Source organism: Mytilus californianus, unplaced genomic scaffold (assembly GCF_021869535.1).
Source record: "Mytilus californianus isolate M0D057914Y unplaced genomic scaffold, xbMytCali1.0.p SCAF_11, whole genome shotgun sequence".
In the NCBI taxonomy this organism is placed as follows: Eukaryota; Metazoa; Mollusca; class Bivalvia; order Mytilida; family Mytilidae; genus Mytilus; species Mytilus californianus.
In genome coordinates, this window is record NW_026262593.1 from 3,924,441 (window position 1) to 4,212,798 (window position 288,358).

Here is a 288,358-nt window from a genome sequence, read left to right on the forward strand (position 1 = left end):
AACTGATTTCCCATCTTCCGAACAAATAGTTGTAAAGTTAGATTTATCTTTGTATCAGTGTATGCTATTAATTTTGTTTTTGGATTTGTTTTTGTTTTGGTTAAGATGCAGGTTTGCTAATTACGTGTAACCATCAATTTAAACTAATCTAACACAGCGAAATATACCAAGGGGACATTCTTACGCAAGATAATTGTTAGTAAAGTAGGGCATATTTAGTGATCCCACTTCTGTTAATGATATATTCAACCTATTCAACATAGGACAATTTGAGATCTTAGGACTATGGGGCAGGAGGACTTATCGCAGATGAATATTCCTTTTTCATTTTGTGCTACACAAGCTATTTTGTTTCTGTGGTTTGGTGTTTCTTCATTTCATATATTATATTGTAATTATGTATCAAGCTGGCTAAAAGATGCACAGTGGCTTAACGGTGACCGATAGCTTTTGTTATGGTGGAGGTTATCTCATTGACATTCATATAATTTTTAAATTTGTTAGACAGTGTGGATGAATAAAAAGAAATGTGAAGAATATTTTGATGAGACGGTTACCGGTTTTTGGTGGGCACTTCGGACGCATACAAAAAAAGTAAAATAAAAAAAATGCCAAACTCCAATGAAAACTCAAACTTGATCAAATGTTATTTTCATTTTTTTTCACAAATTATTTCCTCGGTTTAAGATACAAACGTTAAATCGGAATCAGTGTTTAATGAAGTATTTCGATTAGAAATCACACGCTTATCTTAGACAAACATATATATATGTCCGCAAGGTTGTATAATGCATGCTTATTTTCACATAATATGCAACTAGTCGTTGGTTCATGTCTGTCATATTTATTTTGCGGATTGTTTTGTTATAATTAAGGCCGTTAGTTTTCTATTTTGAATTGTTAAACGTTTTTAATGTCGGACCTACATGTATCATAGCCGATTATATATATGTGTTTTTTCATTGTTGAAGGCCGTATGGTGGCCTATAATTTGTAACTACCACTTCAATTAACACTGGACTCTAATTGTCTCATTGAAAATCATCCCATATCTCTTCATTTTTCACATAATTTTTAGACGACATTTTTATATTTTTCCAATCACTTATTACTAACCACATAATATCGAGACAAACGGAACATGGATATGTGTTTGTTCAACTTTTTTAATTTCAATAAAAGTATTCAAGTAATCGATATCAATGGTGAGTCCATGCATCAAATCTTTTTTTGAAGAAACGAATATCAGTTTTAAAACGTTCGCATACGGGAACGTATTAAAAAAACAAAAAAACAAATGTTAAGACATATTTTGGATTACTAATCTTAAATTCGTAAGGAAAAACTATTGTAGATAGACCTTCTCGATAAAAAAAAAAGATGTTCCTACTATCTTGTTTACCTCCAGAATAACTTATTATAAATGAAATATAAATATTTCAGAACAGCAACATTGTTATTTTAAAAGATAGCGGATACACTTACAAATTCAAAAATTCCGTCTAAACTTAATGCTGACATAGTCATCGCTGAAAATTGATCTTTTTACAATACATCGGAAAGTAGTTTTAAAACAAAGGCAATGTTCGCTAAAGAATCAACATATCATCCATATTAAACTATACAAAGAGTGGTGGTCTTGTGAATACTGGCTACTATACAAAGAGTGGTGGTCTTGTGAATACTGGCTACTATACAAAGAGAGAGGTGGTCTTGTGAATACTGGCTACTATACAAAGAGTGGTGGTCTTGTGAATACTGGCTACTATACAAAGAGTGGTGGTCTTGTGATTACTGGCTACTATACAAAGAGTGGTGGTCTTGTGATTACTGGCTACTATACAAAGAGTGGTGGTCTTGTGATTACTGGCTACTATACAAAGAGTGGTGGTCTTGTGAATACTGGCTACTATACAAAGAGTGGTGGTCTTGTGAATACTGGCTACTATACAAAGAGTGGTGGTCTTGTGAATACTGGCTACTATACACAGAGTGGTGGTCTTGTGAATACTGGCTACTATACAAAGAGTGGTGGTCTTGTGAATACTGGCTACTATACAAAGAGTGGTGGTCTTGTGAATACTGGCTACTATACACAGAGTGGTGGTCTTGTGAATACTGGCTACTATACAAAGAGTGGTGGTCTTGTGAATACTGGCTACTATACACAGAGTGGTGGTCTTGTGAATACTGGCTACTATACAAAGAGTGGTGGTCTTGTGAATACTGGCTACTATACAAAGAGTGGTGGTCTTGTGAATACTGGCTACTATACAAAGAGTGGTGGTCTTGTGAATACTGGCTATTGATATTGCTCACATAAGGGAGTTATAAAGGTTATATTTGAATTATCATAAAAACCCATGAAATTTCATTTCAAGTACCTCAAAGATTCAAAATTAATCAACTATAGCAATGATAGATAAAATCGAAAACTCATTAAAATTCAAGAGAATTAAGCACATAGTTATTTATAATCATGTTCCCCAATCATCTTTTAGGACATAAACTTTAAAGGGGCATTAGCTGTCATATTCATGTTCACCGATTTGACTCAAATTCTCATCTTTGATTTATAACAATGTAAAACATTTATCCAAATTATCAAAAGTCTAAAATAAATAATTTGCAGGGCATGGGCTCGATAATATGTAGCTTCGTTTCGTGTGTATTTTAGTCTAGACGCCATCTAATTAACTACCGAGTTGACCTCCGAAGAACTCCAATGACCATATAAGCGATGTAAACATAAATATAGATATAAATAGATTAAGCGAACTCGTGCAATTGGATTTTTCTAGGTCTGTTTAATATCATATTATAGATTAAAAATATATGTTTATCATCGTTTTTACCTGTATAAGAATGATTTTTTGTGGATCGAATCAGTTTGTCAAATGATTTACCTTTGTTTCACTTTCAATGTTGACATTCTTTTCCTTTAAATAACTTGTCACGCACAATTCATGCGTTATCCATCTACCTAAGGGGTTAAATTGAAGTTCACATAAATATGGATTCAATGAGGTCGAATTATTCACTTGCAAGTGAATAATTCATCATCAACGTTTCTTAGCTTATTTTGACAAAATTGAACCATACTGGCTGCTAAAAGCGAATAATTATTTCACTATTTCACTTTCATTAATGATTGAACAAAAAAAATCATATTTTAGATTTTGTATGTATCTCGTAGCTAGTGCCTCTTTAATTTAAATACAGAAAAATATTTCTTACCAAGAATTAAGACGTCACTCAAAGAAAAATAAATTGCGACTAAGATCTACAAGACATACAAATAAAAATAATACTTTACAAATTTGGGTCGCCTGATTGAAAATATGTAGGAACGCCCAAACAAACAAAAAAAGAAAACCTAGGATTAACAGCTCTTAAATACATGCGGAGCCATATATACCAAAACGGACATACAGTTTCCAACTGAGAACAATTTTGACTGTTGCAGTTGAAACTGAATTTGTAATTATAAGCGTAATCATTCCAGTGTCTAATCCCAATCTAGTTATGGAAAATACGTTCAAAGAGGACCACGAATATGTTTCAGTTGTATGTATAAAAAGTAAAATAACAAAAATACAAAACGTAAAGTCCCTTAACAAATGGCAAATTCAAAAGCTCAAACACATCAAACGAATGGAAAAAAAACTTGGCATTTCCTTATGTAGAAACTGGTGGATTAATAAGATATAAGAAGATGTGGTATGAGTGCCAATGAGAAAACTCTCCATCCAAGTCAAAATTTTAAAAAGTAAACCATTATAGGTCAAAGTACGGTCTTCAACACGAAGCCTTGGCTCACACTGAACAGCAAGCTATAAAGGGCCCCAAAAATTACTAGTGTAAAACCATTCAAACGGGAAAACCAACTGTCTAATCTATATAAAAAACGAGAAACGAGAAACACTTATGAACCACATCAACAAACGACAACTACTGAACATCAGATTCCTGACTTAGGACAGGTGCAAACAATTGCAGCGGGTTTAAACGTTTTAATTGTACCAAACCTTCACCCTTATCTGAAACAATAGTGTAACATCACAACATAGAAAGACACACTATAAAATATCAGTTGAAATGGCTTAACTCAATCAAAAGACATATTAACACATACACTGAACAAATAAATTTGATCTATGATACAATGATTAAGCCTGATTTTATAGCTAGCTAAACCTTTTACTTGTATAGCAGTCGCATTTAATTCCATTATATTAACAACAATGTGCAAGCAAAACAAAGAGACATAATAGGTAAAAATGAAAATAATTTTGGATACAGCAGTCAACATTGTGTTGAAGTTTAATGTTAAAGTGTTTATTTCATCTAACACAAAAATAATACTTAGCACGAACAACATAATGGATGCCACATGTAGCACATTATCTGTTTACCCATCCAAATCACCTTAGATCACCTAGGTTTGTTGGTGGAGTTCGTGGGGTTCAGTCTTTAGTATTTTATGGAGCCTCTGTTGTTTCTGTTTTTTAGTTTATTGCATGATTTTGTAGCTCTCTCTATGACGTCTTCTGCCTCTCTTTTATAACTGTTAGCCCTGTGCAGTTTGTTTCAAAACTACAATATCATTAATTTTCATGGGAGGACTTGTTCAAGAATAAGCAAAAAAAAATATTTTTTCATAAATACATAAATTCTTGTCTTCGAAAAGTTTGGTTTTTTTATCATTTGTTTTTGTGTTTCTCCTTTACCTTCACATAAATCCCGGAAATAAGTACCAAACCAGCAATGGTTAATCCTTAGTTATAGAGATCTACAGAACAAAGGTAGGAAGATAAAAATTAATCTGATTTTAGATATATTATAATCCTTTTGAATTACTGGTTTAACTCAGATGTAAAATCAATATATATATATATATATATATGCACATCGTATTTGACTTCATACTTACTGAAAATAATCTATTTACTTTAAGTTACGGTCAAGTCACAGTAAATGAACGCCGTCTAGCGGATTCCGCGAAATGTTGCGACGTTTTGTACGAGTTACGTCCCTTTGACAAGGTTTTGCGATGTTGCAACCGGCGATTTTCCGACGAGACAACGGTAAACTTGATGGGAAGTACTTATCTCCTCGGAGAAATAAATGGTTTGCTAAAATTGAAGATGAAGAAATGTTAGAGGATATTGAAAATGAGTATGAAAATAATCATGAAGACGATCTTCAAAATAAAAATTTGGGAACCCGACTGGCGTCAGGAACTTAGGGTGGTAGAGCTTTGATATCTATAGCTATAGCCGACAAGTTAGAATAGTGTAAAAACTTTTTCTTCATAATTTTGTAGAGGAAAAACAGTGTGGTCTCAGGAGTATACATTATGTAGTATACCAAAACTGTCCCTACAGAAACCCTATATGCACTGAGAAAAGACATCGTCCTGCAGAACCCCTATATTCACTGAGAAAAGACATCGTCCTGCCGAAACCCTATATTCACTGAGAAAAGACATCGTCCTGCAGAAACTCTATATTCACTGAGAAAAGACATCGTCCTACAGAAACCCTATATTCACTGAGAAAAGACATCGTCCTGCAGAAACCTTATATTCACTGAGAAAAGACATCGTCCTACAGAAACCCTATATTCACTGAGAAAAGACATCGTCCTGCAGAAAATAAGAAGGGGATCCTAGTTTGGGACATTAATATTAAACTTAGTCTTGGGAAAATTACCACACCAGTCGGAACAAATAAAAATATTCTCAAATTCAAGAAAAGAAAATGAACCTCATGAAATTCTCAACTGCATCAGTCAGTGAACAAAAGACACAAAACGATTTTATTTTTACATTAACCTTCTTCACGGTTGCAACAATCTTTTTATTTATATTTATACATCATAATTTTTAAGACTATAACACATAAATAATAAATAAAAGTGATGTTTCACAATCATCGGGATCATCTCTTCATTTTGTATTTTAATTTTGTTGATTCGTATGGTTGTCTTCTCAAAGGAAATTGTTATATATATGATTAAAAAATTAACTGAAAAAATTATGTACCCTGAAAGTTGCATCTCAAGTATAAAATAGAACTGTTCTCAATTCTATTTAACTCATAAAACTTCAAAGTTCGAGAACGAGATTCTATCGATCATGTCGATATCATACTACTGTAAATTCAGAAATTGTTGCAAGTTTTTTTTTATTAATGCGAATAATACGACTCATTGAGTATCGCAATAATAAGAACTCGTATTCTGATATATGATACAAACATGTGTATGAAATTTTTCCTAAAATCGCAATAATTTAACTCGTAGTTTTGTTAATTCTTCAGAAATCGCAATAATAAATGCACGCAATAATTTCTTAATTTACAGTATTCTACTATAAAATATAAATATAAGTACAAGAAGATGTGGTATGAATGCCAATGAGACAACTCTCCACAAGAGACTAAATTACACAGAAATTAACAACCGGTAAACGTACGGCCTTCATGCATACACTTTCAGTACCCAAAGTAAAATGAAAATCACGTGGGGATTCATTGCTTCAATAAGACAGCAACCAAACAACAACATCAGGCCACAAAAAGGAAAAGGAAAAGACATCTGGTGATATACGTTTGTGCATAGATACTTTAACAACAGACAAGTGTTCCTGTTATGTCTCAGCCTTCGTATGATTGTTTTTTTTTAAATTATTTTGGTAGGCATATAAAATATATATTTCCTTTCTCTATTGGTACTGTACACGTATACCTAACAACACAATTATTTTCATTTACCTGTGTTTAAAGTTATTGCAAATGGCTGATATTTTTGTTCGAGCATATTGTTTTTCTTTAATTGTTTAAAATTTCTTACCGATATAACATGTTACTTTTATTATTCTTCCCTTAGTTTATTTATTTTGTATTTACATTGTATCATAGGTCAAATTTATTTGTTCAGTGTATGTTCAATGGTGTTAATATGTCCTTTGATTGAGTTAAGCTATTTCAGTTGATATTTTATAGTGTGTCTTTCTATGTTGTGATGTTACACTATTGTTTCAGAAAAAGGGTGAAGGTTTGGTACCATTAAAACGTTTAAACCCGCTGCATTTGTTTGCACCTGTCCTAAGTCAGGAATCTGATGTTCAGTAGTTGTCGTTTGTTGATGTGGTTCATAAGTGTTTCTCGTTTCTCGTTTTTTATATAGATTAGAACGTTGGTTTTTCCCGTTTGAATGGTTTTACACTAGTAATTTTTGGGGCCCTTTATAGCTTACTGTTCTGTGTTAGCCAAAGCTCCGTGTTGAAGACCGTACTGTGACCTATAATGGTTTACTTTTATAAATTTTGACTTGGATGGAGAGTTGTCTCATTGGCACTCATACCACATCTTCTTATATCTATTGTGACTTGGATGGAGAGTTGTCTCATTGGCACTCATACCACATCTTCTTATATCTATTGTGACTTGGATGGAGAGTTGTCTCATTGGCACTCATACCACATCTTCTTATATCTATTGTGACTTGGATGGAGAGTTGTCTCATTGGCACTCATACCACATCTTCTTATATCTATTGTGACTTGGATGGAGAGTTGTCTCATTGGCACTCATACCACATCTTCTTATATCTATTGTGACTTGGATGGAGAGTTGTCTCATTGGCACTCATACCACATCTTCCTATATCTATTGGATGGAGAGTTGTCTCATTGGCACTCATACCACATCTTCTTATATCTATTGGATGGAGAGTTGTCTCATTGGCACTCATACCACATCTTCTTATATCTATTGGATGGAGAGTTGTCTCATTGGCACTCATACCACATCTTCTTATATCTATTGGATGGAGAGTTGTCTCATTGGCACTCATACCACATCTTCTTATATCTATTGGATGGAGAGTTGTCTCATTGGCACTCATACCACATCTTCTTATATCTATTGGATGGAGAGTTGTCTCATTGGCACTCATACCACATCTTCTTATATCTATTGGATGGAGAGTTGTCTCATTGGCACTCATACCACATCTTCTTATATCTATTGGATGGAGAGTTGTCTCATTGACACTCATACCACATCTTCTTATATCTATTGGATGGAGAGTTGTCTCATTGGCACTCATACCACATCTTCTTATATCTATTGGATTGAGAGTTGTCTCATTGGCACTCATACCACATCTTCTTATATCTATTGGATGGAGAGTTGTCTCATTGGCACTCATACCACATCTTCTTATATCTATTGGATGGAGAGTTGTCTCATTGGCACTCATACCACATCTTCTTATATCTATTGGATGGAGAGTTGTCTCATTGGCACTCATACCACATCTACTTATATCTATTGTGACTTGGATGGAGAGTTGTCTCATTGGCACTCATACCACATCTTCTTATATCTATATGTGTACATCTGTACCTACGGACTTCAATAGTAGACAAGTGTTTATGTCATATCTCAACCTCCGTATGTTTGGTCTCCTTGGAAATTTTGTACGCATATAAAACTATAAAAACTAACTGTGTATTCCATTTCGACTTTTCGAAATAAAACAACCGGTAATAAAACATGTTCTTTGGGGGAGATTTAAGAAAGACTTAATGTTGATCTTTAATGACTAGCATAGTTAAAAGCGAAATCGAAGAAAAAGATATAATCAGGAGAGTCTAGTATTTGATGTTCTTGGTGTCAATACGACGCACATAATGCCGTTAGAGATGTTCAATCATTACAGCGATTAGTAGAACATCTCTCGCTTGCCACTGAGAAAATAGCACCATATTCATTCTCAATGAAATATATTTCACAGACCGTCAGACAGTTGAATTCGATGAATAAGAGAATGACTTCGTTACCTTTACTGGCGTCAGTTTTATCAAAAGGAATGGAACGAAAAAGGGCTAAATCTGGACTGGAACAGCGTCACCTAACAATTAAAATAATGGGGTCACCGTGCTAAAATATAAAGAATAGAGAATAATGGTAGTACAAAATAAAGAATTATGAACAGATATATCATGTTAAGGAGGGGTATTTGCGAAAAATACCAGTCGAGAGAATGTTAAATTTCGCGAGCCGTAAGGCGAGGGAAATTCATTCTTAAGACTGGTATTTTTCGCAAATACCCCTCAAGAACATGCTATATGCTGTTTAATTACACCGAATGTTAACGTACAAAACGCATTGATGATCGTGACATCAAACGCATTGATGATCGTGACATAAAACGCATTGATGATCGTGACATTACAAGCGTCCAGTCGGATAGAGTATTTTTTGGCAAATACCACGGCAGAGAGGGTAAGAAAGGCATATCCTTTTTGCATATACCCCGGCGCTGTTAAAAATGAACGATATTCATTTGTTAAAAGTAAATTGGTGAAAAATACACTGGCTATCAACCAATCAAAACCCAGGATTCTTACATAAGGTGTAATTAATAAACGAAGGACTCTCTATCCAGACCCTTATGATAAAAAGAACCTAACAATTACGATATTTACTTGAAGTTAATTTAAACACATCACGCATTATCAACACCAAGAAGAGTGGAAATTCATACCATGATAACTTGACGTTATGTAATAAATATGACGACGTCACAATTTTTTATGTTTTTTTTTTGTCCCAAATGTTAAGGTTGCGTCGCTTCTACAGGGAAAACGAAGTCGGTGACCATATTTTTTTTTTCATCATTTAATTTGTAAGACAAAGAGGAAGAAAATATTAGTTTTAAAAAAAATTCTATTTACTGAGTCACATGATTTATGCAGGAAACCGAAAAGTGTAGAAAAAAATAAGGATTTCCCCCATATATTCAATGTAATTTAGTCCCCTCTAGGACCATTTTAAACATTTTTCTTAAAAACGAAGTCGGTGATATATATACTTTTTTTTAACGTTTTTCGATGTACATTTTCAATATCTAATCGAGTACTAAATTTAAAAAAATATATGTACTGGTCATTTACTGATCCTTGACCTTAAATGTTTAACCAACTTAGTTTAAACAATATTTTTTTTTCAAAAGTGCACAAAATACAATCATACAATAGAAATACTGGGATTCGGAAACAAGAAGAACTTATATAAATCCGTCTCCATAACCAACTTAAAGTAAATAGATTTTTTTTCAGTAAGTATGAAGTCAAATACGATGTGCATATATATTCATTAAACGATTTCATTTCACATCTGAATTAAACCAGTCATTGGTATTTATGATCATGATGATAGAACTCTGATGATCTTGTCCTTGAACGAACTGTTTGAACTTACTGATATACATAAAGTCCAATACCTCAGGCAAAGTTGACCTTATATTGATTTGGCTATTATTCTAGGTTTTTTTTTACCTCTTCAAATGCGTCGATTCATGTCAAATATTTGGCTTTAAGCGTTCCTAAAGAAGGTTAATCCAGAAAAGCGCATGCAATTTATAAGTGGTTTTAATTTTTTATAATAAGTTTCTTGTAAAAAAAGGAGATGTGGTATGATATTCAATGAGACAACTATGTACCAGAGAGTTCAAATGTCGTGGATGAAAGCAATTATATGTCAACAATAAGAAAAACCAATATCGTATTGTGGGGTAGAAAAGGCCCCGACACATAAATTGTGGAAATTTTCCAATAAGAAAACTAATGACCCAATGTATAACAATTCAAATTACGAAAAACATGAAAAAAATATAACAGACACAAACGACATCCACTGAATTACAGGCTCCTAACACGAAACAGGCACTTACATTCGTATTTGGTTTAAAAAAAATAATTGGGAACAAGTACTGAAATCTGTCCATATACAAAAATAATATTGATGACTTCGACTTTTTGCAAATAATTGTTATCGTTAAATCTGTAAGCGAATACACTATGCTGCATTGACTGCATTACCCGTTTTGTCCGCTGATGCATTGAATCCTGAAATTGGACTACATGACCCAACAGGAAATGTTCCAATTTACTTTATCGAGTTCGTATCTTAAACAAAACATAACTTGCAAATTTTTTTATACCTTGAATATACTATACTTTGCAGATCCTTTTTGAACTCGAACTTGGAGCAACAATTCGAGCAAGAACGGTATCAAATTGAATATTAACAAAAGATAGGAAAATGACATGCATTGCGTCATATGGAAGATTCATATATACTCTTAACACTGGTTCTATATATCTATGCAACCTCACGTTTTATAAACATTTGTATACTAATTCATTTTGACTATATTAGATGACCATTAAAAGTTTCATTTGCGTTGCTACAATTTAATTAATGCTTTCCCCCATTAAATGACTTCAGCGAATTAGACTTATCAACGGGGTTTTACTTCTCATGAACAACACGACGGTCGAAACAAGTGAAGCGGAGACTTGGTGTTCGTTAAAAGCTTCTATAACGGATGAAACAAGTGAAGCGAAGACTTGGTGTTCTTTAAGAGCTTCGATGAGGGGTTAAACAGCTGAAGCAGAGACTTGGTGTTCTTTTAGAGCTTTTAACATAAAAATAAAAAGATGTGGTATGGTTACCAATGAGACAACTCTCCACAAGAGACCAAATGACATATAAATTAACAACTACAGGTCACCGTACGACCTTCGAGTAAAACCCATACCGCATAGTCAGCTACAAAAGGCCCCGAAATGACAAATGCAAAACAATTCAAACTAGAAAACTAACGGCCTGATTTATGTACATAATAATGAACGAAAAACAAATATGATGTACAGCAACAAACAAATATACACGGTTTCCACGCGGTTTCTTTTAACTAATCATATTCCTAGAAATGTATAGGAGGTAAGATAAAGTAAGGTACATACCCAAACGATTGATCACATGTTGTTCATATGGTTCTACAAATTGCCTTGATACTGTCCATAGATATAGTAGCGTCCTGTCTTTTTTTGGACCTTTATGTTATGTCGAAATATTATGCCGTAAGTGAAGATAACTATATATATGCCCTGTTGCATCAAGCTTCGCTGATGTGAGAACATATGTTGGAGGGCTGATGTCTGTCACTACATGGAGCTCATGTCCAAACAAAAAGTTCTGGAACGTATCTGTGATGGCCAATTTCAAACCGAGGAATTCCATCTTATGGGCAGGATTTTTTTTCTCGGCTTTGGTGAAGCTTCTGTTGGCATACCTAAAACATATTTTTGGTTTATTCTTTATTTTCTCGTCCTGAATATGCACGAATCATTTGACACCGGAAGAAAGGCAAACAAAAGTCCTCTAAACAATTTATTTTATATAAAACCCATGAGATGAATAAGTGTTATCTTTCTTCGCTTTTGATTTGAACACACATATTTCAAGACATTTATCGTATTTCGGCTGTTATTGAAATGTCCAAGGAAACATTAAATGTACTAGTATGTGTTTTTTTTTACCATTATGATGTCTCCATTTCTCCATTGTATGGTTTTTCTTTTGACCAAGATGGTGTCTCCTTTTCTCCATTGTATGGTTTTCCTTTTGACCAAGATGGTGTCTCCTTTTTTAAATTGTATGGTTTTTCTTTTGGCAAAGATTGTGTCTTCTTTTGTCCATTGTCTGGTTTTTCTTTTGACCAAGATGGTGTTTCCTTGACATGCTGCAAGTTTGCGGCAAACAAAAAGTTTGCAGGAAAACAGAAAATAGTGTTTGCAGATGTTTGCCGCTAGCTGCAAACTTCCAGCAAACATTGCAGCTTTTTGCTGCAAGTTTGAGTCAAGTTTGCAGAAACATCAATGTTTGCAGTAAGATTGCAAGAGACTTAAGATAATAAAGAATTTTGCCGCAAGATTGCAGAAATCTTTGACCATTCTATATGTTTGCAAGAACATTGCAAGAATTACACAATATTGACTGGGTGTGCCTTGTTGTCACTTCCTGGAAGCTAACAATTTGAAATTTTGGGCTAGGTCATGTTGATTGTGTTTGAGAAATGTTATATGTCAGAGATCAAGGAGGCATTTTGGTGCATTGATATAGGATGTTCAATATGTAAATTTGTAAGTACAAGTTATTCATAAAACTGTTGATTTAATAAAATAATTAATGTCATCATCATACATAATTTAGTTAACTATGTTTGAAATACTCTAGTTATTATTAGTTTGGATTTTGTAAATGATTAAATTAATACTATTTAATAAGTTCATTTCAATTCTGTAATGAAATTATTACCTAGCATTTTTATTTTCCATCGGTATCTTTCGCCTCTCTTTTATAAAATCATATTAGATTTATGGAGTACAGTCTTTCCCGTCTTGGCTGTAAAACTTAATTGTCTTTTAACACTTTCTTTGAAGCATATTTACAAAAATAAAATGGCATTTTGGGCGGCTTAAATTTGGCAGGTTAACGCAATGGGAATCATGACGCCATTAGGTTTTTAAAATATTTTGATCAAAAAGGCAAGAAAACGGGTGAGATAAAAGTTATTTACCACTATAATTCAACCTACAAGGTGTTCCTTATATGCGTGTATATTTGACTTATGAGTTTGAATGTCCCTTTGATATCTTTCGCCACTCTTATAATACTGTTACAATTCCGTTCTCAAACTTAACAAGCCAATTGTTTTCAAAATTGACTATGTTCAGTTTTACACGATCAGAGGGTAAAACAGTGGTTTATTCAAATATAAGCGAATAATTATTCATGAAACTTAAGAGTTGCCATATTTGTATATTTATTTAACGGGAATGTATAATCTTATTAAACAACTATCGTCAAATAGATTAATTTTGTTAATTAGCAAAGTACTCAAATTGTTTCCAGTTCAGTACCAAAAATATACCCTCAATAGTTCGTAAGCACTGTATATTTAATTCATTCAAATGACTAAAAAGTAAAGATCACAGATTTATTGCACAAATCAACCATTCTTATTAGCTTTTTTTAAATAAAAATTTAATGGCAAATAAAATTGAGAATGGAAATGGGGAATGTGTCAAAGAGACAACAACCCGACCATAGAGCAGACAACAGCCGAAGGCCACCAATGGGTCTTCAATGCAGCGAGAAACTCCCGCACCCGGAGGCGTTCTTCAGCTGGCCCCTAACGTACACATCAAATTGAAAAGTCTCACATGAAATATTCCTTTGTGTTATAGTATGTAACGTATGTAACGTATTTGGCTAAACACGAAAAATTCTAAACAGAGATGCCTTTATTAAATTGAACAAGCAATTTAAATAATAACGCTCAAATTCATACTATATAGGATGACAAAGTAATTTCAAGTCGAAAATGGAAATACATGTGACAAAGTAAGCGTCCATTATTTTTCTAATCATCTCTTCTTCAAATGGTTAGTTGTATATATAAGATCGAGTAACTTCCTCTCACAAAAGTTCTGAATATGTAGGACAGTGAATGAACAGGTCATAAAGATATATTTGTTAATTTCTTGCTTGTTAAATGCTAGATATTAAAAAGAAATTCTTTTGATGAATAAATTGAAATTATACACGGAAAACGAGAAATCTGGCTAAATTAAATTTTATTAGTATGTAACAATTTTCATAACGTTCAGTCGATATTCACTTTCATTAAAAAGTTTTGAAATTAAAATCAAGAAGCGTTCAAATATGCACAGCTTGAAAATTGTATTTTTGTAAATTTTGAACATCACAAAATTATCAAACGATTACCCGTTTCTATGACCATATTGTGCTTCCATTCGTCATAGGAAAGATAATGTTCGATCTTCAGTGCATTATTACGAGTTTGGCAACATTTTTGATTTCTATAGACAATATTTCTTTAAAGCACCGAAATCTACCGGTTAAAAGATGGAATGATTTTAATTTATGATGTTTAGGCCAACATACTGAATTGAACAAAAATGCATTTAGATTAATACGGAGCCCTGTTGGTCTCACACAGATTATAAAGTGTCTTTTAAAGTCATGCGCTGAAGATGTGTAAAGTCTAGCGCTGGAGATGTAAAGTCTAGCGCTAGAGATGTAAAGTCTAGCGCTGGAGATGTAAAGTCCAGCGCTGGAGATGTAAAGTCCAGCGCTGGAGATCTAAAGTCTAGCGCTGGAGATGTAAAGTCAAGCGCTGAAGATGTAAAGTCTAGCGCTGGAGATGTAAAGTCCAGCGCTGAAGATGAAAAGTCCAGCGCTGGAGATGTAAAGTCAAGCGCTGGAGATGTAAAGTCTAGCGCTGGAGATGTAAAATCAATCGAATTATACGAATTCTAAACAAAAAGAAATTAGAAAATTCAGCAAAGAGTCAGAAACTCACTAAAATAAGTAAGAAAATACCAAAACGAGAATAAAAAAAATTATAGACGGAAGAAGAAATGAAGCACACTATGACCAGCAAACAACCATTAGATAGCTGATAGTGGGGGCATAAAGAACCCTCAGATAGCTGATTGTGAGCATAAAGAACCCTCAGATAGCTGATAGTGGGCATAAAGAACCCTCAGATAGCTGATAGTGGGCATAAAGAACCCTCAGATAGCTGATAGTGGGCATAAAGAACCCTTACATAGCTGATAGTGGACATAAAGAACCCTTAGATAGTTGATAGTGGGCATTACGCAGCAAAGAACAAAACGCCCTCAGATAGCTGATAGTGGGCATAACGAACCCTCAGATAGCTGATAGTGGGCATAAAGAACCCTCAAATAACTGAAAGTGGGAATAACGAACCCCTAGATAGCTAAAAGTGGGCATAACGAACCCTCAGATAGCTGATAGTGGGCATAGCGAACCCCTAGATAGCTAATATTGGGCATAAGGAACCCTTAGCTAGCTGAAAATGGGCATAAAGAACCCTTAGATAGCTGATAGTGGACATAAAAAACCCATAGATAGCTGATAGTGGGCATAACGAACCATTAGATAGCTGATAGTGAATAGAATAGAATAAAGGTTGGCGACGTTGAAAAAGTGTGAATCCATTAGTGCTGAAATACATGTAAGTTTGTTTGAATTCATGGTATGTACAATCAAACCATTGTCAATGTAAATATAGTTTCATTTGATCTACTGTTTTTAATCATCTAAAACAAAAAATTTAAAATATCAAATTGCAAAACAGCATAGTTGCATTGTGGATATTAACTATATAATACAATACTTTATAGAAAATAATATTAAAGGTCAGCTCTGTTACACCGTATTTTGTTATTATTGCAATAATAATAAAATTCCTAAAATAACAAAACTAATACATTGTTCACATATAACTGAGTGAACAGCAAGTAGAACTTACCTGACTTGACCTAAGCACTCCTTACGCGAAGCAACCTTTAACTCCCTTTTTTAAAAATCACATTACTTCATTACCAACGGGGATATTGTTAACGTATACATGTAAAAAATTGGTCTACATCTTTGTTTATTACTATGAAAAGATTTGTTTTAATCTACGGAGCCCTGTTGGTCTCACACAGATTATAAAGTGTCATTTAAAGTCCTGCGCTGAAGATGTGTAAAGTCTAGCGCTGGAGATGTAAAGTCTAGCGCTAGAGATGTAAAGTCCAGCGCTGAAGATGTAAAGTCCAGAGCTGAAGATGTAAAGTCTAGCGCTGGTGATGTAAAGTCCAGCGCTGGAGATCTAAAGTCTAGCGCTGGAGATGTAAAGTCAAGCGCTGAAGATGTAAAGTCTAGCGCTGGGGATGTAAAATCTAGCGCTGGAGATGTGTAAAATCTAGCGCTGGAGATATGCAAAGTCTAGCGCTGGAGATGTAAAGTCAAGCGCTGGAGATGTAAAATCAAGCGCTGGAGATGTAAAGTCTAGCGCTGAAGATGTAAAATCAAGCGCTGGAGATGTAAAGTCAAGCGCTGAAGATGTAAAGTCAAGCGCTGAAGATGTAAAGTCTAGCGCTGGAGATGTAAAGTCAAGCGCTGGTCCTCCTTTTTGACAAAATTGTATTCAAAAGAAAACACTAGAAAAGGGAAGCATGAAGATGCTAAAATCTATATACAAACACTTTTCGACAACACTGTACAATTACTTAAAGACACGTATTCAGTGTTTCGAAACAGCGAACTGCATCTAGCTGGCAGTACATGTATGTGCGAACAAACCAAAAATGGCAGACCAGATGAATTCGATTTCATTATTATTCTACCCCAATATTAAAATAGATATATTTTGGCCAGACCGAATGAGGAAATATAAACATATCCGTGAACAGGCCAAAGACTTCAATTTTGGATACCCAGATGCATTTACTAATGAGATCAGATTCGGAATACACGAATAACTACTATCATCGTTGTATGAAAATTTGAATGATGGTTGGAAAATAGTGCTGACGGGTTGCAATTTCTTTACTAGAAAAACTGCTGTAACCTTCCATAAGGTACGTAGCTCAGACTGTTTCGAAGTAGATATGGATGTTACCGCTTTAGTTCCTTTTGAAAAAGCCACACTCTCCCCCACTAACAGATATTTTAAATATTAAACAATACAATATAGATTGGTTAGCTAACGACAAGGGAATTATCTATGATATTTTCAGATATGAAAACCATTCATTTCGATCAAGCAAGGCTCATCTTGAGAAAGTTCTTTTGAAAACAGAGAGCAGACAAAGGGTTTACACTTTAGCAAAACTCATTGTAAAGGCATTTTTACCGACAATGGAGGTTCGTGAACATTGTAAACGATGCAAAGAATCGATAGTTGGCTCATATACACTAAAAAATATACTTTTTTATATGATACACTTTTATCCAGATGATTCGTGTTGGTTAAACAGTCATTTCAGCACACGCGTAATAGAACTCTTTGTTATACTTTTGAGCAAAATACACTTCCAAATGAATGCAAAACGATTTGGGCCAAACGCGGAGATATACACGAGGACTGACATAAAAGACAAAGTGAGGTTTTGCTATGGACATCTTGATGGAGGGATAGATTTTGATCCGTACAAAAGTACACAAGGCAAACGGAAGATCGATCCAAAAGAACCAAAAATTATCCATAATGAAGCAACTCCTCTTTCATGTTTCCTTCCCTCCACAGAAGAATTATTTGATATCATTGACGATGCTTCTTCCGAAGAGAGGTGGAAAAGTAATTTTGTTTTCTACAAAAAGAACCTTGGGATATTAAGGAAGTAACTACCAAACTAGTTCAGTTACTTTTAACAAAGTAAAGTACAAAGAAGAAAAAAATAACGTTTTACATTACATACGATCGTATAGCTAAGTTTTAAATATTTAAAGGACATTTAGGTGTAATACCACCAAATCATAGTACGTCACATCCGGTTGCATACGAAAAAGGGCCGAAAAAAATATTTCCTTGAACTTGGCGGTTGTACGAAATTAATCCTACATTTCATTGCAGTAAAAAATTTCTGAGTCATAAACATATATCTTGGGTGTTTCAAAGCACCATTTTTTTTGGTGATTCTATAGAATATTTTGGAAACTTAAGGTTACATGGTTACTAAAGCTTGTACACAGGAAAAAAAGGGGTGAACATTTGATTGGTTAACTTCCAGTGATGGTTATTTTCTTATATGCGATGAAATGTTATGTGAAATTTTGTCTATAGTACTGGACAGGATAAAACTTTACTCGTGCCAAGTATTTCTTTATTTGAAACAAAGATAAATTTTGAACAATTTTTTGAAAAGTGCAAATATAACAAAGACTAATATGGAAAATCAATGGTGGTATTACATCTTAAGGACACTATAAAGCACTTTCGGAAGAATTTGGAAAAAATCTCACATTAACGGAGAAAATATTTAAAATTTCTGTTATTATTCATTTATCAAGCACTTGTATTTAAAATGTATCCCATCAACAGTATATATTTATGTTATCAGATTGAAGTATAATAATTCTAGAACATCAAACTCTGTCGTTTGTTGCTGTCTATCATATTTGTATTTCGTTTATTATTTTTGCATAAATCAGAACGTTAGGTTTTACGTTTGAAGTGTTTTACATTTGTCATTTCGGGGCCATTCATAGCTGACTTTGCGGTATGGGTTTTGCTCATTGTTGAAGGCCGTACGGTGACCTATGTTTGCTAATTTCTATGTCATTTGGTCTCTGGTGGAGAGTTGTCCCATTGGCAATTATATCACATCTTCTTATTTTCATATCTACGTCACCAACTCGCGGCTTGTTATATTCAATTAGAAAACAAACACACAACTCAAATGGCACCGACAAAACATCGATTATTTGAAAATTGTTATGTTTGAGGAAAAGCAGATGTGATTTTAGTTTGATTTGATGTTTGGTAATTTACACCCATTCAGCACTATTAACTATAACTTGGTGGTCAGTTTTTATTGATGGAAGAATCCGGACTTCCCAAAGAGAACCACTGACCATCGGCATGACAATTGAGAATCCTAGTCAAACAAGATTGGATTATAACGCCCCTGTCACATGCAGTGATTGAAATAACTTTTGTATGTTTTTAAAAGTCGAAGGGATTTTTTCTTCTGTTAATAATGATGCAAATTGGACGCAAGTTCAAACAAAAAATATATAAGTTTACTATTTGTCTCTGTTAATTACAAAAGATGCAAGTATATACAAAAAATACCCGAATTTTCAATTTGAAGGAGCAATTATTTGAATTTAATTGAAGGGAGACACTTATTTGACAGTTTACTTGATTAGGTTGGTATGTGGTAATGACCTATGTTATATATAAAGCAATGCCTCCGGCGCTCACAAAAAATAAAATGGTCAATACCTTAAATTTTCTGTGGAATCTTCAACGAATTGTTAACACAAATTAGAAAAGTGATCTACGAAAAAGTTTAATTGCAACGATACACTTTACACAACAGCAATATATTTGAAGTTTTCAATGTTCAACGCTTCGTTTCAAAAACTCAGACTCAAAGTTCTATACGCTGGAATCAAAAACTTTATCAAAAAAGATTACAAAGTTGAAGTGCATCGAGGTCATAAAATTTCGATTGATAGATTGTTGGTTAATGTCCAGTGACAAATTTTCCATGCATGTTCAAGACGCGAACAAATAAAAAACAAATAGAATAGGTATGTTGTAATAGAGGCCGTCTGGGATGAAGGTCAGGGTAATTGTGACTGCTACTACAAAAGAATTGTTTGTTGGATAGGGACAGTGACTTTGCCTTGCAATATGCCACCTTCAAAACCCTGAAATTGTTGTTGCAAGAGTTCCGAAAGTGCAGAGAGTGGTACTATCTTTACACGAGGGTTTAACGTCGACATTTTGACCGGACGTGGCTGCGTACTTGTATATCCGGCACAGCCAAACCGACGCCTTCTTTGGTAAGAAAGTGACTATATTTTTATTCCTCTCTCACCTTGGGCAAAATATTTCTACATATTGTGCCTAATACTGCTAAGGTAATATATTCCTGGTAGAAAAATCCTTCGCATTTCGCACAACATATTTTAATGTTTCTTACGAAACTTTTAGAGAAGAATTTTGCGTGACAGGATATTATCAATATATCTGAAAGTGAAATAACGAAATAAAGAAAATAGCTTTTTTTCTTCTTTGAAAAGGTTTTGATTGAAATCCACTTAATATGAGTAAAAAAAGGTCGGTGCATAGGGATTCATAATACGTTCATATTTGAATGCCTTCTGTAGAAATCACAAATCTCAACAAATATAAATAACCGGGTATTTGTCAAAAGATCTAAAGTTATGAATCATGATAATTTGTTTTATCTTATTTTCCTTTTGTATTTAATGTTAAAGATGATAATTAAACGTTTGTGATTTATTATAATTATACATTTCATTCATGGCATATTATTTACAATTTAAATGGAAAGGTTTGGCACTAATAAGTACAATGTATACTATATTACTCTAAATAGTAACATGTGTGTTATAAATAAAATACAATATATCACATTTCACTAACACGCAATCCTTATATACAAATGATATCAAAAAAAGGTCCAGTCATATTAACCAAATTTGCTTGTCAACATGACCATGTTCTTTTGTTTGTGTGTTAGTAGTATAGCAGTGACTGTTTTATGTTATCAAGAGGAAAACATCAGAGGTAATATAGAATATCATCTTTATTATTGATCATTGGGCTTATATTGTTTGTGTAAACAAATTATTTACAATTATAAACTAGATGGATCGATACCACTGCTTATGGACTTTCAGTCCTTCAAGGTACCATCAGCTGAGAAGTAGATTTTTATGTATTTGCAAGAAAAGAGAGGCGAATGATACTAAAGGGACATTCAAACTCACAAGTCGAAAAAAAACTAAAAACGTCATGGCAAAAGAAGGGAAGGGACCAACAGACAAACAATAGTATACAAAATACAACTTAGAAAACTGAAGACTGAGCGACACGAACCCCATCAAAAACCGAGGTTGATCTCAGGTGCTCCAAAAGGGTAAGCAGCTTCTGCTTTACATGTGTTAAATTATGCTTTTTATGTGTAAATGCCTAGTTTATGGATCATGTAAAGGAAGATGCGAATCATAACAAGAAAACGACAAAAAATTAACGAGTTGAAGAAAAACAGGGAAAAAACATGTCCGAAAATAAAAACAACGGGAAACCAAAAACAAATTATGAATCACTACACAGAAAACTAAAGAGTAAGAAGCACGAACCCTTTCAAAAACTGGAGATTTTGGTAAGCATATCTTACGCTTCAAATGGAAATCGTCTTGTTGCTCATTGCAAGTACAAATTAGATGTCATAATCGAAGAAAAAAGGACGGAAATGAGCTTCCGACAATTAAAACATATCCGCGGTCAACTGTGAATCAGATATTCAATTACGATCAATGAAATCATGATGGCGTCAGTAAAACGTTCGAAGAGATGATTTTTAACTGAACACTTGTTTCAATGGCTTCTCTGTAAGCAGCGACGCTCTATAAATGAAAGGTCTAGAACATTTTGGGTTATACAATTTTTACATGCAGAGATGGATTGAATATTTTGTCGTTATGTTCTTGATCAACCAATACTTTCAATTTCTAATTGTATGTCATGATTTGAAATAGACTTAACTGTCTTAACTTTCCAGTAAGGGGGAAATAGTTGGATAAAATTTAATATCAAGACAACTGGAATAATCGGGACAGAATGTGTTTATTACTTGTTTCTCTATACTATATATCATCTCGCTTCAGATTATATTTTTATATGTTTTAATGCTGAATGGTAATTCCGTTTATAACATAAGATTCCGACTCTTTTTACTCGTATTTTGTTTTACTATGATGTTGAAATAACTTTGATAAATTAAAATTTTAGGATTGCGAGAAAAACAATTTTCAGAAAACGATAGAAAAATAGATGAAATACTGTATATTTTGCAAGGTAGGATGTTTTATAATTCTTTCCGTTCATTATACAGATTATTTTACGCGGACTGAACTTACTCCTGTTCATGTTCACCTACTGTATTAAAAAACTTCGGTCTTCGAAAGATTCCAAAAAAAAGTCTCACGCAGTCGTGTACCTAAAGAGATTTTTGCTAACTTGTACATCTAACTTTCTTAACATTTTCAAATAATCATTTGAACCGTATGTGCTATAAAATCACGTTTAGTAAAATTGCTGCTGAAGCACAACGTCATTGACAAATTTGATGGTAAATTTATGAGAAGTTTTTCGAAACAATAATGAAATGGTATTAGTAAGGTTAAATATGCAAATTGAAAAATTAAATGAAATTTTTGTCATTTCATATTTTGTAAAACGGGTTGTAAAAACAAAAAGAATTAAAAGTAATCTTCTTTTCATTCTTTACTTGACGTTATGATTAAAGTTTTGTTAAAACGCTTGGATGCTTTTTAGGTGAATGCACGCATAACTCGGAAAAAAGCTTGAAAGGGATGCTAATAGATACCCAAGCTATCATAAACAGTAAGTTACAGCTGTGAAGTTGAATATAGAGGTAGAAACCTCGAGGATGTCGTGGCGTTTTCGTTACCAATATTGAAAATAAACACAGTGGATCTCTCAAACCATTATGTCTTAGGTAATAAACAGTTCAATCAAAATAGGGTTTTATAGTTAAGATACGTGAGCGATGAAAGCAATGTTTTGGAGGGATAACGATATATCGATATGTAGCTAGAAAGACGTGTAAGACAGATATAACAAAATATATAACCTATAATAACATGTATTTAAGATTTCATATTTTAAAAATAATAAATAAATGAAGAAAAGGTTTTAAGACATTAGTAAGTGAAATTTACTAGCAGTCATCAATAAAAGTTGGGGGATTTCAGTATTAATTAATTTGACTGAAAAATGAATCCAATTAAAATAGACACTGTTTATTTAGATATCGGAGTTTATAATGAAGTTGTGAAAAAGAAAAAAGAACTGAGAAATAAAATCAAGCTGCTTGTTGAAGGTAAGATTTCTAACTACTAGTAATCTCTAAATGAAAGAAATTACCTCTAAATTGTACTTACTAGTTTGTGAATAACAGAAATAATCTGTAAATATAAGAAATAATCCGTAAATACAAGAACTTTATTTTTTATCACTGTGAATGTGAATAATAAGAGATGTGGGGGTACAGGTTTCGATATTTCAATCTCGATATGATCTTGATTGTAAAATTTGAGATTCATTTTAAAAGAAAAAGATCGAAGATCTTTTAATAACACTTGAATTAAAAAAACATTAGCATTAGATATATGACAACTACTAACTCTTATGTTTCCTATCATGATTTCCTTGATAGAGGATTGCTGCTCACAAGGAAGCTATTAAACCAAGAGTTCCAAATGGTTAAGTTGAAGTCATCCCTTCGTAAATTTTACGGACGCCATCACGAGTTGGTTGACCGTTATGGAATAACCGTTTCACAGATGATATCGGATATGTTCCTTATGTCGTAACTACAATACCCTCCCTTTTCACGAATGTGACTTACCGAATTAGACTATTTACCGGATTTGTAATAACATAAGCAACACGACGGGTGCCACATGTGGAGCAGGATCTGCTTACCCTTCCGGAGCACCTGAGATCACCCCCGGTTTTTGGTGGGGTTCGTGTTGCTTAGTCTTTGGTTTTCATGTTGTGTCATCTGTACTATTATTTGTCTGTTTGTCTTTTAATTTTCGGCCATGGCGTTGTCAGTTTGTTTTCGATCTATGAGTTTGACTGTCCCTCTGGTATCTTTCGTCCCTCTTTTTCTTCTCCTTTTTTTTAAATATCGATCAGTAAATTAACAAAACGTCCATAAGAGGCATCAAATAAAAACACAAAAAAAAAACAGTGCAATAAAACCTCTTAACAAAAAAGTAACGGTTTATTAAATAACAAAACATCTGGATAAATAACAAACGAATGCTCGCAGTGACTGAAGGCAACCTCAAAAGTATTTATCCTGTTGATTTTATATTTAAATTTCAGTGATGAGTTTTCTGTAGGCGAAACGCGCGTCTGGCGTACACAATTTTATCCTGGTAAATATGATGAGTTAATTTACTGAAAGCAACCTACTGCTGATTTTATATTCTAATTCATATTGATATAAACATTGTTTGTCTTTTTCACTACTGTTATCTAAGGTCCTAAAATATTCACTTACTCATATGTTTTGTATTTCAGAATCAAAAGGACAAAACTACATATCGAGAATAGTAAAACTTTTAAAGAGAAATGCAGGAAGTAAGTTTGTATGGAATCTTCTTGCACTGTTCATGAAGTAACTGTGTAAAAAAATCAACAGTACTACCACCGACATCACCAAGGTTGTATAGTTTGTTATAACAGCAATTTAATTGATTTGCGCTTCTTCTTATTTATTTGTATGACCTCAAAATATTTAAAATTGAATGAAATACTTGTAACGTATGTAAAGTAATCGTTCAAAATAAAATACTGATCCCAGGCCACTTAAGGATTTCGAGATATTTAAAGCTTATTATAATTTTTTTGTTAATTTTGTTTTGTTTCTTAAGAACAAGCACGTATTATTTGTCTGTTGTACAATATACACAGATAATAGAAATAAACCGTCAAAAGATAAGGTTTTATTAATTGTAACTTTCACTTCACATGTATTCACAAATTATATGTTTACTTCAGGCACTTGTGAGTCTCAAAGAGTTATAGACTGCAGTGCTTTCAAAGGTCAACATAAAAAAAGTGGAGTATACACCATATTTCCACAAAAATCAAAATCCGACAAACTTGAGGTTTACTGTGATATGAAAACCGATGGAGGAGGCTGGACGGTATGTCTATCAACTTATTTTACTGGGTGCACTAAAAGTTTCATTCCTTTTTTAACTTATATAATCACAATTCATGAACAATACAAATATACTGAAACTTGGGTTGCAACGCCTTCATTTACATTTACTCAACTTTCATTATATTACTTATGGAAAGTATATAAGTTCCAAATAAAAACTATTATATTTATTATATTTGTAAATGAAATATATTAAAGAGGTAACAGTAGTTTATCGACGTTCCGATACCGTAATTTCAATTTTTTTAAATATACAAATCGAGAAATGAAAAAACCAAGGGAATCGCATTCACTTCAAACCGATGGAGGCGCGTAAGAATAACATCAAGTAAACTTAGAATTACTTTAGCTAAATGTCAGTCTTCTATGATTAACATTAATGTACCTAGTCCAAATAAATATGAAGTCTTAAAACGCTATCTTAATTGTTTGCTATAATTCCTAAATATTTTGATATTCTGTCATTTTTCGAAGGTAATTCAAAGAAGAATTGATGGAAAGATTGACTTTGAAAGGAATTGGAAAGATTATGAAGATGGATTTGGCGACGTTCGAAGGGAACATTGGTTGGGTAAAGTATTTTTGTTCTATCAATCTAATTGGAGTCCAGCAGTATTTCGGACGTTTGTCATAACTTTTATACCTTACAGAATCTCTTTTTATTATTATCAATGACAAGTTATACAAGTATGCTTTATTTTGTAATGTCCTCTGTGTTTTGGGGTTTGTTTGTTTTGTTTGTTTTGTTGTTTTGGTTTTGTTTTTTTTTTTGGGGGGGGGGAGGGTATACATAAAAAATACGGAAATTTGGTAAATAAGTAAACCGCTGTTCAAAAGCCATCAATCGAATAAGAGAAAACATATCCGGGTTACAAACTAAAACTGAGGGAAACACATCAACTATAATGGAAAACAACGGAACAACAGAAGTACTTAACTGCAACAAAAACAAACGCCGACATACATAGAAACGGACTATTTGATAACAGCTGCCATATTCCTGACTTGGTACAGGACATTTTTAGAAAAAATGGTGGGTAACATTGCCAACGAAACAATAAAATCCATTTAAGGCAAAAAAAAAGACAAGTAAAGGCTATCGTACAGCCTTGAACAATGACCAGAATCTATACCGTGTATCAAGTTTGTGAGTACTCTGGATGAAAACGTGTGAAACAATTGAAAAAACAACACTTAGTCTAATAACTTTATTTTTACTATACCAATAAAGGCGAAACATGACAGACAGGAACCAATAACAACTAAAGGATTGTAATCTCATGGCGTACAGCTCGCAAATTGTGCGGACTTTAATATCTTGTGGAGTGCTCATCCCCTCCCCCTTTGTCCATGGGACAGTGGTGTAACAACACAGCATAAGAACAGACTATATAAAACAATTGAAAAAGATTTGACACATCAGATCAGTTCTAAGCACAAACACAAACACAAACAACTAAAAGACAAATGACCAAAAATTAAAAATATAATCAATTTGAGTATAGATAAAGGCAGGATTTTTACCTTTAGATTTGTTCACAGTGTTAAATTGATCACCGTTAATAGTAAGTTCATGCAAAGGACCAGCAAGGTTACTTGGATCTTATCTTAATTTATCTTCAAATATGTGTCCTTTCCTCACACATGTACCCTATTCTATATTACATCATAGATATCACAAAAAGATGCCCTTTTTTTCAAACATGTTTCCGTTTTATCAAGGTATGCACGGTCCTATGTTTTTAAGTCATAACGTCTTCGAGGAAAAATGTTGTTGTTAGAGACATGAATACGACTTTCATGTTCGAATAAAATCGACATCTGTTAAGGCCATTGAAAAGTTAATGTTAATCTATGTACATAATACGACAGAGGAGTTAGAAATGGCTAAGGGAACATGTGAATGAGAATAGGGAAGCGGGAGTCAAGAGGCGAGAACCAGGGGAAGAGAGGACGGAAACCGGAAGAAGAGGGACTTAGTTTCTTGCATTTAAGAGTAAAAAACTTATACTTCTTTATCTTTTAGTCATTAGATAGCGTATTTATCAGGTTTGTTTTAATTATTTTTAAATCAAGAAATTATTTTAATAGTGAAGACAATCAAAATGTTTATTTTTTCTCTCTCTGCATAGACACATTAGTCATAAACTCTCTTTTTGGGAGAGGGACCGTTAAATAAGAAAAAAAAAGTTAAAAAAAAAAACGTGTTAACGGATTTAAATAAACAAAGACTATTATGAGGTCACGGGACACAGATCTGAGGAAATGACTTGGTGGCTGGTCAAATGGTCACAGTTTTTAGTGTTATGACGTCGCGGTCAACAGATCTGAGTAAAGGACACAGATTTGAGAACGGACATAGATTTTACTCTTTCATATGTTAACAGCACAACCGTAAAACTGGATGTGATATCCTATTTTTAATAAGATATAGGTAATAATTTATTAAAATTTTCACAAATTTGTGAAAACAAATCCCTAACTTGATAATATAACAGTCATACATAGATAGCGTGAAATATAAAACCTCGCTACAGACACGGATAGAAAGTTGAAAATATACAAACCATAAAAGTTACCAAAGCACCGTCACATGAGATCATCCGAAGTTTTGGTGGGGTTTATAATTATCCGTAAGGAAAAGACAAATCAAGGTAAGAAACAAAAATCTGGTGAAACACACGAAGTGAAAAAGGGTGCGTCGACAGGGTAAGCGTTTCCTAATAATATATGTGTTTACACATTGATATATTTATGCATGTTTCGACATAATGTTTTAGGCAACAGATATCTGAATCAAATAACCATGAATGGCAGGTATGAACTGAGAATTGATTTTGTTGACGCAAAAAACAGTAAGACGTATGCGATGTTCAACATGTTCTTTGTTGGGGATGCTAAATCGAAATATAGATTAACTATTAGTGGTGAAAGTGGAACCGCAGGTAAATTACTTTTAATTTTTTTATTCTTAAATTGATTACAGACATAATTCTTTTGTGCAGTATTTTGCTGATATATACACGGACAGAGAATGATGTAAAAGGTGAATTTTCGGTCTCTTTTAATCGACATAAAAATACAAAAAGAGTATTATATGACATCCTTTATGTCATAATGCATAAACTGTTAAAATAGCCTCTTTTTGACATCATGTCTTTAATATGTTAAATATGAGCCACATCGTTCCTTACCAAAAAAAAATTGCAGTTCAAATTTGTATACAAATATATTAATGTGGGTAAAGATCTTTTTGGATAAGGCTATGATTCATATTTCATTTTGATTAACACTTTGTGTAACAGGGTCATTCTAGGTAAAATATGATAACCTCGATTTTTTTCTTACACCACACCTGAGATATCTGCACGAAGATACTTATCTATTATCGCCCTCTTCATTATGATCAATTAATTGAATATAGTTTTGAAATAACTGAACAGTAATACTTCTGTTTTAAAATTATATATTTGTATGTGTCTGAGTTTAATCATATACTGTGAAATCTCTTGTTGCTACTGACAGTAAACCGGTGATATTAAAACAGTATATGAGATATATCTGATATGTTTAATAATTTCAGGACGTTTTAATAACATGAATAACGGAATGAAATTCAGTACAAAAGATCAAGATAATGATATGTGGAGTTCAAATTGTGCTGCGTATCATGGAGCATGGTGGTACTATAATTGTGGTTATTCAGAATTAAATGCTAGCTTGAAATCAAAACAAAAGTTGAGATGGGGTAATCGAAGCTATAATCAGTCGACCATGATGATTAGAAAAATCTATTGAATAACTTTCAAAATAAAAACATATAGTACAATTGTTAGTTTGTATCACTCACAGATACTCACAGATCCTCTTCCTAAAATACATACCCACGAGAAACCTCTTCTATCAGTTGCTCATCTGAACTACTTACAAATGTATATATAATTATGTTGTGTTCGGTAAAAATTACATGGTTATAGTCCGAAATATATTTTTGTGTGTTGGAGTTCCTAGATCATATCCAGGGTATCTAGTTCTCCTTCAAAATGGTATGATAGTTGGTACGATTACAACTTGGGATGGTAAGCTCTTCCAGAGTTCAACAGTTCTTTGTGTAAATGAGTAGTTACTTACACCAAGTCTTAAATGTGTCTTGTAGATCTTTTTTTATGACCTCTTGTTGTTTAGTCGATCTTAATTACATTAACGGTACCAATTGCATTGCACCAGATACGCATTTCGGCGATTAATGCTGAGTCGGTCTGAAGCAGTAGGATACATTTGCATCATATTTAACGGTAATCATTGTATAAAGCTCAATCATATCTCGCCGTGGACATGGCTTGTCCAGTTGGGGTTATTTTGTCTGAATTCTCAATGTTTTTTTATCATTAATATGCTAGGAAAGTGTTTTATTAATTCACAAACGTTATAATTAAGGGACATCGATCAAAATTGGGATAAGGTGGACAGTATAGATTCACATATTCTATTATTGTTTGCTTTTTACATACCTTATTTTGTTAATGAAAGTAAAGATTTTATATAGGTGAAATATTAAACGAACACCGAATGCTCTTCCTAATTATCATAAGGAACTTCCTATGTTGATTAGAAGCTCTCAGGAAGAATTATAACTTCATTTATAGCCTATAATTTATATCAAAAATAGCCTTATCAACTTTCCACGATGTAATGATGTTACGTGTTTCGAAAAAGAACCACTGCGGTCGATAATTGAGACCTCATGTGGTATACACTGATATGACTACAGGATACATAAATTTGATGGGTGCTTTTTTTTTTTTTTCTCTTAGAAAGTTTTGACGAATTGAGATAAGTTTATATAACCAAAAGCACATTTTTTGTCTTTGAACTAGTATTTTGAAAAAAGTCTGTATGAATTGGACCCTGACATCAAGGTTATTTCTCGACATTAAACGAGGTCAAAGTTGTGTTTTCTTTATTTTGTGTCCTTTTATTTCGTTTAGGGGCCAGCTGAAGCCCGACTCCGGGTACCGGATTTTCTCGCTGTGTTGAAGACCCATTGGTGGCTTTGGGCTGTTTTCTACTCTTTGGTCGGATTGCTGTCTCTTTGACACATTCCCTATTTCCATTCTAACTTTTACAAAAAAAAAACCCACAATAGTACTTCAGAAAATCTTTTCATCAATAAAAAACTAAATAATTTAAATGAAACATTTAAACTTAAGTGATATGAATGTCGTAAATAAAGACAGCAGTATTAATTCCCATATTCAAATCTCATAAATCGATCATGAATACAAATCATGGTAACAAACAAACACTGAAGGAATATCATGAACTCCAACAGGAGAAAGATTGGGTGCATTTATAGATTAAGTGTGTCCTGCTATTCATGTGTCACCCGTCATGCCAATTCACACTCAGTCAAAATGTCACAATCCAGAAGAGGACACGATCGGTAAAATTATAAAACACTATACTGGCATCTTAATATTTAAGACTGCGGAAATGTGTCGCTTGTGAGTCGAGACCAGAAATTTCATATCGGTCAACCAATTCGTAATGGTGACCGTAATATATATGTAGTGTCTACTTCAGTCGTTCTTCTTCGTAACTTCTTCGTAACTATGTTGAGGTTAATCACTATTCGGTTAAAAAAACACGCTTTATTCTAATGTGTAGTTCGCTAAATATTTTTTTTTTTCACATTTTTAGGAGTTGTAGTAAACAAAAAATGATTCAAACTATAATCATATTTGTGAGGTTATCATGGATGTGTTTTTATTTATACATGTGTATGTTATAAACCCCCTGAGGGGTTCACGCCTATATATTAGTGAGTTTTGGAAGCTTCTATAGACCATTCGATATCCTAAGAAATAAGATTCGCGGAACGTCTCGAACATTTTCGAACATTTATACAAACAGTTATCTATGTCTTTGATACGGTTCCTCTATTGATATGTTTCCACGTGACATTGTATTAATATTTCATCAATCAAACTAAAGTTCATTTGTAGATCAGAAAGTCCAATTAAAGAATAAATTGCAGTAAGAACGCCATTTAAATATTTCAACCTATTTGCTTTTAACAGAAAATATGCGTTTTTATTTGAAAGTACTAAATATGAAGTATAATGATAATACAATTATATATTTTATGTTATGAGACGGTCCTTGTACGCGTTGTTTGTGTAGTATCTAATACAAAGTGTCATTGTGCATTTGACAATAAACATTCGAATAATATACTGACATCAAATTATGTCCCAGAATAAAATGATTATTTCTGAACGTTTAACATGTCATATTTGTAATTCCATCATATATATCTATAGCCTAAGTAAATGTCGGAAAGCAAGAAGAAAAATGAACAAAACGATCTTACTGTTAACAATATTTATCTTAGGTCTGAAAACAGAAAAATTACTACGTATACGTTACTAATTGTATACTGTTTTATAAGTCTCTGCTTATGTTTTGTAGAGAAATAAAATAGAAAGTTTAGACTTGAAGAAGAGATTGATTTGATAAAACAAATTGCCATTAGTAAAAACATACATTTGTGTTTATTGATAGTATATTTTAAATTTCTGGACAAGATTTATTAACAGCTAGGAATGTATATTAACCAAATCTTAATTCTTATTTTTTTGTTTTTTGTTTGTTTTTTGCTTTTAATAGTTAAACCTTATAGCATCTAAATCCTTGCAATGATTGTGCGATTTTGAAAATTGTATGCATTGTGTTGACCAGCTACCCTACAAACGTCTTCCCGTATATTTACATATTACTATTATTATAACATCATGTTCACACGACACAGCAAAAAGCAAAATCGGATTTAAAATATGGCTTCACAACAATATTGGTTTGCGTTGACACAAATTCCGGATTGAATGGCAATTGATCCGTAGTCAAACCACTTGAGGTAGGCAGTTTGACATCCAAATTCAACTTACATTAGATTTGAACCTAGAATATCAGCGCGTATGCTGGCTATTTACTATTTCATGTGCAAGAAAACTACGTGAATGCGTAAACATTGATTTCACTCATGGTAGGTGATTTTTTGCATTTCTTATTATCTAAATCTAGGACACGACAGTAAGAGCTTGACGTGATTTTGAAGCATGCTCATCATTGAGGTACTATGACATATTCGTGTTTCCTCCTGGCCGGTTGACAGGTTTCGACTTGACACAAAACAATTAAAAAAAAAAGATACGGGCTTTCGTTAAATTGTGATTGCATTACATTCGATGACTGGATTTAGTTAGGAAGATATGGTTGCCTAACTTGACTTCTTAAAAAAATATCATATGTATTTAACGTTTTGTAACTTGCCGGCCAGTATAGAAAGCTCACGTAGAAATTTTGATTATATGCATAAGCTAAAAGTATGTGATATATTAGATCAGAAGATACCTGGCATTACCAGAACAGGATAGTTGATTTAAAATTTCATGAAATACAAAATGATAACTGTCTATAAAAAGCAAATAAGTGAAAGCCAAAAATGTAGTATCCAGGCACTTTAAAAAAGCATTCGGCTACAAATCTCTGGGAAATATATCAGGATGATCGCGTTAATATTCAAGAATATTTAACAGTCGGTTTTGTCAAATTTTCCCAATTAAACTTGCCTTTCACAAAAATCTTCGATCTAAAATAGATCGTAACTATTCAATATACAAAAAGTATGGATACTGGATTTTCCAGTTGCCCTTCCATACCACCAAAGGATATAAGTGCACTCCCCTCTCGAGCGTGGACTTGACAAATGGAAAACAAAATATATAACAAAGTTGAAGTTCAAAGTTAATTCAAAGTTGTAGTTCAAACTTAATCCATATTTGAAGTTCACAAAAATAAAGTTCAAAATAAATCCAAGGTTGAAGTTCACAAAATTAATATTTTAGATTCCAGGCTTATAACTTTCAATACCAGATACGTGTTGACTAATTAAACAGTTGGAAACCCAAATCAAAACAGATGTTGAAAATCAATGAGAACCAAGAAATTCAAACATTTGTTCCAAATTTAAACGCTACCAGTAGTTGTGATAAACACAAAATAATGTATGTTGCTGTTCCGATTTTGTCTAGCTTTAAGGACACATTTTCAAATGAGTTTGATAAAAACAAAAACTTGTGTGTTAGACGGATTTAGAATATCAATAATTGATAGCATTGTGTGCTCTAAAGTAATGTGTTATAGTATATTAACTATACTCATTCGTAACTGCATGGAAGACAATATTTCGAATAAGGGACCCTTATTAATATCATCCCATGAGTAGGATAATACAAAACGCATAGAAGACATCAACAAAATAGATGATTTTTTCGATATAAAAAGGAGTTAATAATATCATATGAACCATAACTTTCAGTATTTGCTGACCATGCACCAGAAACAGTATCATATTTGATATGTAATTAAGGCACTCTTGTTTCTTCAATCAATAAAACTGCTATAATAAAAAGTTTATAAGGTATGAAATATGTGCAAATAGTGCTACTACTGAGGTACCGAAAATACGTATTTTCAAGGGTTTTGTCTGGGTTTTTCGACTGTAATAAAAAAAAAATATTTGTAAATAACGAAGAGAAACAAGATTTTTTTCGCCTAGTTTTCATAGAAAACAAACTAGTTTTTTTCTCTTCCGGCTTCGATATATATACCTATGCAAAGGGAGAACAGGAACTACCAACCATTTTGAACAATTTCAACATTCAAACTTCAGCGTCGATTTCAACTTACAGTTTGAGCTAATTTTGAGTTGTAAATTGCAATTAAGAAATACTTGTGAGACAAAAAAAAGAAAGAAAAAAAAATAACACAAATATTGAACTCCAACGAAAATTCATAACGGAGAGTCCTTAATCAAAAGGCAAAATCAAAAGCTCAAACACATCAAACGAATGGATAACAACTGTCATACTCCTGACTTGGTACAGGCATTTTCTTATGTAGACGAACTAGACAATAAGATGGAACTGGAAGAAAATTGATGATACTTAATAGAATGGTATAATCAACATGCATGTTTATCTATTTTTAATATTTGTTACAAAATAAAACACATGGTCATGTAAACTTTCCAAGTCAGTAGCCTTGTAGAGGTTTTTTGATTATCACTTCATATATGGAATAATTGGACTGTATTCTGCATTGCTGATATGCACATCCTTCAATTTTCAAAAGAAATCAATTCGTATTCAAGTGATAATGAAATATTAATGTAGGTTCTTTTAACTGTTTTCAGCCACCTCATACCACGCAACATCAATATAAATATAAGCATTTTCTGTAGAAGCCATCCAAAAGACACAAAAGAGACATTCAAACTAATACGTCGAAAATAAACTGACAACGCCATGACAAAAAAAAAAAAAGAAAAAAAACAGAAATACGAGCAAAGATAGACACCAGTATACAAAACAGAACATGGAAAGACTGAATAGCATGAACCCCAACAAAAACCGAGGAGGTTTTCGGGTGTTTCTGAAAGGTAAGAAAATACTGCTTTACATGTGACACCCGTAGTATGGACATGAAAGTACAAAACCGATGATAAAACTATTTCAGAAGATCACTTTCGAGAAAAAGAGGACGGTATCGTGGTAACTGCATTTGGAAACAGGTACCTATTTTTAATGGGGTCCGAGTTGCTCAGTCTTTAGTTTTATATGTTGAGTTTTGTATCATGTTGATTGTCTTTTGGTCGTATTTTGTTTTTTGTCATAGCACTGCCAGTTCGTTTTCGAATCATGAGTTTGATTATCTTTATTATATCTTTCGTCTCTCTTTTTGAACTTATCCGTTGTCCACTATGAAACCGATATTCCATAACAGTCAACAAACTCTTGATGGCGTTTGAAATTTTTTTAAAGGGATGAGTAAACTTTACCACTTGGAACGCATTGGTTCAATAGCTTGCTTGTTATCAACAGCCCTCTTTGAAGGAAATTCAAGAAATGGAATATCATTTTAACTTGAAGATATAAACTCCATATGCAGACGCTGCTGGAATGTCGTACATAGAAATGGAATGTTTACAATTTATATCATGATTTTCTTGCTTAAAGGTTGCTGCATATAATGATTTTTTAAAGTTGTAATTTCTAATAATAATGTTGAAGTCTTGCTTTGAAAAGATTACTGACTTCATCAAGAGTTGGTTGACCGTTATGGAACATCTGTGTTATAGATGACCACAGATATTTTACATTTATCAAACCCATCATCTCGTCCTCTTTGCTCAATTGTGGCATCACCAAATGTGTACTTACCATGAGTACCATGACAGATGCCATTAAATGAACAAGGATCTTCTTCCTTTCCGTAGCACGTGAGATCACATCCGGTATTACATGTATTAAGTGGGGTTCTTGTTGCTCAGTTATTATTTTGCCATGTAGTATTTTGTGGACTTATTTTGTTTTTTTTTTCTTTTTCGTTTTTAGGCCGTTTATCTCGATTTTAGTTTTGAATGTCACCTTGGAATCTTTCGCCTCTTTTTTTTTTAAAAAAATAATTACGTGTGAGTATGCAATGATTCCATAAACAAAATTAATGTATTCCATCTCTCACAACAAATTGGAAAATTGTGTAATAAAAACAGAGTTTCTTAAGGCGGACAGTAAAGCATGCAAATAAAGGCAATGCATACGAGTATATGCAAAACGGACTTAAACATGTATTATATGGTAGTCCTTTTTATTACATGACACCTTAAATATGGTGTTTGTGGTGAAAAATCAAAGTTAATGAAAAAAAAGTTCGGTTAGCACATTTAATTAACATTGAAAGGTAAATTTTGAGTTATAAAAGTAAATTGAAGAGTATTATGAAATAGTTTCTTTCTAACATTCATTATGTTTTCAATACCCGAAACTCATTAATTGTCTGAATTAAAGCAAATGAAAATTTGATCACAGAATTTAGATAATTAAAGATAACGACTTTGAAGGAAACCGAAGTAAGAGGCGTGTTAAAAAATGCGCTTTATTTCGATAACTGTAGATTTTGAAATCATTGCGTGCATTTATTATTGCGATTTTTGAAGAATAGACAAACATGCGAGATTAATTATTGCGATTTCAGGAAAATTTGCATACAGATATATGTATCAGATATCAGAATGCGATTTTTAATTATTGCGATAATCACCGAGTCGCATTATTCGCATTAACAAAAACCTCGCAATAATTTCTGAATTTACAGTATAGGATTAGTTTGTACTTTCTCAATCAGTAATATATTGAAACTCATCAATGATACTTCTTGGGAAGCCAAATCAATTCCGAGATTGACATTACAAAACAAAATTAAAAAAACAGTGTTTGCCAAATCTTGATAACGCCATCTGTGTTTTGTTAGAAAAAACTAAGTTTTTCGAAAGAGGTTAGCCGTATTTCCGCAGGAAATTTACAAATAAATGACTGCATGAATGATATTTCATGTCAGTACTGGAATGATGAACGCAGGGATAGTGATACCCTTGTGTAAATCAAATTCAAGCAGTAACGTCTAACCGATGGTTTTAAAAACAAATGATACCTCATCAATTAGTCTTTATTTCTATGTTTTGATCTTTTTTTATTATTTTGTTGTGGTTGCGTCCATGTTTAATGGACGTTTTTGGCACTCATCATTATTATTTAAGAACATTATCAGTGTATTGTTTTTGAAGGTTGACAAGAGTACAGTTGATTCCCGAAAGAATGCAGATTGTATGTTAAAAAACACATCCTTCAAACTTACTAATTATTTTGTCAATAAAACATTCCAGCATATTTGTTTGAATCGAATTGTTTTATTTTTACAAAGTATGATTCGTCCCTTTAAAAGATAAGATACATGTGTTTGTATCTGCGTTGTTCATTATCTTTATGAACCAAAGGTGTCATCTATTTTTTTTAATATGTGCTTATCTTTCGAGAGAGACTTTGATTACACATACTCTAATTGATCTTGAATTGTTCTTCAGTATCCACATGAAAAATATTGGCGGTTGTACTCTAGAGCAGATTTCACTCATCGCCGCTACAAAAAGTAAAACAAAGGTCTATTTTTGCAATGGACACAACAGGCACCCGCAAACATGTTTAACTCCGCCACATTATATACGTGCCTGTCCCAAGTCATGAGCCTGTTATTCAGTGATTGTCGTGTGTTGCTGTATATGATATTTGGTTTTCGTTCATTGTTTTCTACATAAATCAGGTCGTTAGTTTTCTCGTTTGAATTGTTTTACATTTGTTATTTCGGTGCCTTTTATAACGGACTATACGCTATTCTTATATATGTAATTTATACAAGAATAAGTGAGAGGTTTAGCTAGCTATAAAACCAGGTTCAATCCACCATTTTCTACATAAAAAAATGCCTGTACCAAGTCAGGAATATGACAGATAGAGAAAATTTCTTGATAAGGGAACATCAGCAACGTTCTACACCACAAGGACGTAACATTCCAAAATTCCACTTTATTTTTAAAATTAGTCACTTCCTATTGTATCCTACAGTTACATCAAACCATTGCATCTAAAGTATTTAACTATAAGCAAGCATTACAGGACCTTGATTTAGAACAATACCTAAAAAGCCCTCTGACATGTAACTGTTACCACTCGCCTTATATTTACAGCCCATCTGGCCATGTTATTACTGGGGATCTAAACATAATTCAACATGAACATCTCCGAAAGGTGATATCTCATGGTCCTAAGTTTAGAGAACCCCAACACATCAATTAGAACCATAACTTCAAAATAATTATGGATTTCATTCAGGATCTACGCCTGAGCATGGGCTATACGAGAAGAACTGGACACTTTGCCAGAATGAGTCAAAACAATCAGGTCTCAGATAAAACGTCGTCTTCAGAAATACTGTGAAACTGTTTACTCGCGTAGTCGTATTTTGGATTCTAAAAACGGACTTCTGTATAATTTTAAATCTCGATCTTTCTCTGAAATTAGTTCTATCAAAACTTTTGATTTTTCAACACTGTATACCACCATTCTACATGTGAAATTGAAAAATCGTCTAAAAGAAAAATCCACAATGCTTTTCATCATAAAAATGGTAGCATAGTTACGCTATAAATTTATTACTTTGGGATACCATACGGCATATTTGTTAAAATTTAACAAAAAGGTAAAACATGCTACACACAGGAACAAGTGATCAGTATGCTGGAGTTTCTCATTGATAACATATTTGTTGAATTTGGAGGTAGACATTTTCAGCAAATTGTCGGCATTCCTATGAGAACGAACTGCGCGCCTCTCCTTGCCGACCTCTTCTTATTTTCATATAAGTCGGAGTTCCTTCAGACAGTTGTCAAAAACAAGAAGATCAAAGACACCAGATCATTTAATTTCACATTCAGATATACTGATGATGTTCTATCCATTAACAATCCAAACTTTTCTGATTGGGTTCCATTAATATATCCTCAAGAACTAGAAATTAAAGAAATAACAGACACGGCTTCTTCTAACTCATTTTTAGACTTATACCTCGAATTTGACATAAGAGATCATCTCATTACCAGAACCTGACGTGACGATTTTAATTTTGAAATTACCAATTTCCCCCCTCTTAGTAGCAATATAGCAACTTCACTTGCATATGGGATATGCATTTCCCAACTCATTCGGTACTCAAGAGCTTCCAGCTGCTACTCAGACTTTGTAAAACGTCACCAGTGTATGAGCAGAAAGTTGATGATCCAGGATTATGTCAAAGAACGTCTCGTTTTTTTTCTAAAAACGTTCATCGGAAGATACCAAGACCTTGTTGATAAATATTCCGTATCAACTTCGCAAATAATACACGATGATCTTGAAGTATATATTCTGGGTACTGACGTTGTTTATCATCTTAATTACGTGTTATAGTGATCTTTTATTTGTCTATGTAAATTATTACTTTTACTGTTTATTCCATTTTTGGTTATATCCATTTGACGTGGCTCGGTACTTATTCATCCCGTCATTGTGTTATTGTGCTATGGTAATTTTTTGTATTCTTGTCTTTCGTTTTTGCTGATGTTCTTTGTCTATATGCCTTTTTGTTTTTCTTTGTTGACATATTTGTTTGTTTTATAGTGATAAAGATTATAACACAATCTTGACTTTTGTCCCCTATTTTTGACATTTTTACCTATTATGTCTGTTTGTTTTGTTCACACATTGTTGTCAATATAATGGAACTTTATGCGACTGTCATACAAGTGGGAGATTTAGCTAGCTATAAAATCAGGTTCAATTCACCATTTTAGACATAAGAAAATGCCTGTACCAAGTCAGGAATATGACAGTTGTTATTCATTCGTTTGATGTGTTTGAGCGTTTTATTTTCCCATTTGATTAGGGACTTTCCGTTTTAAATTTTCCTCGGAGTTCGGTATTTTTGTGATTTTACCTTTTTCTACAATTACTCTTGTCAAGAATCCATGAAAAGGTCATGTTCATCTTACAATCATTCTCTGGTGGAGAGTTGTCTCGAGCTCATACTATACCTTCTTATTTTAATATTCAACAAATATAGTTGATTTTTTGCTTATCATATTTGAGAAACGGACATTATTACGAAAACTTAACTCTATGGTCATTGAAATTAAGCAAAGGTAAAGTGAATAGCTGATAAAAACATATGACATAAAATGCTTATGTTTTTTGAGCAGTCACTCAACAATGAAAATAAGGTGATTGAAACTTCAATAGACATCTGAATATGATATTTACTATCCAGGTGTTCTACGTTCTAAAATGTACAAATTAATTCAAAAAGTCAATAGTACTAGTATTTATGAAATAACTAGACATGCAAGCGCTATCCATTTGTGAACATTTGTCGTTTTTCATCCTTTGATTTAGCACAAGGTCAAATTTCATTTCTAAGACTACTAATTTGGTTTTCTCTTCTGGTGTACCCCTCTCCGGTTTTCTCTGAATTTATCGTGCATCAGGAGAGTATTGGGTGTTGATACAAAAAAGAGACAGAATATATTAAAAAGACAATAAAAAATCATGAGTCGAAGACAAACCAACGGTAACGAAAACCCAAAACCACGAAAAGACACAATACAGTTCATAAAACATCAATAAAATCCACACGAACCCAACTAAAGAACGGTAGTGATCTCGTGCTATCTCCAAGGATAAGCACTTATGCTCTAAGTGTGGCAGCCGTCGTATGGATCATGTCAAATACAAATTCGGGAGTGAAGAAGCTATGACAGGTTGAACATATCCGCGTTTATCTGTGGAACAGAAATATCCCACAACAGTAAAAAACATCATAGGCGTCTGTATAGCTTTCGATTTCATGTTGAGATTATCCATTCGACAGGATCTAACAATTTCAGTTATCCCCCTAGCTTTTGGTGGTGTTCGGTTGCCTAGACTTTGTTTTTCTGTGTTGTATTTATAGACTGTTGTTTGTTTTTGGTCGATTTTTCACCTTGACATTGACAATTTGTTGTCGGCTAATCAGTTTAACTATTTCTTTTGTGGCTCCCATCTCTCTATGATCTACATTAACTTCTCAGACCCTGTGGTGGTGATAGGTATGCAGTTTATGATTATTGAAATTCAACATTGTCCCTGCATCTAGTCTAATTTAACTATAAACGGAAGTGTATTACTAAGAAAGAGACAAAAAAGTAATGATGCTTCCGAACTTCACATATGTTGAGAAAATTAAGGCAATAGTAGTTAACCTTTTTTTCAAATCTTGTTTATCGATTAAGATACAAATCATGGTAACAAACACAAATTGGGAGAATCGAATAAACTTTCAAAGGAGCGAAACCATGCCATTCAGTAATGAAACTTTACTCAAATCTCGGAGTACGAAATACCAAATCTATTATTTTGATAGGTTGATTTCTGAATCTGATTACGATAATCGTGAAATTTTAATTAGTTGAAAATCAATGATTGACGCCAAGCATGTAGGATACCATCCCGGAAACTAAATCTAAAAAATAATCTCTTTTTACGTAACAGTGACGTTGACCTTATAGCTTCCACCTGTACGTTTTTCATTCCAATAATGCAAGGGAACCTCACGTTACCAACCGAAACAATTAATTCTACAGTTTTTTTCAATAAGTGAACTTGACTATTGAGCTATTGATCCAAAAATCGTCTTTTCATTCCTATATCTTCCATCGGTATAAGTTTTATCTGAAGCATGAAAGGGAAAAGAAAGCATCCAGAAACCATTCCTTTTGGACGGACGGAAAGACGGACGGAATAAAATGATATTTATAAAAAATGTGTCGACAAAATTTCCGAACTCCAAAGTAAATTTCAAATGCGGAAGTCTAGAAAACCTGACAAAACCAAACGGTCGACTGTACCAACCAAAAAACGACCGGAAAACAACTGTCATATTATATTATAAGAAGTCTGTATTTGCTGTTACCTAATCATATGTCTTATAATATTATTATTATGTATGTCTATGTGTTTCTGTATACCATTGTATCAACAAAGGTTTTCTCAGAATAAATATATATATATGTCTATATTAAATTATTTGCACTCATAAAAACATATAGAGGCATTTTTTAAATATTATTTTCCCTACAAATGAAGAAAGATACATTATTTTCACACACACACATGTATATATATATATATATATATATATACATAAAGTCTAAATTAAAAACAACGCTCAAACCTATGAATGCGTTGGATAAAAACCGGAATTTTTATACGTGTGCATGCAAAACAAATTTCTTGGTAGAGGGGTCTAAATACAGCACAAACAACAATTTCCAAAAGACCCAAAAAAAGTGAAAAGTCTATTTTAACAAAACGCATTTGACTAACAGGTCGAACAACTGATGTTCTTAAACCCTGCTGACTGCCATTGGCGATTGCCAAATAAATTGATCACCAGATCTAACAAAATGGATCTTAATATTAATTAAATACCAAACAGAAAACAATAAACTTGTGGAAAAGATGGTATACCACAAACATGAGGTGCAAAAATTTGTACACCATATCCGGATTTCGACAATAAATGTCTCTTCAGTGATGTTAGGGATCGAAACGGTATTTGGAAGGCCATATGATTTACCTCAATTTAGGATAGACTCTTGAATTTTAAAGAGTCGAAATAGGATGAACGGATCATATAAACCCGAAGGAAAATATAATACAAGCCCAAACGAAAAAATATAAAAAGTCTAAATTGAAAACAACGTTCAAACCTATGATTGCGTTGGATAAAAACCGCAATTTTTATACGTGTGCATTTAAAACAAATTTCTTGGTAGAAGGGTCTAAATACAGCGCAAACAACAATTTCCAAAAGACCAAAAAAAAGTGAAAAGTCTATTTTAACAAAACGCATTTGACTAACAGGTCGAACAACTGATGTTCTTAAACCCTGCTGACTGCCATTGGCGATTGCCAAATAAATTGATCACCAGATCTAACAAAATGGATCTTAATATTAATTAAATACCAAACAGAAAACAATAAACTTGCGGAAAAGATGGTATACCACAAACATGAGGTGCAAAAATTTGTACACCATATCCGGATTTTGACAATAAATGTCTCTTCAGTGATGTTAGTGATCGAAACGGTATTTGGAAGGCCATATGATTTACCTCAATTTAGGATAGACTCTTGAATTTTAAAGAGTCGAAATAGGATGAACGGATCATATAAACCCGAAGGAAAATATAATACAAGCCCAAACGAAAAAATATAAAAAGTCTAAATTGAAAACAACGTTCAAACCTATGATTGCGTTGGATAAAAACCGCAATTTTTATACGTGTGCATGCAAAACAAATTTCTTGGTAGAGGGGTCTAAATACAGCACAAACAACAATTTCCAAAAGACCAAAAAAAAGTGAAAAGTCTATTTTAACAAAACGCATTTGACTAACAGGTCGAACAACTGATGTTCTTAAACCCTGCTGACTGCCATTGGCGATTGCCAAATAAATTGATCACCAGATCTAACAAAATGGATCTTAATATTAATTAAATACCAAACAGAAAACAATAAACTTGTGGAAAAGATGGTATACCACAAACATGAGGTGCAAAAATTTGTACACCATATCCGGATTTCGACAATAAATGTCTCTTCAGTGATGTTAGGGATCGAAACGGTATTTGGAAGGCCATATGATTTACCTCAATTTAGGATAGACTCTTGAATTTTAAAGAGTCGAAATAGGATGAACGGATCATATAAACCCGAAGGAAAATATAATACAAGCCCAAACGAAAAAATATAAAAAGTCTAAATTGAAAACAACGTTCAAACCTATGATTGCGTTGGATAAAAACCGCAATTTGTATACGTGTGCATGCAAAACAAATTTCTTGGTAGAGGGGTCTAAATACAGCACAAACAACAATTTCCAAAAGACCAAAAAAAAGTGAAAAGTCTATTTTAACAAAACGCATTTGACTAACAGGTCGAACAACTGAAGTTCTTAAACCCTGCTGACTGCCATTGGCGATTGCCAAATAAATTGATCACCAGATCTAACAAAATGGATCTTAATATTAATTAAATACCAACCAGAAATTAATAAACTTGTGGAAAAGATGGTATGCCACAAACATGAGGTGCAAAAATTTGTACACCATATCCGGATTTCGACAATAAATGTCTCTTCAGTGATGTTAGGGATCGAAACGGTATTTGGAAGGCCATATGATTTACCTCAATTTAGGATAGACTCTTGAATTTTAAAGAGTCGAAATAGGATGAACGGATCATATAAACCCGATGGAAAATATATTACAAGCCCAAACGAAAAAATATAAAAAGTCTAAATTGAAAACAACGTTCAAACCTATGATTGCGTTGGATAAAAACCGCAATTTTTATACGTGTGCATGTAAAACAAATTTCTTGGTAGAGGGGTCTAAATACAGCGCAAACAACAATTTCCAAAAGACCAAAAAAAAGTGAAAAGTCTATTTTAACAAAACGCATTTGACTAACAGGTCGAACAACTGATGTTCTTAAACCCTGCTAACTGCCATTGGCGATTGCCAAATAAATTGATCACCAGATCTAACAAAATCGATCTTAATATTAATTAAATACCAAACAGAAAACAATAAACTTGTGGAAAAGATGGTATACCACAAACATGAGGTGCAAAAATTTGTACACCATATCCGGATTTCGACAATAAATGTCTCTTCAGTGATGTTAGGGATCGAAACGGTATTTGGAAGGCCATATGATTTACCTCAATTTAGGATAGACTCTTGAATTTTAAAGAGTCGAAATAGGATGAACGGATCATATAAACCCGATGGAAAATATATTACAAGCCCAAACGAAAAAATATAAAAAGTCTAAATTGAAAACAACGTTCAAACCTATGATTGCGTTGGATAAAAACCGCAATTTTTATACGTGTGCATGTAAAACAAATTTCTTGGTAGAGGGGTCTAAATACAGCGCAAACAACAATTTCCAAAAGACCAAAAAAAAGTGAAAAGTCTATTTTAACAAAACGCATTTGACTAACAGGTCGAACAACTGATGTTCTTAAACCCTGCTGACTGCCATTGGCGATTGCCAAATAAATTGATCACCAGATCTAACAAAATGGATCTTAATATTAATTAAATACCAAACAGAAAACAATAAACTTGTGGAAAAGATGGTATACCACAAACATGAGGTGCAAAAATTTGTACACCATATCCGGATTTCGACAATAAATGTCTCTTCAGTGATGTTAGGGATCGAAACGGTATTTGGAAGGCCATATGATTTACCTCAATTTAGGATAGACTCTTGAATTTTAAAGAGTCGAAATAGGATGAACGGATCACATAAACCCGAAGGAAAATATAATACAAGCCCAAACGAAAAAATATAAAAAGTCTAAATTGAAAACAACGTTCAAACCTATGATTGCGTTGGATAGAAACCGCAATTTTTATACGTGTGCATGCAAAACAAATTTCTTGGTAGAGGGGTCTAAATACAGCACAAACAACAATTTCCAAAAGACCAAAAAAAAGTGAAAAGTCTATTTTAACAAAACGCATTTGACTAACAGGTCGAACAACTGATGTTCTTAAACCCTGCTGACTGCCATTGGCGACTGCCAAATAAATTGATCACCACATCTAACAAAATGGATCTTAATATTAATGTAATACCAAACAGAAATCAATAAACTTGTGGAAAAGATGGTATGCCACAAACATGAGGTGCAAAAATTTGTACACCATATCCGGATTTCGACAATAAATGTCTCTTCAGTGATGTTAGGGATCGAAACGGTATTTGGAAGGCCATATGATTTACCTCAATTTAGGATAGACTCTTGAATTTTAAAGAGTCGAAATAGGATGAACGGATCATATAAACCCGAAGGAAAATATATTACAAGCCCAAACGAAAAAATATAAAAAGTCTAAATTGAAAACAACGTTCAAACCTATGATTGCGTTGGATAAAAACCGCAATTTTTATACGTGTGCATGTAAAACAAATTTCTTGGTAGAGGGGTCTAAATACAGCGCAAACAACAATTTCCAAAAGACCAAAAAAAAGTGAAAAGTCTATTTTAACAAAACGCATTTGACTAACAGGTCGAACAACTGATGTTCTTAAACCCTGCTGACTGCCATTGGCGATTGCCAAATAAATTGATCACCAGATCTAACAAAATGGATCTTAATATTAATTAAATACCAAACAGAAAACAATAAACTTGTGGAAAAGATGGTATACCACAAACATGAGGTGCAAAAATTTGTACACCATATCCGGATTTCGACAATAAATGTCTCTTCAGTGATGTTAGGGATCGAAACGGTATTTGGAAGGCCATATGATTTACCTCAATTTAGGATAGACTCTTGAATTTTAAAGAGTCGAAATAGGATGAACGGATCATATAAACCCGATGGAAAATATATTACAAGCCCAAACGAAAAAATATAAAAAGTCTAAATTGAAAACAACGTTCAAACCTATGATTGCGTTGGATAAAAACCGCAATTTTTATACGTGTGCATGTAAAACAAATTTCTTGGTAGAGGGGTCTAAATACAGCGCAAACAACAATTTCCAAAAGACCAAAAAAAAGTGAAAAGTCTATTTTAACAAAACGCATTTGACTAACAGGTCGAACAACTGATGTTCTTAAACCCTGCTGACTGCCATTGGCGATTGCCAAATAAATTGATCACCAGATCTAACAAAATGGATCTTAATATTAATTAAATACCAAACAGAAAACAATAAACTTGTGGAAAAGATGGTATACCACAAACATGAGGTGCAAAAATTTGTACACCATATCCGGATTTCGACAATAAATGTCTCTTCAGTGATGTTAGGGATCGAAACGGTATTTGGAAGGCCATATGATTTACCTCAATTTAGGATAGACTCTTGAATTTTAAAGAGTCGAAATAGGATGAACGGATCACATAAACCCGAAGGAAAATATAATACAAGCCCAAACGAAAAAATATAAAAAGTCTAAATTGAAAACAACGTTCAAACCTATGATTGCGTTGGATAGAAACCGCAATTTTTATACGTGTGCATGCAAAACAAATTTCTTGGTAGAGGGGTCTAAATACAGCACAAACAACAATTTCCAAAAGACCAAAAAAAAGTGAAAAGTCTATTTTAACAAAACGCATTTGACTAACAGGTCGAACAACTGATGTTCTTAAACCCTGCTGACTGCCATTGGCGACTGCCAAATAAATTGATCACCACATCTAACAAAATGGATCTTAATATTAATGTAATACCAAACAGAAATCAATAAACTTGTGGAAAAGATGGTATGCCACAAACATGAGGTGCAAAAATTTGTACACCATATCCGGATTTCGACAATAAATGTCTCTTCAGTGATGTTAGGGATCGAAACGGTATTTGGAAGGCCATATGATTTACCTCAATTTAGGATAGACTCTTGAATTTTAAAGAGTCGAAATAGGATGAACGGATCATATAAACCCGAAGGAAAATATAATACAAGCCCAAACGAAAAAATATAAAAAGTCTAAATTGAAAACAACGTTCAAACCTATGATTGCGTTGGATAAAAACCGCAATTTTTATACGTGTGCATGCAAAACAAATTTCTTGGTAGAAGGGTCTAAATACAGCGCAAACAACAATTTCCAAAAGACCAAAAAAAAGTGAAAAGTCTATTTTAACAAAACGCATTTGACTAACAGGTCGAACAACTGATGTTCTTAAACCCTGCTGACTGCCATTGGCGATTGCCAAATAAATTGATCACCAGATCTAACAAAATGGATCTTAATATTAATTAAATACCAAACAGAAAACAATAAACTTGTGGAAAAGATGGTATACCACAAACATGAGGTGCAAAAATTTGTACACCATATCCGGATTTCGACAATAAATGTCTCTTCAGTGATGTTAGGGATCGAAACGGTATTTGGAAGGCCATATGATTTACCTCAATTTAGGATAGACTCTTGAATTTTAAAGAGTCGAAATAGGATGAACGGATCATATAAACCCGAAGGAAAATATATTACAAGCCCAAACGAAAAAATATAAAAAGTCTAAATTGAAAACAACGTTCAAACCTATGATTGCGTTGGATAAAAACCGCAATTTTTATACGTGTGCATGCAAAACAAATTTCTTGGTAGAGGGGTCTAAATACAGCACAAACAACAATTTCCAAAAGACCAAAAAAAAGTGAAAAGTCTATTTTAACAAAACGCATTTGACTAACAGGTCGAACAACTGATGTTCTTAAACCCTGCTGACTGCCATTGGCGATTGCCAAATAAATTGATCACCAGATCTAACAAAATGGATCTTAATATTAATTAAATACCAAACAGAAAACAATAAACTTGTGGAAAAGATGGTATACCACAAACATGAGGTGCAAAAATTTGTACACCATATCCGGATTTCGACAATAAATGTCTCTTCAGTGATGTTAGGGATCGAAACGGTATTTGGAAGGCCATATGATTTACCTCAATTTAGGATAGACTCTTGAATTTTAAAGAGTCGAAATAGGATGAACGGATCACATAAACCCGAAGGAAAATATAATACAAGCCCAAACGAAAAAATATAAAAAGTCTAAATTGAAAACAACGTTCAAACCTATGATTGCGTTGGATAGAAACCGCAATTTTTATACGTGTGCATGCAAAACAAATTTCTTGGTAGAGGGGTCTAAATACAGCACAAACAACAATTTCCAAAAGACCAAAAAAAAGTGAAAAGTCTATTTTAACAAAACGCATTTGACTAACAGGTCGAACAACTGATGTTCTTAAACCCTGCTGACTGCCATTGGCGACTGCCAAATAAATTGATCACCACATCTAACAAAATGGATCTTAATATTAATGTAATACCAAACAGAAATCAATAAACTTGTGGAAAAGATGGTATGCCACAAACATGAGGTGCAAAAATTTGTACACCATATCCGGATTTCGACAATAAATGTCTCTTCAGTGATGTTAGGGATCGAAACGGTATTTGGAAGGCCATATGATTTACCTCAATTTAGGATAGACTCTTGAATTTTAAAGAGTCGAAATAGGATGAACGGATCATATAAACCCGAAGGAAAATATAATACAAGCCCAAACGAAAAAATATAAAAAGTCTAAATTGAAAACAACGTTCAAACCTATGATTGCGTTGGATAAAAACCGCAATTTTTATACGTGTGCATGCAAAACAAATTTCTTGGTAGAAGGGTCTAAATACAGCGCAAACAACAATTTCCAAAAGACCAAAAAAAAGTGAAAAGTCTATTTTAACAAAACGCATTTGACTAACAGGTCGAACAACTGATGTTCTTAAACCCTGCTGACTGCCATTGGCGATTGCCAAATAAATTGATCACCAGATCTAACAAAATGGATCTTAATATTAATTAAATACCAAACAGAAAACAATAAACTTGTGGAAAAGATGGTATACCACAAACATGAGGTGCAAAAATTTGTACACCATATCCGGATTTCGACAATAAATGTCTCTTCAGTGATGTTAGGGATCGAAACGGTATTTGGAAGGCCATATGATTTACCTCAATTTAGGATAGACTCTTGAATTTTAAAGAGTCGAAATAGGATGAACGGATCATATAAACCCGAAGGAAAATATATTACAAGCCCAAACGAAAAAATATAAAAAGTCTAAATTGAAAACAACGTTCAAACCTATGATTGCGTTGGATAAAAACCGCAATTTTTATACGTGTGCATGCAAAACAAATTTCTTGGTAGAGGGGTCTAAATACAGCACAAACAACAATTTCCAAAAGACCAAAAAAAAGTGAAAAGTCTATTTTAACAAAACGCATTTGACTAACAGGTCGAACAACTGATGTTCTTAAACCCTGCTGACTACCATTGGCGATTGCAAAATAAATTGATCACCAGATCTAACAAAATGGATCTTAATATTTATTAAATACCAAACAGAAATCAATAAACTTGTGGAAAAGATGGTATACCACAAACATGAGGTGCAAAAATTTGTACACCATATCCGGATTTCGACAATAAATGTCTCTTCAGTGATGTTAGGGATCGAAACGGTATTTGGAAGGCCATATGATTTACCTCAATTTAGGATAGACTCTTGAATTTTAAAGAGTCGAAATAGGATGAACGGATCACATAAACCCGAAGGAAAATATAATACAAGCCCAAACGAAAAAATATAAAAAGTCTAAATTGAAAACAACGTTCAAACCTATGATTGCGTTGGATAGAAACCGCAATTTTTATACGTGTGCATGCAAAACAAATTTCTTGGTAGAGGGGTCTAAATACAGCACAAACAACAATTTCCAAAAGACCAAAAAAAAGTGAAAAGTCTATTTTAACAAAACGCATTTGACTAACAGGTCGAACAACTGATGTTCTTAAACCCTGCTGACTGCCATTGGCGACTGCCAAATAAATTGATCACCACATCTAACAAAATGGATCTTAATATTAATGTAATACCAAACAGAAATCAATAAACTTGTGGAAAAGATGGTATGCCACAAACATGAGGTGCAAAAATTTGTACACCATATCCGGATTTCGACAATAAATGTCTCTTCAGTGATGTTAGGGATCGAAACGGTATTTGGAAGGCCATATGATTTACCTCAATTTAGGATAGACTCTTGAATTTTAAAGAGTCGAAATAGGATGAACGGATCATATAAACCCGAAGGAAAATATAATACAAGCCCAAACGAAAAAATATAAAAAGTCTAAATTGAAAACAACGTTCAAACCTATGATTGCGTTGGATAAAAACCGCAATTTTTATACGTGTGCATGCAAAACAAATTTCTTGGTAGAAGGGTCTAAATACAGCGCAAACAACAATTTCCAAAAGACCAAAAAAAAGTGAAAAGTCTATTTTAACAAAACGCATTTGACTAACAGGTCGAACAACTGATGTTCTTAAACCCTGCTGACTGCCATTGGCGATTGCCAAATAAATTGATCACCAGATCTAACAAAATGGATCTTAATATTAATTAAATACCAAACAGAAAACAATAAACTTGTGGAAAAGATGGTATACCACAAACATGAGGTGCAAAAATTTGTACACCATATCCGGATTTCGACAATAAATGTCTCTTCAGTGATGTTAGGGATCGAAACGGTATTTGGAAGGCCATATGATTTACCTCAATTTAGGATAGACTCTTGAATTTTAAAGAGTCGAAATAGGATGAACGGATCATATAAACCCGAAGGAAAATATATTACAAGCCCAAACGAAAAAATATAAAAAGTCTAAATTGAAAACAACGTTCAAACCTATGATTGCGTTGGATAAAAACCGCAATTTTTATACGTGTGCATGCAAAACAAATTTCTTGGTAGAGGGGTCTAAATACAGCACAAACAACAATTTCCAAAAGACCAAAAAAAAGTGAAAAGTCTATTTTAACAAAACGCATTTGACTAACAGGTCGAACAACTGATGTTCTTAAACCCTGCTGACTACCATTGGCGATTGCAAAATAAATTGATCACCAGATCTAACAAAATGGATCTTAATATTTATTAAATACCAAACAGAAATCAATAAACTTGTGGAAAAGATGGTATGCCACAAACATGAGGTGCAAAAATTTGTACACCATATCCGGATTGCGACAATAAATGTCTCTTCAGTGATTTTAGGGATCGAAACGGTATTTGGAAGGCCATATGATTTACCTCAATTTAGGATAGACTCTTGAATTTTAAAGAGTCGAAATAGGATGAACGGATCATATAAACCCGACGGAAAATATATTACAAGCCCAAACGAAAAAATATAAAAAGTCTAAATTGAAAACAACGTTCAAACCTATGATTGCGTTGGATAAAAACCGCAATTTTTATACGTGTGCATGTAAAACAAATTTCTTGGTAGAAGGGTCTAAATACAGCGCAAACAACAATTTCCAAAAGACCAAAAAAAAGTGAAAAGTCTATTTTAACAAAACGCAATTGACTAACAGGTCGAACAACTGATGTTCTTAAACCCTGCTGACTGCCATTGGCGATTGCCAAATAAATTGATCACCAGATCTAACAAAATGGATCTTAATATTAATTAAATACCAAACAGAAAACAATAAACTTGTGGAAAAGATGGTATACCACAAACATGAGGTGCAAAAATTTGTACACCATATCCGGATTTCGACAATAAATGTCTCTTCAGTGATGTTAGGGATCGAAACGGTATTTGGAAGGCCATATGATATACCTCAATTTAGGATAGACTCTTGAATTTTAAAGAGTCGAAATAGGATGAACGGATCATATAAACCCGAAGGAAAATATATTACAAGCCCAAACGAAAAAATATAAAAAGTCTAAATTGAAAACACCGTTCAAACCTATGATTGCGTTGGATAAAAACCGGAATTTTTATACGTGTGCATGCAAAACAAATTTCTTGGTAGAGGGGTCTAAATACAGCACAAACAACAATTTCAAAAAGACCAAAAAAAAGTGAAAAGTCTATTTTAACAAAACGCATTTGACTAACAGGTCGAACAACTGATGTTCTTAAACCCTGCTGACTGCCATTGGCGATTGCCAAAAAAATTGATCACCAGATCTAACATAATGGATCTTAATATTAATTAAATACCAAACAGAAATCATTAAACTTGTGGAAAAGATGGTATGCCACAAACATGAGGTGCAAAAATTTGTACACCATATCCGGATTTCGACAATAAATGTCTCTTCAGTGATGTTAGGGATCGAAACGGTATTTGGAAGGCCATATGATTTACCTCAATTTAGGATAGACTCTTGAATTTTAAAGAGTCGAAATAGGATGAACGGATCATATAAACCCGAAGGAAAATATAATACAAGCCCAAACGAAAAAATATAAAAAGTCTAAATTGAAAACAACGTTCAAACCTATGATTGCGTTGGATAAAAACCGCAATTTTTATACGTGTGCATGCAAAACAAATTTCTTGGTAGAAGGGTCTAAATACAGCACAAACAACAATTTCCAAAAGACCAAAAAAAAAGTGAAAAGTCTATTTTAACAAAACGCATTTGACTAACAGGTCGAACAACTGATGTTCTTAAACCCTGCTGACTGCCATTGGCGATTGCCAAATAAATTGATCACCAGATCTAACAAAATGGATCTTAATATTAATTAAATACCAAACAGAAAACAATAAACTTGTGGAAAAGATGGTATACCACAAACATGAGGTGCAAAAATTTGTACACCATATCCGGATTTCGACAATAAATGTCTCTTCAGTGATGTTAGGGATCGAAACGGTATTTGGAAGGCCATATGATTTACCTCAATTTAGGATAGACTCTTGAATTTTAAAGGGTCGAAATAGGATGAACAGATCATATAAACCTGAAGGAAAATATAATACAAGCCCAAACGAAAAAATATAAAAAGTCTAAATTGAAAACAACGTTCAAACCTATGATTGCGTTGGATAAAAACCGCAATTTTTATACGTGTGCATGCAAAACAAATTTCTTGGTAGAGGGGTCTAAATACAGCACAAACAACAATTTCCAAAAGACCAAAAAAAAAAGTGAAAAGTCTATTTTAACAAAACGCATTTGACTAACAGGTCGAACAACTGATGTTCTTAAACCCTGCTGACTGCCATTGGCGATTGCCAAATAAATTGATCACCAGATCTAACAAAATGGATCTTCATATTAATTAAATACCAAACAGAAAACAATAAACTTGTGGAAAAGATGGTATACCACAAACATGAGGAGCAAAAATTTGTACACCATATCCGGATTTCGACAATAAATGTCTCTTCAGTGATGTTAGGGATCGAAACGGTATTTGGAAGGCCATATGATTTACCTCAATTTAGGATAGACTCTTGAATTTTAAAGAGTCGAAATAGGATGAACGGATCATATAAACCCGAAGGAAAATATATTACAAGCCCAAACGAAAAAATATAAAAAGTCTAAATTGAAAACAACGTTCAAACCTATGATTGCGTTGGATAAAAACCGCAATTTTTATACGTGTGCATGCAAAACAAATTTCTTGGTAGAGGGGTCTAAATACAGCACAAACAACAATTTCCAAAAGACCAAACAAAAGTGAAAAGTCTATTTTAACAAAACGCATTTGACTAACAGGTCGAACAACTGAAGTTCTTAAACCCTGCTGACTGCCATTGGCGATTGCCAAATAAATTGATCACCAGATCTAACAAAATGGATCTTAATATTAATTAAATACCAACCAGAAATCAATAAACTTGTGGAAAAGATGGTATGCCACAAACATGAGGTGCAAAAATTTGTACACCATATCCGGATTTCGACAATAAATGTCTCTTCAGTGATGTTAGGGATCGAAACGGTATTTGGAAGGCCATATGATTTACCTCAATTTAGGATAGACTCTTGAATTTTAAAGAGTCGAAATAGGATGAACGGATCATATAAACCCGAAGGAAAATATATTACAAGCCCAAACGAAAAAATATAAAAAGTCTAAATTGAAAACAACGTTCAAACCTATGATTGCGTTGGATAAAAACCGCAATTTTTATACGTGTGCATGCAAAACAAATTTCTTGGTAGAGGGGTCTAAATACAGCACAAACAACAATTTCCAAAAGACCAAAAAAAAGTGAAAAGTCTATTTTAACAAAACGCATTTGACTAACAGGTCGAACAACTGATGTTCTTAAACCCTGCTGACTGCCATTGGCGATTGCCAAATAAATTGATCACCAGATCTAACAAAATGGATCTTAATATTAATTAAATACCAAACAGAAATCATTAAACTTGTGGAAAAGATGGTATGCCACAAACATGAGGTGCAAAAATTTGTACACCATATCCGGATTTCGACAATAAATGTCTCTTCAGTGATGTTAGGGATCGAAACGGTATTTGGAAGGCCATATGATTTACCTCAATTTAGGATAGACTCTTGAATTTTAAAGAGTCGAAATAGGATGAACGGATCATATAAACCCGAAGGAAAATATAATACAAGCCCAAACGAAAAAATATAAAAAGTCTAAATTGAAAACAACGTTCAAACCTATGATTGCGTTGGATAAAAACCGCAATTTTTATACGTGTGCATGCAAAACAAATTTCTTGGTAGAAGGGTCTAAATACAGCACAAACAACAATTTCCAAAAGACCAAAAAAAAAGTGAAAAGTCTATTTTAACAAAACGCATTTGACTAACAGGTCGAACAACTGATGTTCTTAAACCCTGCTGACTGCCATTGGCGATTGCCAAAAAAATTGATCACCAGATCTAACAAAATGGATCTTAATATTAATTAAATACCAAACAGAAAACAATAAACTTGTGGAAAAGATGGTATACCACAAACATGAGGTGCAAAAATTTGTACACCATATCCGGATTTCGACAATAAATGTCTCTTCAGTGATGTTAGGGATCGAAACGGTATTTGGAAGGCCATATGATTTACCTCAATTTAGGATAGACTCTTGAATTTTAAAGGGTCGAAATAGGATGAACGGATCATATAAACCTGAAGGAAAATAAAATACAAGCCCAAACGAAAAAATATAAAAAGTCTAAATTGAAAACAACGTTCAAACCTATGATTGCGTTGGATAAAAACCGCAATTTTTATACGTGTGCATGCAAAACAAATTTCTTGGTAGAGGGGTCTAAACACAGCGCAAACAACAATTTCCAAAAGACCAAAAAAAAGTGAAAAGTCTATTTTAACAAAACGCATTTGACTAACAGGTCGAACAACTGAAGTTCTTAAACCCTGCTGACTGCCATTGGCGATTGCCAAATAAATTGATCACCAGATCTAACAAAATGGATCTTAATATTAATTAAATACCAACCAGAAATCAATAAACTTGTGGAAAAGATGGTATACCACAAACATGAGGTGCAAAAATTTGTACACCATATCCGGATTTCGACAATAAATGTCTCTTCAGTGATGTTAGGGATCGAAACGGTATTTGGAAGGCCATATGATTTACCTCCGGGTACTTACTAGGATAGACTCTTGAATTTTAAAGAGTCGAAATAGGATGAACGGATCATATAAACCCGAAGGAAAATATATTACAAGCCCAAACGAAAAAATATAAAAAGTCTAAATTGAAAACAACGTTCAAACCTATGATTGCGTTGGATAAAAACCGCAATTTTTATACGTGTGCATGCAAAACAAATTTCTTGGTAGAGGGGTCTAAATACAGCACAAACAACAATTTCCAAAAGACCAAAAAAAAGTGAAAAGTCTATTGTAACAAAACGCATTTGACTAACAGGTCGAACAACTGAAGTTCTTAAACCCTGCTGACTGCCATTGGCGATTGCCAAATAAATTGATCACCAGATCTAACAAAATGGATCTTAATATTAATTAAATACCAACCAGAAATCAATAAACTTGTGGAAAAGATGGTATGCTACAAACATGAGGTGCAAAAATTTGTACACCATATCCGGATTTCGACAATAAATGTCTCTTCAGTGATGTTAGGGATCGAAACGGTATTTGGAAGGCCATATGATTTACCTCAATTTAGGATAGACTCTTGAATTTTAAAGAGTCGAAATAGGATGAACGGATCATATAAACCCGATGGAAAATATATTACAAGCCCAAACGAAAAAATATAAAAAGTCTAAATTGAAAACAACGTTCAAACCTATGATTGCGTTGGATAAAAACCGCAATTTTTATACGTGTGCATGTAAAACAAATTTCTTGGTAGAAGGGTCTAAATACAGCGCAAACAACAATTTCCAAAAGACCAAAAAAAAGTGAAAAGTCTATTTTAACAAAACGCATTTGACTAACAGGTCGAACAACTGATGTTCTTAAACCCTGCTGACTGCCATTGGCGATTGCCAAATAAATTGATCACCAGATCTAACAAAATGGATCTTAATATTAATTAAATACCAAACAGAAAACAATAAACTTGTGGAAAAGATGGTATACCACAAACATGAGGTGCAAAAATTTGTACACCATATCCGGATTTCGACAATAAATGTCTCTTCAGTGATGTTAGGGATCGAAACGGTATTTGGAAGGCCATATGATTTACCTCAATTTAGGATAGACTCTTGAATTTTAAAGAGTCGAAATAGGATGAATGGATCATATAAACCCGAAGGAAAATATATTACAAGCCCAAACGAAAAAATATAAAAAGTCTAAATTGAAAACAACGTTCAAACCTATGATTGTGTTGGATAAAAACCGCAATTTTTATACGTGTGCATGCAAAACAAATTTCTCGGTAGAGGGGTCTAAATACAGCACAAACAACAATTTCAAAAAGACCAAAAAAAGTGAAAAGTCTATTTTAACAAAACGCATTTGACTAACAGGTCGAACAACTGATGTTCTTAAACCCTGCTGACTGCCATTGGCGATTGCCAAAAAAATTGATCACCAGATCTAACAAAATGGATCTTAATATTAATTAAATACCAAACAGAAATCATTAAACTTGTGGAAAAGATGGTATGCCACAAACATGAGGTGCAAAAATTTGTACACCATATCCGGATTTCGACAATAAATGTCTCTTCAGTGATGTTAGGGATCGAAACGGTATTTAGAAGGCCATATGATTTACCTCAATTTAGGATAGACTCTTGAATTTTAAAGAGTCGAAATAGGATGAACGGATCATATAAACCCGAAGGAAAATATAATACAAGCCCAAACGAAAAAATATAAAAAGTCTAAATTGAAAACAACGTTCAAACCTATGATTGCGTTGGATAAAAACCGCAATTTTTATACGTGTGCATGCAAAACAAATTTCTTGGTAGAGGGGTCTAAATACAGCACAAACAACAATTTCCAAAAGACCAAAAAAAAGTGAAAAGTCTATTTTAACAAAACGCATTTGACTAACAGGTCGAACAACTGATGTTCTTAAACCCTGCTGACTGCTATTGGCGATTGCCAAATAAATTGATCACCAGATCTAACAAAATGGATCTTAATATTAATTAAATACCAAACAGAAAACAATAAACTTGTGGAAAAGATGGTATACCACAAACACGAGGTGCAAAAATTTGTACACCATATCCGGATTTCGACAATAAATGTCTCTTCAGTGATGTTAGGGATCGAAACGGTATTTGGAAGGCCATATGATTTACCTCAATTTAGGATAGACTCTTGAATTTTAAAGAGTCGAAATAGGATGAACGGATCATATAAACCCGAAGGAAATATAATACAAGCCCAAACGAAAAAATATAAAAAGTCTAAATTGAAAACAACGTTCAAACCTATGATTGCGTTGGATAAAAACCGCAATTTTTATACGTGTGCATGCAAAACAAATTTCTTGGTAGAAGGGTCTAAATACAGCGCAAACAACAATTTCCAAAAGACCAAAAAAAAGTGAAAAGTCTATTTTAACAAAACGCATTTGACTAACAGGTCGAACAACTGATGTTCTTAAACCCTGCTGACTGCCATTGGCGATTGCCAAATAAATTGATCACCAGATCTAACAAAATGGATCTTAATATTAATTAAATACCAAACAGAAAACAATAAACTTGTGGAAAAGATGGTATACCACAAACATGAGGTGCAAAAATTTGTACACCATATCCGGATTTCGACAATAAATGTCTCTTCAGTGATGTTAGGGATCGAAACGGTATTTGGAAGGCCATATGATTTACCTCAATTTAGGATAGACTCTTGAATTTTAAAGAGTCGAAATAGGATGAACGGATCATATAAACCCGAAGGAAAATATATTACAAGCCCAAACGAAAAAATATAAAAAGTATAAATTGAAAACAACGTTCAAACCTATGATTGCGTTGGATAAAAACCGGAATTTTTATACGTGTGCATGCAAAACAAATTTCTTAGTAGAGGGGTCTAAATACAGCACAAACAACAATTTCCAAAAGACCAAAAAAAAGTGAAAAGTCTATTTTAACAAAACGCATTTGACTAACAGGTCGAACAACTGATGTTCTTAAACCCTGCTGACTGCCATTGGCGATTGCCAAAAAAATTGATCACCAGATCTAACAAAATGGATCTTAATATTAATTAAATACCAAACAGAAATCATTAAACTTGTGGAAAAGATGGTATGCCACAAACATGAGGTGCAAAAATTTGTACACCATATCCGGATTTCGACAATAAATGTCTCTTCAGTGATGTTAGGGATCGAAACGGTATTTAGAAGGCCATATGATTTACCTCAATTTAGGATAGACTCTTGAATTTTAAAGAGTCGAAATAGGATGAACGGATCATATAAACCCGAAGGAAAATATAATACAAGCCCAAACGAAAAAATATAAAAAGTCTAAATTGAAAACAACGTTCAAACCTATGATTGCGTTGGATAAAAACCGCAATTTTTATACGTGTGCATGCAAAACAAATTTCTTGGTAGAGGGGTCTAAATACAGCACAAACAACAATTTCCAAAAGACCAAAAAAAAGTGAAAAGTCTATTTTAACAAAACGCATTTGACTAACAGGTCGAACAACTGATGTTCTTAAACCCTGCTGACTGCTATTGGCGATTGCCAAATAATTTGATCACCAGATCTAACAAAATGGATCTTAATATTAATTAAATACCAAACAGAAAACAATAAACTTGTGGAAAAGATGGTATACCACAAACACGAGGTGCAAAAATTTGTACACCATATCCGGATTTCGACAATAAATGTCTCTTCAGTGATGTTAGGGATCAAAACGGTATTTGGAAGGCCATATGATTTACCTCAATTTAGGATAGACTCTTGAATTTTAAAGAGTCGAAATAGGATGAACGGATCATATAAACCCGAAGGAAAATATAATACAAGCCCAAACGAAAAAATATAAAAAGTCTAAATTGAAAACAACGTTCAAACCTATGATTGCGTTGGATAAAAACCGCAATTTTTATACGTGTGCATGCAAAACAAATTTCTTGGTAGAAGGGTCTAAATACAGCGCAAACAACAATTTCCAAAAGACCAAAAAAAAGTGAAAAGTCTATTTTAACAAAACGCATTTGACTAACAGGTCGAACAACTGATGTTCTTAAACCCTGCTGACTGCCATTGGCGATTGCCAAATAAATTGATCACCAGATCTAACAAAATGGATCTTAATATTAATTAAATACCAAACAGAAAACAATAAACTTGTGGAAAAGATGGTATACCACAAACATGAGGTGCAAAAATTTGTACACCATATCCGGATTTCGACAATAAATGTCTCTTCAGTGATGTTAGGGATCGAAACGGTATTTGGAAGGCCATATGATTTACCTCAATTTAGGATAGACTCTTGAATTTTAAAGAGTCGAAATAGGATGAACGGATCATATAAACCCGAAGGAAAATATAATACAAGCCCAAACGAAAAAATATAAAAAGTCTAAATTGAAAACAACGTTCAAACCTATGATTGCGTTGGATAAAAACCGCAATTTTTATACGTGTGCATGCAAAACAAATTTCTTGGTAGAGGGGTCTAAATACAGCACAAACAACAATTTCCAAAAGACCAAAAAAAAGTGAAAAGTCTATTTTAACAAAACGCATTTGACTAACAGGTCGAACAACTGATGTTCTTAAACCCTGCTGACTGCCATTGGCGATTGCCAAATAAATTGATCACCAGATCTAACAAAATGGATCTTAATATTAATTAAATACCAAACAGAAATCAATAAACTTGTGGGAAAGATGGTATGCCACAAACATGAGGTGCAAAAATTTGTACACCATATCCGGATTTCGACAATAAATGTCTCTTCAGTGATGTTAGGGATCGAAACGGTATTTGGAAGGCCATATGATTTACCTCAATTTAGGATAGACTCTTGAATTTTAAAGAGTCGAAATAGGATGAACGGATCATATAAACCCGAAGGAAAATATAATACAAGCCCAAACGAAAAAATATAAAAAGTCTAAATTGAAAACAACGTTCAAACCTATGATTGCGTTGGATAAAAACCGCAATTTTTATACGTGTGCATGCAAAACAAATTTCTTGGTAGAAGGGTCTAAATACAGCGCAAACAACAATTTCCAAAAGACCAAAAAAAAGTGAAAAGTCTATTTTAACAAAACGCATTTGACTAACAGGTCGAACAACTGATGTTCTTAAACCCTTCTGACTGCCATTGGCGATTGCCAAATAAATTGATCACCAGATCTAACAAAATGGATCTTGATATTAATTAAATACCAAATAGAAAACAATAAACTTGTGGAAAAGATGGTATACCACAAACATGAGGTGCAAAAATTTGTACACCATATCCGGATTTCGACAATAAAATTTTTATGTCTCTTCAGTGATGTTAGGGATCGAAACGGTATTTGGAAGGCCACATGATTTACCTCAATTTAGGATAGACTCTTGAATTTCAAAGAGTCGAAATAGGATGAACGGATCATATAAACCCGAAGGAAAATATAATACAAGCCCAAACGAAAAAATATAAAAAGTTTAAATTGAAAACAACGTTCAAACCTATGATTGCGTTGGATAAAAACCGGAATTTTTATACGTGTGCATGCAAAACAAATTTCTTGGTAGAGGGGTCTAAATACAGCACAAACAACAATTTCCAAAAGACCAAAAAAAAGTGAAAAGTCTATTTTAACAAAACGCATTTGACTAACAGGTCGAACAACTGATGTTCTTAAACCCTGCTGACTGCCATTGGCGATTGCCAAATAAATTGATCACCAGATCTAACAAAATGGATCTTAATATTAATTAAATACCAAACAGAAAACAATAAACTTGTGGAAAAGATGGTATACCACAAACACGAGGTGCAAAAATTTGTACACCATATCCGGATTTCGACAATAAATGTCTCTTCAGTGATGTTAGGGATCGAAACGGTATTTGGAAGGCCATATGATTTACCTCAATTTAGGATAGACTCTTGAATTTTAAAGAGTCGAAATTGGATGAACGGATCATATAAACCCGAAGGAAAATATAATACAAGCCTCAACATGTTGCAGATTGCTTTTGCTTAGTTATTCTCGGTATCATTTAACTACCTGCAAACAGATAATTCAATAGTTTATAGATTCCATGCGTCCGAAGCGCTTTTTGGATGACCTTCATTGATAACGCATAATGCCGAATATATAAAAGCAAGAATATGTATAACAAAAAATGACTAAAAAGGACTTTAATATAATAGCCAAATCCATATAAGATCAACTTTGCCTAAGGGAGTTCAAATCTTAGTTTCTTAATAATTTATAAATCTATAACCGGATAATTTAAGAAAGCTGTGTTGAAAACGTATTTCATCTTATTAAAGTTCTGTTTGGTTTGTTCCTGTTCAGGGGCGTAGCTTCGTTTACGTCAAAACGCCATGGCGTACACATTAAATTTGGAGAACAAAACATTTAATCTAAATAAATTAAAAGAATTGGTTACTGCTTAACATACCCGTTTCTATAGCTGCTGCAGAAAAATTGTTTATTGTAGTCTTATATTATGTAAAGGAGAGAAATTTTGTTATCTTCCATTTTCTAATGAAAAATAAATTATAGATCAATTAACCTTATAATGCTTATTGCACATTGTACACCTTATTTATTATGTTGAAATTAGATAACTTGAGTTGATGTCTATAAATGAATTTAAATTGAGAAAAAAATAAGAATCATTACAATCTGATGGTTACAATGTATATTATACATGTATAAATAATTTGAAATTATCTGCACGTGACCATGTTAGACGTGATAAATATTATTATTTTACTGTTAATCGTGGCTCAATGATTTATTACAGATACAAACATGTGGAGAATCAAATGTTAATGCAAACAGTGAAAAAAGATTGAGAGAAGAAGAAACATTGTTTCCAAGACGTCCAACAGATGCTGTAAGTATTAGGGACTGTTTATGCATGTAGTAAAAAGTCAATTTGTATTGTGTAGGAAGTCCCACTAATATAGACTACAGGAATCAAAATTAGCAGGGACACAAATTAATTGCCAGACTATTAAATTTTAATTTCAAGTTACAGTGCTTGAAACTGAATATATAACTATAATTATATGAATTTGACACTCAAATGTCATGTGAGGTCTTTTCATCACTAATTGTCTTTCATTAAATTTTACAAAACTTCTCTCCTCTAAAACTACCGAGCCATTTTAAACCAAACTTGGCCGAAATCATCATTGGAGATTCTAGTTTAAAAATTGTGTTGGGTCTTTCAACCAACACGACAGACATTGCTTAAAATAGAACATAGTGGTAAAATTGAAAGTTTTGTCTCATGTTGAAAACCTTTTTATATCAAATTTGACATGGGCAAAGTGTTTAGATCTACAAACTATCCATTGAGATTGATTTTGGATTGATTGATTGATTGATTGTTGGTTGCTTAACGTCCAGTGGCAAATATTTCATGCATATTCAGGACGAGAACAAATTAACAATAAATACAATAGGTAGGTTCTGTAAGAGGGGCGTCCGGGAAAGGTCGGAGAAATTTACACTGCCACGGGAAATGAGGGTATATTGGATAGGGACAGAAATTTTGCCTTGCAACAGGCCACCTTCGGACCCCTCAAAGAGTTGTTGCAAGGGTTCGTAACGTGCAAAGAGCGTGGCACTCTCTTTACACGAGGCATCGGATTTAACGTCCCCATTCTGACCGGACGTGGCTGCAAATTTGTACATCCCGCACAGCCAAACGGACGCCCCACTTTAGCAAGGGTTTTACTGCCGGTCGGAGGAAGACCAATGGTGACCATACTTCTATTCCCCAGTCACCCTTGGGGGTTGATTTTGGAGGTTATGACCCTAAGAGTTTAGGAAAAAGTGGCAAAACACGATACTTTTGTAATACTTTGTATAAATTGATTATCTTTTGTCCATTTTCAACGGGGTTTAATTCAAAGTGCTGTATTCTTGTGGTTCCTTCAATATGCTGAATCTAAACGTGTATTTAGAAATTTTGATTTTGGAACCTGTTTTTGAATTTGCCCATTTCAAGGTCTAAGGGTCTATTATTAAACTTTTGTTTGATTTCATCAAACATTGAATCATTGGTGTTCTTTTATTTGCCAAATCTAACAATATATTTAGTTTTTTTTAATTTTTGGGTCTGTCTCTAAATTGGTCCACATTAAAGTCCAAAAGGATCAAAATTAATTTTTGTTTGATTTTTAAAACAAATTTTGGGGTTCTTTGATATGCTGAGTCTAAGAGTTCAACAGTTTATTTAGATTTTTTATTTTGGTCCCAGCTTTCATGTAGGTCTAAATCAGGGTCCATAATTAAACTTCGTTAAATTGAACAAAAATTGTTTACATGGGGTTCTTTGGTGTGCTGAATCTAACCATGTATTTAGATTTTTGATTTTGGGGCCTGTTATTAATTTGGTCCACTTTAAGGTCCAGAGGGTCTAAAATTAAACTTTTGTTTGATTTTTTAAAAAATCATTGAGTTTTTTTTATATGCTCAATCTAATCATGTATTTAGATTTTGGGACTGGTTTTCAAATTGGTCATCATTAAAGTCCAAACTTTCCAAAATTAAACTTTGTTTGATTTTAACAAAAATTGAATTTGAGGGGTTCTTTGATATGCTGATTCTAAATATGTACTAAGATTTTTGATTTTGGTCCAAGTTTTCAAGTTGGTCTAAATTGGGGTCCAAAATTAAACTTTATTTGATTTCAACATGAGGTTCTTTGTTTGCTGAATTTTACCGTGTAATTAGAGTTTTGATTTTGGGCCCAGCTATCTGGTAGATATGAGCATGCAAAAGTTTATGAATTGTCGAAAATTTTGAATATAAAGTATAAATTTGCAGGTACAAATCGCAATTTCAAAAATGCATTTATGGAAACCCATCAAAGAAAGTGTCTGGGAACCATGCCCACAGTAGTAATTCCAGATTTTTCTGAAGAGGTATGTTTATGCTTTTGCATAGTTTGCAGTAATGTACAAGATGATTATTTTCATCTTCATCACATTCTAAATATTGACCCCAAACATGTCACATTGGTAAACGTCAAGGTATTTTTAAAATTATCTAAAAAAAAGTTGTAAATGAATGTTGAAAAGCTGAAGTAGAATAAATAATTATAAGCGGCTAAGGAACCATAATACATAAATATACAGTTCAAGAGTTGTAGACATTGCAAATTATAAAGTGGAATGTTGATACAAGGATTTTTGAACAAAATAATTCTGAAAAATAAAATACAATACCAAATAAACCTAAAAAAACAAAATCTTAGAACTTTATTAAAATATTCATTGATTATCCATGGTTTTTCAATTAAGAGGCTGTTTCTCGGCTGCAATGTCATTGAAGCTGAGAGACATCCTTGAGTTTGAAAGATTATTGATTATCTGTAAAATCACTGTTTGCCAGACAACAACAATGATGTAGGGTCATAAGTCATACATTCTCTCTACAAGTCTTGAGAAAACCAAATATCACAGGAGTAGGGCGATATGAAAAGATATCACAAAAAAAAAAAAAGGATCAAAGAAAACCTTTATATAAAATAGCGATAAATATACATATAATACCGTTTCGATTCCTAACATCACTGAAGAGACATTAATTGTCGAAATCCGGATATGGTGTACAAATTTTTGCACCTCATGTTTGTGGTATACCATCTTCTCCGCATGTTTATTGTTTTCTGTTGAGTATTAAATTTATAATTAAGATCTGTTTATTTGGCAATCGCCAATGGCAGTCAGCAGGGTTTAAGAACATTTGTTGTTCGACCTGTTAGTCAAATGCGTTTTTCGTTAAAATATACTTTTTAACTTTTTTGGTCTTTTGGAAAATATTGTTTGTGGTGGATTTGTAAATGCTCTTTTGTTCCGACGTTGGAAAGTTCCGGCTGAAAGAACTAACTATCCGAAAAGTTCCGGAGGAACTTATTAACTAGTTACTTTGTTCTTCCTCTGGTTTAAAAGTTCCACCGGAACAAAGTGACTAGTTGAAAAGTTCCAACGGAACATATCAACTAGTTAGAAAGTTCCTTTTTGCCAAATTAGTCAAAACCGGAACTAACAAACTAGCCCAAAAGTTCCAACGGAACTTATCAACCAGGCAGAAAGTTCCATTTGGAGAATTGATGCAAAGTAAAAGCGCAACATATTATATTTGAACCTTTCAAAGGGAAACCAAGATACTGAATATACCATATTTCGTCCTTCTTGTAGAAAGAGGGGAAAAAATGAGTATCAGTATATATAAGAGCAAATCATTAATTTACAGGAATACCCAACGCACTGAAAGGGGTTTCTTTGGGGACAAATATGCAAAATTTATGTTGTATTTCATAGCTCACATAAAACGGAATAAGTTGCATTATCTTGCAAATTTAGTATTCATAGTACCCTCAGGAGAGGGAAGAATACCCCCCTCCTCATGTGGTTCTTTGCATCAATTCTCCAAATGGAACTTTGTGACTGGTTGATAAGTTCCGTTGGAACTTCTGGGCTAGTTTGTTAGTTCCGGTTTTGACTTATTTGCCAAAGAGGAACTTTGTGGCTAGTTGATAAGTTCCGTTTTCCGGAACTTGTCGACTGCACTCGGAATAAAACAACTAGTTGGAAAGTTCCCTCGGAACGAAATAACTAGTTGAAAAGTTCCGCCGGAACAAAGTAACTGACGGAACATAGTGGCTGTTACATATTTAGACCCCTCTAACAAGAAATTTGTTTTGCATGCACACGTATAAAAATTGCGGTTTTTATCCAACTCTAGAATTTTAAAGAGTCGATATTGGATGAACGGATCATATAAACCCGAAGGAAAATATAATACAAGCCCAAACGAAAAAATATAAACAAGTTTAAATTGAAAACAACGTTCAAACCTATGATTGCGTTGGATAAAAACCGCAATTTTTATACGTGTGCATGCAAAACAAATTTCTTGTTAGAGGGGTCTAAATACAGCACAAACAACATTTTCCAAAAGACCAACAAAGTGAAAAAGTATATTTTAACAAAACGCATTTGACTAATAGGTCGAACAATATATTATATATATATTAACCTAATTTGGGCATGTGTAATACATTAATACATGTACTTTGTTTTATAGGCCTGTTATTTTCTTCAGTTTTTGTAGTAAGGTCAATTTTAATTTTACCATTGTTGGTTAGTTGGTGATATTATGTATGCAGTTATTTTCACCATTCAGCATTGCCAAACTTATTTCAATGGATATTTCTCCACCCTCCTCCCAGTTCTTTACTCTGGATATTATTTTTTCCTGTCCCCCTCCGTAAATTGACTTTTAAACTTGTTTTAGTGGAAATGTTAAAGTTAATGTGATTAAGTCAGTTTAAGAGGAACCTCTCATGATAAGTAAATGATCTTGGTATGCAATTGTAATAGCAATGGCAAATTTATTTTCATGGATCAAATATGATGGTTTTATTGTTTGTTTTTTTCAGGAAATCTTATCACAAGAAACACAGCATTCAAGTTAATTTTCAAACTGGAGTACTGTAGAGGAAGCTCAATCTGTCATACATCCACTATCCAAGTGAACAAAGCCATAGAACTTATTAGTCGTGGATCAGTCAGTCCATTGATGACCCAACTATCAATGCCACTGGAAAATTCAAAACAACCTACAGCTCGTTAAGAAAAGAGAAAAGCACTGGAGACAACAGATGCATTGATGAATGCTATTGCTCTCATTCAAGGTCGAAAGTTATAGAAAATTATTATGGATACTCAAACCATACCACAAGATAACAACTAAGTAGTGCTTAAAGTGTTATGCCAACTGTATGAGAACTCAAAAGACAATAGCAGCAGATGCCAGGTTTTATCGTTGATAGTTAATCAATATCCAAAGTGTGAGTTATTAGCAATATTTCCAAATATAACAACATATCAAATTGACAAAGGTAGGAAATATGCATTTGTATTTGGACCTGGTGCAGTAATCAGAACAGAACCTACCAAGCACAATAGGCAGCGAATGGATATTAGAAAAAAATAGAACATGCTATAGAATTTTTCAGTGACCCATCATTTATACAGATTGTCTCATATGGCATAAGAGACCTTATACATTGATTCAGGGGAAGTATTTACAATACCTGAAGTAATTCGCACAATGATGCATTCAAACCTTGTTCGTTTATACACAAGTTACTGCACAGAGAACTCATTTTCACCTCTTAGCATTTCAATCTTATTTCAAGTTTTGAAAGCTTGTGCAGCTTCTAAAACAACATGTCTTAAGGTAGCACAATACAAAGATTTTATACCTCCAATTCCCCAGTTTAAAAATGCTGTAACTTTCTTTATAATGCTTGAAAATTTATAAAAATGGTATTTATGGATAGCTAACAGATTACTCTTTCAAATTAATGCAATATTAGTATTATACAACAATTATGTAATCAATTATAATGTTAACTGTGTCTACAAAATTTTACAAGAAATTTCCACTTTCAATTGAAATTAGCTTCTTCATGGTAACCCCTAGAAAGTTGATTTTATTATATGTTGTTCCTAGAGCCATTATCTACAAAAGGGTGTCTCAGATTTCGGATAGAATGTATAGATAAAATTTTACACCTAATCAAACATTATCTACTTTATTGTGGTAAGGATGTTTACACTAATTACAGATTTATGAGAGAATGGAATACCATAGCAATAATTTGAGACACCCTTTTGTAGCTCCTGCTGTGTTGATTAAGATTTCGTTAAAATTTCCTGTATAGTTATAGAGATGAAAGAGCTAAATTCATTCAAGTGCACTGACCAAGATTTTGCCATTAATTGCATGATAATTGATTACATAATGATTGCATAACAAAAATATTGCATTCATTTAAAAGATTAATCTTTTATCTATCTATATATACCTCTTTTATTAATTTATATGCATTTCTAAGAAAGTAACATCTTTTTAAAGGTTGGAGATTGGAAGTAAAAAAATCTTTGTATTGTGCTACCTTAAAGGGGTTGACAATATAGGCGCTGATTGATCTACGGCTGTTGACACTCTAATGTCATTGGTTGACATGTTGGAAGAACCAGAAGATTGGAAAAATTATATCAAAAATAGACTTTCAAACACTAAAATATATTTAAAAACAGATTATAAGCTACACATTCAAAGAGAAGACGAATGTGCATATCATTGCCAACAGTATGCATTAAGTGATCCTAAAACTCAAGCATTCAGACATGTCTGTACACACACACATTTAAAATCATGTGATAGATGTGATTTATTTACTACTGCAATTGACAAAATTCTAGAAGCAGTAAATTCATGCCAATTTGCAGATAAAAATGTACTCTTGCAGGGTGTTCAGCGCTCAGAACGACAAATTTCTGAATGGAAATCTCACAGGTTACGTACAGTAAATCAAGATGAGGCTCGTCATGATGTATTTCAAAACTTGAAGGAAAATCAACTTTTATAATCGTTATGGATTAGGCAATGAAGTTTCTTCCCCATTTATTTAGAGAAAAAATGTCTGATTGGTTTGGGCAGAAAGGCATACACTGGCATTGTGAAGTTTCCATTTTTAGAGATGAAGATTGAAGCTTAAAGGTATGAATATATATATATAAGATAAGAAAAATCCAAGTTATTTATAGTTTTGATAACAAGTGAGAATTGGATATCAAGCAATATAACATATGGTTTGATGTTTCTTGTTTATCATTAGTTTATTTGGTCATGTGTTTCCCAAGATATTTTTTGTATTTTTTCACTATTTTGACACACTCGACGATACTATTTTTAAAAAAAATATTGACTCAATGTCAATATCATTTCCAAAAATAGTAACAATGAGTCAATATCATTTTAAAACTTATACTATTTACATATAGGTTATATATAAATTAAGGTCTTTCACTCAGTCAATACGTTATATATGGACCTGTTGGATTAATTTACCGAGGACAAAGTCCGAGATCAATATAATCTGAAAAGGTCCATCCATCATGTATTGACATCGTCAAAGGTCCATTATTGATAAATATCCAATTCTAACATGAGTGATTACCTATTTCTCTCATGGTAAACATTTTCATTGTGTTATTAAACATGTTAAATAAAAATTCCTCGAAAAATATGACTTCATATATGTATGTCCTGTTTTGGCCTCATCTTTAACATCGTACATTTTTATATTCTTTGTACACTTCTAAATCATGTAAATGTAAAAAATATTGACCAAAATAAAAAAACGTTTTGTATATTTTTGAAGAAATCGTATATCATGCATATCTCTGTTGCCATAGGCAACATGCACATTTTCTGAACCTTTGAATGTCTTCAATGACCTATACATCCATTATGAAAATAAGGAGATATTCAATTGTAATGTTGTAATTCTGTCTCATTTTGCTGGATAAGCCAATCAAATAATAAAAAATACCATTTTTCGGATCAAACTCCGTGAGGTTTGATACAATAAAGATCTCTTCTTGTGAGAAACAGATAACGGGCATGAACCATAACATGCATAAGAGAATTGGTTCTTACATATAGCTACATGTAGATACAAGTAATATACATATACATACATATAGCTACATGTAGATACAAGTACTATACATATACATGCATATAGCTACATGTAGATACAAGTACTATACATATACATACATATAGCTACATGTAGATACAAGTACTATACATATACATGCATATAGCTACATGTAGATACAAGTACTATACATATACATACATATAGCTACATGTAGATACAGGTACTATACATATACATACATATAGCTACATGTAGATACAAGTACTATACATATACATACATATAGCTACATGTAGATACAGGTACTATACATATACATACATATAGCTACATGTAGATACAAGTACTATACATATACATACATATAGCTACATGTAGATACAAGTACTATACATATACATACATATAGCTACATGTAGATACAAGTACTATACATATACATGCATATAGCTACATGTAGATACAACTACTATACATATACATGCATATAGCTACATGTAGATACAAGTACTATACATATACATACATATAGCTACATGTAGATACAAGTACAATACATATACATACATATAGCTACATGTAGATACAGGTACTATACATATACATACATATAGCTACATGTAGATACAGGTACTATACATATACATACATATAGCTACATGTAGATACAAGTACTATACATATACATACATATAGCTACATGTAGATACAAGTACTATACATATACATACATATAGCTACATGTAGATACAATTACTATACATATACATGCATATAGCTACATGTAGATACAAGTACTATACATATACATACATATAGCTACATGTAGATACAGGTACTATACATATACATACATATAGCTACATGTAGATACAAGTACTATACATATACATACATATAGCTACATGTAGATACAGGTACTATACATATACATACATATAGCTACATGTAGATACAAGTACTATACATATACATACATATAGCTACATGTAGATACAAGTACTATACATATACATACATATAGCTACATGTAGATACAAGTACTATACATATACATGCATATAGCTACATGTAGATACAAGTACTATACATATACATACATATAGCTACATGTAGATACAAGTACTATACATATACATACATATAGCTACATGTAGATACAGGTACTATACATATACATACATATAGCTACATGTAGATACAAGTACTATACATATACATACTATACATATACATACATATAGCTACATGTAGATACAAGTAATATACATATACATGCATATAGCTACATGTAGATACAAGTACTATACATATACATACATATAGCTACATGTATATACAAGTACAATACATATACATACATATAGCTACATGTAGATACAAGTACTATACATATACATACATATAGCTACATGTAGATACTTATAGATTATCGTTGGTTATCTCAACGAGATTGATTTTCTCGCTTGAGCCGGTACGGCGAAATCGAGAAAAGTAATCGAGTTGAGATGACCAATGATAATCTGTTTATCGCTATTTTACCTATCAAGACGTTGTTAATTTCCTTGACAACGGCACGTATTCCCTTAGTTTCTAGCGATAATTTTCATATCACTCGACTCCGCTGAGAACGGAAATTATCAGTCAGCAAAATCAAAGGAAAAATTCGTAAAATAGCGATAAAAGTACTTTCCATATACAAATGATATATCACCATAAGTCATTTGTAAGTTTATATGAATTGCTTATCTTATTAAGCAATTACTAATATTGCAGACACCACATTAAAAAATAGCAGCAGACACCAAATTAAAGCTAAAAAAAATAAGGAATTGATGAGACAATAAAAGTGACGTGGGCATTGAACATGTTGAACAGTACAGATTGCATTCATTTTGCCGTGGGAACTGAAAAAAATTAAAAAACATAACATTGCAGTAATTTGTATGAATTGGAGATATCCGTACTTGTAATTGATTCAAGTACAGTTATGTATAAACAAAGATAACTCCATGTACATGACGTATTACTATATAAATGACAGCATTGCAGACCTGTCTCCACATATGGCACCCGTCTAGTTTCTTATGTTTTATAGTAATACAAATTTGAATTCAGTGTAGTGTTTTAATCCATTGTTCTCTGAAAAGGGAAATTTCATAAGGCATGTTTTGCTGTCGACACATATTCTTGTTTGTTTTAAAAGCAAATAAAGATTCTTACATAGCTTATTCTTATTTAATGTAACCAAACTTGACCACAATCCTTATTTGGATATCTAGTTTAAAACATGTGTCTGATGACCCTGTCTGTCAAACAAGATGGGTGACATGGCTAAAAATTGAAAGGAGGGGTAAAATGCAAGTTTTGTCTTTTAGCTTGAAAACCACTACAAATAGAGAAAATTTGACGGACAGAAATGTTGAGAATATATTTTACATAAAAATTGTCAGACGACTTCTTATAGGAGTTATTGCCCTTATGTCAAATGTTTTTTTTTCATATTTCCTTCATGTTAGTATTGTCTATTATTTTGTGAACTGTATAAGATACAGAGAATCTTTATTTGGAAAAATGATAAGCAAGTCAGGATCTACAAATAAGTTGACATGACTGAAATCTTTTAAAGTCGACTCTTTATTGAAGTTATTGCCCTTAAATGTCGATTTTTCATTTTTTTGCCTTTTTTTGTTTCCTTTTCTTTTTGAAAACTACAATAGATATATGGCAAAAATGATCAGCCATCATGACAGAAATCTTTAGTTGACTTGTTATTGGTGATATTTCCCTTTAAAGATGTTTTACCATTTTTTTGAGTTTTTGCCTATTATCTTGCAATGTGTAATAGATACAAATGTAGATAGTAACTTTAAAAAGAAAAAATGATCAGCAGGACAAGATCTACAAAGATGTCGACATGACTGAAATTGTCGGTTAGCTCTTATTAGAGCTATTGCCCTTTCATGGTGATTTTTACCCAAAAAATGGCTATTGTTGATTTAGGTGAACGACACAGAGACTCTGGTTTAGCTCACCTGACTGATTTTTAAACTGACCTATTCTCATCACTTCAAGACTAGATATACAAATAAGTCAATATTGTGAAATCGTCAGTTTATAGTTTTTTTTTCATTTTTTGTTTATTTTCTTAAAAACTTACAGTGATAAGCAAAACAAGATTTACAAATAATTACAAACCATTTTTTTAAAAACTTTACCTCTGAAATCATTGAGTCAAATGATAACAAGTCAAAATCACCCTTTGGGTATATATTAAAAAATTGTTTTAAACACTTTCATAATTACTTCACCAATAAAGACTAGATATACAAATAAGTCAATATTGTGAAATCGTCAGTTTATAGTTTTTTTTCCATTTTTTGCTTATTTTCTTAAAAACTTACAGTGATAAGCAAAACAAGATTTACAAATAATTACAAACCATTTTTTTAAAAACTTTACCTCTGAAATCATTGAGTCAAATGATAACAAGTCAAAATAAATTTATTAAAAAATTGTTTTAAACACTTTCATAATTACTTCACCAATAAAAAAATACCCACAACGACAAACTCAGATATAGGCAGATAAATGAATTCATGTTAAGAATTTCGTATTGTGGTCGGGTTATAACTATATGGATTATTTTTTGTTTTTGTTTTAAGAATAAAAATATTGGGTTATGACTTCAGTGAAGCTCAAAGTGGAAAGAGCTATTGTGATGCCAAAATCGCACACATGAGGGGCAAAATCAGAAGTCATGCAGCTGAAGGACACAACATTTCAACAGCTTATGAGGTCAAGAAAGCCATTGAATGTGGAAAGGGAAATCAAGGGGTTCAGGCAGCTGTAGTGGATATCAATACAAACAATCAAAGGTCCAAAAACACTCATAGAAAGGAGTAAGCTTTCTGAACAACATTAGGTTTTGTGATGATGGCATTAGAACTTGGAGAGCATACAATGTTGGAGAAGGGAACTTCACTACACAAGAAACAGTGGATGGGTATAGTAAGGTGAAGCAGACAAGCACAGATATCCATGTGGTTAGTGACTTTAATAACTCTGATAGTTTAGGTAACATCAAAGAGAAATCTCTTGTACCAACAGTGCCTGAAGATGAAGATAATGTTGACCATACAGTTGAAGCCCAAAATGATGAAGACCATACAGTTGATGCCTTAAACGATGAAGATGATAGTGATGATAATGTTTTTTATTGCCCTGAAGAAGGATGTGGTAAGATTTACAAGTGCTAACAATAAACTTGAAGATCACATTTATATTGGAAAACATGATAAAAAACGCATGATGGAGTCATCTTGCGATAGAGCAAAAAACTATGGGCAACCAAATGCCAGCAAATAACAGACCGGTCAAAAATAACTACTGGTAACACATCTAATATGAATGTATCTTGTAACAAAGTGCCATCGTTGGGATGGGCTTTGAAAAAAGAGAAAAAGTGTGTCCGATTCTCACAGAAGGTGAAAGATTATTTGACAGAGTTGTATGACAAAGGTGAAAAAAACTGACAGAAAAGAAAATTCAGGAAATGTTGCTATTGAAATGTTTGCCACAAGGCTTATTTGTCGGTAAGGGGGGTGTCTCCTTTTCTCCATTGTATGGTTTTTGATTGCCCCATTTGTATCCTCTCTTCCTTTTTTGATTCCATATTAACCTATCGTAATGATTTTGACTGTTTTATTTTTAATCTTTTTTTATTTAGATGCTCATGAGCATTTTTGTCCTCATTGCTTCCGGTTTTTATGCATGCGAGGGTTAATAAAGAAGAAAGACTCGAAGAACGTGAAAAAAGTTATTTTGGTGTTTTTTTGTAGTGACAGAAATTTAGATCACTATTGTCACATTGCCTCATTATTTTAACACTCTTTGTTTGCTATAGTTGTGGTAATATCCTATTAAAGATGTAAACCTGAGATTTTATTATATGATATAATATAAAATGATTGTATCGTTTTGGGGAACCAACAATATCACAAGGTCATTTATGTCGGCCGACAAATATTTTAAATATATTGTAGTTCAAGGTCCACGTACCGTCTAGAAGAAAGTTCAATGAAATTGTAAAGTGTCAATCGATCTGAAATTGAATCCTATCATCATGACACTATGCTAAAAATAAATGATAAATAAACAATTATCAGACTTCAAACAACATAACAAACATTTGTATATTTGAAATCGTTGGTGGGCGTTTCATGTATTTCGTAAACAAGTATACATGATATGAACTATATTTCAGTCGTTATAGTTCGTTGCTGTTAACATTGTATATCGTTTACTGTGTTAAGCATAAATCAGAACGTTGGTTTTCTCTTTAGAATTGTCTCCTGTTTTATTATGCCAAGCTCACTATGCGGTATGGGATTTTGCTCATTTTGAAGGCCGTACGGTGGCCTGTAGTTGTTTATGGTTTCTGTAGAATAGAATGTTCTTTGGCAATTACATCACAACTCCTTATTTTCAAATGAGCAGTTTGAAGAAATAAGAAATCTTTGTTTGTCACGTGTCTTTCTGGAATTCGCTGCGCGAAAAGTATCTTAAGACTAATGTGCCAGGATTCTGACAAAATATGGCCAATGAAAACCGACATTGTATTGATACTTAGCAAATTTAACAGGATGACAAACCACAAAATTGGACAATAAAATTTATCTTATCTTATCTGTACTGGAACTTTTTACGATTCCTATATCATTAGTGTAGAGTAGCGTGTGTGTTGGAGCAGGAACTGCTGGTTATTTACGATTGTGATAGTTATCCGTCATTTTTAATCACTTGTTGTTTCCTTGAAATTAACTGTAGTTACAAATAAAGTTAACACGTCAGTGAGACTTGTAGGTTAAGGAAAAAAAAACATTTAGTAGGAATTTCTTTTATTTATAGTTAACCTTGTTCTACTCAATTCATTGTTTCCTTATAGACTTTTGTATAACAAAAACTTTCCGTTTTGTTCCATTTTAGTTCTATTTGTCTTTCCTACTTTCGTTTCTGGTGTTGAAGATAGGTCTAGAAATACGAGGAAGACGCTGCAAACATTGATACATTATGCTGTGTGAACATGATTTAGTTATAAGTTGTAATTGGCTTTGAACTAGCTTGCAGTAACTGCGAGTACTCTTATTTTGGTGTTTCCTGTCTATTGTTTTTATGTTAGTTGTTTTTTTGTCTCGTATCGAAATTTTGAGGTAAGCCAATTGCAATTGATTTTAAATGATGTATTTGATTTATCTCCCTTACACTGCTTTAAATTATGTTTTGTACTAAAGTATTTGTCCATATAAAAATGCTTGTTTTTTGCCCCTTTTATGGTCCCTAATTCCTAAAATTTTGAGGCAATTACCCCCAAAATCAATCCCAGCATTCCCTTTGTGATATGGAACCTTGTGGTACAATGTCAGAGAGATCCATACACTAACACACAAGATATGTCTGGAAGTTACAAAAATGCTTATTTTTGGCCCCTTTTTGGCCCCTAATTCCTTAACTGTTGGTACCATAACCCCCAAAATCAATCCCAACCTTCCTTTTGTGGTATTGAACCTTATGTTAAAATTTCAAAGAGATCCATTCACTTAAACTAAAGTTAGAGTGCGAAAACCAGTGTGTCTCTTAGCTGATAAAAGTGGAAAGTGTTCTCGCTTTGTAGATTAATTCATTCAGAATAGCCTTGCATATTAATCAACACATTTTAGCACACACGTTATGAAGCCGTAGTATATCGTTTAATGTTGTGTGTCAAATAAGGTCCTTATCGTAGTAATCCTTCAAATCATGGTTGTAAATGCTTTACATGTTTGTCAAACAATTCATTCTCTCATCATGAAATATCATAACCATGTTCAAGTTTTCTTATGTTTTTCATGTATAAAATGTACGTAACAGTGAACGACTGGATTCATGGATTGAATGTGAAACAATCATGTGCGTGTTAACAAAACATCAGGAGATTCGGCTATTTATAGATAAAGGTTACCTGAGTATCGACATGCATGATTTGTGACTAGGCAAAATCTAATTGCTAAAAAAGAGAGTACAAATCCGATACTCTACGGGATTGAAAGACATTTACTAGGTTTGGATTGTCCCAACCAATCAACGAACTTTAACTATTCACGTCTCAGTAATATCTTCCAATCAGGTAGTAAGAAGCATTCAGCCCGCAGATTGTCCATTGTTCAATTCTTAATAACGTCTCCGAGGAGACGTTAATACAAATTCAGATTATATGCAGCGAATTCTGCAATTAAACTAGAATCTATTACGATGTTTAAAGTCTAAATAAAAGTCAATATGCTATAAAGCAGGTATATCAAGTAAACAGCATCGTTGTCATTACCAGAATATCACTGCCACGGACAGGAACCTGAAAAATAAATACAAAACACCAGTTACTGTATCTTATCCAAACAATGGAGCGGGAGGGTGGGTTTTTCAAATTTTTGCGAGCTACAACTTAAACAGCTTTTGTGTCTGAAATTATCTGGAAAAGATTGAATACATATACGTCACAGAATGATAAGTCACGAATAAGGTACAGCTAAAATCTAGTATATTATTGTGTCTGAAATTATCTGGAAAAGATTGAATACATATACGTCACAGAATGATAAGTCGCGAATAAGGTACAGCTAAAATCTAGTATATCATTCCAAACGAGACCCCTGCGATAACCGAATTTAAGTCTTATTACTTAAATTCTATTACAGTAATCGAATAGTTGCTAAGGGTCAGACAATTTAACAAAAAGCTTATTCTTGATATCTCCCTACAGTCACAAGTTTATATATATACTAGTATATCGGTTAGTCGGTATGAAGAGAAATAGATGTATATGCCGTTAGAAAAAAACATCTATAAATAACACAGACTAAATCTTGACACAGACTTCAAAGTTGTATAATGATTTTAAAAGAGGAAAGTTTTAACCTTGAAAATATTGTATTCGAACGTTCTAGGTTTATAGGACAGTCACCAACAAATCTAATTGATAATTTATAAAGTGAAAAACCGATTCACATCACAGTTTTGGTGATTTTATACTTGTGTTTTATTCAACCTCACAGCTTAAGCTTTCCAATAATGTCGTTTTCAGTTTTTCAAATCCTGCATTAATTGTTCATATGGTAATCATGGTAATGTCAAACGCTGAGTTGGAGTAAATAAACTATTTTAATTGCTATTATCTTAATGTTGAAGATATTTTATTGTGCTATTAAAATTGCCTAAAAGTCAAATTATTTTATAGATTTATAGAGTTTATGAATAATAAAATGAATATAAAGTGTAAATGTTCTATTGTGCGATGAAGATCTTAAAGTACATTTTAGCTGTTTATATCGTAACTTATTATTTATTTATTGGTTAAAAAAGTGTAAAAAAACATATAGACTGGCTATAAAAAAAATGATAAAATGCACAAATTGATTGTAGAAAAAAGTTAATACTCCTATAAACTTATCAAAAACTATAAATTTGACTTAAATTTCTTTTAAATTTTGTAATAACCCAATACAAAACAGTACAACAGACCACATCGAACCCCGAGAAAGCATACTACAAACGAGGACAAAGAACTGCGACCAACACATGGTCCATATAATCTGGCTTGGTTCTGACCACAATATGGTTAGGTTTAATCAGTTTTTGTGAGTTTATAACAAATGCACAAAATTCATTGTAATCTGATTGACCCCCCCATTTTCTTCGGAAAAAACCTGAACAAAGTCAGGAATATGACCGTTGTTTTTCACTTGTTCCGTTCGCTGATAGAGTTTGATTTTGGAAGATTTTATGGACTTCCCTTATTTGAATTTGCCTTGGAGTTCGGTATATTTATGTTATACTTATTTTGATTATACATATATAAACATCTGCAGCTCTTTCTGTAGATTTAAAATATTTTAATCGACACTAAGATATCTAGTACTCGTACCTAATGGCATTTCTTATTGATGTCAAGATTGTACCCACGTGATACGGAAGCCATCATTTAAATGACATGCAATAGTTGTTTTTGGATTTTCCAACATCTAGTTTTTTACTCGAGATTCTAGTGATACATTATGTAATTATATCTAGATGTATTGCATTCAAAAGTAACTGTCATGTACAAGTATCCTATTTACCAAACATAAATCTACCCTTCGTTATTTGTGAATCAGTCTGATCTAAGCGATGTAAAACAATTATACCACGTATAACGAAAATTCAAACAAGTTGCTTCCTCTGGGAAAGTAATCATAAACCTAAACTAGAGGCTCAAAGAGCCTGTGTCGCTCACCTAGGTCTATGTGCATTCCCAACAATGTACACTCTATAACGTTGTGGACCATAATAGAATTCATGAAAAACATCTCTTTTTTATTGATCTTGTATTGTTGATCATTTTCTATGTTTAATTTCTCTATATCCGCTTTAGTTTATGCCCAAAACTCAAAGGAGGGCAATAAAAGCGTCATGTGTTGCAGGCTAGGGCAATCACTCAAAAAAGAGTCTCCAAACTATATCGGCAAAATTTGACTTGTTTGTAGATCTTGTCTTGCTGATCATTTTTGGTGTTTTTGTCAAAGAGCTATGAAATAGCATAACGAACTGACGTGTACAAATAACCGGGAGCAATTTAAAACATTTTCAAAAAATATGCAATAAGTAAATTAAAGGTATTTGTATCATATCGTTACATTCAAAAGTCTTTCACTATAAGAACATGTATATGATTGATAGAATACTATCTATAGCGGTTTTCAAAATAATAGACAAAATTTGCCCTTTTGGCCAGGTAAGCTAAAAAGGAAACTGAAAACAAATTTTAAATTAATTGTGTATCTACGGTAACAATAAACAGCATGTTTTAGTCAGCAAACTTAAAACTTCACGGAAATATAAAGCAAACGGGTTTAACACGTTTTCTATGTATTTATGGTTTCTCCTTTTTCGGACATCATAAAAAGAGCGGAATTTGGTTTCGCTATTTTTATCTCATTTGAAAGTCAAATATGTTACCGTATCTTTTGAAATTCTTACCAAATATTCGAACCCCTACAGACATTTAGGAATCCCCCTCTTTTTTTTCTTTTATTTTTTTATTTGGTTTTCAGTTTTTCTTCTTGTTTTGTTTTTGAAAACCTGTATTTAGCTATTCAAACAATAGTTAGCATGCTTAGGTATTGAAACATGTATAAATCGACACTGTGGCAAACCAAAAACATGTCATTTGTTGGTAGAGATTCTAGAACATTATAATTATATGATTTTACTGTTCGTAACCAAAAGTGATAAAAATGTCACTTCAATGGTTGAGCTTTCTACTTTTAACGCGTTTTCTTATCAACATTTTTCTTTTTGGCTATAGCATTGTCTGTTTTTCTTCGACGTGATTGTTTGTATTGCCCATGGTATATATCTTATGCATCTTTTTTAGCAATCACAAAAGTTTGATATACGCATCTGTAAATGTTACCGAGAAAGCCTTAGAGTCTGAAAGACGAACAGCAGCAAAGACAGACAATGAATCGCGTAGGACAATAGTTATATTTGTAGTCTAAACCTAAAGTCATGTTTTGTTTTGCTTAAAAGACGAATTATTTTCCTAGGAATGTAAAATTCTGGAAAAAGATAAAACATTATTAACAAAATAAAATCACTAAACAGAAAAATATATATGAAAGTGAAAATTAAACAAAAACCAAATAGTTATCAATAAAAAAATGGAGATCCTAAGCAAGCCGACAGTAAAAAGATTCCTTGTTTATGCTAGCGTCAGCTGTCGTATTCCTAGTTTATGCTAGCGTCGCCTGTCGTATTCCTTGTTTATGCTAGCGTCGCCTGTCGTATTCCTTGTTTATGCTAGCGTCGCCTGTCGTATTCCTTGTTTATGATAGCTTCGCCTGTCGTATTCCTTGTTTATGCTAGCGTCGCCTGTCGTATTCCATGTTTATGCTAGCGTCGCCTGTCGTATTCCTTGTTTATGCTAGCGTCGCCTGTCGTATTCCTTGTTTATGCTAGCGTCGCCTGTCGTATTCCTTGTTTATGCTAGCGGCACCTGTCGTATTCCTTGTTTATGCTAGCGTCGCCTGTCGTATTCCTTGTTTATGCTAGCGTCGCCTGTCGTATTATTTCCTGTCCATTTCTAAGTACTGGGTAACAATACACATGTATGAGAATACTTAAATTCACTGACTATATGAATGTATGATACGTGACAAGATTAACTAAAAATCTTACTAAATCATTTTGGTCAGTGATTAAATGGAAGAGAAAAACTTTTTTTATCATAATTAAAATTGGGCCTGATAACTCCATTTTGTAATTATGGAAATATAATGAGGTTTGTAGGAAACTTTGTCTCTAGGGAACTATGGATACGCCATCTTACGCATATTAATTAATAATCAAATCTTTTATACAAAGAATGCACTATTAAGGTGCACTTAAACGTCCTTATTGTCTAATAGTTTCCTAATCTTTTGGATTTTTAATCAAAATAAAAAATCAAAAAGGTAAACAAACCAGATTCTGTTGCTAGATACTATCAGGTTATCTATCAAACTAATGGGGAACCATTTATAAGTTCTAAACCCCTGTAATTTAGTTAACTATTCATTTATTTCAATCTATACGAACTTATTAACACGATGTTAAAGAATCTACACTATATCAAATTATTGCCTTACAAAATGAAACAGCACATTAATAACAACACGTTTTCAATTGAATTGTCGTAGATTGTATATGATCGAGCAGGAAATAATCAAATATATCTGATTTTATTATGGATACTGTCCATTCCCGTTTATCAAATATAGTCATTACTTTCAATGTTGCTGTACATTTAACTGATGCTTGATCACGTGTGTATTCAAATAACAAATAAATTGATGTCGATGAACTGCCGCAGGCAGTCCAGTTTGAACACTGTATTATTTTAATTGAACATATTATGTGTTTCGTGTTGCTAGATCTCTTTGTTCATTTGCCATAACAAAGCTCTAACAATTTTATGAAGATATCACATTTTATTTTTTAATCTCTCTGACCGTATCTATAACTTAGTAGCTAAACCTCCTCGGTAAGTTAAAGTTATTTCAAGATAAACAATAATATCCGGTGCATTATTTGCGCGAATTACCATTGCATTTGCATCTTTTACTTTATTTGCGTATATTCATTATCAGCCTTGGTAAACAAAGGTAAAATATATTTATTTATATAGTTACTAGTTTTATATGACACAATAGCTTCAAAAGTAAGTTATACCCTATCCGTTAATTAAAGTCCCTTGCTCACCAACGAGGAGGCAGATTTAGGTTTCGAGCAGGATATCAATAAAATTGAGAATGGAAATGGGGAATATGTCAAAAAGACAACAACCCGGCCAAAGAGCAGATAACAGCCGAAGGCCACCAATGGGTCTTAAACGCAGCAAGAAAATCCCGCACCCGGAGGTGGTCCTCAGCTGGCTCCTAAATAAAAATGTAAGTCCGTTTTATTGTCGAGCCTGCGACTTTTGTCACAGAAAGCTCGACATAGGGATAGTGATCCGGCGGCGGCGGCGGCGGCGTTAGCTAACTTCTTAAAAGCTTTATATTTTAGAAGCTAGAAGACCTGGATGCTTCATACTTTGTATATAGATGCCTTATGTGACGAAGTTTCCGTCTGTCATATGTCCATTGTCCTTGACCTCATTTTTATGGTTCAGTGACTACTTGAAAAAAAAGTCAACATTTTTTGTAATGTTAATTTCTTTCTTATTATGAATAATAGGATAACTATATTTAGTATGTGCGTACCTTGCAAGGTCCTCATGCCCGTCAGACAATTTTCATTTGACCTAAATCTCATTTCATGGATCAGTGAACAAGGTTAAGTTTTCGTGGTCACGTCCATATATCAGATACTATAAGCAGTAGGTCTACTATATTTGGTATATGGAATGATTGTAAGGTGTACATGTCCAACTGGTAGGTGTCATCTGACCTTGACCTCATTTTCATGGTTCAGTGGTCAAAGTTAAGTTTTTGAGTTTTGGTCTTTTTTTCTAATACTATATGCAATAGGTCAACTATAAATGGTGTATGGAAATATTTTATGATGTACATGTCAGTCTCACAGGTTTTATTTTGACCTTGACCTCATTTTCACGGTTCATTTCTCAGTGTTAAGTTTTTGTGTTTTGGTCTGTGTTTCTTCAACTATAAGCAATAGATTAACTATATTTGATGTATGGAAGGATTGTAAGGTGTATATGTCTGTCTGGCAGGTATCATCTGAACTTAACCTCATTTTCATGGTTCATTGGTCAATGTTAAGTTTTCATGGTTAAGTTTGTTTCTTAGATACTATAAGCAATAGGTCAACTATATTTAATGCCCAAATTGATTGTAAGGTGTACATGTGTGTCTGGCATGGTTCAATTGACCTTGACCTCATTTTCATGGTTCATTGGTCAATGTTAAGTTTTCTTGTTTAAGACTGTTTCTTAGAAACAATAAGCAATAGGTCAACTATGTTTGGTTTATTGAATGATTGTAAGGTGTACATGTATTTCTCGTTTGGTTTATCTGACCTTGACCTCATTTTCTTGGATCATGTTAAGTTTATGTGTTACTTGTAGTAAAGCTTTGTATTTAGGACTATCAACATAAAATCAATGGTTAGTAAAGGAGGCGAGACGTTTCAGCGTGTGCACTCTTGTTGTGCATAGGCAAAACAAGCACTAAGACCTTGAAACATAACAACAAGGCATGGAAGAACGAATACTTAAATTAAGACACGTATTATTGACAGATCAGGAAATAACACTTGTAATACGAAGCTTTCCTATTCCACCACGGACCCTTAATAAACCGAGAAAGATCCGCCTCCAGTGCTAAATACACGTCTTTAAGGAAATACCGTTAAAAAAGCTAGTTACAGTATTCACGCTTAGTTAAAACTTTCATTTTATGTTTCAATATATGTCGATTTAAATTAAAGAACATCATACTGACATTGTGTTGACTTATAGAAATATATGTCATATCTGTATGTATATAGATGTATTGAAATAAATGTCATATTTTTATGTATATAGACTTATTTGGCACCTTAAATCAATGATAACAGATTGAGTGATTACTTTTGCCGTTTTTTGTTTCTTCTAAGTTGTCTCAATGAAATCAATGACGAAATTCAATATCATTTGCTCTCAGTATATCTATTAGAGCATAATGCCAAACTTAGACAAGGTCTATCCAAAATGATGCACTTTATCAATGAAGTAATTATGAGAGTAATGTGTATGTCAATTATATGCAAATGTTGGAATAGAAAAAAAATTGAGAATGGAAATGGAGAAAATGTCAAAGAGACAACAGCCCGAACAAAGAGCAGACAACAGCCGAAGGCCACCAAAGCTTTTCTTTTAATATTCCATAAGTAAACATATGTCATTTTCTCTCATTAAATTATGTGTGTTTGTATCATTAACTCAATTAGTTTGTTTTATAACTTGTATATGCACAGTGTATATTAGTGCTCTTGTTGCACCTTAGAGTGCATATGTTTGAGTTTGTAAATATTGATTCCACCACTGCATAGAGTGCCATACGATATTTCTCCACACGAGATTTGGTTGTAGAATCTGTTTCTCTAATGATTTTAAACGAAAAGCAGACAAACTCAATAGGTCTTATCCAATGATCTGCAAACAGATGAGATCTTTCTATGTAACCAGGTAACGTCATCAGGCGTGGTCACTTTTTTCGTGACGTCACGATAGAAAATTCATAAGGAAGCAAGAAAATATTTAACGTCATAATTATATTTTGACCAATGAATTACTGAGATCAAACGAACCACACGTTGATTACATAATGCATGGATTTTTCCCATATCAGCCCCTTTATCGTATACTTCCGACAAATTGTTTTTACATGAGGCAAATAGCATGTGTTAACTCTTTTTATGCAGAGTACAAATACAACTTATATTTCGAGACAATGTTTGGTTACATTGTTATGTACTGAAACTCACAATTGTTTTAAATGAAATATTCGGGGTAAAAACCTTCATTTTTAAAATAAAACCCAAACGGAAGCGCATTGTCAACGTCATAAACAAAGCGATATACGGTCAGTGACTGTATATATCACATATGCATATACGGTCAATGCAATATGACTGCTCAAACAGCACAGTTACAACATTAATAAACCGTGCACCCTCTGTCATGTCTTTGTGTGACATATATTAGTTGTTTCCCTTTGGTATCTTTCGCCCCTCTTGTAAACAGACGACACCAGAAATACCGGAAATATCTTGCACGAGAGGCCCCCTGAAGTGGGTTATCAGCCTGGATGTAAATTTATGGCTAATTTAATTTCGCTCCTTACACATATGCAAAAACTATCATATTAATGCTAAGTATATGATAAATAAAAATTATCAACGGGTGAGGAAAAGGATAAATCGACTAGGAATTAGAGAAATATAGATTCTTACATTGATACCAGTGGATTATCTGATTTATCCAATCGAGATAGTTAAATTATCAATTTTAAAGTCCAAGCCTCGGCGGGGACTTTAAAATTTATAATTTAACTATGGAGATTGGATAAATCCGATAATTCACGAGTAACTATGTAAGAATCTGTTTCTCTAATGATTAAAAAATACATTTTCATTTTTTGTTAAACCAAAACCCCCTTCGAGTGCCTTCCACATTTTACAAAGTTGTCAATTTCATTAACATCTGTTAGCATATTTTGAGCTGATAAAGGTTATGACCCTTAAATTCATCCAATCATCTTCTGAGATCACCGGCAACCACACGTTGACTAAATTTTTTTTATACAATGAGTGCAGAAAGGTAAAAATTGTCTAAGAATTAGAGAAATGAAGTTATTTACATCTATTTGTAGTCATTTAAGAACTCCGCGAATGTCAACAGTAAAGAGAACTGTATGTAAATGATCACTTTTAAATATTCTAAGGAACAGAATACTGTTCACTCTTCAATATTCACAACTAATACATGCATGTCTCGGGCGTTTACGGGATTTATAAGGATCACTAAGTATGAATAGACAGTAATATGTTGCATATATATACACAACCTAGACTGCCTTAAAAAGGCAGTCATTAGCTACTAGTACATAAAAATGAATAATCAATGACAATACAGAATTTAGTTTTGTTTTATACAATTTACTCAAGTGGAATATAACAGTTTCCTATTCGGAGTCACTCGGTTTCATTTTTGTCAACATTAGCTCAAATTTATCGCTGATCATTTGAATCCGTATTCATGCTACCTATGATTTCACAGTTGGTTGTGATGTTTTGCGCACGTGCTTAGCATATCCAGTGATTGAAACGAATGTCAGCTAAAAAAGTGAAACTAGGGAAAGCAACAGCAGGTTACATTTTTGAAGTGGTTAAATTTTCATAATTGAAAATATCAAACGTTTTGCTTTCATGATTTTAAAAATCCTTTATATTATGTTGCTGAAACTTTTAATGACAATTCACAAATTAGTGTGTTACTCTCAGATGCAAATATGATACGCGTTTGTGCCAAAACCTGTTATCTTATTTTTTATAATGCATAGAAAATGTATATTATATTGTAAATAGCACTTTACTTATATTGTTAAATTTAGAATATCTATGCGTTTTAATAGTCTCTTATAATTCTGTATATAATGGCCCCGATTTTATTTGGTATTGTATCACAATTTATAATCTTATATTGAACTTCTTGACAGATAAACATTGAATTGAATTCCATAGTTGTCCCACTTCTTTTATTACTTAATATAACATTTTCACCCATAATCATGACAATTATGGTTTCTAATACAAGAATTTCTATATTAGAATTTGTGGGTTGTAACCATTGCCGATTGCTTTGTTGACATTATAAGTTTCAGATTATCCTGGGAAATCACTAGATTGCAATAAATAAATGATTATACCCAAATAATACACTTGTGGATAAGATTTACTGATTGTTTACTTAAAACATTTGGTTTTACATCTTGAATGTTTTAATACGGAAGTCATGTCGTCTAGGGCAACACATTGAATTTAAGTCAAAGTTCTAGTAAGAGTTTCAGATGGACAAATAATTATATCCCTTGTTAATTTCTGATCAAAAATGAATCTGCACGGGAGAACATTTGAAAACGTACGTTATATGTCAAATTACAATTTTATACACTGTTTTAGCCACGTGTTCTTTTACCAATCATTGACTACCAAAACTAATCAGTGAACAGTGAAATATGCCATAATGTTTGACAAGTTAAATTTAAAAAAAAAAATGAACATACATCAAGACTGTTTTGATATTACAGTATATATATATAACATTATCTAGTAAAAATAGGATAATTATATAGATAAAAAAGAAAATAATTTGTTAAAATACAATAAAACAAGCCAACGCTTCACTAGTTAGAATTGATACGATATCAGCAGCTTTTTCATATATATTTTCTAGTTGATCCGATATTATAGGGTTTGTGCTTGTTTTCATTATTTTCAATAGAAGAAAGTATTGAAATAAGTATTATTGATTTCATTTTTTGAAAGTTTATCGGACGCCATCTGTTTTGATGTATATGCAACACAGATACCTGAAGGCTAATAAAAGTGTTAAAATTTGTTTCAGTCCCAATTTCGACTCGTTCTCTTTTTATTCATTAATGACATCACAAAATGCGACTCATTCACTTATTACCGAATTAGCAACATGTTTTAAGCAAGAACTGAATATGATATACCCTTCCGAAAGACACGAGTATACCTCGTTCTTTTTGGTGTGGCAAGTATTGCTTAATCTAAAGTTTTCCTAGAGAAAGTTTGGAATTGTCATTGTCTGTTTATTGTTTTGTTGCTGTTTTATTTTTGAAGGGGTGGCATTGTTTTCTTTGTATTTATTATGTTCTCGATTGTCCACTTGTTATATTCTCTTATATTTTCTTGTAAAATACAAATCATTCGTCCTCAAATTAAAATTAACCAGAAACTGCATGAATGATGCTTTTGAAAGAAATTCTGAAATACCATACATCAGAACAGATCGATTTTCCCTTAGTTTAGTGTTATTTATAGAAAATTTAGTCCCAAATTCATGTCAATCCATTTATTGGCTCTTTAAGATGATATCAATTGATTAGATTGCCAGTTTGTCACACAAACAATAAAGCGAGGATTTTTATGCATAATATACTTTTAAGAAAAACTTGATTAAGACGGGCGACATTTATTACATAAATACATTTCACATCTTTATGACTATGTTGTATAGAAAGTACTTAATTTTGTCAAGATATACTTCATAAGAAGTAGAAAATGCCATGTTTTATCATCCTGGGCATTTTCATCACGTGGAATCTGATTATCCGCATGTAATGGGTCTACAGGGCAATAAAATGTCAAAGCAAAACTCGCGTAGAAATGTCAACTTTTAGAAAGAAGAAGATTCTATATAAAATTGATATATCAAAATATCTTTGCAGTTTGAATGATACAAAATATAATTTGTGATGTAAAGCAGAGTACTATATTATATGGTTAGTGAAAACTGGTGATCATGTAATTTAATGTGGATATAGATTGGCGGTATAGCAATAAGACACCTATGCATCAGTACTAATGTCCGTTTGTTTTTTTTTATTTTTTCATCCTGTTTTTGTTTTAATCGAAGTGATGGTAAAATGATATGTTATGGTATCTTCCCTTAGCAAGTTAACGTTAAGTGTAAGGTAATTTTGAAAGGCTAACATATATCAAGAATTACTAGAAAAAAGCACTTGACATCTTACAGACTTGTGCCATTGGATGATCTATGAATACCTGATAACAAGATCGGATCTACTTACCCTTCCGGAGCACCTGGTATCCCCCTTGTTTTGTTCTAAAGGGTTTCGTGTTGTTCTTGCTTAAGATTGCCAGTTTTAATAGTTTCCAGGTTTTTTGGGTTTTTCTGTTGTTTTTTTTTAATTTTTCAATGCATGTGTTTTTTTTTTATACCTGTGATAGTCATGTCTATCCTTTGTCATGAAAAACGTTTCAATTTCAAAAATTTTAATACTCAAACAAGTTTCAGGGTTATAAAATTCACATGACCGATGGTTTACGATCCGCTATTGTGTAATGCCTTACCATATAGCTATATATATTGCTTATCAACGTATTTTCTAAGTGTAACACGACGGATGTCACATTTGGATCATGATCTGCTAACCGAAGCACTTGGAATCAACTAAGTTTTTTGTGGGGTTCGTGTTGTTCAGTCCTCTGTTTTCAATGCTGTGTTTTGTATACTGCTGTTTGTCTTTTGATCGTTTTTATTTTATTTGCCATGGCATTGTCAGTTTGTTTTCGACTAATGAGTTTGAATGTTCTTTTGGTGGGTTGAAATAATTCATAGATGGATAACAATTTGAAATGGAATGGATCGGAACATGTAACAGACATTTGTAAAATGTTCAGGCGAATTCAAGCTCAAAACATTAATTTGTAAAAATGAAGCTTGTTGACCTAATTATCAGACAAGTACATAAATGATAAGGGAGAGAGAGTACATTTTGTTATGTACAAATGTATAGAGCAAGTACATCTCCTGTAGAATTTCAAATATCGCATCAGTTTACAATTTAAACTGCATTTATGTCGATGAACATTCAGATGAGTAATTTCTAATGTCATTAATATTCACTTACAATGAATTACCAGCTATTATCTAACAATTTATCACCCAATAATGTCTGCAATATTGAACGTAATGAGGACAGAAAAGTTTAACAACAGTAGCACGATGTACAGCAAGAACAGATTTTCATTTTATTTCGCTTTTTTTTTTTGCGCTCGACCCCATCAAATCCTCATTTAGTAAGCATTTTATAATTCATTTATTAAGCTAAGTTTTGTTTTATATTTTTTGTTATTGATTTTCACAAAATTTGGTCACGAGCGTACCTCATGTAGTTAATTACGAAATAAGATTTGTGCACATTAAAAAAATATCATTTGTCTATTTTAACTAACTTACAAATGATCACGTCGATGCATCCGGTCTCGCTCCTTTTTTAGTTCATGCGATTCCATCAATTTTCATCCATGATTTCTATCTACTTAATGGACTTATGAGATGAAATATTACAATTTGAAATTGTAGGTAATAAGACGTACATGTACCATTGTAATATTAACAAAACTAATGTGTATTTTCCTTGAAGTTATTTGTACTTTTCAAAAGGTGACATGTCGTAGTTGAGTCCATGGTCAAGAAATATATTGTAAAAATACATGATCTCAGGGATTTCTGGGTTTAACTACAGTAGTTTGATGTATATTACCAATAAATGTCTCTTACATATCCTGAAATCGTAACTGGTATTAGCAGATGTAATTCGAAAATCACCTACAACCAGTGCACTAAGTTTGTTTTATTCTATTTAGTACGTTTAAGTGTCAAATTGCGACGAAAAAGCCGAATATAAATAAAATAGATAAATGAATGAAAACATCTTTAATGAGTTTAAATAGATTCTACCGTTAAATGACAAATGAATTCATCATGCACTTTTGAGAAGAATATATTTTCTGGTGAAAAAAACAAAACATGCGGTTGTTTCTACATAATTATGTTCAAGTCTGGTACGGATTTCTAATTCAAACTTCAACATGGACGCTATTGTCGCTACTGGTCCCTGTGCAGTACGATGGATGTCGGTTTCGGAACAGGATATATATATTTATGCATCATGAGTATATGACATCATCTTACGTCTGATTGGAGTTCGTTTTGTCCCTCACCTATCTCGACGCTAATGATTTCTCTAGTTCGTGTACTGTCTTGATTACCGTTTTCTTATCCATCCATTAAAAGAACTGGTTTTAGTATTTTCAACCTGTTATTTTCCCAGTTTCTTTCTAATTTGTCATTATCTGCATGGAATTTTAACTTTTAAAATGTTCGTCATAGGATGATCACTTCATTAAGTTTTATATTACACTGTTCTTTTATCGAAGTGGTGTGTAGAACATCCCTTGGAAACTGTACGTTCGCTGATGAAAAAAACAGTGATACATTGACATCAGTAAACGTCGGATCTATTTGGTACACTTTGGAGAAGAACCTGTAATTGATAAGTTGAATGCAATGTAAAGCCAATATGTGAGTTTGTTTATCATACAATATTGTATAGAAAAAACAAGCTTATTACTGTGTACGCCAGACGCGCGTTTCATCTACAAAAGACTCTTCAGTGACGATATAATAAAAGATGTAATAAAAGGCAAAATAAAGTACAAAGTCTTTAGTTTTCTATGTTGTGTTTTGTATACTGTTGTTTGTCTTTTGGTATTTTTTTTTTGCCATGGAGTTGTCAGTTTATTATCGACTTATGAGTTTAGATGCCCCTTTGGTATCTGTCGCCTTCCTTTGGTTAGTTATATATCAAGTCACTAGTAAAGGTAACTATACGATTTTGATTTCTTTATTTATTTTAAGATTTGCAATCATAAACCATTATACCCTACATACTATGACTTCAATATATATTTACGTCTTTTAAGGAATAGTATTACAAGTTATTAAACGAAAAAGTATGATTGATTTGTAATCTGTCGTACTCGTAATGACGAAGTAAAACAATGTTACTTTTTCAAGCTACGAAAGAGATAACATCTCCGTTATGGTTAGCAAAATAATACCAGTTTATTAACTCGAACGTTATTGAAGAAAATGATATAACTTCATGTTTATTACATTTTTTAATATCTTACACGAACATAAATAGTAGGAATTTAATGTTCACCTAATTTTCACTAAAGAAAAAGCAACAGTTATTTGCCGACGTGTCATAAATATGTTGAAAATATGCAAAATGTCAAAACGGAACGAGACCGGGTTCGTCAACGGGGTAAGCATCTCCAACATTTTTTCCCGTTAACTTTTACAAAAATCTTCTCCTCTGAAACTACTAAACCAAATAAAACCAAACTTTACCTAAGTCATACTTAGGGTATCTAGTTTACAAAATGTATCCGATGACCCTGCCCATTAACCAAGATGGCCGCCATGGCTAAAAATATAACATTGGGATAAAATGCAGTTTTTGACTTATATCTCTTATTCTAAAGCATTTAGAGCAAATCTGACATGATTAAAAATGTTCATCAGGTCAAGATCTCTCTGCCTTGAAATTTTCAGACGCGTCAGACAACCCGTTGATGGATTGTTTCCCCTGAATTGGTAATTTTTAAGGAAATGTTGCAGTTTTTGGTTATTATCTTGAATATTATAATAGATAGAGATAAACTGTAACAGCAAAAATGTTCAGCAAAGTAAGCTCAACAAATAAGTCAAATGATCAAAATTGTCAATTAACCCCTTCAGGAGGTTTTGCCCTTTAAAGTCAATTTTTCACAATTTTTCTTAAATGTTTGTAATCTTTTTGTAAAATCGTCTCCACTGAATCTACTGCGCCAAATAGAATTAAACCAAGCCACAATTTTCAAAAAGGTATCTTGATTGAAAAATGTATCCGATGAACCTGTTATCCTACCAACAAAGCCGCCATAGCTAAAATAGAACATAGGGGTTTACTATAGGATCAATGGTGAAATTGTAAAAAAACAATTTCAAATGGTCACATATTGAAAACTAATTTAAATAATGATAAGGAGTCTTCAGTAACTATTGTAAGACTGCAATGGAATGATCTGCTTTAAATTTAACTACTGGGCCGAATTAAACCAAACTTGGCCTCAATCATTATTAGGGTATCTAATACTATTTATTATGATTTTGATTTTTTTTTAAATGATTACAGTAGATACAGGTGAGCGTAACAGGCTCTTGAGAGCCTTCAGTTATGCATTGATCGCCAGCTTTACGAATCCTGATTCTATAAAAAAAAAATGTCAGGATAAGGAATAGGAAACTGGTAGATTTGTACTAACATGAGCAACACGACGGGTGCCATATCTGAAACAGGATCTGCTTACCCTTCCGGAGCACCCGAGATCACCCAATGTTTTGGAAGGATTTGTGCTGCTCAGTATTTAGTTTTCTATGTTGTGTTTTGTGTACTGTTGTTTGTCTGTTTGTCTTTTTGTCTTTTTTAGCCCTGGTAAGCATCTCTAACTTCATTTTTATGCAATGACCACTAGCTATGCGAGTCCAGATTCTCAGTGTTCATTTACCAATGGTCATTAGGTTCTTGCTACATTAATGTGATTATACCACATTTTGATACTAGTATAACAAATTAAGTTATGAATTCTGAATTTTAAAGACGAAATTTATCATTTGAATTTTGCCAGTACCACAACACTGTTTACTGGACTTGTGATATTTTCTGACCGTTCACTTGACTTGTGGTATATTCTCTCTATTTACTGGACTTGTGATATTTCCTGACCGTTCACTTGACTTGTGGTATATTCTCTCTATTTACTGGGCTTGTGATATTTAGGCACGGGTTGTGTTCATATATTTTTAATTTTTCTGTTTGTTTATAGTATAAAATAAGTCTTACTGTTTATTAACAAAGTGACAATTTTATAAGATGGAAATCACAATGAATGTGAAGGAAAACACATTGGTAATAGATAGAACAGATTTACATAAACGAAACACGCCGTAATGTGTTATCTTGGACGTTTCCAGATATGAATTGTTTTGTTTTTAAATATTTATAGAAAGAATATCTCAATAAGATGGAAATGTTACCTGAAAATACCTCCAGCATCTTATTCTGACCTTTTTTTCTTTGACAGCAAAGTATTCAGTAAAGTAAGAATTTGCTAGAAAATATTAAATTACATAGGCGTTTTTCCGGTCGTGATTATGGTAAAATAACAAATTATAAATCTAGGAGAATGAGCAAGTAAACATAAAAATAAAAAGTATAAACACACACTAGCTTTATTTAATACCATGTCAATAATTTTCTTCATACATATAAAACTGGTAATCATCTACAATGTGATATTATAACGTCTATATACAGTTAGATAGTATTTCAAAAGTTGATTGCTCCCTTGGTGTCGTCTTATTTTCTTCTTCCATCATTTAAAATGAAACCTCAAACCGTCGTCTGTAGTAATAAGACTCCATTTGATGCTCTTAAATCATTGGTATTAATTCATGAAAAAATCGTGGTTGTTTATAATAAAATTTATCTGATGGCGATTTTTGATAAATAATAGAATATTTACTCACGTATTAGATTAAAGTTACTTTAGGGTTAAAAGGTTGTTCGTAAAGTTATATCATGCAAAACGTAAATGTAAGTAATTACTTGTTGACCTGTTTTGTTGTTTTTAAATATACCTACCATGAAAGACTTAATGAATTAGTTTGCAAACAAAGCAAACCTTACAATAGAAAATTTTCAACGCATCGTTTCTAGAATGGAATAAAAGCGAATATCCTGTATTGTTTCATGACACAGAATCGCCTAACTCCTTTGTCAAATTCTAAAACAAACGAACGTCACTTGTATTGCTGTTATTAAACGCCCTCGTCGAAATCTAAAGCAAACAAACGTCACTTGTATTGCTGTTATTAATTTTATAGTGAACGTAAGGTCTAAAGACTATACAGAAATCAACACCACTATACATGTCAAAATGGACCCGGCCACTGGTTCGAGCTAACAAGCAAAAACTCATGAATGTTGTTAATTTACTTCCGATCATCTTATTTGCTTATCTTATTTTTGAACTTGGTGGATTTTTACTCCATTCACTTCGTGCGATTGGTAATTTTTGTCCGAACATGTATTGATATTATTAATGTTTGTTTTTGTCATATTGAAACACTATATAAAATTATTTCTTATTTCAAAATAATCAATTTCAATGTTTTAGGGTAATCAAGTGAGCCTTTTTTTATAATATGCGGTCGCTGGGGGTTTAGTGACATAATCTAAATACTAGATTGCGCCACGGTTTAAAAATAAAGGGATGAAATATGAATGTGAATGAAACAATTATTCACTAGAAACTCTACTGAGTAGAGACCAAACAAAAAACAAACTGAAGGTAACCAAACAGCCTTCAAAAATTAAACAACATATACCGTATAGTCAACTGTAATGCCCGACATAACAACATATGAAACAATGCAAACGAGAAAACAAAATGCCTGATTTATGACAAACTATAAAGAAAAGTGACAGACAATAACCAACTATAACCACTGAATTACATACTTCTGACTTGGGATAGGCACATAAGTAATAACAGGTTAATACATGTATGGGACCGTTCAAACCCCTCTAACCTGGCTAGGTGGTGTAACATGTTCAAATCAGTTTGAAATGACTTGACTCATCATACTGGCACGAAACAAAAACCACATAGTTAACATAAAGACAAAATATAAAACTTATAAAACATGAAAATGTTACTAAAGGAGAAGCAAGGCAGATTTTTTTTCAAAGATGGGATAAACAGGGTGGTATATGTAGAACTAGACCAATCATTAGTATAGACAATAATTAGAAATCAATGAGATAGCAACATTATTACTGTTTGAAATATTTCTCGTATTTCTATTCCTGTATTATAACACGCGAACCATAACCAACTTAACTTAACCTTTTAATAATGATACATGTAAAGTATGGTAAAAATGAGGCAATCGTTGTTTACCGATGTTAACATTTCATAAAAGTCTTCACACATATACAAATCAAGCTAAAAACAAAACCGGGGGAACCGCATAAACTACAGAAAGAGCGAGACCAGATGCGTCAACAGGGTAATTGTCTCCTGTTATGCATACGAATCCACATTCAGTTGAAATGTCAGAATCGGTAAAGGACACAATCGATAAATTCACAGATCAGGCGACTAATCTAATACCTAAACATCCATAACCACTGCGAAAACATGTTACTGTGCGTAGTGACACAGAGACATATATATATCGGTTAATCAATTTCGTATCGGTCAGCTAATGGTTATTACATTAACAGAACCAATTGTATTGTACCAGATTGTAAAAAGTTCTTTTTTTCATTATGTATGGTACCGTTATAAATCTTCGTGCACTTTTGGAGCACATGAGATCACCCTAATATTTTGGTGGAGTTCGACCAACAGTATTGCACCAGATTGTAAGAATTTCTTTTTTTTTTGCATTATGTATGGTACCGTTATGAATCTTCCTGCACTTTCGGAGCACATGAGATCATCTTAGTATTTGGTGGTGTTAATCAGTATGTTTTGTGTGTTGTGTTTTGTAAAGTATTGTTTTTCTTTTGGTCTTTTTTTTTCGTTTTTTGCCATGGTGTTGTCAGTTTATTTTCGAATTATGAATGTGAATGTCCTTTTGCTATCTTTCGCATCTCCTTTATAGTTTCATGTTGAAATATGATATCAAATGACAATTTAAGAATAATAAGATGTGAAATGAATACCTATGAGACAACAATGCTGGAATATTGTATTGAAATTATGACGTTTTTGATTCCTTTAAGTCAGTAAAGCTAACGATAATATCGATGCTGGTTTATAATTTCGCTTTGCTTCTGTGATGAAATTACCACCTTGTATTTTAAGATTCTCGTACATCAAAGAATAAAAATTATGTTCTTTCATAAGCTGTGATTACTGATTTTACATCTGAACCAAGAAATTGAAGTCAAGAAAATAAAAATGGATCTGTAAAACTGCAGTAAATATATGCATGCAGCTGCACGCTTAAGTTACATAGTTATACGTGCTGAGTTTTAAAATGTACAGCAATTGTCAGATTTTTAGATATTCATCGAAAAATTAACATGAATGGCAAATATTGTCAAAGCTTTGCCAACAAAATGTAGTATTTGAATTGATAGCCAAACAATATATCTGAAAACTGATGTTTAAAGTTGAATGCGACGGTCGTTTATCTCTTGCCTGTTCTTGTAACGTGTGATTACAATATATTCATGACAATTTAGTTCAATTAAGGATATTAAAAGTGATGAGCGATAAAGGATGTGAAAACTTGTAACCACGCATGCACAGATAAACCATCAAACTGAGAGATAAAAGATTGATTAAATAAATCCAAGGTAGTCCATCTGCTGGGAAATACGATCACATAGAAATGGATTTATAGACAAATTGCTTTTTATGTGTTAAATACAGAATTCCGCAGGTAAATAAATGCGCAACTTGTATTAGTGTTGGATTTTAGATAAGAGTCATGACGAAATTTAGTGTTCAAGTAATAATTTTGGTTTGGATTATTTTTCTGCTTATAGAAATAGAAGGTAAGTGCCTTTTTATTATTAGATTGAAAGTTTGTTCAATAAATTCATATTCATATCCGTTCTTGCTAACCTTGCAAAGGAGTGCAAAGGTTAAGACTAAATATGTTGCCAGTCAAAGATTTTAAAACAAACAGATTTTTTAAAAAAAAATGGATGTTTGACCTTTTACGATATAACAGTAAACGAAAAAACAGTATTTATTGTTAGTGTTTTTCGGCTATTGTACATGAATAATTAGGTTCTTATACCTTATTGTATGTTAAACTTATGATTTATTCATAAAGTGTTGTTTCGGGTTAATAAAAATTTGGGCGGATCAATTTTGACATGAAAAAGAGGTTGTTACAGAGTAGTAGAAAGTGGTTAACGCAATCTTATCCAAATGACAAATTCAACATTAGCCACAGCATATAGCCATATAGTTGCCTGTTTAAATTTTAGGATGCAAATCTGTTCACCTTTGATGGTAATGGACATTGCTCCTTTCTTTAAGTTGACATGAATTATCATTGATATGGTCATTCTATAAAATTAACTGTTTATAAAACTTGGAATTTTTCGAAATACTAAGGATTTTGTACCCCGGGAAAAGATTACCTTAGCTGTATTTGACAAACCTTTCGGAATTTTGGGTCCTCAATTCTCCTTCAACTTTTTACTTTATTTGGCTCTTTTACCTGTTTTGGTTGGAGCGTCACTGATGTGTTTTTTTTTTGTAGACGAAACACGTGTCTAGCGTATAAAATTTACATCCTGGTAGCTATGATGAGTTTATTTCTATCATAACCTTGTGTAGCTGCTTGCGTTCATGTTACATTTACTGTAATCGAACTTTTTAATTACTTATATCTCAGCATATCTCATTGTAAATCTATTTATGAAATATGATAAGATCGTCCATAAATCATTTTATGCTCAATCTATATTCCAATTATGCATAATTGTGATAAAACTGAAGAAACGTTTGAAAAGGTAAAAACTCAAGAAAAAGATAACAAAATAATAAAGTAATAATCTGTGACTGCAGTGAGATTTTGATATGACATAATATGTATTATGATGTCATTGATCGTTCCCGAAATAGGTCATCCGTCATAGATCTATAATATACGCGTTTTATCAACATAACCACAGTCTGTTGAATAAGGCAATACAAATCAAAACAATACGTGTCAAATTATTTTATGACAATTCTATGCATTTTCAATGCCTATACATTCTAGATAAAACGCGTACAACTTGCTTTAATGTTTTCCGACAATGCAATATAACGTTTATATAGTTAATGTAACAATAGTAAATACATACAAAATCAACATTAAAAGTTAACCGTGATATGGCCGCGGACAGTTAGCATTTTACAGTGACGTAGAACGCACAGATGAATATGTGACGGCATATATCATCTGACGTAACTCCTAGTTACAATGATAAAATTTCATTTATCAAATATTTTTCTAAGGCTTGTTTGAGAATTAAATTACCCGAGAAAACCAGTTCAATGTATTCTGACATTTTGTGATTTACAATTGTTATTATCAAACAAATTGACCTAAAATTAAATGCCCTGCTTTACATGATTCGTTTGCACCGAATAATGTGATTTGTCATATTTTCTTTTGAGGTAATGGATATTTATAAAATCTATATCGATTTAACCACAAACTAAGAAAATGTTATTGTTTTGAAATTACTCAGAGACGAAATTACAGATTTTTCTGGAGATAGTCAAACGTTGAAGCCAGACTGTTAAGACATGGAGTGTTTCTTTTCAAACTTAATACTTATCTTTTTGTAATCATGAAAACCTCTTTCAGTTCAATACATTCCTAATAGGTTTTATTATGAGCATGCAATAATGCGACATTCTACAAAATATGTACATTAATAGTTTGAAGATTATACTCCAAGGAACAATGCATGTTCAGTATTGATGTAATGGTGCAATCTGAAGAAGCTACAAAGCAGAAAAAAAGTAATTATAAAGCAATTTTGTTTATTCATTACGTGGAAATTTCTTGACACCTGATTTAATGCTAAGTAAAACTCAATTTGTTTGAGACCTTCCAAGATGGAAAATCAGACTTGTCTTTTAGATTTAATGAACGTTTTACTCATCCGGAATCCGGTCAGGTAATTTCCTCTTTATAAAAATAAGGAAATCAGGTATGGTTGCCAATGAGACAACTGTCCACCAAAGATCAAATAAAGTTGATGAAAGCCATTAAAGGGAACCGTACGGCCTTCAACAATGAGAAAAACATATACCGTATAACCGGCTATAAAAGGCCCCGACATGAAAAAATATGAAACAATTCAATTGAGAAAACCAACGACCTAATGTAAAACAAAACAATTTACGAAAAACAAATATGACAGCCATGAACCAACGACAACCACTGAACTACAGGCTCCTGACTTGGGAAAGACACGTACATAATGTGGCGGGGTTAAACATGTTTGTGAACGCTCAACCATCCCCTAACCTGGGACAGTGGTGTAACAACATAAGAACAACTATAAAAAATAAGTTGAAAATGACTTAACTCATCTTTGTTTGTTTATCCAAATAAGATTTACGAGTTGCTAACAGCGGTAAAAGGTTTTTTTTAAATCTATGAAAACATGCATTAGTTTAGAATCACATTACAAACCCTCCGTTATAATATGAGCACAAAGGATGTCTAATTTGTTTGAGAAAGTCAGAGATTGTGGATGCTTTATTCTCTCTTCGTGACAAATATTTCGTAATCTAATCACATGGAATTAAATTTTACCACTTGAAACCCTTGATTCAATAGTTTCCTTTTTAAGCAGCAACCCTTTTTACTGAAATCATGATACATTGTGGAAAATGTAAGCACTGGCATATCGTATCAATTTGAAGATATATAATCTGCTGGTTATTCAATTCTTCACAATTGTTTTTAACTGTCTGGCTTATCACTCTTTATGTTGGTGTTCAAAGTATAAAGAGTTTATTTATCTTTAATATAAAAGGGTTTTTCCCCTTTTTTGTGTGTGTTAGTTAATAAAACAGCAGATATGTATTGGTTTTTGGTTTGAAAGGAAATGAAATCATATGATTAAAGTAATTGCAGAGTCGTCAAATGAATAGGTAAGTACAACAAAAATAGTTGTCAGATTACAGAGTCATTATTATGTCAATGTAGGTGAAATCAGGAACTTAAGTCATATAATTAAACCTGTAAGACCAAATTAACAATGATCTGTAGTATTAATGCGACAGTGCTATATATCATAGAAATTACTAGCCTTGATCTGTATAACAACCTAAATATGTTCTTTTTAGCTATTGGGAATTGACGATAACAGTGCATTGTATGCAAATGTACTTTTGTTCAAAAGCAAAGAATAAAACATCCAATTGCTTTTGATGTTTGAATTGGTATCAATGTATAACCTTGAGGAATATCATTGCCGCTGACTCGTCGATTATCAATGTTGGAAATGCTTCTAATTATTTCATAAAATGTCACATTTGTTCCAATATATATGAATATATTGTCAGCTGTATAAGTATAAACATGATTTAGTGTGGAGAAGGTTAACCTTATCCAATATATTAATCTTTTATTAATTAAGCTGTCAATAGATACATGTACTGAATGTATTTCTCTGTGTGTATCACGAATATTATATCTAAACACTCATCAAACAAACCAGGCATTTAAATGCTATAATTTTTATTCGAATTCTAATTTACACCGCTGCCTCTTTTTACACAGTGATATTATGGTAAATACAAAATGATGACTTTCAATAATTACGAATTACGAATTCATGTTGGGATCAAACATGACATATGCTGAACATATAGTTTGCATTAAATGACCTCATACGATAATTGTAAATTAGCTGAATCCAAACTGGATAACACCATACATGGATTATTTAATACATGCACTAGTAAATGAGGTTAACACTGATACGGTCTTTTTGATATACACGAAATTTATTTTTGTCCATAAAAGGTCGTTTTGAATTGGCGTATAATTGCAAAAATATTAAATGCCATCAGTGCAAGGCCTGTATTGGTAGTTAATGTCGTTAAACATTCCCTTATTGTCATGGCACGTTCAACATATATCAATTGTATACTAGTTTCAAATTGGTATATACAAAGAGGCGGAAGATAACAAAGTCGAAAACGAACTAACGATGCCAGGGAAAAAACGAGTAACGTCCAAACAACAAATTACAGTCTAAAAAAAAAAAAAAAACAGAGAAAGACTGAGCAAAATGAATCTTACCAAAAACATTGTTTGATATTAGATATTCCTGTCGGAAACAGATCCTGCTTAACATGTGGCATCTGTACAAACCTAAAAAAACAATTATATTGGGTAGGTTACTTCGAGAAAAAAAGGACAAAACAGTGGTTATGACAATAAGAACATATCCGTCGTCAACTGTGACAATGATTAATCGGATTAATGTTGGCGTTGTAATTTTGTGTTACCACGTGCACCATTGGCTTAATGGTACTGCCGGTAGACTAATAGACCTCGGATGTATCACAGCCCTGTCATTTAGTATCAAAGTGCTAGTGGATTTCCAGAATGGTCAGTTTGGGAAGCGTCATAGAAGAGTTTTTTTAAACGATTGTCAAGGGTTCTATGCTGGTTTGGTGTCTTTTGTTTTACATTATGTCTCGTTTCTTCTCTCTTAAATACGTAGTATTGGCTAAAACATTTCATTTCGAGTACAATATATATTTGAATTAGATTAATATGTTATTAAAACTTCATCTGCTGGTAATATGTTCAAACAAAATGCAGCTTGTTCGAGACGAACTAACAAGGCAATGAGCAGTTTAAACTTTGAATTTTTCGAAAAACTAAGGATTTTCTTATCCAAGGAATAGATTACCTTAGCCGTATTTGGCACAACTTTTTGGAATTTTGGGTCCTCAATGCTCTTCAACTTTGTACTTGTTTGGCTTTATAAATATTGTGATCTGAGCGTCACTGATGAGTCTTATTAAGACGAAACGCGCGTCTGGCGTATTAAATTATAATCCTGGTACCTTTGATAACCAATTATTAAAAAAAAAAAAACGCAAAGCAGTGAATGTGTAATCTGCAACCTAATGGTCTATAGTGATATCATCCAAACGATAAGTATATGGTCTTGATAGTTAAAGGTTGAGGTGTGTGTGGACGTAAAACCCAGCGACATTTCGTGCCTGCACCAAATCCGACAATCTGGTCAACCTGTTTTTGGTTGTCTTATAAAAATAAGGAGATGTGGTATAATTGCCAATGAGACAACTATCCATCAAAGTTCGAATGAAGTGGATGTAAGCAATGATAAGAAACCTTATGGCCTTCAACGATGAGCAAAACCCATACCGTAAAGTCGGCTATAAAAGGCCCCGACATGTAAAATTTGAAACAATTCAATTGAGAAAACTAACAGCATAATTTATAACAAAACTACTTACGAAAAACAAATATGACATAATCCAACGCCAACCACTGAACTACAGGTCAGGCACATAAAGAATGTGTCGGGGTTAAATATGTTTGTGAGCGCTCAACACTCCCCTTAACATGGTACAGCACAAAATAAGAAGAAACTATAAAAGTCAGTTGAAAGTGGCTTAATTCATCAGATCGATACAAAGCAGATAAACATCCAACAAAAACACAAACCGGACGTGGCAGGGTATTTATACATCCCTAACAACAACAAAAAAGACACAAAGTACAAATCTGAGAGTACTCTCTGTTACTGACAGCTAGTTCGATGCCTATAACAACTATTAAAAGAAATCATGTATCTAAGACTGGTATGTCTATTTGTTTTGGAAGAATCTTTGTTAATGGTTTGAGCGGTCTGTTGTATTGTCCAATATGGTTTTCAAGTCCTGTTATATCATTTGAAAATAACAAAATTAAGAAAAACAACATTTTATAAAATTCATGGCTGACTTTGCCCGAGGGAGTTGGAACCTTGGTTTCTTAATAATTTCTAAATAGACAAGCGGACAATTTAGGAAAGTATATTTTAAAGCATTTCAGTACCGAAGCACTGACAACTGAGCTGACCCTCGGGGACTAATCGTCAACCAGCTGAGGTATCTACCTAGTGCTATAAATAATGAACGTAACACTTTATAATATTAATGCTTTCGACGCGCTTTTCTAGATTAACCTTCATCATGAGCGCTCAAAGTCACATAATTGAAAGTACCGAAACACGCGAAGAGCAATATGACTAAAGATGGCCCAAAACTAATAGCCAATCCATCTAAGGTCAAATTTGCTGAGGGAATTAAAATATCATTAACGAAAAGTTTTCATACGGTATATAATTTAAATTTTAGAGATTTTATGATATGTTATTCATATATTAACTAAAACAAAAAGAAAAACTGACTTTTTAAGATATATATATAACAAAATACGTAAAGTGAACAATCCAAATCTTTTTAAGTGCAACGTTATCAAGTCAGGAATATGACAGTTGTTTTCCATTTGTTTGATGTGTTTGAGCTTTTGATTTTGTCATTTGACAAGGGACTTTCCGTTTTGAATTTTCCTTGGTGTTCGGTATTTTTGTTATTTTACTATATACCATGCATGTTTTCATTGCTTTAGTCGGAAGTAATTATGAGAGTGATGAAAAGCCGTGAAAATGCGGTAATTTTATAAATATCAATACACAAAGTATGTTTTGCCTCCTTTTCAGGACTCTAATGGATGTAATCAAGTACAAACCCCCTGTGTTGTGTCATCTGTTAGGCCAGGCCTTATCAATTATGCAAGAACCGTTACCCTAGACCTTCTTGATGCATATATAATCAGAACTTTAATTTCACTTCAGTATTCGAATTGAGTTTATTTCATTTGTCTTATGCACTCTATCTTAATCTCAAGATTTTTAATGATAAATTAGTAGAATTATACTCTTTGTATAATTGGTACGAATTTTTATTTAGAGTTGGTGAGGCACGGAAGGGATTATTGTCATAATAGAACTATTCAAAATCCTCTCAAATTTTAATGTTATCGACAAAAAATTCATTGATTGATCAATAATCTTATCATATAAGGATAAGAAGATGTGGTATGATTGGTAATGAGACAATTTTCCATTAGAGACCAAATTAGGTAGATGTTAGCAACTATAGGCCAAAATACGGTCTTCAACAATGAGGAAAATCCATACCACATAGCAATTCAAGAAGTAAAAACACCCGGACATGACAAATGTAATACAATTCAAACCGGGAAAAAAAACGTATAAAAAAAAGGGGTAGTCCATAAAAACTGATAAAAATCACACGTTTATCAAGCAACGGATCGAGCGGGAAACAGCTGTCATATTCCTGACTTGGTACAGGTATTATCCGAAGAAAATTGTGGGTTGCACCTGGCTTTAGCTAGCTAAACCTCCAATATCCGTTGTATTGACAAAATTGGATGGACAACCCAAACTGATATAATAGGTTACTGTGACAGTAATTGGGATCCAGCAGCCAAAACTGTGTAAACATACAGCAAAGACATACAACATAATTTACTAAAAATAGTATTGTTCTGTAAAGTGTACAGTTTATTAGGCCTCTCAGCTGACAACGTCGGTTTACAGTGATTTTTTCTCCAGCAAAATCTTATATTCTGCACTTATCTTATAGAGTGAATTACAACATTGCTCTAATCATGAAATGACTTCTACTACACAATCACATTCTTATTGAGTTCTTAGCGTCTCTCAAAAGTATAATTGTGAATTCATATGAAACATTAGTCCGTTGAGTACATTTAGGGAAGTCGTTTACAACTTTGTTACCAATCCAAATGCATTGAAGCCTTTAAACTCGTCTACCGATGACAACTTTCCGTATATATATCGTAGTCTTAACAAATCTCGCTTGAACTTCGATACGAACATTTTTTTCGTATTCGTCAAAGTTGTCGGTTAACCACGGTTCCATGTCGTTATCTTATTCAATAGAAATATGTACGCCTGTGCATTAATAGTGTCAGTCCAGGGTTTTGTGAATATTTATCAGGTTTTCAAATAAATATTTGTCGGACCAGTAAAAATTCAACTTCGTGATAAAAAGTAAATCATCAATAAAAGAACGTAAAAATAGATTTACACCAAATTACCTTTCATTCATATTTTATATACAAAATAATACTATATTCTTTAAAGAAATGGTCAACCAATTTTTTTTTGACACTTGTAGATACTGCCACTTAAATAGAAGTATTTTTAGAAACAAAGCTGTTCTTCCTCATATCATACCATCTTTTATATAAGATATAACCGTGATGGTGTTATGTTACTATCATAATATGGTAAATGCATAATAAACGATACATTTCAATAATTTAGAAGGGAGTTCTCTCAGGAATCCGTCCTTATTTTAAGATAAAGCATAATATCTTTAAAAGCATAATATCCAGTTACATTTGATGACCTCATTATTTAAATATGGATATAATAGACCAGGCGACAAAGTCAGAAGAAAAAAAAGTACATAAATTGGTGATAATACACATCACAGGAAAAGCTATCATGAAATAAGGTTTCACACATTGTTCTATAAACAACATCCATTGTATCTGATTAGTTCATTTAGATCTCATTAAATGATAATCGGGTAAAATGGGATACCACGAGGCTGGCAATGTGCTACTATTGAAATACATATCTCAAATTAAGACACAGTTCAAGGATTTGTATCATAGAATGATATCTAACAGTAAACATGATGTTGACAATATCGTTTTTGATTAAAATATACTAATGATATTAGTTTACCGATATTCAAATATCCATTGGAAAGATACAAATCAGGGTAAATAAAAACAAAAACCTGGAGGAATCGCATGAACTCCATAAAAAATCCGGGTGTGTCGGCAGGATACGAGTATCCTGCCATGCATACATTACCCGTCATGCGGATCCAAACTCAGTCAAAATTTCACATCCGAAAAAGGACATAATCGGTAAAATTATAGATCAAACGACCTATACTGGTATCTAAGACATCAAAAATATGTCGGTAATGGGTTGAGACCCCGACAAATTGTATCGGTCTGTCAATAAGTTCGTAATGGTGACTGTAAAACTCGTACAGTACCGATGTCAGTCTATTGTCCTCATTACTCAGTTGGAGCACTTTTTGTTTAAGGAGAAGACCCCTATTAATGAAGTCCGTGTGAAAATGTACGAGCGTTACGTATTAATTTAGATATGTATATGTCATACGATATGACAGAGGGTAAGTTACTGAAAACAACCAAATGAGATGTCTACTTCATATGATAAAGACGTCATAACAGCTTATTACATTTCCTTTATAAACATTTACCCAATACAAAGCTTCAGAATCAAGTGTATTGTGGATTATTTTTTAAAAAGCGTACAGCAAAGTGTTGCGATTTCTTATCCTTTTTCTTCCAGGTAAGGAATCGGATTCAAAACTTAATGTGAGTGGTTCCGCGCATGTTATGTTATCAACATAAATAGCATTAACGATACCAATTTTACTGATCAACAGGTTTGTAACCAATTGCTGATTTTAGGCTACGAACAATGGTATTTTACACAACCTTTAAGATTCTAAAACGAACAATGGCAGTCGGTAACCATGTTTTTCATTAATTGGGTGGCCGAGTTTTTTTATTAGTTCATTTTCTGTATCACTAGCCTGTCAACATGGATGTTGTGAGTTTGAATCCCGCACGTGGCAGGTGCGTTCGACTCCAATCTTAATTGACTAGGATATGGTTAGGGTTAGGATTTTCCTGCCGAAGGTTGGTGGTTCTCTCTGAGTACTCCGGCTTCCTCCACCTATCAAAGCTAGCAGCGACAATATAGCCAATAGTACTGAAAGCGGCGTTAAACACCGAACAATTGGTCAATCAATCTATTAATTGATATGCTCTTGTCTTTTCGGTGTTTTCAGTCGTTGTTTAATCTAACAAATTGAATTATTTTGGAATTTAGTAAATTATCTCTTTCGTGTGCATAACTCATACTTAATTATAAAGTAATTCCCTTAGACAAAGTTTGTATTTTGAAGTTTTATCAGTTCTCCTTGGAACTATTTGATATATTTAGCTACCGGTATATTGTGTGTAATGTGGGTACGCCAAAAGGCACCGGTAATTTAACTTAAGCTTCCATTTTGATCTGGACCGATCTTAGTAGTCTGAACAAAAGACAAGAAACTCATAGTTGTTTTATCGAGATTCATATCACATATTTGTACATTAAATTGATATTGAAAGAGAGCTTTTGTGTGTCTTTTATTGAACAAACTATTTTCAAAAAGTGTTTGTGTTTGCTGCTTCTCCACCATACACACAACATTGAGAGGTAAGAGCGCATACTGATCGGAATAATATGTCTGGATTGGTTGATATATCTTTTTACTTTCTCTTACATTGTGAATTATCATGTTAATGTTACATCAGTGTTTTCATTCTAATATGTATGTAACATAATATAATACAAAATTAATATGAGATAAATTGCTTTCTGATGGTAGTCTTCATTATTATAAAAGATTACCTTTTAGTTACCAGCTGGTAATGCAATAATGTATATATACAATCCTTGTCAAACCCGATTCTAGCAATTGTAATCTCTTATTACCGATACAACATTTTGTAATGAGATATGAAATTTTGTTCTAGAATTCTTTTGTATTTTTTTAGCATAGTTTTGTTATATAATGTTTAGATATGTCGTTCAGTGCATTATAAAACGACTTTTCATTAATATCAACAAGGAACAAGGGCATCTCTTTAAATAAAAAACATAAACCGATATTAAGCAACGTTAGCCATTGTAATGAGTTGGCGAAATGGGAGACAACTACTGTAATAAGTTGGTGAAAGGGGAGATAACAACTGTAATGAGATTGCGAAAGGGGAGAAGATTTAATATTCATACCAAGGCGTAATCCTAATATCACGTTACATAATATGCGTATATGTTAACATACCACAATTAATATGAAAAAGTGTTACAATGAAAATTGATATATCATGTACATGAACATTAATGCTGTTTTTTAAGTTTGGGTTCAGCTTCAACAAGTTCAAAGAGTTAAAAGTCGACGATTGTTAGTTCATACATGCTAAAAACTTAAATAGTCTCTAAATAAAGGCAACAGTAGTAAACATATTTTTACGAAAAACCAGCGTAGTGTAAATTTGGGATGTTTGAATGAAAGGCAAACGTCCTTATTGAGTTCAGACAAGTAGTGACTGTTGGAGATCTGACAACAACTCAGGTAAATAAAATAGCTTAGAGTTTGTGAATACAAGACTTAAAATAACTCCGTTTAATAGATTGTTTAATATTGCTTGGTTGTTTTCTACTTAATGCATATTAATTTTATGGCTAAGTCGAAAATATAAAATCATCTTCTTTGTTTAACATCTAAACTAAGACAACGAAGGAGACAAAGGAAAGAGGGTGCGTTCCTTATATAATGATAGGATTGTACAGGGTCAAAATACTTATTTCAAATAATTAAAGTAGAAATCGGATTTTTCACAAGACTTGCAACAAATTACACATAATTTGATAAGTCATATATGTCTAGAGTCAATCTGATTAAAATGGCTTCGCTTACAAGGATCTGAAAACGTTACGTTTTACCTTCGGCTTTGATTATCTCTCGGGATGCTATTGTTTTTGTCGAAATGAAACAAAAGGCATCTTCAAAAAATTTGAAGGCTGAAATTTCATTGGCTGATATAAAAATCACAAAAACAGAAAGTAAAACGGAATATTCGGATCCGTGTTAGCAAAGCTTGAACGAAGGATATGTATTTTAAGCAGATTGGTCTAGAGTAAAATTGCAAAATTTTCGAAACTAAAAGCTTTTCTTTGCAGGCAATATATCGTGATAACAATTGTACAGCTCCAACGGAGCAAATGTAAGTTTTGATTTTTAGTACTCCTGACTGATGAATTTTCAGTGACACAAGTCCCATAACTTTGGAACGGAAAACTTAAAATCATAAAAATGAAATTGCCCTTGCTTTTATGGGGTCAGGAACCAAGCAATATTGAGTTGTCACGATACGTGCATAAAATATGTAAGGATAAAAGTTCCATATACCTGGAAAGACAAATTTAAAAGTAGAAAAATGTAAAATGAATTGAATTTAAAGAACAAAACGCTACTTAGAATTATTTCTAAGTTCTGTTGAAGCAGACTCGAGTTATTGTAAAACGTACCAGTAAGGACAGACGGACGGACGAAAAGAGATAAAAAGACCGGTATGTCTATAATATAGATGTCTTATTCCTGACTTCATAGGGGCTATTTCTACTGTAAGTTTTGGTGAAACAGGATTTAATGGCACACCATTTACCCCATTTGCATGATATGCATCTACCCATCATATATCTTATGCATAGAACACTCATTAAACTAAAAGGCAACTATTCTTGAACTGTTTACAATTATCTCAAATAAATGTAAACTGGAATGAATAATATTCAGTAAAATAGAAATTAACTTGTTGAACTTTAAAAAGTGTTAATGTGTATGATTTGCCAATGTAAATACGATTTTTCTTTCTTTTTTACCACTCAAATAGAAAATGAGTTGAGGTATAAGGAAATGTATTTTCTTTTCGTCATATCCATGATCCTTCAGAGACGAACGCATAGCATTTTTTCAATAAGTAACGATTAATTTCAGTTTTTCAATATTTATCCAGGTTTTTTTTTATCTGAAAATCTTTGGTAATAAATTGATTAATTTTATTTCTTGAACTAGCACAAACTTTTTTTTATTCATATGATTACAGATCATCAGCTTTAGCCCAGTTAATAAGTTTCAATGGTCTTTTTAAACGCTGTATATAAATATATCATTTTCTATTCTGTATGGTATATATAAACGTCAGAAACATTGCTCCGATTGACCTAGATCTATTTTAATTTACCAGGAATCCAAGAGAGTATCCAATAATGTATCAATCACTTAAGAACATAGAGAAAATCTAATTAAAATTGATTAACTGTCTTTTTTTGTTTTTCAATAAATTCGTTTGACTTAACAGTAGTGAAGATCCAAGAGAGTGAGAATAACTTTCGATAAAATTGAGCTATAAATGAGGGTCTGGTTTTTTGTATTTTTCAATTTTTATGTAATTTTTCAATTTTTCTGATATTTATTTCCTATTATTCTCTACTTTTTAAATTTTTGGCCTATTTTTCTCTCTTCCTTATTTTTTTGGCCTATTTTTCTGTAGATTTGGCTTAAGTTGATACCAAACACCTTGACTAAAATTAATTTGGCTCGTTTGATTTTCAAAAAATTTTGTCAAAAATATAAAAATTTCATTGGATATATAGCAGTTTGACAAACACTAATTTTGATAATTGAGAAGCTTAATATTTCTCCTTAACAGTTGACCGTGATTAAAACGTTCAGCTGATTTTTACAGAGTTATCTCCCTGCAGTGTTATGTACCACCTTTATGTTCTATATTCTTTAAATCCTATCCAGACCCTCATAAATGCCAAATGAACCAAATTAAATGTATGTTTTAATTTTAATTGATTTAATGAACATGACTGAATTTTGCAGACAATTTTCATTTATAATATCTGCCTCGTGGTGTCCTCTAATTTGCAGACGATAATAACGCTGCAAGATCGACAGCAGCAGAGGCACGAACCGTACGAACTTTTCACAAGAACATCTTTCTTATTAGCTCTAAATAATCGTCTCTTTCATCACAAGGGTTCATTCTTATGTTCACTACTCCGTAAAGATAACGTTTAATATGTCTACAGTATTTATTGATTCTGATATGAAAAAGCAACGATTTTCATGTCAATGCTTTTAAATCTTGGGAAGTAGAAATAACGGAAACCGTTTATTGTCACTTATACAACACAGAGAGTGTATTATAACCTAAAATACAGCCTCTTCTTGGTTACTGCTTCCGGTTATTCTCGTGCTAGGGTTAATCAGACTAGAATTTGTATTTCTTTTCTCTGCACTGGAGTGCCTAGATGCCATGTCATGATTGAAACATTCTCTTGCTCTCTGCATTTGAGAAATTTGAAAATTTGCATTTTTCAATCTTGTTTGCGTCTTAAGCATACTTTTGAAATTTGTAAATTGATGGTAAGCAAGTAGCTGTCAGTCAAAGGCTAACATTTATATTGACGTTTTATTCAATATTTTCCTCTTGCCGACCGTGAGAGGGTTGTATAGCCAGTCAAGGTCGTTTAAAACTTCCATCATCATTTTCCTCTATATCATAACACCCTGGCTTTTTCTTGAGATCAATGTTTTAAATTATAGCTATTTCTGTAACGTTTTTATATTGTTTTACATTTATTTCTTCTCTAATATCTTATTTGAAAAATCCAGAACATGCTTTCCCCGTCAAAAATTATAGTATTCAAATATATGTATCACAAAAATAAGGACATCATTGTTATTTTCTTTTTCGATGCATTGTGCATTCTATATTGGCAAAGGGGTTTATTTATGAAAAATGTTTTTATTTTGCTATGCAACAGGAAACATCCATGAAGCATTATGGAATATGTGTTTTATTCCAATTAAGGGCCCCGAAGTGCAGAAACATTGGACATGACAATAGCATTATAATTTGAAATTGAAACAAATAACATTTAATAGAATTAAGTGATATATAACTTTCGTAAATAATATTTCTGCAGCTTTAGCTTTTATGATACATAATGCATGCACCATTAATACAGTAAATTGTATAATTAAAATCTTGACTTCTCTCTAACGAACCTCGATACTCGTCAGATAGTAGGATATTAAAGATAAACATGCTATCACCTCGTTCAACGCTTCAACAGTTATACATGCCTTGTATTTATAGTATTTGTAGTATTTGTATTTTTATCCATCTGATGAGTTAAGCCTCTTTCAACTGATTTTTATAGTGCGTTCTTATGTTGTACTGTTACACCACTGTCCCAGGTTAGGGGGAGGGTTGGGATCCCGGTAACATGTTTAACCCCGCCACACTCTGTATGTATGTGATGTCCCAAGTCCGGAGCCTGTAATTCAGTGGTTGGCGTTTGTTTATGTGTTACATATTTGTTTTTCGTTCATTTTTTGTACATAAATTAGGCCGTTAGTTTTCTCGTTTGAATTGTTTTACATTTTCATTTCGAGGCCTTTTATAGCTGATTGTGCGGTATGGGCTTTGCTCATTGTTGAAGGCCGTACGGTGACCTATAGTTGTTAATTTGTGTGTCATTTGGTCTCCTGTGGACAGTTGTCTCATTGGCAATCATACCACATCTTCTTTTTTATACTTGATAGATATTTTATTGCGTGAACCCCTGAGGGTTCACGCATATTTATTAGTTAGAAATATAGTCTATGGAGGAATATTCGGAAGCTAAATTATTGTTCATTCGGAACACCTATTCATCTTATCTGTATTAGCTTCCTGCAATTAAGAGCACCTCCATACGGTGTATCTAAGATATTTAAAACATGGCAATAAAGAATTTTCGAAGATCGCTAATTCACTTATAATTATCTATTATATGATAATAAACAATCTATAGATCCTTTTCAAACATGTATATTTATTGTAAAGCTACATTTTATGCATTGCAAGGGTTTACTGACTTGAGCAAAGTTAACTGTTGTACCCTTTGATAAACAAGTGAAAGTTAAATGGTCAAGATTTAATTATAACGACCTATGGTATCAAACATCTGTGTCTAGATATTCACAAATAGTGCTGTGGTTTCTACATAATGAGTTATAGTGGGCTTTCGGATTTGATTTGTAACAATAAATGCACACTTGTCATTTTGACAAATCAGATAATATTCGTTATAAATCTGTTTCAAATGAAAATAAAACAAGTAAAATAAAGACTGTTCTTTAATATACATTTTTACAACTTTTACTGTTTCCTTTTTACAGTATTCTCTATCAATTACGTTATTTTGTAAGTTAATTAAATGTTTATTTAATTCATTGATGTCACTATTATTTCAGTGACCGCTGCAGAAAGTCTTGACTCGTTCAAGAGACTACTGCATGCACATTAATTTTCAAGTCTCATGTTTTTATTTGCACCATGTATAAATGTTATGTACAGCACAAATTATTTCCTTTCTGTTAAAATTATTTTTTGACTTGTTAAGTATGCAAGCGCACACCAAACAGTGACAGGATAGTCAACCAAATGACGGTGGTCATTTAGTGGTAGAAGTAGAAATTTCTTATATTATTCACACACTGTAATGCTCTTAAATTTATGTGTGTGTTGGATGTGCACTAGTGATTGGTAAATATTGATACGTTTCTGTGTTTTTAATATATGTGACTTAACATCATGAATTCCATTATTATGGAATCGTTTACTTTTGTACAATTCGGTATCTAAATAGAGTGTGGTAAAAGGGAGGGTCTGAACACGGAAACACGTGAAATAACAAATCGCAAAAACGTTGCACGAAAAAAAAAAACACTCTGGAAAAACGAAGCCAAGGAATAAAATCGTAAATATTAAGGAAAAAAGTACCAATCGTTATTACTCAGCCGTTGTTGGAGATCATGCAGTCATTATAAATGGACATGGCAACCCTTCATGCATGTGGTCACTTTTAGCGTCCTCTAGTTGCATCCGATTATCATAGTAATACAATAGGCTATTAATTAATATCTTGGGATTAGTTTATAATTCAAAACAATATTTGGGCTGACTTTGAATTAGTCCCGGTTTACTTTTTAATCAAATGCGGGACAAGCATGAGAAAATAAGAGTACCGACACGAAACACGGAAAATAATTAAGGGAAAACACGAAGCACGCACATCGAACAAAACACGAGAAAACGAGAAAAAAAATGTCGAAACACGGAAACACGTGTGATACGGTGCTTTTTGTCCGCAATTTGCCTTTTGTCCGCATTTGCTTTTTGTCCGATAATTTTGCTTTTTGTCCGACACTTTTGCTTTTTGTCCGTTGCTTTTTGTCCGTTTTGCTTTTTGTCCGATAATTTTGCTTTTTGTCCGACACTTTTGCTTTTTGTCCGTTGCTGTATGTCCGTTTTGCTTTTTGTCCGATAATTTTGCTTATTGTCCGACACTTTTGCTTTTTGTCCGTTGCTTTTTGTCCGTTTTTCTTTTTTAGCTCACCTGGCCCAGAGGGCTAAGTGAGCTTTTCTCATCAATTTGTATTCGTCGTCGTCGTTAACTTTTACAAAAATCTTCTCCTCTGAAACTACTGGCGAAATTAAAGCAAATATGGCCAAAATCATCCTTAGGGAATCTAGTTTCAAAAAAGTATCCGATGACCCCGCCAAATAATCAAGATGGCCGCCATGTCTAAAAATTGAACATTGGGGTAAAATGTAGATTTTGGCTTATATCTCTGAAACTAAAGCATTTTGAGCCAATCTGACAAGGAGTAAAAATGTTCATCAGGTCAAGGTATATCTGCTCGAAATTTTTCAGACACATCAGACAACGCGTTTTTGGGTTGCTGCCCCCATTCAATCACCAATTAGTATACCTAAGGTAAGGCAGCAAACCAGTTGGTACAGCCTAGTAGTTTGTTTCCCTTTTGCCAGAGGTGCTTTTTAAATTAATTTCAACATTTTTTTTTTGAAGTTGTGTTACTTTTTAACTTTCCATTTAAAGTTTTTGATATGATGTTTACAAATATTCATTTACCTTTTACGAATTTTACTTTTTATAGAGATTTATGTAGAGGTTATCAGATTGTTTTGGAACCCCTTATCATAAGAAGATAAGACGGAGAAATTTTTAATTTTACTACCTTGTGGGATCTTGTAGATTACACCTACCGGTATCAAAAAAGGACTTGCATATACTAGGTAAAACATTTAAGCTAAAGTGAATGAACTTTCAAGTATATTTAACATTAATCTGGTCATTCAAAAATTAAATAGTTTCTCTTTAATGGCATACAATACAGTTTCGATCCCATTTCACAAAAATTTGCATACAAGCTATAGTTTTTCACCTAAGCAATTCAATTATGCAATAAAAATATACCTTCATGTGCTACTTTAAGAGATAAAAGGGGTCAAAATTTCGGTTTTTTTGGACATTTCTATCCTTTTGATAGACACACCTTTTTTTTATTTCAACAGATAAACACAAGCGGATTTTTGTTAAAAAATTATGAAAATCTTCTTTACTCATCTCTTAGTATCTTCAACAATTCTTTGAAAATAGTTAATGTTTAACTTAGTTTCGGAATCTTAGGAAAAACGACATTCTTGCAGTATATTTATCAAATTTAAAAAAAAATCAATGTTGACTTTTTCATTAAAATTGGTACAAATAATCTTCATACGTAATCAAACATATTGCAATTTAAAAAAGGGGGCCCCATGTACTCTTTTTCATGTTAAATCAGTTTAAATCACACAAAAAAAAACCAGTCATTTCTTGATATGTCATAGTTTGACCTCGCGAAAATTACATTTTACGTTAGTCGTGAAAGTATGGATTACTTGTACAATTCATTCAAACATATATAACATTTTAAACAATAAGAGGAATTTGTATGTTTAAGAACACATATTAATGTCATATAATTTTTACAATTCTTTTCCTACCAATTTGACTATACGTTTTGACTTTTAAGGAAAGATACCTCTGAAGGTGGTACAAAAGACACTTTTCTAAATGTATTTACCGTGTTTTTACACATCAGGAAGATGCATTTTTCTTTCATTAAAACTTTTTTATCAGAATTTTTTATTTCTTATGTTTTGTATTTTAATCTATACATGCAAATACCGTATAGCGAAAAGTTTAACTTCTTATTGACTAAAAATATCAGAAGACATCAGAAATTTCATGCCAATCCAATGGTTTCGTGTAAAACTTGTATGGTATATTTGTACATTAGATGACTATCCAGTAAAGCCAATAATCATAAGTGTGATAATTATAAACCAGTTTTCGGTCGGCTTTTAACAGTGAGTAAACCCCATACTACAGAAAAAAAGCTCGCTCAAGCCCGGGAATGATCGATATTTAACGCTAATGGCATTTTCTGAATTTGCAACCACGAGTTCGTTAGTTTATGCATGCAAATCGTAACAATACTTGTATCTACATATTTTCAAAGTTTCTTTTTTCAAGGGCCATAACTAAGGCAACAAATCACTAGTCTGAAACGAATTCATAAATAAATTAAACAGCTGAAATTAATAAATAATAATTATGCCTCGATACAAAAAAGATGTAAAATTGACATTTCAGAGCAATTATTTATTTTAAGTCCTTCAACTTTGGCAAAAATTTCTTAATCTGAACGAAATTGAAGGATGCTATGCATTTTCTCAGGATAAAACCATACACAATGTTTCAAGCTTACAGATAGATAAGGAAAATGGAAAATCTAAGGTTTCAAGCAGAAATGTTCCATCTAAAGAGGGAGGCGAAGGATACCAAGGAGGCATTGAAACTCAGAAGTCGAAAATGAACTGACAACACCATGGCTAAAAAAGAAAAAATCAAACACACAAACAATTAAAGTACACAAAACATAACATACTGAGCAAAACTGGGGGTGATATCAGGTGCTTAGGAAGGGTAACATGTATGTTTTCTGTCCCAAGTCAGGAGCCTGTAATTCAGTGGTTGGTGTTTGTTGCTGTTGTTTTTCGTTAATTTTTTTGTATAATAATTAGGCCGTTAGTTTTCGTTTGAGTTGTTTTACATTTGTGATTTCGGGGCCTTTTATAGCTGATTATGCGGTATGGGCTTTGCTCATTGATGAAGGCCGTACGGTGACCTATAGCTGTTAATTTCTGTGTCATTTAGTCTCTTGTGGAGAGTTGTCTCATTGGCAATCATACCACATCTTCTTTTTTTAAAAGCAGTTCCTGCTACACACGTGGCACTCATCGTGCTGCTCGTGTTAGTACAAAGCCGGTAAAAAGTCTAATTCGGTAGGCCACATTCAGGGAAAAGGGGACGGGCTTGTAGTTAAGACATTTGAAACCTATCCACTATCATATGTGAACAGATATTCCATAACGGTCAACCAATTCTTGATGGCGTCCGTAAAACTTACGAGGGGATGATTTCAACTTCACCACTTGGATTTCTTGGTTTAACAGCTTCTTTGTGAGCAGCAACCCTCTATCAAAGAAATCATGATTGGAAAATTGTTTTTATTGTCGGCAAAATAGTCTTGAAGAAAATGGGTCAACAAAATAAGTCAAGTTTACCGATTAGTAAAAGTATCTGAAAAACTTGACTATAACAATATTGATCAAGGTCAAACAGACGTCTGATGTTCAGTCGTTTGTTGATTTGGTTCATAAGTGTTTCTCGTTTCTCGTTTTTTATATAGATTAGACCGTTGATTTTCCCCTTTGAATGGTTTTACACATGTCATTTTTGGGGCCCTTTATAGCTTGCTGTTTGGTGTGAGTCAAGGCTCCGTGTTGAAGACTGTACTTTGACTTATAATGGTTTACTTTTACAAACTGTGACTTGGATGAGAGAGTTGTCTCATTAGCACTCATACCACATCTTCTTATATCTATTCTGACGCTATCTTTTCGGTTTTTAGGTTTATGCAATATAAATGATGCCGACGATTTTCACGTTTTTGATTGTATATGAGGTGAAGATTTCTGCTCCGCGTTGAGTTTCTAACGGTGTCATGTAGTCTCTATCACCAAATACATTTGGTCTCTTGTAGAGAGGGGTTTCTTTGACAATCTTACCAATTATTCTAAGTTCCATTTTTTTTTAAATCGACCGTCACTGATGAATCCTTTGTAGGGAAACGCGAGTTTGGAGAATACAGTTATACATCTGCATGGTATCTTTCATGAATGTTTTAATTATTATCCGAGATACAGACCTATAACCACCAATACTTAAAATTGACCAAGGAACTATGAAACTGAGGTCAAGGTCAGATTGCCACTTCTTGTCGGATATGTAAATCATACATAAATTAAATCTAGCCTATGTCGAGAACTCATGATTGATCGATGAATGACGAAAGTAAGGGCAGTGTCAGTTTACATGCAATTAGACATCTATATATTGCAATCATCCAATATTGTCCACCTATTGGTTATTATCTAAGATACCACACTCATTAAGAAAAACAAATAAACTATAAAAATGTATTAAATTTCAGACATACTATTTGCGAATAGTATGTTCACATTACAATCATTTCAGAAAATATACTTGGTCTACTATGAGATTATTAAAAAAAACCCCACCAAAATCTCATGAAAAATAAGCACATGAAAATAAGGTCAATGTTAGATGAACCCCGTTCAATATTCTAGTAGAAATAACAAGCCCTGCATACGCTAATTGTAGTTGACCCATTGCTTAAAAACCATCAGATAAAAAACCGAACCATAAAAATATAACATTGACAAAAGGTTAGTTGAAACCTACCGGTCGGACATGTGCACCCTACAATCAGCCTATACACAAACGAAACAACGAAAATTAAATCAAGGACAATTGAAAATGATGTCATTGAAACATAAAGCTTTAGTATGCAAAATTTGAAGCATTCGGATCTTCTTCACATCTGAAATAAAAGAAATATATACCAATATATAAATAACACATAGCTGAGAGGGTGATAGAGCAGATTGTTACCCCGAGAAAACATTGTCAACTGAAGCAAAGCCGAGGTTGACATGGTCTTTTCGAGGGGTAACAATCTGCTCTATCACCCTCTCAGATATGTGTTATGTAATTTATTATACTGAATGTTCTGTTATTACTGTCGATTAAATTTCAAATTCAAAGTAATAAACTATGACGTCTTGTACATAACAACCATCCGTATTTGCCATAGGATAGAGTCGTATATAATAAAGCGCACACTTGATCAAGCGTCTCCGTGAGGGTAATAGAGTATTTGCCATAGGATAAAGTCGTATTTAATAAAGCACACACTTGATCAAGCGTCTCCATGAAGGGTAATAGAGTAAATCAACACCCTCGTATTAGCCAATCAAAATATGCCATTTTAACGTGAAGTATAATAAAAGGTAATGACGTCGGACTTGCATACCGTGCGAGGGATGTATATCCAGTCAAGGTCGTTAAAAACTTCCATTTGTTGCATACCCATATTTTGCATTATCACGGGTGTCATTCGGTTTATCGAGAGAAATGATCGTGAAAGAATAGCTAACGGTAGTCAAGCATTGCAATCGGATCGTGAAAGATCTTGTATCTGATCGTGAATGTAATTTATTGAAATTTTACTTCAAAATCTGTTGTATTTTCAAAACACGGAATAAATCCGGAAAAAAAATTATGTCTGTCAAAATGATTCAACTTGCTCAATATTACTACATATGCAATAAGATAAATAAAATATGCAGTACTTTAGGAGAAAACACAAAAGGCGCAACACAAGTCTATGGGATTTATTAAAAAAAGAACACGTTTTGTACCTATAATGACTACATTCCAATATACAATGATATGTTTGAAACTGAATCTTTGGTGTGACCGATAATACAACAAGATGAAAGTATTTGTTTGCTTAAAACCCTTCATTTCGTTTTCAAAAACACTGAATTTTGTTGATTTTTCATAAAAATTTATCGTGAAAGATCGGGCAACGCATTATCTCGAATCCTCGATCGTGAAAGACAATGGGTGACCAGACAGACGCAGGACTTTTTTTATTTTTTTACCTGTAACACTAAAGGACATTTGCACTTTTAACTTTGATACACCTGAACAAAATTGACAAAACATTTGCGCTTTTTAACTATAAAGTTGTATACCTGTAATCTTCAGAAAATTTCCCAAGTCATTTCAGAGTAAATAGCATTCTGTTTCATTATTTCACCAAATGGCACTTTAGTGAATAATTTGATTCAGTTTGTAAAATTACACCAAGACACACACATGGAGTTTCGTTTGTCAGAAACAAATTAGGGGGGGGGGGGGGGTGGTATACGACGGAATTACTTTCCGTATAGACAAAACACTTAAGTCAGGGGATATTTCATAGAGATGCATTGTAAATAATTGCAAAGGTATTTCGCCGAATTCCCATTTTCCTTCAATTCTTTGAGAATCCAGCAGAATCCAAGCGTACTACGTATAGTTTTGAGCATGTTACGACGTGAGAAATAAGTACTTTTAATCTTAAGATATACTATTTTCTGCATTTTCATCTGTATATTGTTCCAGGACTAAGTGCGTGTGCGTAATAAAACGGACTTATCATGATCGAAAACAATAGTTCAATTAATAAATAAGTATATGTATCTACCTTATTTACCAGAGTTTATCTCTAAAAGAATGCACGCAAATGTAATCAAAAGCTGTGCGCAAACGTGATGATTTTTTTTTCGCGCAAATGTAATGGTTATGCGTGCAATGTAATGCATGGGTTTCTCGGTAAACGGTAAACGATAGAAAAAACAAAAACTTTTATGGATGGACAAAAGCATGATGGGGAAAGGTTGAAGCTTTTAGCTGTATATAAATGTATAAATGTTTTGTGTTTTGTGTGTTTTTTTTTTTTATATATATTTAATGATTTTTATGTTGTTTAGAAAGCGCAAATGTCCTATTGAACAAGTGCAAATGTCCTTTTTTAAAAGTACAAATGTCCTGTCAAAAAGCGCAAACGTCCCGCGCCGGACCAGACTTTTAAAATACTCAGAAAACAATAATTATATTTCTTTTACCACTTGATATACCTGCAACTAGTTGGAGCGTGTAATTATTTTGATAAGAATGGACATTAATGCTTTCATTTTGTTTCACTTTTTTTTCAATTCAACACTTTTCCTTCAAAGTTATTTAAATAACTAAAAACGTGTCTAGATATTAAGTAGATCTCCAAGATAAAAGGACCTGCAGAAGCGTAAAATAAAAGTATATATGTATCTGTAATCCGCCCTGGAAAAATATGCATGTGTACGTTATTTCTTTTGGTTTTTTTGTGTGTGTAAGAGATGATACCTTCAGTAATAAGGAGTATCGTTCTTGCGTACATCGTATGACAATATTGGCTAATTATTGTTTACTTCGTGGCTGCGCTGACATAAACTAAAAAGGTACCAAGAAAACATTATTTATACTCGATTGTTTGATCAGTCTGTTCACAATACTATATATCATTGTACCAACTGAGTGGGGGAAATTACCAATCAACGTACCTCGCGATCGATTGTGCGTGATGCCCAGCTTGAACTGTTATTTAGCAAATTAGGTTCTATTCTCAATCTTAAATTTGTATAAGAAATAAAAACTGATATTGTTATAAGGCACCTAGTCGGTTTGGTATTATAAGATAATCAGATCCAATGGCTTTAAATGATTCACCAACAAAAGAGAACCGGAATGAGTCATGCAAATCCAATATTTGCTATACCAATTAGAAATATAAATTACCATATAATCAAATAATGAGTGGAACGTTATCGTAGCATCAGATCTTTCACGATCCTTTCCACGATCTTCAAAAAGCGGTTCACGATCTTCACGATCTAAAAAAATCAGTTTTTTGTAAATATTTCCATTTTTTGCAAAATTTCTGATTAAACTAACACAAAATAACTGTTAGAACCATTTGAATCATTAAAATGGAACGACATTTGTCAAAGCAAAGGTGTTTAGTCATTCGAATTATGAAAAAAATCTTGTTTACATATTTAATGTCATTGAAATGTCGAGGAGCAATCCGCCTTTTGTAGTTTTGTAAGAACGGTTTACTTTTAAACCTTGATTTTTCTCAGATACTGACCATTATGTTGAACCATTTGACAGACAGTTTTATTTTTTGTAAATTTTTCCGTATAATTCATTATATCAGATTATTAATTGATCTTGCACATGTCTTCTCGATAAGATTGAATTCACGATCCTATACAAAAGCTTCCGATCGTAATACTTCACCACCGTAAGGTATTCTTTCACGATCATATCTCTCGATAAACCGAATGACACCCGTGATTATGTTGCGCACTTCTCAGGCGAAACTAAATGTATGTCAAAATTATAAATGCTCATAATAACCATCTTCTAAAACTTTTCCAATGGATCATTTTAAACGTAAGTGAGCGGTAAATTCAGAACATATTGATCATACTAGAAGGAGATTTGTTTCATTGGCACTCATACCACATCTTCTTATATCTAGTGAAAGAAACGAATATTTCATGTACAAATCATTTATAAAGTGAGTATGGTCTGTAAACTCCAAAAAGGGCATAGTGTTTCGAAGTTTAAAATGAAACCTGCAAAAAATATACACATTTTTATAGCGGACATAAAGCAAAATCAGCGGACAAAAAGCAAAACGGACAAAAAGCAACGGACAAAAAGCAAAAGTGTCGGACAAAAAGCAAAATTATCGGACAAAAAGCAAAACGGACAAAAAGCAACGGACAAAAAGCAAAAGTGTCGGACAAAAAGAAAAATTATCGGACAAAAAGCAAAACGGACAAAAAGCAACGGACAAAAAGCAAAAGTCTTGGACAAAAAGCAAAATTATCGGACAAAAAGCAAAGGGGACATAAAGCAAATTGCGGACAAAAAGCACCGTATCACACGTGAAATAAAAAGGCCGAAAACGTTGCACGAAAATAACCCTTTACCACCCTCTAAATAGGCCATACTAGATGTTGACACCTCATATTAGAACTTAAGTAGATGGTCAATTTCGTTTGCAAGGTTAAAGAAATCGTCAACTTGCTATAATTTGCCTGTGAAGACCATAAAACCGTCATCCCTATTGATAGTGTAATTTGATGTTTTCTCTCCATTGGAACTTATCTAAGATTTTAATGAATAGGGCAGACCTATGCAGATCTGTGCATGTTGGTGACAATGGGCGCTCCTATAATGTGTTTTTATAACAGTCCATTAAACTCAAATTCATTGTTTCTAAGAACTAATTTAACAAATGCATTTAAATCTATTTTGTTGTGAATCTTTAAAGTATATTCTCCTGTGTGTCAATAAATTCTAATGCATTGATAACAGTTTCTTTTTTATTAGTTGTTAGTGGCTTTGAACTAGCTGTCAGTAACTGCTGGTACTCTCAGATCTGTACTTAGTGTCTTTTTGTTGTTTGGATTTACAAGTACCCGGCTACGTCCACTTGTATTTGTAGTATTTGTATTTTTATCCATCTGATGAGTTAAGCCTCTTTCAACTGATTTTTATAGTTCGTTCTTATGTTGTACTGTTACACCACTGTCCCGGGTTTGGGGGAGGGTTGGGATCCGGCTAACATCTTTAACCCCGCCACATTCTAAAATTGAGAATGGAAATGGGGAATGTGTCAAAGAGACAACAACCCGACCATAAAACAGACAACAGCAGAAGGTCACCAACAGGTCTTCAATGCAGCGAGAAATTCCCGCACCCGGAGGCGTCCTTCAGCTGGCCCCTAAACAAATATATATACTAGTTCAGTGATAATGAACGCCATACTAAACTCCAAATTGTACACAAGAAACTAAAATTAAAAATAATACAAGACTAACAAAGGCTAGAGGCTCCTGACTTGGGACAGGCGCAAAAATGCGGCGGGGTTAAACATGTTTATGAGATCTCAACCCTCCCCCTATACCTCTAGCCAATGTAGAAAAGTAAACGCATAACAATACGCACATTAAAATTCAGTTCAAGAGAAGTCCGAGTCTGATGTCAGAAGATGTAACCAAAGAAAATAAACAAAATGACAAAAATACATAAATAACAACAGACTACTTGCAGTTAACTGACATGCCAGCTCCAGACTTCAATTAAACTGATTGAAAGATTATGTCTTCATCATATGAATATCAGGCACAATCCTTCCCGTTAGGGGTTTAGTATCATACCATCATAACATATATGAGAAGAACATAACCCGTGTCATGCCAACAACTGGTTTTTAAATAAATGTGTTTAGTGCCGATGCAAAGACCCTATAAGTGAATCAATATTAACGCCAAAATATGCAATCTTTAATGACCTGACAACAGTATCGTAACTATATCCCTTCTTAATAAGTCTATTTAAAGGTTTTGTTAGCTTCAGAGGTGAATACTGACATTTTTGTATGTATGTGCCTGTCCCAAGTCCGGAGCCTGTAATTCATTGGTTGTCGTTTGTTTGTGTGTTACATATTTTTTTTTTAGTTCATTTTTTGTACATAAATTAGGCCGTTAGTTTTCTCGTTTGAATTGTTTTACATTGTCATTTCGGGGCCTTTTATAGCTGACTGTGCGGTATGGGCTTTGCTCATTGTTGAAGGCCGTACGGTGACCTATAGTTGTTAATTTCTGTGTCATTTGGTCTCTTGTGGAGAGTTGTCTTATTGGCAATCATACCAAATCTTCTTTTTTATATTTTTAATTAGATCAAGTAAGTATCTCTCGCGGGAGAGGTACACTTATTGATGATTGGTCGGTAACGAACATTAATGTGTCCTGCTAGCTGACCAGTTCGCAATGCCTCATTACTTATATCTAGATTAATTTTATGAATTTTTGGAAGAAGGTACATGTGTCCTCCATGTTTTGAATTATTATTTTTCTTTAAGAAATTAAACGTCTGGGAATCTTTTTTTCCTCTCCTTGCTTTATATTTAACACTTCTCTCAACATGCCAAAATTGTAATAATTTACAATAAAGAGAAAATATTATCCTCCACACACATGGCCAAGATAACACTGATATATAATTTCTAATCAGTTGAATTGATAATTAGAATAAAAAAGTTCTAAGGTTCACGTATTGTCTTTTTTTTTAAAAAAGCAACTTGTTGTTATTAATTGTTTCGAAACCTGTGTTGCTCAATCTAAACGTATTTTTTGTCCATTTTATAATATTTTCCCTTAGTGGTATCAAATAAATAAAGTAGTAGGAGCCATATATTTTGATAGTTAGTTCCTTATTCAGCTGTGTAAACTATATTTTAAAGAGTTGTTATAAAAGAAATGAAAAATATTTATATATTAAAAGAGAAATGAAATAATCGCTTTTCAGTTCAGAGAAGCTCGCAGACCGTTAAGTTAATCAATACAGTGCAACCCCGGCATTTAACAAAAAATGATTTAATGGAAACCAATGGGCGATCAGCAATTCCACTACCATCATGGGCGCACGATACATAATCTCAGTGTCATCATATCAAGTTCGACCAATCAGAATGTCTAAGACGTTCCAATAATACATTTTTTGTTCTTGATTTGTCCGTTAAAAGTCCATTCAGTTCTACTCTACAACTATTCAGCTGAAAAGTTATGCCTTTCACCAGCTACTTTAGATGTTTAGAAAAAAATCATTTCGCTACCTGTATCGATCGACAGCCAAACTCCTCCCGTTTTGCAACTAAGCATTCATTGAGACAGTAATTCAGTGGTTGTCGTTTGTTGCTGTGTAACATATTTGCTTTTCGTTCATTATTTTGTACATAAATTAGGCCGTTAGTTTTCTCGTTTGAATTGTTTAACATTTGTCATTTCGGGGCCTTTTATAGCTGACTATGCGGTATGGGCTTTGCTCATTGTTGAAGGCCGTACGGTGACCAACAGTTGTTAATTTCTGTGTCATTTGGTCTCTTTTGGAGAGTTGTCTTATTGGCAATCATACCACATCTTCTTATTTTTATATTTAAGTTTATATGGAACGACACAGCTGTCTTATGTGGTACTCTGATATTACGTTATGTTGTTTTATCATTACTTGATGCTTTGATATATATAACTCAATATGGAATAGTCATTACTTAATGATATTTCGATTTTACGTGATATGATTTCGTATTGACTTGATATCGTTTTTTCATTACTTGATATGGTTTTGTCATAACTCGATGTGATTTCATCTTTATTTAATGTGGTTGTGTCATTATGCAATGTGATTTTAACATTACTTGATGTACATGTGGCTTAACGTTATGTATTTGTTTTATTACATGATGTGGTTTTATTATTTCGTAATGATGATTTGCCAATTCTTCATATGGCTTTAACATTACATAATGATGGTTCAAAATTTTACTATTTTACACAACATGATGTGTTTGTTCCAGTATTTGATGTTGTCCTGTCATTCTTTGATGTGGTTATCAAATTACTTGATGAGGTAAAGCAACGTGACTATTTTGGTAAAAAAAAATAGTTCTATTTTTAGACCGATTTCCATATGTCGTTTGTTGATGTGCTTCGGATGAGTGTCGCTATCCATTGAGTTAAAGTTCAAATTAAAGTTCTATTTGTTGTTTGGTGTGAAAAAGGGGAACGGCGGACAAAAATAAGAAAAAAAAGTCCAAAAAAATATCAATATTTCGGACATAAGGGGTATATTTTCAAACTACTTGGTCCTGCCTTTTTTCCCTTAGTTCTCAAATGGAAGCAGTATTATAATAAATTCGTGAAGAATTCCACGGAACCCTGTGTCTCGCCTGATATTTCTGCTGTCAAAATATCATGTGTAATGTTGACTGTGAAACGCCCATTTATCGGTAAAAAACAAAATTAAAAAAATTGTTTTCTGTACGTACTTTATCTCGATATAAAAGATTAGCTCCTATACAAGTTTTATAACAACTCATGGAGGTTTACAAATTTATCATGACAAAATAGTTTAATTTGGTAATATTTAATGCAAATAAAACTTACATAAGAATAAGAAGATGTGGTATGATTGCCAATAAGACAACTCTCGACCACATACCAAATGACGTAGCAGCTAACAACTATATGTCACTGTGGGATCTTCAACAATGAGCAAAACCCATACCGCATAAGCTATAACAGGTTCAGAAATGACAAATGTAAAAACAATTCAAACGAGTAACCTAACGATCTAAATGATGAAGACGCCGACGACGGAATATAGATTTGTTGTGTCTCACTTCCGCGACATTAATATCGCAGGCTGGACACACATCAAATGATTTGTACTTTATTGTCAACAAATGAGACACTTTAAATCAACTCACACTAAAGTTACAGGGAAATGGGGGGATCGGACTTAACGACAAAGCATCAATTCTATAAAATAAGAATTCTTCGATTTTTTTAAGCTTGTATTATCATCTGAACATATACGAATATCAATCTTTTAATATATATTTTAATAAATTCTATTCTCTGATAAATCTCGCACGAAATTGAAAAACAAACTAAACTTTTTGGAATATCTGTTTCACAGGTGACGACGGATATGTTCCAGTTGTCGAAACCACAATCCCGTCCTCTTTTCCTCGAATGTGACCTACCGAATTAGACCAAATCACTTGGTTTGTACTTTCACGAATAACACGACGGGTGCCACACGTTGAACAGGATATGCTTACTCTTCGGGAGCACCCGAGATCACCCCAGGATTTTGATGGATTTATATTGCCCAGTCATACCGATCTATAGAATTAAGCCAATTGCATCTGATTTTTACAGTTTATTCTTGTGTTGTGCTGTTACACTATTCACCCATGGTAGGGTTAGGGTTTAGCGCTCACAGACATGTTTAACTCCGCCACGTGCACATTCCTTGCCTTATGTGCTTGTCCCAAGTCAGGAGCCTGTAGTGCAATGGTTGTCGTTGTTTGATGTGTGTCATATTTGTTTTTCGTAAGTTGTTTAGTTATTAGTTACGGTGCCTATAATTGCTTACATCCACTGCATTTAAACTCTGGTGGATAGTTGTCTTATTGGCAATCACACCACATCTAACTTTATTTCGATTTCCTTGCGGTTTTTTTGTATACTGTAACATTGTTTATCTTTTGAACGCATTCCCCTTAACCCACATTTCGGAAGCCCGAGCAAAAGCCCTTGATCTGCGATAGAAAATTTAAATACGAACTCATGTTAGATAATTCCAAAATTCAACTCGAAATCTTACTCTAAATTAAATGAGACTCAAGTCTTACTCCAAATCTACCTCAAAAGGTAACTCAAACTCGAAGTTCAACTCGAAACTCAAAGCTAACTCGAACTTTTATTCTAATTATGACTTGAACTCTAACTCGAAATCGAAAATAACTCGAAGTTTAAATCGAAGACTAAATCGAATTTTAATTCGAACAGTAACCCGAACTTCAATTTGAACTCTTACTCGATGGATTGCCACACTCATCCGAGGCTAATGAAACGTGGAAATCGGTTTTAAAAATAGAACTAGTTTTTCCAAAATAGTCACGTGGTTTCACTCCATCAAGTAATGTGATAACCACATCAAAGAATGACAGGACCATTTCAAATACTGGAACGAACACATCATGTAGTGTAAAATCGTCAAATTTTGAAACATCATTACGTAATTTTAAAGCCATATAAGGAATTGGCAAATCATCATCACGAAATAACAAAACCACATCATGTAATGAAACAACTACATTACGTTAAGCCACATACACATCAAGTATTGTTAAAACCACATTGCCTAATAACACAACCACATTAAATAATGATGAAACAACATCGAGTAATGACAAAACCATATTAAGTAATGACAAAACTATATCAAGTCCATACAAAACCATATCATGTAATATCGAAATATCATTAAGTAATGACTATTCCATATTGAGTAATATCAGAACATCATTACGTAATGTCAAAACCATATTATGTAAAGACAAAATATCACGAAGTAATAATAATACAACATAACGTAATATCAGAGTACCACATAAGACAGCTGTGGCATTCCATAACTTTTGGCATGTCAGTACTTTAACACGTTAACATCTATGTCTTTATTTTTTCTTGGAATTTCAGTTTTAGCTTTCGGATTATATTTTTATAGAATTTACTTTGAAAATGTTGGCTCAAAGTGATCTGTATTGTAATAACTATCACGTGATCATCTTGTCATTAAACATCGCTTGCTGGATGTGTCCATTTCAATCCCATGCTAACATAACATTGTGTGTGTTTATTAATTCTCAGGGGAGGCTTTATAAAATTTCAAGGTCGTCCACTTTAAATAAATGATGTTCAGAGAGCCATATTATCTCTTGTAAAAGAGATTTTCATTAATACATTGTAACACTCATTAACTTTGATAACTAAATGCGGCGAATAAACATTTGTTGTCATCGGACTTAAAAGCATTAAATGCTTCACTGTTCTACAATGTATGTTCTAGTAGTGATTGATTTTATTCATTCAAGACATGAACAGTTAAACTAAAATAGGAAAATAATTGAATAAAAGCACATGCTAAATACAAAATGTGTTCTTTTAGGGAGGAGCATAGACATTTTTTGTAACAGTCAAAATGATCGCCTTTGCGATAGCTAGATTTTAGGATTTTGTTACCCAATTCTCAAAACATGATCTGTAGTGCTTATGGTAAGGTTTTTTAAAAATGCGCACGAACCTCCGCCTTTGTCAATCTAGATCAAGTGTACGTCGTACAACACAATAAATAAACTGTACGCTCCAGCTACTTAAATTAATAGACCACAAATAATTTAAAACAACAAAATTAGATAAAGGACAAATCATAATTTCAAAAACATGGCCAAATATGCTCGCTACAGCAGGAAGCTAGCTCCGGTAGCTACGTATACAGTTGTTGGTGGTTAACTGCCGTTCATGATATATTGGTGTTTTTCAAATAGGAAGTTGCTGTTTGACCAATTACTTTTTAGGGCCTGAAGTTTTGTATGTAGATCTCTGTTGCCCTCTCTATATTTTGTTGGTTATTTATGTCATTGTGTTGTTCCCTTATTGACAAATATTCTTTTAAAAAAGACCACGAAAATATTCTCCATCTTATCGCCATCTTAAAACGAGACTATTTGATATCCAGGTTTCTAAACGTTTGAAGGATACGCACCTTTGAAATGCACTAGATATAGCAAAAAAAAAAACACTATAGCAACGCTTGATGTACCTGGTAACTTAAACACCTGTCATATACTAGGATTAACTAAAGATAATGTTTTCTTTCAAAATATTGATTGTTAATGGGAGGATAATTGATTGCAATTACTTGAATGTTTGAACACTAAACGATCTGATATGTATACCTTTTTAGATTACATGTTTAAGTAGACGAAAATCCTTCACTGTTCGGCTCCATTAAATCGATATAACAATTATTTTTTAATGACTATCTTTTGATATTTTTTTTATGTTAAATCGTTTAAAAGATCCAGACAACATGTACACTAGATTGGTGTCATACATTATTGCAAAAATTTAATGGTCTCTTTCCTGGACAGATATGGACCACTATCAGGCGAACAAATCGCTCATTGAACTCAGTCGGTCCTAACATTCTCAAATATACGCTGTTTTGTACTACACCAACCCGCCAAGTCGGATTTTTGACGTGTTACATTGTTCCTCACAGGGCACAAACGAAACTGTTCACATGACGACATGTCATCTTACTCAGTCATATCTACATGTATACCTATATGTGAATTCTTGTGTAATGTTTTGTTTTCTATTGTCATTGGGTTGCTGCCATATTGGTGTGTTCTCTAATGTTCACTGTATTCATTTTCATATGGGCTTAGGTACAACCTTCAATAAAAACAGCCTATCAGTAAGCTGCCATATTGGTGTGTTCCCTAATGTTCACTGTATTCATTTTCATATGAGCTTAGGTACACCCTTCAATAAAAACAGCCTTTCAGTACGTGTAAAGGAAATATCCAAGTGACTTGCATAGAGATGCACAAACAAAAATAAACCTCTCAATTAGACTTGGGTTCACTATGGTTCAAATTTGTTACTTTAAGATTTTCAATATTTCGCTACGAGCAATATCACTAAGAAAAATAATCAGTAGAGTAGACATACGCATATGGTGCACAAAATAATACCCAGCGGCGTGTAATTTCGTATAATTACTGCTGGATATATGTGGTATATGACAGGTGGTTTTCATCAGTTAGTGCCTTCCTACTGGCATGGCATATTTTAACTTTTGATGTAACTAATACCTCTGAAATTGCGAGTAGACTTTCAGATTTGATTTTTTTTTAAATCGTGTATTATATTAGTGTTTGTGTTAGATGTTTCTTGTATCCTTCAGTCAGATATATGTATCCAGTGGAAAACACTCAATTGAAATTGAGCTCATTATTATTCATATGGAATATTTGGATTTGTATGACCCCGTCGTAGTGTTATCCTTGACCGTCCATCCTTCCGTCTTTCCGTCCTTTCGTCCGTCCGTCCTTCCGTCTCAAAAACATTCTTCTTTTATTTATAACAGGTTTCTTTGTTTCTATTCAAACTTGATTGCAGTCGCATGATTTTATGGGGTTTTTCTCTCCACGTTTCATTTTTCCAACAAACAAGTTAGAGTAGGATGCATATTTAATTAAACATTTATACTAAATAACATCCGACATGTGTAGGTGCAAACAATAATGAATTTTAAAGATGTCTCCTCGTAAATTCTAATTAAAAACATTCTAAGAAAGATAAATATCAATCTAGTGAAAGCATTAATTGACATGATTGCCCCAGACAGTAGTATCTAATATATCTAATACATCTTGCTCGCCAATCAGGCGCGTTTGTATTAACTGCTTTGTCCCTAAAGACTATAAAAAATACCCCGCCAAAAATAAAATGCAAAATACAAAAACAAATTCAAAACATAAACAATCTAACTTTAATACACTACTTATACTTAGAAAACTAAGACTGAACAACACAAATCCATCTATTTTGATTCAGTCACTTTCAAACTTCACACATTACTATTTATAGATACAAAAAGATTTTTTTTGGCTCCAAATTACCTTATATATATATATGACTTTCGAAACCCTTGGTGTGGAGCATTGAGTGCGTGCCGAAAGTTTTTGGATAAGAAAGAGTCATGCGCACAGAGCTCCATATGATAGATTTCTGCTAAAAAATCCAATTATATGCAAAGTAAAGTGAAGAACTTGAGACGTAGTTTGAATGATAAAATAACTGCATGCTTTTATCAAACCTTAATCGGGTGATATCAAGGGGTCTTCAAAACTATAATTATCATTGTAAAATTATTTTCCTTTCTATGAATCAATAATATAAGCGAATTGATGAACCTGTACAACAGAAAAAGAAAACTTAGATAGACCTTTCCTTGACAAAGTATATTAAATTAATTATGGTCCTTGAATACAAGCTTCCGTCAACAAAAATTTGATGCTATTCGTTATTAAATTTTTAAATGTCTTTTCACAAATATTTTGTTTTTAGAATATTTAAGTTATCTATTGAATTTTTGAAATCAAATTAGAATTTGAAATTATAAGCTTCAGTCAGGAATAGTTGGAAAAAGATCTCACGACTACGCGTCATCTCCATGACGGTTGTCTTAATTGTAGATCTTTGAAAATTATAACGTTACAGTTTTAGAAGTCTAACTGCCTTGTTGTTTATCACTTGAAAATCTGGTTCATCGGGGTAGCCTATAGTACAGAGTATGTCTTTATATTTCATATAAAGTTAAGGGAAAACGGTACTATTACATTTTCCTAGCATTAGGTTGGCCTTTTGTGTACCCAAGGCAGGTGAAGGAAGTCAACTTAGGAGCGCTGTGATTGGATGTAAGGGTACAATATATTTTTTTATTTATCTATGAATAACTGCAGTGTGTATATTTACAATATAAATTTTGAAACCCATTGAAATATTTTCTAGAGAATTATTCGAAAAGACTTCCAAAATTTCATAAATTTAATGTAAAATGACGGTGGGCATGGATAACATAAACAAGCTCCGTTGGAAGTTGGTCATGATACTATTTGGCTTCAACTTTTAAAACAGAGTAATAAAGTACTAACACCACACATAACTGTTTTGTCCAGGTTTTTATTATAAAAAGGGGTAAATTTAGAAAGCGTTAGTATTGTCGCCTATGGCAGAATAAATAGTACCGTTTTCCCTATACTGAAGATAGCAAGGGAAATCAAAATCAATCAGACTTCAGTTATATTACACTATTTTGAAGCTTTTGATTAATACGTTTGATTTTTATCACCAAGAATAGAAATTTTTCACTGAGACCAATACTGTGTTGAGAAAAGTGCTGAGTCATCATAATAAGTCAAATTGATGGTTACTGATATAAAACTTCATTCTAGGATTTCAATATTAACTATATTGTATAAAATGCACCTAACTCTAGTTCTTTTGTATTTGTTTTCACCTTGCGCAATGATTAATTCAATTGGAAACACCAGAATTCAAGTCGCGACAAATATTTTTAACTGAAATATTTGCCTTTTTTGCTGTGTAATTCCCTAAATGTATCCCTTGGGTATTTCTCAAGACATAATCTATTAAATTGGGAAATTGTCTGGTTAAGTTTGTACTGTTTATGGAGTAAGGCAATATTTGGTCACAATAGAAGCATTTTCAGTATAAAATTTGTCCATCTAAGAAAAAAAGAGGCCCAATTGAGGCTAAATTTAGGTAGATTTTATATTCTCCTGTGTAAAGAATTGATCACATTCTTGGCAATTCATGCAGCAAATGTTTGAATAGTGCTTCATTTTGTAGTTTCTATCTTTTATTATATCAAGCATATATAGTTTTTCATTTTCTACTGTTTGAAAAGACTTTTGTTGGAAATGAATACTCCCAAGGGACATAATTCAGCTTTTTCATAGACTGATACAGGCAAGAAAGGCAACTTTACAGCTGAGTATTTTGCATATTTAATGTTATAAGTGTCTAATATCTTTGTTTTTATCATCCCAAAACAGAATAATGGATTTTATAACAAGTTCTGAAATTTTGAACCACAATATGGCATATACTAAAGCATGGAATGGAGATTAGTATGAAAAATCTTGAATTTGTGCTTATGTTGTAAATTTTGGATAAATTGAATACAAATTGAATGGAATTGTCATTTTTATCTGTTTGAATGGTACTGTTTATTATTCTTTTTAAATAAGATAAGATATGATTGGATACAGGTAGTTTATTAAGCCTTATCTGAAAGAAGTAGAGAAAGAGGTAAACCAGCATATAGGGGTGGGGACATGAAATGGTCCATGTTTCTTTAGGTAATGGGGACATACAAGAATTTATTATAGCCAAGGTTTTCACAATAACCCAGTATAGCATTAATGGTGTCATAAGAATTCTTTATATCTTTATGTCACAGTATAGGGAAAACGGTACTATTACATTTTCCTAGCATTAGGTTGGCCTTTTGTGTACCCAAGGCAGGTGAAGGAAGTCAACTTAGGAGCGCTGTGATTGGATGTAAGGGTACAATATATTTTTTTATTTATCTATGAATAACTGCAGTGTGTATATTTACAATATAAATTTTGAAACCCATTGAAATATTTTCTAGAGAATTATTCGAAAAGACTTCCAAAATTTCATAAATTTAATGTAAAATGACGGTGGGCATGGATAACATAAACAAGCTCCGTTGGAAGTTGGTCATGATACTATTTGGCTTCAACTTTTAAAACAGAGTAATAAAGTACTAACACCACACATAACTGTTTTGTCCAGGTTTTTATTATAAAAAGGGGTAAATTTAGAAAGCGTTAGTATTGTCGCCTATGGCAGAATAAATAGTACCGTTTTCCCTTAATTGACTATGCAATTAATGAAAGAATCACTAGCCCGATTGCGGACAACCATTTATAGTCTTTACCAGCGTCATCTGCTTACGAGACAAAAACTGAGTTCTCTCGCTTTCCTTGTAACTCATAATTTTCATGATATATAAGTGCATTAACACAGAAAGTTAAAGACTGAGCAACACGAACTCCACCAAAAACCGAATGGATCTCAGGTTCTCCTAAAGGGTTATTAGATCCTGCTCCACATGTAACAGTATACTCAGTAATTATAGAACGTGAAGTTAGGGTAGAAGTCGAGGGGATCTCGGGTGCTCCGGAAGGGTTATCAGATCCTGCTCCACATGTAACAGTATACTCAGTAATTATAGAACGTGAAGTTAGGGTAGTAGTCGAGGGTATCCCGGGTGCTCCGGAAGGGTTATCAGATCCTGCTCCACATGTGACAGTATACTCAGTAATTATAGAACATGTAGAAATAGTATTCGTGTTTTCATGTAAAACGTAAAAATATCAACTCAACTAATTTGAATTATCCCTCTTGCCTTGTATCTTTCACATGTTAGGTAGAGATTTCTTTTTTGACAGCTCATTCAGTTTGCCTCATCGACTTGTGATAAATTTATTATATACTGTATTGGACAATAGAAAAGCCATGGCCAAATACATTACAAAATAAAAAGGAAACTAGAGGACAACATCCGATTGTATTTGAATATTAAAATTGAAAAGGAATATAATGTAAATATTAGGTAAAATATGATAACTACCTAACAAATATGATTGAAGCTAGGAGGGTGTGGATGGGGGTTACAGAATAGAGAATAATGGGCAAAAAATATAAAGAATAGAGAATAATGGGCAAACAAGTATAAAGAATAGAGAAAGATAGGCTAAAAAATAAAAGAATACAGAAATGAAGGACCCCTCATCCAGACCCTCAGCTATTACTGCAATTTTCAAGAACATATATATATATATAATATATATATATATATATATATATATGTCTCTGTTTGAACTATAAACAATAAGTGTCCAACGAATTGACAGATTAACGTTAGCCATATGGCACTGTAAAAACAAAATCATATTTATGATATATATACAAGAGAGTAAATTGGTGCACGCACCAAATGTTTGGGCCGGAAGTAAGGAGGTTTTTGGTGTAAAAAAGGGCAGAATGCTTATATAAACAATCTGTATATTTAGTTGGCTTGAATCCTCAATTGCCAGAACTGTTCCAATCAAATAAGTTATGATAATGCTATAAAATATTACTAAATTGTGCAGTTGATGAAATCGAATATCATTTAAGTGCAGTTGATGAAATGGAATATCATTTAATTCATTTTCAAGTCTTGATTTTGAAACTCGTGACCATCAAAGTTGCATCTACTGACAAAATATTTGTATTCCTCATCTCAGATATGGACTTTAACACAGCCTTTCACCTCATTTTCTCATCGATGAATTTTATGTCAAGATGACTTATTTTTTAGGACCCTCCTGACTATAAAAGATGCATCTGTTGACAAAATATTATTTCTCAACGAGTTGTATCTCAGATATGGACTCTAACACAAACTTCAATCAGTCACTCATATATGAAATGTAGGTCAAGATGACCTTATTTTTATCAGGACCCCTTGGTTATTTAAGACGCATCTATGAACAAAATCTCATGAACTATGACTTATACTTCCACAGATAGATGGACTTTAACTTTGTGACGGACAGATGAAACACAATATTCCTTCCCACAACTTCGTTTGACAAAAGATATAAAAATCTTAAACCAAACAAATGCCAAATTATTCCTCTCAGTAAAGGTTAAAAAATCCTCGACAAAATGTTGTAATTTCTATTCGGTTTTGGTGAAATTTTAAAGTATCAACAAACAGACATAAAAATATGGATGTAGCTTTGTATGATATTTAACAATGAATTCTGCTCAAACCGATGCGAGGGGTCAACTGGAACTTATTACCAGTTATGAGGAATATTGCTCTTTGTTGAATACCTCATGGGGACTTGAAGATGAATGACAACAATAAAAACGTTCAATTTTTGGGTTTTACCATGTACTGATATTAATATTGTCTCATGTACATTTACTCCATATCCCTTCATATTTTCATTGGGTATACGACAGACTAAAAATCTGATTACATACTACAACTAAAAATCAGAAAGATTCAGACAGTAAAGCAAATTATTCTCTTCGTAACAGCTGAGAAATCCTTGACAAAACGTTTTCATTTCTGTTGGGTTGCAGTAAAATTGCAAAGTATTAACAAACACCAAGTGGATATTTGAGAGGTTTGAAAAACACTTTCAGTTACTGAAATTAAAAATCCCTTTTGCCTCAGGGGGTTCACGCTTATAATTATATTGGTGGTTTTTGGAAGTGTCTATGGGTCATTCGATATCTTCATAATCAAGATTCTCGGAACGTCTCGAAAACTTTCGATCATTTATACGGGTAGTTATCTATGTCTTTGATACGGCCTCCCTGTGGATAGGCTACCACGTGACATTTTATATTTCAACAATCAAAGTTCATTTGTAGATTGGGAAGTAAAACAATAAAGACTACGTTGCAGTAAAAAAAATTCATTTATATGTTTAGAACCTATTTGCCTTTCGACAAAACATGTGTTTTAATAATGTGAATGTTTATTAAATATCAAGTATAATGAAAACGCAATTATATAATTCATGCTTTGAGACGGTCCCTGTACGCGTTGTGTGTGTAGTATTTAATATAGCGTCACGTTGTGCATTGTAACTATAAACCTGGGAATAGTTTATTGTATGGCAAAATGTCGGAAGGCATGATGAAAATTAAGAAAACAATATTTCTGTTAAAAATATTTATCTTAGGTCGGAAACACAGTTGTCGGAAAGCAGAAAGATAATCAAACAAAAGGATTTTTCTGCTAAAATATCTATATTTCATTAATAGATACTACCAGACTAAGAGAATATTCTTATTAAGTTTAAACTGAGACTGAATTTATTCTTAATAGAATATGATTAAAATAGTCATATATACGTGCATTATGTCTCACAGGTTTGAACAGTCATAACATTTATGAAAATTATATGCAACGTATGAGCACCAATGAGCAGGGATGCGTACCCAAAGGTAGCTAAATATTTAAATTTTAAACAGTCGTGAATGAAAAAATATGAAGATATGATCATAGATAAAATAAATGCATCCAGTTTATAAAGCAAACTGAGTGCTTAAATGTATATTGCGATTGGTTTGTGCAATTTGCATTAGACATCCGGTTTGTAGAAACTGGGATTTGCAAAAGGGTTATGAAAAAATGATGTACACTCCCAAGTAATAAATAAAATAGTCGAGCCTTAAAATGTACATTCAAATAGTAGCTGTACAACTATCCGACATTGCTTTTAAATGACTTCTGCATAAATCTACACACAATTAATTATATTTTCAATAAAGGTGTTTTAACATCATCATTATCTTATTCTATTCACAGTCAATTATTTCAATTCAAAAGCAAACAGTTTTCAGCAACATTTTTTTGGTGACCAGTCAGCGGGCTTGGGTTCACGTATTGCTTTTCTTCTTCTTTTTTTTTTTTGAACTGATGATAATCTCCGAGAAAAACAAATGGCTTGAACTTTGACATTTCTGTGTCTTTGTGAAAAACCCGCAAAACATGGAAACATGTTACCTATAAAAACTTCCGAGAATAGAATATAAAATAACTATTTTGAGAAAAAAAAAGCAAACTATAAATCATTTCATATGTTCCGACGATGAGTTGTTGTAAGATTATGGTACCTTGTTTACATTTCTAAAAAAAACCCGGTTTGGAAATTTACGGAAATATGAATCACGCATTCTGTGCATAAAAAACAATGAACATTCATTGTTATAAATATATTTAAGTTTTTTTTTTGGCATCTTCTTCTTTAATAAAAATTACTAAAATGCATTTATTTCAATTACCTAAAATATTTAATTTTGCATATACAGAAAATAATATAGATCCGCTGATAATCATGTAACAATCTCAAACCCATATCATATGATGGACCGGCTTAGTGCCGGCCTATACTAATGATTAGTAAAATGAGTATTTGGATTACTGCCTTTGAATTGTTAGTATGGATTTCCTTATTATATAGGAATATAATTCGAAATGTAAGAAGACACTAAGAGGAAATATAAAACCATAGATCTAATAACGACAGACAAAAAAAAAAAAAAACTGTTGATAAGTAAAGTAAACAGTGCACGAAACACTACATAGAAAACTAAATAATGAACAACATGAACCAACCCAGGTACACCTGACAACATGAACCAACACAGGTACACCTGACAATATGAACCAACCCAGGTACACCTGACAACATGAACCAACCCAGGTACACCTGACAACATGAACCAACCCAGGTACACCTGACAACATGAACCAACCCAGGTACACCTGACAACATGAACCAACCCAGGTACACCTGACAACATGAACCAACCCAGGTACACCTGACAACATGGACCAACCCAGGTACACCTGAAGGATATATTTATGCAAATGGTTGAAATACTTCAACATCAAAGAAGATCAAACACAGAAACAAATGAAACAAAGTCATTGTAAGAAGAAATAGATTTATTGACCTCAATTAAATAACTTTGTAGTGAACTCGTTTGATATATATATAATATATATATATCTATACGCTATGATCAAATGTAATATATTCGCCATGACAATGCGCAAACAAATCGCGACAATCGAAAAACATAAAAACAAATGACCTCAATTAAAATCTTCAGATATATTAACTCTGTATGTCAAATAGTTCGTATTGAATATTGCTAATTGTGTGACATATGGTCGCAAATAGAAGATAACATCTAATAGTTCTTCTACATGTAATAAAATAAAAATCAGCATTAAAATGTTGACTAGATAGCGTAGAGGACCGTAAAAACGTATGCGTATACACTTTTTAGTAAAAAAGGGTGTCATTTCTATATATATATTACATGTATATATAGATATATAATTTGATGTCAACAAAGAAAAAAACACACAATAGGCTGGTTTTAATTTTCCAATACTGAAATAAATAGACTTTATGTCAAAATATGTAAATAACCAACAAATAGATTACAGTTTTTTTCTGATGAAAAAATATTTATGCATTAAAAGATGTGATTAGGATCCAATGATTCTTATTTCAAACTAAGCAGGTTGTTTCATTTTCTAGTATTTCCTGACAATATTGACACATACCATATAATTACATGTCTTTAATGGATATAACAGAATGCAAACAAACATCAAACAAATATTTTTTTATGTAATGATGGTGTCATTAAGTGTATAGGACCTTTTTCGTAACTGTTGCAATAAAACCTCAACTTGCTAATTTTGTTAACAACCATTATTTTGATATATTATATGCTAGTTCAATTTGCAGTTTAAAAACAAAATTGAAAATGTAGCATGTGCTTGACAAGCAATATATAACATTTAATTAAATTAGTACGGTTTAACATCCACTATACATCATACCATTCAATTAGTTAAAAATAACCATGTCATATAATTGCATTTCCAGAAAGTTACTTACGTTAAAATAAATAATCTTTGGATACATTGCAGCAGGGAAAAGACATACATTTTGCAAAAAAGTTCATTCAAAGTGCAACCAGTTGACTGATTGATAGAAAATTATCACGCGAATCTGTTTGATTGGAATGATTTGACCTTCAATTATTGAAAATTACTTTTACAGAAATTCAAAAAGTTCTGTCTGAAAAGCTTTCAAGATTTATTTTTAACGGTATAAGGGTACGGTAAGTTGTAATGATAATAATAATAATAATAATAATAAAAAAATTTGATAACATATAAATAGATTACTAAATAAAAAAAGAAAGAAATGAGTGAATAAATAAATACAAATAAATAGATGAGTTAAAAAATATTTCGAGAAGCATAAAAAAAGACCTATAGTGAAAATCTACAACAGTCAGCCATCTTTGAGAGAGTTGAAAATTTAAGTAAGAACTACAACATCCATAAACATGCAAGTAACATAATAGAATATCTGTAATTAATGGTGGTAGTTACCAAAGCACTGACTTCTGGTAAAAAAAAAAGAGAGAGAAAAAAACATTTTATAAAATCAATGCGTTTGAAGCGGTTTTCTGGGTTTACCTTCACATGACACGTTCAAAGTCATTTGAAAGCCAAGGATTTATAAGAACCTAAACCATTGAAGAGCTATATGACCAGAAAGAACCTACACCTGCATGTGTAATAGCCAAATACACCAGCTGTGTCTGCAATTGTAGATACAGTTGTGAAAATGATAGTCAAATTTACAAACTGATTTAGAAGTCTTAAATCCTATTCTGGATTAACCACAAACATTTTTATGTATAAATAAGAAAATGTGGTGTGAGTGCCAATGAGATAACTCTCCATCCAAGTCACAATATATAAAAAGTAAACAATTATAGGTCACAGTACGGCCTTCAACACGGAGCCTTGTCTCACACCGTACAGCAAACATTTTAACCCAAAATGACTAGTGTAAAACAATTCAAACAGGAAAACCAACGGTCTAATCTATATAAAAAACGAGAAACGAGAAACACTTATGAACCACACCAACAAACGTGAATCACTGAACAACAGGCTCCTGACTTAGGACAGGTTATGGTCAGAGTCACAGTTGGAAGAGTGAAAGATAAAAAATAGTGATTAAATTTGGAGTCAATGAGACAAAATAGCATCTCATCAGCACAAGTTACAGAGACAGCAATCCATCAACACAATAAAAACAGAAAAGATATATAGGTTTAACATAACATACTGTTTTAATTAACTGAAAAGTTGCAAACCCTTGCATGTATATCGAGCTCTTAATCGGTCAAAGTCTAGTCAAGTTAAGCTGCTAATGAATTTGTCAGACCACAGAAACCTTATGCAAACTTATTAGGAAAACTTATTAATTCTTGTACAAATAAATATAGAATAAATGTCGAGGTGTATATCCTATATAAACAGAGGATGATGGAATCGCTTATTCTGCATAAGACACAATATCGACAATAACTACAAACCAGGTAACCAATATCAGTGCATGTCGATAATATCAGCTGATGAATATCTTCATTTAACTTTATTGAATCATTCAATCAGATTTATCGATCTTATAATCAACATCTCACGTAATATAATTAATAATCTGTTTGATCTACTGTAAACTGACAGGTAATACCACCTGTGGTTTTCTATTTGATTACAATCGGTGTTATTTCCTGGTTATATTGCTAAAATTGACAGAAACTATGAGAGGGGTAAGTTGTTTTAATTGTTTTATGATATTATTTTTATTTTACTGTAAATAATTTCTTTCTGTGGTTGATTAATTGAATGTCATGTTGTAGTCTTACAGCTATTTTGATGTTATTGGTATTTACACAATATAAATCAATGTGTCTGTTCTGATGATTTTTCTTTTTAGATTGTCTAATAAACTTCAGTAAACAGGGTTAATCGAATATTTTCATTATCAGTTAGTCCAATTATAGTACTAAACATTTTCAATTTCAATATTATGTGTAAGGCAAGCGGTTCTTCCTGAAATAAATGATGTTCTTCTGAAATATATACTTTTTTGTAATTTAGCCCTGCATCCTGTCAAACAATGGGCGTATACTTCTCCAACAAGTACAACGTAAACAAATCATCAAATTAAGGGACTTATCATTTTTTACCTGGGAGGGGGGGCTTGAACAATTCAATTACTCATTTATTGTCACATTTCATTCATAAATGTGTGATAGTAACCTCCAATTTTTGATTTATTAGCCTAAAAAGTACAAATTTTGAGGGAGTGAGAGGTAAAAATGGACCCAAAGGGCTCTTGTAATGAAAACAAAAAGATACATTGGCAATAATGCTTGTTAATTTAGTGATCGACGTGAGTTAAATATAACAACTGAATTATTCGGATTATGAAGCTCCTATGTATTTTATATAGGACAAAATGACACAAAATGGCAGCTTCCTACATCACCAAAGTCTTGTGATGTCTTACTTAATTGTATATGAATGGTGTTAAAAATATATTTCGATTTGACTGTTGTAATGTTCTTCTTGACATTTTGTCTCTTGAAGTATGTGAACTACTTATTTCCAAGTGCAAAAAATATTGATCCCCCCCACTTTGAATTTATAAAAAAATTTGAACCCCCCTTGTCCACATACAGAAAAAAACTTGATCCACCCTGCATTTTACCACCCCCCTCCCTGATAAAAAATGATAAGTCCCCAACTGTGTACAAGTTTAGATTAAGGTTGTCTCTTTTTTATTTCGAAAAACTACGAATTTTCTACCCCAGGAATAGTTTATCTTTGTACTATTTGGCAAAATCTTTCGGAATTTTGAGTCCTCAATGCTCATCAACAACGTACTTGATTTTGACCTTTTACCATAAAATTTTCTGATTTGATTGTCACTAATGGGTCATTTGAAGACGTAACGCGCGTCTGGCGTACAAAACTACAACCGGTTATCTTTAATGAGTTTTTTAATAAGACTTCCAACGTTACAGAGGTGAACCTTATCAATGCAAACATATCGATACTACAAAAGATACTGTCACTTACAAATGTCAGTACGAATTGTGATTCTTATTTGAAGTTACTTATTTATCTGGTTCCTTTTATAATACTTTCAACCAGTTAATACCTTTTACTCTTAAGTTGCCATTTAGATCTAAACATCATCGGAAATATTTGACAGTATAACAGTTAAGTTTTGTTAAAAGTAAACGCGTATTTACAGATATTGTCATTGTGGTAATTCCAGTACTGTTCAATATGAGTTAAAGGAAATGATACAACAATTAATTCAACATTCGGTTTTTAACAAAAGACTGTTGTCTGCTCTATGGTCGGGTTGTTGTCTCTTTGACACATTCCCCATTTCCATTCTCAATTTTAAGTGTCTGTATATTTGTATATTGAAGCTTCAAATCAGCCCTAAAAAAGAAACATTATGAATAAATTTATAGGAGACTATCAAGGATTTCTACCTCATGAAGATTGGTCATTGTATTGAGTCTGATTATTTAGCCAAAAAAGTATTTTCAGAATGAAGTACACTATTGACTAGGATCTGTGGTCTAGTTTGTAGAATATCATATAATCCCCGATCCCAACTACCTTGCAATTGTATCAAATATAGTGCATTCACTTTCGAACTCTACCAATTCACCGTATTTCAAATCAAGATTTGTTTATTTTATTTTTGTTTGGGGGTTGCAGTTTTGGAAATAACTATACTTTGGCATCACTAGATTAGAATGTAAAACAATCCATTTTGAATTAGAAATAAATTAAAAAAATATATATTCTGTCTTGTAAAAAAAATGATGATATACTCAGACTCGACCAGCCAAGCCCCCTTTAAAAATTAAATAATTGCTCCCAGCCGTAATTTCCCTCACATTCAATATCCACATATCTCACTGTATACAAAGGTTATTTTTATGCAGTATTTTTTTAATCTTTTTGTTGGATAATAACTAATCTCATCTGTCGACAAGACGGTATATTATCAGATTTCAAGGCTAAATGCACAATGATGCTGTCTGGGTTTTTACAATAATACATTTACGAACGGATTACCAACTTATCGCCTAATTCCGACAATTTGACAAAGAAAATTTCACGAAAAGTTTGCCTTTACTGACGTTGTTTGTAATGTTTGTAGATCCGGAACTGAATTTTTGGTACATATAAATGTATAATGACTTACATATTGACTTTGAATTTCGCCCCGGTTGAATATCTCTCTACGTTGCAGGCTTGGGTATCCGTGTCGTGCCGACACATTTAGTGAATTATAACCTGACGCTAGGTCAAATGCAGATAATTAAAACAAATGTACATGTCAATTGCAGTTGAGAAATGCTTGTGTCAAGATGAGACTAGTCATTGAATTTTGTGATTAGTTTCCTTTCAATCTTGGTGTTACAATCTGACAATGACATTTGTCTTAATTAGTGATAATCAATTGAATACCATGATGTTTCAATGCAAACTTATAGAACTCAATAGTATATATTCGATCTTTACTTTGTAGAATAGTATTAGTTTCTGTGGTGCATATGGTCCAAGGACACAGTTATCGAAAAACTACGAATTTTCTACCCCAGGAATAGTTTATCTTTGTACTATTTGGCAAAATCTTTCGGAATTTTGAGTCCTCAATGCTCATCAACAACGTACTTGATTTTGACCTTTTACCATAAAATTTTCTGATTTGATTGTCACTAATGGGTCATTTGAAGACGTAACGCGCGTCCGGCGTACAAAACTACAACCGGTTATCTTTAATGAGTTTTTTAGTAAGACTTCCAACGTTACAGAGGTGAACCTTATCAATGCAAACATATCGATACTACAAAAGATACTGTCACTTACAAATGTCAGTACGAATTGTGATTCTTATTTGAAGTTACTTATTTATCTGGTTCCTTTTATAATACTTTCAACCAGTTAATACCTTTTACTCTTAAGTTGCCATTTAGATCTAAACATCATCGGAAATATTTGACAGTATAACAGTTAAGTTTTGTTAAAAGTAAACGCGTATTTACAGATATTGTCATTGTGGTAATTCCAGTACTGTTCAATATGAGTTAAAGGAAATGATACAACAATTAATTCAACATTCGGTTTTTAACAAAAGACTGTTGTCTGCTCTATGGTCGGGTTGTTGTCTCTTTGACACATTCCCCATTTCCATTCTCAATTTTAAGTGTCTGTATATTTGTATATTGAAGCTTCAAATCAGCCCTAAAAAAGAAACATTATGAATAAATTTATAGGAGACTATCAAGGATTTCTACCTCATGAAGATTGGTCATTGTATTGAGTCTGATTATTTAGCCAAAAAAGTATTTTCAGAATGAAGTACACTATTGACTAGGATCTGTGGTCTAGTTTGTTGAATATCATATCATCCCCGATCCCAACTACCTTGCAATTGTATCAAATATAGTGCATTCACTTTCGAACTCTACCAATTCACCGTATTTCAAATCAAGATTTGTTTGTTTTATTTTTGTTTGGGGGTTGCAGTTTTGGAAATAACTATACTTTGGCATCACTAGAATTGTCAATATTTTGAGTTAGAGCTGGTAGAAGTTTCTATAATTTTGATATTATTTGTATCAATAGTAGTACACTACACTGTAAAAATCTTTTTGAGATAGAGCAGGTGCGATTTTTTTAATTTGAATTTATTCTCTAAAAGAAATGCACTACGAAATAACTGTGTTCTCGGGCCTATTCTCGACATGAAAACAAAAACAAAACTTTCTATTACGCAAACTTTCCGTTCTAAAAATCCGTTTAGTGTGTAGTTACATACTATTTCGTACATTTTTGGACCATAGTTATAGAGATACATTTTATGTATATGGACAGTCTTACTCGTTTTAGGCATAAGAAGTGTTTTGAGACCGGGTTATAGCACACAATTGTTTTGATGCAAGACCGGGTTTATAGATACATAAACCAGTTAATCAGAATGTCTATCTTCACAGTCACACACGTCTCCGTTTGGATAACAAATAGCTAATTAAAGTCAGGGCAAAAAGGGGAGAGGTGGGGGTGAAATACCACTTACTTTAAAACAGTTTAAAACCACAAGCTCTATCACGTATAGTTTTACCTATTTATGCAAAATTAAAACTAAGTTGTAAAAAAAAAATTTGACATAAAAAAAAAAATACCCGACATATCTTTTTTATACATTTTCCATATTGACAAAATTTCTTCAGTCATCTAAAATGTTGTCAATACGAATGGAACACAAATACATATTTAGTATTAAAACTAAAAATAAGCACTGTACTAAATAACTACGTTCATCGTGCAGCAATTTAGTTTACATAGATATAAGAAAATGTGGAATGAGTGCCAATGAGACAACTTTCCATCCAAGTCAGAATTTATAAAAGTAAACCATTATAGGTCAAAGTACGGTCTTCAAAACGGAACCTTGGCTCACACCGAACAGCAAGCTATTAAGGGCCCCTCAAATTACTAATGTAAAACCATTCAAACGGGAAAACCAACGGTCTAATCTATAGACTTTTTAAAAGTATTTATCAATCTCAAATCTTTCAAATTTTATCATTAGTCCTGATATACATTTCGATGCTATTTGATTTTCCTAAGATCAGCCTTTTTCCTTTTGATGAGTGATTATTCAATTAAATACTATAATAGTTCAATCTTTTAGCTCAGGTTTTTGATTAGTAAATACCATCAAATTGGCAATTGTATATCTAATTGAAAATTACACTAAATGAATTTAGTGCGTTAGACGCACGTAACATGTAAAAGTATGTAGTGGTTGTCTAATAACCGTCTCATGCTGTTGTATTAGTTTTAATTAAATTTGCTGTTCGTTTGCAAACTGCAAGTGGGTTCTGTCAGCGGTTACCAAGGATAATATTACTTAACTGATTAAAGTTCAATAACATATTGCTTTCACGCGTACAGGATAAACCTACTACAAATCTGATAATTCATTAAAAACAAGGGATATGGGGTGGATGTTTGGAAGACAATTCCATTAAATATTTTGAAACAACGGACATGTCAAAGAAACAGCCTTGTAATTTGCTGTTCATTATCACGACAATCTAGACAGTTGCACGAAGGTCTTCAACGATGAAATTCAAAATAAAACTTTAAAACTCAGCGATTACTTTAATCACGACCAGATCATTAGACAAAAAGAGAAGCGAAAGATACCAAAGAGGCATTCAAACTCATAAGTCGAAAATAAGTCAAGTTAAGAGATGAGAAACAGCTGATTGCATTTGTGAAAAGCTTTAATCTATAAATTTAATATTATTTCATCTCACTTATCTGAATTATTGCATAATACTCAGTTGTTTGATCTGAACAATAGTTTAAATAAATGTCGGTGTTAGATAGAAGATGCTCAGTTGTTTGATATGAACAATAATTTAAATAAATGTCGGTGTTAGTTAGAAGGGATAGAAGATACGAGGAGGACAAAACAAAACACAAGTAAAAAAAAAACAAGCAGCGGCACCATATAGCCCAAACAATGCAATACAAAACACAAGTCTAATAAAAACATGCAGCAGCACCATGTCCCAAACAAGGCAATACAAAACACAAGTCCAATAAAAACATGCAGCAGTACCTTGGCCAAAACAAGGCAATACAAAACACAAGTCCAATAAAAACATGCAGCAGCACCATGGACCAAACAATGCAATACAAAACACAAGTCCAATAAAACATTCAGCAGCACCATGGCCCAAACAATGCAATACAAAACACAAGTCCAATAAAAACATGCAGCAGCACCATGGCCCAAACAATGCAATACAAAACACAAGTCCAATAAAAACATGCAGCAGCACCATGGCCCAAACAATGCAATACAAAACACAAGTCCAATAAAAACATGCAGCAGCACCATGACCCAATACAAAACACAAGTCCAAAAAGAACATGTAGCAGCACCATGGCTCAAAAAAAGACAGCCCAAAGACAAACAACAACAACAAAACACTTCAAGAGAAATCAACTAATGATTGAGCATATCAAGTCCCATAAAACCCGGTTCCACTAACGACACACTTCATGTTACGTATTACACGTACAAATACGATGATAAGTCGCATTTGAAAGTTTTTATGACTGTCTTGTCTTTTGATAATTATTAAATTTTTTTGTTGGTTTCAATTAAAATGTCTTTTAAAAATAAGTTTACTTAACATGTAACTTTCGTAACATAAAAGATAGGACAAAGAGGTAGACAGTATTGAAGCGCAATAAATATGTTTCTTCAATATTGCTGCCACGCTTATATTAGTTTTCTGATTATATACTGATTCAAATGTACATGTAAGAAGACAATAGTCCAATGTAAACAATTGAGATTATCTATTCTTCATTTTGCATTGCAAGAACACACAAAACAAAGTCATAAAGAACTTTTCATTATAGCTAACATGCACATGTTGAATGCTACATGTCATCTGTCCATGATTAACCAACTGTTTTCTTGTATAACGAGAAGTTGTTGACAATCAGAGACTATTATCTTTGCTGGCAAATGTTGATGTCTTTGGAAACAAAACTAGTTTTTCTTTATCGGTTATAGATGCTGCCTACATGCAGACGATAGGGATATCATCTTTATGTACAGCGTCATGCGATAAGTATTTGTCCCCTACAGTATTTGCTATAGATTTCTTATAAAACTACGATTTGGCAAAACATTGTAGGTGACGAATACTTATTGCATGACGCTGTAGATTGATTGTAGGTTATTTCCTGCATTACTTGTACCTATAATGCATGCAAACCGCATTGTCTCTTGTTGCTACTTGTTGGTCGCTGAAGGGGACCGAATCTTGACCCTCTGCACTCGAGGCGACAATAAGCTTAATTACGTGTCATGTGTTCTTTTTATTTGTCTTTGTAGATTTCTAACCTTTGCTGTTTAGTCCATTTTTGGTGATATACTTTAGGTGTTGCTCGGTATTTATACATCCCGCCATTGTGTTATTGTGCTTTGGTTATTTTTTTGTTTTATTGTCTTTCATTTTTTGCCTATAGACTTTGTCTATAGAGTATCTATATACCTTTTTTTTCTTTGTTGAAATAGTTATTTGGTTTCATAGTGATTAAGATTATAACACAATGTTGACTGCTGTACCCCAATTTTTGACATTTTTACCTAATATGTCGTTTTGTTTTGCTCACACAAATGTTGTCAATATAATGGAATTCTATGCGACTTTCATACAAGTGAAATGTTTAGCTATCTATAAAACCAGGTTTAATCCACCATTGTCTACATAAGGAAATGCCTGTTCCAAGTCAGGAATATGACATTGTTGTCCATTCGTTTGATGTGTTTGAGCTTTTGATTTTGACATTTGACAAAGGACTATCCTTTTTGAATTTTCCCTGGAGTATTTTACGTTTTTTTTCGAAACCATCGAGGCTGTTATCGTTTGAGTCAAATAACAAATATAAAATATAAAAACTCCGTATAAAGAATGATACATAGCTGGATCATCATGATGTTCGACTAAACATCTTTTTAAAGTGTTGACTACTATTCTTTCTACAATAAAAGATGGCCTTCAAAATATTGTAAGGGGAAATATTCAACCAGTGGTGTCAATCAGAAGTGGATTCTCAAAAGTTCTAAAGGTCTACTGCTAAATCTTAGATCACAATCTCTGCAATTTTGCAGCAACATTAAGACCTTTAATTTTTCTACGCTTTACACTACTATTCCCCATGCTCAGTTGAAAGATCGACTTCACCATCTCAATAAACAGAGCTTTTTCTATAAAAATGGGAATCGTAGATATAAATTTCTTGGTTTTGGTTATAATAATTCTTATTTTGTGAAGAACCACACTGATTCTATCAGAAAATACAGTGAAGATGATATTATCAAAATGCTGGACTTTTTAATCGACAATATATTTGTTGAGTTTGGAGGATTGATATTTCAACATACAGTTGGTATTCCAATGGGTACTAATTGTGCAGCCCTTCTGGCCGACTTGTTTTTGTACTCGTATGAAGCAGAATTCATTCTGAACCTTCTAAAAGACAAAACGAAAAAGCACCTTGCAAGATTCTTTAATTTTACTTTCAGATATATCACTGAATAACCCATATTTCAGTTAGTACTTGCATCTCATATATCCCAGTGAACTTGAAATTAAGGATACTACTGATACAAGAAGGACTGCTTCATACCTTGATCTTTTTCCTCAATATTGACACAGATGGACGACTTCAAACTAAAATCTATGACAAATGGGATAATTTCAACTTCTCAATTATCAATTTCCCATTTCTCAGCAGCAACATACCCTCTGCTCCGTCGTATTGTGTTTATATATCTCAATTGATACGTTATGCTGGTGCATGTTCACACTACTAGTATACTGAATTCATATACAGGAGTGTGTTAAGTACCGAACGTGACATATTACCGAATATGACTGTTATACCGAGTGTGAATTGCATTGCTATACGACGTGTCTCAGTATTTTGTACATTCATCATTCATGTATTCATTTTTATTGTTTCTGTTATGGTTTCGGTTGGATAATGAGTTATGTTTTATCGTTTGTAGTCCAAATAATTATAAAAAAGCCTTTCAATACCATCATTGTCATGAAAATTGTTTTGACTAGTATTGGGAAAATAATTGTATAAAGTTCGAGATTGCATGTTCTTTACGTAAGTGCGTAAGTTACGAGGTCCTGTTGTGTCTGTCGTTGATGGAAGATGTTCGTTGTTGTTCTGCGCTTTGCATGTTGTGTCGACTGTTATATTATTTGTTTCTGTGTTTTTCTGTGATCAGTGTTCTTGGTGCTGTATTTCTGTCACGTAGTGGCGTCATTTTAGCGATATTTTTCAACATTGTCATATAAGCGGGAGGTTTGGCTAGCCATAAAACCGGCTAAACCCACCATTTTTTCTTAAAATGTCCTGTGCCAAGTCAGGAATATGGCAGTTGTTATCAAATAGCTCGTTTCTATGTATATTGGCGTTTGTTTTTGTTGCACTTCAGTGTTCCTGTTGTTCCTTTGTTTTCCTCTTATAATTGATGTGTTTCCCTCGGTTTTAGTTTGTAACCCGGATTTGTTTTCTCTCAATCAATTTATGACTTTTGAACACCGGTATACTACTGTTGCCTTTATTTACATTGGGAATACTTTGTGTTCATCCCTATTATGTGTATTTTTCCTTTAATCTTTTGGTGATAATTTTAACTCGCTTAAGATAGAAAATTATCATCATAATTTAAGGGCGCACGTGCCGTTTCTGACTTTAAATATCAACGCCCGCATAGGAAAAATATAAAAAGATAATAAATGGTCTTTCAAGCTCGAGGATGTTTCTGGGCCACATCTCGTCTCAGGGCTGTCGTCCTTCGAGGAAATTGTAGCTGAGAAACACCCCTCGTTTAAATAACCATCGATAATCTATAACTGTAAAATGTTTTAATTACATAAAAAATAGGATGGCAATTTCACATTGTAAAATTGACCAGAGATGGTTTTAGTTCTAAGTTTAAGTCGTGTTTGCTTCTAATACTCGGAAATTATTCATGGCAGGCGTCTTATATTAAGTGTCGAGGGCACTTAATGAAGGTTATTGTAAACATAGCAGTTGTGTTGTGGATAAGATTTGGTATTAGTTACTTTTTTTGTAATTATTGAGATGTATATGTCATGACTTCGTATTTTTTGACAGCTTAATTAGTTTATAACTTTCACAATGGTATGAACTAGTCGCCATTTATTGAACATTCTGTTAAAGTATTCTGTTGTTGAGATTAAATTTACAATAGTTTGAGATTACTCAAATGGTTTCATTGATTTTTAACGTCTTCTTAAGCTGGAAGCCTTTGATAAACTTAATACCGTTTTGTTCATATAGCAACACCTGGGATTTTCTTTTCTCAAATAAAAAAGATAAGAAACAGCCAGGTAAGAAATTGTTTTATATTACTTTTGATATCTTATGTATTTCTAAATGCAATTTTATTTCTATCATCAAAGGATGAAGGACTTTCTCTCAATATATACTGATTCCAATGTTTTAGTACTTTCTGTTTTAATTGAGGAAGTGGCAATACCTCAAGCAACGAATTAGCTTAACAGCACATTCCTTGTTGTAAACATGCCTATATGTTAATATTTCGTGCAAAATGATAAAGTTAACACATGTACATATATACTCATAGTCCATTTGCCAAGAAGTCATGTCACAGTTGGCTTTCTTTTATTAGCCGTTATGTCTGCTTTCAACGAGCAAAGAAAATGTGCAAGCTACCTACAAACGACTGAAGCAAAATTCGAAGATGGTTATGTTTTCTTGTTCCGGCAGAAATAATGTTATCACTTTCGTTCCAATCATTTAACACGCGAAGTGTCATGTCCAATATAAGCGTTATTCATTGCATGGCTTAACATCCTCTTCAGAAAAAATAAGCTAACTGAACCCTAAATGATAGGGGCCTTGTTATGTTTTGAACGATTGATTTGCTATGATATGTATCCGTCAAAATATATGACCACAAGCTGTGAAACTATTTATACATAGAACGCTTAGGCGTATATTTATGTACTATAATTCTTCGTGTTGCTCAGTCTTTGCATGTGTTATGTTATGTTTTATGCATTATTGTTTTTTCGTCGTTTTTCTATTTTCATCATGGCATTTTAGTTTGTTTTAAACTTGGTATCCTTCGTCTCTTTCTCTCTTATTTTATTCATGACTATTGCGTTGGTACATGCATGCAGTACTTTTTTGCTTAAGAAAATATCATGTATTGCATATCTGCTGTTTTAACAATTTAATCGGATTACAACGTCATAATTTCCAGCGAATATGCTAAGTAAAAAGTAATCAAATGTTATAAGTAATAACTTTTACATTCATAAGTACAGTATATATAAGTATAGAATTCCACGGTATAAATCCTGTGTTCACGGAACATCAATTTGCTTTCCGAAATTGTGCTAATTTTTCCAAACTTATTTCGAATATTGACAAAAATACATTTTGTACTAGACCTTTTATACCGGATTGGTTAACCTGTTTACTTATTCATTGTACCAAAACTAGAACAAGAAAGCACGTGTTTGGTGTAGCTCTTTATAGATAATAATTTGTTACAAAGTACTTACCAAGTGTGGTTACCCTAGAGTATTAAAGCTGGATATTGTATTCGCCAGATGCGTACCAAGATAAAACGTCTTCTAAGGAAAAATTACAACCATATACGATAGATTTCCAGCGAGGAACATATATTTTTTTTAACTTTTGTACAGTTACTCGCCACTAATATCTACGTCAGCCGAAACAATGAGTTGGTGTATTGGAGTGGAGGTATATGTTAAAAAAAAGAAATGAATCACTTCTATACTTTCAACAAAAACCTATGACGTTGTTACATACACTAGCAAATGAGTTTTAGTCTGAAATTGTCATTTTGATCCAGATTTAGTCAGAAGAATTTAATAATTAAAACTCTTAATAGAGAATTGATTGGAAACCACACATCATTACTATCAATACGTAAATACATTTGTTAGAGGAATCCCAACTTTTTAGCTGTTCGATTTGTCTTCCTTTGACTAGAAAAAAAAATCATTCGCCACCTAATGCTGGTTAATTAACTGCTTTATAATTGATTGTTAACAGTTAGAAATGTTTGTCAGATATGGTCCCAGCAATCTGACAAAAGATCATGCATTGTTTTATCAAGATGAATTGCAGCTTCAGAACCGAGCTTGATTGACTGCTTAAGAAATGTCTGAATAGAGCTGAATTTAACACAGAAAACATGTATTTCAGGATGTACTTAGGTCAGGTTTAGGAATTTTTGTCAGATGTTCGGACTCCTTGGTTTTTGTCCTACCATACAGGGTAAATATGTTGCCCCATAATACCCATTTTCTTTTCAGATAAGACTTCAATAGCTCATAAAAGGTCATTTACCAAAATTTAAGCCTATTCTTTTCTTTCGATTTGAAACCCAAATAATTCCAATGCAAATAATAGGTAAAAGTTCGAGTCAGCCTTTTCCCGCCAATTTTTAAAAATTAAATATTTCGAAATGGAGCTCCATAACCTATTAATATTTTTAGCTTATTTTGTTCCTTAACTAATTCTCCTCTGACTTATAGCATCAATTTTAAATTCTAGATTTATTTAATTTCACCTAAGTACATCCTTAAATTGCCATAAAATCTGAACTGATTGATTGTGTATAATTGTTAATAGTTGAATAATTATACTTGAGAAATACTATGATTGCCCCTGAACAAAATGGTAATAACACTATTAATAAGAAGTTTAGTTTCAGCGCACGACAAATCATAAATAATCAAAGAGATAAACTTGCATGCTGTAATTATCTGATAGAACAAAATGTGAAAGACACTTTTGAAAGTATTTATTTTAACCAAATGAGTATCTTCTAACGGAATATTAAACAACATATATTCCAATAGAGAGGAATAGATATGTCTGTTTGATGGGTTGAAATGAAACTAAATCACTTGTATCAGCATTGTTTTTAGTTTGAAGTTTTAAAACAAATTGTGTTTTTGTACAACGTGTCAGATCAAATGAGGGACCTCAGTGGCCGAGTGGTCTAAATAGTCGAACTCCGTCAATTTTCCTACCGAAGGTCGGTGGTTCTTTGCGCGCAGTACGACTTTCTCCACCAATAAAAACTGACAGCAACGCAATAGCACACTAGTGCTTAAAAAGGCAGTAAAAGAAAGTTAAAAGAAACCTGATGATAGGTCCATATGAAAAAAAAAAAATAAAATCACAAAAATACTGAACTCCGAGGAAAATTCAATCGGAAAGTCCCTAATCACATGGCAAAATCCAATGACAAAACACATCAAACGAATGGACAACAACTGTCATATTCCTGACTTGGTACAGGCATTTTCAAATGTAGAAAATGGTGAATTGAACCTGGTTTTATAGCGCTAAACCTCTCACTTGTACGACAGTCTCATCAAATTCCGTTATATTTACAACGATGCGTGAACAAAACAGACATGAAAAGGGGGGTTAAAAAATGGTTGACTTTAGAGTTATATTGTGGTTTTTAAAGCATCATGGGTAAATAGATTGGTGAATGGTAAACTTGCGACTTGGAAGCTTATACCATTTAAATATTTAAATGTTTCAAACAGAGTTCTGTCAATATTTAGCATGAATTTGAGCGATACTAAATCTCTAAAATATTTTAAAAATGTTCCTGAGTTTTATAAAGAAGTAATAAGTCCTGAAATTTGAGTGGCGGGGGGCAAACAAAAAAACCAGACACATTTATCAATATTAGAAAACAAATAATATAGGGAAATAAATTTATAAAATTTGGAAATAAACCAGTAATATTTGAGAACTGGATTAAGAGTGATCCGATTTACATAAATGATATCTTGGATGATACAATGTCATTATCGGAAATCAACATTCTAAAAAAATAAAGTTCAAAATAAACTGGATCGCTGAATTTCATAAATTAAAGAATTCTTTTCCAGAAGAATGGATCAAAGTTGTTCAAAAAGAAAATTCGGTCAAACAAGTATAGTTAATATCCATTGAAATAAGATTATTTGGAAAAATTATTATACTGAGACCCAATTATTTACAAATAAAATGTTATATAACTCTTTAAAAAGTATAAAAATAGAGCCATCAATAGTATAAAACAGATTGCTTAGAATCCTAGAAATACAAGAAACTCTAAATATGAATTCATTGTACCAATATATTTTTGAATATCTGACTGAAAATAAGTTAACAATATTTAGATGGAAATTATTACAATATATTGTTCCAACGAAAAAACATTTATTGCAATGGAAAATAACTAAGACAGATAAGTGTAATTTTTGTAACCAAGAAGAAGATTATGAACACTATTTCCTATATTGTTCATATTTGACTAGATTTTGGCAACAAGTTTATGTCCTCTTTAAAACAGAAAAAAAAAAGATTTTGTTATTAAATTAAAACATCTTATATTTGGATATAAAAATCACAGATAGAATATATTACTTTTTAAATTATCTAATAACGATACTTAGTTTTTCTATCTACAAGTCATATTATGTATCCGAGCAAAGAACAAAAATTGTTGATGTCTATAGTATTTTTGAAAATGAATTTAAAACGAGAGTAGACACAGATAGATATAATTCGATATGTCCAATGTTATTATCAATAGTTAGTCTTTATATAGGACACTTGCACATCATTATAAGTTACTAAGTTTAATCAGCTGTTTATTTCCCTGTATAATCAATGAAGAGAAGCTTGGACTCTTGTTGAGATTTGTAACAAGCAAGATTTGATGAATGAATATTATTATGTTGTTAAAAAAAGAAAATTAAACACCAATCAAACAACCAATCAATCAAATCAACTGTCCATATTTTTTTAAAGAGGGAGAATATACCAGTGGGCCAAAAAAAAAATATATTCCAAATAATACAAAAATAAAATCTCATCAAAGATACCATTCTTATGATTTGATTCGTCAGCCACTTGTATTGCACATTGCAGGTACAAGTATGATGATAAAAACAAATTCAGTAATGTCATAACCAGTGCAATGAATTATGACTCAGACAACGGAACATATTTGTGGTAGATCGGTTACCGGATGACAATGACGTCTGTGAAAGTTTCGAACGATGGCACCAACCTTACAAATACGAACCTTTGGTTCATACCTTCATCGTAAGAAGCTATGATAACGTACTTTACGATTTACTTTTAAAATAGTTTAAAACATCATCTATGGCAATGTTAACCCCTGGAAATGTGTATTATCAGATGTTCTGCATATAGATTGTTTTCAATCATGTTGAGAGCAAAGTGTCTTTCATTGTAGTTTTCAAATTCAGGAAATTGTAAGAATTTGCCCCGTGTCGTGCAATCTTGTATTAAGATTCTGTAAGGCATCTATCAATTACCAATGATAACCATATAACACAAAAACCTACAAACTATGATTAATGAGAAATAACGATAAAAGTGTACAATGCATTACATCTTTGCTTTTTAAACGAATCAAAACTAATGCTACAATATATATGCATGGTTATATACTTAATCTCATGTTTACACAGATAATAACCTTCATTTTTTCATGAAATGGCATAGAATAGTTAATATAAATTGTGTTTGTAGCCCTCGAATAGTTAATAGAAAATGTGTTTGTAGCCTTAGAATAGTTAATAGAAAATGTGTTTCTGATTACAGTAGTTGTCGTCTTTTTATGTAGTTCATACGTGTTTCTCGTTTCACGTTTTTATATAGATTAGACCGTTGGTTTTTCCGTTTGAATGGTTTACACTAGTAATTTTTTGGGGCCCTTTATAGCTTGCTGTTCGGTGTGAGCCAATGCTCCGTGTTGAAGGCCGTACCTTGACCTATAATGGTTTACTTTTATAAATTGTAACTTGGATGGAGAGTTGTCTCATTGGCACTCATACCACATCTTCCTATATCTATTGTAGCCTTAGAATAATTAATAGAAATAAGTGTTTGTAGCAATTCTGAGTTATTGAAAACCTTATTTTCAATTGATTATTGCTACATTGTAATAGCTGTTTTTTAACTGTGAAAGAATAATAAATAGATGCACTATTGTGTTCAAGATGTACAGGAATGGACAATTACGTATATCTCAACATAAATTGCTTACCATCGTGTTCTCATTGTATTGATTTTAAGAACAGGTGTACTTATAACTAGCAGTGACTCAGGCGAGCTTAGAAAGAAATATTTAAAATGATAACTTTAAAATGTATTTATAAAACTTAATTTTGGAAATCGTGAGACGGATAATGTATGCATATAGGAAGGTGCATACTTTATTGACACACCATCACGCATTTTTTTTTTCAATTGGACATAAAACAATACACTTTTTCATCTAGAATTACATTTGTTCAAGCTTATTTTGTTTATTTCTTTTTTAATGTGAACATGGTTAGTACAAATCGTGTTTTATGTTATAAAGCCATTCATCTGTTTTCTTTGTTTCTGTCGAGCATTGCATTATTGATTTTAAGTTTTCTAATTTTCTTTAAAGTATTTAGGTCTTTAGAGCAATCATTTGTTTCTTTTATAAAATATTAGATTGGTGTATATTAAACTAATAAGTAATGTATTGGTTAACATTGTTATATAAATATCAGGCTAGGTATATGAGAAACTAATTATTACATGTATTGACTGATTTTAACATTGATTAACTACTGTTGTCTAAATTTACAATTTTGGGTTAATGACAATACTTAGAATATTATTTCTCTTTCAATTAACAGTTGGTAGGTACTTCACATTGACATCTTCCCCTTTCTTGGTAGTAAACGTGTTCTTCTCTTTCTTTCATATGGTCTTTACACAAAATTATACATACTTTTCACGCTGTTGACGTATTACAAACGCAAATGTATACATTATGCAGACATCATGGGTTGTGCTCCAAACACAAACACTTCTCAAATAATAAGTATAAGTTTTACGGTTACAACATGACTGATACGATTTGCTAATGTATCAATTCAAGAGAGACATGTTTTTGCACCTTTTGACACCTGAGTCTAGATTTACATAACGGCTGATCCATGCAAATCTGGACACGCTAAACATGTCGGGGATACCGTTCGCACATGGTTTCATGATATTCTCATGATATTTATTTTGGATTTTATGCTCAACATGGATAAGAAAGTCTTGAACGTGAGCAGACTATTGTTGTCTCATAGATGTAATTTTATAATTATTTGCCATTTGCATATTTTGGTAATGATATGTGTTAACGATGGTTAATTATATAACTTAAAAACACCATCTGCTTTGTTATTAATCTCTGTACAACATTATAAAGTTTGAAAAAAAGCGGAGTGAATCAAATAATTCTTATATTATTGATTATTAGTTCCTTCGGTATTGATCTCGATACCATTGACATTGTACTTTTGTAATGTTTCTGTTAATATCACTAAAGGCACAAACTAGCCATGAAGAATGTAATTGGTATTTAACGTCCAAAATGATAAAAATGCTTGCCAAACTTTAGTGGATAAATAATGAGAACTACTGTAGTAATACCTATCGTAACATTTCTTTCCCCATTCATGTTATACTTTTAAACGTTGAATTCACCAAAAATATGCGTCCGTTAAGCATTTACGAATATAAATCTATGTGTCGTTTCAAATATTTATTACGAATTTTATTTATGAATAATGTTCTAGAATCATTGATATAAATATATAATAGTGACAATACTAGCATCTAGTATTCAAACAAACAGGATATTTTTGTTTTAAAGATCACGGGTAGGAGAAAATTTATCACTTAAACCTTAGATTATATTTGAAATGTTATAAACATATTAATGACGAATTTGTTACTGAATGTTGCCATATTATAGATTGATTTTTCTGCGATATCTGCAATTCTCAATGCAACTATATAGAATATCAAAATCCCTCTAGGATTATCTGACAGATTGGTTCGATTGATACACTGTGTTGCTTATTTCTATTTTTTATATTGTATTTATTGCAATGACTATATATTATAGTGGTTAACAAAATACAAGCAGATTCACGCTGGCAGGCTTTTCCGCCATTAATTATAACTGGTTGTCATTAGAAATTTACAATAATCCTTAGTTATTTAGGAATACCCGAGTAAGATAAAACGACTATACAAATATTGCTTATATATAGGCCTTTCAACTCAATAGATTAAACTAAATAAAACAAATGAACATCAAATAACTCTCTTTTTTCGTGTTCTTTTGATGACAAGTATCATTCAGGAATGATGAAAAATCACTGTTTATTCATGACATATGGAAGCAGATTCAATGTGAAATGTGTAACAGGACATTTTGTTCTCTTGAATGATTCACTTGGGCTGATACTTAATGATATAATACGATAGCATACTTATCAATACACTGTTGTATCATCAATTACTGTCTACTTGAATACTTAAAGATCAAAAGTATCGTTCCTTTTAGAGTTCATGCGATTCCCTCAATTTCTGTTGTTTACCTTTATTATTCTCGTCCTAATCGATGTACGAGATGTGAACATCGTTTAACTACTGTCGCCTTAGTTAATCATTTAAATACTTGTTTGGCTTGACTGGCTTGTCATACATGTATTAAGATGAGAGGTACGTAAATGAACGCCTCTAGCGGAAAACGGGAAAATTTTCGTTCGTTGTCATGAGGGTTATCCCCCTTACACCAGAAAAATATTTTCAAGATGTCGGAAGGTATTCCGCTTCGTCGGAAAAATTGTCAATTCGATGGAAAAGTATTGAATGCTTCTGATCAAAATATAACAAAACGTGTAGTAATTGTATATGAAATGTCTTGTTCGAGTGAAACATTGCTTCCCTTCCAAGAAAATTAAAGTAATTTGGCATGGTGTGATGGTCGAAGAGTGGTTGTGTTGGGTTTACTAGCTGACCAACTTAAAGCTTGCAAGAACTGCTATGCACCATTGTTTCTATACAACTGTTTAAAAGAACAAAAATACGTTCTCGGAAGTATCAGAGACTTCAAAAAAGGGAACGTTGATATGGGACGTGAATGCAAAATGTAGTATGGGTAAGAATATTACAAACACTTGCATATACACACAATAACAAATTAAAGATCACACTATAACGTTGACTTTTTTATTTTTATTTTATTTATTGAAATTCCATAGCAAATAGCCTATAGTCGAAGACTTACACTTACAGTTGCATACAAAAAAATAAATTCGTTTCTTTAAACAACTGTCAACACTAAGAGATATTCAACTCTCGACAAAAAAGAGGAAATATACTGTTATATGCTTAATAATGATATTCTTGATTTGATATTCATGTTAGATAATCATTTTCTCACATAAATATAAAACATTTGGATGTTTATACAAACAAAAAACGTTGTTTACAGTGCTTTCTTTCACGTCCGCAATATGGTCTATAAAAAGAAGTGGAAAGTGCTAGTACTGAGTGTGAAAAATAAAGGATTAAAGTAAATAATTTTTAATAAAAATATTGACCAAGAGTTAAGAATTGCTGCGTGACATGAAATTTGTTTAATTACATCAGAAGGGAAAGCAAGAGAAAAGGAAAAGAAAATTGAATGCGAATCGAAATGGGGACCTTGTGCACAGACAAACGGGAAGTAAAATGGTCTTTCAAAATGAACGAAAAATTAAAAAAAAAACAAAGTTTACACGTTGCTCTTTAGTCAAGTTAAAATGAACATTATGAATAATGAGTTTCAAGCATGAAAATACACGAAGGAAAAATTACAAATGCACTGCTCGAAAATTACCCTTTAGGTGTAATATCACCATTGATTTTCCCCTATTAATAGTCTTTGTTATATTTGCACTTTTCAAAAAATTGTGCAGAATGTGTCTTTGTTTCAAATAAAGGAATACTTGGCATGAGTAAAGTTTTATCCTGTCCAGTACTATAGAAAATATTTCATTGCATATAAGAAAATAACCATCACTGGAAGTTAACCAATCAAATTTTCACCTTCTTTTTTTTTACCTGTGTACAAGCTTTAGTAACCATGTAACCTCAAGTTTCCAAAATATTCTATAGAAACACCAAATAAAAAAAATGGTGCTTAGAAACACCCAAGATATATGTTTAGGACCCAGAGTTTTTTTTACTCCAATGAAATATAGGATTAATTTCCTACAACTGTCAAATTCAAGGGAATGTTTTTTTCATTGACGTAAACCCCACTCTGATTGAAGAAATAAGATATACGAGGTTCTCATATAATCCGTAAAAAAAATAATAATCGGTAAATAATACTTTTTTCAGACAGGATAATTATTCCATAGGCGCTATATCACATTAGTTTAGAGGAACAAATTATAATCAAAGAGACACCTAATGAAGCGGTCGTTGTCTTTGTTTGACCATAGTTCTATTTTGGTAGACGACGATTCTGCTGATGAAGTTTTTGACGTTGCGTAATCTTTTACGGCAACGTCATGCAATTTCTATCTTTTCCCGTCGGCAACACCCTTTCAACGGCTGATATATAAAAAGGGAGTTCGGTAACCATAGCAAAATTATATATTAATAGAAAGGAAAATTCTATAATAAAAACATTTAATTTTTATAGAAAAATCGTAGGAATGGTTTTAACTGCAGATTAAATTAAGCTTGAAATTTCTCATTTTATGGCGTAAATTTGACGTTATGTCTATGTACTTTGAAAGCAGATCTGTTACCCACTTAAATTTTTCGATTTTTCTTTGTATTTTAAAAAGTTCTACGTGTATACAATTTCTTTAAAAAAATCGCTGGACAAGCCATTTACGTACCTGTTACCTTAAGGTACATATACGATAAATGATAAAAACTACTGTGGTAATACCTATCGGAACATTTCTTTTCCCATTCAAGTTGAATTCATTTTCTATTTCTATCATTCATTAACGTGGTACTATGAAATACACAAATAACTCATTTACAGACCACATAATACTGAAGTTAAACTGCAAGTTGTTACAAAATTAGATAGTTATGCATGATGAATATGTTTTGCCTTTTAATCGAATAAAAACTAGCTTCCGTTAAGCATTTACGCATACAAATCTATGTGTCGTTCCAAATATTGCGACTTTTATTTATGACTAATTTTCTAGAATCATTGATATGAATACATAATAATGACAATACTAGCATCTAGTATTCAAACTAACAGGATATTTTTGTTTTAAAGATCACGAGTAGGAGAATATTTATCACTTAAACCTTAGATCATATTTGTAATGTTATAAACAGATTAATGACGAATTTGGTACTGAATGTTGCCATACTATAAATTGATCTTTCTGCGATATCTGCAATTCTCAATGCAATTGGATTCTTGCAAATATATAGAATATAAAAATCCCTCTAAGATTATCTGACAGATTGGTTCGATTGATAAACTGTGTTGATCATTTCTATGTTTTATATTGTATTTATTGCAATGACTATATAATATAGTGATTAGCAAAATATAAACGCAGCTTCCCGCTGGAATGCTTTTCAGACATTGATTATTACTGATCTGTCATGAGAAACTTACAAGAATCCTTTGTTATCTGGTTACATCAACGGAACTCCAAATAAAATAAAACGACGACACAAATATTGCTTATATATTGCGTTTCAATTCAATAGATAAACTATTTAAAACAAATGAACATCAAATAACCGTATCACATTTTTCGTGTCCTTTTGATGACAAGTATTATTCAGGATTCATGAATAATAACTGTTTACCCATGACATATGGAATCAGATTCAATGTAAAATGTGTAACAGGACATTTGTTCTCTTGAATGATGCACTCGGACTGATACTTAATGATATAATACGATAGCATACTTATCAATACACTATTGTATCATCAATTAATATCTACTTGAATACTTAAATATCAAAAGTGTCATGCGATGTCCTCAATTTCTGTTCGTTACCTTGGTTTTTCTCTTCCTAATCGATTTACGGAATTTGAACATTGTTTAACTACTGTCGCCTTAGTTGAATGCATTAACAAACTTGTCTAGGCTTGCCTGGCTTGTCATATATGTATAAAGGTAATATGATGGCCTATAATTGCTTCATGCACTTCATTGAACTCTGGTGAATATTGTCGCATTGGCAATTTTAACACATCTTCCTATTTTTATATAGATGTTTTGTATTGTTTGATTGGTGTCCATTTAGTTATCTGCAGATCTCCTTGTTTGTTCTCTGTCATTTGAACACAGCTTATTAAAGTTAATTCAAAATTTTGATATATTATGAGTATGACTTTGTATAAAACAAAAGAATCCTTTAGGAATATTTTTGTTTTCTCTTATAATACTATTCTTTCTGAAAAGACTGTAAACGATTTACTTATTGATTGATTGACTGTTTTTTTTTTTGGCTTAGTGTAGTGTTCAGCGGCAAATAATTCATGCACGTTCAGGACGAGAATATATTGATAATAAATATAATAGGTAGGTTCTCCGAGACAGGTCGACCTGGATAAAGGGCGAGAAATGTGGACCGCCACTGGTAATGAGGGTCTGTTGGATACGGACAGAAATATATCTTGCCGCTTACGGAACCAAAAAGAGTTGTTACAAGGATTCATGTACGTAATGAGAGCGTGGTAAACTCTATACACGAGTCATCTGATTTGACGTGTTGGCAAATCAATACATCTCGCACAACCAAACATACTGTCCACTTTTGAAAGGGTTTTACTGCTATTCAGAAGGAGACCAAAGCAAACATCTTTCTATACACTAGAAAACCTTGCTACAGTTCAACTGTTTATTTGTATGACCAAAAACGAGAACGTTTAATTGTGCTCCGATAACGATAACTAAGTTTCAAGAATTCTACCATCGTTTTCATTTAATGAAAACGCAATTACATTACAAACGAAATTTAATTCATTGATAAATTTATTAAGTGAAGTGGGCTATTCGTCAATGAAACAGCAACCTGAAGACATGATAACTCTTAGTCATTTAGTTCGTCAGTACTTCTTCATCTAGTTAACTTACTCATTTATGTTAGCTCTCCAAACATTGTATTAGTGACACGCAGTACACGGTAAGAAAAATTAACGAAAATTGCATATTGTTAAAACACCAGCTGACATTTGCCGACTTTTAATCAATTGATTTGGATATTCGATAAAAAAAACCATTTTTTTTCTGAAAGCACATGTAAATTAGTGTATGGTTATTGATTAACGACATCTTGTTATGATGCCATCTGGTTATGATGACATCTCGTTATGATGACAATATTTATTAATGGTTAGGGTTAGGATACTGATGACAGTAACATAATCTCCTTTGTTATTTATCACCATGGAAAATAAGATACATAACCAAGAATTTTAGGTAAGAAAATTTTCGCTTTTGTTGATACTTTTAAAATACTTTTAAGTCTGTTCTCAAGAGAAAAGAGAGATACCGATGATATAGACGGCTATTTTAGATGTTTGTCTCCTCTGAATATTTGTATTCTGATTTTACGGTGTACGAAAACAAAGGTCAATTCTTATCAGCAATCATATAAATGTAGTATAATTTTGGAGACAAAACCCATCTAATCCGAGTTTAAGACATTTAATAAAACACAGTTTCAAAGTCGAATATTACAAATTATTTCTATCAGTTTTGTTTAAAATATTACGCAACAGTCTGAGATGAAGCTACTTTATAGTGATAGTTTCCATCGTTCAAGACCAAACTGAATATTTCTTGTTTTAGCGTGCTTAAACAATATGATGTCCAAAAAGCAACCAAAGATCGTCGGTGTAATATCTTATGCAAACGTTAACAAGTTGTCGATGAGAATTATATTTTATTTCAATGTAACCTAAAAAGTAAAAAACAATAATACTTGGACTATTTACGTTTTTATATCTATGTGTACATATATTAGTAAATATGTCATGTATATTCAAAATTTTTCGGTAACAATAATAATATGTATTCCAAAAAGGAGCGAGACCAGATCCGCCGAATGTTTTAACGTCTCCTACTATGCATGTGTTTTAACGTCTCCTACTATGCATGTGTTTTAACGTCTCCTACCATGCATGCGTAAAGCGCCATGAGAATCTATATAGTTTATGAGCAAAGGTTGTTGCTCTATCCAATACTGCTATACCAATTACAAAATTAATATGTAACCCTTTATTTATTAGAGATATTCCAATCACATTTAAACAATTTGGGATTAAATGCTTTTTCGTGTGCCTACACACTTTGATCAGACAATTAGATATACTTTTTCCCTTTTCCTCCTTCTTTTTATGTGTTTTCTATATGATATTATGAAGCCAGACATTCACAGCTTCTTCATATACATAAAGTCTAGCTGTCTAATACCCACATAGGCTAATATTTCGATAAAAAATAATCATGTACAGAAGATTATTAAACGTGTTGCATGCATGAATTCGTATTAAATCGTCAGATATGGCAATTGTATACAAAATGAAGCCTCCGGGTGCGGGATGTTTCTCGCTAAGCTGAAGACCCATTGGTGGCCTTGGGCTGTTTTCTGCTCTTTGGTTGGGTTGTTGTCTCTTTGACACAATCCCCATTTCCATTCTCAATTTTAAAATGACATTTATAGACCGTAGAATAGGAGACAGAAATGATAATATATTCATTAATAGATCGATTTAAAAAAAACCAAAAATTTAAATAAATTATGTATTAGATGTCTTTTATCAGAATATACTTTTAAATTATTAATTAAATCCCTTGGGAAACTAATCTGCATTTCATCAAGGATTTTATTTTTGTTTGCTTTGATCCGGTTCAGTTTGTAATTTCAGACCATTTTTATAAAGGTCTATACACTACAATATGAATGAAGTCGCGTGTAATTTCCGGACAAATCTATTTGGAACATTGCACTTGCCATTTTCTTTTGAAAAAATTCTACAATTATACCACGTTTTGCAGATGACCATGGATTCGTTTTAATTGTCATATCCATTCTCCTGTTCACTATTCCAATTTTATGAGATCATCGAATGAGATAAAACACCGGATTTACACTTTCCATGTGTAACACAACGTATGCTCAAGAGGAGCAGGATTTACTTATCCTGTCAACGCATCAGGTCTTTATTAATTGGTTTTATCTTCTGAAATGAGATTTTAACATATAGATACTTCTGCTGCCTCTAACTTAATAATAAAAGTTAAAGAGATTGCAAATTTATGTTTATATTTGCATGCTGTGTATTATACTGCTGCTAGTTGTATTGATCCATTCATGATAATAAAGCTATGCATACCTATATATATAGAGAATTGGAAATTAGAAATATTAAATAATTTTCCAATTATTATCAAAAAGGTGGTACCTCCTCCTTTCCTACACAGATGTTTAACAAAACCTGGTATAATAGGACGTTGGGTTCATAAAATAAACATACATATATGAATATCAGGGAATTATTAATGATTATTGCAAGAAAAATATATTTTTACAATGAATACTATTTTTGAGGGAGTTTGAATATGTATTTGCAAGTGGTTTTAAGTGTTTTTTAAGAAATAATAAAATTATTCTTACATGTTGATTAACTCTTATAGTTATGTTTTTTTTTTTAGTTTTCTATACTAAAATTAACTCATTGATTTTTGAAAATCCAATCAAGCTTTCTCTCTTCTCAGACTCTCTTGCTTGATAAGTCATAATTTAACTTTGTTGGAAGAAAATCATCTGAGTGTTTTCAGAATATGAATAAATTCTGTATATTCGGAAAAAAAAGTTTATTTGCGTTTCTTTTACACACACGTGTACAGTAATGTAATGTTTCTTTTACACACACGTGTACAGTAATGTAATGTTTCTTTTACACACACGTGTACAGTAATGTAATGTTTCTTTTACACACACGTGTACAGTAATGTAATGTTTCTTTTACACACACGTGTACAGTAATGTAATGTTTCTTTTACACACACGTGTACAGTAATGTAATGTTTCTTTTACACACACGTGTACAGTAATGTAATTACCCATCAAACTGCACATTGGACAAGTTCGTCTTATTTTTATCAACAAAACAATGGTATAAAAGGTTCGAATTGCAACTTCTTTTTTTTTCATGAAATTTCGTTATATAGAGAATTTTTACGGTATTAAAAATTTAACAAATTTCCAGATCATGCGTTTTTACTCTTTGAAAAAGTTACTATTTTAAAGAAACTCATTGAAATATATATAACGTTCGTTTACCCAAGGTAAAGAACGTGTGTGTCTTAATAGAAAATATAATTTTTCAGTCTTAATATGCTATCAATTTAACCAAATGATGTGAGCTAATGATGTCAAAATATGACAGATCTGCTGATTTTTGTACATAAAAAGTCAATCTGATTATTTTAAAGGCGGATTTTTGTCAGCGATGGATAACAAACATTCTGCATGAAAAACGTGACTTATGAAAAAAATATAACTATAAATACACCCGTTACAATCCTGAATAAGTGCAAATTTCATTTTAAACGAAACGTTTTTACTACGGAAATACAACTGTATTAGATTATTTCTGTCCCAAGTAAAAAAAAAAAGATAAAATGAATATGAAATATTTTGATGCCAATACATTGTACAATTTACATTGCGTTTTTCTTCATGATAGATCATTATGATACATTTTTGCGAGAGTACATGTATTTGTAGATATATTTTTTCTGAGGGTTATAATTATAATCGCATGGAATATCAAGACACAAAATTTTTCTCACTTTTGTTTAAAGTTAGAACTGTTACTGAACTATCATCATGTCTTGTCTGGTCAGATCACGGGTTACTGAACTATCATCGTGTCTTGTCTGGTCAGATCACGGGTTACTGAACTATCATCGTGTCTTGTCTGGTCAGATCACGGGTTACTGAACTATCATCATGTCTTGTCTGGTCTGTTCACGGGTTACTGAACTATCATCATGTCTTGTCTGGTCAGATCACGGGTTACTGAACTATCATCATGTCTTGTCTGGTCAGATCACGGGTTATTGAACTATCATCATGTCTTGTCTGGTCAGATCGGTTAGATGGTCAAATCTCGTAAATCGACTAAGAAAGAAACAAATCAAGGCAACAAACATAAACTGGGAAAATCGCCAGAACTTAAAAAGATTCAAGAAATGCTAAGCGTCTCTTGTTATGTATATGCTACACCAAATCCGCACTCAGTAAACATTTCACAATAGAAAAAACGACACGATTGTAGATCAAACGACTGTTCTGACATATGTGTCTAGTGAGTTGAGACACCGCCAAATCGTATTGGACAACCTAAACCTATCCTTTGGACTACTATGCAGCAGTCCAATAATTGGCAGACATATGTTTGGTCTGAAAGCTAAGAAAGTGAACTTTCAGGACTTGTAAGATTTTCTTTAATTCACTCACAGAGAATTAAAAATAACAACTCGAAGTTAAATTAAGTAGAGGTAATTACAGCATTCATTTACATAAAAAAGATGTGGTATAATTGCCAATCAGACATCTCATCACCGGAGACCAAATGATGTTGAAGTTAACAACTATAGGTGACCACACGGTCTTCAAGAATGAGCAAAACTCATATCGCATAGTAATTAAGCTGTAAAAGGCCCGGAAATGACAAATTGCACAAATAAACTCATCATCATCACCAACATAACCCATCACCACCACCTCCACCACTAACACCACCACTACTACCACCAACACCATCACACCCTCCTTCTCCTCCTCCTCCTCCTCCTCCTCCTCTTCATCATCATCATCATCATCATCATCATCATCATCATCATCATCATCATCATCATCATCATCATCACCATCATCATCATCATCATCATCATCATCATCATCATCATCATCATCATCATCATCATCATCATCATCATCATCATCATCTATCTAGTTTTGGTCTTATTTCCTGGTGGTTTTCGGAGGACATGACCAACCATCCCCTATTTTGTCAATATCTTTGTCAATGGCAGTTTTATGACACTGATTGGGGACAACATATGGAAAATAATAGTCCTCTATATTTTGATATAATTAATAATAAACGGCAGTTGGCTGAATAATTTAGCTCCATTTGGCGGTAAACAGAGGTTTGAAAACAAACATTTAATATTCGGCAATCATACTTTGTATATACGCTAATTGCTTCACATTAATAATCAATGTAACACTGATGATAATGGGTTTCCCATGTTTTGTACTACTGAGTAAACTTTACTGGTTTACGATAATAATATGTATTACTTCTTGATGTCGATCATAAAGGATGCTAAATAAACATTGTGACAAAAGCAAATAAATTTGATGCGCAATTACTACATTGAATCGAACCAAGTACAACTACTTGTGACTTCAATGATGACAACCAGACGACAACGGACACCTGTTCTGACTTGAAATTGTATACCTTTAGTGTAAATGAGTTAATAGTGTTTGCAAAGAAGAATATTTATATTCCTGAAAACTTGTATTAATATCAGATATTATCTGCTTTTGTTGTCATTTTAAATGTATCAGTGATGTTTATGTATTGCTTAGACGGTATTTTTCCTATTTGCCACAGGCTATTAAGATACAATTACATTGGAACAAGGTACTAAAGAATAAACAATAGATATGAGAAGATGTGGTATAAGGGCCAATGAGACAACTCTCAATCCAAGTCACAATTTGGAAAAGTAAACCATTATAGGTCAAAATACGGCCTTCAACACGGAGCCTTGGGTCACACCGAACAGCAAGCTACAAAAGGCCCAATAATGACTAGTGTAAAACCATTCAAACAGGTCTAATCTATATAAAAAACGAGAAACGAGAAACACTTATGAACCACATCAACAAACGACAACCACTGAACATCAGGTTCCTGACTTAGGACAGGTGCAAATAAATGCAGCGGGTTTAAACGTTTTAATAGGCGCCAACCTTCACCCTACCTGAAACAATAGTGTAACATCACAACATAGAAAGACACACTATAAAATATCAATTGAAATGGCTTAACTCAATCAAAAGACAAATAACAAGTGAACATACACTGAACAAATAAATTTGATCTATGACACAATGTTTATACAAAGTTAATAAAATAAAGGGGTTAGATATAAAACAATATCAGAGAGACAATCATAACCTTGGACAAAATGCCGCCAAGTAAAATAACGTACACAGGTAAATACAAATAATTTTGTTGAAAAGTATACATGGAGTGCGGAAATAATTTTTACAAAATGAATAATTTTGTTGTTCCTAGTACGAGAACAAAAGTGAAAATTTATCGTCATACTAAACACTTATCAAAAGTGATATATATTAAAAATAGTGAGTCTAGATACAACACTGAATAAGTAAACATTAAATAATAAAAATACTTTACAAATTGTATCAACAGGTCAAATTAACACGAAAGTACGATTTGAGAGTACTCGCAGTTACTGAAAGGTAGTTAAAAGCCAAAAACAATTAACAATAAAAAATCATGCATCAGAGACTAAAATCAACCTTAACACATCCAAGGGATTCAGTGTTTTAACGTCATGGACAGTCAAAGAAAGCATGACTTGTGCAATGCCAAAATAAAAGTATCGACAGGCAGTAGGATAGTTAGGAGTTAACCTTGTTAATAAATATGTATAATGTTATATTTAGATAGAGTAATCTTTATATAGAAAATGCACGTGGATGTGTATTTAAACATCCCAAAAAAACCGTTTGAAAAGAATACAAATTTAGTTATGTTTTAATTTGCTGATGACAAAATCGATATTTGTGCTAATGTAAATTATATTCAAGATCTAATTACAATATTGGTAAGATAACCTTTACTAACAAGTTTGTTTGAAGGTTCGATGAGTTCACACGGATCACATAGTAATTTCCTCACTTTTAGTATAATATTACCGTAAAATTTGTGATGTGAAATACCGTTTTTAATAAGTTTTCTACAGGTACAGTCAAATTAACTTATCAAATCTTTGTATCTATGAAAGTTCAGTATAACGTTAAGAACAAGGTACTAAAGAATAAACAAGTTCAGTATAACGTTGTATTCGTGTTTGTGGTTGAATTATTTCTAACTTTAACAAAACTGCAACAGGTACAATGCTTGAAGTCTGGAACTGGCATGTCAGTAACTGCTAGTAGTCCTTAATTTATATTTTTTTTTTGTCATTTTCTTTTCCTGTTTCTTTTGTTACCTATCATAACATCGAACTCGGACTTCTTTTGAACTGAGATTACCTGTGCATTTTGCCGTGTGTTTGTTTATTCCACATTTGCAAGAGGTATAGTGGGAATGTTGAGATCTCATGAAACATGTTTAACCCATCCGCATTTTTGCACCTGTCCCAAGTCAGGAACCACTAGCCTTCGTTTGTTTTGCGTATTTTTTTTTCTAATTTAGTTCATATGTATGTTTCATAGTGGCGTCCATTTCGCTGAACTAGTATACATTACTGTTTAGGGTACAGCTGATGTCCGCCTGCAGGTGTGGGATATTCTCCCTGCGTTGAAGACCGATTGGTGGCGTTGGGCTGTGGCCTGCTTTTTTGGTCGGGTTGTTGTCTCTTCGACACATTCTCTGTTTCCATTCCCTAATCTATTACATAATTTATAGATTCTTTGCACTGTATTTAAAAAGAATAATTGCTAGGTTTCCGTGTCATCCACAATATTTCAATGTATTAATACATTGGATCTGATGTGGTTGTCTCAGTAGCTTCATTATTATAGTATTAAACGAAAGTTATAGGACAATTTAGAAAATGCAAATTCTAAATGTAAAAGAAATTATTCCTTAGTTATTTTTCATGGGTAACGAATACTTCTTGCAAGCTGAAGACGATAAATGCGAAACCAAACACATATAAATAATACGTGTACTAGAATGTTAACATTGCACAAAACTATCAATTTCATTAACGATAGGACGATGCAGTTAATTGACTTGTTATATATATTTTTATTTTTCTATTGCATTAATGCATTAATAATAAATTAATTCATTTCAAATTGATTTGCCCTTTCGTTCAGTGTGTTTAGTGATGCCAGCAATCTATTATATAAACGTTAGGTTGATAAAGTTTGATATTTGTTAGATTTATGAACTTCCGTTTTTTTAATCCACCTTTGAGTTCGGTTTTTTATATATCAACAAAGAACATTTTCAAAAAAATGAACTTACGATATTTTTCAAGGATACTTTTCAGAGTGTAATGATACATTTCATAACGTGAAATCGATTGCTATTTTACCTCTGCTGGTGGAATACCAGACTTCACCATTTTAGCACTATCCTACCATTAGCTAGTGTCTAATTAGTATCAGAGTTTGAAGGATAATTTTACATGGTAACAATTCAGTTAAAAAAATATTTACTAGCTAGTAGATCTCCCAGACAAAGTTGACTTTGGAGGGATTTCTTTTTTATGCATTTTGTTGTAATTATTTGGATACTCATCCACAATTTTCTACATAAGGACATTATTGTACCAATTCCGGAATATGACTGTTTTTTTTCATTCATTTGATGTGTTTATCTTTTGATTTTGTCATTTTATAAAGGATTTCTTTTTTTTACTTGGAGTTTGGTATTTTTGTTATTTTACTCTTTTGTGTAGTGCGAACTGCATTAAGGGTAGTAAAGAACCAAGATAAAAAGATTTACAAAACAACGAAGATCTTCTATATTGACAAACCGTCGCGACATTTTACTGTTAGCATAAACTGACAAAGGTTTAAACAGAACATAGTTAATTCTAACCTCAAAAATAGAACACTGAACAGTTCCATGTTTCATGTTTCATATTGGCACAGTGAAAGACAGGCGAAAGATACCAAAGGGACATTCAAACTCATAAGTCGAAAATAAACAGACAACGCCATGGCTAAAAAAGAAAAAAAAATAACAGAAAACTAAAGACTGAGTAGCACGAACCCCATCAAAATCTGGGGATGATCTCAGGTGCTCCGGAAGGATAAGCAGATTGTACTCCACATGTGGCAGTCGTCGTTGTGCTCATGTAAGTATAAACCCGGTGACAAGTCTTATTCGGAAGATCGCAATCCGGGGAAAAGGGGACAGGATTGTAATTGCGACATTTGGAACATATACGTCGTCAGCTGTGAAACAGATATTCCATAACGGTCCACCAATTCGTTGAAAGCTTCCTTGTGTATGCTCCGTATGCAGACGCTGCTGGAGTGTTACATTATAGAAATGGAAAGTTCACATGTGGGAAGCTGAAATCATCTCTTGTGTCGTAAAGTTTTGTTTAGTGAGAGAACATCATCTATATAGCTGACAGTGAAGTTAAAGGATAACGTTAATTTCTTTTCTTTCATCCTAACACGTTCCTGTATGAAGTCAGTCTCATATGAATAAAAAAACAAGTCGACAAGAAGACAGTTAGTTTCCATGGAAATGCAGATTTTATGTTGAAAAACACGTCCTCCAAACGTAACAAATATGTTGTCGATCAAAAAATCAAGCATCTTGATAATGTCAGTTTAAGAAATTCTTTGTATGAATCAGAGTGATTTTTTACAAAGTATGATTTATCCCTCCCAAAGATAAGATACTAGTATCTACGTCGGTCATTTCTGTTTTATGAAATAAAGCAGGACAAACTCTTTCAGTTTGTCTTTTAGTTTGGAATGGGGAATACTTGTGTAAAGTGTAGAAAAGTCAAATATAAATAAGAAGATGTGGTATGAGTGCCAATGAGACAACTCTCCAACCAAGTCACAATGTATAAAAAGTTAACAATTATAGGTCAAAGTACGGCCTTCAACACGGAATCTTGGCTCACACCGAACCGCAAGCAATAAAGGGCACCTAAATGACTAGTGTAAAACAATTCAAACAGCAAAACCAACGGTTTCATCTATATAAAAAACGAGAAACGATAAACACCTATGAACCAACAACAAGACTCTTAGATGTAGATCTTTCGAATTTTTCAGTATATACATCTGATCCATGCCAACTCTAGAATAAGTAGTTTCATTATAACTTTGAAACCCGTCTTTGATTGCTGATAAAACTGATGTCAATGGTTCAGAAAGAGGTTTAGTGGAGCATTGGAAGATCCAGCAATATAACGTTGTTTGTAAGGACACTTATGTAGTTTATGTAACTAATAAAGCGAAGGAAGATCCAGAGATCTTCATCTTTGGGTGAAATTCCAAAGGAACATATGATTATCAAGGATTTCCTCCTATGAAAATGTCTTGGGGTATATGTTGAATTTCCAATTGAATTGTCAATACTTAATTCGTGTATAAAGCAATTTATGTAATTTGATTTACGCATTAAAATGATGTTGATTTGGGCTTTATCTACGGGAACAACAACATATTTGTCATGGAGGTAGGACAGGTGTTTTGCAAAATTTGGGATTGATAAAGCATTAGTTTTTATAGACACATTCAGTTTTGTTTTATAATTCTGATTTGTATCAACGACCTCACAGCCTTAATCCATTCGGAAATTGTATCTACATCTTCTTTCTCTCGTTTAACCAACTGCCTGGCATAATCCTCGACTGAATCCATCAGTATTTTGAAGTTGTGTTTTAAATTGATAGATTTAGGCTCACAATATTCCGGGCTTTTGGATAATACATTTTCGCAGAGAAGTGTTATTGACAATGTTTAGGTCACCAGTAATAACGTTGCCAGTTTGAATTTATATGAATGGGGAACTTACACTGGTTAAACTTGAAGTCGTCAATATTGTGATCCTGCAACAAGTGTTTGTAATTGAAATTTTATGTTGCAATCGGTTTGGTATAGTTGAAATATGGACAATTGTATGTACGTGGATGATGTCACGTACAATTTAAGACTTGAAATTCTACGTCAAATGTTTTGAGTTTTGAAAGCATTATTTCTTTATATTCCCACTGCATTAAGATTGCGGTTTAAAATCATGACTCGTGAAAAATATATTCTTTAATTTTATATATATATATTACAATTGAAAGGTTGCTCGCTTATTATGTTTTCAATTAACCTAAACGGGTTGTTAACCATCAATTTTGTTTCTTTACTTTGCATTTATTTTATTTTTTTGTTAAGCTATTTTCATATTATTTTTAAAACCTCTTATAATAAATATACTTATGCTAAAATATTATGCCATTTCTGTGAATTCAACTTTCAATATACGGTTTAACATTTGTTAATCCATTGAAGTCATATGAAAATTACAGAGATATGTTTTAACCACTAAACATTTTAGTTGTTCTAATTGTTCGTACCTTTAAATATAGCAAACGTAATTTTTTATTTTGTTGCAGTTCAGTGTTTCTGTTTTTATATTGTTTTCCTCTAATAGTTGATGTGTTTCCCTCGGTTTTAGTTTGCAACCCGGATTTGTTTTTGCTTAATCGATTTATGACTATTGAACAGCGGTATACCACTGTTGCCTTTATTTACCGATGTTCAAATCTCAGAAATTGATTAGGAAGACAAACCAAGGTATCAAACACAAATGGAGATAATTGCAAATTAGAAATAAAATGATTCATCTAATATCTAAAGTTCTAAGACTGCGAAAATAGAAAACAAGTTGAGACACAGACATTTCATATCCGTATCGCTTAACCAAAACGAGATGTTGATCGTAAATCTTATTTTCTGTCGATTTCAGTATTTCTTCCTCATATTATGCTAACTGTTGGAGCGGATTTCATGTATGGAGTTTATACCCCTGGCTAATGAAGTCAGCATAGTATGACCATGCGAGAGCATAATGTTTCAATGGAGACATGTAAAACGTGCACATGGACATAACTGTTTTATTAATTTTTTTTTATTCAAATTTAATTTTTTAAAATATACATGTATATTCAAGATCTATTAGATATATTCGTTTGTGAACATCGTCAATTATGAAAATGTCGTTATGTTAAATTTATGCACCTTTTTATTATGAAAAATCAATAGTATTGCTTAATGACAAAAAAAGATAGGAATTTCAGTAAGTATTGAACTAATCATATAAGTAATTCCTACAGGAAATAGAGCCTAATACAATGCCGTGTGTTCCCTTTTGTTTTCAAATGTGCAACTGTCCTTAGTTGAACTGATACATAGTCGGATGAAGTAGGTTAATGGTATTTGTGAAAGGTAATAATTATGTTTCCTTATAATTTCCGACAGAAACAAGACGAGAATACCCTTGGGTTCTATGTCAAGTTTAATATTTTATATTGATATGTAAATGTATTCTTCGTGTTACATCCGTGTTGGCTATAGGCAATCGTGAGTTGAGGTAAAATAGAGTGTAATAAAAGGTAATAATGACTTTGTAATAGATTTGTTGTCATTGATTAATGAAGCAAGGACAACATTAAATAAATTCATCATAAATACCAGGATTAAAATCTTGTACGGCAGACGCGTATTTCGTTTACTTAAGACTCATCAGGGACGATAGAATCAAAAAAAGAAAAAAGTTAAAAAGACCGAAAAAAGTACGAGGTTGAGGAGTATTGAACATTCAAAATTTCGAAACGTAAAATACAATTATAGTTATCTGATTTAATGAAGGCTTCCGACTATATTTAGACGGCTTCTTTGTTTGATTAAATATTTCATAACGTTGATATTGTCGAATTATATGTTCCACGCTCAACCACAATTCCGGCCAGCTTTCCCCGTATGTGACATCACACAATGAGACTGAAAACCAATATTATTATGTCACTATAAATTTTCTGTTTTCTCATTGGCTAAAGTCATATGACACCCTTTTTGATAAAACGTAATGTTCACCGTGGCAAAAATCACGAGAGGTTAATATAAGATTTGGAACAGCGTCTGTGTACCTAAATATAGATTTTCCAAGGCAACGTCAATGACGTAAGTTAATGACGTCAAGTAAATTCCCGTTTTTTTACTTTATTTTTCTTCTTGTTTTCGATGTATTATTTTCTCTTCTTCTTGTTTTTGGTGTATTTGTTTTTAGTAAATTTTATTGAAAACCTCGACTTTTGAAAATCAGCAACTCCAAAAGCACATGATATATTTAGTATAAAAACAGGGAGCAGTTTTAACAGTATCTTGAGTAAATACTAGAAAATTAAAGAAGGATAACAAGTCATATAATAAAACAATTGTTGACTTTTGATTTCAGTTGATACAATAATTTATCAACGCCAGAGATATGACATTCACCCTCGGCCGTTGATAAATCATTGTATCAACCTCATCAAAAGTCAATAATTGTATAATGTACTTACATGGGTAACACTATTAATCGTTTGAACAAATTTGATAATCATACATTAAATATAAATGTCTCAGCTTGGTCTGGTAGACTGGTGTTGTAAGAAAACCAATGGTTATAATATAACTTACATTGCATGGAAAGTTCAATCATCATTCTACATTCCACAAAGTATTTCAACATGACAATTTCAATGCAAACGATTATTGTGTCCAAAAATCTTTTCTTGACTTGCGCTCACCTAAACAAAAACTTGAAAGCCAAGCAAATATGATTTTTTTAAATAGTGAGGAGGTTAATGACCATATGCGATCATAGTTTGAACCTTAGCGTCTAATAATTTCTAGATTTATCAACGGAGAATTGAAGAAAGATATATTCATTTATCAAGCAAATACAAAAGAATTTACAACTGAGCTGTTGATACCCTCGGAGACCACTAGCAGCGGTCAATGAAGTAAATAAAAGGTAGTTGCACTCATTAGGACAAATATCGTTTTCAATGATAATATTTACCAAATATCGTGCAATAACCCCTTTATAATAACCCCCTTTGATAATACTCTCGCATGTAGTGATTTCATTATGAATGTTTATGTTATTACTACCATTTTCAGGGCAGTGAATTTTCATGAACAAGCCCTCTACATACGTTACCTTTATTTTCATCTAATTGAATGAATCAAGACTTGTTTACAAAAAAGGAAGAAACTCTAACATTACGAGCGGACATTTTCATGATAAACTGACGATTTTACCGGTTGGTCAGTCCAATCAATAATTCTTGAATCGCAAGCTTTGATGTCCGATGTTTATTTTTTATTACAATCGTTGCGGATCTGTTGTGAGAAGAACTATCATTGTGAATCCAATTTGCGATAGGCTTACGAACAAACGTAATTAATTGTGTTCAATTGGAAACGGTTTTTCGGAAATTCATTTGTGTTTAGTGTTTATCGACGTCAAAACCGGAATTCAAAAGTATCGAATTTTGAAGAACAAGAAACCTGGAATGACATAAAAGAAAATCAACAACTTAAAAAACCACATGTTTGTCCGATGGATAACATTATAATTGATGCATTGTTACATGGTAATATCAATAAAAAAAATTATAAAAATTGTTTTCCTAGTAACTAGTGTAAGTGTTCTGGATTGCAAATTTGTTTTTAGACTAGAATAAAGTAATTCTAAATATATTTAAAGAAGTTTTAATTGAATAAACCATATTTAGAAAGCTGGATATGATTTCGCATATATAATGATGTAATTCTTGATTATACACCAATACAATGAAACAGTAACCAAGTAACACAGTACCATACCAATACAATACATTTTCTCTGAACTAGTATACATTTTTGTTTGGGGCCAGCTAAAGCCCGCCTCCGGGCTCTGGATTTTCTCGCTGTGTTGAAGACCCATTGGTGGCCCTTGAGCTGTTTTCTGCTCTTTTGTCGAGTTGTTGTCTCTTTGACTCATTCCCTGTTTCCATTCTCAATTTCATTACACTCAAAAAGACTCAAAAAGACATGTGTCCATAACATTTGTCAAGTAATTAATCACTTGGAGCCTAGACAAGCTGTCAATGATTTCAACCCGACCAGAGAAAAGTAAGACATTATAGATGGAAGTTTTGAAGTACAGTCACATGAATACAAATGCTAAATGAGGAGGTTGGCACGCTTTTGGGATGTGGAACATAGTGGGTAAAAAAGTGGGAATGTGGGCTAAAGGGGCTAATAAAATGGGGATGTTGGATATAGAAAAAAGTAAAATAACAAAAATACCGAAATCAAAGGAAAATTCAAAACGAAAAATCCTTTAGCAAATGGCAAAATTAACAGCGTAAACACATCAAACGAATGGTACAGGAATTTTCTTATGTAGAAAATGGTTGATTTAACCTGGTGTAATCCATTGAAATCCAGAGATATATGTTAAGCACTAATCATTTTATTTTAGTTCTTATTGTTCGTATCTTAAGATATAGACAAAACTAGTAAACAAGCATTTCCTTATCTAGAAAATGGTGGATAAAACCTGGCTTTATAGATAGCTAAACCTCTCGCGTGGATAACAGTCGCATAGAATTCCATTATATTGATATCAATGTGTGAGCAAAACAAACAGACATAAAGAAAGAGGGATCTGGGAAAAAGAGGAGAATAAATTGGGAAGTGGGAAAAAAAAAAAGCGGAGGTTTAGGAAATAAGCACCTTCGTGCCACACTCTCTTCAATAGAACACGAGTTCTGCTTCTTAATGTTACTGTAAATTTATAACATTTTTACTTGTATATTACTCTCCATTGAACCGTTACTCTAGTTCAGTTTTTCAGAAATTTCTGCGTTTATTTTATAAACAGTAACAGCCATTTTTCAAAATGCAAAACATCATACGTTTAAACAAATAAATATTAAAAACTTGACATTGAATATGATTACGCTTGGCATGCAACCACGAATAAAAATACCAAGAGTTTTACTTATAAGAGTTATATATACGTTTTAGATAATATGATAATAGTTGGAATCCAATTAGAGTCAGTTATACAGACTTTGCAGAATTAATGCACTTTTCCAGTAAAGTATTTCAAGACTGACATAACTATAAAATGCATTGTAAATTAATCATAGTTCAGAACTTTCGGTACAATTTAATATATTGACGCGTGCAATATTTTAGGAATGTAGGAAATATTACAATATTATCAGATTTTTATAGATGCTATCTTTCTCCGTAAATTTACGGTTCATAATATATTAACATCATTCGAAACACTACGGATATTCTACTACATGCATAGATGGCCTTATATGTTTCATACTTGTTTCTGGAATATTTAAATGCTCTTCAGCTTCTAAACTGATTTGGCCTTTCAAATGGTGAGATTCGAGCGCCACTGATGAGTGTCCACTTAAAATAGAAAATTTTATGATACTTTGCAGCTGTTTTATAACAAATATAGAAAGTAACATACTGGATATAAACATGCATCAAAAATGGAGAAGAAAACTACGACTCCTTATTTTCTTCAACATTTTTTTTTAAACTTGTGAGAATATGAACAATTAATTTAATAAAATTGTCGAATGGAAGCAATAGATTAGAAACTACGCTATTGTTCATTAAGACACAAGATAAACTAGTTATCAAACATCACTTTAAGTTATTAACTAGTATATAGACGTGCATATTTTCGCAAATTATTTTGTTGCAATTTTAATGCATGCACTTTAAGCCCGAAGTTTAAACTCGCACATCAAACGATAATATCTCATCACAACATTATTGTGAGTAGTTTAATAGAAAAACAAAGGATATATGGATATCCCGCCATGACATAAATCAGTACATGCACAGCAAAATACACTACAAAAGGAACAGCGCGTTTATTGCTGTTATAAATCTCAAAGTCACAGTGAGGTCTTCAACACAGAACAAAATATTCCTGATCAATATATGTTTTTTTTCAATCAGACAGAAACGTCGTTACCAACATAGTTTCGAAAACAATATTGTGTAATTATCTTATGTGCAAGGCAATATCTGCCCCCACTTCTACAATAAATGATATATTTTCAATTTGCAACCGCCTTTGAGTGACCTGATAGTATGATGTAATGGATAAGTGATCATTATTAATGATAATAGAGCTAATGCATTGTTATTTCCCTCAAGCATACAAAAGAATCATGAAAAATCTATCATCTTGATTGTTTCCGTGTTAGTAAATAGTTTCTTGCGAAGAAGCATTATTTTGTATTTAGAGTGATTATCCAAATTGTTTATCGTCTTAAATATGCAAGAAATATTGCAACTGGTCATTAAACAAACAATTGCATGCCAAGTAGTAAATCACATTTCGAATTAATACATAATTGCAATAACATTTAAAAATTTCATTTTCGCCATTACGCGAGTTCTTTTTTCTATCAATTCATTTTACTGTTTTTACAACGGACAAATAAAATGTTTAGTTGCAGAGGTACGTATAGTAATAGACTATAAATTCAAGTATGTGTATACTCAAATCATCGTATTTTATATTTATAGACGATATGAAGTTTAGATTCTCAATCTTGTAATTAAGGCTTCTTATGGATGAATGCTAAGTACCTTTGGGATTTTATATTTGTGGGGCTTCCAAGTGCTCCACGAAATCTCTTTCTAAACTATTTACATTAGTTATATCAGCAATCAAAGCCGGTTTTCAGAGTTATTATTAAACTACTTACTCTAAGGCCAGTGGGAATCAGATTTATAGTATTTAAACAATTCCAAAGATCTGTTAGAGTACAAACAGTCTACTCTTCGGTCGGGTTGTTGTCTCTTTCTCTTTGACATATTCCCCATTTCCATTCTCAATTTTAAGTCACCATCCTTTTGCTATAGTATAAATAACTCATCATAGATTGCAGGCTTACAATTTTGTACACTAGACCCACGTTTCGTCTACAAACGACTCATTAGTGACGCTTGAATAACAAATTTAAAAAGCGAAATAAAGTACGAAGTTAAAAAGTATTGAGGACCCAAAATTCTTAAAAGTGTAGCCATCTACATTTAAGGTAATTTATTCCTGAAGTAGAAAATCCTTAGTATTTCGAAAAATAAAAAGTTTTGTTAACAGTTAATTAATAATATGACCATATTGATGATAGTTCGTGTCAATACAGAAATGCTGACTATTGTGTTGGTGATACCCTCTGCGCGGAAATCCCCAACAGCAGTGAAATCGACCCATTGGTTGTAATGAATTCGTCATAGATCCTAGTCTTAACATTTTGTACGCCAGATGCAATTTGACTTTTTAAACCTTTACTCAAGTAACTTAAAAAACAAATAAAAAGAATTGGTCTTACTTTGTTGCATGAAATATATATATACAAATATATTGTTGAAGGGAATGACAAATCATACTTTGTCTCTTTCCCGTTTTTGCTATGACGTTTCCCTTTGATATCTCCAACCTTTGTTTTACAGATCATGCACTTTCATCCTTTGAATAAGTTATTATATTGAAGAGAACATTGAAATATATTTTGCGCACGTCTACGGTAACACAAAGGTGGTTTGTCTTTACAGAAAATAGCATTTGCCAGTCCTATTATGCTGTTATCATTTAAATTGTACCAAAACAAAACATTTTAGTAAGATAAGTCAATCATGACCTATTTGCCTATTTTTTAACATAAAAAGTAAATTTGATAATTGTAAGGCCGTATCATCTTGTCAGACACCATGGTTGTCAACCTTTGCTGTTGCCAATAATAGCCATTGTAAGGCCGTATCATCTTGTCAGACACCATGATTGTCAACCTTTGCTGTTGCCAATAATGGCCATTGTAAGGCCGTATCATCTTGTCAGACACCATGGTTGTCAACCTTTGCTGTTGCCAATAATTCCACTTAGGCTTGTTCTCTCCCTTGCAACATACGGGTATTTCACTCTACTATTTACGATTTGCAATGTCGTGCTGAATGTCTTAAGTAGTTTTCTACATTCATGTCATAGCTAAAGATATAACGTTAAATCGTACGACTAAACAACTTTTGTAGAACTACCTTCTTTTTTGTTTACATTAATTTCTTGAACAAGAGGATGCAAGGTTAATATGTTTTGTATGATAAATCCACGACCAAATGTTTATTTTCTGTCATGTTGATTGCAATATTTTATTTTTACTGTATAACATGTACCTGTAATCACGCTACATACATACACAATTACATGTTAAGTCTAATAAATGTGGCTCATGTATATGTCAGGACACAAGACGTCTGATCTATAATTTAATCGATTGTGTCTTATTTCCGATTGTGCAATCTTTACCAAGTCTGATTCCTATCCACGTTAATGTTTTCACTTACAGGTGAAGCATGCATAACAGGAGACGGTAATCCTGTCGGCACCTGATCTCGCTCCATTTAGTTTGTTGCCATGGCGTTGTCAGTTTATCGGTGAATTATGAGTTTGAATATCCCTTTTGGTTTCTTCCGCCTATCATTAAGAAATAAATCCCGAATGTTCAATATACCCATTAGGTACTAAATGCCTTGAGGTAAATAAACAGGTATTTCGAATAATTCAACATTTTCAAACAGCAAATTCTCATAAAACCGGAAACTTGATAATCGTGTATAAACAACGAGCCCAATCTGAGATGAGCTATAAAATTTAGATTATATCTTGCTTTTTAACGCAAGATGATATATTAAAATTATGCCATTATTTATTTATTGATGTTATAATAATATTTTTGGAAAAACGAACTATAAAAGGCGTGTGCAATATTGTTGTTAATAACAATAACATAAAAAGAACGTTCTGAATACTACTTTACATGTCTTACAATCATCATTTCATTAATGTACTCTCTTGCAATTTAAGTGTCATATAAAAACTCCATGTGAGCTGTCACTTTTAGATTGTTAATGCTTTGGTTTGTGAAGTATCTATTCTTAATATATCCGATTTGACTGCGATCCAAAAAAAGTAAAATAACAAAAATACCGAACTCCAAGGAAAATTCAAAACGGAAAGTCAAATGTCAAAATCAAAAGCCCAAACACATCAAACGAATGGAAAACAAATGTCATATTCCTGACTTGGTACAGCCATTTCCTTTTGTAAAAAATGGTGTATTAAACCTGGTTTTATAGCTAGCTAAATCTTATACTTGTATGACAGTTGAAGTTGTTATTTACATATTTAGATACTGACATTTTCAAGTCTGTAGATGGTTTTATGGCAAGTCTCGCTGATTGATTTCAGATTAAAATGGCAAAATGGTGGTGCTCTATGTAAACAAAACATATATAATATACATATGGGTAGAAGACTGAAAATACTTAAAGCAAACTACATGTATGTGCAAATGAAAACATCATATAAAAGAAGATTTTTATAAAATTATAGGATGGAAGACTTGAATTGAAAAAATGATATTATTTATTTTAGCTAGATTACGGTGTTAAACTAGCAATATAAATCACCAGAATGTATTACTTGCGAAACAATAGGCTGTTTCATCTTTGCAAAAAAACACAACGCCTGAAATCCAATTTATATTTAGAAAAAATACAAATGTCCTTGACATGTGGTTGTTATTTAACTATTCTTATGGACGTTATCTCCATTCAAACGAGAAAAACAAAATGTAACGGTCCCTCGTTTCAGAAACGTTACCTTGTGGAAATGAACTTGTCGATTAACCAGCTAGTTGCATGAACTTCCGACACCTTCGGAATAAGTCCTTGCAAAGAGGTTGCGGTAATGCTTTGTGGATGAATATCTGAAGTTAAATATGTTAAAAATGAATAATTTCATTGTTTTCATCCTCGTTTTACAGCTTCAGATTGTCCCTGGTAAATGTGTAACTTATTGCTTCCAACTGAAAGGCATTTAAGTGTTACTCTCTTGAAACTATTCATAAGTGCCTTAAATCAATTTAGAAGCATGTTGTCAAAGCAATCTGATAATGTTACGTTTAATAGACTATAAAATTTGCATTATCATTTGAGTTGAACAAAAAGTCTGCGTCCTTTCAATTGTTAGTTCAATTTTTTACAGAATGCAATTACAGGCAAACAAATAGAAACTTTTAACGCAAGACATACGTTTTGAATCTAAATACTAAAAGTCATATTTATGAAAAGGATAAAAGGCAACCTTTAATATCAATTCATTTTTAAACACTTACTTTAACGGTTACAGATGTAGTCGTACAATAATTTATAAATCGAAGGTTTGGCATTTAAACTCACTATGTAAAAGGTTATCAGTGATTTGTCGGTATTTGTTGCACGTAGCTAACTAGAAATCGTCCGTAAATGTAAAACTATTAAATCAGTGTTCAAATTATCCTGAAACACTTTTTTTTACGATCACCTGATTGACATTCAAAACTTTTTAGAATATTAGTTTCAAGTAGTGGTTTTGTTAAATCCTTTGGAAAACATTGTAGACGCTTACATTAAGTGCGCAAATAGGACATTTTAAATCTATGAATTTGTTTTAAAATGTCATTCACTACATTTATAAATCGGAGATTTACTTTTGCATTCATTTTTAGTTTGCATTCTCCATAGTCGAACATTGGTGATTCTGATTGTATTGGATACGAACTCTGTTGATTCGAAAAGGTGAGTTTTTCTTTTGTGTAAATAAATTGAAAAGTGAATTTCTAATTGTCGAATAAATTACACTTCAACCACTCAATTAAGTTAGATTATCATTGAAATCTATTTATTTTTCTATAGGCGTAAATTTCATATCCGAACCTTTCGTAAATTTAACCAATTTGACATGGCCCCATAGCTTTTATAATCGGAGAAAATATAACGCATATTCAAATGATGTTCACATCGTCCGATACAGAGGATTCGCATTGAATTTTATCGGAAAGTCTATTTAAACAGTCAATTACGATATAAACTCTGGCAATAGGAAAAAGAAATTAACCTTCGTGTACTGAAGTATGAAAATAAGGAGATTCGATAAGATTGCCAATCAGATAACTATCCATCTACGACAAAGGATACATAAGTATAATACAGGTGACCGTATTCCTTTATTCTACAACTCTTTACCTTTTTATCACTAATTTTTAATTGGCATGTTTAGGTCAAAACACATATTTAAAATCTTTCCCTTAATCAGTTTGTGATTTGTTCTTTAACTACATTAGTCAAATCTTATATTCCTCTGACCTCATATGGTGCTTTCGAGGAATTGGTTTTTGTGTGCGTGTGGTAATTTTTGTGTTATCGTATTAACAACAGATTATTTGATTTTTTAATGAACCACCTGCATGTTCCAATTATACATATACAGCTAACATCAGTAGAAACATAATTTTAAATTATGTGAAAACAATATGACTGCAGATAGTGTTAATATAATGACATAAATTGTAAATCTGTATCCATTACTTACAATTGACATTTTCGCTAATTACCCCCAAGAGAATATCATTAGTCCGACTTGTCGTTCATTTTGTCATTCATGTATAATTTTACATTGATTTTAACAGTATTTTCAAATTTGGTGCAATGTTTTCGATCAACTTTCGATAAATGAATTACGAAATCAATCAAACTATTATGTAGCAATTGTTATTTGATTACTTCTTACTGGTCGGTGGAAAAGAAGATTACAAAATAGAGTTGATCCATGATTGTTCAAGATTATTGAGATAAAAATAAATAGGTGCGTTCAAATATAAACCAAATCAAGATTCTTAGTCTGTCTTTATAAACGAATTGATATAACAATTTTTTTATTTTTTTTTTTATTAAATCGTTTTTCAACTATATGTCCTTCCTCACCTTAGAAAGTTTGATAATTTTAATTTTATTTAGAAAAGAAAAAATGTATAAATGTACAGAACTCCAAGGTAAATTCAAAAAGGGGGAAGTCAATGACAACGGATAAAATCAAATGCTAACAATCAACGGAACAAGTGAAAAACAACTGTCATAGTCCCGACTTGGTACAAGCACTTTCCGAAGAAAATGGTGGGTTAAACATGGTTTTATAGCTAGCTATAGATACCTAAACCTCCCACTTAATGTATAACAGTTGTTTATGGTCCCGTTATATTGACAAAATTGGGTCAGCAACCCAAATATATAATATGTTGATGTGACAATATTTTGAATTCAGCAGCCAGAACTTTGTAAACATACATCACAGAAATACATCACAACTGACTAAAAATTCAAACAAACATACAAATTAATTTAACAAAGACATCAACAAAAACGGTGTATCTAACAATGACGTCACCAAACATGTGTTTGTCTTTGATTGTACATATATCGTATATAGTATACTCTTTTTCGAATAAGTAAAGATTAGGTTAATATAAATATTCAAGGGTAAACAAAATAGAAACACTGTAAAAACCCTTTTATGTTCGAATCACACCTCAGGACCCACCTGAATGCCAAAAGTTAACGAGTCAAAAACCCAATGGCGGGATGCATAAATACCTAGTCACGTCAATAGTCATATAACCAAAAGAAACATAATAGCATGAAGACAAATAACGGGGAGACTAAAGTAAAATAAAAAGACACACAACTTCAGCACCTATACTCTATAACTCAAGACCAGCTTGTATTATTTGTGAAGTAAACATTGAATATTTATCTATCAGGTCTTGTTACTTTCCGAAGAACATTTTGAGAAAAAGGACAAGACATTATTTGACAAAATCATGGCTCAATTATGCTTTGCTCTGACACCGATGAAGAGTTATAACGTCTGAGTAGCAGCTGTAAGCTCTCGAATATCGTATGAGTTTAGAAATGTATTCTCCATAGGCGGGTGAAGTTGGAAGATTACTGCTAAGTTGGGGAAAATTTATAATTTCAGAATTGAAATCGTCTCTTTTGTCATAGATTCTGGCACTGAGGTGACTGCTGTTGTCAAATTCGAGGTAAATGTATAGAAATGATGCGGAGGAATCTGTATCTGTGGTTTCTTTGATATCTAGTTCAGGAGGGTATATTAATGGGACCTAATCAGAAAATATTTGGATTGTTAATGGCAAGAATATACCTGTATTTGAAATTAGATAACCTAGCTTCTTTGATTTCTTGTACTTTACGAGTGTATGTAGATACTCCGACTTATATGAAAATAAGAAAATGTCGGCTAGGCGAGGTGCACAGTTGGTTCCCATAGGAATGCCGACAACCTGCTGAAAAATTCGAGCTCAAAATTCAACAAATATAGAACAAATAAAATATGAAATGCTTGGTATGAAGAGATATATTACAGCAGTATGTCATAATCTACTTAAAACAATACACAGAGAGTGAATAAAAAAATGATTGTAACTTTTTCTTTACAAGATTAGCTGTATGATTAATGAATCGCCATTTTACAACTGTTATATTATATATTTTTTGTCTGATTTTATAGATATTACTATGTGAAAAATAAATCATTACTTGGCATTTTCTATATCGACCCTTGAATCATCCATCAACTGATATTTGAGAACGGACAAAATCCCAAGTACAATGTGGGGAGTCCAAGGATAACTTACTAGAGTGAATTTGTGCAGTGTGTACGTCAGTTATTCCCCAAAAAAAATGCGTAAAATCCTATAATATTTTTACATAAATTTGACATATGGTGAGAAATAATGTCCTACACTTAATAATGTAGCAACCTTTACCGCATTATCCTGTGTTCATGTCGCGCTGGTATTTGTTTTTTATCTAATGATTTTCTAATGGCTTGACATTAGATTCCTTTAATAAAAGTAGATTTTTATCTGGATTTGTTGCACTTAAGTTTTACATGTTACGGTATTATAACCGTTATTCTTACTGCAATATTTAATACGTCTGCGTTATCCTGGATCAATATTTTTGCCTTCATATATCTGATTTATTTGTAAATAACATCTTAACAAGACAGAGACACCGTCATTTCTATTTGGTGAGTTTATTCTACAGTTTTGTAATCTATTAATCCCCTGACAATGCAAATCTTCATTCAGTTTTACACTATTTTTAAAACATACAGGATTGTCGATATTAGCTAATGAAAGGAAACAGAACTGGAGTTTAATTGCTTTGTATATTACGATTTTATTGTTATTCTGCAAAATCATTTTTTAGTTATGCAATAAGCAAGTTGCTTCCAACCATTTTTATATAAGGAAAAGCCTGTACCAAGTCAGGAATATGACAGTTGTTTTCCATTCGTTTGATGTGCTTGAGCTTTTGATTTTGCCATTTGAAAAGGGACTTTCCGATTTGAATGTTCCTTGGAGTTCGGTATTTTTGTTGTTTTACTTTTTTCTATTAAGATAATAAAAAGTAATCGCAAACTCTGGAACACTGCATATTTGTAGTACAGTTCTGATATTAAATTGTTTCAATTATTTCAGTTGATATGTGTTTACATAGATTATTGTTCATATGATATACATAGGAATGCTTAGGGCTGACCAACACTAATTAAGCATAATCTGATGTATAATTTTTAATCAGAACCAATACAGACCTTAAACTTGTTTTCTCTCAAGAACACACGCATGTAAAATTAAAGATAATACAAAAGGGAGGGCTATTTCTTTTACTCAAGTTTTGAGTGGTTGGTATTTTAATATATAATAGATATAAGAAGATGTGGTATGAGTGCCAATGAGACAACTCTCCATCCAAGTCAAAATTCATAAAAGTAAACCCGTTTACAAAAATATATTATCTACATCAATTATTTGTATATAGGAAATGCCTGTACCAAGTCTGGAATATGAAAGTTGTTTTCTATTCATTTGATGTGTTTGAGCTTTTGATTTTGCCATTTGATAAAGGCATTTCCGTTTCGATATTTCCTTGGAGTTCGGTATTTTTGTTATTCTACCTTTTTTTATACCACTTATTTTATTTCATATATAGATAAATGATAATATATAAATATTTATAACACTCTAGAATTTCAATACCTTTCAATTGATTTTTCGTAAATATATTGAATAAAAGATAATTCGATGAAGTGTACGCGTTTCATAATAATTTTAAAAACAACATGTCAGTACATATAAGGACAATTACTAGTACCTCAATGAGGGAAAATGTAGATATATACATGATAAAATCAGTAAAAGGGGCAATAGCTGTCAAATTCATTTCACTGATTTGATCCAAATTCTCATTTTTGATTCATAAAATACTAAAACGAATATTCAAAATATAAAAAAACTAAAACAAATAACAATTAACAATTAACAATGCAAGGACTCGATATAGTGTATCAGCGGACATGCAATTGTATAGTTATTGAGGTATGTTTGATGTCATGTTACAAATTGAAAATATTTGTGTATCATTGTTTTTATCTATCATGAGTGTATTTACCTGTATAAGAATAAGTTTTTGTGATCCTGATCAGTCACAGAAATAGTAATTCAAGGTGTTTCCCTTGGTTCACTTTTCAATGAATCACATGCTGAACAAATGCGTAATACATCTCCACTTAAAATCAAATTAAAGGTTGCATAAATACAGATTCAAATTAGGTCGAACTATTGACTTGCAAGTCAATATTACATTAGCGATGTGTGTTAGCTTATGTTATAGAAATTGAACCAAAATGACTGTTAATAGCTAAATAGTATTTCTATATTCCGCTTTTATAAATGTTTGAAAGCAATCAAATCATTTTTTGATTTTTGTGAAACTATGTTTACCAACCATCATGTACTAAGTCAGGAATATGACAGTTTTTTTTTCAGTCGTTGGTTGATATAGTTAAACATTTTGTTTTTTCAGGTTTTATGGACTTCCTTTTCTGTATTTAACTTGGAGTTCGGTATTTTTTGTTACACATTTTCTGTTTACGTTTGTATCACCCAACACTTCAACGTCCGTGGATATATTTAATCTTCTTTAAAGATTTTTATTATCTCGAATTCCAAGAATTTAACAGAAAAGAAATTGATAATATATAATATAATGGTTGACTAAGCTTCCATAGGTACATGCATGTGATTGTCGACGTAAAATGTCATATCTCAAGTCCTTATTTTACATTTAACTAAGTAATATGCATTGACGGACAGCATCGATTTTATCATTTAGCAAAATGCATTTTTTAAGAATTATTTTTCAACAATCTTAGCTTTCGATAAATTTTACTGCAGCATTAGCTGATGTATAAAAGTTATCGTTTCTCGACAATTCTATCTCGAATGTTAAAACGTAAGAGAAACGTCTACATAACATGTGACATATGGTCTCTGGTGGAGAGTTGTTTCATTGGCAATCATACCACATCTTATTATTTTTATATTTGTTTCCAGTATGTAATATTCTTCAACTTCGTATTTTATTTGGCTTTTCAACTTGCTTTATTCTAGCGTCACGGGTGAGTGTCTGGCTTTATTCTAGCGTCACGGGTGAGTGTCTGGCTTTATTATAGCGTCACGGGTGAGTGTCTGGCGTACAAAATTATAAGCCTGCACTTGGATGACTTTATTTGTAATAAGTTTCAAAAAACTTAAAATTCAACACAGGTGCTATGTCTACCATTTACCTTAGAAATATTGTCCTTCATTTTTCATCAAGAACGAACCACTTTTTTTAAATGACATTAACTGCATGTAACTGTAAATCATTTCTAAAATTTATCAATTTTAGTCGTTTTGGAAACGTTGAATAACGATGCTTGTATATGCAAGTCTTAAGACGCATTTTACTCGCCGAAGTTGCATTTTGAATCTAATAAAATCCGTGACATAGCCCATTTACTGTAACTTGACCTTAGATAACTGCTTAACTCAATATACGTAAAACCAGACAAATTGTGCAATTAACCAACGATATAACTAACGACCCAACATGGAAAAATCCATCACTGGCAGACGGGCATGTATTGAAGCATGATTAATAATCCCAGTGGTAATAATGTTTCATTTGTACAATTGTGTATTAATATACATCGTATGAACTATTTTTGAGATACTGAATAAAATTTTCTTTTTTGAAATCGATACAAAGTTTAGTGGTCTCTGTGCATTTTTGTCTTTAGTCTGCAGTCAATAGTTGTCTGACAGGGCAATAATTCTGTACAATAAATAAACGGCAGATCGTAACTTGTGTTTACCTAATGCATAAACAATGATAAGTGCAAAATACGCATTGTTCAAACTGTTTTTAAAATGATTGGAATTTAATTATCTAATTCAAAGTAATTTAAAACATATATGTTAGAAGCCAGCTGAAGCCTGCCTCAAATGCGAGATATTCTGGCTGTGTTGAAGACCCGTTGGTGACCTTTGGCTGTTGTCTACTCTTTGGTCGGGTTGTTGTCTATCTGACACATTTCCCGTTTCTATTCTCAATTCTAAACTAAATTGTCTCTCGCCCGTTCGATCAGATGGTAAGATTGAATTTTAAGTGCCAATGCTAGTAGGAAATGCACATAATTTCTCTCTTTTAACAACATGACATTAAGCACGTCAGAATTAGGGTTACTTAAATCGCCATTTTAGATTCTTCATGACTATAATAAGTTTCATAGTTCATATCCTAAAATAAAAACAAGGTTAACGTTGCGCCATTGGTTCAGTGTCCACTGTCTAGGACAACGTTAATCAATCATGATTTTTTAATGTCCGCTTTAAAACATACTATACAGAATGCTTCTGATTTTGATATGTCGGTTCGCTAAACAAAAACATAAAGTCATCCAATAGTACCTATGGAACAAGTTCTTTCTCATTTTATATTAATTATATAAGCCTCCTATATTTTAATTACTTGCACTGGTAAACGAAAAATTAGCGTTTCAGACTAAAATTTGTTTAATTGTGTTGCTTTTGGCAACCTACTAAGAGTCTTTGTAATTTCTGTTATTCATGATTCCATTTTTTTTACTTGAAGATAAATAAATGCAGGAAACATTGAATTCAACAGGAGTAGTCCGGAATATGATGATTAACCAAAGCATAAATATTGTCAATACTGACGTTACAAACACAAAAACATGTACATATGGTGCTTATTTGTATTTAATATAAAACATCTGCTTTATAGTTGATATCTTCAGCTAATGGAGAAACTCTGTAAATTTCAGATAAACAAAAGTGCAGTAACCGTGTGTTCAACTTTTCCAGAAACAAAACAACTTAACATAACTGATTTATAAAACATTTGTCGATTCTATTGATAACTATCAGGAAACCTTATTTCTAGGAAATTTACATAGTTATATTAAAATTGTCTTTGAAATCTGTAGTAGTTACGTGCTTATTTACCTAAATATCACATCCGTTTCATTCCCAGTTAAAAACCTAATGAGTATAATTTGTATCCGTTATAGCATCGTTATATCATTGTTAAATACTAACAAGCTAAATGTCTAGTCTATCATACAAAGCTGGTACGGAAATAGACAATCAAATAACAATTTGTTTTATTCTCCATTCAAGACTCAATCAATGAACTTATACGTCTGTATTGGGTGTGCTTTTTGTTGATAGTTATAAACCTTTAACATTGTGGCTGATAAAACACTAATAAATTGGCATATACCTATCTCGTAAAATAATGTGATGTATAATTGCCAGGAATTGATCCAATGGATTTCTTTACGTAAGATTAAAGACAGATTGGACTGTCAAATAAATATCAGTATGAGACAGTTCAAATATCTATAAGATAATAAGAGTGTCTTGTCCGTTTATTATATTGTGAAGACAGTCATAAAATATAGCATGTAAAGTCTAGAATGATAAAGAAAAAATAAAACTGGTGGGAAAAAGTAATATCAAAATTAAATTGATCTTTTGTATCGGGAGCTTGTACTAAAGGGCAAACTCCTACAATCCGATTATAACCAACAAATCAACGAGAATTGGAAAATGTTTGTTGACTTATGCCATATCAATTATATTTCATCCAAATAGGATTATTATAACATTAATCTTAAAGCAAAAATATTTCTGCTATTGATCCCAAGAGAGTTACAAATTAATCATACCATTGCAAATGTAACCTTGTGGTAAATTTGAATACTTTATAGGAATTATTAAAATGAGTACGATGATACCAAGGTACAATCCATTTATTATAAGTCATGCAAGACCAACAACTCCGTTACCAAAGTAATGAAAGCGCACGAATATACTAACAGCAGAATACACCTTACACAAAAAGGAAATAGAGCAATACAACAACCGATAATGAACTCGGCCAGTCTCGGGTGCTTTTAACAGATTCACAGTGTTACTGTATCTTTGATAACAAATTGAAAGAAAGCCGATATAACAGTTTGATTGATTGATTGTTGTTTGCTTAACGTCCAGTGGAAAACTTCAAGGCATGTTCAATACGTGATCAAATTATCAAAAATACAATATTTGGGTCCTGCGTAGGAAAGGAGTGGGGTGGGGGAGTGGGGGGAGTGTCGACCGGGAAATATATAATAGGTTTCATTCGGTTAAAAGTAAAAAAAAACAAATTTTTAGGTCAGAATTATTGCTACAGCCAATGATAAATATGCCTAGGACAAATATTCCGTAACAGTCAACCAGGTCATGATAATAGTAATGTTCTTAAAACATGGTATCATTTTTACAGTTATATAAAAGAAAAAATTCTCAAAGATACCTGCCTTGAAACTGTAATTAAGTTGTTGGCTGTAACCATCTGTTACACAAATCATGATAGGAATCACGACTAATATCACATTATCGGTATAATGATGTCTTTCATAAAGGAGTTCATAAATTGGAAATTAAAGTTGTCCTCTACTACAATCTGCTTATCCTTCCGGAGCACCTGAGATCACCTCCAGTTTTTGGTGGGGTTCGTGTTGCTCAGTCTTTGATTTTCTATGTTGTGTTTTGTGTACTATTGTTTGTCGGTTGGTCTTTTTTCTTTTTTAGCCATGGCGTTGACAGTTTATTTTCGACTCATGAATTTGAATGTCCCTCTGGTGTCGTTCGCGACTCCTCTGACACCTTCAAATCAGTTTCTAACTGTTTCTGTTCGACCTAACAGCTTTTTTGATAGTACAGGTTCTGCCAGGACTATTCTGGGACAGTTTTGGACAGTTGTACCTTAGAATAGGTTCTTCCAGATCTATTCTGAAACAGTTTTGGACAGTTGTACCATACAACAGGTTCTGGCAGGTCTATCCTGGAACAGTTTTGGACAGTTGTATCATACAACAGGTTCTGGCAGGTCTATCCTGGAACAGTTTTGGACAGTTGTACCAAAGAACAGGTTATGCTAGGTCTATCCTGGAACAGTGTTGGACTGTTGTACCATAGAACAGGTTATGCTAGGTCTATCCTGGAACAGTTTTGGACAGTTGTACCATACAACAGGTTCTGGCAGGTCTATCCTGGAACAATGTTGGACAGTTGTACCATAAAACAGGTTCTACCAGGTCTATCCTGGAACAGTTTTGGACTGTTGTACCATAGAACAGGTTCTGGCAGGTCTATCCTGGAACAGTGTTGGACTGTTGTACCATAGAACAGGTTCTGGCAGGTCTATCCTGGAACAGTGTTGGACAGTTGTACCATAGAACAGGTTATGCTAGGTCTATCCTTGAACAGTGATGGACAGTTGTACCATACAACAGGTTCTGGCAGGTCTATCCTGGAACAGTGTTGGACTGTTGTACCATAGAACAGGTTCTGGCAGGTCTATCCTGGAACAGTGTTGGACAGTTGTACCATAGAACAGGTTCTGGCAGGTCTATCCTGGAACAGTGTTGGACAGTTGTACCACAGAACATGTTCTACCAGGTCTATCCTGGAACAGTGTTGGACAGTTGTACCACAGAACAGGTTATGCTAGGTCTATCCTGGAACAATGCTGGACAGTTGTACCACAGAACAGGTTATGCTAGGTCTATCCTGGAACAATGCTGGACAGTTGTACCACAGAACAGGTTATGCCAGGTCTATCCCGAAACAGTTTATGACAGTTCCAAAGGTATTTCTAAATCTACTTAATAATTTTCAAAATCTGCATATTAATTAAGACAGTAGAAGTTTACAGATGTTGACATCACATACAAACATGAAGATCGATATAATTAAGTAGACAAATAAAAGAAACAAACTGAGGGAATATTATTAACTCCAAAAAAGGAGCAAGATTAGGAACTTCGAAAGGGTAGGCGTGTCCTTATGGGTATACCTCACCCGCCATGCAAATCCACATAATTATATGAATCAGCCCATACAATGGCCTAGAAATACAAACTTCAGTATCAAACTGAAATAATTCTACCTGCAAAAATATATCATCTTGTTAATGGCATTTTATTCAATGTATTTCACATCGACTATCAGGCATACTATGTGTCAGTTAGGGTATGTCAATGATGAATCACATATTCAATCGTACAAAAAAAAAACTATGCAATCATGAATGATTAAACGATTGTAACTTGGTGTTATACGCTTTTATTCCATCTCCTTTTTTATAAAAAGAGTTGTTCGCGTATTTCCTGGTTCAAAATCTGTAAGTATGAAAGTAATCACGATCTTTCATGTTCTCCTAACGATCTTTCATGTCTAACATTATCAATATGTGTAAAATTTATATTAAAACAAATTTCGAAAGTTTCCTCAATATCTACCAGATATTATTGATAAAAATTATTCAAAAATCATAGTGAGAAAGTTTCTGTATGAAAGGACATTTTCTATGAGGAGACAAAAGCAAACAATTGTGGCATAAAACGTTCACGCTTCATATTCAAGTAAAAAACTATAAAGCAAAACTCAAATAATTATTCAAGCCTTACAACAAATTGTATCTCTTTCGAGTCATGATCTGATTTGAAACTTTCAATAAAGTATAATATGCTATGTGCCTACTAGGTTTAAACATGTCTTGAACAAAATTCATTTAAATGTCACAAAACAAAAACGAAAACAACTGTCTCTTATCATGAATAATTTAAAATTGTAACTTAATAGTATAGATTTGTATGCCATCAATTTAAATCTCTTTTCTATAGAAAAAAGAAATCTTACTACGCGCTTCCTCGTTCAAGAAAGGCGACATTGGTTTAACGATGTTTTAAACTTATAATTCCAAGGGGAAAAAGGAATCGCATAAACCACAAACGAAGGAAGGTCACATGCCCCAAAAGTATTAGCCTCTTCTGCTATACATGAATAGTTGTTAACTTCTACGTCATTTGGTGTCTGGTGGAGAGTTGTCACGTTGTCAATCATACCACATCTTCTTATTTTCATATAACCTGTCTAGGGAATCCACTTCAGTCAAATATAACCTGTCTAGGGAATCCACTTCAGTCAAATATAACCTGTCTAGGGAATCCACTTCAGTCAAATATAACCTGTCTAGGGAATCCACTTCAGTCAAATATAACCTGTCTAGGGAATCCACTTCAGTCAAATATATCAAGAAAGGCAATAGCACGATTTTGGTAAAGTTTTGGATTAAACGACTACTCTCGTGTCTTAAGTTGTCAGACCGCGTTACCCCGACAAATCTTATCGGGGTCGAGCACATTCGTGATGGTGATTATAAACTTTAGGTATTAGTAACACGTTTGCAAAATGTCTTTTCTCTTGAAGACGAATATCCTGTAAACCAAGCTTCTTTTGAAGTTCATCTGATTCCCTCGTGTTTTAACCTTGATTTGTCCTCTTTTCCTCGAATGTGACTTATCACCGGTTTTGTCTGTTTGTTTTGCTCACACATTGTTGTCAATGTAATTGAATTCGATGCGACTGTCATACTGTTGAGCTAAAATCAAACCAGGTTTGATCCACCATTTTCTACATAAGGAAATGCCTGTATCAAGTTAGAAATATGACAGTTGTTTTCCATTCGTTTGATGTGTTTAAGCTTTTGTTTTTGCCATTAGATAAGGGACAATCCGTTTTAAATTTTCCTTGGAGTTCGGAATTATCTTTTATTTATTTTTTTTTTACTTACATGACCAACACGATGGATGCCATATGTGGAGCGTGATCTGATTACCCTATCAGAGCACCTAAATTCACTCCTTGTTTTTGTTGGGGTTCGTGTTGCGCAGTCCTTGGTTTTCTATGATGTGTTTTTATACTTTTGTTTGTCTTTTTGATAGTTTTTTGGTTTGTTTTATGCCATGGCATTAATATTGTAAGATCGTTTTCGACTTATGAGTTTGATTGTCCCTTTGGTATGATCGGACTTTTTTTTAAACTATAGTAAAGCTTTTTATTTCAGCAAAAAGTTACTTAAATACATATCGAAATTTACACTGATTTTACTCTTAATTGTATACGTAGGGAATTCTAAAACAATTTCATCCCGTACGCAAAACTTCCTTTGTAAAATCGACTTCTTTTTTAATCGTTTGTAGTAACCAATGAATATTCAACGAATTGGTTTTTATCAATCACTGTGAAATTAATACTTTCACAGGACTGTTTCATAATATCCTTGAAGCTGAATATAGAATCCTGTAAACTAAGAACAATAAAGTGTCAATCAATACTCCACTAAACTGTGAAAATGTTTTATACATATAAAACTGGTAATGAACAAATAACTGGCTGCAGCAGCAGTTGTCTAATAACTGTGATTTTTATATGGATTGTATCAAAGTAATGTGATCTCTTGATCAGTGATTTCTACTTCATTGTAGAATTAATTAATGTCATAATGTTGAGTTGTTACATACTTACATCTGTTTTATTGATAACATAAATAGGATTGTAAAAACTGGATTGTGATTCGATTCGTGTTAATATTTTAACATCTTTTAACGACTTAGTATGATTTTTTGAATGGAGAAATATTAACAGGAGTTTGAAACTGCGCTCCTTCATTAATTGTTACAAAGAGGAAATAATAGTTTTATTTCTGTAAATTGAATTTACAAAACTGTAAAAGGCAACCTGTTCGCTTAAAGGTAAGGTTAAAGTTTTCATCTTGATAGTAATGCTACGGAATTAATACGACAATGGAGGTGCTTTGCTTCAAAAACAGACCATTTGTTTTCTTTTGATGTTACTTTGCCTTTTATGTTTTTTTGCAGCTGGGGAGAGGGAATTGCTACACAATGTTGTAAAATTTAGAAGTCAAAAATACATCCTTTTAAGGAGTCATTTTTTTTTAGAAAATCTTATTGACGTATAGTCTCCTAATTCTACTCTTTGACTTACCTTCTTATTTATAGTCTTATAAGATGCTGCACAAAGTTTAAACATTTTATATATCGATTATTCGGAATACATGAATTCAGCGAAAGGCGAAAAATGTTGTTTAACGAATTTTCCAATGCATTTAAAAATAAGAAGATGGGGTATGATTGCCATTGAGACAACTCTCCACAAGTGACCAAAATGACACAAAAATTAATAACTATAAGTCACCGTACGGCCTTCAACAATGAGTAAAACTCATACCGCATAGTCGGCTATAAAAGGCCCCGAAATAAAACAATTCAAACGCGAAAACTAACGGCCTAATTTATATACAAAATAATGAACGAAAAACAAATATGATATACAGCAACAAACGACAACCACTGAATTACAGGCGCATGACTTGGGACAGGCACATACAGAATGTTTAGAAATTCACAACTATGTATGGATATAAGATGTTGGACGTAAAAGAATAATATTAACATCTAATATATTATTCAAGCATTTTATAATTTGTCTTTAAGCTGGCTAAAGGTTCCTTGTGCAAGCATACTAACATATGACGGAACTCCGACATTTTTTTCTTTAGATTTAAAATCAAACGGATTTTAAAGTCAATTTATTTTTTCTCTCAAAATTTTTCGCTCCTGCAAAAGCATTTATTTTTTAGTAAAAAAAAATGAATCTTAAAACTTATAAACATTAAAGTTACAGACGCTCATTATACGAGAAAGAGGTTTTATCCATTTCACTCCAGGTAATAAAAAACTGCTTTTCTAAGAATTACCAATACTTCAGAAATTATATCATAATACACCCCCACTTCTCAGAAACTATTAAAATGCGGCACTTGCTACTTCTGTAACCGATACAAACTTAACGTTTTACGACCGAGATTTGGTTTATCCAGACATGATCGATCAAATGAAGTCAGTTGTTCAATAGTTTAGTTTCAAGCACCAATTGAGAAAGCAAAACACATTAAGAAAACGGAATTGCTCGTATTTCCCAATAGGCTATGAAGACTTTACAGCACTAAACACTGAGATTACGAAAAGTGTATACAGACGAACTGTTAATATGCTAAGTAAAAAGCAACAATAGTGTCATTCCGCATTCAGTACTTGAACAGTGAATAGGTACGACAGTGTCGTCTAGAAGAGGCTTTCATATTGAATACAGTGTAAGTACACTGTTTAAGACATGCTTTATTCAGAAGATTTATAATTTAGTTCTTGACATTGGTCAGATTATTTTTGTTTCAATCACATACGTTTAATTACATTTTCCAATTAAATCTATTTCAACAAGTATAAGCTATAAAAGGTCTAATGAACATGAATAATGTTTCAAGGATTAGAAATAGTTATTTCTCATCCAATCGCAATATTTTTCAGCTTTAAAATCTGGCGAACTTTCGTTAAAAGTAACTAAACCATCGAATTTATTCGTAAACAGATTACTGAATGTTAGTGTCTTCTATAACCAGTAATATAGGAGTATATACTACGTGCTTTTCTTGCATCAATACACATAATCATAAAAGAATAGTTCAAAGTTTTATTTATTTTAAAACGATAAAAGTCTCTTCGATCGAATTAATATGATGTGCCTAAAAAGGTTCGTAAACTTTATTTTGCAACTACAAAAATGGAATCCTGAAAAAAAAACATAACCTTCAATGAGAGCGCATGAAAATTTAACTGTCTCAAGTGGATAAATATCATATCACACTTGATGCAGTGGTAGAATCTAGATGCAGGAAAAACATATTTGATCTCTTACATAAACAATATTCGTAAAGTGAAGGAAAATATAAAATTTATTTGACGATCTCAAAAAACAGAGAGAAAAGCGAGGCTCGCCGAGCATTTCTCCGATTTTTTGTTGCGAGTCCTAATGCATTTTATTTTTTCTTGAACTGTACGAATTTTGTTTTTATCCTGCAATTTAACATTGAGCTGAAACACATAGTTTTTTGTCCAATCAAAAATTAAATCGACATGACTTAAACGCGAGGACCCCAAATTGAACTGTTAGTAAACAATTTGAACATAACTGTTCCCTGGCAACAGAAGCAGGATACCAGGAGACTATACATGTCTAGTATAATAAATATAGGATAAAATGTATATTATTCCAAAATTAAAAGTAGTGTTCGAATGTGAACAACAGTCTAGTGAAAAATACTATATAAATGACTTCAACATCTTTCGAACAAAACGACTTGATAGTTGGATACAGGGTTATTTGGCATTTTTGTTCCGAAAGGACCAAAGTTGACCACGTGGTGGTGATCGCCAATTATAAAAGGACACAGATATAGCACTGAATTAAATCTGCCTTGGTCAATTTCGGAAAATTTTTGTATATTCACATGATTTAAACCATATTTATGTATATGTATTTATATATTTAATTGAGGTTTAACAAACCTTATATGCTTTTATATGAATATTTTCATTATTTTGAATTTTGAATATTCAAGTCTTTTTTTACGACATAATGTCACACAATGAAAGTGTGTCTTGTTACGTGCAGTAAAGTCATGAAATTTGAAATTGTATATGAGAGAATAATGGGGTAACACATTGAGGAAGAAAAGTGCAATAAAATCTTATAATAACATTGTACTTTTACCACACTCCCTACAGATCTAGCGTTATTACATTTCAATTTACATTGATCTCTACGGTATTTAGCAGTATACATATTAATGGACATAATGTCGTTGCATTGCAGTGATAATAAGATAAATAAATGGATCTATCATCACCACCAAGCTATAAATAATTCTCAATCGCTTATATTTATCAAATGATATGAAAATCCTACGATCTGTTTGATACCACTCGAACGTATTGATGAGGAAAGATTTTACGTATTATAACTGAAGTAGTGGGTTTGAAATATTTTATATATTTTGTGACTTAGAATTTGGAAGTCTTATAATGGATATCTGTTAAACTGCTAGGTAAGCTGATAAGATACATGTATATGTAAACTTAATGATCAACTATGTATAAGCTTTTGTAATGGTATTTTAGATGTAACATTATTTAACACTTGGGTCGACGTGTTATGATCTGTTATCAATATTTGACATTTTGGTGAACGTGTGTATGGGTATTTGACATGTCGGTGAACGTATGTATGTACATTTGACATATCGTAAACGTATATACCAATATTTGACATGTGGATGGACGTATTTATCAGTATTTGACATGTGGTGAACGTTTGTGTCTTTATTTGACATGTCGTAAACGTATATACTAATATTTGACACGTGGGTGAATGTATTTATCAGTATTTGACATATTGGTGTACGTATGTATCAATATTTGTTATGTGGGTAAACGTTTGTACACATATTTGACATGTAGGTAATTATTTGTATCAATATTTGAAATAAATGGGTGAACGTATGAATCCATATTTGAAATGTGGGTAAACGTTTGTATCAATATTTGACATGTAAGTGAACGTACAAGTTTCATATTTGACAAGTGTATTTGACATGTGTGTGGTCGTATCCATGTATCAATATTTGACATGTGGGTAAGCGTTTGTATCAATATTTGACATGTGGGTGAGCGTTTGTATCAATATTTGCTGGTGGGTTTGTATCAATATTTGACATGTGGGTAAGCGTTTGTATCAATATTTGACATACGGGTGAGCGTTTGTATCAATATTTGACATGTGGGTGAGCGTTTGTATCAATATTTGACATGTGGGTTTTGTATCAATATTTGACATGTGGGTAAGCGTTTGTATCAATATTTGACATACGGGTGAGCGTTTGTATCAATATTTGACATGTGGGTGAGTGTTTGTATCAATATTTGACATGTGGGTTTTGTATCAATATTTTACATGTGAGTAAGCGTTTGTATCAACATTTTACATGTGGTTGAGCATTTGTATCAATATTTTACATTGGGTGAACGTATAAATTCATGTTGACTTGTGGATGAGCGTTTGTATCAATTTTTGACATGTGGGTGTACGTATGAATTCATGTTTGACATGTGGGTAGCGTTTGTATCAATATTTTACATTGGGTGAACGTATGAATTCATGTTTGACTTGTGGATGAGCGTTTGTATCAGTTTTTGACATGTGGGTGTACGTACACGTGTAAGATACCAGAACGAAGTGATTTCTCCATTTGTTTCCTGAATTGTTTTGAGTTTCAAAGTGAAAAAAGGTAAGACTGTGGTTAATAGTTTAACTGAACTAAGGAAACTCATATATTGCACTTTCTATTATCATCTGAAAGACTCATATTGCATTCTGGTGATACTTTTGACAAATTTTAAATGTTAATAAGTTTATGATATTAAATGAAATAAAAAATGAATGCCAGGCGTCATGCTTTCTTTCGTCGATGTACTGTCTTCTGTGTTGAGAACGATAATTTTTTATTACACAGGGGAATTTTTCTACAAAAATATGACTTTCATTAAATATTCATATTAAGATGATTGGGCAGAACACGCTTGCGGCGCTTTCATTTATTACAAACAAATGCTTTTCGTAAATAACCCTAAGATGAATTCAAAATGTATTCGCTTTATTCAAAATGAGATGAATTCACACGGCATGTTTTATATTGCTTTCATATTTTTGTTACGAAATATTTCCTCAATAACCTGCTGGTGAAACTGAACGTATTTACCTATTTCAATATAACTATTGATTTGATAATTGGTATACTCGTGTATAAAATATATTGCAAGGTGAGATGATACGATATGTGAATGAATACCTTTAGAATTATAAGAGATTCTTTTGACTCGAGGTCGTACATGTACATTTACATGTCAGACAGTGCGTTTTACAATTACTTCACTTAATTACTTAAAATTATGGTACTCTAAGGGCAAAAATAAACCAACCTTTTGACCAGCAACGTTGTAATGTGTCCATTATCGATATAGTTTGGATATAACAGACCCTTAAGTTTCCGTGTCGTGTTTGAACTTTATTACTGTGCATGCTAAGCTTTCTATTTCTAATTGATCGTGGAAAAAATTATAGGCAAGTCTGTTATCTTGTTTAGATTTACTGATATATTTCATTAAGAAATCACTACGGTAAAGACAGGGCTAAATGGTTTACGTCACGATATGTTGTAGCAACCATCTTGATTTTTTACTTCAGTATGATACGTTCCCTTCTTATTTCTAACCTACAGTTTTTCGTTCATATCAGGTGGATTAAAAAAAAATTAATACATGTAGATTTTTCTTCTTCTTTCAATGTGTTAATCTTTAACTAGAAAAGATATACGGTATGTGGATCTCTTTGACCTGTATAAGTGATTCGAAGCGTTATTTTCTCTAGGAAAGGCCAAGGTCAAAGACGAAAATCCATACATAAAATTGAAACAATCTATTCAGGCCGCTCTTGCAATTACCAGGAATTTGAGGATCTTGTATTTCACTGAAGTGTTAAAGCATTAAAAAGACTCAATGAAAAATTTCAATCGTTGTAGAATATTTGATTCGAGCGTTCAAATAGTTCGCTAACAACAGTATCATTTCTTGACATCTTTGGCAAAAATTAAAGCTTGTTTGGGTGGGGGGGGGGGGGGGGGGGGGGGGGGTAGGTTTTAGTCACAAGGTAAAACAAAAGATGTAGAAAGTCTTAATACCTAAATAAAGCATGATAGAGATTCAGAAAACATGAAAAAAAGAAAAGATCAACTATTAACATATGGATGATACTACACGTATACGTGCATGCATTGACGTATACCAATTCTCTCGTTATTTATATAAAAGAATAAAACAATTTGTGTCCATGAAAAGACCAATGTACTAATAATAATTCGCCTATATGTTGTAATATAGTTTTCATATGTATTTCAGTCATTTATTCTTGTACACCTTTTGACATGAAAACGGTTTATACTGTAGACCTCAGCTCGATTTTGTAGGTCCTTGTTAGTCATATAACTCTTAACATTCTTGGTTTTCAGCAGTCAGTGCTTCGGTACTGACATAATTCATAGCATAATTTTCTTAAATTGTCTGTTTATAAAAAAAAATCATTTAGAAACTAGGGTTTCAACTTCCTAAGGCAAAGTTGACCACAGATGAATTTGGCTATTATTTAAATTGTCCCTATTGGTCATTTTTCTCGTAACGAGTTTCGGTACTCGGACATCCTCGGCTTGCAAATGTATGGTTTTGGGAGCTCCTAATGAGGGTACATCCAAAAATGTGCTTCAAACGCATAAATTTTATGAAGAGTTATTTCATTTTTAGAGCCAAGGGCTGCGATGCGTGCGATCGTAAACCTCCATTTTTTTTCATTTTAATCTTTAAAAAATAGGATAATGTATTGGATAGGTTTTTACCAAATAACTGTTGTTTGTTGATAAATCGTCTGATTTTGTTTTGTCCAAATGCTAAATCTTCACAGCTTCTGGTTACGGCCCTCAGTCTTACTATTACACTTATTCTTCATTTTGTATTTTACCAGAAATTCACCGTTCACGCTCGAATTATCACATCATTGATAAACAAAATGGCGAATGATACTAAAAGGACATTCAAAGCTCATAAGGCGAAGAAAAACTGACAACGTCATGACAAAAAAAAAAAAACGAAAAGCGTTGAAAAAGAAGAACAAGTCCACAAAATACTTTGTAGAAAATTAAGATTTATTCATTTGTCTTTTGCAGATGCTTTAAAACCTCCGCAGATTCTACCTCCTATACTGGTAGTAGGAAATAAGGCAACAGTGTGCTGGATTATTGACGAGACTTCAGATGTTGTTAAAGGTTTTCAATTAACTTATGAGATTGTTGGTGCATTGGGAAATTTTAACTTAAAACTGACAAGGAATATTGATGGGCTAAAAAGGAGTTATACGATTCGTGGATTAATTCCGCTATCAACGTACAAAATATTCATGGTTACCATAGGTAGTAGTGACGTCAGTAATGCAAGCGCAACAGAATTCACAACAGATTTACCTGGTAGGTATACCTCATTATAAACCAATGATATCGATTGTTAATAGCGCGAGCATATTTATTTCTTGGAAATGGTGCATGATGGTCTGAATGTTGTTTACAGAACTGGAAAAATGGAACAATGCTAAAGAAAAATGGAACAATGCTAAAGAAAAATGGAACAATGCTAAAGAAAAATGGACCAATGCTAAAGAAAAATAGGCCAAAATAAAAAATAGAGAATAATGGGGTATAAAAATACAAAGAATAGAGAAGGGTGGGCAAACATATGAATAATAGAGAAGATAGGCTTAAAAAATCAAAGAATACAGTTTAAGATACCTCATCCACACCCTCTTGCATTAGTATTCTGTAATAAGATTTTTTTAAATTTTTTCTTTCATTATTATGAGGAAGACATTGCTATTACTGTTACAAGGGCATTCGGTAGTTAATAATTATGCAAGCGTATTATTACAAATCATTTGGAACCTATTGACCATACGTTTGTTTTAGTTAGTGAAATAACATATTTATGACAACATATGACGGACTCTAAAACTCTTACTTAAAAATACAGGCCGAGCCATTAAAAATTAATTTTGATCAAACGATTCTCTTCCAAAGGCCAACTGTTAACAAATGACGCAATAAGAAAATACCATCAAACTGTTTTCAATGCGCGAATATTCAGGCGGTATTGAAAACGAGGTAAACACGGACAGTCATTGACTTTGAACTTGCACCACAAAACAGACAGTCAAATGTTTTTACAAACAAATGAATCTGCAAGCTATTTATTTGTAGTTAGAATAAGACAATAGTTTATTACATAAAAATCAATTTTTCAATCAAGACTTTCAAAAAGACAATTTAAAACTGTGATAGGCAATCTATCGATTTCGAGTGGAGATCATTTTTGTTTTATTTGGTTATATATCGTTTTGATTTGTTTCTGGTTTGCTTTTTTTACTGCACGTGCATGTTGGTGCTTTAATGACTCTGATTATCAAGTCCAGATTGGCACTTAAACTGTTCAGTATTATAATAAAGCATGTCAATTTTATAATGACGTCATACATCTGCTGTTTTTATTGCGTCATAGAATGCTCCATAAAACCACGCTGAGATCTATATATAAAGGCAATGTCAAAACAATTAGTAATTGATGTATTCTTGTGTGTTCAGCTGATCGTTAAGTCAATACATAACAAAACTATTAAGTGACTATAGCCTGTAAGGTAAACAAATTAATAGGCACTCTTTAGTGATAACCTATATTGCATACAATATTAATAATTTCTTATAATAAAATAATTAGTATGAAATAGTAAACGCTTAAAAAGTTACGTTAGAAGTATAAAATAAAAAAAAAAACGGTACCGTCTTTCATGAAACCGAAAAGTAATATTTTTTATTAAAAAATGAGCGATGTTCCAGCTTTAAAATATAAGGACTAACATATACGGCGGTAGAGGTGACCAGGGTCATCTTGAAGATGCGTTTTTCACATTTCAACTTTATTCTCTCTCTCTCTCTCTCTCTCTCTCTCTCTCTCTCTCTCTCTCTCTCTCTCTCTCTCATGTTAATCGCAGAACAAGGACATCCATTATTTCAACTACTCCACCAATAGTTAGATAGACGTAATTAAATAGGACATTTTACCATTTCTTCGTGTAATTAACTTTCTTCCTTATATCTATAACAAATCAATTAGCGTTCGAAACTAGTTAAACGGAGGGTTTGTATTAATAGATGTCATATGTGTTGAGCAGGAGCAGTTTTCCCTTCAGGAGCAACTGAGATTCTTCCAAGACAGTACACATCTGACCAAAAAATTATTACAATCTGCGTTATATGTATCTACTATAATAGAGCATTAAGCAAGAATTAAACTCTAAATCTATGTGATTACAATCCAGCGTCCCTAAAAATCACATGAAATTATTTTTACTCAATACGTCAACGGTATTGTTTGCCATATGATCCTACTTTAGGTTGATTTATCATAAAAGCAACATTAATGTTTTATTCTTTTATTCTATAAATCGTGAATCTGTAGCCTTGCAGCAGCACAGTTATGTTGCTCTGACATGATTAATGTGTCGATACAATGCTGATCCAAGCATAACAAAACTATTTCAAAAACTAATGAACATTGATAATACGAAATAATACTGAACAACTGATGACATTTTTATCAGATGTAAGAAACATATCCTCGACATATATAAACTGCAATTATTGATAAAGAGTTGATTATTTCATCACTAGATACATGCATATTATACATATCAGCTTCTTACATGAAACCAGTAAAGTAAACTTCTATGATACCAGAATTGTTCCAGAATTGTTTTAGTGTAAATTGTTAAATGCCATTAACTCTTTCTGTAGATATAGTAAGTTCTATCCCAAAATTTTCAAATATAAAGCGTCGGTCCATGTCAATTTCTTAACCCACAATCTATAAGAAATGTCATGAATGTATGGATCTGTAAACCAATAGATTTCTGTTCATAACAACCAGTACAATAAAAAAAAGTTCATAATTTGGTTGGTAAACTTGATAAACAGTTGTTCATTTTAGATTATATTCTAAAGTATATTCCACGACAGAATACATAAGGTCTGGATAGAGTTTACAGAATTAAGAATCGTCACTGTGGCTCAATACTATAAAAAAAAATGGTCAAAATATAAAGAATACAGAAAATAAGTAAAAAATATAAAGAATGGAGAATAATTAAGTGCTGAATTATAATAGATTTAATTGTCAAAATAAATGAAGAAATACAAAAATGGTATGAAAAGTTAAAGAATTAAAGAAATGAAATACCCCATTCAGACCAACTAAAATTTTAACTTGGATCTTAAAGTAAATTCTACGACGGAAACTGTGATACGTTTCACTGTACCATATGTTATAAATATTTGACATTGTGTTGCAATGAGAAGTTATTATAAATGATATATAATATATAGACACAGATTTTCATAAATCTACAAGACACAACAAAATATGTCAAGCATTTTCCCTTCGTTTACATTAAGCGTTATTTCCGTTTTATAGTACCTACAGAATGCGTCTGATTTATATAATGAATGTTGTTTCGTTTTTAATGTACACATAGTATTGTAAACATTTACCAGCTGTTGAAAATATTGTATAATGTATGACGAAGATGTGGGATAAGTTCACATGACCTTACAGAGATACCTCTTGAGTATGTTTTAACGACTAATTCAACCTGTCATGGCCCCCATATATACCTACATCGATTTGTCTAAAGTCAGGAACCTGTCAATGGTTGTCTATTGATGAATATGTTGGATAAGTTCACATGACCTTAAAGAGATACCCCTAGGATACGTTTTAACGACTAATTCACCCCGTCATGGCCACCATATGTATTCTTCAACTGTCTCAAGTCAAGAACCTGTCAATAGTTGTCTATTGATATGTCTTTTTAGGTCTTTTAGAGAATTTGATGTTGATAGGAAGATATTTGATATTCTATTAAATGTGCATACAACTGACACGGGGAGTTTTTAGGTTGACATACTGTGCAGGCAATTGTCTATTACTAACACCTGGAGATTTTGAGGTTGACCTACTGTACCGATACTTGCATATTACTGACATGGGGAGAGTTTGAGGTTGACATATTGTACCGGCACTTGTCTATTACTGGTATGGGGAGATTTTGAGGTTGACATACTGTACCGGCACTTGCCTATTACTGACATGGGGAGAGTTTGAGGTTGACATACTTTACCGGCACTTGTCTATTACTGACATGGGGAGAGTTTGAGGTTGACATACTTTACCGGCACTTGTCTATTACTGGCATGGGGAGATTTTGAGATTGACATAATGTATCGGCACTTGCGTATTATTGACACAGGGAGATCTTATGGTTGACATACTGTAACCGGCACTTGTCTATTACTGACCCGGGGCGATTTTGAGGTTGACATACTGTACCGGCACTTGTCTGTTACTGACACGTGGAGATTTTAAGGTTGACATACTATACAGGCAATTGTCTATTACTTACAAAAGGCCATTGTGATGTTGATCTACTGTACCGGCACTTACCTATTACTGACATAGGGATATTTTGAGGTTGACCTACTGTACCGGCACTTGCCTATTACTGACATGGGGAGAATTTGAGGTTGATATTCTGTACCGGCACTTGCCTATTAATGACAAGGGGAGATTTTGAGGTTGACCTACTGTACCGGCACTTGTCTATTACTGACACGGGAAGATTTTGAGGTTGACATACTTTACGGGCACTTGTCTATTACTAAGGACCGTATGTTGACCTCTTTATTTCGATCGATTTCTCTATGTCGTTTGGTTGCTACTCTCATAGACACATACCGCACATCTCCTATAATTCATAATCATTCCATAAACTTTAAGCTGTATTTTTACATGCTATATACATATAATAGAATAACTAAGGATGCAACACCCTACAGCAAATTTGACCTTTGATCTTTGACGGTTTTAGTTAGTCTTCTTATGCACTTTTGGATATTTATGCTCTCAAAAGATTTATGTTTCGTCCTTACACACTGTTTGTCTCCAGCGTACGTAATGATGGTTAATCCAGATACAGGCGTGTGCAGGGACACGTAATGATGGTTAATCCAGATACAGGCGCGTGCAGGAACACGATATGTGTTTACCACCACTGGGTCGGTATTGCCTCTGGTGGACTATCACGCTTTTTAACAGAATATAAAAATAAGGAGATGTGGAATGTTTGCCAATTAGACAACTATTCACCAAAGTTCAAATGAAGTGGATGTAAGCAATTATAGGCATCTGTACGGCCTTCAACAATGAGAAAAACCCATACCGTATGGTCGGCTTTAAAAGGCCCCGACATAAAAAATATTAAACTTAATTCTCTTTTAGAAATTTGAATAAGAAAACTAACGGCCTAATTTATAACATGAACTACAGGTTCCTCACTTGGGACAGGGTGTGGGGTTAATTATAAACATGTTTGCTGGCGCCAAATGCTCCCCTAACCTGGGACAGCGGTGTAACAGAGTATCGGTCTTAGATTAAAAGTGATAAATAAATTGATCATAGATACTAGGATTAAAATTGTATACGCCTGACGCGCATTTTCGTCTACAAAAGACCCATCAATGGCGCTCGAATAAAAAAAGTTGAAAAGTCCAAATAAACTTTCCTTGTTGCATAACCATACGAATAGTAACATTGTAATTAAATAAGGAGATTGAGTTGTTGTGTGATAGTCAATGAGACAACTATCCACCAGAGTCCAGTCTAGTTTGTAATTAATCAGATATTAAACCAGATTTAAAATTGCATGCAAAATATGCAATTAATGCACAGCTGCATTGAAGTGTAATGTCTGAATAATCATCTGAACATCAACAATTGCAGAACTGATTTATTTTGAATTGCTTGGTCGATTATAAAGATATTTGGCATTCTATATTCTCGTTATATAATTCAGCTTCCTGACATTAACATTCATTATTTAAATAAAACAGACCATTTTACATTCAATAAGTCTTTAATCTGTCGGTAAGTCAGGTTGTCAATATCTATGTTTATTTTCATATTAAGACTGAACTTTCAGTTTTCACTTTGAATCCTATCATAAGACCATCACGATCAAATTTGAATTTTTAACAATTCCCCAAAATGTCATACTATGGAAAATTTATTCTCAGAAGGAAAATGCTTTGTGGATATTGAACATTAAGGTGGTACATAACACTACAGGAGATAACTCTTTAAAAATCAGCTGAACGTTTTAATCACGTTCTATTGTTAAGGAAATATTAAGTTTCTCAATGATCAAAATTAGTGTTTGTCAAACTGTCATACATCCAATGAAATTTTTCCGATAAAGTGTGTAGTTCAAGTTTTTTGAAATTTTTATATTTTTGTCAAAGGGTCAAAGTAAATATTTTGTCAAAATTCTATGAAAATTAAACGAGCCAAATTAATTTTAGTCAAGGTTTTTAGTACCACCTTAACTTGAAAATAGATTGAAAAATTTATCGAATGACTTTCTATATACTGGTTAAACAAGTATTCCCACAGAATCAATTTGAAAAATAAAAACCTTTAACTGATATTCCTGTTAGTAAACAACTTTGATATCATTTTTGAACATCTCCTATTCCATAAACTTGCGTTATCAACTTCGTTTGTCAATTACATAGATAATGAGTGCCAATGAGACAACTCTCCATCCAAGTCACAATTTGTAAAAGTAAACAATTATAGGTCAAAGTACGGCCTTCAACACGGAGCCTTCAAGTTGACTCACACCGAACAGCAAGCTAAAAAGGGCCCCAAAAATGACTAGTGTAAAACCATACAAACAGGAAAACCAACGGTCTAATCTATATAAAAAACGAGACGAGAAACACATATGAACCACATCAACAAACGACAACCATTGAACATCAGGTTATATGCCTTCCTTATATAGCCTTTGAACAAATTCTCTAAACCTACAGTTTGATATAAAAATAAGAAGATGTGGTATGATTGCCAATGAGACAACTCTCCACAAGAGACCAAATGACATACAAAATTAACAACTATAGGTCACCGTACGGCCTTCAACAATGAGCAAAACACTTAAGCTTATTTAATTCATTCAAACTATATAAGCTCAAATATGCTATAGAAACTATATTATATCATCTATATTACTAAATGAATAGAGTTGAAATTGAGTGTCATGTTTTCTTCTTTCACATAAAATCCACGAATATTGTTTTATACCACAAAGGGGTAATGACTAGCGTAGTTTATTATGTGTTCATTTCAAGATCTTTTGGGGGTATTTGGGGGTTAAAAGTGGGAAAAAAATAGTTCGGATCGACCGTCCTTCACGACGTTCGGCTCTGAAATTTACGTGCCGTCATCATTTCCGTCATTGCACATCTGCCCAGAAAAATTAAATTTTATTTTGTAGCAGATACGGTAAATATTGACCTTACACTGAAACACTTTGTGATACACATTCCTTTGACGCTCTCAGCAATTCAACAACAGATTTTTACGCGTCAAGAGCTTTTTCTTCCGGGGAACCGCATCAATTCAACATGAAAAGGGTGGGGGGATTACTTCAGTTTTCGGTTTAAAAATGGGTACCGAAGTGCGTCTGGAATGTGACCCACCGCCATTCATATATTAATGCATACAATGTTCAGCCCACTCATATATTAGGGTGTTTCTGAGCACGGAAACACCAGAAATCAGGTGCGGATCCAGGATTTAATGTTAGGGGGGTGCAAAATATATTGTTCTGAGGAACGGAGCATGTTGCGAAATATTTTTGGGTAAATTAGCAAAAATTTACGTGCCGTCATCATTTCCGCTTTGTCTGCAAGTATTATGGTCTGCTCAGCAAAAGGTATACCTTAAAGGGTGGGGGGGGGGGGGGTGGATTACTTCGGTTTTCGGTTAAAAATGGGTACAGAAGTGCGGCTGGAATGTGACCCCCCCCCCCCCCTTTCCCCCAATTCATATATTAATGCATACAATTTTCAGCCCACTCTTATATGGGGGTGGTTCTGAGCACAAAAATACCTGAAATCAGATGCGGATTGACTGTCATGCGCACCTGGATTTTTTATCATTTTTCCTATGTGTTCAGTACACAAAATTTATTTCCAAAATAAGCAAAATCAAATCAAGAACAAAAGGTGTATAGTTCATGTCTCTTATCTAAGAAGCTGAAATCATATTATTTGATATGAATACAAATTAATCAAAATTTCTTCCAAAAACACGTCTTTTTTATATAGAAAATTCGTCATGGAATGTTTTTATATCCTTTTTTAAATGTTTATTTATGTATCATTCTAGAAAACAGGTTACTGAGAATAGAAAGAAGTGGTGTCTACCCGGAAGAAATAATTTTTATTGCGATAGTAGTCGTAGTTTGGGTAATTGCAGTAATTGTGTTTTTAAAGCAATGGAATAGTATAAGAATTTTAGAACCAGTTGAACCACGATATAAACATGCACCAAAAAATCTAGAGAACATCCGAGTGGTGAAAAGGACACAAGACAGTGTAATTTACAAAGGCTATAGCCGAAAGTTATCAATTACAATGGTAGAGAGAGAAAAAAGACGACTACAAAGAATGAACACAGCACCAGTGCTTCCGGTCACAGGACGCATGACATTAAATACATTACCAACAATTCAAATGGAAGATATGACTACAGAAATGTGATGTAGGATATTATTATATGGTGCGTAAATGTGGGCGTTTCGTAAACGTGATAATGTGTTCATGAATTGCTATTTTTATTGTTATATTTTGTAATCCTATACATTTATAAAATGCATTCCATGTTTTCCTTTGTGCATTCATCAGGGCTGTTATTCCGGTCAAGTTATGATAAGAACAACCTCGACTTCCAAAATCGTGAAATAATCATACACCTCTTATCCTACACAAATCGCACACCTCTTATCCTACACAAGTTTTGATATCCATATGTTACATAATACATAAAGAACAGAAGTATACCAAAGTAATGATGGTATTGCCCCATTGATACCAAAATAATGATGGTATTGCCCCATTGATACCAAAGTAGTTATGGTATTGTCCCATTGATACCATGCAAAGTAATGATGGTATTGTCCCATTGGTTTCATCTGACTTGACTTAGCTAACACGGCTATGTCATATAGGGAGATGTTCTCCTACAGAAAAGAAGTATACCAAGTAATGATGGTATTACCCCATTGATTTCACCTGACTTGACTTAGCTAACACGGCTATGTGATATACGGACATGTTCTCCTACAGAAAAGAAGTATACCAAAGTAATGATGGTATTGCCCCATTGGTTTCACCTGACTTGACTTAGCTAACACGGCTATGTCATATAGGGACATGTCCTCCTACAGAAATTGGGACTTGGTAATCTTAGTTTCTAATATGAATACATTTCAAAACTTTAATGAGTGTTTGTGAGTGATCAATTGACTCACAATGTAACTTTTAGTCAAGGTGCCTTTGTTACCCAGCTTTTAAATCTTGCCCGATCATGTAAAATGTATTACTTAATATCATTTCATTTATATATGAAAACGCTTGCCATGTACATGTAACATTTACTGGGTAACTATTAAACAAACAAAAAATATATACAGAAAAAAACATGCCAATTACATATGTATAACCAAACGATATATCTCTCTCTTCATATGTACTATTGTTCTGTTTAATTTTTAGTACATTTTATAATTTATATTCATCTGATATTATCATTTTAATTAATATATTTGAAACTTTAATCCTGTATATAATACATGTCACGTAGGTACTACGGTTATATACATTTATTGTCCGTGCATGAGGGAAACAAGGAAGCTAATAATTTCCGGAGGTATCACCCGACGCAAATGTGACTTTTCGAGAGTGAACAAATCTTAATATCTACCTAAGCCAAGGGAAATAAATGTTTTATTCCACTGCCTATCTTTGTTTATAACTAAGTACCTGACCATTAAATATTAATTTATGTTACATGTAACCGCAAAACGTTATGTACATTAATCGCGCGTAACGTCGCACGAGGAAGTCCCTATGTTCAGGTGTCATGTGGAGTGGTCTGAGTCAATCAAATATTGATTAAGCTATCAAATTTAGAATACAGTGGAATGATATCATAATTATGCTTTCATACAAATATTTGATTTTATTATCTTGATGATGATAAGCATCATATTCAAGCCCTTACACAATGATATTTAATGTGATACTATATTATTTGTATACAAGAAAATAAATTATTTCTTTACTTTATCTTGTTTTTGCGAGATGAGAAGACTGCCATAATCGTTTTCAGTTCTTTCATTTATGGGAGAATTGCAAAGACTAACGTTATGTCGAATCTGGTGACCAATTATTAGTTTGACATCTTGCCTGACTTCATGTAAAGAATTCTGTTACTATCCTAAATCTGGCAACACATAACTCCCAGAAAATTGCATTGACCATTACAGTCCATATCATCTGTCATACCTATAATCTAAAAGTCAGGATCATTGCAATTACAACAAATGGATGATTTCCTGTTATCTGTTATAGTAAGGACGTATAAAACAAGGACGTATAACTAATAATATACGTCCTTGGTTATAGTTATTTCGTATGTGTCAACAAGTCATGTTGAGGTCCTTAAAACTTTATATTACTTTGAGTCCACCTTTTAAAACCCTTGTTTTATCAACTTCAATCAAGGGGAATCTTGATATATAACACAAGCACTGAGATATATCGTTTCATCAGGAAAATACACACTCCTTTCGTGGGTAAACTGTTGCTAGATTCAATTGAAAAGTTTGCAATAGAAAAACTGAAGTACAGCTATTACTCTTAACAGACCGCCACTGTCGTTTTTTTAAATGTAATAACTGTATTTGAAGCATACAGTAGACATAGTCCCAAGTCCCAAGTCAGAAGCCTATAATTCAGTAGTTGTCGTTTGTTGTTGTATATCATATTTGTGTTTCATTCATTATTTTGTACATAAATCAGGCCGTTAGTTTTCTCGTTTGAATAGTTTTTACATTTGTCATTTCGGGGCCTAATAAAGCTGACTATGCGGTATGGGCTTTGCTCATTGTTGAAGGCCGTATGATGACCTATAGTTGTTAATTTATGTATTTAGTCTCTTGTGGAGAGTTGTCTCATTGACAATCATACCACATCTTCTTATTTTTTATATAGCTATACCCGTTGATGACGCTCATATTGTGGTACAAAATGGGACATAGAAACATGTATGTCTACTTAGTTGTCTAGATCGTGAAGCTCGGAAATGGAGTGTGAAAATACACGAACTAGGGTCCCCAAAGGATTGATTATGTTGTCTTATTCTATTGATCAATTAGTCGATAAAAAATAACATAGTGATTTGTCTAAATCGAGAATGACTATGATACCAACATGCTCTTTGCGTATTTGAGTGTTACTCTGTCGGAGCCAACAGGTGTAGTCTTTATATTCATAGACCTTTGGTCGTTATTGTAGGTACACTACATGCTTTCCTACCTGTTGTTTATCACTAATCATTCTGCTTGCTAAAAACCAACAGTATCCGTTTTTTATGTTATTTTGTCTAAAGATAGTTTTAAGTCTTCTTTGTTCTATTTAGTTTTTTATGATTGTCTGCATTATTGCTTTCAACTCCATCATATTGTTCTTTTCATTACAATTTATATTTCGTTAATTTTGTTGTGTTTGGTTTTAATCTATCTACTGATATTTATTGTCTGTTGTCTGAACCAAAAACTGGAATCATATATAACACCTATAATTCCGTTGACTGGATCTTAAATATGGTTGCAAAATGAGAAGATTTACTATTTGAGTTGTTGCAATGAACATTCTTTACATGTTTATCGAATAGTTTAGAAATCATTTTAAATTTGCAGCAATGTTTACGTTATATAAAAATCAGAAAATGTGGTATGATTGTCAATGAGACAACTCTCCACAAAAGACCAAATGACACAGAAATTAACAATTATATGTCACCGTACGGTCTTCAACAATGAGTAAAACTCACACCGCATAGTCAGCTATAAAAAGCCCCGAAATGACAAAATGTAAAAATATTCAAACGAGAAAACTAACGGCCTGATTATGTACAAAATAATGAACGTAAAATAAATATGATAAACAGCAACAAGCGACAACCACTGAATTACAGGCTCCTGACTTGGGACAGGCACATACAGAATGGGCGGGGTTATGTACAGTTTTATGTCTATAAATCGGATAAATGTGTATGTGCTATTCACATCGTAGTCATAATTGCTACATGAAAAAAGGAAAGTTAGCAATAAGAAAATTGAAGCATTACTCTACTCTAAACGGAACCCATTGTCGATTTTTAGATAAAAAAAAGTGTGATGAAGACTAAGTGGTATCTGTTGACGTTGATTATAAAGACTATCATATTCTTGGGTACGAAATCCTTGGGTACGAAATCCGTTATAAAAATATCTTTAAACATATCTTAATTTTATCATTAAGGTACTTTATTCGCTTGCCATATAAATTTCACACATGCTTTAAAAGAAGTATTTTTCTTATCCTTTTGATGTCTTATTTTTCTTTAGTAATTCAAAAATTCATTGCAGTGACACAGTCGTAATGGCGTTTTGATTCTATCTATAAATTTGACGATCGGTTCGGATCAAATAGATGTATTTAGATATACCGTGACATGTGGCAGTAAACGTTCAATATATTGTCGCATTGGCCTGTTCTTAATTAAGTACTGTAATATATTATTTATATATTGCCTAACAATGTAATTTTAACACACTATTTATAGGCACTTATATATTATTTATATATATATATCGGGAATTACATATGTTTTAGTGAAATGATATTTGTACACCCGGTTGACCCCATACTCTACAGTTTGTTCTGATAATTACCCGTGTTAGGTGTTCTTTTTCTTTTTCATTTCCCTGTCGATGTAGTTTCTTGTGCTGCTCTAAAACTATACTAAAGGATATACATTACTTAAAACCACACAAACACAGGGAATGATTATGATATACTCCTTGAGGTAATAGTTAATTGTTATAGCTTTAAAGCTTTAATGGAACTAACAATACGAAGGGCATCATGTTTCGATTGTGTCTGGTCTTTCCTGAAATATACGCCAACGACATTCTTTGAACGCAGTGTACAATGATTGGACTGAATGTACTTCAATGCACTTGCAATGTTTTAACAAGCTCACTAGAACAACATTAAAAGTAGTAATAAATAAGGTGAGTGACGCCATAAAAGCGATCATAATTTAAGAGATTTGAGGATAATAGAGTTTGAGACATAATTTGAAACCTCTTCTTTTATAATTCTGTATAGAATAGCTATCATTTTATTTAGTATTGTTTTACAATGTATAATTATCGATTGTACTTGTTGAGAGATGAGACTTTAATACAACGTTGAATTTAGTAATTTAAGAACTGCTTCTTATGAGACTTTGCAAACTTCTAAAATATTGTTTATTCTCGGGGATATCACACATAAATCAAAGATCTCCTACGAAGAAGCTATATAAGGATGGTTCACTCAAAACAATATAAAGTCCTGAGCAAGGTCACAATAATAGAGTTATAGTTTCATTTAAAAATACCTATGGGGGAGTTCTCTTATTTTTATTGATCATCGAGAGTTGTCTAATAGAGATAGATTTCATAACTTTCAATGTTCTTAACAGTGCACCTGCATGCACTTTAATGTACTTGAAATTATTTGAATACATAGTGAAGTCAACAAATATTTGTACATACTTGATGATCGTCACAAGATTTTAAAGTATAAACATATTAATTAATTTTGCGTATCAACCATGTGTGAGATAATAATAAGGAATCATGATTATTTACAAACAACTTAATATATATTTATATGGGTACAGTAGAAGACATATTCTCCATGGGAAAGCAAATGTCAAGCAATAATTATTAATCCCAATTTCAATTAATAGTTATTTAATTCGGCTTTGAGCGTTCCTGATGAAGATAAATCAAGAGAAGCACTTCGGACGCATTAAATTTTTGAAGTAATGTTTTTACGTTTTTTAACAAGTTATTTAAGTATATAGTTAGGTGAAATTTAAAAAATCTAGAATTTAAAATTGATGCTTTAAGTCGTTAGTTAAGGAACAAAATAAGCTTAAAATATTGATAGGTTATGGAACTCCTTTTTGAGATATTTGATTTTTAAAAAAATTAAATGGCAGGAAAAGGCTTACTCGGACCTTTACCTTATTTTTAGCATTGACATTATTCGGGTCTCAAATCGTATGAAAAAAATCTAGAATTTGCTTAATTTTTGCTAATGACCTTTTTATGAGCTATTGAAGTCATCTTTGAAAAGAAAGGTGGGTGAGATGGGCTGAAATATTTTACCATGTATCGTAGAAAAAACCCAAGGAATCCGAACATCTGACAAAAAAATCAAAAACTTGACCCGAGTACATCCTTCAGAAGAAAATTGTGATAACCCGAAAGTCTCATCGAATAGTAAGGACCGGTCAAAATTAATTAAGGCATGGGACGGTACAAATAAGCATGGTACAGGCACTTTTTCTGAGCAAAATTTCCTTGGGACCTGGACTTTTTTTCAACTAAGATGTACATAGGACATTGATTTTTTTATTAGGGGCAGTTCAATATTTATCTGAGGGATGGGTCGGTGCAAACTGGGGCGGGACAAATACTTTTTTGCGGGGAGGGGAGGGGGGATTTCAGAACAGTGGTGGGGCCGTAACTTTTTAAAATAATCATGCTGTTAATGGGAGATTCAACTTCATTTTTATCCATATGGGAAAATAACTATTTCAATATTTTTTTGAAACAATTATTATATTTGTTTCTAATCAAGTAAAGTTTGAATTTCAAGTGTATTTAAATCAAACTATTAAATCTGATGTAAAGTAAGCACACAATGTAGTATTTTGGAATAATTTGTAGTGATTATGCTTGTAAAGGTCTAGAACAAACTCAAATAATTGAAAAAAAATATTGACAATTTCTATCAATGAAAATCATGATTTATTAAAAACAAGTATATAATTTGCATATTAAATAGAGTAGATCACCAAATGAATTAAAATTTGGCTTATTGTAAGAACAGTATATAATGACATAATGGCCTAATTTTATGAAAATATCAAGTCACTCTAAAAAGATATGAAAATTCTCAAAGATGACTATTATTGGTAAATGAATTTATTCCAAACTGAAAATACTAATTTTTCATCTTTTATTTTTAAAGTCAGAAATACATAAATAAGTAGAAACGTTAGTAGCTATATTACAAAGGGAACATAAAAGAAACCATGTTTGTCTATCTTTAAAAATGAAAAATTAAGGCTTGTTCAATTATTTTCCAAAAAAATAACTTGGCGTACACCAAACGTACCTATTGGCTTTAAAATGTGGTGAAAGAGAGGATATGCGCCGTAGATCTTAACATTTTTTAAATTGTCTCAAATTCTAGACTGAAACTTTTCTAAGAACTATCATTAGTGAGAAGGTTTCGTTTGATTCTACTAATTAAAACTTTCAAAAAAGATGTTGAAATAACACGTTATTTGATATCGAATTTTCTTACGAAATAGATCGCAAAATTACAGATGGGTGGTATGATATCGCATGAAATTCTAAATAATTACTAAACAGAAAGAACCAATATATCTAGAAAATTATTTTTATTTTTATTGCATCGATAATTTCGAATGTTTCTCGACTTGTCGTCAACAAAGAACTGAAGAGCGCTTTAAATTATAAAAGCATGATTAAGATCGACTGATGTGGTAATCTTCATTATTATTGATAGCTAATGTACACGTCTTTCAAGGACGGGAGTTATGAATGAATGACATAGCCGATGAACTTTTCAATTGTTTTAACATTTGTTGCTTGACTTAGGATTTATTCTAATATGACGTTCTTATTTCGCTTTGGAAACAAAGCCATGTTCTAATTCCAATAAAACATGGGCTGCACGTGATTGACGTCACAATTGAAATAGCAACGTCAGCTGTGTTTTGAACAACGCCGAAAATCAAAATGGACATTTGTTTTGGTGTTGCTCGCTAGGAAATAAAATAAAATCATTCTAAAAGTAAGTTTACATGTATCTTTCCATTTGCTTATCGTGAAACGGATGATTTGTTATAACGTTTTGGCTTCATCAAATCAAAATCAAATCAAAATGGATGCCTTTTGAACGCAAATTACAGGTCCGCTTCGAAGTACAAAAGTTCTGAATTTTCCTATTAGAATCGAAATAATTCTATCATGCCATGCTCTATGCTAATTTTAACATAGGTAGGCATTATATTTGTCAACATTTTACACCTCGCTAACGCTCGGTATAAAGATATTGACAAATATAATGCCTACCCATGTTAAAATGAGCATAGAGCATGGCATGAAAGAATTATTTCTTAAATAATGTAGACACTGGAAGAAGAAGTTAATTGTAGGGCATAATTTAATTGAATTTGATAACGATTCATTTACACTCAATAATCAGCTGGCAAGTCCAGTGTCATTCAAACCAGACTTTTACCTAACTCAAAAATTACTAACGTTTCACCAATATATCTTACATTAACATAATGTTACAATGGCTACGCTTACATATTTGAATATGTTTTACTGTGTGCACGCACTACTAGATGCTACGGACTTTTTGCACACAACACGACGAAACATATCTGGTACCGGCTTTGTGCAAACAACACAATGAAACACATCTGGTACCTGCTTTGTGCAAACAAGGCAATGAAACAAATGTGGTACCTGTTTTCTGATCACAACACAATGACACATTTGGTACCGTCTTCTTGTGCACAACACTATGAAATAAGTCTCGTTTTGTTTTTGCACAGAACAAAATGAATTACATTTATTACAGAACCGACTTTGTGTACGCTACACAATAAAATACTCGTACCAGATTTGTGCATACAACACAACGAAACACATCTGAAACCAACTTAATGCGGATAACAGAATGAAATAAATATGGTACAGTTGTTTTGCTCACAATACAGTGAAACACATCTGGTATCGGCTTTGTGCGCAAAACACATCGAAAAACATCTTTAACATGCTATTTGCACACAACACAATGAAACACAGCTAGTACAGGCTTTTTGCACACAACACAAGGGAAAACATCTAGTGCCGGTTTTGTGCACACAACACAATGAAATACATCTGGTACCGGCTTTCTGCTCACAAACGTGTTTCTTAATTATTTTCGTCATATACACTCGAGACCCAAATCTCGGAAAGCCAAAAATTGTTAAAAATTATATTAACTCTTTTTCTGAGAGATTTTCAACATTTGTTTCAATTCAAGTACAATAATAATGAACTGGACTGACGAATGTATTGACAAGATCGTAAAAGATCAAGATCACTTCCTTTTTTTAAGTTGCTTCATTGCTTCTAATACAAATTACAAACACTGATTTTGTGTAATGAATATAAAATTGATTAACAAAGTATTACGATAACATAATTTCGATTTTCAAGAAGGTTTTTGTATTTTAAGGTTAAAACAATAAATTTCATTCTCAACCATTGCCAATTGATTTGTACAGCTTTTTATTTTTGATTATTTTTGAAAGTCAAGGAGATAAATAAGTAACCTTATAAAAACGTTTTTTTCCACATTGTGTGCTGCAAATAAATATGGTAACACAGACTGGTCTGAATCAAAATTACTCGGCATAGTTTTTTTTTTATATAAATAATCGCAGTACATTTAATCGAATCTAAATGCAATATTCGATATTCTTGATTTCTCATAAAACCAAGCTAATTTTATGAATGCTTCAATGATATTTCTTAATTAATTGCTTACGGTGATACTACACCTCAATAGGTGAGATACATGCAAAGTATTCTTTAAAGGCAGCTGGTTTCTCTCCGTTTAGATTGAAAGGCATTTCGGTAGTTGTTTTTTTTAGCTTCCTCATTTGATGGTTACACGCTGTGTTATATTATTTAAATTAAATTTACATTGTACTACGATCTGTATATACCTATATTTTGACATTGTACAAGGCCATGTTTTTCTCTGACTGTTAATGACGTCGTTACACTAAATCCATTGGTTGTTGGATGTGTAGATTGAATATTAGTCTAAGTTGCATAATTTCTTTTATAAGTTGTTATTAGCTTTGAACTAGCTGTCAGTAACTGCGAGTACTCTCAGATCTGTACTTTGTGTCTTTTGTTGTTAGAGATGTTTAAATACCCTGCCACGTCCGATCTGTGATTTTGTTGGATGTTTGTCTGCTATGTGTCGATATTTTGAGTCCAGCCATTTTCAATTGATTTTTATAGTTTGTTCTTATGTTGTACTGTAACACAACTGTCACAGGTTAGGAGAAGGGTTAGCATTGAGTGGTCACAAACATGTTTAACACAACCACATTCCTTATGTGCCTGGCCCAAGTCAGGAGCCTGTAGTTCAGTGGTTTTTGTTGGTTCATGTCTGTCATATTTGTTTTTCGTATATTGCTTTGTTATAAATTAGGCCGTTAGTTTTCTCAATTGAATTGTTTCGTATTTTTCATGTCGGGGCCGTTTATAGCCGACTATACGGTATGTTTTTTTCATTGTCGAATACCATACAGTTGCCTATGATTGCTTACATTTACTTCATGTGAATTTTGGTGAATAGTTGTCTCAATAGTAATCATACCACATCTCCTTATTTTTATATCGGTAAATATCCACGTAGAACGCAACGAATCTAATATTCTAATATGACGTTCTTCAAAGTTTTAAGCTCCGAATACACATCCATGGTAAAATACCAATATATTGATTTATTATAGGACTATAAACTATAAAATGGTTACTGATCAAATATTGTTGAATATTATACCTCGTAAAATAATAATTGCACTCGCAAGCTCGTACATTATTACAATCGACACAGGAAAGCATTCATTAATATCGATATACTGAATATAAAAAGGAGATATGGTATGGTTACCAAAACGGCAAAAGGCAACTATCCATTACAAAAAGGTCAAAGCAGTAAACAACAACAGGAAATTAAGGCGGCAGTAGTTTACCGATGTTCAATTCTCGTAAAAACAAACCATAAAGTACGATATTAAACCTGGGATAATAAAATGTGAAATATTTTTAGAGAGAAAACCAACGACCTGTTTTATACATCAAATTCAATAAACAATTAAATTCTTTGATTAAGCATAAACATTATGTGGAGGGGTTGAACGATAAACCAACCCCCTAACCTGGGACAGGGATGTAGCTGCACAGCATAAGCACACCAGTCAGAAAAAAATGTTTCTTCAGATCGGTATTTAGCTTTTAGATTATCTATGGAAAGTGACATATGCCTTTGCACACATTGCATGACATTACATAAATTTTAAAGATCAAATTTCTTTCAAAGTTTTACATATTAACTGACATGCTTATAACTACTTTAGTATCTCTGAATTTGAATATCGATATAAGTTGCATTTTCATACATCATGTAATTCCATTAAGTAGACGAAGGCGTACTTTGACCTATATAATGGTTTACTTTTACAAATTGTGACTTGGATGGAAAGTTGTCTATTTGGCACTCATACCACACCTTCTTATATCTATAGCTATACCCGTTGATGTTAATTACAAAGACGCTCATATTCATGGTACAAAATGGACCCAAGAAACATATATGTCTACTTGTTTGTTCATTTGTGTTTTAAACTAGATCGCGAAGTTCGGAAACAGAACGTTGAAAAAACCACAAACCAGGGTCCCAAAAGGATTCAATGTTTTGTTTTTTTTCAATTGATCAATAAGTCGATAAAAATAACATGGTGATTGTTCCATATCGAGAATGACTATGATACCAATAATGCTGATTTTTATAGTTTGTTCTTATGTTGTACTGTAACACCACTTTCCCAGGTTAGGAGAAGGGTTAACATTGAGTGGTCACAAACATGTTTAACCCAACCACATTCCGTATGTGTCTGGCCCAAGTCAGGTGCCTGTAGTTCAGTGGTTTTCGTTGGTTCATGTCTGTCATATTTGTTTTTCGTATATTGCTTTGTTATAAATTATGCCGTTAGTTTTCTCAATTGAATTGTTTCGTATTTTTCATATCGGGGCCTTTTATAGCCGACTATACGGTATGTTTTTTTCATTGTCGAATGCCATACAGTTGCCTATGATTGCTTACATTCACTTCATGTTAATTTTGGTGAATAGTTGTCTCATTAGTAATCATACCACATCTCCTTATTTTTATATCGGTAAATATCCACGTAGAACGCAACGAATCTAAGATTCTAATATAACGTTCTTCAAAGTTTTAAGCTCCGAGTACCCATCCATGGTAAAATACCAATATATTGATTTATTATAGGACTTTAAACTATAAAATGGTTACTGCTCAAATATTGTTGAATATTATACCTCGTAAAATAATAATTGCACTCGCAAGCTCGTACATTATTACAATCGACACAGGAAAGCATTCATTAATATCGATAAACTGAATATAAAAAGGAGATGTGGTATGGTTACCAAAACGGCAAAAAGCAACTATCCATTACCAAAAGGTCAAAGCAGTAAACAACAACAGGAAATTAAGGCGGCAGTAGTTTACCGATGTTCAAATCTCGTAAAAACAAACCATAAAGTACGATATCAAACCTGGGATAATAAAATGTGAAATAATTTAAAAGAGAAAACCAACGACCTGTTTTCTACATCAAATTCAATAAAGAATTAAATTCTTTGATTAAGCATAAACATTATGAGGAGGGGTTGAACGATAAACCAACCTCCTAACCTGGGACAGGGATGTAGCTGCACAGCATAAGCACACCAGTCAGAAAAAAAATGTTTCTTCAGATCGGTATTTAGCTTTTAGATTATCTATGGAAAGTGACATATGCCTTTGCACACATTGCATGACATTACATAAATTTTAAAGATCAAATTTCTTTCAAAGTTTTACATATTAACTGACATGCTTATAACTATTTTAGTATCTCTGAATTTGAATATTGATATAAGTTGCATTTTCATACATCATGTAATTGCATAAAGTAGACGAAGGCGTACTTTGACCTATATAATGGTTTACTTTTACAAATTGTGACTTGGATGGAAAGTTGTCTATTTGGCACTCATACCACACCTTCTTATATCTATAGCTTTACCCGTTGATGTTAATTACAAAGACGCTCATATTCATGGTACAAAATGGACCCAAGAAACATATATGTCTACTTGTTTGTTCATTTGTGTTTTAAACTAGATCGCGAAGTTCGGAAACAGACCGTTGAAAAAACCACAAACCAGGGTCCCAAAAGGGTTCAAATTTTGTTTTTTTTCAATTGATCAATAAGTCGATAAAAATAACATGGTGATTGTTCCATATCGAGAATGACCATGATACCAATAATGCTCTTTGTGTATTTAGATGTTACTCTGTCGTAGCTAATATGCAGATTTAAGTCTTTATATTCGTAGATATTTGGTCTTGATTGTTGGTACACTACATGCATTTCTATATGTTGCTTATCACGCATATGCTTGCTTAAATCCAATAGTATAATAGTATTTGATGTTATTCTGTTTAAAGTTAGTTTTAAGTCTTCTTTGTTCTATTTAGTTTTCTATGATTGTCTGCATTATTGCTTTTGACTCCATCATATTGTCCTTTTTATTACAATTTCTATTTCGTTTTTTGTTGTATTTAGTTTGCTTTTATCTACTGATGTCTGTTGTCTGTTGTCTGTAACAAAATTTAGAATCCTATAGAACACCTATAATTCCGTCAACTGGATCTTAAACATGGTTGCAAAATCAGAAAATTTACAATTAGAGTTGTTGTAATGAAAATTCTAATCATGATTATCAAATAGATTTAGAAATCATTTTGCAGCAATGTTTACGTTGTATACGGTTTTATGTCTGTAAATGGGGGTAAATGTGTATGTGCTATTCAAATGGGATATTTACATGGTCTCATAATTGCTACATGAAAAATGAAATGTTTGCAATAAGAAAATTAAAGCATTACTCTAAAAGGAACCCATTGTCGATTTTTAGATAAAATCAAAGTGTGATGAAGACTTACCCAAGGCTCCGTGTTGAAGGCCGTACTTAAACCAATAATTGTTTACTTTTTACACATTGTGACTTGGATGGAGAGTTGTCTCATTGGCACTCATACCACATCTTCCTTTTTGTATTAGCGGTATCTGTTGACGTTGATTACAAAAACTGTCATATTTTTGGGACACGAAATCCGTTATAAAAATGTCTTTAAACACATCTTAATTTGATCATTAAGGTACTTTATTCGGTTGTCAAATGAATTTCACACATGCATTAAAAGAAAAAAAGTAGTTTACTTAAATCCTTTTGATGTCTTATTTTTTTTTAAGTAATTAAAAAGTTCATTGCAGTGACACAGTAGTAATTGCGTTTTGATTTTATTTATGAATTTGACGATCAGTTCTGATCAAATAGGTGTACTGTGGATTCATTATTATTCGTTGATTTCGTGGGCTTAGGTGAACCAAAACATTTAAATGGTCAACGAAGAATGAATTCTTTATTGGCTTGTATGTAGCATTTTGCAAAACCACGAAATCAAATATCCACGAAAATAGCATATTTCTCAAATCCACGAAAATTGATACCCACGAAAATAAACGAATCCACAGTATTTAGATATACCGTGACATGTGGCAGTAAACGTTCAATATATTGTCGCAATGGCCTGTCCTTAAGTACTTTGATAATTATATTGGGAATAACATATGTTTAAGTGAATTCATATTTGTTCACCCGGTTGACCTCATACTCTATTGTCTGTTCCGTTAATGACCGGTGTAAGGTGTTATTTTCTTTTTCATTTCCCTGTCGATGGGGTTTCTTGTAATGCACTTAAACTATACTAAAGGAGATACAATATTACAAATTCGTAAGGGTTCCGCGGAATCCAGTGTCTCGCCTACTTTTGCTGTTAGTGGCAGGCTCAACATAAAAGGGGGAAATTATTAAACATTTTCCTCTAGATACTATCTTTTGATTGTAAGGAGTTCTGTTCAAGTTTGGTAAAAATCCAAGATAATTGATGAATATAATAAATGTTTTAAAAACTTTAACTGCAGACTTTACGTAATGTTAACTGGAATAAAACTAAATCCAATTATAAGTAATATACGGGAAAACAGGAAATAAATTTTCACAAAATTTCCTTCTAGATACTAGATTTTGATCATAAACAAGCTTCTGTCCAAGTTTAACACAAATCCAGGATAGTTTAAGAAAGTTATTAAAATTTTGAAAGCTTTAACCACAGAGTGAATGTAATGTTAACTGGCAGAAAAACTAAGTCTATTTATATGTAAACTACGGATAAACAGGATTTTTTTTAACAAAATTTACTTTTGAATACTATCTTATGATCACAAACAAGCTTCTGTCCAAGTGTGGTACACATCCAGGATAGTTTAAGAAAATTATTAAAATTTGAAAAACTTTAACCACAGAGTGAATGTAATGTTTACTAGCAGAAAAAAAACTAAGTCCATTTATGAGTAAAATACGGATAAACAGGATTTTTTGTACAAAATTTACTTCTAGATACTAGCTTTTGATCATAAACAAGCTTCTGTCTAAGTTTGGTACAAATCCAGGATAGTTTAAGAAAGTTATTAAAATTTTGAAAGCTTTAACCACAGAGTGAATGTAATGTTAACTGGAAGAAAAACTAAGTCTATTTATATGTAAATTACGGATAAACAGGATTGTTTTAACAAAATTTAATTTTGAATACTATCTTATGATCACAAACAAGCTTCTGTCCAAGTGTGGTACAAATCCAGGATAGTTTGAGAAAGTTATTAAAATTTAAAAAACTTTAACCATAGAGTAAATGTTATGTTAACTGGCAGAAAAACTAAGTCCATATATGAGTAAAATACGGATAAACAGGATTTTTTTTTTACAAAATTTACTTCTGGATACTTTCTTATGATCATAAACACGCTTTTGTCCAAGTTTGGTACAAATCCAGGATAGTTTAAGAAAGTTATTAAAATTTTGAAAGCTTTAACCACAGAGTGAATGTAATGTTAACTGGAAGAAAAACTAAGTCTATTTATATGTAAAATACGGATAAACAGGATTTTTTTTAACAAAACTTACTTTTGAATACTATCTTATGATCACAAACAAGCTTCTGTCCAAGTGTGGTACAAATCCAGGATAGTTTGAGAAAGTTATTAAAATTTAAAAAACTTTAACCATAGAATAAATGTTATGTTAACTAGCAGAAAAACTAAGTCCATATATGAGTAAAATACGGATAAACAGGATTTTTTTTTACAAAATTTACTTCTGGATACTTTCTTATGATCATAAACAAGCTTTTGTCCAAGTTTGGTACACATCTAGGATAGTTTAAGAAAGTTATTAAAATTTGAAAAACTTTAACCACAGAGTGAATGTAATGTTTACTGGACTAATTGTGCTTCAATGCAATGTTTTAACAAGCACACTAGAACAAAATAAAAAGTAGTAAGGTGAATGACGCCATGTGAACAACAGAATTAAACTTGTCACCGGGTTTGTACTAACATGAGCAACACGACGGGTGCCACATGTGGAGCAGAATCTGCTTACCCTTCCGGAGCACGTGTGATCTCCCCCAGCTTTTGATGGGGTTCGTGTTGATCAGTCTTTTGTTTTCTATGTTGTGGTTTGTGTGCTGTTGTCCTTTTCCATTTTGGCAATGGCGTTGTCAGTTTATTTTCGACTTATGAGTTTGAATGTCCCTTTGCTATCCTTCGCCTCTCTCTTATAAATGCGCCCATGATTTAAGAATTTGCGGATAATAGAGTTTGAGACATAATTCGAAGCCACTTTCTTGAATAATTTAAAAACTGCTTCTAATCAGACTTAATATGCAAAAATCTACGTCATATTTGGTCTGTGATGGAGAGTTGTCTCATTTGGAATCATACCACATCTTCTGAATTTTACATTTAATGACCTCAAAGTGTTTGAAAGTCATATAAATAATACCTAATGGAGTAATGTTTTGAACATATAATACGTAGATTCGATGTAACATATTGTTTAATGTAGGAAATATCAAACATAAATCGAAGATCTCCTACGAAGAAGCTATATAAGGTGATTTATCTCAAAATTATCTAAAGATCTTGAGCAAGGTCACAATAATAGAGTAATAGTTATGTTTACGGAATAATCTATTTATGGGGGAGTTATGTTATTTTTATTGATCATCGAGAGTTGATAGATTTCATAACTATTAATATTCTTAACAGTGCACCTGCATGCATTTCAATGATATTGAAATTATTTAATTACACAGTGAAGTCAACAAATATTTGTACATACTTAATGATCGTCACAAGATTTTGATGTATAAACATATTAATTAATTTTGCCTATCAACCTTTTGTGAGATAATATAAGGAAACATGATTATTTAAAAACAACTTATTATATGTTTATTTGGGTGAAGAAGAAGAAAATTCTCCCTGGATAAGCAAATTTCAAGCAATCCTTATTAATCACAATTAGTTTTAGAATCATTTAATTCGGTTTTGAGCGTACCTGATGAAGGTAAATTTAGAAGAGCGCTTCGGACGCATTCAATTTTTGATGATTGATTGTTAGTTGCTTAACGTCCAGTGGCAAATATTTCATGCATGTTCAGGACGATAAATTTTTGAACTAATATTTTCGCTTTTTTAATGAATACGTTTTTAACAAGTTATTTGAGAGGAAACTTATGATATCCTGAAGGTCTCGTCGAATATTTATATTGTTCACATGCAAGAGTATTCTTTGTGCATGAACACCAAAAGAGGGGCAATATCATTCAGACTATTATGATCAGAAAACAAAAAGACTAAAAACTAAATTGAAATTTTCGAAACTGCAAAAAATGAGAAACAAACAAGCAGATATTAAATAGAAGCACGTGCATAGCAATTATGCATCTTCAAGTGCATCAAAAGTTAGACAAGCGAACTATCTTATAAGATGACATGCTTCATTACACTTGATAATTTTCGTGCGTAAGAGGGGCTTTTCTGGATTCCTCACCATCATGAACGTGTAATCCTAATCAGTTGAAAGCCAGGGATGCATAAATAACTAGAAACGTTAGGAGCTATACCACAAAGGCATAAATAAGTAGAAACGTTAGGATCTATATCACAAAGGCATAAATAAGTAGAAACGTTAGGAGCTATACCACAAATGCATAAATAAGTAGAAACGTAAGGAGCTATATCACAAAGGCATAAATAAGTAGAAACGTTAGGAGCTATATCACAAAGGCATAAATAAGTAGAAACGTTAGAAGCTATACCACAAAGGCATAAATAAGTAGAAACGTTAGGAGCTATACCACAAAGGGAACCTAACAGAAACCATGTTTGTCTGTCTTTAAAAAGAAAAATTAAGGCTTGTTCAATTATTTTACAACATATTACTTGGCATACACCAAAAGTACGTGTTGTCTTTAGTATGTGGTAAAAAAGCAGATAGGCGCCATAAATCTTGAAACTTTTAAGTTGTCTCAAATTCAAGACTAAAATTTCTAATAAGAACTATCATTTCAGAAGAAAGTTTCGTTTGATTCTACTAATTAAAACTTTCAAAAAGATGTTGAAATAACACGTTCTTTGATATCAGATTTTCTTACGAAATAGATCGCAAAATTATAGATGGGTGGTATGATATCGCATGAAATGAATGACATGAAATCCTAAATAATTACTAAACGGAAAAAACCGATATATCAAGAAAATTATTTTATTATAATTGAATCGATAATTTCGAATGTTACTCGACTTGTCGTCAACAAACTGAAAAGCGATTAAAATTATTACAGCATGATTAAGATCGACTGATGTGGTAATCTTCATTATTATTGATAGACAATGTACACGTCGTTCAAAGACGGGAATTATAAACGAATTACATAGCCGATGAACTATTCAATTGTTTTAACATTTGTTGCTGGACTTAGGATTTAATAATGTAGACACTGAAAAAAGAAGTTAATTGTAGGGCATAATTTAATTAAATTTGATAACGATTCGCTTACACTCAATAATCAGATTGCAAGTGCAGAATTATTCAAACTAGAATTATACCTTACTTAAAAATAACTAAAGTTTCACCAATATATCTTACATTAACATAATATTATAATGGCTACGCTTATATATTTGAATATGTTTTACTGTGTGCACGCACTAATAGATGCGACCGAGTTTTGCACACAACACGACGAAACATATCTGGTACCGGCGTTTTGCAAAAATCAAAGAAATACATTTGGTACCGGCTATGTGTAAACAACACGACGAAACATATCTGGGACCGGTGTTTTGCAAAAAAAACAATGAAATGCATCTGGTACCGACTTTGTGCAAACAATACAATGAAACATATCTGGTACCTGCTTTGCGCACACAACGCAATGAAACAAATGTGGATCCGGCTTTCTGATCACAACGCAATAATACATTTGGTACCGGCTTCTTGTGCACAACACAATGAAATAAGTCTGTTCTTTTTTTTTTCGTAATGAACAAAATGAATCACATTTATTACCGAACCGACTTTGTGCACGCAACACAATAAAATACTCGTACCAGATTTGTGCATACAACACAAAAAAAGACATCTGACACCGGCTTAAGGCGCACAACACAATGAAATAAATCTAGTACAGTTGTTTTGCTCACAATACAATTAAACACATCTGGTATCGGCTTTGTGCGCAAAACACAATGAAACACATCTGGTACCGGCTTTTTGCACACAACAAAATGTAAATATCTAGTGCCGGCTTGGTGCACACAACACAATGAAATACGCATGTTAACAGCTATGTGTACACAACACAGTGAAACACATCTGGTATCGGCTTTCTGCTCACCAACTTGTTTCTTAATTATTTTCGTCATATACACTCCAGACCCAAGGCTAGGAACGCAAAGAATATCAAAAATTTGATTAACTCTTTTTCTCAGAGATTTTCAACATTTGTTTCAATTCAAGTACAATAATAATGAACTGGACTGACGAATGTATTGACAAGATCGTAAAAGATCAAGTTCACTTCCTTTTTTTTAAGTTGCTTCATTGCTTCTAATACAAATTACAAACACTGATTTTGTGTAATGAATATAAAATTGATTAACAAAGTATTACGATAACATAATTTCGATTTTCAAGAAGGTTCTTGTATTTTAAGGTTAAAACAATAAAATTCATTCTCAACTATTGCCAATTGATTTGTACAGCTTTTTATTTTTGAAAGTCATGGAAATAAATGAGTAACCTTATAAAAACTTCTTTTTTTCCACATTGTGGTCTGCAAATAAATATGGTAACACAGACTGGTCTGAATCAAAATTACTCGGCATGTATTTTTTTATATAAATGATCGGAGTACATTTAATCGAATCTAAATACAAGATTCGATATTCTTGATTTCTTATAAAACCAAGTTAATTTTATGAATGCTTGAATGATATTTCTTAATTGCTTACAGTGAGACTACAAATCAATAGGTATAGCATTCACATGGAGTGAGATACATGCAAAGTAAATGATGTTAATTATTTTAAAGGCAGCTGGTTTTTCTCCGTTTGGATTGAAAGGCATTTCGATAGTTGTTTTTTTTTATCATCGGCATTTGATGGTTACACATTGAGTTATATTATTTAAATTGACTTTTCACTGTACTACGATATGTCTATGCCTATATTTTGACATTGCACAAGACCATGATTTTCTCTGACTGTTAATGACGTCGTTACACTAAATCCATTGGTTGTTGTATGTGTAGAATATATATTAGTCTAAGATGCATGATTTCTTTTATTAGTTGTTATTGGCTTTGAACTACTACTCTCAGATCTGTACTTTGTGTCTTTTGTTGTTAGGGATGTATAGATACCCTGCCACGTCCGGTCCGTGCTTTTGTTGGATGTTTTTCTGCTATGTGTCGATATTTTGAGTTTATCCATTTTAAACTGATTTTTGTAGTTTGTTCTTTTTGTTGTGCTGTAACACCACTATCCCAGATTAGGGAAGGGTTAACGTTGAATGCTCACAGACATGTTTAACCCCGCCACATTCTTTATGTGCCTGTCCCAAGTCAGGAGCTTGTAGTTCAGTAGTTCGTTGGTTCATGTCTGTCATATTTGTTTTTCGTATATTGCTTTGTTATAAATTAGGCCGTTAATTTTCTCAATTGAATTGTTTCATATTTTTCATATCAAGGCCTTCTATAGCCGACTATACGGTATGTTTTTTTTCATTGATGAATGCCGTATGGTTGCTTACATCCACTTCATGTGAATTTTGGTGAATAGTCGGTTCCATTGGTAATCATAACACATCTCTTTATTTTTAGATCGGTAAATATCCACGTAGAACGCAACGAATCAAAGATTTTAACGTGACGATTTTTAAAGTTTTAAGCTCTGAGAACACATCCGTGGTAAAATACCAATATATTGATTTATTATATGACTATAAATTGTAAAATGGTTACTGCTCAAATATTGTTGAATATTATACCTCGTAAAATGATAATTGCACTCGCAAGCTCGTACATTATTACAATCGACACAGGAAAGCATTCATTAATGTCGATGTACTGAATATAAAAAAGAGACGCGGTATGGTTACCGAAAGTCAACTAACCATCACAAAAAGGTCAAAGTAGTAAACAACAGCAGATAATTAAGGCGGCAGTAGTTAATCGATGTTCAAACCTCGTAAAAAACAAACCATAAAGTACGATATTAAACCTGGGATAATAAAATGTGAAATAATTCAAAAGAGAAAACCAACAACCTGTTTTATACATCAAATTCAATAAACAATTAATTCTTTGAATAAGCATAAATATTATGTGGAGGGGTTGAACGATAAACCAACCTCCAAATCTGGGTTAGGGATGTAGATGCACAACATAATCACACCAGTTAAAAAAACATGTTTCCTCAGATCGATATTTAGCTATTAGATTATCTATGGAAAGTGATATATGCCTTTGCACACATACATGTAACTACATGTAAATGTGGTATAACACCACTTCATCGAACGCGTTCTCATCTCGTGAATATTATTGACGGCTAGCCTCATGAATTTTAACGGAGGCTAGCTTCACACTAGTTTAACTTTGCATGACATTACATGTAAAATGTTAAAGAACAAATCTCGTTCACAGTTTTACATTTGAACTGATATGCTTGTAATAATTTTAGTATAATATAAGTTGCATTTTCATACATCTTTCTTTCTTTCTTATGGATAAAATCATGTCCCAGGTTTTTATTGTATTTGTATTTTTAACATTTGTGTGTAATTGTCTTATAGATCATTGTATGACTTTTGTCTTCTTCTTTTAAGCCACATTTTGCATGTCTTTCTATGTTTTACAGGCTCTTACATTTTTCTATGAAATCTACAATATATTAATATGTCAATAACTCAGTGTTACAATAATGGATTTGTTTTAAAATACCCCTTTTAAATTAATCTAAGTCTTTTTCGTGTCAATTTGTAAAATATAATTTTTCAAGTTAAGTCTCAATACTCTTTATCAGCGGTTAAGTGCCCTGAAGGGGAACGATAAGAACCGTTCCTTTAAAGCTGTCAATAAATGGCATTGTTTAGCTAAAATAATTTCACAAAACCTTCTTGTGAAGACCATTATGGTCTTAAGAATTACCAATTAAATTGATACAGAGATTCCTTTGCAGTTTTTGCTGATTTATGATAACACTATGTATTGTCAGAATGACATTCCATAGAGTATTTCAAATCTTTTTGAAGAAAACCAACGATAAAGATTTTTTCACTCATCTACAGGTCGAAACAAAACCGGACGACTACTAACGTGATTTAATTAAACCATCTTTATTATCTAAATTCTGCTTTCCTCACACAAGAGGGACGAAAGATACCAGTGGGACAGTCAAACTCATAGATCGAAAACAAACTGACAACGCCATGGCAAAAAATAAAAAGACAAACAGACAAATAATACTACAGATGACACAACATAGAAAACTAAAGACTAAGCAACACGAACCCCACAAAAAACTGGGAGTGATCTCAGGAGCTTCGGAAGGGTAAGCAGATCCTGCTCCACATGTGGCACCCGTCGTGTTGCTTATGTTATTACAAATCCGGTAAATAGTCTAATTCGGTAAGTCACATTCGTGAAAAGGGAAGGGTATTGTAGTTACGACATAAGGAACATATCCGATATCATCTGTGAAACGGTTATTCCATAACGGTCAACCAACTCGTGATGGCGTCCGTAAAATTTACGAAGGGATGATTTCAACTTTACCATTTGGAACTCTTGGTTTAATAGCTTCCTTGTGAGCAGCAATCCTCTATCAAGGAAATCATGATAGGAAACACAAGCCCGGGAATATCGTATCAATTGGGAGGTATATACTCCGTATGCAGGCGCTGCTGGAATGTTGCTACATAGAAATGGAAAGTTCACAATTGGGAAGCTGAAATCATCTCTTTTGTCGTAAAGTTACCTATTACGACAGACATGTTTTTGAATTATTATATTTAGGTATTTAACTCAATTGGACTGTCTGACCTATAGCATAATTTTTTCATAACTTCTTTGGTAAATTCTAGAAAAAGAAAATGGTTTGAAGGTCAATACAAGGACAATAATCTTAAGGATGTACTTAGGTGAAATTAAAAAAGTCTAGAATTCAAAAGTGATACTATAAGTCAGATTAGCATTAGTTAAGGAACAAAATAAGCTAAAAATATTGATAGGTTATGGAGCTCCTTTTCGAGATATTTATTTTTTTTAAATTGGCGGGGAAAGGCTGACTCGGACTTTTACCTTATATTTGCATTGGTATTATTTGGGTCTCAAATCGAAAGAAAAGAAATCAAAAATCTGACTCAATTTTGGTAAATGACCTTTTATGAGCTATTGAAGTCTTTTATGAAAAGAAAAATGGGTGTTATGGGGCAAAATATTTCACCCTGTATCGTAGGAAAAAAACCAAGGAGTCATAACATCTGACAAAAATTCCTTAACCTGACCTAAGTGCATCCTTAACGACTGGCAAACTACAGCTGAGAATAATGGGCAAACACTATTAGCATGAAACGAAGTGAACATTGCCGTCAGCTTTATTGAAGGAATTTGCAATAGCGAAATGAAATACATCACATCCCATGACGTGAACTTTCTAAAAAGGTATGGAGTACTAGTGCTTCGCACTATCATGAATTACGTCAACATATAGCAACAATTGTGGATCGGGTCTTAATATCCGTACTGTAATTTTATTCCTTATCTTCCGTATTTGATATAATCCCTGTCTGGTATATGTTCACAATTCTATATATCATTGTTGCCAATATAACCTTTGCCAAATCAAGATGCAGCTTATCAGAACCGATATTTGCTAAGTAATAATTTCAAGACGACGTGAATATCGAATGAAACTTATACGGACGCCATCACGAGTTGGTTGACCGTTATGGAATAACCGTTTCACAGATGATATCGGATATGTTCCTTATGTCGTAACTACAATACCCTTCCCTTTTCACGAATGTGACTTACCGTATTAGACTATTTACCGGATTTTTAATAACATAAGCAACACGACGGGTGCCACATGTGGAGCAGGATCTGCTTACCCTTCCGGAGCACCTGAGATCACCCCCAGTTTTTGGTGGGGTTCGTGTTGCTTAGTCTTTAGTTTTCTATGTTGTGTCATCTGTACTATTATTTGTCTGTTTGTCTTTTTATTTTTTGCCATGACGTTGTCAGTTTGTTTTCGATCTATGAGTTTGACTGTCCCTATGGTATCTTTCGTCCCTCTTTTTATAGCTGCACACAGTAGTGCGAAACAAATACCAATTTGAGCATTCATTTATTCATATCACTTTCAAATTATCAATTAATCAAAATTAACAGCCTGGGCAAAATTATTCATTAATCGGGTATCGGATCGGATCTGGAATACTACTGTAAATTTGCCGTATTTGATATGCAGCTGACTAAAGTTGTTGTCAATTTATTTCCCAGGGAAACCATATAAGAATTATTTCCCTGGGAAGCTATAAGATTTCTGGTGCAAAAATATCTAAAATACTTTCGCGTAAATAGTATCATCTTACTTCCTTTTTCCCTGGGAAACTTTTCATGAATTCCAGTTGAATATGTATAGATTCCCAAGGAAATATTTTTGTTGTCTGTTTAATTTGGAAATTATTAATTTTCGTTTAAAATATATTCATTTTGGCTATTGTTTTTCATAAAAAAAAAATCCTATATGAGATATTCCATTTTGTATCATTGATTATTCGTGTAATCTTCTGAAATTAAACTTTTAAAGTTAATATAATTTCAATAAGTACAGTGTAGTATTATTGAATCATGTTCTATACATTATTTTACATTATATATGGAGGAACTGAGTCGATTTTCTATTTCTTCCCCCACAAAGCATGTTACCTTTGAAAACTATTTATTTCCTCAACATCGAAGAAGTAGTTAATTTGTGTTTGTTTTTTAAAAAGTGTCTATTACCTATGTCCAGTTCGTTGCAATATTCATCTGTTTGTATCCCTCTGAAATGACAAAGTATTCCGATAGAGTCAGCTGAATTTCAGTTGCAGTGCTAAATCATGATTTGAACTCTTTGTAGTTTTTTTAGACATTTTTATGCATCCACCGCGGAGGGGGCATGAAATGTTACCGTTGTCCATACGTACGTCTGTACGTACGTCCCGAAATTTGTTTCCGTTTTCTAACTTTAGTTTGCCTCAACCAAATGTTATGAAACTTATACCCAATGCGTATTGATCAGGTTCTCATAATATAATAATTTTTGTAAATATCCTCTGAAATGAAATATTAAAAACAACTAAGCAGTTTTCATTTTCATTAGAAGAACCTGTTTTCTTTTCTAATCATGTTGGTAAATCCCTGCATATTTCCTACCCTTTATATGGATAGCAATTGAAATATTGATACTCAAAAGAAATGTTTTTTGTTTGTTTTTTTCTAAGGAATTTATTCATTGATAAACATTGAAAATGTATAGTTTTTCGAGAAAATGTTTTTTCTGGAAGCACAAGTTTTTTTGTTGTTTTTTTTTTGCTGTTAAAAACATGAAAATTATTTCAAGGTAAACGCATACAGACCTCTGTATCGTCTACGTGTTTACCAATGAAATTCGTATGGTGGATAAGATAATTCATAGATACAATACAACATATTAATTGATTCATATGCACGTAGTTGCTGTGGTCTTTATCTTGTCTCTATTGACAATGTGTGCATGCATATAACCGTCAATAAAGAGTTCAATGACATGTGAGATCAAACTTTAAACATTTCATGTTTTCCTGTACCAAGTCAGGAATATGGCAGTTGTTATCAAATAGTCCGTTTCTATGTCTGTTGGCGTTTGTTTTTGTTGCAGTTCAGTGATTTCTGTTGTTCCGTTGTTTTCCTCTTATAGTTGATGTGTTTCCCTTGATTTTAGTTTGAAACACGGATTTGTTTTCTCTTAATCGATTTATGACTTTTGAACAGTTTATTTGTACAGTAACAAACACGTGGGGCACTAGAACATTCCTTTGAAACACATAGCAGAGACTTTTTCCACTATTTTGGCTAAATTTTCGACCGTCTCGAGGAAAATTGAGTGAAATGACCCGTTTTGACTTTCAGAATAAGACTTTTTCTTCTAGTATGCTTGTACAATAGATATGGAAATATCATATTAATTCAAATGGATAAAAAATATAAAATATACTATAAGAGTAATCTAAATCATTTGTCCTAAAGCAATAGACAACACAATGTCCTAAAAGAAAAAAGAAACAGACCACATCAAAAGAAAACAACATATTGACCAAGATGAACTCTAAAATCAACAGTTGAATTCTGGTGTGCCGGAAGTTCCTGTTCTTCTAGCAGCTTTCATTTTTTAGAAACAGATAAACTGATGTTGGTTAGACATATTTGCTGATAAGTCATATAGTCATAAACGAGATTCATGAAAGATATCGTTTTCTCGAATGTGATTTTAAAAGTTTATACGTTTGACTATTAATCACAATTCTTAATCTGAAATGTTTTCAATATAATAAACGGTACCAATATTGCTGCACCTAATGCACATACTTCTACAAGAAAATGTCTCTTCAGTGATGTTCGAGGGCATAATTTTTGAAAAACCAAATGTATAAGAACTGATCAAACCAAAAAGGACCTAAAGTAAACCCAATTCCGGACAACATTTTGTAAATATAATTTTCCCCTTCTTTTTCATTATTTGATTTCAACTATTTCATATTCGTGCCTCACATTTTGGTCGTGTTCAATTTTGTTCGTGATTCAAGATATTGTTAGTCGTAAAAACCAATACTATTAATTCAAACGTAAAAAGGCAAAATGGCGTCTGTTGTTATATAGACATATTGACTTAAAGCCAGATTAACTGCTGTGATTAAGACATAGTAACCAAAACATTGTCCACAAGGATTCATGCATAATACAATTAAGAGTTTAAACAGTAATTCAGACACAATGGCCTAATAATCTTCGGCCTTGATTAAGTCACAAGAAATTATTTGTTTCCCGTTACTTGTCAGATATGAATATATAACGAAGGATAGCAAAAAATGTTATAACTAGAAAAAAGTAAAATAACAAAAAAAACCGAACTGCAAGGGAAATTCAAAACGGAAAGTCCTTTATAAAAATCAAAATCAAAAGCTCAAACACATCTCACGAATGGAAAACAACTGTCATATTCCTGACTTGGTACAGGCATTTCCTTATGTAGAAAATGGTGGATTAAACCTGGTTTTATAGCTAGCTAAACATCTCACTTGTATGACAGTCGAATAAAATTCCATTATATTGAATACAATGTGTGAGCACAACAAACAGACATTATAGGTAAAAACGTTAAACATTGGGATATAGAAGTCAACATTGTAATATAATCTTAATCACTATAAAAACAAAGAAACACAAAATGCATATAAATAAAGTATATAAGCAAAAATGAAAGAGAAGAACTCAAAATTGACAATAACAAATGATTCGTGATTAATTCTGATGATTATTTTTGCGCTGAAGTATTTATAGATATTCACTTTTCTTAGTTATTTTAGTTCTGAGCCCACATACAAGTTCTGATATAATATTTCTTTCTCATTTAATTCAACTTGTTTACAGGTAGAAACATTCCTATCGTTATTTGTAGCTGCGCGTTTTGCATTATGAAACGTAAGAACCACCATTAAGATCGTACATAAAAACATTATCACTCCAAATGCTAAAGTCTGGTGCATGAACATCTCGTATCCGTAGTGTTCATAAAGATATCCCATCAACCAACCGTAAGCCATCGCACCAATAGAACCCCCAATCAACAAAACTGCAGTTGCTGTTCCTGTCATAGAGATAAAAAAGTTTCCCCAACCCATACCAGATGGATATAACGGAGAGACAAAGATTCCCATTGGAACTACCAATATCCACAATGCCAGCTTATTATCACGTGCAAATATTTCTAACATGATTGTCGTCAACAATAAACCGGAAGATTCCAACACTAATAGAATACGGATTGGAATAATGCTACCGGTAAGTAATCCGGCAAACCTGGAGACTGTATAACTGATTGCAAATATGGTATTTAGAATGGAACCATCATCTCCTGAAAATTTTAGATTATCTATGGAGTAACTCCGGAGAAATGTTTTAAATATAACTTCTCCTCCAAGTGCATTGAAGAAATAAAAGATTAATATTCCTATAATCTCTGCCCCAAACAAACGATGTCCATTTGCACATGTTCCTGTATCAATCAGTTTTAACAATTTTTTAAATTTACTTTCTGTCTCAATTTTGTTAAAAGAAAGGTGTGATATTTTGCGATAACAAAATTGGTAAAACACAAATACAAAAGACACAGATGCAACAACTAGTGCAGTTATTAAATATGCAGTTTTTATTCTTGATTCCTTTGTATATTGTGTAATTGTAGCGTTAAATTCAAGCCTCGGGTAAGTCGAAAATGTCGTTGTTATATTTGTAGACATACTAATCGAATCGTTTGCGTGAGATGGTTTCAAAACAGCTAAGAATGGATTGGCTATTAATGGAATGATGAATGCCCCTATACCATATCCACAATGAATAATATGCATTGGGCCAGTTGCTTTTTCCTTCCATAAATCAAAGATGATGATTTGTCCAGCTATGAAATTAGATACAAAATAAAAGTAAACATTAGAGTGCTAACCGGTATTGTTTTACACTTAACTATTTCAGTTGTCATTAGTATCGAAATCATTGAGTTCAGTCCTGTCCTGTTTCAATTTTTTGTTTTTGGTTCAAACTACTAATATGCTCTTGGTCTTGTATCAAGCAGAAATCTCGTTACTGACTTTCGCTTTTTATCACGTGTTGATTGGGGATCTTTGTGTTAAATTGATTCGAAACTTGTATAGATTCAAGGGATTTAAGAGATTAGTTTATGGTGTTCGGTGTTTTGTTAAGTTGTTGTTTCATAGACGTATACATGTATAAAAATATGTCAAAACGATTGTTTGATAATGAAGTATACATGTTTGCCTTCCATGTGTTCTATAGAATTGTTTTTAGTCCATTTCATATTTAAGTCGACCCTAAATATTTTATTCATATATTATATCTGTGTATAAACATATCGGTCAATCTACGTCATAACTTTATACGACAAATTGCATACAACAGGTGATCTGCAAGGGATAATATCTACCTGTCAAAATACATCCAGTATTATGTTGCAACATTAGATGAAGCCCTTGACTCACAATTTATATGTATGTATGTATGTATGTAGAGAGATATATTGTAGTTGATATTAATTTAATACTGACACGTGCCTCGTGCAAACATCGTCAATGGATGTCATTTGTTAGTTATATCTTAATAATGTGTTTTTTACCACTGTTTTTTTTTTTTTCTTCATTTTTTTAGAATTTGATATTGATTCAAAATCTTCGATAGTTTCTGCTCAGTTTATTAATAAATGATTAAGATGTAAATAAAGGCAACAATTCATTCATGCCAAGCCACTTTCTGAATATTGCCTAAATTGAGGGTATACTTACTCACCAATACTCACATACTCACCTAAGTTTTGTAATCCTGCACACATACCTCGAACGAAAAACAAAATCCATAAAATTATAAAGTACGACGAATAAGGCGTAAGGAATGTTGCTAGTGCAGATACAAGCAAACATGAAGCTATCATCAAGTCATTGGAATTTTTAAACATGTCCACCACTGGCCCACCTATGACTGCTGAGATTATATAACCAACTCCAACACCCAACATTGCTCGAGAGATAACTTCATAGTTAGAATTTGTGAGAATAATAAGGTCGTTTAATGTTGTATTTGTGATTTCCTGCTGTAGTCCCTACAATTATAAATAGTATATATATATATATTTATAACACAGTATATTGTGCGAGCCGGTATTCCAAAAACGAACTTAAGAAAGGTTGCAAATTTTATTATATGGAGATTATATTGTAAAACGTTCAAATCTCTTTAATCTACTAGTAAATTCAAATGCAACCAATCGTAAAAAAAAAAGAATTCAAAGTATAAGCTTTGATGTGAACGTAGCATTTCTAGACAGAACCCTTTTTTATTGCCGAATAGAGAACACATTCACTCAATAAGTGTGTCCTTATTTTTAAATCAAATACTAGTATTCCAGAACAACACTGTTTGTAAATCAATTCAATGAAAATGTTTTGATTTGAACGTGTCATTTTAAGATTTAAACATTTTTGACTGACCAAAGATTACGGTCGAGATACTCGAACATCAGAGACTGGAACAGCATAAAATTGTTATAATTGATTGAATTTTATAAATTCTTCGTTCATTGTGTTACAAATATCAAATAAAATATTTAAATGTTCGACATGTTGAACGGTTTATTTGAAGTTTATTAAGGACGAGGCCGATAATTTGAAATAGGGTTAAATAAGTCTGTTGCTAGCAGTGATGTAAAGACAGTTTATGGCAATTTCCATAATCAAATAGCACAATAGGTAGATGTATTTTAGAAATTCATCCATTTACTGCACATGTTTTAGAAAACATGGAAAGACGAAAACGTTATTTATTTAAAACTTTATTTTAAAGAAAATCTAGAAAATAACTGCCTTCGACTCGCCGCTATTTATAACTTTGCTAGACATGTATTTTACTATCACCGTCCCAGTAGTTCGCACTTCTGTAATGATATGAATTATCATTGATATTTTAATATTAATAAATAAACTGTTTACAAAACTTTGAATTGTTCCAGATTTTCTACCCCGGGAATAAATTACCTCAGCAGTATTTTGCAAAACATTTCGAAACTGTCGGTCCTCGATTTTTTTCAACTTCCTACTTTATTTGGCCTTTTAACCTGTTTTATTCGAGCGTAACCGATGAGTCTTTTATAGACGAAACGCGCATATGGCGTTCAAAATTATAAGCCTGGTACCTTTGAGTAGTTGTTTTTAGTATAACAAAAGGATATTCATCACTTGAAAACTTAAAACGCAATTGAACTTACAACTATGATCTAAGAAGATTTGAAGATAAAAAATACAGATTCAAAAATAAGTTCTTAATATCATTATTTTGTCTTTATAGATGGCATGCGTTAAATTAGTTGAAATAAATTTCCACTGAAAAATATCTACTGAAACGATTTGGCAATATACATATGATTTGAGAAAGTTAAGAGAGCAAACAGACACTTAAGGTGATACCAAACACCTTGACTAAAATTAATTTCGCTCGTTTAATTTTCACAAAAGTTTGACAATATATTTTCTTAAATCCTTTGACAAAAATATAAAAAGTTTAAAAAAACTTGAACCACATATTTTACCGGAAAAAAATCATTGGATATATAGCAGTTTGACAAACACTAATTTTAATCATTGAGAACCTTGATATTTCCCTAACAATAGAAGTGTTATGTACCACCTTAAGAACCAGAAAGAATTTAACGGATTTGTGTGTGCATGGTACACTTTCTAAACATACTTCAAGGATTTTGATTTAGATTTTACAATTATTTTTTTTAAATCCCAACAAAATAAAAAATGTCTCAGTAAAGACTTACATAGTACAACAGGATTATCGAATTTAGTAATGTCTAATGACTAGTTTTGTACATTTTCATCTAAACTAAAATAAGTTTTAGAAATAGATAACGAGGGTCAATTTTATCACATTGCATTTTTTGACACGTTCACTAGAGTAGCGCCTTGCTGTTTGTTCCCGTACCTTAGATCAACGCTTGACAGTAACTTTTTGTACACTAGATCAACAAGTAACAGTTAGTTCATGTACCCTTGGACGATGCGTAACAGTTATTTCGTGTTCATGAAAGTGACGCGTTATAAGTATTGCACGTTTGAAGTTGTCCAATTTGTTCAAACGGGTTTAACTATATTCTTTACATTTGTAAATAACAAGGAACTCAAAGATATGTCTTCACCATTAAAATATGCCCTTTCTTATAAATTTGAAACAAAAATAAAATAACAAAAATACCGAACTCCAAGGAAATTTCAAAACGGAAAGTCCCTTTAAATACACAACAAACGAATGGATAACAACTGAACCTCTCTATTGTATGACAGTAGCATAAAATTCCATTATATTGACAACAATGTGTGAACAAAACAAACAGACATAATAGGTTAAAATGTCAAAAATAGGGGTACAGCATTCAACATTATGTTATAATCCTAATCCCTAGAAAAACAAACATATATGTCAACAAAGAAAAACAAAATGGCATATAGACAAAGGACATAAGCCAAAATGAAAGACAAGAATACAAAAATTGACGATAGCACAATAACACATCGGCAGGATGTATAAGTACCGACCCACGGAAATGAAGGATGTAAAAAGTTATCAAAGGTACCAGGCTTATAAAACCAGGCAATATTTGAATTATATTAAACGAAACTTTATTGTCTGTGTTAGAAAAAAAATATAGTCAGCGCCTGTAAGTAATGAAAAGATCACATCGGTCATTTATGAAGATGTTCATTATTGCCAAACCCATATGTTTATGATATAGTTATGAACTATATATCAATCGAAAAATAAGGCATTGCTCAGCGTTGGTCAAGGAATAGTCTGCAGGAACAGGAGTAAACATCGCCTACATGGGAATTCCTTCTGTTGAATAAATCTATATTTCTAACCTTTCTGAAATAATGTGTAAAATTATTTCATTACAAACGGTCCTAAAATACTGCTGGATCCCAACATTCTAATTTCATGACATTTAAAACATTTACAGACCTTCATAATTCTATTTAAGGACTTCCTTAAATATTTGTGTTTAGTATTTAATGAATCTACATAAATCTATTTCAGTTATAATAGGAATTGGACATGCGTAACTCATTAGTTGAAGCGGGACCGACAAAGCCATGTTAAATATGACAATCGACAAAAAGACAATTAGTCTTCAAAACATTACATACAAAAGCAGACACTAAGGATTATGTTGGTCTTGAAATCAACTTGTGTAGATCGAAACATATTTCAGAACTTGTAATTTCAATTATTTTACCGGAGCTGTTATCCGCGTTATTCGAGTGATTGACTGTGCCGACACTTACTAGCAGTACTAAAAAATCTAGTGGAATGTAAAATGCAAATGCTTACCATTTTGTCTAACATATTCCAAATTTACGTGTAAACCTTTAATTTTACGTACATCGAAGACCCAATATACTTTGGGGAGTACATACGATTAATTCTTTTTCTTTACTTTTAAAACTTCCCGAGGGCGACTGGGGAATAGAAATATGGCTACCATTGGTCTTCTCCCGACCGGCAGTAAAAACCCTCGCCAAAGTGGGCCTTCCGTTTGGTTGTGCGGGATGTATAAGTTCGCAGCTACGCCCGGTCAGAATGGGGACGTTAAATCCGATGCCTCGTGTAAAGAGAGTGCCACGCTCTTTGCACGTTAAAAAACCTTGCAACTCTTTGAGGGGTCCGTAGGTGGTCAGTTGCAAGGCTAAATATCTGTCCATATACAATGTACCCTCATTGTCTACTGGCAGTCCACATTTTCCCGACATTTATCCAGGACAGCCTCTATTATAGGACCTACCTATTGTATTTATTGTTAATTTGTTCTCGTCCTGAATATGCATGAAATATTGACCACTGGCGGTTAAGCAACCTACAATCATCCAATCATTACTTTTATTTGCCACATGACATGCTCTATAACGTTACAGTTGACTCAGTTTCATAATTTGAGAATCTACTTATCATTATAAATGCTCACCAGTGCAGTCCAAGAAATTACCAGGAAAATGGTTTTCAAAACTTTTTCCTTGAATGTATATTCTGAAGAAAGAGCTCTTTCTTCTTTCGATATTTCTGCGATTTGGGACATCTTCAATATAAGAAAATGAAGTAGTTTTAATCCCCAGAACATAATAAAACAGTTTATTGGCAATTTGTACATTTTCCCTTTTGATCTTACTGCCAGATCATGGACATGACTTTATACTCGAAAATAGAAGACAATGACGTCATGTATCAGTGCAGCAACGTCATGTGTTCATGTCCATCCGGTTAAATTATCAATAAAATGCACGCGACCTCATTCAAAAAACGGAAAAACTATCATAACGTTTTGTACGCGGCCAAGAATTTTACTTACTTTTTTCATTTTATTTCATATTTCCAACCAAACATACAGTTTAGACAAATTGCCGATAAAAGGAATAATGGCATTTTATTTTTTGAAACTGACTTTATCAGGTCGAATATCAGCTCCCCCTGGCGGGCTCACTTAATATTGTTGCTGATAAAGTCAGTATCAAAAAAGAAAATGCCATTATTTCATATAAAACTATAAAATTGCTTTAACTTTATTTTTCACTACTTACCTGACAATAAACTGAAAATATTTAGGTTTCAATGAAAGCATTCTAAATATGGAAAATCTTATAGTAGGATATAAAAAAATGATGAAGCTAACTATGAAATTGACTACCTTTTGACTGTAACATTTTTTTTTCTATCAACAAATATTATATCTATGAATCAAAAAGAAAAAAAAATAGATATCTTTAAAATATTTAAAACAGAAATACAATATATTGTTGAAGTCAATAATGCAGTTAAAAGAAAAAATAGCAAATTAATTACAAAAACCCTCAGCTACATAAAACAATAATAACAGTTTTAACCTTAAACATATATTTATATATTTATATATTACCTAACCAATATGATGTCACATGACTTGAGCATGTCAGATGACTTTCATATGTACTTTTCAACACCCAACACATGTTTAAAAGATATGTTATTGTATAACACACACTTATTTTCTTTTTCTTTTTTTTTTTGTAACTTTGTGTTGTATATACTGATGTTGTGTATAATCATGTCTACCTAAGTATTTTAAATATTTTAGACAGAACTTCAAAAACAAATTCTTACCTCAAAGTTTAAATAAGTGCAAACAAAAATCAAGAAGATTATGATCATCTTACCTGCTGATAAAGGACAATTTGTCGATATATTATATTCCGTAGATATTCAAATTATCCAGAACATTAAAAAATCAAAGCTGATGATGGAAACACGCTATATATATTAACTAATATGAAAAACCATTATCGGATAGAAATGAACATGAAATCATTTAAAATATTGTAATGTAATATCAATTTACTCTAATAAGATATTCTCCCTGGATACATAATAACTAATATATCAGGGATACTTGGTGCAATGCTGTACACTAAGTACATTGTTAACAGCACTTGTGTGCAATAAAATATATATGTCACGTTAAAAAAAATTATTTCATATAAAACTGGCAATACATGCAGCTATAAATAACAATATTTGTTTTTATCAAAACTCATCGCAGATACCAGGATTATAGTTTTGTATGCAAGACGAGGGCTTCGTCTACAGCTTTTTTCAGTGGTGCGCGTAAAAAGCATTAAAGGCCAAATCGAAGTACAAAATTAAGGAACTTTAAAAACTGAAAGTTTCGAAAAATTGGTTTTAGTATGAATAGATTTAAGAATCAATTTATTTTAGAATCAATAGAAACTAGAATCAATAGATTTTAAAATCAAAACATTTAAGAATCAATAGATTTTAAAATCAAAACATTTTAGAATCAATATATTTTAGAATTTAAAAAATCAATCAATGAAAAAAATCAAACAGAAGTTCTAGCAGCAGTATCGTCTTGGTAGGACAACATTTAATAAATGATACTTATAATAATGAGTACGACCTATTTGATTGTAAAAAGCCTTGAACGCTTGAGAGTTTCAATTAAGGCGAAAAATGACATTGATGAAATTTAAACTGAGCTAACCTTAATACAGATTAATCAATCACCGCAGAATAAAAAAAATAATAACTTCATTGTCGCCTGAACTCGCAGCCACGTCCAGTCAGAATGGGGGCATTGAATCGTAGTTCTACGGTCTCTGCACGATTTAGAACCCTCGGCAAAATTACTGCCCCGATCAAACTTATCATTGTTTCCTTCATTCATATCATGCAATCTTGCAGAACCTAAAATTATATGTATTGTTTATTGATTTTTTTTTCTAGAATATGCTTGACAAAATTGCCACTGTACATTAGCTAGCCATAACACAAGGTTTAGTCTACCATTTTCTACATAAGGAAATGCCTGTATCATTTTTCGGTTTTGAGTTTTCCTTGGAGTTTGGTATTTTTGTTATTTTACGTTTAAGGTAATAACATTCAAGCAATTGTACATCTTTTTTGCGACATAGATTTTAGCCAGATGAACCAATATTATTCGGTCATGCATTCCGAAGTACATTAAAAACAAACTGAAATTTCTAACCCGTTCAAGAAACCTGATGTTATGAATTTTTTTTCCCCTTTTCACAAATGTGTTGTTGTTATGATATTCAAAGATCATGATTTTGAATGTCTAATTAAATACTTTGCATTTATAGCAAAACTGCTAACCCTACAAAAGAGGAGATCTAGATAATCACACATCCTTCCTTCTTTACTTTGAATGAATGAATATTTTTTTGCAGAAGCAGACATAATGCTATAGCAAAATAACATAATATATAATGACAATAATGACAACAGAGAACAACACAATAAAGTCATAGCAAGCACAGAACTACAACTGTTATGCAATTCTTTTGGTCGTTTTCCGTTTTTATGTCATGCCGTTACCGGATTTTCTTCGACTTATGAGTTTTAAGACCCCTTTGCTATCTTGCGCCTCTCTTTTTGAACAGGGGCTTTGGAGGCAGTGTGGTCTAAGTAGTCCAATTACTGCATTACTAACACTCAGGTTGTGAGTTCGAATCCCGAACATGGCAGGTTGGCTCGACTTCAATCTTAATTGAGTGGGATTGTCAGTTTTCTTGCCGAAGGTCGGCTTCATCCGCCAATAAAAACTGACCTCCACAAAATAGCCAATAGTTCTGAATGTAGCGTTAAACACCAATCAATTAATTAATCAATCAATCAATCTTTGCAAACAACTTTGATCTAGTTTCAACTACTTAGTAAATTTGCTGAGATAACGTACTGGCAATGAATACATGCATATAAATGTTTTCTGACATTTTATAGAAATCTGTCATCTTGACCATACTAATCACTTAGTCGTAATAAACCCCTTATCACATAACTCAATACACAACTCTTGTGCTCAATAGTAAGTTATTAAGTTAAACGATTTAAATTGGTTTGTTACCAACAATGTATCAGTTGAAACTAAGAGCTATGGTCATGTTTTAGTTCAAGATTGAAGACATTCATATCGTCAAACTGACCAACTGGTGAAATATGTTAGCCGATTGTTAGTTTAGGAAATTAATTGTATAAAGCAAGCGCAGTGGGAAAAATACATTTGTATTCCACTGATTGATTGCGTGTTTACTTCACTAGGTTTACTTATTGAGCATAAAATGAATATATATCAGGACCACTTATTTTAATAAGTATGATTTTTGCCGTGAAGACATTTTTCAAGTATTACCATAAATTAAGTGGTATCATACTGCAGAAAACAAATGTAACTAGAGACGACGTACAGTCGACGAGCAGTTGCATCGACATAGTAACATTAATTCAAACTACATAATCCTGAACTTCATCGTTGGGCATTTCAAAAACTTGCCTCTCGGAAAATAAAAAAATGTCAAAAAGTAAAATAACAAAAATACCGAACTCCAACACATTATTATCCACATTTGCATACCTTCAGTTAAAAATATTTTGATTGTTATTTGTAATAAATGTTACCTGCTTCTAAAATGGTATTAATCTTAAGCACAAGAAATAGCCGTCCCTACACAATTGATTCAAATGTTGCAGGAAAGAAGTTTTTCTCCCCCACATTTTAAAGTCTGGTATTACTCATGATACTCCGACAAATTTCTGTTATTTAACAAAAGAAGGATTAAGAACAATAAAAACAACTTTACCGTATGACGATATAAATTTCGATATTGTTTCTTTGGCATTCTGTCTTTGTGTCCTACTTTTGTTTTTAATCTTTTAAACGTTTCCTGTATAAGGTTTTCCAAATTGTTTTTGTCAATAATAAACCACCAGTAACGTCAGCAAAAATGAAAGAATATACAAGATTTAAAAGTTACTTTTCACATGTATACAAACCTTTGAATCTTCTTATTTGCAAAATGCATATGATGAATATGATTTAAGTCTATATAGGTCAGATAGATAAAAAAAAATAGATAAAACAACTTAATCGATTCATACGCACGTCTTCGAGGTGGTCGTCTTAGCTGAAATCGTTATCTGTCCTTTTTACCATATTAACATATATACACATAGATTAAAGACATCAGTATTGAACTGAACTGTTGATTACACACCTAGAAATCACATTCTAGGCAATCACATAATCACTAAATGAAGCAAAAACAATTGCTTCGACAGGGTAAGTGTATCCTATTATACATGAGTCGACCACCATGCAAACCAAAACTCAGTCAATACGTAACAAAAGGGAATAGAACATATTCAGTGATAAATCCACAGATCAGACTCTGTTCAAGTCCAAAAACCGTAAAAAGGAAAATAACACTTTGTTTTTTTCGTGTATTCAAAACTTTTTTTTTTCTTCTCCAGAATAAACATTAACCAAGACTCTCAAACGCAAAACATTTGAGAGCCTAGGATGTATATTATCTAAATATGCGAAGAGCTATAATACAACGGGAACCTAAAAATAGCCCAGTTCATCTAAGGTAAGTTTTGCTTAAGGGAGTTGGAACCGTTGTATCTAAATAGATATTTCTTAGCTTAAAGTCATATTTTAGTTTAATGTTACTCAGGACATGCGAGCACTTAATGAGCTGTTTCAGTTTTTCTGGTATTTCCATGACTCTTCCACAAAGATCATGCTTATTTTTTACATGTTATACATGAGTGTGGATGAGCTGTTCGCTTCTCTGTTTGATCTCCTTCCAACACTTAAACAAGAACTATTACAGCTTGCAGCTGCTCTTTATAACAAAAGGAGTGACGTTTTATCACATATATTTTGGTATAAAATTTCAAATTCAATGCCATTTTTTATAGTCCATGTGAACTAAAATTTAGTCTGTACTAATATGAAAAGTAGATGTGGGATATACGTAAATAACATTATTCACCTATAGACACAAATATCAGCTAACATATATAATGACATACTGTCTTCAATAATAACTAGCTGTGTAGAGATTAAGTTTTACTGTGCGTTTTGCTATGTGCATCTTTATTCTACATTGGCTAGAGGTATAGGAGAGGGTTGAGATCTCAAAAAACATGTATAACCCCGCCGCATTTTTGCGCCTGTCCCAAGTCAGGAGCCTCTGACCTTTGTTAGTCTTGTATGTTTTTTTAATTTTAGTTCCTTTATATGATTTGAAGTGTAGTGTGATGTCCACCTCCGGGTGCGGGATTTTCTCGCTGCGTTGAAGACCCATTGGTGGCCTTCGGCTGTTATCTGCTCTTTAGTCAGGTTGTTGTCTCTTTGACATATTCCCCATTTCCATTCTCAATTTTATTAAGACAAGCTGTACATCGCCCAGTCTGAGAGTTTAAGAATATATAAAACAGTGACGATCAAAGATTTGTAAGCTTCAAGTCGTGCAAAATTGCCCAGGTTTGCAAAGATTGTTCATTAAAAAAGCACTTTTTGGTGAATAAAAAGAAATTTACGAGATAGAATTTTGAATTGAAATATGAAAAGATAGGTTCTAAAATATACTTTATGTAAATACTAATGGGTTTAATTGAAGATCACATATATACGGATTTAATGAGGTCGAATTATTCACTTGCAAGTTAGCTTATTTTGACAAAATTCAACTAAACTGGTTGCTAAAAGCGAATTATTACTTCACTTTTTCACTTTCATTAATGATTGAACAAAAAACAAATTATATTAAGCTAATGATGCCCCTTTAAATGGCTAAGTTGACAATTTGATACGAACAAACCCAAGATATTTGGTATTTGATAAAGCAGTCTGAATAATGCAATACATCACCTATTTTACTTTATTTAAATAAACAGTCTGATCTATTAATTGCCAATCTGTCTCAACATGTCTTTGAAACCATATTCTCCAACACACAGAAAATATATGTAAAGAGAGATTAGGGGTCAGGAATGAATTTTTTATTATGTTGTGTTTATGTTTATATAGTTATATAAAACTGTTAGTATTTACTCCGTTTTCAAAGTAATTTCGTATATATTTGGAAAAGAAATTTCTTGTTCCAAAGAAATTCATTGGGAGTCTTTTTGGTATTTTTTAGTCAAGGAATTTAGATTGAGCCGGATCCAATGACTCTGGATGTTTCTATCGAGTCCATTGACTTGGGATACATTTGTTCTGGAGCCTGATGTATATATGTGTAAAACTGTTGAATTGAAGTTAAGTTATTTGGTAGAATATTATTTTAACTACTGGTGAAGTTTCAACAGTACTAATTTGCCTACTGAACACTCATCCTACAATAGAAATAAGAAAATGTTGTATGAGTGCAAATGAGACAACTCTCCATCCAAGTCACAATGTGTAAAAAGTTAACAATTATGGGTCAGAGTACGGCTTTAACACGGAGCCTTGACTCACACCGAACAGCAAGCTAAAAAGGGCATAAAAATGAAGCGGGTTTAAACGTTTTGACAGGCACCAACCTTCAACCTATCCGGAAACAGTAGTGTAACATTACAACATAAAAAGACACACACTATAAAATATCAATTGAAATGGCTTAACTCGATCAAAAAGACATGTAAACATAAAGTAAACATACATTGAACAAATAAATTTGATCTATGACACAATATAAATACAATATAAATAAAAGATGTAAAACAATGTCAGAAAGACAACTATAACCTGTGACAAAATGGCGTTAAATAAAATAATGTACACAGGTAAATTTGAATATAGTAGTTTTGTTGTTATGAGCAAGGAAATATTTTTGACAAAATAAATAAATTTGTTGTTCACAGTACGAGTACAGAAGTGAAAATTATTCGTCATACTAAATACTTATCAAAGGTGGTACAAATTAAAATAGTGAGATGAGATATAATACAAAATAAGTAAACATTGAATAACAAAAATGCATTACACATTGTGACTTGGACAGATAGTTGTCTCATTGGCAGTCATACCACATCTTCTTATTTCTAATTACAAATTGTGTCAACAGGTCAAATTAACACGAAAGTACGTTTTGAGATTAATCGCAGTTTACTGAAAGCTAGTTAAAAGCCAAAAACAATTAATAATAAAAAATCATGCATCAGAGACTAAAATCAATTAAAACACATCCCAGGGATTTAGTGTTTTAACGCCATGCGAAGTCAAAGAAGAAATGACTTAACCTTAAAATAAATATGTATAATGTTATATATAGATAAATCAATCTCTAAATTGAAAATAAACGTGGATGTGTATTTATACATCCTAAAATCCATTCGAAAAGAATACAAATTTAGGTAAGTTTTAATTTTTCGATGACAAAACCGATGTTAATGCAAATATATACAATATTCAAAGATCTAATTACAACATTAATAAGATAACCTTTACAAATAAGTTTGGTTAAAGGTTCGATGAGTTTACACGGATCACATAGTGATTTCCGCGCCTTTAGTACAATACTACCGTAACATTTAGTAAGTGGAATACAATTTATAATAAGTTTTCTACAGGTACAGCCAAATTTACTAATCAAATCAGTGTATCTATGAAAGAAATTAATAAATGTATTAAAGAATTAATGGTATCGAAAACCCTTACTTAATTATTTACCACTGATGCATTGATTACGTTCGTTAAAGTCTATGACATCACTACACACAGGCACAACGAACGAGTTGAGATATATTAACACCGTATGATGGAGCCATTGGAAAATATACAGATACAAACTAAGTCGCCACAAATTTCCGAAAGGAATTCAGCAAATGAAGAGTATGGAGTCTTTCGAAAGAAAACGGAATGGAGAGTGGTAAAGTTCAATACCTAAGTACTCAAATTATTGAGGAACACACTACATGGATTGTCAGGAAACAGCACTTCGAAAATTTAGTTCCAACAAGAAAGAATTGACTACCTAGTGTCCACTTGTTATTCTGAAGATCTCGAAATAAATCATAAAACAGATAGTTTTAGGTATATTAGCCATGAATATAATTTTACGCCGTTAAACAAAACACTAAATTGTTGATTGAATAGGAATATCGAGTTCTGTTTTGGCACTTGGTGAAAACATTGTGTAAAATAAGGTTATGAAGAATGATTGTATTTTTAACTAGAAACTTTTTCTTTAATTTGATTCTTAGATACGATTTCAAAGGAATTTTGTAATTTTGTTAAAATTCTGTCTGTAGTGGTTTTTTGAGGGGGGTGGGGGTCTAGGATCAAAGCCAATATTTTCTGTGCAACAGAAGAGCTTTATCTACATGACTTTTTTTTATTGTTTATTGGTCAGAACACTGCATTTAAATAAATATTATATTATATTTTTTACTGACAGGGAAAACAGAATTGAAGATTTTCTATTGAGAAAACAATTAAAAGTCTGATTTACTTAGTTCCATCCATAATTCTAAAATAAAACCAGAGTAAAATTTAGCTTTTACATCCCATGATAATAGTTTGTTATTTACTTTTAAAAACATTATAAAATAAAAACGCAGAACGATATATTAAAGTATCATGTATAAGGAAAGATGAAGCTACAAATTGCATAAAAAAGAATATTTTAGTGTACAAAGACAAATAAAAAGAATAGATATGTTATTTTAATTAAAATCAACATTGATGTTGAATTAAATTTACACAAAATCAGTCTTATGGTAATAAAAACATTTTTGGCAGTAAATTTTTATACACTAATTTTTCGCTATATAGGCTACTGTTTCAACTTGTATAGGGTTTATTTGTTATCAATGTTGTAATAAAAAACCGAAAATGGCATGATCAGGGTCAATACTAATTATCATTGGCCACAAATATTTTAATTGACCAATGAGGATAAAGTGCATGCTAACTTTTAACAAGCGTCTGGTTGCGCCCGCATTATCGCAATTGCACTGAATGCTACTGGACGCTAGTTTTGTTTTGCAAGAAAAGTAAAGATTTTCAATTTTCAAGTTTGTTCCTGAAAGAGTCTTTGGACAGAAGATAACTGACGATTTAGTACAGAAAAGACGTAGTTACGATTACACAGAACTTGTTCAGAAGGTAAAAGCCATCTAAAACATTATTTAATTCAAAATATTCGTTTTATATTCAAAATATTCGTATAATATTTATATTGTAAATTCTTAAATTTGGATATTATGGTTCATCGAGTTTTGATATTTGGTCATACATTTGTACATAGATTAGAATCATTTTTGTACGAGAATCGTGCAGAAGGGCGATACAATTTAGGATTCGATGGTACAGAAATTCAGGTTGAATTTGCAGGTTACGGTGGAAGTACGTCCGGGTCGTTAAAGCATTCAGAAAGCAGAATTTATGCACGTTTTTTACACTTTTAAACCAGATTCTGTATTTATTCAAATTGGCGGTAATGACTTAACAAGCGAGAGGAAACCTAAGAAATTGGCTCGAGATATCGCGTCATTCTGTGATTACATAATTACAGCATAGGGTGTTAGTCACGTGATCGTTGGGCAATTACTGCCGAGGTATTCCGAAAGGTCGGGTCCCGATTATAACAACAAAGTAAACAAAGTGAATCAGGTACTGTCTTCAACTTTGAAATCACGTACAAATATTACTTTTTGGAAACACCGGGGCCTGTGGAAAAACACGAAAGCTTTGTTGTCAGATAAAGTTCATTTAAATGATGAAGGTATGCACATCTACGCTAAAAGTATTCGTGCAGCTGTTGGTAGTGCAAATCGTATGTGAAATAATTAAAAATTTATAAAATGAAATTGAGATATCTAACGATACGTTTACATAGTTTGCTTATAAAAAAAAGCTTTAGTTATAATATGCTATTATTTGTACATGTACATCATTGTTTTATTATTCATGAAAACTGATGCATCAGTTATTTAATACTTAAATTAGTATATACAAATTTTTGCAGACAATCCACTGCTCTTGTTTAATTTATCCAATTTATTGTGGCACACAAATGTATCATTATACACATGGTTTTATTGCCATCATTATGGCTATGGTTATCATATATGTCAATGCAATTTTGTAAAATGGTATCAATTTGCACTGGTTATATAGTTATATTTTGTATCATTATATATACATACATATGGTTAACCATCATTATGGTTATGGTTCTGATATTCATAGTGCACTTTTGTATTTATGTATCAGATTACACTTGTTTTATTTACATACTGTTTTACATGTACCATACACTTACATGGTTATTATCATGTATGGTTACAATGTAGTTGCCATATAATATTGCATAATTGTGTGCCACATTGTTCGTTGTGTGAACTTGTTGTATGAACAATAAACAATGAATAGTATTGAATAAGTGATATACATGTATGCATATTTTTCTGATGTTATATTGTAAGTTAACACGCATTATCAGGTATTCAAGAATGATTTTTGTTTCCTTTAAAGATGCATAAACAAAGAGCTAGATCGAAAAGAAGAGCTGCTCCTTCCGACCTCACAGAAAGGGACCTTGTCATAGATCCCGTGGTAGTGACTGAAACTACTAATCCATCAAGAGGACGAAAACGAGTCCGAAACAATGGTCCAACTACATCAACAGCTCCTGCGATGAACAGTGCAAGTACAACAGCACAGCCAACAGCAGATGAAATAGCTGCAGCAATGATCACTCAGTTGAGGGGAGCTGGTTTACACTTAACGGACAGCAGTGGAGTCCGAATATCAGATGATAGATTGTCAAGTGTGTGTAGTATACGCTCTAGTGCAACACAGGAAGCGGTCTCCGGCACTGATTACCGAATAGAGAGTCAACATACATTGCCGTCTTCATCCTCAAACACCGTCCACTGCTCATTGGTACCACCTGTGACGTCAGACCTATCAGTTGCAGGATACTTCACAGCCAGTAGTCCAACAACACAAGAAGACCAAGTATTAGGTATTAACAATTCTGTTATAGGGCAGACAGCAAGTTACATACTGAAAAATACTTTACCCTTGGGTTTTAATGTCAGCGAAAAAATCAGGAAAGACATTATGTCTGATAGTTATGTGGATTTTGTCACCCTTTCTCCAAATTTTAATGAAGATGAAGATGATGATGTACTTTTTAGATCGAAAGCAGTAAAAATTTCTACCTACGCAAAGCCAAAACAGTTCTTTTCAATCCATCAGTGGACTGCAGCCTTTGATATTTATTTGTCTATTTATTATGTTAACCACCCAGAACATATTTTAAGTCTTATCAAATATGCATATAATGTTAGAGCAATGTCAAAGCAATTTGGGTTTAACATGGCAAAAGCATACGATGAAACATTTAGAAAGGTACGCAGAGTGATGAAATTTGATTGGGCACTTGTAAATGATGATCTTTGGCGCACTGCCTTTTATGATCATTTCAATCGTGCAAATACTACTAATTATGCATCAAATAATAAATCTGTTAAACAAAATGAAGGTCCTCCCTTTCAACGGCGGGTTCAGCAACAAAGCAGTCAATTCCCACCTGGTTACTGCTGGACCTTCTGTCGAACAGGTGGCTGCTCCAGCGACAACTGCAAACATAAGCACCAATGTGTGCAATGTGATAAAAACATGTCACAGTCTCATGTAAAGAGTGGCTTACAACCCACAAGTCTACCAACACAAATAAAAGTAAATAAATTAAACATTTTCCTCAAAGGTTATGACAAAGCAATGAAATTCAAACTAATTCAGGGTTTTACATTTGGCTTTAAAATAAATTCTTTGCTTGATAAAAAAGTTGACAAATTTCCTTCCAACCATAAAAGCGCAAGGGAAAATCCTGAAGTGGTCACTCTCAAGTTAAATAAGGAAATAATGAAAGGCAGAATAAGAGGACCTTTTAATGAACCACCCTTTGAAAAATTTATCTGTTCTCCCCTGGGTCTGGTACCAAAAAAAAAAGTGGGTCTTTCCGCTTAATTCATGACCTATCTTTTCCAAAAGGGGACTCTGTCAATTTTTGGACACCACCTGAATACACTTCAGTTTCATATGAAAATATTGAAACTGTCATAGAACTTGTCCAAGAACATGGTTTCAACTGTGAAATGAGTAAGGCCGACGTTGAAGATGCGTTCCGTTTAATTCCGGTGCATTTTTCAGAATACCATATTAAGCTTTAAATGGGAGGGTAAATTTTATCATGATGCAGCCCTCCCCATGGGGGCCTCTTCTTCGTGCCAACTGTTTGAAAATTTTTCCTCTGCTCTTCAGTGGATTATGAATAGCAAATTTCAAATAAGAGGTGTTTCACATTTGCTAGATGATTTCTTTTTTGTAGGGGAAGCAAATACTAACAAGTGTTCTGTAGCACTTAACACATTTTTAACTTTATCAAAAACTTTGGGTGTTCCTATAAAAGATGAGAAAACTCAATTACCTACAACATGCATAACAATATATAGCATTGAGATTGATTCTAGGGCTATGGTAGCTCGATTACCAAAGGATAAAATAGCAAAAATTTTGGGTCTCCTTAACATATTTAAGGTAAAAAAGAAAGTTATTCTTCGAGAATTGCAGTCCCTTTTAGATTTATTGAATTTTGCCTGTAGTGTTGTAGTTCCAGAAGGAGCATTTCTGAGAAGGTTATTTGATCTAACGATTGGCCATTCATGTCCCCATTATAGAATTATACTAAATTCAGAAGCGAGAGCTGATTTGAGGGCATGGTTTGATTTTATATCTAATTACAATGGGAAGTCTTGTTTTTTGTTTCAAAAATGGGTGTCTTCCAAATCATTGAAACTGTATTCAGATGCAGCTGGAATTCATGGGGGATATGCTACTGTTTTTTGCAGTAATTGGTTTGCGGGAGAATGGCCTCTAAATATGCTTTAATTACACATCACAATAAAGGAGTTGTTTCCAATTGTTCTTGCTGTGGAAATATGGGGGCATTCATTGTCAAATCATAAAGTATTGTTTTTGACTGATATTCAGGCTGTTGCTGCTATTATCAATAAAACTTCATCAAGAGATAAAAATTTAATCAAATTGGTCCGCAGACTAGTTTTGGCATCGCTAAAGTTTAATATTCATTTAAAAGCAAAGCATATCGCGGGTAAGACAAATGTAGTCGGCGACTTGTTGTCTCGTTTTTCTTTTCAGAAAGCCCAACAAATAGCTCCTAGGTTAAGTCCAACTCCAGTTTCAGTGCCACAGCATCTTTTGAATCTATGACGAGAAAATTATTGCAAGCTTCACTATCATCTGCAACAAGAGCATCTTATAATAGGATGTTAAAAGCATACGAACAGTTCAATCAGTTCTTATTAAAGGCTATGATGTCCTTGGCATTTCATTGTTTCCTCAGGATAGGAGAAATTGCTGTTAAAAACAAAAATGGAAATTACAACGTTTTACAGTCTTCAGACATTACTATGGGATATAAAAATCAGGTCCCAACAAATATGACCGTCACAATAACATTCTATAAACATAGCGACTTGCGTCCCAAGACTATTTCAATTACTCGGAATTTTGGTAATATGTTTTGCCCTGTAAAAACTATGATGGATTATTTAAAGGTGGCAAAACATAAGTCAGGTCCACTTTTTCAATTTCTTTGTGGTACACCAGTATCATGCACTTACTTTAATTCCTCTTTAAAGTCCCTATCAATTTTCATAGATTTAAGCCCAGAGCTTTACAAGGGTCATAGTTTCAGAATAGGCGCTGCAACAAGCGAAGCAGCCAAAGGCACATCTTTATCTGTTATACAATAAATGGGCAGATGGAAATCAAATGCATTCAAAAATACATTAGAATGAATATTTTTTTAGTAGGACTTGGCAGAGGTCAACAGGGCTTGCTCTGCCAATTAAAGTATGTATATTTTTCCTTTATTTATTAAGCAGGTAGAGGTCAACAGGGCTTGCTCTACTTTTTAATCTTTTCTTTTAATTGCATCATTGCATTTATTTAGAGTAGACATTTATGTCAATGTGGATGGAGGTCAACAGGGCTTTCTCCATCCATTTTTTAACATTGTTTGCAAATTATATGTATATATTATTGTATTGTATTTTATATATTATATATATATATTTTTTTTTTTTTTTTGCTCATTTTTTATCTATAAATATGTATTTTGTCTTTATTTATATTGTTACACTCTGCGTACCTTACACATATAAGTTACTTTAATGTTGGTAATAGGATGAACTCAATATCAAGTTTAAAGATTAAACTTCAAACGGTTGACATGTGAATGTAAAGGTCAAAAGGGTTTGCTTTACATTGGCATGTCTACTTGCCAAACAGTTAAGGTAGAGGTCAACAGGGCTTGCTCTGCCTAATTTGTTATTTTTACTAATGTTTTGTGTTTGAATGATGTTATTTTTCTGAAATTTTCCTTTTGTCATAAAAAAATAGTCTATAAGGATGTCTCGGATGGCGGTCTCCCCAACTCAGGGACTTGGGGATCATGGCGGTATTTATTCCCCACCTTTGCAATTGTTGTCATTTATTCAGTTTTGTTTTATGACATAATTGTCCATCACTGTCAGTTGTATAATGCTTTATGATATTCTGAATAAATGACCTTTTTGACAAATCTTGAGTTAGATATTCTGCAAATGAACTCGCATCCTTGGTATCCATTGTCATGTCTTTATTTAGACAAGAAGAAAAATTTAGCTGACAAAAAATCAGTTTTATGGTAATAAAAACATTTTTGGCAGTAAATTTTTATACACTAATTTTTAGCTATATAGGCTACTGTTTCAACTTGTATAGGGTTTATTTGTTATCAATGTTGTAATAAGAAACCGAAAATTTCCATGGTGTTTGTCTAGGAATTATGCAAGTTTTTGATTACAGGCAGTCAAGGTCAGCATGGTCATAGCATGATCAGGATCAATACTAATTATCGTTGGCCACAAATATTTTAATTGACCAATGAGGATAAAGTGCATGCTAACTTTTAACAAGTGTCTGGTTGCGCCCGCATTATCGCAATTGCACTGAATGCTACTAGACGCTTTTTTTGTTTTGCAGGAAAAGTAAAGATTTTCAATTTCCCACCCACCTACACCCTCTTTACTAAGTTTATTTCTATTATTTTATTATATCAAATGTTGATTGTATAAATTTGTTTGTTTATGTTTTGTAATTTGTTTACTAATGGGTGGCGGCATTTATTCCCCACCTTTGCAATTGTTGTCATTTATTCAGTTTTGTTTTATGACATAATTTTCCATTACTGTCAGTTGTATAATGCTTTATGATATTCTGAATAAATGACCTTTTTGATAAATCTTGAGTTAGATATTCTGCAAATGAACTCGCATCCTTGGTATCCATTGTCATGTCTTTATTTAGACAAGAAGAAAAATTTAGCTGACAAAAATAAAGATAAGATTCAGTGACAATAAGTATGGACCGACCCATCCCCAAAATAAATAAACAGACCATATAAATACATGTACTGGTAATTCAATCTGAATGCAGTATTTACATGCCGGTCCAAATGTCTGTTATTGTTGTTTTGTTGTTTCTTTTGGTTGCAAAATAGAATGGGACATCACCTTTTCTTCTCTTGTATAACCATGGGACTTCAACAGTTACTTTATTTTTATAGTTCATTTCAATTTGCACCGTTCCCATGCCTTGATAATTTTTGACCGGTCCCTTATTGTTCACATGCAAGAGTCGTCCATGTGCATGAACGCCAAAAGTGGTGCAATATCATTAAGACTATTACGATCTGAAAACCGTAAGACTAAAAACTAAATTGAAATTTTCTAAACTGCAAAAAATGTGAAACAAACAAACAGTAATTAAATGGAAGCATGTGGATACCAATCATGCAGCTTCATGTTCAGACAAGCGAACTATCTTTCTAAATGACATGCTTCATTACACTTGATGAATTTCGTGCGTAAGAGGAGCTTATCTCTGGATTCCTCTCCATCATGAACGTGTAATCCTAATCAGTTGAAAGCCAGGGATGTATAAATAAGTAGAAACGTTAGGAGCGATATCACAAAGGGAACCTAAAAGAAACCATTTTTGTCTATCTTTGAGAAAGCAAAATGAAGGCTTGTTAAAAAATTTCACAAAAAAAGTACTTATTGTCTTTAAAATGTGGTAAAAGAGAAGATAGGCGCCGTAAATCTTTTAATTTTTAAATTGTCTCAAATTCATGACTACAATTTCTAATACGAACTATCATTTGTGAAGAAGGTTTCGTTTGATTCAACTTATTTAAAAAACTTTATAAAGATTTTGAAGTGACACGTTCTTTGATATTTGATTGAAATAGATCGCAAAATTACAGATGGATGGTATGATAACGCATCAAATGTATTACATGTCAAGAAAATTAGGTTTTATTGCTTCGACAATTTCGAATGTTACTTGATGTCGTCAACAAAGAACTGAAGAGCTTTTTAAATTCTTACAGCATGGTTAAGATCGACTGATGTTGTAATCTTCATTATTATTGATAGCCAATGTACATGTCTTTCAACGACGGGAGTTATAAATGAATTACATAGCCAATGAAATATTCAATTGTTTCAACATTTGTTGCTTGGCTAAGGACTGAATGATGTAGAAACTGAAAAATAGACGTTAATTGTAGGGCACAATCTAGACTTTAATTTAATTTGAAAACGATTCGTTTTACAGTCAATAATCACTTGGCAAGAAAAGAGTCATTCAAACTAGATTTATACCTTACTTAAAGAAATTACAGTTTCACCAATAGATTTTACATTAACATAATGTTCTAATGGCTACGCTTGCATATTCAAATATGTTTTACTATGTACACGCACTAACAAATGTTACCGACATTTTGCAAGCAACACAATGGAGCACATCAGGTGTCGGTTTTTTGCACACAACACAATGAAATACATCTGGTACCAGCTTTCTATTGATATTGTTATATATACCAGATATCTATTGTCCTTCTATTGTTCATGTCAATCAAGGACAATCGATACAATACAACACAGTTGTTACCTGAGAGGGAGCATCTCAAAGATTTAACCCAACTTAGTTTATTTTTACACCTTCTGCAGGAACAGAAAAAAATGCCCATCAAAATCCAAAAAAGATTTTATCTTTTTAAAACACAAAACGCATTCAACTTTTATATATATCTAGTGGATGTCAGGCCTTAAACCTTTTCAAACGGGAGTTTAGTCTGTACTCAGAGTAGTTTTTGAAGTATTAATTTTTGTTTATTTGTTATAATGACACTTAATGCACAGTTCTTTCCGACAAAAACAAAGGAATAAGGAAGTAATAGAAGTGGACTACATTTTGAAATATATATAGAACTTGCCATTTTTATCTGCAATACCTAAATACTTCTCGTTGTCCGCACTAAAATCGGATATCATATGTATCTGAATACAGATTTGATTTTTATCCAAATTTTGAAACTATATTCGACATCACTTTGTTCTTGTGCCTTGACACACATAGCGACATATAAATGAGGTATACATGTGCATCCATCTGATGAATTAAGCCTTTTTCAACTGATTTTTATAGTTTGTTCTTATGTTGTACTGTTACACCACAGTCCAAGGTTAGGGGGAGGGTTTCGCGTCCGCTAACAGGTTTAACCCCACCAAATTCTGGATGTGCCTGTCCTAAGTCAGGAGCTTGTAAATCAGTGGTTGTCGTTTGTTTCTGGGTATCATATTTGTTTTTCGTTCATTTGTTTTGTACATAAATTATGGCGTTAGTTTTCTCGGTTGAATTGTTTTACATTTGTCATTTCGGGGCCTTTTATAGCTGACTATGCGTTTTTGGTTTTGCTCATTGTTGAAGGCTGTACGGTGATCTATAGTTGTTAATTTCATTTGGTCTCTTGTGGAGAGTTGTTTTGTTGGTATTTATACCACATCTTCTTTTTTTTTATATAAAATTGAATATGAATTTTTATAGAACTAATTTGTATATTAACTGACATGCGTTTGTATTATGAAAAAAATGAAACATTTTGTTTTAAAAATATGCAATAGCGAAATGAAACACATCACTACCGATGACGTGAACAGTAGTGATGTTACAATAATAACAACTGAAAACAACACTTTATAATTGACATGCGTCCAAAACGGCCATCTTGGTTTAGATTCATCAGTAATGTTTAGAGTCGAAAAGTTAAAAGATGACTTAGAACCGAAACAGTTGAATATCAATGTGACCAAAAAAATGTAACCTTTCGACTTTATAAAAGACACATTTTGCGATTTTGCGATTTTGCGACAGAGAGCAAGACAGTCCTATATATTGTAATATATATACATCATAATCAAATGAACACCTGACAAACGAGAAGGAAAGAGACTCACTTGAGATCACATCGGATAATATACGAATATGTGGGTCATTTACAGTATGAAAGAGTGGTTGGCGCAATATATCGAAGGCTTTTTCGAAAAGTTTTTAAATAAGTCTTAGACAATATTTTGCAGATTATTAAGACAAGCATCAATACATCACTACATGTAACAGATAAATGTCGAAGGTACATTATAGGAGAAATGTAGGTACTCCTAAACAAATCAATAAAATAAATTGTCTGAGTTGGATTTAATATTAAATCTAAATTTCAACGAAACAAATATGTACATCTCAATGTATGTCATTTCAAAGCATACTGAGAGAGAAATGGTGCTCCCCCAGAAATGAAGAAGATTGTCTTATACTTATCCTTTTTAATCAACAATCTGACTATTGTAAAAATAAATTTTAAAATGCACATCTCCATAAAATGTTAACCAAACGTGTAAAATGTGTGCATTTCAAAAAGGTGCTTGCACAATATTTGTACGGAAGAATTGAAAACTAAAAGGCACCCGCATCTTTATTGGGCTTATAGTTCCAAATTCCAAAATACTTGATAAGATACAAAATCTTATTAAAAGGCAGTCAGCTTTTATTCGTTCATGTATATATGTAAGAACATTTTGAAGGGGACACATATAGCCATAATCGATAAATGGCAAAATTTCCGAAAGAAAAGAAACGGAAATTGAAGCAACAAATAAGCATGGAAAATAATATTTTATTTTCGCGAACAGCACTTAAATGCGCGTTGAACTCAGGTGTGTATATATAAGCAGAGATTCTTTAACAAGCAACCGGTTTGTTGCTCATGACATGTATTAGATCGGTGATGATTATAGTTTTACAAGTCTGAATAGTTTCATTTTTGTTTCAGAAGATGTTGCATTGATAGCTTTTTTTCATGATAAGATGTGGACCTTGCCTCGCATTTAACCATAAAAAGTGTTAATTAATAACTAACATTCCTCGATATACTCTTTCCGTTTTTATTCAAAGTAACGCTTAAAACTGTATTTAATATATGCCCTACTTATTTAATTAGCCCAGCGAAATAAAACTTCAATGAGTGTTTATGATCCAACATTATCGTCCGTTTTAATGGTAAATCAATGGACACAGGTTCATTCTGTTTTTATCACCAATGTCTTTTTCAAGGAAATTGATAGGAACTTTAAAGTACTACTTGTAGTAATAGATTTAACACTGTTATGACCTACATTATCGATTACCTATTTCTTGTTCAACAATGTGTAAATTTTCCAATATGCTATTTGACTGATTAATTTGCGCGAAATTTTACAAAAAGTTTTATTTCAATAATTGATCATGTAGTTTTTAAATCAAATGATACATTATACGTTATAATCTATAAAACAACCTTGACCACACAAGTTTGATTTGTTCAACTTGAATGATCGGAGGCCTCAATAAAATTCGTAAAAAGTTAGTGCTTTCGGTACCGACATTATTTAAAACAAACGTTTCATTGTAAATTTACAAATTAACAAATTATTAAGACACTAAGGTTCAAAAACGTTTTGACAAATTTGGCCTTGGATCAATTTGGCTGTTCTTTTGTTTTTGTCCCCTTTAGTCATAACGCATATCACATATACGGGTTTTTATACCTCCATGAAAATTTGATGTTTATATTTGAGCATACCATGGGAAGAGCGTTTCGGACGTTTAATAAAGCCAATAGTAGTATACCGCTGTTCAAAAGTCATAAATCGATTAAGAGAACACAAATCCGGGTTACAAACTAAACCAAGGGAAACAACATCAACTATAAGAGGAAAACAACGGAACAAAAAAAACACTGAACTGCAATAAAAACACACGCCAACATACATAGAAACGTACTATTTGATAACAACTGCCATATTCCTGGTACAGGGTATCTTAAGAAAAAAATGGTGGGTTGAACCTGTTTTTATTTACAAATTTACAAAGTGTCATTCAATTTTCAATCGACATTCTAAATATCGATTCTAACAAATGAAAGATATAAATGGAAAATATTTTGTATCATACATGTACACATGTTAATTGAATATCGTTATATACAGACAAAAATTGAAACAGCTATATTGACATTAACTTCAAAGTAAGACGTATGTGTGCGTCGACAGGTTATGGGTCTCCTGCTTTGCACGCGTCAAATGATTCTTTGAGTCATATTTAAGTGATACTTTATTCACAGCTTGCATTTGGTTCATGATTTACTTTAAAGTAAGAAAGTCAGTGAACCAAATGTTCCGGATGTATACTTTTGTGGGGTTCGTGTTGTTCAGACTTTAGTTTTCTATATAGCCATGTTGTGTTTTGTATATTGTTGTTTTTATTTTTGTTTTTCTTTGTAAGCCATAGCATTCAGTTTATTTGCGACTCATGAGTTTGAATGTCCCGTTGATATCTTTCGCCTCTCTTTGCCAAGTAGTTAAATTGAACTCATACTCCAGAAATATTTACGTACGCAATCATGAGTTGGTTTTAGGGAAAATAGTACTATTACATTTTCCCAGCATTAGGTTTGCCTTTTGTGTACCAAAGGGAGGTGAAGGAAGTCAGCATAGGAACGCTGTAATTGGATGTAAGGGTACAATATATTTTTTTATTTATCTATGAATAACTGCAGTGTGTATATTTACAATATAAATTTTGAAACCCATTGAAATATTTTCTAGAGAATTATTCGAAAAGACTTCCAAAATTTCATAAATTTGGTGTAATATGACGGTGGGCATGGATAACATAAACAAGCTCCGTTGGAAGTTGGTCGTGATACTATTTGGCTTCAATTTTTAAAACAGAATGATAAAGTACTAACACCACACATAACTGTTTTGTCCAGGTTTTTATTATAAAAATTGGTAAATTTAGAAAATGTTAGTATTGTCGCCTATGGCAGAATAAATAGTACCGTTTTCCCTATACTGAAGATAGTAAGGGAAATCAAAATCAATATTTTGAGGCTTTTGATAAGTACATTTGATTTTTATCATCAAGAATAGAAATTTTTCACTGAGACCAATACTGTGTTGAGAAAAGTGCTGAGTCATCATAATAAGTCAAATTGATGGATACTGATATAAAACTTTATTCTAGGATTTCGATATTAACTATATTGTACAAAATGCACCAAACTCTAGTTCTTTTGTATTTGTTTTCACCTTTTGCAATGATTAATTCAATTGGAAACACCAGAATTCAAGTCGCGACAAATATGTTTAGCTGAAAAATTTGCCTTTTTTGCTGTGTAATTCCTTAAATGTATCACTTGGGTATTTCTCAAGACATAATCTATTAAAATGGGAAAATGTCTGGTTAAGTTTGTACTGTTTATAGAGTTAGGCAATATTTGGTCTTAATAGAAGCATTTTCAGTGTTAATATTGTCCATCTAAGGAAAAAAGAGGCCCAATTGAGGCTTAATTTATATAGAATTTATACTCTCCTGTGTAAAGAATTGTTCACATTCTTGGGAATTCATGCAGCAAATATTTCAATAGTGCTTCATTTTGTAGTTTTTATCTTTTATTATATCAAGCATATATAATTTTTCATTTTCTACTGCTTGAAAGTTCTTTTGTTGGAAATAAATACTCCCAAGGGACATAATTCAGCTTTTTTATAGATTAATACAGTCAACAAAGGCAACTTTACAGCTGAGTTTTTTGCATATTTAATGTTTTAAGTGTCTAATATCTTTGTTTTTTGTCATCTCAAGACAGAATAAAGGATTTTATAGCAAGTTTTGAAATTTTGAACCACAATATGGTATATACTAAAGCATGAAATGGAGATTAGTATGAAAAATCTTGAATTTGTGGTTATGTTTAAATTTTGGATAAATTGAATACAAATTGAATGGAACTGTCATTTTTATCTGTTTAAATGGTACTGTTTATTATTTTTTTTAAATAAGATAACATATGATTGGATACAGATAGTTTATTAACCTTATCTGAAAGAAGTACAGAAAGAGGTAAACCAGCATTTAGGTTTGGGGACATAAAATGATCCATGTTTCTTTAAGTGATGGGGAAATGCAAGAATTTATTATAGCCAAGGTTTTCAAAATAACCCAGTATTGCATTAATGGTGTAATAAGAATTCTTTATATCTTTATGCCACAGTATAGGGAAAATAGTACTATTACATTTTCCCAGCATTAGGTTGGCCTTTTGTGTACCCAAGGCAGGCGAAGGAAGTCAACATAGGAACGCTGTGATTGGATGTAAGGGTACAATATATATTTTTATTTATCTATGAAAAACTGCAGTGTGTATATTTACAATATAAATTTTGAAACCCATTGAAATATTTTCTAGAGAATTATTCGAAAAGACCTCCAAAATTTCATAAATTTGGTGTAAAATGATGGTGGGCATGGATAACATAAACAAGCTCCGTTGGAAGTTGGTCATGATACAATTTGGCTTCAATTTTTAAAACAGAATAATAAAGTACTAACACCACACATAACTGTTTTGTCCAGGTTTTTATTATAAAAATTGGTAAATTTAGAAAATGTTAGTATTGTCGCCTATGGCAGAATAAATAGTACCGTTTTCCCTATAGGCTTATGGAATATCTGTGTCACAGATGACAACGGATATCTTCCAGACATCGTAACCACAATCCCGTCCTCGATTGTGACATCACTGAACGAAACTTATCATCGAATTTGTATCTACCATGTGGGACATGACTGCTTATCTTTCCGGAGCACCACCAGTTTTTCATTGGGCTCGTGTTGCTTATTACGATAGTCTTTAGTTTTTTCGTTTAGCATTTTGTGGAATTGTTTTTTTTTATCGTCTTTTTATTCTTTTGCAATAATGTTTTTCGTCGACTTTCGTGTTTCTAATGATCCCATGGAATTTTCATTTATAAGTGTTAAAGCTAGGACCGGTGATGATGTCCGATAAACCATAGTTAAATCTACAAGTATTTTAAGTTACAATTAAAAACCAATTGTTCAGAGAACAATTGGAACTCTTTCTAACCATAAAGATCAATTTTGATATAGAACTATGAAAATTCAGTTTGAAATATCATATCCAGCGTCAAATGATAGCTTATTGTACACTGATTCAAAAAATATATGGTTTCTATACATTTTTTCTAAATAAGGGAGATTAAATGTTACTTCCGGTTTGAAATATGTCACTTCCGGTTTTATTTGATAGTTTACTTGATACTGATTCCAAAAATATACTGTTCAATATACTTTTACATTAAATAAGTACAAAAAAAAGCTACTTCCGGTTTACACCAGGTCACTTTCGGTTGGCTTTTCCATGGTCAAGTGTCTTGCATCGTAATGCAAAAAGTCCCATGGCTTTATTATGTATACATATGAGGTAAAAGCAAAGGTCAAAATCTAGAACGTCGATTTTAACTATGACCTTGAGCTCAATTTCAAGGTCATAAACGAAGATCATCATATCAAAAGACCATAGGTCCTAATTATGTATGGTTAATGAGTTATATCACTATTTGCCTAATTTTTAATATAAGAGGGAAGAAAAACTCGAATTTAATGTTAGCGTACTCTTTCAACCAAAGTGCATGTGTTACGACATGTCGCGACTTACAATTTAGTAAAAATATGTTGTCGATACCTTTTACTGTTTTTGAAAAGAATTGAAAATAAGCCAAAATTTTAAATATGACCTTGAACTCTGACCTTGACCTAATTTTCTTATTTTTGGATCAAGGACCTCAAATCAAAAGGTCCTAGGTCTCTATCACTTATGGTTTACAAGATAAAAATGCATATCACTTATATCAAATGCATAAGGCGAAGTAACTCTCATATGGAGTGTTCATATCGCTTCGGTCAAAATAGGACAAATCATGCAAAGGATATAAGGAGCAATTTTATAAAATAAATTTGTCGCTTTCTTTTACGGTTACGGAGGAGATGCAGTCACAAGGAAAACAGTGTTCAGGGAGATAACTCTTACAAAGAAAATTGTTCGGCTTAGAATGGGTGAAAATAAAAAGCGCATAAACTGTATGATACTATATAAGAAATATCTAAGCGACATCTTGCGGCACTAAAATTTTACGCGAGAACAAAATTAGGCGGAAGAAAAAAAAATAACCAATTGTCCAAAGAACAATTGAAGGTCTTTCCATATCAACTTTTTAAATAGTTGATAGGAAGCTACTTCTGGTTTACTCAAAGTTATTAATAGCGTCAAAGTATAGATTTCTTCATACTGATTTAATTAATGAATGGTTTCTATATACTTTTGCCTGAAATAAGGGAGATAATTGCCAACTTCCGGTTTAGAAAATGTCACTTCCGGTCTCATATGATAGCTTTATTCACACTGATTCCAAAAATATATAGTTTGTATATAGTTATGCCTGTAATAAGGAAGATAATATGCTACTTCCGGTTTATAAAATGTCACTTCCGGTCTCAAAAAAGAGAGGTTAACCTATGATCATTCAAAAAATATATGGTTTCTAGGTACTTTTCCATGAAATAAGTGCAAAAAATACTACTTCCGGTTCAATCAAGGTCACTTCCGGTTGACATTTTTCAATGTCATATGTCAGCCAACAGTTTGCAAAAGACAGTATGGCTTTATCATGTACCAAGTTGGAGTAATAATCAATTTACCTTAAATTGAATCATTTCAGGGATAATAACTCCTATAAGATGTCATTGGATTGTTTCAGACCAAATGTATCATATCTTCATCACAATTAGGCAAACATTATGCCCTTGTTCTTTAATTTATATCTTTAAAAGTGACAGAGGAGATCAAATAACAAGGAAAAGTCAAAATTTAGAATATGACCTTGAGCTTTGACCTTGGCCTCAATTTCATTTAAATGAACCAAGGAACTCATATCAATATACCTTAGGTCTCTATCACTTACAATTCATGCTATACAGTTATATATCCCTTATGTCAAATACAGAAGGGGAAATAACTCTCATATGGAGTTTACGTATCGCTTCGGTCAAAATTGGACAAAACATCCTGAGGATATAATGAGCAATTTGGTAAAATAAATTTGTCGCTTTCTTTTACGGTTACGGAGGAGATGCAGTCACAAGGAAAACAGTGTTCGGGGAGATTACTCCTACAAAGAAAAGTATTCGGTTACGCGAGGTGAATTTCAAAGGCGCATAAACTGTTCGATATCATATACCAAACATCTATGCGACATCTTGCGAAACAAAATTTATACGCAAGAAATAAAAATGGCGGAAGAAGAAAAAAATATTAAAAACCAATTGTCCAGAGAACAATTGAAGGTCTTTCCACCTATAAAGATCAATTTTGATATAGAACTATTAAAATTCAGTTTGATATATCATATCCAGCGTTAAATGATAGCTTATTGTACACTGATTCCAAAAATATATGGTTTCTATACATTTTTTCCTAAATAAGGGAGATAAATTGTTACTTCCGGTTGTATTTGATAGTTTACTTGATACTGATTCCAAAAATAAATGGTTCAATATACTTTAACATTGAATAAGTACAAAAAATAGCTACTTCTGTTTTACACCAGGTCACTTTCGGTTGGCTTTTCCATGGTCAAGTGGCTTGCAAACGTAATGCAAAAAGTCCCATGGCTTTATCATGTATACATATGAGGTAAAAGCAAAGGTCAAAATCTAGAACGTCAATTTTACCTATGACCTTGAGCACAATTTCAAGGTCACAAACAAAGGGCTTTAAATCAAAAGACTATAGGTCTTAATTATATATGGTTAATGAGTTATATCACAATGTGTCTAATTTTTGTCGAGCCTGCGACTTTTGTCGCAGAAAGCTCGACATAGGGATAGTGATCCGGCGGCGGCAGCAACTACAGCGGCGGCGGTGGCGGCGTTAGCTAACTTCTTAAAAGCTTTATATTTTAGAAGGTGGAAGACCTGGATGCTTCATACTTTGTATATGGATGCCTCATGTTACGAAGTTTCCGTCAGTCACATGTCCAATGTCCTTGACCTCATTTTCATGGTTCAGTGACTACTTGAAAAAAAAGTTAACATTTTTTGTAATGTTAAATTCTCTCTTATTATAAGTAGTAGGATAACTATATTTGGTATGTGCGTACCTTACAAGGTACCCATGCCCGTCAGACAGTTTTCACTTGACCTCCACCTCATTTCATGGATCAGTGAACAAGGTTAAGTTTTGGTGGTCAAGTCCATATCTCAGATACTATAAGCAATAGGTCAAGTATATTCGGTGTATGGAAGGACTGTAAGGTGTACATGTCCAACTGGCAGGTGTCATCTGACCTTGACCTCATTTTCATGGTTCAGTGGTTATAGTTAAGTTTTTGTGTTTTGGTCTGTTTTTCTTATACTGTATGCAATAGGTCTACTATATTTGGTGTATGGAATGATTGTAAGGTGTACATGTCTAGATGGCAGGTGTCATTTGACCTTGACCTCATTTTCATGGTTCAGTGGTTACAGTTAAGATTTTGAGTTTTTGACTTTTTTCTAATACTATATGCAATAGATCAACTATATTTGGTGTATGGAAATATTTTATGATCTATATGTCAGGCGTGCAGGTTTTATTTGACCTTGACCTCATTTTCACAGTTCATTGCTCAGGGTTAAGTTTTTGTGTTTTGGTCTGTTTTTCTTAAACTATAAGCAATAGGTCAACTATATTTGTTGTATGGAAGAATTGTTAGCTGTACATGACTGCCTGGCATGGTTCATCTGACCTTGACCTCATTTTCGTGGTTCATTGGTCAATGTTTAGTTTTCTTGGTTCATGTTAAGTTTATGTGACAGTTGTAATAAAGTTTTATATTTAGGACTATCAACATAATATCAATGATTAGTAAAGAAGGCGAGACATTTCAGCGTGTGCGCTCTTGTTAATATAAGAGGGGAGAAAACTCCAATTTAATGTTAGCGTACCCTATCAACCAACATTTATGTGATACCACATGTCGCAACTTACAATTTAGTAAAAATATGTTGTCGATATCTTAAACGGTTTTTGAAAAGAATTGAAAATAAGCCAAAATCAAAATTTAAAATATGACCTTGACCTCTGACCTTGACCTAATTTTCTTTTTTTTTTATCAAGGACCTCAAATCAACAGACTCTATGTCTCTATCATTTATGGTTTACCAGTTACAAATGCATATCACTTATTTCAAATGCATAAGGGGAAGTAACTCTCATATGGAATATTCATATCGCTTCGGTCAAAATAGGACAAATCATGTAAAGGATATAACGAGCAATTTTATAAAATAAATTTGTCGCTTTCTTTTACGGTTACGGAGGAGATGCAGTCACAAGGAAAACAGTGTTCAGGGAGATAACTCCTACAAAGAAAATTGTTCGGCTTAGAATGGGTGAAAATAAAAAGCGCAAAAACTGTATGATACTATATAAGAAATATCTAAGCGACATCTTGCGAAACAAAAATTTTACGCGAGAACAAAATTTGGCGGAAGAAAATAATAATAATCAGAACAAATACAATAGGTCTTTCCACAGAAAAGTGGAAAGACCTAATAATAATTAAAAACCAATTGTTCATAGAACAACTGAAGGTCTTTACACCAATAACAATATATTTTGATAGGAAAACATCAAATTTCAGTTTAAAATGTCAGTTCCTATTGATTTATGATGTATAAATATGAATTAATTGCAAAGGTCAAAATTTAGAACGTTCAATCAACCAATGACCTTGACCTAAATTTCAAGGTCATAAACCAAGGACCTCAAATCAAAAGACCATTGGTCTTTAATATGTATTGTTAATGAGTCATATCACTTTACGCATAATTCTAGATATAAGATGAGCCAAAACTCCCATTTATTGTTTACACACCCTCTCAACCAAAATTAACATGTTAAGACATGTCGCAACTAACAATTTAGTAAAAATTATTTGTCGATATCTTATAAGGTTTTCGAAAATAGTGAAAATAAGTCCAAATCAAAATTTGGAATATGACCTTGACCTTTGACATTGACCTAATTTTCATTTTTTTTACCAAGGACCTTAAATCAAAAGACCCGAGGTCTATATCACTTATAGTTTACTAGATAGAAATGCATATCACCTATATCAAATGCATAAGGGGAAATAACTCTCATATGGAGTGATCATATCGCTTCTGTTAAAATAGGACAAATCATGCGAAAGATATAACGAGCAATTTTGTAAAATAAATTTGTCGCTTTCTTATGCGGTTACGGAGTAGATGTGGTCACAAGGAAAACAGTGTTCGGGGAGAAAACTCTTACAAAGAAAATTGTTCGGATTAGAACAGGTGAAAATAAAAAAGCGCATAAACTGTATGATACTATATAAGAAATATCTTAGCGACATATTGCGAAACAAAAATGTAACGCGAAAACAAAGTTTGGCGGTAGAAAATTATAATAATCAGAACAAATACAATAGGTCTTTCCACAGAAAAGTGGAAAGAACTAATAATAATTAAAAACCAATTGTTCAGAGAACAATTGAAGGTCTTTCCACCCATAAAGATCAATTTGAAAATTCAATTTGAAATATCATATCCAGCGTCAAATAATAGCTTATTGTACACTGATTCCAAAGATATATGGTTTCTATACATTTTTTTCTAAATAAGGGAGATAAATTGTTACTCCGGTTTGAAAAATGTCTCTTCCGGTTTTATTTGATAGTTTACTTGATACTGATTCCAAAAATATATGGTTCAATATACTTTTACATTATATAAATACAAAAAATAGCTACTTCCGGTTTACACCAGGTCACTTCCGGTTGGCTTTTCCATAGTCAAGTGGCTTGACACGTAATGCAAAAAGTCCCATGGCTTTATCATGTATACATATGACATGTATGAGGTAAAAGCAAAGGTCAAAATCTAGATCGTCAATCTTACCTATGACCTTGAGCTCAATTCAAGGTCATAAACCAAGGGCTTCAAGTCAAAAGACTATAGGTCTTAATTATATATGGTTAATGAGTTATATCACGTTATGCTTAACTTTTAAAAAACGAGGGGAGAAAACTCCAATTTAATGATAGCTTACCCTTTTAACCAAAATGTATGTGTTACGACATGTCGCAACTTACAATTAAGTAAACATATGTTGTCGATATCTTATACGGTTTTTGAAAAGAATTGAAAATAAGCCAAAATCAAAATTTAAAATATGACCTTGACCTCTGACCTTGACCAAATTTCTTATTTTTGGATCAAGGACCTCAAATCAAAAGATCCTAGGTCTCTCGTTTACAAGATAGAAATGCATATTACTTATATCAAATGCATAAGGGAAAATAACTCTCATATGGAATATTCATATCGCTTCGGTCAAAATAGGACAAATCATGCAAAGGATATAACGAGCAATTTTATAAAATTTGTCGCTTTCTTTTACGGTTACGGAGGAGATGCAGTCACAAGGAAAACAGTGTTCGGGGAGATAACTCCAACAAAGAAAATTGTTCGGCTAAGAATGGGTGAAAATAAAAAGCGCATAAACTGTATGATACTATATAAGAAATATCTAAGCGACATCTTGCGAAACAAAAATTTTACGCGAGAACAAAATTTGGCGGAAGAAAAAAATAATAATCAGAACAAATACAATAGGTCTTTCCACAGAAAAGTTGAAAGACCTAATAATAATGAGAACAAATATAATAGGTCTTTCCACAGAAAAGTGGAAAGACCTAAATTATCTTTGAAACTTATCTATGTTGTGTTTTATATACTGTTTTTTGTCTTTTGGTGTATTTCTTCTTTTTGCCATGGCGTTGTCAGTTTATTTTCGACTTATAAGTTTGAATGTTCCTTTGGTATCTTTTCGCCTCTCATTTGTCATTGGTTTTTCCAGTAAATAAGATATTGTAACAAATTCGTATGCTGTCAAAACAAACAAACAAAACCTAAAAGTTACAAGAAAACTGTTATTTTTCATCCTGCTTTTTACATTAAAATTATCATAAAGCTAACAAGGTTAGGATATGTCCTTCAAATATATCTCCTTAGATTAACAGACGTATTGATAAAGATTTTATGGTAACAGGTGTTGCTCAATTACTGGGTCTTGTACTTTGGGGATAATACAAATTTGCTTATAGTTATAGTAAAGAAAAACTAATTTTGTATGACATATTTGTTAGAGCCTTACAAATTGTACTGTTGATGACGTTGTTGTATGCAAATTCTATGCAGTGCAGTCCCCGATATTAGTCAATGTTATTATTGCTGTTTGATAAGTTCACATTGTGTGTAGACTAAAGAGGAATTACGGCTCGATATCTTGTAGAGACACCTATTATTATAGACTGTTATTTTCCCTTAAGATGTCTTTTTGTCTACGTGTCTCATCGACGTATACCCCGCATGGTCTTATTGATATTGCATCTTACATACCTATAGTGGTTGCAAAGAATAGGCCTTATACCGAAAAATGACAGTTTGTGAAAATATATTTATTTTGCAGAGGCTACCAAATTATTAAATGATATTCCTGTAGTTTCAATTTTCTATATAGAATATATGAGAAAATTAACCAGACAAAATAACTGTGAAATGTTAAGTTCTTCCCTTCCAATAGTTTGATTAATATCAAATTAAGGTTTATTTGAAATTCATCATGTAAACCTGCCCCTCCGTAATAAGCAATCAAATCCAAATGATATTTGAAACCTGTGTTATGTTGCAAAAACCTACTAGTAATGGTTTAAAAGGATATGATGCTATTTATAATGAAGTACCATCATTGAACATACGTGTGTGCGTTACAGGAAAGCCATCTAGTTTGTATAACAAATTGCAAATTTATTTCAATATCAAATTCAAAAGGAGATAAGGGTGGGAAAACAAAATAAGCCTATTCAAAGGGCTTGAAGATAGCCACATTTTACAAAATGAATGTATTTTCTTTAAGAATGAAATATTTAGGAGTCCTAACCAAAATCAAAATGGTCGTCACAAATATTACTTAAATAATGATCAGGATCGCAGGGTCGTATGAATAAACTGACATCGATCATCTGATTGTTCGGATCCCATATTTTACTCCATGTTTTTCATAACCAAGATTTCCCTAAACGAAAGTTATGTATTAATATAGCAATTCTAATTATCTTTCAACATTCAATCTCTAACTTTAAAACTACTTTTATCTTGAATAATCACTTCGGTAAACTCCCAAAATTAATGCGTATTTGGTGTATTCCGTTTTTGGCAATAGATATACCTGTGCATGTTGAACCTGAAAAGGGTTTTTGTGGGCACAACATTGTGTGTGTAATTCTTGCTTTAAGTCGAGGGGGAGGCGGGGTCGAAATAGAATTCAAAAGCGGCACACTTTATTTTGTTTAAAACATATTTATACACACGAAATTTTGTCGAAATATACTGATGAACTTCACTTTGAACAACTGGATTTGTATTAAATATATGTGTTTATATTTTGTAATACCCAACGGTATATATAGTAAAAAATTAAAGTTGTCCTAAATCCAATTTAATTTGTGTTGGGTTCCCGTATTTCGATTGCTTTAGTTTTCGTTGTTGTATTGTAACGCCCTGGTCATTGGCCTCATGTCATAAACTTAAAACGTGTATTTTTCATTTTATAGTTGTGGCCTCCGTTCCACACTTCTCCATGCAGATGTCCCCGGATACGCTTCGTACGGTATTTTTATGAAAGGAGTGGGTTACCTGAACTAATATCTATTAAAAGATGCTATTTAATCGATGTATCATCTTCATTTACAGGTGCATTTGTCTAAATTCGTCTCTGTTCATCGCTACTTTCACTTTTTGGCGCCATTCTGTAAGTTGTGTATTTTCTTGTGTATTACGTCAATTGTGGGCGGAGCCAAAAAGTACATATAGCAAGTTCCCATGCACCGAGTAGGCTTTTCACCTCAATGCAGAATGTTCGCTGGTTTTAAATTGTAAACACAATCATATTGCACCAAGCAAAATATTATTTACTCCGGAATATGACACAAAATCATATAAGCTTCGGACAGAAACTGGTAAATGTCTACTCCAAAACTTTATAAAAAGATTTTAATTCATTGATCGGATACTACTCGTCGTCTGCCGTATTGCACCAAGCTGCGTAGTCGATGTTTACATTTTAGCTAGCACCAAGCAGATTTGCTCGGTGCTGCACAAAGTGAAATTACTTGGTGAAAAAGTATTTTTAGTTAATAGAAAGCTTCTAAATATTTAATTATTAGTCTTTTATTCATCCTTATGAAATTATGAGGTCAAATTTATATAACCTGCACCAAGCAGGGTCCCAAATTATTTGCTGTGCACCAACTAGATTTTCTTGCACCAAGTGCTAGTAGGAATCATTATTAAGTTTTTAGGGACAAATGCACCAATATTTATTTTAGGATACATCTCTATTCGTGTGTTTTATGAACTACTGTATTTGTTGTATTGCTAAACAGAAATAATAGAATTAATACAATTTATGAACTCCTATATGATGTTTATTATTATTTCCTTACAAAAGTAACGACGGGTATATCCTGACAAGAAAACCCCGGAACGTTACTCTGGTGTCAGAAGTGGGATTCTAATTTTTTTAATTATAAAAAAAAAAAATATCTTGTGAAGTTTGATAAATATAATCATTTCAAAATGGATGATTCTTTGCAGTCTGATATAATTCAATTTAATCCAACTGATAGGTCATCAATTGCTAGTGATGATACAGTGGTGAATAATACACATGAAATGAGAACAAGTTCGCAAAATTCTTATGAATCTATTCAAGCAGCCCATCAATCTAGTGGTTCACCAGCTATTTCTCCTTCAGTAGGAGAAATATTTGAATCACTCACAAATCAAATAAGGGACACATTTCATATGGTGACACAAGAAAATGCAGCAAATCTTTCTATGATGAAAGACAGATTTCAAAATCAAATCACACATTTGAAAGTTTATTTGGAAGAACAAATATTTAGTTCTGTATCAAATTTAAGAGAACAATTTTTTAAAGAATTGAATAAACAAAAGGTTATACCTGATCAATTCAATCTGAAAGATAAGAAATTATTGTTTCAGAAGCTGAAATCATAAAAACACATGCAGTACAAGAACCTAAACTGCTCCAAAATACAACATGTATACCTTCAAATTCTGAAACAAGCAGCTATCAAAATTACAATAATAGTCAAAATACCAGGGAAATACAATCTCATCCAAGTTATTATGCTGGTGTTACACAAAAACACAAAGTTAATATGAAACCTCAACCCTATGATGGTACTGATGGTATAGAAGAATATCTCAGTCAATTTCAATTTTAGCTGCAGTTAATGGTTGGGACTATAGTACAATGTCACTCTGTCTGGCTAGCAGTTTGAAAGGTGGCGCTAGAGCCATTTTAAATGAATTAAACGAGTTTAAAAGGCGAGATTTTGATAGCCTCGTTGATGCCCTTCATAATAGATTTGGTTCAGTTCATAGGTCTGAGATAATTCGAGCTCAGCTACAGACTAGAGTGAGAAAAGATAATGAATCTCTATCTGCCCTCAGTCAAGATATTAAAAAAAATGACTCGCTGTTCTTATCCTGGTGCCCTTTCCTCTGTTACATATATATTGGCTTTGGACCAATTTATAGATGCATTACATGACCCTGAAATGCGTCTCAGAATAAGAGAAGCAAGGCCTAAAAATATAAATGAGGCTGAAGTTTTAGCTGTTAGCAGTCGAACTCATGGGGCAGAGCTCGACAACAGCAGAATGGCCCTCCACAGTCAGAATAAATAATTCAAAGACATCTGAGGAAGGATTTTATTTAGACATGACTATATGCTGTAAACATATTTCTATGTTGGTCGATACGGGAGCAAGTGTTACAATATTAAGTCAAAAATTTAAAAAAAACTCTAAATCCTTCCTCAATGCAAGGAGGAACTCCGGTAAAGATGAAAATGATGACGTCAACTGGTGAAATTTCACCATTCATTGGTGAATTTGACGCATATTTAAGATTGGGGAAAAATTTGATTAAACAGAAGGTTTTGATTGCAGATATGCCAACCGAGGGCATACTCGGTATGGATTTTCTTACAAAAAATGAATGTGATGTTCTATTAAGTAAAAGCTGTATTAGATACAGAGGTCAGGAGTTGCCATGTTTTTAATATAAAACTGATGGGCAAGCTTCCTGTTGCAGAATTTCAATATATGAAAAAATTGTCTCACCCCCATCCAGTGAAACTATTGTTCCTGGTATAGCTGTAGACCCAATAGTTAGAGGAAAAACAGGGTTAGTTGAACCTGTTAAAAATTTTGTAGAAAAACATAGACTGTTAATAGCAAAAGCTGTTGTGCAACCAAATTGTGGTTTCATTCCCATTAAAATTTTAAATCTGTCTAATGTAGAACATGTTATTCAGAAAAATACTGTAGCTGCTATGTTGGAACCAGTTGAAACTGACATGATTGAGCCATGTCGGAATATAAATGCAGTTGGAAGTACTGAAACAAATGCTAAAAAATATCCCTCTGCCTGATCATATCCAAACTGTATATGATAGTAATATAAATGAATTATCAGAAAATCAAAAAGTTCAATTTAAAGAACTTTTATTAAAATTTCAAGTCTCTTTCTCCAAGTCCGCGACAGACATTGGTAGAACTGAGCTCATTGAGCATACTATTGACACAGGTCAAGCTCACCCAATTAAACAACGTCCTAGACGTGTTCCTCTTGCTAAGATACTAGAAGCTGAAGCTGAAATAGCTAAAATGGCTGAACAAGGAATAATTGAGCCTAGCAAAAGCCCCTGGTGTTCCCAAGAAGTAATTTTGTGTAAGAAAGATGACTCTATTCGTTTCTGTATTGATTATCGTCTTTTAATTCATCATACAATTTTAGATTCCCATTTATTACCTCGCATAGATGATACCTTGGATGCTCTAGCGGGATCCAAATGGTATAATACGCTAGATTTAAAGAGTGGATATCATCAGGTATCCATTACTCCAGAAGACCGTCCCAAAACAGCCTTTTCATTTCCTGGTAGTGGACTTTGGCAGTTTACCGTTTTAGCTTTTGGACTTTGTAATGCCCCTGCTGTCTTTGAAAGACTTATGCTGAAAATTTTATCAGGATTAACCAGGAAAACATGTCTTGTCTATTTAGATGACATAATAGTGTTTTCCAAGACTTTTGAGGAACAGATTGAAAATTTAGCTGAAGTCCTTAATCGACTTGAACAAGCTAATTTAAAATTGAACCCAAAGAAATGCAGAATTTTCCTGAAACATGTCAAATTTTTGGGGCACGTAGTCAGTGAGAATGGCGTTGCCATTGACCCAGAAAAGACAAAAGCCTTCTCAGAATGGCCAATTCCTAAAAATGTAAAGGAAGTTAGGTCCTTTCTGGGCTTGTGTTCATATTATCGCAAGTTCATCTCTCATTTTGCAGATATTGCCCGACCGCTCCATAAATTAACTGAAAAAAATCAGTTTTTCATATGGACAAGTGAATGTCAAGAAGCTTTCAGAATTTTAAAGAAAGATCTGACAAATACCCCAATTTTAGCTTACCCCAGTAATGAAGACTCGTTTGTTTTAGACACAGATGCAAGCAATACATGCATGGGGGCAGTTTTATCTCAAGTCCAAAATGGAACTGAGAAAGTTGTAGCATACTACAGCAAAGCTTTTAGTAGAACAGAGAGAAAGTATTGTGTCACTCGCAGAGAACATTTAGCTGTTGTGTCTTCAATAAAACAATTCCATCATTATTTATATGGGAGACATTTTCTAGTTCGCAGTGATCATGGCGCTTTAAGATGGCTTCTAAATTTTGAGAACCCAGAGGGACAAATTGCAAGATGGTTTGTAATTCTTGCTGTTTATGATTTAAAATTGAGCACCGGGCTGGTCGCTCACATGCAAATGCTGATGCCATTTCAAGGAGGCCTTACCATGATGAAAATTGTAGTCATTGTAACAGAGCTGAAGAAAAATTTCAGCCAGAAGCTGAAAGTTTAGATGAAGTTGTACCCAATACTGTAGAGGTGCACAGTGTTCTTAATAAAGATAAAGGAGGAAATTTATCACCTTGCCTGACCCCAATACTAATAATATGATGACTTCAGAAAATATTGCTGTCTATGTAACTACCAGATCGGAAAAACCATTAGATAAATCCCCCTCCTGGAATAGCGATAAAGCTGTGGAGTTAGGAAATTACCCATCAACATCAGATGGTGATACATGTATTGATTTTACGGGAGAAAAATTAGCTGAATGTCAAAATAATGATACTGATTTACATTTATTAATTAATTGGAAAGAAAATGGGGAGAGACCTGTTTGGGAGAAAGTTTCTCCGTGTAGTTCCGCAGTAAAATAGTATTGGTCTAGGTGGGAGTCTCTTTATATAAAACAAAAGGTTTTATATCATAAATGGGTAAATGCAGATGGTAAGGGAGAGAAATGGTTAAAAGTTAGTCCACAAAGCTTAAAAAGTTATGTTTTATCACAATTACACAACAGTGTTACTGGAGGGCATTTAGGTGTTAAGAAAACTCTTTCTAAAGTAAGGGAAAGATATTATTGGTTTAAAGAAAGGGATGATGTGGCTAATTGGTGCAGGCATTGTGATATCTGTGCCTCTAAAAAGGGTCCAAATAAAAAGCCTCATGCTCCTCTCCAACAATATAACGTTTGAGCTCCCTTAGAGCGAATAGCAGTTGATATGTTAGGCCCTTTACCCAGAACATATAAGGGAAATCGATATTTAATGGTTGTTGCAGATTATTTCTCAAAATGGGCTGACGCAATACCTATAAGGGATCAGGAAGCCACTACTGTTGCAACTAAACTAGTGGAGAGAGTAATAACGATTTTGGGGGTACCACTCCGATTAAGGGTCAAATTTTGAATCAAATGTATTTCGAGAAATGTGCAAACTGCTAGGTCTACATAAAACCCGAACTACGGGCCTGAGACCCCAAAGTGATGGCATAGTAGAAAGATTAAATAGTACCATTGAAAATATGTTAGCTAGTTTTGTTTTTGAAAATCAGAAAAATTGGGATGAGTGCATCTTTTTACTCATGATGGCATATAGAGCTTCTGCCCACGAAACCACCAAGGTTTCCCCTTATGAAATGATGTTTGGCCGCAGTATAAATTTGCCAATTGATCTTACAATTGGGCACCCTGATTCAAATTTTATTAAACCAGAATATAGTACTGAATATGTTTATGAACTGTCTACAAAATTAGACAAAATTCATGAATTTGCACGGAAACATATTGCTGCTGGTAGCAATAATATGAAACTTTGTATGACAGAAGTACAAATTTTCATGAATATAAAGCTGGTGATGATGTATGGTTATACAACCCTGTTCGCAGTAAAGGGTTAAATCCTAAATTACAAAGGCCTTGGCAAGGACCTTTCTCGGTGTTAGAAAGAATAAATGCTGTTATTTACAGAATAAGAAAAAGCCCACGGTCAAAGCCTAAAACAGTGCACCATGACCGTTTAAATTATATGTTGGTGAATCATTACCTTTCAATGGGTAACTAATTAAATTAAATATAAAGTTATAGTTCTATAAAGGAACATACATATATATACTAGTATATGTGGAAAAAAATTATGCTGGATGAGGATGGATTTCTCTTAACCTTTTATCATATATATCAGGTTGCTAATATTTTATATAATGCTGGTTTTAATACAATAAAACAAACTTGTGTTCTTACAAACACTTCTTCTTATGCAGATTACGCTATACAGATGTGGTCTGTGCTTAAATCACGATTTTGACCGTCACTTTAAAGTCGACCGACACATGGACGAACAACATTCCAACTTTGGTTACATGTGCCCAGATTATAAACGAATCTTCCTAAGAAGGGACAGCAAACATAAAAATTGCAAAAAGGGGACAACCGGTGGAAAAGACTTAACATATGTCAGAAGAGAAAACTTTCTTTTCGGGGAAGCAGGGCAACAAAAATTAAAGAAGTTCAAAAGAGAAAGCCGGCAAATGATTATAGAAATTCACCCTTCACAAAATGAAAACAAGGAAAATAATGTTAAAGTAAATGTACAAAAATCACTAAGAATGGAACAGAAGGCAGAGGAAAACTATAAACCTGATAAAAGTATTCATGAGAAAAAGATAATAAATAAAGATCAACAAAGGA

At 32.6% G+C, this 288,358-nt stretch overlaps 3 protein-coding genes across 3 annotated transcripts; 2 read left to right on the forward strand and 1 right to left on the reverse strand.

Moving 5' to 3' along the window:
- Nucleotides 1-20,918: 20,918 nt before the first annotated feature.
- On the forward strand, nt 20,919-29,041 carry LOC127720934 (fibrinogen C domain-containing protein 1-like). The gene is made up of 9 exons (XM_052227669.1): nt 20,919-21,009; nt 22,237-22,302; nt 22,783-22,851; nt 23,279-23,350; nt 24,562-24,621; nt 25,042-25,190; nt 25,685-25,781; nt 27,991-28,155; nt 28,794-29,041. The coding sequence occupies exons 1-9, from the start codon at nt 20,934-20,936 to the stop codon at nt 29,006-29,008; spliced, it is 969 nt and encodes a 322-aa protein (XP_052083629.1). The 5' UTR covers nt 20,919-20,933; the 3' UTR covers nt 29,009-29,041.
- A 68,436-nt stretch (nt 29,042-97,477) lies between these two features.
- Nucleotides 97,478-217,154, forward strand: LOC127719414 (uncharacterized). The gene is made up of 3 exons (XM_052225518.1): nt 97,478-97,615; nt 207,038-207,334; nt 215,199-217,154. Exons 1-3 carry the CDS (start codon nt 97,549-97,551, stop codon nt 215,570-215,572), a joined length of 738 nt encoding a protein of 245 aa, XP_052081478.1. The 5' UTR covers nt 97,478-97,548; the 3' UTR covers nt 215,573-217,154.
- A 25,888-nt stretch (nt 217,155-243,042) lies between these two features.
- LOC127720752 (sodium-dependent glucose transporter 1C-like) lies at nt 243,043-249,512 on the reverse strand. Its single transcript, XM_052227506.1, has 3 exons — nt 249,402-249,512; nt 245,192-245,483; nt 243,043-244,271 (listed from the first exon to the last, which is right to left on the reverse strand). Exons 1-3 carry the CDS (start codon nt 249,510-249,512, stop codon nt 243,172-243,174), a joined length of 1,503 nt encoding a protein of 500 aa, XP_052083466.1. The 3' UTR covers nt 243,043-243,171.
- Nucleotides 249,513-288,358: the final 38,846 nt, after the last annotated feature.

Excerpts from the sequence above, each read along its gene's own strand:
- LOC127720752 (XM_052227506.1), bottom strand. The coding sequence starts at position 249,512 with ATGTCCCAAATCGCAGAAATATCGAAAGAAGAAAGAGCTCTTTCTTCA. Across the intron at positions 245,484-249,401 it reads TAATTTCTTGGACTGCACTG|GGACTACAGCAGGAAATCAC; the intron begins GTGAGCATTTAT and ends TTATAATTGTAG. Across the intron at positions 244,272-245,191 it reads TGCAGGATTACAAAACTTAG|CTGGACAAATCATCATCTTT; the intron begins GTGAGTATGTGA and ends CTAATTTCATAG.
- LOC127720934 (XM_052227669.1), top strand. The coding sequence starts at position 20,934 with ATGACCATGTTCTTTTGTTTGTGTGTTAGTAGTATAGCAGTGACTGTT. Across the intron at positions 25,191-25,684 it reads CCGATGGAGGAGGCTGGACG|GTAATTCAAAGAAGAATTGA; the intron begins GTATGTCTATCA and ends CATTTTTCGAAG. Across the intron at positions 25,782-27,990 it reads TCGAAGGGAACATTGGTTGG|GCAACAGATATCTGAATCAA; the intron begins GTAAAGTATTTT and ends ATAATGTTTTAG.
- LOC127719414 (XM_052225518.1), top strand. The coding sequence starts at position 97,549 with ATGACGAAATTTAGTGTTCAAGTAATAATTTTGGTTTGGATTATTTTT. Across the intron at positions 97,616-207,037 it reads TCTGCTTATAGAAATAGAAG|ATGCTTTAAAACCTCCGCAG; the intron begins GTAAGTGCCTTT and ends TGTCTTTTGCAG. Across the intron at positions 207,335-215,198 it reads ATTCACAACAGATTTACCTG|AAAACAGGTTACTGAGAATA; the intron begins GTAGGTATACCT and ends GTATCATTCTAG.